Genomic DNA, 249,192 nt, shown 5'->3' on the forward strand with positions numbered 1-249,192 from the left:
ATGTGATAAGATATCACACATGTGAGTCATAATTTATAATAAGACTTTTGCAGGTCAACATTTATCAATGGCACACAGGAGGGAAAGCCCCAGAGTATTTCTGACGTCACATCTCTTATAGGAAGCTCCTTCAGAGATTAGGAGAAAAAAAAAAACCCTGTGCAGCAAGGCCTCATTTCTCTCTCTGTACCCACACGTCTGTTCTTATTTTACCATTTATATTTGGTTTGATCCGAGCCTGCACATCCTCTCTGTTTTGATGCAACACCACGCTTAATGTCATCACTTCAGTCTGAGAGCTGAGGAACAGAGGTGGCGACTGCACTGGATGCCTTCAACTGCTGATCATCTTCCTCTTTTACTTCTTTTTTAACAGGATTCTGTTTTGAAATCTGAACTTATCAGTGTTAAGTGTCTGTGATGAGAGAAAACTCACATATATACACATAAGAGTGCTTCTTACACAAAGTCCCATAAGCATCTCACTATAATTTAGGTGAAATTCCATTTTTTTCTAATCAATCATATTGTGTCATGATCATATTGTATAGTTGTGCACTGTGACATCACACTTACGAACACACCTGGCCATCAGTGATGCCGGGGCCTGGTGTTCAGTTACTCTTTAAATAATTCTGGTATTGGACCATTAAAATTGTTGTCCACTGTAATCACTGGAGGCCAAAATTAAAATTTATGTGCAATTTGCAACATTTCTGTGTAATTGTTTCATATGCTGCTGTGGTGTTTAAAATGTCTTTTTGAGCTGGAAAAGTATGATTGGAATGATAATCCTAACACGCAATTAAATCAATTAAATCTAACAAAAGTTTTAGTGCAGAGAAATAGTTGATATATGAATATGAACAGGTCATAAGCCAGCCACAAAGTTGATATTGATACATTGATACATGATACATTTTTTGCCCTGAGTTGAGCCTGTCAGGTTAACTCAGGTAAAACTCTTTCCAACAACAGACATTACACAGCATGGGGTAAGGGCTGTTTAACAAGACTCCTCAGCTGAGAAAAAGTTGATGAGGCATCGACTCAGCTGGAGGGAAGGTGGTTACTGTAGCTGAGGGTGAGGTGTGACTCCATTTGACCTGGGCTGTTATTTGTGTAACCAGATTTTTATGCAAAAAAGGGCAAAAATTGACAAAACTGCTATTATGTTTTGCTTACAAACTTGCAGAATTAGTCAAACGTGCAAGTTCTGTCAGATAAAATGAAGACTGCAAATTCCTGTAGGGACTGCAAAAAGGAATGAATTGCTTTAACTGCAACAATAAACTCACATATGCAGATGAAGGCACATTTTCAGATATGCTAAGAACAACAGCCAGCTACGCCCTATCTCCATCACTCATCTCTGTTCCCCGTGAAGCAGCAAGCTATCTGTGTGACGGCGCCTGAGCAGAAGTGAACGTGTGTCTCCAGCTCCTGTCAGATGATGCCGAGCGGCAATGTCGACAGCAGAGGCCGACCCCGGCGGTGCTGATATTTAGCGAACGAGATGTTCCTGCTCTGCAACACATGGATGAAAAATGCACATGAGAGAAAAAGGGAAAAGACCACTTCTCTTGAAGCGCGCTCCTTCTGGCCGAGAGTCAAGGGCAAGCTGCCAAGGTACTACTTTTCACTTTCCTGACATGAGGCTGAGGCAGGAAAGGGGAGGGGGGGGGGGGGCTGCGGGGTGCGTGCGTCAGCAGGTCCGCCTGGGACTCCCTTGCCAGGAGGTGGGAAGAGCATGTGGTTCTTATCTTATCTATGGGAGGGCCGGAGCACAGCGTCCAACACTGACATTCAGTGAGCGGCAAAAAGAGGGAAAAAAGAGCCAACGCTGAAGATGAAAACGCTTTGACTCCTCTCCCACTGCTCACCTCATTTATTCACCGAGCCTGTGAACCTGGGGGTGTGTCTGTCCATATGCCGGTGAGCACACACACACACACATATACTGTATAAACCCCTCACCACATTCCGCAGCAGCCAAAGGTGAGGTCACTGGTGCGGCTATATCAATACAACCAGTTGGTGAAAAGGTGTCAAATGAAGAAAACGCTGCTTCACAGTGGACTTGAACTGCAGCCCCATCACTTCCAGAGACACGCCCCCACATGGTGAAAACAAACACCGCTGCACAAACATGCAAGCTCGCACCTCACACTCGAGAGAGAGAGAGAGAGAGAGAGATTTCCATGGAAATGTAATTTGCATTATTTCCACTTCCATGGTCCAGGTCATTAGACGTAAAGGGTAGGGGCTATAAATGGCAAACTGAGATGTAGATAAGGCATGTCCCTTGATCCACAGCCTAATAGTGTGGTCACGGGCACGCAGTAACACTCAAACTGCAGTTACAGACACACAGCCGGTCACCCTTTACCTTCAACTCGAGTTATGAACTCAAAACTTTCTGCATTTCCCGTCAGAGAAAGGAAACTGAACGACAGCCAGAGGTGATAGATCACATGGCCTACGACAACGCTGATTGTGAGCGTTAACAGTAAAGCTGCAGTTGCTGCCTGGGAGTCAGCATCTCGGCCGAACTGGTGGTTTGATGTATTGCTGCGTCTGCCCAAATGACCCCCCCCCCGCCCCCATCCACCCGAATCCTCCATCCCCAGAGCCACATCAGTGATCAGGGGTCATGTTCCCCGCTCCACATCTGGACTGATGCTGAACTCTGCAGCCGCTGCAGAGGAGCCAGTGGGGACCCGGTAATGAGAACCACAGATCCTTGCGTCTTCTCCAGTGCCGCGCTCTTTTATGAGCCTTGACACGAGGACAAGTTGTAAAGAAATCTACATGCATGTGGCCTTTTCCCATCCCCTCAGATACCAACCCACGACAAGCTGACGAGGGGGTCAACGGACGCCTTGAGGAGAATGTCATCTGTTTCACCACTCAGATCGTGCACTGTGCCCTGGCACTGATCCAGTCCTGCACAGATCTCGATATAAAAAAAAGGGTTCAAACGGCATGACAAGCTCATTTTCATTGGCTTGAATTTCCTGAGAGTTTAAATAAACACCAAAGACAAATCTCAAAGAGGGACTATTTGGCATGTGCTCGGCCTGGTCTGGAATTATTTAGCCACTCAAATTTGAATCAAGCTTTAATTTTCATGTTCCAATCATATCAGGCAGTATATGTTTTTGCATATTCATCGACTGTGCCAAGAGAAGTCCTCGCTGCGAGAGAGAGAGGGCATGCGGTGGGGCAGGAAATGTCCAGCGTGAGCACTTCCTGCCTGACAATGCAGCCTTCTTCACTGAGTTAAGCAATTCGTCGACAACCAATTGGGTTTTGAAAATGCCTGAGAGATCACATTAAGGCTCACCCAGGCTGGCCTCCGATGCTGAACAGAAGTATCCACAAACAATGCACGCAAACACACACGTATGCATGTTGAGTTTCCCGCAACGCGAGGCTCCAAACAGCTACAACATCCCAGACTGCTTAGTTATATATGAGCGACCGGGGAGCGAATGAGCCAGCGTGCTGTCTTTACAAACTGGAGTCTGTTTCTCCAGAGAGGACTGGATTTGCTGGACAGTCCGGCAACCAGTCCTGTTTCAGAGAGGACAAACAGTGATAGGAGGACAAACATGCCAGCAGTTGCCAGAAAACAAAACAGCACTTTTAACCACAAAAACAAGCCCTGCACTCCTGTGCGTCGGATCCATTTAAACTGATCTTTCGCGTGTGGAATATTTGCAGAGAGCAGTCATGTAAATAGTGTAATAAAAACACGCGGAGCAGATAATCACCTGTATTCTAGTTCAGATATATATGTGCCCATGTGTCAAAAAGCCTTGGATAAAGCATAATCAAATTATTCCCTGATCTCACACCAGCCACAGGGAAACACGCGGTGAGAAGGCAAATAGTGTGTCGAGTTAATCCCACGTTTAACCCAGATTAATTGACAGATGTAGCATCTGAAAAAAGAAGGGAGGAACAAAAACGTGAGCACGTCACATAATGACAATTACAGCAAAAGTGGAAATCCATGATGAACTCCGGTCAACTTATTTGTGAATGACTTGTTGATAAAAACTAGTGTAAAACATCTGAATATTACAGCTCATCCGACGGTGGATGTTACTTGAAGGTACTTGACTCTGACAGCCGCAGCCACCCACGTCTACTGTTGTTTCGTAAATTCAAAAAGTGTGGAAGCTTTGTGAAATCTGAAATTCTTGTCCTTTTTTGGTCAGCACGAGGGCGGGATACCTACATACTTAACTGTACCTCAATAATACATTCCATGACTGCAGTTTACTGCTATGTGTGTACTTTGGCATCACTCAGTATCCCAGGCCCCAAACTGCTAACTTGTTATTACAGGGTTGCCACTAAAGGTCACTTGAGGTGCCACTGAAACAACTGGAGCCACTGACATGAGTTATTCATGCAGCAGACACAGAGCGCCAGTTACCATCACAGGAATAAGAAATTACAATAACTCCTAAAGCAGAAGTTCCCACAGCAATATCACAAAGAGATTAAAAAAAAAAACAGATAAATGCCTAAACATGCATCAAGGACTGTAAATTCACCACTGAGCAGCACAGTCAAGCTGAGGAAATAAAAGTTTATTATGGGTGAATAGAGGATTTTCGCTGCAGTGACAGAATATCACAAATACAGCCACTAAATTTTCTGCGTATATTTTTTTTATGCTGGCACCAATTTATAATAATAAATAATTTAAATATAATTTATATATAATTTGAATTATTTTTTCAGTAAAAATCCTGTTTAATTGTGGATTGTACCTGCCTCTGACATTCACAATCATATTGTGTCGGAAAAAAGCTGACATAACAGCCATAATGAATAGGACACTAAACATTTACCACAGATATGGAATATCAAACATATAAATATTGTGAGCGTTATATGAATATTAGAAGCAAAATGAGTATTAGAATAAACAGGAAAAAATGTTAGTAAAATTGTAATAATATCCTAATTTCTATTGGAATAATAATCCTGAACTCACATCTCTACACGAATATTTCTAAGATTTATTTTCCCAAAACAGGATTCACACTTTCTATCCTCTCTTCGGCGCAAGCTGCACACTTCGCCCTCTGATGCCATGTCTTACTGCAGCACTGCTGACTGTCCCCTCCATGACAGACCGGACCGACTCAAATCCGGGACGGGATCCTTAAACCCGATCTGTGTTTTATTACAAAAAGACTGTAGAGACACACGCTGCGTTTTCCTGCCCGGTCCCCCTCCGATCAAGTCCCCACCCATCCAGATCAGCTATCAATCTGTCATTCATAAAGTTGGGGAGACACATGGGCAAATAACGAACGCCTGCAGGACCAAAATATGTCCATGTTTTAGCGATTTACTGCCCTGTTACTGAAAGTCAAAGCCTTTTCATTTTTGCGTAAAGTTACGCGGTGATTTTTGTTTTATTATTTTACAGGCTAAGTCGAAAATACCTACTTGCACCCAGGAAACAGTCCGTTAACCTTCTGAAACAGCTTGTTGAAGACGGACCATCTTCCATTTCGGATTGTGAGCGCAAAAGGAGAGAGGAGCCACGGAGAAAAGTGCGCCTCTGCAGCTGCAACTTGGTGCGTCTGGGAAAAAACAAAACTATTCCAGTACGCGTTGAGGTGATGGTGTCCTCAATGCTTCAGGCTGTGCACGGTTTAGGAAGGGCAAGAAGAGCAGTGTGCTGCCCCCCCACCCCCGCCCCTCCACCAGCGCTATGACCCAGCACCGCTGGCCGAGGTGTAGCTACAGTCGGCCCGCCTCCTCGGCGTGGTGGCTCCGTTGTGGATGTGCAGCAGCAGACTGGTGGAGCAGAGACGACGACGCATAGACACAGAGAAATGGGAGTAAACACACACACACACACACACACACACACACACACACACACACACACACACACACACACACACGGGGAGAAAGGAAAAGACAGGAGCGCGCCAGTGTCAAGTCAGCCACAACTATCAAGTGCGACTTCCTTTCTAATTTTCAAAATAAAAGCAATAAAGGCTGGATGCTGTATGGCGTTTGGTGGGATAACAACCTAACGTAGTGCTATTTTATAAAGTATTTAAGTAAACCAAACAAGATTTGTAAGGGTTTTCCGTTAAACAAACGTGCCTATGGCTAAACTGCCACACTTTTTCTGTGACATATTATTGCAAACATTCGCAAAGACACCACACACCATGACAGATATCTTAAGAATGTGTAATCTTCTAACAAATCAAATGATTATTAAATTGTCCAAAGGTTACACTCATCCAGTAATCTCTTTTCCCCGATAGCCAACAAGTTTATTTTAATTTGAAGAGTAAATCTTCCGTATTTCCGGTGTTTTTACGCATTTGACGCGTCTGGGAAGCGCGCTCTTGACGCTGCTGAGCTGCTGTTCCTGTTCCTGAATTTGGCTGCGTAAAAGGGGCCGAGCCACATGCCCGGCGCTCTCCAGAGACACACTGCTGTTTCCTGATCCACGACTCAGTGGTCAAGGAGGAGAGCCTCGACACTCACAGCACGACAGGACAAAGAAATGAAGCGTCAGCTGTCGCACACAATGACTGATAAGGTGCAGCACAGACCCCGGGTTTAAGCGTCTTTGCTGTTTTGCCGTCGTGCCCTTTAGCAAGGCACCGAGCGGGCCTTCCCTCCTGCTCTTGAGGTGCCAGAGCTCTGACCTTCTGAGCAGAGAAAGATCAAAAGCAGGAATCAGTCTGCAGAGTTAGGTCGATTATTAGCAAAGCCTTTTATGAATGGCTGGTGTCCAACAAGCACCTTCATTCAGATTAGACTTGCACCAGAAGCCAGTCGACAGGAGAGCCATTAATGGAGTCAAGGAGATTAAAATAAATGTCAACCATTTGAACACACACTTTCATTGTGGTGCGGCGTAAGAGAAGCTTATTTATTGTACAGAAAACACTACCAATGTGTGAACATGTGAGCGGGCAATCAGGCGAAACGACAGCCTGAACAGTGACTGTACCGAGGTCGAGTTCATGCCTTATCTAAGTGGAGATTTTACAAGAGGTTCTTTTTTTCTGAAGATAATAAGACTTCTTCTTTTTCTCTGGATCACTGCTACTGATACATCAGCTATCAGCAGATTTTCAGGTACTAAAGAAATGTATTCAAGTGATTTATTTCACCAGGCTAACTCAGTTGTACATTTGCATAAATTATAATTGTAAATATCGCCTTGAATTGGCACCGTAAAATTAACTAATGTAGTCCATTCCTTTAGCTAAGGCCTAACTCTACAAACAACTGCAAAGACTGCACATCCGCAGTGCCAGTGAAATATTTAGACATGCTCAGTTGAATCGTGGAGTTATAATCCTATCATAATAATATCCAGTCCCGTAGTGATAATAATAAATATAATCTAATTAACCTCAAATTCAGGTCAACCAGATGAATATTTTACATTCTGCTCTGACTGGAGGAAAAACAATGGAAGCCGAACACACAGATGAGCAATTATAAGAATGCTGAACAATCATTTGGCTTCTACAGGGTTAGAATTAGAAACTGGCACAATTAAGATGTTGAACCACAGAACTACCACAATGCTGGATTTTCTCTTCTTCATTTTATAAGCGTTAGTCAAAGGACTTCCTGTATCAGTTTGAGCATTCTCTGACGTCTGTAAGGCCACACTCAGTTCCTGTTAACTGTACAATTTCTGCCTTAAAGCTCGCCAAGGAATGCATCACCACTTATGTTTATATTTCCACTAATAATATCCATGTAGAGAAGAGACACATAATTCATTTACAAGACACTGCAGAGCAAAACAGTCCTGACGTGTGACTCATTTGTGCCATAAACTGCAAAACTGCACATAATATAGAGCACACATAAAGATCTTTGTTCAGATCAAATGCACAAAATGTCAGCAAGTATCAACATGCATGTGAATTATCCCTGTTTAAATAGCTAATCTGCTCTTTCTGTGTGAATAGTTTAAGTGGGGCTCTCACATCGGGTTCCAGATGAGGTGAGGTCCCTATCGCTGCAACCTTTGTCGACGTGTGCTTGTGTTATCGGTGCGTGGTGCACCTAAACAGCTCTGAGTTGGCAACATGATACAGCATAAAGTGTGCCAGGCTGCCTCGTGGCCGCAGCACTACATGCTGATCATATCGAGAGAGCGAGAGAGGTGTGGGAGCTGTGGCGGGTTGCGTCAGCATGTGCGCTATCAATCACTGGCATTCCTACACTCTCGAGCAGCTGGTCCACTCAGAGGTCACGTATAACATAATGGATTCTCTCTGACACACTCTGTCGCTTTTCCTTCCATTTTGGGCCGATGAGAAAAGCCCTTAAATGAGGAAACAATTTGCATCTTGCATCAGTTTATATCACATGTGAGCACGCAGGCATGTGAAATATAAGAATTAACACGCAACATGTTGTCAGCCTTTATTTGAGGGTAGACACACATCCTGCCTACCATACCACTCGGATCTGAAAAAATCACATAAAACTCCTCTTTTCATGGCTTTAATCCCATATGAACATTACTGCTATTTTATTCTGAATTCTGAAACGTATGAGGATAAATAAAGGATGTTGTAAAGTTGCTGTCAAATGTAACAGAAATGAGATGAAGCTCTGTCAGCTCCTGCGGGCTCACCTCTGTGCATCCACCCTGCGCTCCAAGTAGCTTATGCACGGAAATTTAGATAGAAAACAAATGCTTTAAAACATTCCCTGCAAAGTTCATGACTGGAAGTTTATGAGCTTATGTGAGACGGTTATGGATGAAGACCTAATGGGGAAATGCGGCAGATCATAAGGGATGCCACAACTCTGTCTGTGACCCACCAGTGAACCCTACTGATCTGCAGCTCTCCGAACGCAGCAGAGCAACCGTTTTTCAGACGTTTGAATAATTATTACATAACAGGAAGTAACTGATCAGCTTGGCTGTGTTTAGATTAGTCCGCTTGGTAAGAAATATACCTAAAGCACTGACAAATTCTGAGAAAAAATAGAGAAATGAATTGTAATGGTTTTTATCTACGCAGGAAGCTGTAGTTGTCGCCCTTGCACAGAATTAAACAAGTTAATATGAGACACAGGAGTCATATGTTAGAAAAAGATACCAAAGCAGCAGAACGATCGCAGCAAATCTTGAGCTGTCAGATGTTTCCTGTACTATTTTAAGTGCACAAAGCAAGCTGCACTTTGTTAGGGACACATTGTTGCTAGGGAGCCGCCTGGCATCTCTGGTGGGCAAGTGAAGGACTAGTTCATCAGTTTGCTACTCCGAGCCTGACATTTTAAGATTTTGATGAAGCCATTTCCAACTAATTTTAAAATCCAAATCATAGTAATATTCTATATGACATTAAGTTGTATAGCTTTTCAATTGATGGTGACAAAAGCAAGTATGTTGCTTCTGACATGAATATTCTGGTAGAGATGCTGTCATGGGCAGTGATGGAAGAAGTATTAAGATGCTTTACTTAAGTTAAAGTAACTCCACACTGTAAAAATACTTATTACAACTAAAAGTCCTTCAGTGTTACCTAACTGAACGTTTTTAAGTGTTATTATCCAAATGTACATAAAGCTTTATTATTGCTGATACATCAATGTGCGAGTATTATGCTAATTCCAACAAATAGTCTGACCCCCAAAATGATTCAGTTGAAGAGAAGAAGAAGCGGCATAATCCTCACGTTTTAGAAGCTCGGGTGGTTTCAGGTCTACTCATATAATTTATAAGATCATCATATGTAAACGATTCTAGCTGTCCAGTGATTGAAGTGCAAAGTACTTTTTTTCTGTTTGAAATGCAACTGAGTAGAAGAACAATGTGGAATTGGAAATACTCTGGCAAACTATCTGAAATCAGTAGTTAGGTACAGTACTTGAGTAAATGAATTGTGTTACATTCCACCACTGGTCCTGGCTGATTGTGCTGCAGTGAGGATAATGTAAGAAATATGCCTTTACATTGGAGGATAGATCGTGTGACCAAATCTGCATCACGGTACCTTTTTATTTATTTGGACACAGTTTGAATAAATGGATTCAGCACCACAGACCCAAGAAAACCTCAAAATGTCCGCCAGGGCTCTCTCCGGCTTGATCTGTATCAATTTGGACAGGCAGCGAGCACTCTTTTCTCTGTCAACATTACCCTGCCACCAAATCCCACATCCATCTGTGAAAGGATAGCATGTGCGTTACAGGGAAATTTATGGAAATCAAAAAGGTGATGATGAAAGAAGCTGAAATCTCATCTGTCTTAATATGGGAGGTGTGTGTGTGTGTGTGTGTGTCACATGCAGCAGGTTCCTATGGCTGCTGGTGAAAGAGCAGCTTTAGTATAGTCCGCTGGGGGATCAACAGCTGACTGAAGAGTGAAGTGGTCGGCAGCCATGCTTAACTGTTCTTGCCCTCTCGGCTGTTTTTAGCAAACATCCTCCTGATGACTACGGCCTCTGTCTCCCAACACGAGAGCTGCACATCTTCAGACGTGTGTGTGCTTGTTCACACACGGAGCCTCGCCCCCTACCCCCACATTACAGACATCATCCACTTAAGCACATTTCTGATTCAAGGCACTGTACAAGCTTTTTGCACGCTGCACACACACGCACATCCCAGACGTAAGTGAAACATTTACAGATCACATGCAAGCACACGCAAACATGAACGCATACACACAGGAGCACACTTGCATCCACGTAGGCGCACACACACACACACACACACACACACACACACACACACACACACGCACACATCACATGCGGCAGACACACACCACAGAGACTTCCAGTCCCCTCCCCCCAACTGAATAGTCTGTTCTGACAATCCACAGGACAGCCGGAGCATTGACGTCAGAGGCAGGCCCATGAAAATACAGGGTCCCTGGGGGGCTGAGGGAGTTATGCACATCTTCACAGCTTGGCTCGCAACTAGTTCAACAGGCAATGAGCATATTACTGCCTCTGTTTACTCTTATTTGTTGGAAAATGCAATAATAATAAAAAGAGGTTCCACATTTACACAAAGCCTGCCATGCACAAATTTGCATGCGACTGCAATGCGGATCATCTGAAACGTGACGTCAATGGACGTCATTGCACTGTGATCCATTAGGACAAATGTGAGATAGGTGCATAATTTAGGTTAATGGGAATACAAATCAGAGCACATCATTAGCTGCCCTCTGTCGTCTTAATAATTGCCATTTTGAATAACTGCTGTCAGACTGTCGTATACGAGACGTACCCAGAGGAAAGGTTTGTTGCTCGCTCAGACATCCTCACAGTCCCGGGAGAAAAAAATGACATCTTTGTTTACCGCTCAATGTTCTGAACCTTTTTCTTCTAAGACATCAGTGGGACATCAGAGGCATTAATCTCATTGTTCTCTCTTGTCCACCTCCTCTCACCTTTTCAGAGATTGTCTGTGGCCAAATTATGTAACATATTTACTGTCTGTCTGTTACCAGATATGTGTTGCTGTGGTCTTAGCTGTATTCTTGTATCAGTCTATGCGTGTGTAAGTGTGTGTTTAGATATCACCAAAGCAACAGAAAACATATGGGCTAAATATAAATTCAGTATTGTTATATTTTGAATACATTAATCAGAAATATTAGTACACACATTAATGTCACAAACGACACTGAGGCTGTCCTCTGAAAATACTTTCAAAAACAGGTTAACGTTTGGATTTTTATTCCAAATGAATACCTTTGTCTCATGAGTTAATCAACAATTCAACATGTTGAATTTCTCACTGCAGCACAACTAAACCACAACTCGCCTGATAATGTTTACCACAATCAACCAATTAAATGTTATTTAAAATCAGCAAGTCATTATATCAAACATAGCGTGTTGTATTCACGTGCATGAAGTGAAATGCTTGAGTCTCACCTCACTAATTCACTATTTTTGTGCTGCCAGTGTGGTAAAGGGTTTCTTATTAGCTTGTTAGCTTCCTAGCTAAATCAGTCATTTGTTGTTCCTCAGATTAAATGGCAATCGAGACTAAAAGGGAGAATGAAAGGTAGCATTATCGTTGTGGTGGGAAGCCGTTTCTATGCATTACATGTCTCCTGGGATTACTCCTCACTTGGTGTGATGGTGTGACGTCATCATAATGGCATCCACTTCTGTTGAAATGATATAAAAGTCCACTCAGAGGGACTTGTTGCCAGGGGGATGTGGCTGGTGCATCAGTCAGGTTACTTGGACAGCCTGGTTGGTCCGTCTAGTACAGGGTAAGTGCATATGACTCCCTTAGAGTGTCTAATGGATCTGATCTGAGTCCACTGTAACCGTAAATGCATGTCAAAGAGTTTTATCATGCGTGATGCATTTCACTGTGATCAGAGAGGAAAAATGGGGGACACTTGTTGGTCTGAACGAGAGCGATTTTCCGTTCAACAAGATGATTTTGTGCAAGAGAAGCTTTGATTATTTCCTCCTCGTTGCAAAAGAGCTGACTCTGGATCCAAGCTCTCAGCGAGATCCAAGTTTAAATACTCAGGCATTTATAGGTGATGCTCCACTTCTTTTCAGTGCTGCAGCCAATCCTAATGACAAATAGAGCAAAATGACCCATTCTACAGTAGCTGTCTTGTCCAGACGCAGATGAACCAGAGAAAAGTCTGCTTTATGTGGACCGCGAGGCTCACCTGCATCTCTGAAGCTCCATCTCCTCCAGGTGTCAGTCCATAAGTTTAAGACTGGAGCTGCACAGCCAACACATGTACTGACTTGTCTGTACAGTGTCATGGAGGACTTCCTTCCATGTGGTGAACTTGGTGACAGGAAATTAAGAGTCCAGTGCAATGGAACCATTAAAGACAGGCAGATTTTTTTGTTAATATTGTCACATAAGTGGAAGCGCTGTGTAGATTACACAGCAGGGATTACATGCAGTGTCCCCAAGGGCAAGTGTCTACTAATAAAACTTGGCTCTTCAGCTGCCTGCATGTCCGTTCAGAAGAGGCGCAGCACTGGCTTGTCAACAGGAAGCAGGCTCATCTAGTGAAGGTTGCCTTTTATGGACTCAGTGACAGTAACAGCATGTTCAGGGAACCTGAGGAGGATGATGGTCCTAACTTTCATTTGGGGTGGAGCCGATTGAATGGCTGATCTTATTTGTTCTTCGTATTATGGTGTATTATGTGATATAAGATTCTGCTGGCTGCTCTGCTTCCTCTGCAGATATCTTTGACACAAAACAACTGTGCTGCCCTTTGCGGCAGCCAAAGGAAACAGGCCTCTAAACATCCAGCATCTCCAGTATGACATGACTCCTGCTAAGAGCTGTGCTGCTCTACCAGCAACACGAGGAGTGGTTGTCTGGGTCTCCAAAATGGCAGAGGTGGATACCCTCCAACTCTGCCACCCCCCTGCCTGCCAATGGTGTTGCAGAGTTGCGGGACAAACTGTATGCCCGGTTCGATGTTCAAGATGCCGACTGATTGGACTGACTAACTGGATAAATTGGTACAGGCCACACACAGCAAATAGCCTACCAGAGTCTAACTGAGAGAGTCTAGACACCTTTTGACAATGTACGCCTAGCGGACACAGTTTGTTCAATGGATCTTTCTGGAAGGCTGTAACATGACATTGAAGTGTTCTAGACTAGCAATCTAGACTAAATGAATCCTTTGTACAGCTGGACTCTGTAGCAGTTTGGTGGGTAATGGTGGTTAAATCAAGTCTGACAATTATCTGGTCAACTCATAGTCAGACCTGACAAACAAACAATGGTTCAAAAAACCATAGCAACAATAGTTGACCACACATGATAACTTTGCTTCTGGCACCAGAAGTATTGATCAAGAATGTGCAGATGTGATGCCCACATCTTACTTATCACATGCATTTAAAAGGACGTGTTGCCTAATGGAGTATTTTAGCACAGGTCTGGTAGAGTCTTGACACTCATCATTACACAATGTAATGCCTAATAAATGAATCTGGTCAATGATGGCGGATGATCATGTCCTTTTTGACTCTTACTGGTTGGTCCTGGCACCTGTACTGCTTTGAAGCTCTGGCCATCAGTTCCACCACTCAATTGAGTAATTGCTGTGACCTCTAAAACACGCTGACATTGCTATAGCGATGTCTGATAGGGAAGATTCAACAATGACTGATGAAATTATACATATGTTATTACTGTAGCCTCGTTATTACTGTACTGTGTAGCACCAGAAGAATGACCTATCTGATAACAACGGACGTTCATTTCATGATGATTTACTTAGCAATTGTTATTCTGAATGTTAAATTATTTAATCTCTGCAGGGAAAGTCTCATATAATTTCACATTTATCATGGAGGTCAGAGGTCAATGCAATCTGTAGCACCCCTGGAAGCTGAAGAGTATTTTTGTGCATCACTGCAACCTGAAGAAGTTCACTCCAGATGGTGAAAGAAGCATCCAGGCATCGGTGACGTAGGTTTGTAAGGCAGCACTCGGAGCAGCAGAGCTCACTCTGACTGCAAAATGAAGCGTTTGTAAATTCGGAGCATTGGCAGAATTCCTCTGCCTAAATTCAGAGCGTCAGACACACTGTTAGCAGACAATGTGGACAACTGTGCTTCAGCACAACTCGAGCCAAATGGCATCATGCTAAATGACTCGTTCAGAATAAAAATACAGCTCTGAAAGCCTGAAGTCGCTAGGGAACTTAAATTTTAGTATAGTTTTAGTTGGATTATATGCTTTTAGTTATTTAATTTTCTTTTTCTTTTTAGTTTATTAGTTAATTTGTCAATAGAAAAAATGTAAATGAGACAGATTTAATCTAGATGGTACATTTGTTTTTGTTTTTTTTGACCTCTCCAGTATTTTGTTTTTGGAAAGCTTGTTCACTACATGATTACACTCAACAAAACCACACAGCACAGCTGGTGGAGAATGTAATGACATGATCCATGATGAACACATTTCATTGTACATTTCAGTTACAGTTTTAATGCAGCACTTGAAACAGTGAAAGCCTTCTTCTGCGTGTGTGCCACATGCTGACAAATTTAATGTGACCGTATAACACCTCTAATGCTCTCAGTGGCTCACTGTGATTCAGACCTCGCACTGCACAATTAAATTCAAAAGGAAAGAGGATTAACGTGGATAATATGGCGAGAAATAAATGAAAAAAATGTTGGTTAGGTTTCTATCACTGCATGTTGGGAAACGGAGAAAGAGCATGCAGAGAGCATACAGCGGACAGGTGGTGCAGATATGTGATGTGGAGCTGTGTGGAGCGCTGCAGTGGAGGGAACTGCAGAAAGCACATGAATAAAAAAAAAACATTTAAATGGGTGAAAAAAAATGTGATGAAAGAAGTGTGCAGGGAGAGGAAGGGGGTTGGTGGGTGTATCTGCGTCAGAGCTGGAGCCAATGAAGTCAGAGATGGGGCAGGCTCGAGCAGGAGACGCTGTTACTGCCACTCACAGCACCCGCCTGGGCCTCATGTCCTCTACGTCACAGAGTTGGCACAAATTATGCCTGCCTGAACGTTTGTCACACACACACACACACGCGCACGCACACACAGGGTAAAATGTAATTTATGTTACACACTTATAACGTGCCATTTAATGACATTTAAATTAGCACCGGCAGACGTTTATTTTATTCCCTTCAAAGTAAAACCTCAGTCAGAAATTTTACTTATTTCTGTAAAAAAAAACACAGTGCTGAAAATGGAGGAAAAGGAAGATCTTTACGTTTTTCTGTATTATTCTTTGCACCTTATATAACATCAAGCTGTTCATCATCAAGCTAATGTTAATGTACTGGAGTAAATGCAGCATGTAGCCTGACAGCTGATGCAAGTGCCAGTTTTTCCAGAGGAAAAACTTTCTTGCATCAGTACCAAAGGATGCATTGCAGTCAGTAATATATATATATATATATATATATATATATATATGTGTGTGTGTGTGTGTGTGTGTGTGTGTGTGTGTGTGTGTGTGTGTTCTATTTATGCTATATTATTATAGCATTAAATAGTATTTGTGAGGCTCTGAAGTGCACGTAAAAATTAAATGATTAACTAGGAATTTTTTCCTAAAATGTGGATTTACTGTAGTATTTGATAATGAAATTATAACAAAAATAAGGGCAGTGCTGATCAAATAAACAGCCTTATTTTTGTGGGAAAAAAATCCCAGAAACATACGATACATTTTTTTTGTTTGTTTTTTCTCTCTGATACACACACACACACACACACACACACACACACACACACACACACACACACAGAGAGAGAGAGAGAGCCCAGTATTTACACACACTCACGCATCTCTCACACATGCAAATCCTGGTTATTTAGATTAGCGGGCAGTGTTTCCGTTGGCACCACTTCTGACCTAGATTATCGCAACCGTAATTCTAGAGGATGACTATGATGATGAGCATGTGGTCAGAGGTCTGTGGAGGGGAAAGAAAAAAAAACAAACAAAAACAAACACTGCTCATTGCTGACGTCACTCAGCCATGGTAAACGCTCCACTGTGCAATCTTGTAAAACTGCAGGCAGAATAGGAGGTCAAATGTGTCTCTTTGGATGTGCACATGAGAGCGGGCACATGCATAAAAAACACACAGGCAGCTGCAAATACTGTCCAGCTGCGACGAAAAGGTAGAAATCTGAATTCTCTTGTTTCAGTTTATGATTATTCATCAGGGAAGTTTTGCCTCCCACCGCAGCTTTGCCGGTGCGATGATTTTTATTAATATGTGGGCCAAAATATGACTCAGATTGGGTATTTTTGTGCTTCTGACACTGTTACAACCAGGAGAGCAGCAGCTGCAGCTCTTCTGGCAGAAGTCACATCCTATAGGTGATGATGCAAGCGAGGAGACATGAGCCATGACCTCATCAGCTCTCCATCAAACCATCACTCTGCCCTCTACCACACACACACACAATGAGGAGTTACTGCTGGCTTCACAAAAGACAAACAGCCTCCCTCAGTGCCATACGACGCTAACACTCCGCTTGTTGAACACACGTGTGCTGCTCTCTGACCCGACATGCTAACGGCGGCCTGGTCAAACGAAGCCTTTTAAACACACAGGCGGATCATTATTTACAGCTGAGTGATGTCACACAGCCTGTCAGAGTGTGTTTCTTGTGATGGTGTGTGTACAGCGAAGTGCTCCTTGTGCAAGCATCACACATGGACACACCAAGAGGGAATGATTTTAAACGCAACACAGTTTCCGGCATCATCAAAATTTAAAAGTGTAGATTTTTTTTTCTTGACATTTGATGTTTGGTCTTTTCATACTCACCCTGTTTGATTTTACCCCAAACTTTCCCAATGTGCTTTTATGTCATTAGAACAAAAAATAAGAATTATTACTCTGTTATTTCAGCAATATTTCAACAATATGATTTAAACTCTGTGAGAGTAGTGCAAGCTACAATTAAGTTCTTTATCAAATATTCAATTAGCACAAAACACGTTATACAGAATGTGCAAACACTTTGTGTGTCGTGTAAAAATGCTTTGGTTCTTCTTTTTTTATTCAGTTTCATTCAGAAGACACACATGGAGAAAACATGATTAATGCAAGAATGAAAGAGAGTAAATGAAATCTAGCTGACTTTATTGTTAATGTGTGCGGGCTGATATAAATCAATTTTGTGCCTCAGAAACGCTTTTAAAAGAAGAGAAAAAGAGAGCGAGAGCTCCTTATTGAGCTAAAAGAATTTGGGGAGTGGCTGGGAGAAGGGGTGGGGGGTGGGGGGAGTGTAAGTGGCTGCCTGCAGCCCTCATCAGAAGCCAAACAAAGTCAGGATGAATCATAGGTGAGAAATATGGGTGCTGACGTACAGGCCTGCCAATCTCTCTGCACAGAAGACATCAGAACAGGCCGAGACGGCCGAGCAGCCACAAGTCAGCTCTGCCTGTTTACTGACAACACGTAGACACGATCCATTCATGAACTGAACACGCTAATCGACACACGCTCACACACTCTAGACTTGCCCCTCACTCACACTTCAACTTGAAACTGTAGCACAATATTCACGCTCAATATTTTTCACATTTTTCCCCTAATTTATTGTGTTCTATAATCCAACTGTTCTGTCAAAAAACATAATGAGAGGACTTCACGTTGTTCAGCGCTGCAGTCAAACTGAAGCTCAGAAACTGAAAATCAATAACTCAATAACAACAACAATGAGCTCACTTCAACCATAAAATGGAATTATTTTTCTTTTTTTCTGACTTTTGCTACGTCACAAAAAAAACTGTGATGCTGACACCTCTCTTGATATCAGAGGATCATATGAATCTATCATTTTGTGGAACCTTTCAGCAGTCATCAAGTCTGCACATAATAATAAAAATGTGCAACAAAAAAAGATGTTAATCCAGAGCTACTGGTGGTGTGAATTTCTCTGATGCTACTCCCTGCATTTCATCTTTATACTTCAGCCCCACCTAGTGTCTGTCTGTCTGTCTGTCTGTCTATCTGTCTGAGGACACTGATGGAGGCATCTAGTAACTACTGTCAAATTAAAGAGGAGAAAAAGGTCAAATAAGTATAAAAGTAAAAATCCAACAAATATAATGGAGAAAGTGTTTACGCTCTCTTTATACAAATCTCTGTTTGCTCTTTTGTGACCTGTAATACACATTAAGACCACTAAGTGGTATTCTTGTACAAGTTGAGCTTGTTGCAATCAGGCCTGCAGCATGACCCTGGTACACTGACGCTGCTGTGCAACAGTGAAGAACATGGATGAGAATATTCATGAGGATATGTGAGTGTCTGAATGTGTGTGAGGTTGCATGGGGTTTATACACTAAGTGCTCCGTGGCGTCACGAGAGTGGCAAACAGCCCTGTGAGCCACGGCCTCGCTTCCACACGCTGTCAACGTCACGGGCACAACGTCAAGCTACAGAGACACACATGGCGCGCCGCTGGAAAGCCACGCCGGTGTATGACGCTGAGCTGCTCCTCACTTTAATCTATGAGGACAAACCATTCCACAGGACCTGGAACTATTCTCTCAACTCTGAATCCAAGATGAAAGAGGAGCTCTGACTGGCCTTCTGTCTCACAGGAATGGGGCCTTTTTGTTCCTGTGAGTGGAGGCCATTTTGTAATGTTCTTCTTGACGTATTGGTAATGAGGTGGAAGCACCAACATTGTTACAGTGGAGAGACTATAGGGAAACTACTTCCTATAAGGGCTCTGACGCAGGAAAACAAAGATGACTGTTACACCACGACCCACCATATTAACTCCCTTTTTACGAAAAACATCTGCTGGTTTTTTTGATCAACAAAGTTTTGTACAAAGCTGATGAATATTTCATTTGAAACATGTATAAAACCTATTATGTACTAAACTATGCTATTGTATAAATAATAGCTAATTTATAAAACATCGAATGATATAAAAAACCTTAAAGATTCACTTAAGGTGAATCACTGTTCAAGCACTGTTAAATATTTTTATAACAATGGATTATTTCACCATTTCTTATGTAAAATAGGTCACTCATACAGAGAAATATCACCAACTACACAGTTCAGCGTAGTTCTATGAAGCATTTTAGTGTCTTTCAGCTCATTGTTTTGATTTTATGACCTCTAGCTTTCCTGCTGTGGTTCACTCTCACCACTGTCATCTGAGTTCAGGCAGACGTTTTCTGCAAAAAAAAGCTCAGATATAGACAAAGTTAGCAACTCGCTGGGTAAGAAAGTGGAGTATTTGGCAACTAAAGAACAAGATAGTTTTCTTAGGAGTAGGGGGAGACCAAAACAGAGCTAAAAAGAGAGTGAATACTGGACTTAGAGACATGACTCCAAATGAATGCTCATGTGGGTGTCTGTCTGCTGGATGTGTGAATAGGAAGCTGTTTGTTAACATGTTGGGCATAAAAATTTTATACGGTGATAGTATGTCAATGTTGTGTTTGCAGGTTGTTCCACTGCACCCACTAATGCTGCATTAAATTGGCCATGCAGCTGAATTAACAACAAATATCTAAACTACCTCTTAACTGTTGGAGGCTTCATCCAATGCTTCTTTTCTTGGATTTTTGAGTATATTAATGTGCATAGAAGCAGGACATCCAGTCCAGAAGCTATATCCATTCTTTATTATTTTGTTATTATTATGTATTATTATCTATGTTAATGCTTGTTCCAGCTCTGCTTTCTCACATTGTTACTTCACCAGGAACAATGGGGAAACAAGAACAATTTGCACTGCTATCTTACTGTAATGGAAAGAGCCGGCCATTTGCACAGCTCAGGGCTGTTGACCAGCTGTGGTGGTGGTTGGTGGGTGGGGGGCTGGAGGGGGCACCCAGAAGTGGCCCTGTAATCGACAGGTCCAGGCTGCACACCGAGAGGCAAGACAAAAAATGCTTTGTGGTCCTGATATGAATCTCAATGCCCCTGTTTCTACACCTCCCCTCCTGGCCTCACTGTGGATATCTGAGTGAACAAAAACGATCTCCATGAGAAAATACGAGCTCAGGCACTCAGAGGCAACAGTGAATGGAGCAGCGACGGTGACAGCACCGTAGTGACGTGCTCGTTTTCAGATTGTCTTTGTGATGTACAAATATACCACGGCTTAATTGTACAGCAGACTTTTACTTTGGACAAACGACTGTATCATGAAATGGTTTAATTGTAATTTCATTAAGATGGTTTTTGTTTAAAGCATTTATTTGACCGAAGCAGTTGAGAGCTGGATCCTCCAGATGGGTAGTTTGTGGTATTAAGCCTGTTTATATATGCGTGTGTGTGTGTGTGTGTGTGTGTGTGTGTGTGTGTGTGTATATATATGCAAGAGATTATGCACCAGTGCCTGATTTTTACAAAAAGAGGATTTTGTGAGAAGCTACAGCATATTATCTGCTTCCTTCACAAATCACTCGTGATAAAATCTGCATTTGCTTTGACCGTGTGCTCGACAGTGTATCTCTGCCATCGTGCATAAAGGCGTGCAGGATGGCAAAATCTTGAGTGGGAGGGGTTCAGTGGGTGTGCACCCCCTAAGTAGTCACAGATGCCAGGCACAGTCGGGGAAGGAAGCGCCCGGCTCTCCTTCCGTGTTAGCCGAGGGAAACTCTGGTTTGGGCATGGGCCCAAAAACACGCAGAGCCAAAGACTGTGATGCAAACAGGTCGCATCTTCAGTGCAAACAAACAAGTCTGCGTGGCTGAGGAAGCCATAATGTTTACAGGAGGTCCTGCACTGCATCTATGAGTTTACATAGAGGTCTTAGAGGGTCAAGTTGCAAAATGCTTAACTCCATTGGCTTCTAACCCTGCAGATAAATGGGATTTTATCTTTGAGATTTCCATTCGTGGAATTTCAGCCTCCACCCTAAAACTGAAAATCTACTTTAAACATTATTACAGCAAAATTTCTTTCTAGAATAAGTGTTTCTCAAGATAATCCACAGACCTCATTGCTAGCTGTTTTTATTGGAATTACTTTCGACCAAAGAAATTTTAGCTTTGAGCACATAAAAATAAATTCCATTCACCTCCATCGCAGAGATTTCAGAGATGGATATCTCAACGCTTTTTGTGATTGTACATGAAAACTTGAATTATGTGATGCAGAGGAAACACCACGCATGCCCGGTGCTCATGTAAGCCGTTTCCATTGCTACAGCACTATTCATGCAGGCGTGCAGGGCTCTCTGCTTGAAGGTGATGCTGTTCCTGGCCTTGAACTTCTAACTCCTGTCATGTTTTGCAGGCATAATAGCAGCCACACTTCCTATCGAGGTATTTCAAAAGCTGCCTCTTGAAAAAGAGGAATGCTTGGATGTCAGGCTGAAGGATGAGCTGAACCAGTGTTTTCAGCTACACAGGTCATAGACCACAGGCAAGTAAAGCATAACATTCCTAAGAGCAGGACTGATTTTGGTTTATACTGCCTTTTGTTAACCATCAAATGATCATGCAATAATTTGCCCACATTTAGTTACTGTGATCGTCCCTGTGACTGAATTAAGACTTCCACCTGCCCCCCAGGTGTCTGATCTCAAAGAGACCTGACCTGTAACAACACAGTCTGATGTTAAATGTATCTTAAGCAGAGAGCAGTAAGCAAGTAAGCAGCAGTGTAAAATAACCGTCTTATACTCAGTGCAGCATCCACATCGAATCATAACAGCCAATCATTGACAGGTCCAGAGGCGTGGCCAGGGGCAGGGTGACATCACTTTTAAAAATACCTTGTAATACTACAAGATTACTCCCTCTAGAAAGTAACTTGTTATGTTACAGCGTTGAACCAAGTCACTTGTTAAAGTACACTTGCATGACCAGCCATGACCTTGTCAGGAGGGCATGCAGCCTACTGCACATCTACCTTTGAATGTATGACTCTACCCTAATAGCATAGACTAGGCCGCAGCCCATGATGTGTAACGCCTAACAAGTTCATACAACATGGATTTGTTTTTTTTTTCTTTTCTGCAGTTCAATTGCAAATTGAAATATTTTAAGCGCACAAAAGCAGATGGAGGCCGAGGGTGTTCTGGAGTTGTGCTTGGCTTGCAGGTGCTTCCTCAAATTTTGAACTAGAGCTCTTCACAGCTGATTTATCACCCATACAATGTGCACTTGGTCTTGTCCCTTTCATCCACAAATTCAAACTAATGTGAATACTTCCATGACGTAGAGGCTGTCCTGTCTGCCATCTTGCCAGCTGAGCTTCGCGTGTGCACCGACACAGCCGTCAGATTGATACCTTCTACTAGTTTGCAGCTACGACCAAGAAATGAAGCTCTAGCGAAAGCTCAGTGAGGAAGACCGTTGTTTTGTATACTTGTGCGTAGCTATTTCTTTTGCCATCCTGCCGTCACTCCTCTCACACGTGCTCGCTCATTTCTTGGTTGTCAATTGAGATAGCAGTTCATCAACTGGTCGCATCTATCCAATAGCACAGCGACACACCTATCATCTCGCTGCTGTCTTTTTAAATCTCTCTCTCTCTCTCTCTCTGCCTTAGTTCTTTCATGCTGCTGTCATGCGACCCCCTCCACCTCCCCATTACTGCCCAGTCTTTGCAGATCTTCAGCTTCATCAGCCACCACCACCACCAGTGTCTGGACTCCATGGGTGGCTTTATCTTGCTGCTACTTAGGGCGATGCCCCTTGATTGCAGAATCTCCTTGTGCAGTCTGAGCGCCAAAGACTTTCTGATAAGACCATAAGACTTAATCATCACATATAATCTGTCATAATAGACAACTATCTTTACTCTTGTCTCTCCTCATTGAAGTAGGAAAGAATTGTCTGGGAATTTATTTTGTTTTTTTGTGGCAACAAAAGAAAAAGGGAAATACAGCAAAATGTTAACAGCAATGGATTGCTTATTTGAAAATGCAACTAAATAACCGATTACTTGAACTGCAAACTGAACATGTTGCATTACTTGTTACAACAAAAAAGTAATCTGGGTACTTTAAGGCATTACTTTGCAACGCATTACCCCCAACACTGGCCAGGGGTGGCACATGCTTCCTCTCATGAACCCAGATGATGATAGATAGTTGGCTTATTAATATCATGGATGGATTACTCTACAGACCAGTGGGGTCAGGTCTGGTGCCTATGGACCAGAGCCTCTGTATAAAGTGACTGTTGACATTTCTTGTTGGAAAGTCAGTCAAACAACAACAAAGACACACAAAATGACTATAAAGTGATGCTAAATTAACACAAAGAGACACAAAATGACTACAATCAGGTGCAAAATGACTATAAAGAGACACAAAACGACCGCAGGGACAATCAGGGGCAAAAAACTGCAACCAGACTCAAAATGAAAACAAAGAGATGCAAAACGACCCCTCTTAATTCACACTGTGCAAATCAATAAATTAAACCCATCTTCCAACTGGACTGGAAACAGTAACCTAGACGAACCACCATTTTACTTTATACGTGTATAATCCAGCTTCTGAATCAACAGGTCCTTCTTCACCTGAGTGACAACAGCCAGACTACAAACCACGATGAGTTCACCCATCGGCTTCTGTGATGCCTCAGTTTGCATTTCCTAGACTTCCTTCTGTAGCTGAAAATGAAAGTCTGCTGTGAAACCAAACCTGATGTGACACAATGTGACTCCACTGGGAACTGATGAGAGATTATAGAAAGTAATCCGCAGCTGCACACAAGATTGTTTTCTAGGGATAAAAATACTTATTTGAGTGGAGAGGTGATTGCATGGCAACATGGTCGTGTCACTGCACAGGTTTAATACTGTATGGATTCATGGAGTCAGTGCAGCAGCTATAGTGGATGTGCATCCTGAGGGCATGACCAGGCCCTGGTGCCTCTGACTTCTGCATAAACCAGTGGTTCCTACTTTGAAACGCTCTGTAGAAATATGTGAAGATGAAGGAATCCATTAAACAGTCACTGAGGGTATCACACCTCTGCACTCTGGCAACAGCTCAACTTTTAGACTGTCATTTCTGACCGTGACTCCTACCTTGGTCGCTGCATCCTGCAGGCGGAGATTCCTCAAAGTCCTGGTCGTCAGGACTTTTTCGTTTCTTCGACATTTGCTGCTCCCTGTTCGAGTGATGGATGTATCCACCGCCGAATCGATATCTGCTGATAACGTGAGACACCTTCAACCAGCAGGGTACACAACGCATACAACAGTCTGTGGGAGGCGAGAAGAGAAATGCGAATAAATCTCAGTCCCATTCATTCAGATCCCTTCTCTGTATGTCCTCTTTCCAGCGTGCTGTGTGCGCAAAGTTACCATGTGGTGGCCAGCAGAGCATCTGGAGACGCAGCGAGGCATGGAGCCGGTCTCCTCCCGATTCCTGTCGTAATCGGTCTAGATGTGTCTCCACAGACGGTTCGAGGCTTATTTCTCTTGACAAATGAAAAATATTTGCAGCTGAGTGGTCTGTCGATCACGTGTGTCGCGGATTACGCTTGGACCCCGCTCCGGTGGAAATTACGCACTCGAGGCAACTTGTTGATCCACGTCTTAATGACAAAAGTGGTTTCCGTCCGTCTGGCTGTTTCTTTGAAAAGTCAGTTTATATTTTCAATCGTGTGTGAGGTGTTTTACTTGAACGGTGCCCGGCGACGTCACACTATAAGTCTAATCAGGCGCGGATGACGCACAGCCGACCCAACGGGAACTCTTGGGTATCTTGAAGAGTATAGGCCAATGTAAACGGAGTTTATCTGGACGTGATCTGCCCGTTAAAGTGCACAAAAGCATGCGTCCTTCTGGCAACGTGAGCTGCGCATTAAGTTGCTGGTAGGAAATGCTCCCCGGCAACATCTGTGAAGGAGGAGAGGATTCCTCCCCGGCGTAAAACTGGAGACACTGTACTACAGGAGTAGTGTAGGGGGAGTGCGCAGCACAGTACCTTCTCTTTTACTACACCATCAGTCCAGCGACGAGTAGAAAACACTCTGTTTGTCTGTGACGCTTCTTGCGCAAAACCTCCTAATCCAAGTGCCAGAGTGACAGGAATCGAACAAACACGCATTGTGTTGTGAGGACCAGTCTTTGCTTTCACTTCAGTGCGCGGGAGCCACAGAGCAACTTGAGAATAAGCCGTGGATAAATGCAGCAGGAGAGTCGCGGTGTGGCGCGTACTACAGAGGAGGCAATGACGCCACCGGTCTGGCTTTTACAAATTGCTTGATGGTAGTTTTCCCCTCCGGTCGACTCAGCTCTGAATGCCAGAGAAAAAGAAAAAAAGGAGCCCTCAGCAAAGCAGCGGAGGAGTGTGCATGCTTGGGGAGTTTTCAGAGATATCCAGTGAGATAAAGCTGCAGGAACCTCCTCGGATTATCACTGACTTCTGCTTTCACACACATACATTTTTTCCTCAGGAGAGTCACAGATGGGTGCCTGACACCAGTTGAGCTAAAGTACCCCCCTCCAACCCGCTGCCCCCCCTTCACTCCCTCCTCCTCTCTTCATTCTCTCATATGCTGATTTATTTATGAACACTCTCGGGTCAGGGGATCATATTCCATTTACTGCATCTGGTTTAGATTTCCAGCGCACCACCTATACTGTTTCTCCAAAATGTGTCACTTGGATGTCAGGGAAACCAGCTTTGAAATTAAAAAGGTGATTTCTTTTTTTTTTCTTCTTTTTTTTGGTGCGTCTCTGCGCACATCCGCGGCGGGTTTCTTGCAAAGCGCGACAGTTGTATTCCAGCCAGTGACGCTGGTATTTCGTGGTATTTTCTGAAGGCAAACATGCCTCTCTCTCTCTCTCTCCCTCTCTCTCCCCTCCGCCCCCCCTCCCCATCCCTCATTCACTGCAGCTACTGACGTCAAGACATGCTTGCGTCAATGCTCCCTGCTCTGACAGAGAGCTTTTTTTCATTGGGATCATAATGGGATTATTAGGCTTAGAGAAATACCCTGCCTTCGTGGCTTTTTAGATTTTTTTCTTTTTGATAGATGTGCCATTATCTTTTCTTGCTTTTAAATATTATTCCTCCTAATAAGAACACACAATACATTTGTAACAGTTTATGACAGCAATGGCCCTGAATATCCTGCATTCATTTACACAAATACAAGCGCTGAGGAAAGTACTCCCCTTTTTGGTGTTATCACCAGACAGATAATTCACCTTGTCTGCTGATTGATTTGACAGTGATATGTATTTATTGTCTATATACAGAGCAGGAGACTGCAGGGCTGATAGTGAGACATCAGTGAGGCAGTCCGTTGTGTATTTGATTGAGCAGATTAGATGTCTGTTCCTTCCTGTCAGTCTGTGGTTGCTACTTGTACAAGTGGGAGGATGTCATGATGTCCTTACACACTGACCTTGATCCTCTGGGCTGAATGGGCTCTTGTGCTTGCTGACTAGCCTCACGTCACTTCAGCCATAATGCCGCTCTGTACACTTTCTCAGCTCAACTGCTCTGCGCTCTGTGTCACTCTGTGTCTTGATATTCAGATTATATCCTACACATACAATGTGTATTGACTTTCCTTTTCAAGTAATTGTGTAAAAAAACACCTACTGTACAGGCAGCTTAATCAAGTGCAAATACAAACCAAGATAACAGAAAAAGAGCAAAAACAGACACATTTCAAAATAAAATTTCCTGTTGCACATTTGGAATTGAATGAAATCTTGCAAGATATGGCAAAAATCGGATAGGGGACATAAAACAGAGTCTGGATCATTTTCCTGAGCTCAAGGGCAAGACTTTAAACTAACATGCAAGTAATTTCATCTAAAGTTCATCCACATCCTTTCTGACGTTTAGAAGCAAAACATCAGGGAGGTCTGATGAAATACGTACACTAGCTTTAAAGATGCTATGCTAATACAGAGCAGCAACTTCCTGCTGTGGAAAATGAAGCCAAAAGCTGCAGTTCCTTGCGCGGCCACTTGAGGCTTGTGCCAAAAATGAGTCAATCCCCATAGACTCCCATATTAAAAGCCTCAGCTCCACCCACACTCCATCTCATCCCCTGTATTTGGATTAGATGATGATGGAGGAGTCAGGCACTGCCAAGATGGTGATGGCCATCTTCGGGAACCTATGGGTGATATGGGTGACGTCACAGAGACCGTGTCCATATTTTATACAGTCTTTTATACAGTATGGTTAACACTTCTTTCCTACAGCTCACCTCAGCTGAAGGTAAGAGGTAAGAAGAAGGAGGCTGCCTCATAGTGTGCTGCTCGCAATGTGGATCACCTGTAAGCAACTTGCCTGTCGCTCAATCATCACTAACTGCAGATCAGTGGCTGAACTTTGCTGAGTCACTTGAGGCCATATAAGGTCTGCCATCAGCAACGCTATAACGAGGTACATGAATATCTTCTGCATGACAGACAACCCAGCAAATTACAGAAAATCAGGACGTGTCCATAATGTACAAACAACTACTTTGTGCATTTCATAGCATGAATATAGTTGATGCAGACTGTGCACATTCCCTGTTTAAGTCTGTTAAATATATGATTATGTTTGTGTAAAATTTATCAGTGTTTAAGTTTTGAATTTTTTTTTTCAGACAAGCTTTCACTGAAAGGAGGCGTTCTCTTTTTCAGAAACACGCCGATCACATTCATACAGTCACACCCAGAAGCTGACACAGTCTGCTGATGTGCCATGGAGTGGCTGGGGTTAAGGTCCTTGCTCGAGGGCACCTCAGTGGTGGAAACAGCAAGCATTGTTTTTTTAGGAGAAGATTTTCCCACAAATACTTATCCTGCCGATCCAGGATCAGGATTGAACTGATGACCTCCCAGTCACCTCCCAGTCACAAGCTCACCTCTCTACCCTGTAGGCCGCCACTGCATTATGGCCATGGTTTTGTTTAGGATCAACTGTAGTAAAGGAGGCAGTGAAGGAGGCAGGAACTGCAGACTCAACTTAGGGCAAGAAATTCCTAGTGGTCTGATCCTGCTGTGACAGCAAGCTTAGCATAACTTCTGAGGCCAAAATTATAGAAGCTTCTCATTTGATATTGCAGATGTGGTGACCCAGATGTGAAATTCACCCTCATTTCAAAATACAACAGCAGGATGAAGAAAAGGTCCTTATTACCCCGTAGAATTGGAATTTGTTGTTGGTCAGAAATGATTATGTTACTAGTTTTTGATAAATGACGTAGACAGATGGTTGTGAATACATTTTACATAGAAAACCTTTGAAAATGTGTCAAAGGTTTCCGTTTAATAATGTAAGTCGAACATGAAAAACACACTGTAGTATGTCTGAGGTCATTTTCATGTCAAGCCAGTACTAACAAGACTTAATACATTTTTCTCCCCTAATTAACAAAATGCATGTCTGGGCTCGCTCTATGACAGGATGGTGCTTAAAAGCTCTGTGCAAACTGAAAGGGGGATAGAACAGATAAAAGATATTTTAGTACACAAAGAACTTTAGAGCTCAGGTGGGTAAACAGAATCTGACATAAGTTCAGTCGCCAACATCCTTTAGGAGAAAACTGCTTTCATGTCAGGGAGGTGTGAATGGAAACAGGGCGCGAGGGCCAAAGTTGAGTGTTGATCTCTGGGGTTTCTCACCCTGACATCCAAACACAGTCTATACAGTTCCAGCAGCCCTCCCCCATCTTCATATGGACACGAATGTAATTTCTCACCCATGTGTGCAAAGTATTCCCTTTCTACTATTCTTCTCTCAGTAAGGGAGCAGGAGGATCAGCTGAGTTACGTGTATTTTGAAGGTCACATAATTTGAACACTATGCACTATGCACTGCAATACTAGCAGCCTATGTTGAAATGAAAGACAAAAACACTGAACAATGTGCTGTTTTTTGTTTTTTTTTTGAAAATCCTGTTCACTTTAGTGCATTTTCTAAGTGTGATCTATTTATGTTGTTCTTTTCAGCTGCTGCTGGAGAGAGGAGTCATTTTGGGACAAGCACCTGACTTAATGATCCTTACAAAGTGAGACAAAACCAACATACAAGCATAAGAAGATGGGAATTTGAATGTTAGGATGAGTTGTAGTGAATCTTTAAGAGTGGGCATTTCATATTTTTTGGGGGAAGTAGTTTGATTATTCAATGAAACAGGTGCTTTGAAATTAACACTCAGAGATCTATGTAGGAACAATGGATATCTTATCAAGAACCACTAATGAGATGTAATTAGACCACTGACCCAGTTTTATATCCCAAGGAACCAATGAATGCTCAGATCAAACTGTCACTTATGTTGCCGGGGGCCTCCACTGGACCTGACTTTGTGAACCACTCGTGTCGATAATAATTACAAAAATGCCCACTGGAGGATAGTCCATAGTCAGACACTGTATATAAAGAAGAAATTAATGGGCCAGAGATCTGGTTGTGTCCCATTTATCAGTGAATTAAATCATGTGTGGAACCACAGAACGTTCAATCGCATAGAAAATGAAAAGGTCACAATGGCCAAACTGGATGAACTTGGCAACTTAAACAACAACATAAAGAGCAGTGAATTGTGCAATGAGCAACAGGAACTAATGCATATTCAAGTTTTAAAGTCAAAAACAGCAATTTGAGAGATGTCACGTTTTTTTTTTAATGGTATAGAGTTATGTATCATCTGCATAGCAGAGTATTGGCATGAGATCCCCCTTTTCATTTCATGTTTAAAATAATCTGGAATATAATATCACAAATGATGTTGTACAAAAAGCCTCATTTATCTATTTACATGGTAAACCTCAATTACTTTCTCATTTACACTATAAACAACGTTTTAAATCATTTAACATTTTTCAACCGTACATTTTTGGCTTACTGCTGTGAATATCATGGAGTTATGCTTAATATAAGCATGTTAAAAAGGATTTTGGTTTACAAACATTAAAACACATGTTTTTCCTGCATTGCTGAATAAAAACATTTGATGAAATTAAAGGAAAAATCAACCAACAATAAGAATTTAAATGTTGTTGTTTTTTTTACTTAAAGCATAGAGAATTTTTAAAGAATTTGTTGAAACCAAAGCACATTTTTTAAAAGGTTAGTTAACTCAAAGTCTCTCTTGTTCTTATTAGCAGTGAAAGTAAAGAGGAAAATGATTGGATTGTGAAGATTGAATTTAGGGTTGATTCTTCCTTTAAGTCACAACAGATTAAACATCCTCAGGACAACATTTCATGACTGCCTCTCCACAATCTTGCAGGGGCGCTTCCATCAGAGGGACGGGGGTGTCACAGGAGTCCAGGCTGAAGGTAGCCGCCCGTGTGGAGAGGTGTCATACTGAGCTGCATCATGCAACTCTGTGGCCGTGCCGCTGTCGTACATGGGAGAGCCAGAAGAGGGCACTGCGACTGAGTGAGACAGGCTGGGGTAGTGGCTGCCGGACCCTCGAAGGTACTGGGAGCTCAGGCCGTTGTTCGCCCCCCCGTTCTGGGACACGGGAGTCAGTGGCGAGTTACTCACAGACCACAGGCTGGTGTACTGACTGTACAGAGACACGGATACAAACATCTTTCTCATCACTTCTGATGCTTTAGAGGTGCTACTCTTGCACACGTTCAGGGTGTTGAGTTTGAGATACATTAACAAGTTACAGTGCATTACACAGAGACTGCTGAGCCAATGTTACATACAGTACAATGCAGTGAAAATGTGAGTGTGTGATGTGTGAAAAATATGTGTGAAAAGTGAAATAACCAAGCTTTATTTGATCTTTTGGCTCATATGTTTCTATGTCTTTCTTTCCTTTTCTAAACATATTTACTGTTTGGTTCTCTTTTTAGTTCATATTTAACTTACTGTTTCATCACAGCTTGTACCTGTGATACTTGAATCTCCTAACACCTTGTTATCTGTAACTTTTTACATTTGTTCTACCCTGATTTATAACAAAAAAAGTCTAAACTAGAGATACTCGTGGGGAGATGGACACTGCTCACACAAGCTATGCAAGAACTTAGCCCCCAAAATTGAAAATGTTCCAAGTTTTTTTTTTTTAATTTATTAATTTCTTCTGTCTAGATCATCTTCTTTGTTTGTGGGTTGTGCTGTTAGTTTGCTGAGTTGATGCAAAGGAAAAAAATAAAGAGGAAGTACACAAACCTTGAGTTGGTACCAGAGGTGGAATTGTGGGTCATGGGCATCATGCTGGAGTGTGTTGGCATCTGTATACTGGACCAGTTATCGTGGCTTGAGAGCATCGACAGACAGGCTGACGAGTTATCGGAGTAACTGACTGTGACACAAACAGAGGCGCTGGGGTTTAGTAGGTACAAAGTTTCAAATATTTTTGTGAAAAATTGAATTATGTGTCACTAAATCTGTCACTTTCTCTGTACGATTCAAGACTTCCTATCCCTCTGATATCAGTATGACAGTTAAAGGTGTGAATATTCCCCCCATACATTCCTCGTCTGACGCCCAAACATTTACAGCTCTGTGGCTCCACTCACACAAAAGCCAGAGGAATGCAAAACATTCAGCTCACAGCAACATTTGTTTGAGTTTCTTGTTAATAGCCGGAGAGGAAGTGGTGTCGTTCCTGGATGTATGAAGGTAAAAGGTGGAGGAGGAGGACACTCACTGGGCGAGTTGGTTCGCTGGGCGTAGGGACTGGTGTAGGGGGCAGAGCGATGGTTCCTCAGGGTGGAGTAGCGCTCACAACCGTGGGATGGCGAAAGGGAGAGGGGACTCCCAAACTGACTGTGAGGACTGGCGGGAGGGCAGAGAGAGCCTGTGCCTGGAATAAACCAACCGCCTACTGGCTCCACAGAGGAGAGGGGACAGGGTGAACCCAAATGAGCTTACAAAATGTGACATGAAATCAGACGAATACATGAATGAAGTATTGTAATACTTACGTTGAGAGTAATTTGACTGCTGGTTTTCACTGGCATCATCTCTTATGTCTTTGCTATCAGTTCTGAAAAAATATATGGATTGAAGACAAATTTTACTTAATGTTAAACTTAACTTTCATATGTCCTCCAAGCATCAATAAAACACTCAAGTGAAAACACTGTGTATTCTTACCTCTCCTTTGCATCTAGGAAGGCCTTGGCGAAGGGGTTGTACTTTATTTTAAGAGCAGTTATCTAAAATCCAAACATAAGCAACAAAAAAACAATTAGGATTGTAGTTTGCCACCAATAAAAATCATAAGAGACAAACTAAGCGGTAAGCGCTGTGCGTAAATTCTGTGCGTAAATTACGCACACATTTTAGACATACCAGAAACATTATTGTAACGTCATATTTAGTCATAAACGTTTATTAGATGATTTCCAATTTAAAAGCATGTAATTGCCAACCTCTTCGTTTTGGTATGCTGTTACTGCAATGAACTGTGTCTCTGGGAAAGAGTGGCTGGTGATCATCCTCCTCGGGCCTCCAACCCGCACTATATGGATGCGTGGCTCGTACTTGTGTAAGGAATTTAACATTATCTGAAAAACAGCACATCAACGCCAAGATGGTCATTTCATGTACCTGACATATAATTCACGTGTATTTCATTTTGAAATGAAAGCGTGGAATTCAGAAAAGAGCACTGAAGAGACTGAACTGTGTTTATATGTAGAAAAAACAAAGATAAAACATCATCGAATATTTTCTGCTTACCTGACCTCCTCCGTTGAGCTTATTGGTGAGTTTGACTTTACTAAAGGAGACGGGAGCCTTCATCCAGTGCGCCCCGAAGTTTGGAGAGTCCGGATGGATGTACACGCAGCTGGGGGTTTGAGGCTCAGGTTTGCCTCCAGGGACCCACTCCCCGTTCACGTATTTCCACCTGTGGTTGTCCGCAGATACGAAGTCCAGCAGAAAGGAATACATGGCGTTCGGGTCCAATCCTGATACGTTAACTTTCAGCACCGGAAACATGCGCCTTGATAACAAGAATGAAAAAAAGTAACTGTATTAATATTTGAAGTTGCTGTAATCTATCTATCTATCTATCTATCTATCTATCTATCTATCTATCTATCTATCTATCTATCTATCTATCTATCTATCTATCTATCTATCTATCTATCTATCTATCTATCTAATGCGCATTCCAACTCACCTGCCATTCTTTGTAACTATCATTTCATTTGTAAGATCCTTGAATTTTTGCCAAAGCTCGTTCTCATCCAGGGACACTTTGAGATCTTTCTCCGTAGGGTCGCCCTTCTCGCTGCCCGCCTGCAGCTCACTCTCCACCGCACTGAGGAGGTGGTCCACCCGGTACTGGCTGGCCTTCCCGGGATACTCGCCGGCGCCTGCGGCCATCCTGTCCAACACCTCCAGGGCTGAATAGTTGTAACAACAGGACTTGTTAGGGGGGAAAAATCTGCTCCCGAATCTGGTTCCTCTTCTTCTGTTTCCACAAAGACAAGCAGTTGTCTCAGGACATCATGAACAGCTCCCAAATATATAGACATGAAGAGAAGCTCCATCTCGGGATGGGTGTTTGGAGCAGAGATGGTTGGCTCATCCCCCCTTTGATCTTTGCGGGCTGGTCACCGATAGGCTGGGAGCGGCCATATCATTGAGGCCCACAGGATGACAGCGTTTTGAATGAAGCAGTTTAACGTAGTTTATTGCATCAACCTGTAAATACTGACACTTAGATCAAAGCCACACCTGCAGAAACCAAACCAGGCTGGCCGTGGTTGGTCCTCTGCTCCAGGAAGCTCATCTTTTTCTGCAGATCTGTCTCTTGTTTCTTGAAGTTTTCATTAGAAATATTACCCATTTTTTTTGAATTAAAAACTTGCTAAAATTGCTTTAAATGTTGATACACCTTTTCAACTGGGACAAATTTGGTAAGTTAGTTTAGTAAGTTTAAGACCTGGTGGGTTAACGCACCAATTAGGTGATGAAAGAAGAACTTCTTCTAATATAATGAATTAATCAATTAATCACAACAAACAGAAAATTACACTTAAATGCAATAATTAAACTTTAACAGCTAGAACAAACTGCTGGCTGTAATTCTTCTTCATCATCACGAATGAATTCACAGTTCATCACAGAATCACAGTTTATTGTTATTATAGCATACAAACAATTGACATTAAAAACACTGAATAATTACTAAAATATAATACAATGATGATGCGTAGTATTAGAGTAAACATATAACAATTGTTAATCAGTGTGACATGGACAAGACGCCTGGTTGTAATATAGACAGAGACAGTTGACACAATAACAACTGCACATATTCCTCATAAAGAAATGTTATGGAGGTGATATCTTCAGTGATCTGTGTTTTCTGTATAGTTTCTCCACAGCTTAACACCACAGTCAATTACCTAAAGACAAAACAAAAAATCATTAAAAAAAGATTCCAATCTTTGCAAAAATGAAAGAAATCCAAGAAACAATCTGACCTCCACATGCTTTTGTTGACACACGTCCTCAATGGATAAGGGTTCAGGTGTTGTATGGCAGCACGCTGCTGTGTCCCAAACCAGAGTCTCTTGGTGGCTGCCAAGAAAACAGTCACACATGCACAGTGGCAAGTGACAACCAGTCCTCTGTCTCCAACAAACAATAAAAGAAAAAAAGATGACGCGTCAGGCAAGTATGTTTTCTCTCACCTGGCTGAGGCCGCTCTGCTAAGCTGTTGGGGACATGACGGTCGGCCATTCTGGGCCCTTCTTGGCTGTTTCGGAGAGCTGAGAGGCAACTGCTTGGTTGGGCTCGTTTTCACTTGCTTGGAGTCGATGACTGGAAGCAGCTATGGAAGAGCAAGAATGGAAAACATCTCTGAAAAGCTCATAATGATTTACATCCAAACATGTTGTGCAGCAGTGTCACGCTCACAAATAACTACTGTATGCTGGTTATTTAATTTGCTGCGACCTGTTGCCATGGTGGCCTCCAAAGAAAAAACACAAATGTTAAACGCAGATAGTGTGTGACAGCTACGTGTTAGCTTCCATAGAGCCCTGCAGTGTTGTGTTGTGGTTGGTTTGTGTTACTAACCGAGTCGTGGTCGCCTTGCTCCCCCTGCCAGCACAGTGAGTCCCGCTCCCTGTCCAGCAGTCTGGACCAGAGTTCACAGCAAGCAGAGAAAAACAAACCTCACTCAGTTTGAAGAGCAGTTGAAAGACTCCATCAGTGCGCTTCTGATCTCCTGTCTCCTCAATGGAGTCTGAACTTCATTGCCTTTATGTTCCTGCTTGTTTTCTGATCTACTAACCTTTGGGAGAAAACCATGTTGGCTAAACAAAGATCATGCATTTGACGCAGCCGTCTCAAGTAAACCTCTGCTTTCCTGCTCTTCTCAGGAATCTCAGGGATAATCTGGTTTGGGGAAAAAGCAGCAAACATGAGCATTTCCCTCTGTTGTTCCACGCTGGGCTAACACACACTGTAACGACAAGAGGTAACAGTAATGGCTGACCCACCAAATCAGACATCTTGCTCTGGAAGTTCCTCATAAAGTTGGGCTGCAGGGTTGCAAATTTGGGCGCTTTCACCTGTGGGTGACACATATTACATTAATCTTTCATTTCCTTGTTCATTAATCATTCCGTTATTTAAAAAGAGACACCCCCTCTGCATGTGAGCTGAGCTAACCATGAAGTAAAAGCGAGAGGTGTCACAGCCAGCGTCATTTCCCACAGTCTTAGTGTCCCGTTTGGCGCCTCTCTCTCCCCCACCAACACCCCACCCAGTGTTAAGTGTCACACTAGCCCACTTCCTGATGCGGGACTGCAGCTCTGTGAGTTAATGTTATTGATCTCTATGGTACTATATACTGTAGATCCCCCAGGCCATTCCCCTGATCCTCACGCAGGTGCAACTGGAATAAACCTCAGAGGGTCTGTATTCACTTTGCTTTGCTTCTTTTTAAAGCTTAAATGACCATGACAGACATTTTGCATGTTTTAAACCATTTACTACAAATCAGGCCACCATTAGTTTCCATTTGACCCAACAGAGTGTGAAAATTAACTTCATGAGACACAAACCTACCAAAGTTATGATGTTACTGTCAACATCTGCTTTAATTGTGCTCATAATGCAGCATTGTTGCACTATCATGCAGTTTATGTGATTAGATCGATTTGAAAAACTAAACTTCTATTCAACAACAAAGTACCAACAGGTGCATATATGATGTTCATTGTGATTTGATACCTATGGCAAACTCTAAGTTAGTCTCTTCTTGCTATTGAAGTAGATGGAAACCATTTGGTAAAGTGTGACAAACATACACAATACACAACCATAATTTGTAGTAAATGGGCTAAAAGATGCACAAACACTGGTTTTGTCCTGGTATTGTGTGTGTGGTGGTGGTCGTCTCCTGACTTCACCGCAGCTCCCACACATTTGTAATGTAGGTGCCTCAAACACTCGAAACACTGAGAGCCCAGGACGTCAGTGGGGACGACAGGCCTCTCCGGCAGCGGAGGATTGCAGATGAGTGCAGAGTTACAGTGAGTAATGTGCCTGCATGCCTGTTGGCTTTGACCAGTCTCGTCTGACCACTGTTTGCCTTCCCCTGCCCGCCCTCCACAGAGGCTCATCCTCTGTTTGCTCAGGCCCATTTTGACACAGAGGTGAGAGAAAAATGAGTCCTGCATGCGTGTCAGTATATGCTCACCTCAGCACCCGAGCGTAGCCTCAACTCCAACATTCTCACTCTGCCACCTTTTCTGATATATACAGTTAAGATTTGAAATACTCTCCATGTGTTTATCAACTCTTCATTTTCTTTTTCTGCCTTCTTTACAGCCTAGCTGTCACTGGGGCTGCTGCACAACCAGGCTCCCCATAACAATGCGATTTTTGAATGTATTAAACAAACAACATGTGTTACCTTTGGACAGAGCTGGACTAGCTGTCCCTGTGCCAGTCGCTCGCAAACGTTTTCTGTCAGGCCCCTTTTCAAAAAAAAGGTTCATGCAACCCTCACCTCACAATGTTTTATCAATCATTAACAATGATAGGGAAAGCGATAAAATCATCAAACTCTCAGCAAGAAAGCAAATAAGCGTATTTCTCAAAATGTCTATCTATTCCTCAACAGTTTGCTTGTCAGAACAGTGAGCTTGACAGAAAGATAATGAGAATATATTGTTAATAAATCTTACTGCTGCATTCTATCAGTGTGGCTTTGTGCGTTGGTTTGAGGAGGCAGTTGGGTGATCTCTGCTCCAGGTGTGTTTGCCTCTCGCTGCCCTTGTTAAGTGGGATTACTGCCCCTGTGGGTTTGACACTAACCTTGGGAAACATTTGCTCAAATTCATCCTTCTCCTGGCTGCCACCGGTGGTCAGCTCCTCCGAACCCTCCCCTGAACCAGGCACTTGCTCTAATAATCTACACAAACACACACACACATTAAAAAAGTCGAACATAAGAAGAACATAAGGCCATCCACAGGAAATGATACTTTAATGGATGATGATTGAAGAACAAATGTGTATAAACGTCTTTATCGTCCGGTCAACTTGCTGCTGTGATGTGTGACCTGCACAGAAAATGTCGGGTTGTTAATATATTGCTAATGGTGTGCTACTTCTCAAGAGTAGACCTAGTGTGGTGCAGCTCACACCCAATAACGCTGCGCACTCGGGTGACAACACACTTTGTCTTCTGGGTGCAAACTGGCTCCAGGGAGGACTCCCGAGCAAGGCAGCGTTTACTCACAGGACGGTGCAGCAGGTAACAGATCTATACAAACCCCCACGAGCTGCACGCGATGCAGGTGGAGGAATGAGGATGTGGACCTGCGCACTCATATACAGTATGTGCAATTTTAGTGCTGACGTGTTGACGGGTAACGCTGTAGAAGATTGAATGTGAAAAATTCTGATGATTAAAATTAATGGCTTGCTGGATCCTAAAAAATAAGGGACAACTAGATCAGTCCGGTCTCATGTACATTTTCCACTCACTGAAATCAATTTACAGTAATAGACATGGTATGTTCTGGTCAATCTAATTTTGCAGACCTGTAATGCATACTTGTGAAATTCTGCATGCTGAAGAGACCATGACCAGATGGCCACAAAGATAGGAAATTACTGCCTCAACTGTCCAATAAATCTTAGCAGCTAATAATAAACATATAAATAGCCACAAAGCTGGACAGATTGGATGAATTGGCTCATAACTTAGCAGCATAAGCGAGGAGTTCGCCGACTCCATATTTTGGCTTCAGCTCTAATTGCTTTTATTTTGGGTATTTCTTATGGATGTGGGGAATGTGCCTATGGCACAGCCGGGTGGGAGGTGCAGGAGGGCTGCTGTCTCGCCATGTTTGTCCGTGGAGTGGTGAGATTTCACACTGATGGAGGACTTGTCAGCGCAAGCCTTCACCCGCCTTCTGACCAAGCTCCTGCCGTCCCCGAGCCAATGTGCTGCTTCACGGTGGCAGCCTCGTACTAACATCATACATGCTCCTTCTAAAGAGAGTTCAGCTCTAATTAACAACAAGGCTGACAGCGGCCGACACTGTTCTGTTATACATTCACAACATGTGAACACAAAGGCCACTGAGGGGGATATGAGCAGGTGCAAGACAGTGGATCTGAACAACAAGCCTTGGAGATCATTGTTTTAGAGTGAAAACACAGTGGTTAAGAATCATTTTAGGAAATTTGTATTTGAAGATCAAACTTAAACCTTAAGTTAATTGTCGATTTTGTGAAGCTGAAATTGAAAGACATTGAAAGAGCCCTTCAAACGGACGTGCTGAGGCGTCTGTTTAAGTGTAAGTGCTAAGTGAAGCTGAAGTGCTAGTTGAAGTGAAAGTGCTGAAAGGAGTTGAAATGTCAATAGGTGAAAAACTGAATGGGGAAGTGTCCAGAACAAAATCAGTGGTCCTTCAAATGTGGGAACTGAAAAGCAGTGTCAGTTAATGCGTCAGCAAATCTTCAATAAGGTTTCTTAAAAATAATGCACATGCAGTTAGGATGAGGATAATACTTGTACACATAGTGATGAGTGGAACCACAATACAACTCACAGTCTAACAGGCTCTCAGATTTGCTCTGCCACTTTTTGGTAAAAGGAGCGCTGTTTGCCTGGAAGCCCATAAAGCTTTAAATGAGAAGAAACTCTGCAAACAGTTCAACATCTGCTCGCAGTGCTGGCATGAAGTGACACCACTCGCCCAGTTGCAATATATCTCTTTTGTCGTGGACATAATTCCTACATTTTGCCCCGGATGATGTTTGTCGGGGTCAAAGCGGCTGTCCGAGGAGGTGAGTTTCCACAACAGCGGGGTCAGAGTGTGTTTGGTCATCTCACTTCTGCGTGAGTAATCAGCTCTCTCCTCCAGGAGGGTCCATGCTAAACAAGCCTCCAGCGGAGTCAGTGTTTGTTCTTAAAGGCAGTGCAAACAGAGATCCAGAGAGCTCACAAGTTTTAGACGCGAGGCCTCTGCAGCTGAGACCATCTCCCTGCCGGCTCACCACCAACACCAGCTGCAGCTTTGACATATAAACTCACACATGAAGGTCCTCAGGTAGACTGCATGTACTGTCAGTCTAACATTTATTTAACATTTAACATTTTGGTACCAGATGAACATTTTACGCTGCTGCCTGACATCATACTCAAACTCAAGTCTTCTGTCACATTAAAGCAATTGTGCAAAATTTTTGAAAATATGCTTTCTTACTCAAGTTAGCATTAGGTGAGCTGATCGACCCGTCTCACCTCTCAGTAAGACTGCAGCTACAGCCAAGACACGTTATCTTATCTTAAATTCCTGCACATGAACCCCACAATGGATTAATGGTAAAGAACAAAATATAATTCGTTAATTTGTGAGTTTCAGTGGAGCTGGTAGGCAGATTTTGTTTCTCTTTCCAGTCTTAATGCTAAGCTAAGCTAAGCTGCCTTCTGCTGTGTACACTTAATAGACAAATATGAGTGACATCAATCGTCTCATGTAACTTTCAGCAATAAAGTTGCAGGTTTTATAATCAAAGCAAATCTGTGGCTGAAATTATATGTAGACCCGCTGAATGATGTAACTGCTGCAAAAAGGATTTGCTGGAGGAGAAAAGTTTACATAAAAAGAAAATTTTCAATAATTGTATTTTTGACTGTTAAAAAAGTTCTTCATGAACAGGAGAATCAGAGAATTGGAGGGTTTCTTTTTCAACCTGGTTGTGATTTCAAGAGAAAGATGAGCGAGAGCAAGCCTTGAAGTAAGATCATAGGGTTTGACCTGGTGTGGGAAATGTGGTCCTCATGTCCTCCTCTGTGTTGATCAGTGCAGGGATGTTCTTCTGACGTCTGGTGCTGAGTCATCAAATCAGCTGCAGATCTGCTTTCCAGCACTGTTAACATTACATCAGCATACATACAAAAACACATCTACTGTTTTTCCATAATAGATCTAAAAATGAGCTTTTTACATATTGAGCTGTAACTCAACTCCTTTTCCTGACGTCCTCAAGACATTTATGCAGCTGTGATGGCTGGCGGCTGTGTGTGAAGCAACTATAGAAGTCCTCTAAGTCGTGGTGGGTTTTCAGATGTCCACACTGAGCTAACTGCTTCTGGAGTTCAAAGATCTTAGAAAAGAGATAGAGTGACAGAACACTTTGATGAGTGTGATAGTGATGGATAAAACATACATCAATGATGGGACAGATTAAAGCCAGGGGTCCTTTTCACATTTTTGGTGCAATCATAGTTTTGGTACTGAGACAAAACCGACCAGGTAATAGCTGGATTTGGGGAGGGACTTCAGGTATGAGTCATCGTGCTGCAGCTTGGAGACGGCCAACTTCTTTTGTTTCTGAGAAAAGAAGAAAGGAGGCAGACAGACAGGCGGAGAGACAGACAGTCAGGGAGACAGAGAGCTGTGGGAATGGGGATTTTAAGTTAGCCTCCCTTGTTTCAGGGACTGGGAGACAGAGCACACAGAACAAATGAGAAGTAAACACGCAGCCACAGGAAGCCATTAACTGCAGCAAGGACCAATTAGGCCCCAGCAGGTGTTCTTGCCTTTGCCTGCTTTGGTCCTGCCTCACCTCTGTCTCTGTGACGGAGCCTCTCGATCTAAGCTGAGGAAACAACAGGTAGTTTCATTTGCTCAGCAATTTGAAGCAATGGTTTCCTACTGGAGGGCCTCTAAAGGCCTTTATTGTGCTCTCTTTGTCCCCCCCACCAAGTGCAAGTCATTAGAGACGACAATTACATCCTCCTGAAGAAGCTCAGCTTTTACAGGAGGGGAAGATAAGACAGGATCTCTCTCATGGTAGACCCCCTCAACGCTGGCGCTCTCAAAAGCTTATTGCTCTTTTCACACCCGGTCAGAACAGACGAGACAGTCAAAATCAAAGTCAATCACAGCAGCTACGGCGGGAGGAGCATGAGAAACAGTAACAGCAAATGAAAAAAAAGTGAAAAGAAGGTGTGGAAGGAAAAAAAAAGGCCCTAAAAATTGATGTAATTACTAAATACTGTAATATCTAAATACCACTGAATTCATAGCACTGACATGTTTTACTTTGAAAATCTGCCATCTGAATTATTGTGGTTTCAAAGTCCATCCCTCACATTTCCTGACATTACTTTCTAGTGTTGAAATTTTAAAAATGTGATATTAAGTATTTTCAAGGGTTCAGAAGTTGTTGGTGTTTTTTTTTGTTTGTTTGTTTGTTTGTTTTTTTACAGAAAATTAAAGTGCCTAATGTTCGAAAAGCTTTATTTAAAGTGGTCATCATCAGTATCTTGTGACAATGTGACAGCGTGAAGGGGGTCGCTTGTAGTGACAGACCTACAGAGAGTTATCACCTGAATCTGCAGCTCCTCTCTGCTTTTTGCAGGTTTATAGTAAGTTATAGCTCATTGTTCAGCTGATCGACCCACAGCTTCACTGTTTCTGTTCCCTCTCACTGCTCCCACACAGTCGACTTTGCATGCAGCAGGCAACTGATTAGAAACAAGTACAACAAGTAATAAGAACTTAAAAAATGTATAAGCTGATGATATGTTAGCGCTGAGTTCACAGCTTGTTTCTGTTGCACCCAAATGGCAAAAAAAAAAAAACAAAACCCAAAAACAGTGACGGCAAATCTAGCTGAAATTAAGACACCAAAATTCATCTCTGTCCTATCAGGTTCTGTTCTGTTCTGAAATGAAGTCTAATAAAGTTAGCCTGTGTAATAATAATAAAATCAGTTTTTCACAAACACAACAGAAATGCTGTGCTGATGCAACAACAACAGTAGTTGAATTCAACCATAAATGAAGTAGACAATTGTTTACTCTGCGTTCATAACCTTTGCTCTCTATTACTTCATGTGGGAGGTTTTATTTTTTGCAACAGCTCCTGAAAGTCTGTTAGCGCTCACATACTAATGGTTAAAAAAGAAACATTCAGAAATCAATTTTATTCTTAAACAAACTAATAGAAATAAACAAAACATATTGAAAATATACAGGCTCGTGTTCCCACTGTGACTGTAAAAAGGCCCTGCAATGAGAACAGCTGAGAAAGAGCCCAGGATGGAAGCAGCTGCTGACCCCTGGTGTAGTGTGTGTCAGAGAGAAACACAGGCAGCACAGTTAGACTGGATAACCAACCAGGCCAGTGTCCATAAAGCCCCCCCACCCAATGCATTTGATGTCAGATGGTTTTTGGCAGTTTGTTTGATTGCAAATTGACACTAATGAATAACGTAAAACCTAAAGCACACTTTTGCTCCCTCAAGTTGCAGAAGATAGATAGGCAGGCAACTAATAGAACACACTAGTGGGAAAAAAGCTCATAAATATAGATATCATATATTAAAGAATATAATGTGTAATGAATAATATTACTATAAAGGAAAAAAAATGCTTATTTTCATTTGGAACCGTTAAATGTGAATGTGATTGTGACATTACATTAATTTGGCTGATGCTTTTATATAAAGCCCCTTACAAAAAGTGCATAGTGAAGAGTTGATGATTTACCTGCTTCGTTTCCCTCTCTGACGCTGCTCCGGCTGTCTCACCTCTCTGCTGTAGCAGTAACCTCTGTGAGTGGACCTTGTCTCTGAACAGGGCGGCGTAGCGGTGGTGGAGAGCGTCTCGCAGGCGGTGCATGTTCCTGTACGCCTCTAGATGGCGCTGGAGGATAAACAAAGAGAACGAGGAACACCCGCTGAAGGGAAAGAGAGCTGAGGAGAAGCACCACCTGAGCGTGGAGGCAGAGAACAGTGTTTGAGTACTGGAGGTGATGAAAGTATTGATCACTGATCGGAGAACAATGGATATTTCATCCTACGCTGTTCTCTCATTACATTACTGAGCTTTCTCTGCTGCTGAGTGGGAGCAGGATAAGTGTCTCATATCATGGGTACGGCTTGTATCAACCTGCTCCAGCTGAGCCTGACGCTGGGCCTTGGCCTCTTGGTCTGGGTCAGGACTGCTGTTTCGGATTGCCTTCCTCCTGCGGGGCTTTGCTTTGACTTCATCCCCTGCCTATGAACAGCAAAAACCCAATTTAGATGCTGTGGGAGTGAATCAGTCAGTTTGCCTGAAGATTAAAAAAAGAATGCATTTTTGGTAATCCCTCTCGTCTGCCAAGAGCAACCTCCCACACAACAGCCTGACATTGTGTTCTTGCAATGCCCAGCGAAGAAAAAAAAGAGATACGCAGGAGGAATATGCCCACCTCCTCTCCTACAAAGCCCTCACCTTAATCCCTGATCTTCAGCATACCTCTAGAAAACAATTCTTTAAAGCTATGAACTGCTCTAAGCATTGGGCTGCAGTGTCCTCATTTAATCCTGATGAAGAATGATACACAACAGATGTCACAGGGGGAAGTTTTAGTGACAGATTCTAGCTACTACATCTTGAGGCGGATGTTGACTTGTCCCAGCAAACACTACAAATAGTATAAAGAGCAAATATAAGATGAAAAGGGGTGCAAAATGTGAAAGATGTCAGCAAGAATAAATAGAAAGCAAGGCTAATGGGAGTAACAGCATGCATGCCAAAGCAGAATAAAAACATGAAGCTACCTTCTATAACCCTCAAATGAAGAATAAAAGATCCTTGTTTATGGGAGGACTGCACTCTGATCTAAGTCCTCTCTCTGAGGCCGCCCTACCTCAGGGCAATGCCTGGTTCTTAACAGGCTGCCAGTGACTGACCACATTACTAAAAGTTTATGGGCTGAGTCCGTTCAGGAAGTGTCTGCTTTGTCTTTTCTCACAAAAGCTGCTGGAAACGCAGGATTTATCAGTTCCGTTGCCACAGTGACAGTGTCGCGGCAGAGCAAAGGGACCTGCAGCTCTTCCCTCTCGCTGCTGTGTGCAAAGTGTCAGTGACGGGGCGAAAGGCAGCATCCATCTGCGCTCCCTGCCACCATAAATCAGTGGAGGATAATGCAGCCTGTCCTGCTTTAGCACGTCACTCCGCTAGACAGTGATCATGATACTGCAGGGAGGTGGACAGAAGCCTGCCGCCATTCGGTTTATTTTTAACTCCTGATCCAAAAAGAGAGGCGAAGATGGGGTTGGCTGATCTGACACATTGCACACAAAAATAGATGAATAAAGACGTTAGATGCTGCAGGTGCAGACAGAAACAGTTTGTGACGAAGGAAGAAAAGAGAGACCCAGTGCCTGGGGTGGAGTTAACGACTCCCAGTGAAAAAGACCTTGAAGGGCAGTTTGGAGAAAGTGTTTCCACTTGTAACCAAGCCAACCGCCTCAACTGTTGCCAGCTCCTGCTTCTTTAAATTCTACTTTTTCCCTATTCAATACAAGTATTTGAGCCGTTTCAGACATAATAATGCAGTTCTCACCCCCAGGACAGACACAGGCATGAATAGCTCGGCCTCAGGCCTCAGTCTCAATCAGACAGCAATGAATACCAGAGAGAGGCACATAAACAAGGCCACAATTGAAATGACACAATAGGAGAGGATTACACAACTTTGGGTTACAGAGCCAGCACATAATATCATCACAGGGGCCATGGAGAACCGAACGGGTCTTGGTACACGCTGTTCTGGTTCAGCCATGATCTCAGTCTGCAACATGCCACAATAAAACCACTTTGTGACACTGAAAGGGGACATCTATTCCGGACAAGATGCTTTATTCTAGCAGCTTGTCTGTTTACACACAGGACATAAACAAGAACTCTGTGAAGTCATGTACTGTCGGACAATAAAAACATGCACTGAACGGCACATTTGTTGTTCCGTTCCTCAATAAAATGTAATGTAACAGGATAACAGCAGAATTAAGATATGGAACTCTCAATGCTGGGGACTGGGTTATTTAAAATACCTTTCTGACAGCAACAGGTAATGAGTGTGGATCCGAAACAGGGGGCAGAGTGATTGACTGATGAAGGTCTTTGCTGCCAGATGTCATGGCGAATCCACAAATGAGGAAACCTTCAGAGAAAACACTGAAAAAGGGGGTCACTGAAAAACTAAAAAGCAGGAATCTACACTGCGGATGTGGACAAAATGCTATCACACGATCATGTTATCTGCGCATATATGTAGAAGTAATTTTTCATAAATATCTTACCAGTTGTTGGTGTGGGAGCTTTTCAAACACGCTGTAATGTCTGAAATGTTTCACACTCCTCTGTCTAGCTTTGAAGCCCCACACTCGGAGTAAAACTCTGGTTACCGGGCTACCGAGAACAATGGCAAAGAGTTCGACCTTATTGCAGGTCACACACACAAATGCACACATTTTAAAAAGCGTCTGTGACCCTGCAAAAAGGTTTAATTTGTGTATGAGGCTTGGATTCCCCTTCAAAGTGTCCGTCAACTATTATAACGATCAATACAATACATGTAGGCAACTGAAGTGAATCAACAAAGGAGCCAAAAGAGTCTTTATGGCTTCATTTCTCTTTTATGCTGTTGTTTGCTTTATTTGTTTTGCTGAAAACAGTCACATCCTGGTTTGTTTCTAAGCCCACAACTGGCCCCTGACCAGCTCTCTCACCCTGAGCAGTAGTTCATGGCCACTTATATAATAAAAACATGGCTCTTTGTGGCGCACCACATGAGTATGGGAATGTCAAGATTAAGCTTTTCAGAATGGGAATACCTTTGCTGCAAATCACATTCTGGCAATTTGGATGAAAATGTCTCTTAGATTTTAGTGCTAACACTTACTATCTATAGCAGCTACATGCATTGCTTTGTTTGATATATATATATATATATATAAAAGTGAAGCAGACTGGATGTAATTTCCTGAGGGGATCATGCACCTGGGCCCTCAGTACACTGGTCAACCCTGCTTAACAGGAAATCTAAGAAGCTTAGAACACTAATGCCCAAATGGCCCCAGGTAGCTACAGTGGCAACAAAGAGCCTTTAAAATACCATCTGGGAAGTGTCCAGACGTGTAAAAGAAATCTGAGGGCTGCAAATTAGCATCATGTAACAGAATTATTGAAGAGGCACAACACAAATCAGCTTGTGAAGGATTTAAAAAGGTCAGTGACACTTGCATAGTTTAGAAAAAAGAACATTTTACTTCAAATGGCATAAAGTCATCAGCTGAGAAAACGCCTGACAGTACAAATATTTAGTAAATATTAAATACTGTACATCACTGATAAATCCCTACAAAGGATATAACCCTCTTATTAGAGGAAACATAAACAGTCCAGTTTGGTTCCAGCAGCAGGCGCATGTAAAGCCCTGTTGTTGACAGCTTATTGTTCTCCAGCACAAAGGAACGGTTTCGCGTCCCTTTACGCAAACCCCTCTGCCAATCCACAGGCGCCCCACTGAAAACAAATACCATGTGCAAAGGACGAGAATATTAAAGTGTTCAGTTCAAACGTCAACAAAACATTGGTCAGGCTTAAAACTCGCAAAGCAACGTCCCTGTGAACCTTAAGAAGGACTGCTGGATGAGTCACAGGCTGCAACGAGGTTTTAAAATCTTATTTTTTGTTGACAGTCAAATTTCCTCTTATTCCAATGCAATTTACTCATCTATCTTTGTTTTCTTCAATAATTGTCATTTTTTGTGACATATATTGTAGCAAATAATCCGAAACAAGCTGACATGCCCGTCCAGACAAGTGGATTTTCTCCCCTCATCTGCAAGCGTTTAATTTACAAGACTCGAATTACAAAGCCATCGCAGCAGGCCTACGCCGGTGCGCACTCCTCGTGAGTCACTCATCTCTGTTCTCAGTCTGCTGTTAAAGATTAACAGATGAAAAGTCAGGTGTCAGCAGCCTTTAAGGTGCGGAAGTGCAGAAAGTTTGTCGACTTTTCCCAAAGCGGCGGCATTTTCGACCCCTTTGAGCCACTCTTTACATTTCCTCACAACAGTCTCATCCACGTCTCCATCCTCCTCTTCATACTCCACGTCGTCGTACTTGTATTGATCATTCAAAAGAGATATTTTAACGATGGCGGTTATGTCCTGCTCGGCGCTCTCCGCTTTGGCAACAGGAGCGCACCCCTTGGACCCGGCGTGCGCCTTTTTGGATGGAAACACTCGCCTGTGCCGAAAGTCCGCGGAGGCGCAGCATTTTTGTTGCTTTGCCATCATCTGCTTTTCTAGAGTCCGTTTTTGGATGACGAGAATGGCTTCAGGGGTGAGACTGAGGGTAAACTGAATCTCCTTCTTCCCTTCCTCTTTGCCATGGAGCTGTCTGGCGGAGTCCATGGAGCTGGAGCGCCTGACTCCCTCGGATGAGTCCTGAGGTTTGGGCACCGACAACCAGGAGCATTTTCCCTGGGTCTCCTGGGCGGCACTCGCCTTCTGAGCTGGGCTTTTACTCTTCTCTTGCTGGGCTTTTCGCCCCAAGTTCCTTAAATTTGCCGATGTCCAAGAAATGGACTGCTTCTCCTTATCGGACCCCCCTTTCTCTCGGCCGGATTTGCTGGTGAGCTCAGTCTGAGGAGGCACTCCGTTGGCTTTCTTTTTCCCGAATAGTTCCCTGCCAGGAGAGGAGATCCGCTGGTGGAGGCTTATGGGCGGAAAAGGCATTTTTAGCGGCTGGAAGTGATCAAGATATAAAAACGTGCAAGTGTCCAAAGTGCGGATGAGGAAGCCCTGCGCAAAGCGACGAGCGGCGCTCTGCGGGCATTATCCAGCAGCGAGGTGGAGAGAGGCTGTAGTGCACCTGTTGTCCACACTGACTGGAGTTCAACTGGTGCACACGCTCCCACAGCCTGGATGCTTTATGATGGAGCCGGCAGGAAGGCGTGGTCAGGAGGAGCACCAAACAAAGCCACGAAAAAACTGTGGTGATGTCATTTCATCATTTCCAATAAGTTCCTCAAGCGCTGAAGCACATCCACCTCATGTTCCCTCCGTCTTCCCCTCACAGCGCCTCTCTGCTGTCTTCCAGTCACTGGACCAGGTCACACACACATGATCACATTGTTTAATAGAGGATCAGCCTGAAAAATAGTAATATTCTTTAGGCCCTCCTTTGAAAGTGGCCACACAGGTGTAGTTTTCCTTAATCCGACTCATTCTTGGCCTATTTCTAAGAATTCCCATGAACTCTACATGGAAAAAAATATTGGAAATGAAGAACAACAAACTCAACATCTTCTTTAAACGGTCTTCATTTTGGTCCAGATTTCTTTTTCGTTAACAAATATGTACTTAAAAATGTAAACAAGTGGTAAAGACATCCCTTTAAAACTTGTATTTTAATGGGATGACTGACTTGATTTAAAAGCCTGCAAACATCTTTGCCCCAGAACAAGTTGAAAAACAAAATGTACATCTGAAAGTCACATTCTTCAGTTAAAGCAGTTCTACAGATGTTAAGTATCCCTCTCTGCGCCCTGCCCCTGTGATGTGCATATGGTCATAAAAATATGGTTTGGCCCTTGATGCCTAAAGATAACCCTGTCTGTCCTTGACCTGACAAAACATGCCACTGTCACAATGCAGTGTGATTTTACCCTTTCAGTCAGTCAATACAGTCTCGAATGTCAATGATGTACATATATGGCCCATTGTTGTTCTTTCAGCCATGTAAGCCCATGAAAGACATCTGGGGGGATATACAAATAGTCTACAGTATTGATTTCTCTTCCTTTCTGCTGTTATCTGCACTTTTAGCCTGACAGTTCCACAATTAATTCAACATGATTTTGTTTCCCTCAGTGTAGATTGTAAGAGGAAATCAATACTTGCTTCCAAATCTATACTTTATTTGTTACTGCCCGAGAAAACATTTCACCATTGAGTCATTCAAAACATTATTATTCAGTTCTTCTGGTGATTAATTCCACAACACATGGAATTTAAGTAAATTACCCTGATCATTTACATTATGGCGTATACATTACTTGTTTTAAAAGAGGAAATAATGAATATGCTACATTAGGCCCAAGACGTGTTGTGTTTGAATTTCTATCAGTAAAGTTGTGTTTGTATATATGTTTTAATGTAATCCTTTAACAAAATCAAAAAGGCCAACAGTCCACTGACTCACTCTTCCAATAAAAAAAACAGGCAATTAAATTACCCATGACAACACAGGCCAAGTTATTTATTCATTTTTACAGGATGAGCTGGATCATTAAGCTGAAGAGGACACACAGACTTGTTTAATTTCAGTGCTTGCTGTGGCGTGGGATCCCCTCTCCTCTCTGACATAACAATGGATTAGATGTAATGAAGAGGAAACAGTTGGGAGGACTCTGACAGATTGCCGGGGTCAGGGCTTCATCCCGAAACTTCTCTGTAATCCAAAAATGGCGGGCAAAGAAAACCGATCACAAAAACAACCACGCTTCTCCTCATTCAACAGAATTATTCTATCCCGAAGATTAATTGCTCAAGGATTCACTGGGTCTCTGCCAAGTTAGCTGAACAAGTAGTACTGAGGGGAGATTTGGTCCATGCTAATCCAGCACCACATTATACAAGCGCCTAATGAAACTATGTGGGGGCTGCACAACAGGAAGTGCTGTTATTTAGTAGCATCAAGCAGAAAAAAAAACCTGGAGGCATGCTTGTTAAACCTATAGCAAATCCTGCAGCTCATACACAGGGAGACCGGGTGCACTGGGACTTTCAGTATGTGGCTATTGATGCCACATTTAGATACAATTGTTTTAAAATCATTATTTCACTTTATAAAAAATATCTTGGGAGAGACCCGTGACTGGTTACCATTCCAAGGTGCTCTATAAAGAAGAAGAAGAAGAAGAAAAAAAAATTCTCCTCATCAGGATAATGTGAACATCTGCACCACAGATGGGGGGAAGGCTGAGGTTAGGAATCTTATGGAGGAGGTTGTCATGACAACCGCATCCTCAAAGGCTATGCCATCATGCCGGAGCAATACAGGGAACCCGATGCAAGCTACGCTGGGTTATTAGGTCACGTCAAAACCACAATGCTCAGAAAAGCGTAATTAACTGGGTCATTGCTACATCTGGCAGGAAATCAAGTTTAAGCAATTTTAATGTAATTTGATGAGCTAAGGGGGGGCAGGTGTGTTCAAATACATGTTGAGGACTAACAGACTAGACAGGAGATGCTTTTTTAAATCTCTTTAGCTGGAAAAACCTCAAAAGAGCTGTGATAGAGCTATCATATATCCCAGTGCATCATCAGTGAAGCAGTGCCTCAATTTCCTAAGGGGAAATAATCATAAATAAACATGGAAGCACATCTGAGAGCCTCTTTATACATCAGTGCCTCATAGATAGACAGAACGCAGACAGACGGTGTGTTTTAATAATGCTTGTGTGTAAGAAGTCAGAACACCATTTAAAAATCCAGAAGTAAATGAAATCTCACACTGTTTAAGATGTAAATATATGGTTGGTCACTATGTCAATAATGTAAAGGCACTTGTGTTGCAAATAACAATGTATAGCAAAGTCAAAATCACTTCCCTGCACTTAAATGGTATAAAATCCTCTGAAAATAGGAATATCTTTAAATATATTATGCATTAAAGGCACTCATGTCTCTCACATCAAAAGCAAAAGAAAAGTGTTATAATCTGATTATAGTTAGAGACCTTCAGCTAGACTTAAAAAGCAAGAATTCACAGTACGAAAAAGCCACAGTAAAAATCTGATCTGGATATAGGTACAAACAATACAGATGTATATTTTACAGAGCCACTGTTCTTGCACTTTGCATTTCAGGACCAGTCTTCCAATGAAATTGTGAAGTAAGGTGTCCTAACTCAGACAGGTTGTGAAGCATTTCATCACAGCATCCCTGCAGAAAAAAAAACAAGCAGAGAAAAGATCTAAGTAACAGCATAAACAGTGAGACAAAGGAAAGAAATAGGTGAAAAACAAATGCTGCTTGTGTGTTGATTTAAAAATTCTCCAGGAAAAAATAAGCCGAGGCAAAATTCTGTCACGCGTACAAAATTAAAAGCGACCAAAAAAAGCACTTCCATCCTTTGTTACGATGATTTGGGTGGGGCTCGTCATGAATAAGTGAGTGTGTTGTGGCGGGGAAGCACCACATGTTCAGAGTGATGGGGGCTCCCTTTCTCCAGGTACTCTGTGTTGAGGGATGATGCAATACGAGCGATCACCATGGTTACCACAGATCGCTCCTTTCTCCCCTCACACCGCTTCCTCTTGCCTTCGGTGTGTTGCTATGCAGACTTCGCCCGCAGCCACAGTCAAATTTTGGTGGAGGAGGTGTGAAAGCCGTCAAGGTTAAAAGGAGAAGGGGGGATCATAAGCAGTCTGAGGGGGGGAGGGGAGGTCAGTGGACAGAAAAGAGACTTGCTCCTTCAAATGCTGTGGTCGTCCCTCTGATGCATCAACAGAAAACGCTCAGAATCCTCACACTCTTCCTCCCATACAGCCTGAGGTTTGCTTTTATATATTCACTCGAGGCTTGATGCTATTTTTGCTTCTCTGAAGCCCTCATGAAAAAAATATCAGTCTCAGAGACTTTCCTCCATTTCTGATTAAATATCAGAGCAACAGTAGCCCTAAAGCACGGTGGGAAGTGCACATGCAGCAGGTTTTAGTGCCCTGGTCTGCTGGCGTAAGAGGTTATAATAGGCAACAAGGTAAAATACATTAAAGGATCAAGTCCAATGGCCATGTGGTGTTGTGGCTGGCCAGGTATCACCATTTGTTTGAACACAGACAGGAATAGGAACAGGCTGCAGTCTAATGCTTTTTAGTGTGTCACTCAGATTGACACAGAGGTCTGTGACTAAAATATGCCGCCACTCCGTGACAACATGGCTGACAATAGAGGGCTAAATGATCAAATCTAAATTAAATGAAAAATGGATTAAAGTAAGAAGCTTAAGGAGGGACAATGATGTTTTGACAAAAAAATCTAATAACAAAAGGAGTAACAAGTAAATAAGTCATCACCAGGATTTTAACAGTCAGCCCAAAAACTAGCTGTCAAATATGAATTTCTCCATAGGAATTTGGTTTTTGGAAGGGTGGCACAGGAAAAGGTCTTTGTCTCAGCTTTGCATTGTTGTCAGCATTTGGGTTGGGGGAGGGGGAGCTCGGGGTGGCTACGGGACGTCTCTCAGCTGTCAGGATGGATTATAGGGTCGCCCAAATACACAAGGCACTTAGTGTGGGGGCTGTATGGGGGCTCTGGACCTCACCAAATGAGACATAACCCTGTTTACAGCTGGACTGACAAAACAACATCACACCTCATGCTTGGCTTAGGGAAAGCATTGAGGTGGTACACCATATGGGCCAATCTGAGAAGAGGACATCCGAGTTTTCAGGGAGAATTTTTCTTTCATTTAAAACTCTGTACTGCCGGGATGACCGTCGCCAAAAGACTCATATTGAGGGAAAATCACTCTGGAACCCATTTCTTGCCCACCTAGACTGGGCCAGGGGAGGATGAGAAAGACACCGAGCCAACTTCTCATGGCCCCTGTTTGAGATCCAATGGATCACACTCTTTAGCACTCAGAGCCACTTGTTATCATCCAAACAGCTTTAAGGCCTTTACTATTGTTTTAGTCTATTTTATTTGTGATTCTTTATTATTTCAATCTATTTTCTTGCACATCTGAGTTTACCTGTTGACTGTTTTTGTTGATTTGTTTCATTGTCTTCAGAAAAGCCTTAAAATATTACGACGAAAATTTCTGTCGTATGATTTCAAGGCTATATTATCAACAATTATGAGCGATATAAAGCACAATATTATATGTACAATAAAGAAGAGCAAGTAACCTGTGAGAAAGACCATTATGTGACCATGAAATTTTTTGTCTTTGTCTTTTATGGAGGACAGTCTAGATCTAATCAAAAGTCTACACCGTGCTTTAACACTAAAGAGCTTAACATAAGCTCATCACAAGCTACATCAGTGGAGAAATATTTAGGAAAATCTGGCTAAAGGAGCATTATTCCACAAGAAATGATTTCATTTAGATATCATGGATAGGTTAAAGCAAATGACGTCAAAGGGGGAAAGCACAGAGGAGTGTGAAACAACAAGCTGCCATTTGTTTGACACTGCACTAGTCGTGGGGGGGATTACAGCCATATGGTGGAGGCAAACAGTAGTTGGAGGTAAATAAAAACATGTTTTCATTGGAGGGTCACTCATAGTATTCCCTCTGGTCTGTCGTGTATGGTAGCACTGTGTCATTTGTAGACAGGGCATTATTGAGATATAGATAGTAGCTGAAAATGTTTTTAAGTTCTCCTTTGTCAGCACCTGGTTTCTCAGAAGTGGCTGAAGTGAAGGGTGTGCTCTGACAGTAGGTATACAAACGAACATAACATAAATGCAGATACATCACTTCAAGGTCAATGCAGACAAAATGCAAATCGTATAATCATCATCTTGTCTTACCTGGCAAATGGAATGTAAGAGATGCTATACCTGAAACAGAAACATTCAAAACATCAGGATGAGGAAACACTGGCTGTTTAAGATACTGACATTAAATACAACAAGAAAGCATGAGGCCGAGTATGAGTATGTCAAACTAACACACGAGCTGTCGTTACTGAAACATCTGAAGCGAAGCTGTAATTTTTTTCACCATTCTATAGACAGTTTAAGATGTTTTGTAAATTACTGTACACACATTTTCCTGTTCTCCATTAAAAATCCCAAGATCTTTACTTTAACTTAAGATACAGTGTGGTCACAGTCTGTGAATAAAAAACAACAGGTCCTAAAATAGATTTTGGACTTAATAACAGCATAATAATGGCTTTCTGATGGGCAACACACCAAAATGTCAAGTAAGTGTTCAGGTGCTCCATCAAGGAGAAATCATTGGACTGAAGAGTGTTTGATGTTGTTCAGAAAGGGGATTAACCAAACATGACTGTGAATGAATTGAATAAACTGTAATCTTTGTTCTAATGACTCTGGACAGATTGGTAGCCAAACACTAAGTACAACAAAAACATGATACTCTGTTTGGCCAGTAAAAAAAGTCCCTGATCAAACACCTCATATATTTCAAATATGTAAGGAATCTGCTCCAGCAGCTGAATGATTAACACCAGCTCAAGCCTCATCCCATTTGACCCCCTGTTAGCGGGAAACCCTTGTACTGTCCTCATTTTCAAGTGAATGTCCTGAATGTCTTAACCAAATAAGCAAACTAAGTAAGTAAGTGAAGAAAAAGCTACCAGTGCTGTTTTGTTATTTAACTTCCCACTGCCTGCCATGCTCTACAGTGAGTCAGCGTCAGAGTCAGTGTGCAGTGCTTCAGTATCATATGGTCACCTCACAGAAGTCCGCCCGAGGACTGGACTTTGCCCACTTCTGTCTGTGTGGGTCAGTGGCGACGTCTTATTACAGAACCACCTTCACACAGACGTCTGAGTGCTTGCGTGGGAGCGCACTATGCCCCCCCCCCCCCAGTCTGTCGAGAATGAGCTCGCGATGTGTGACTCGTGGTTGCCACGGAGATGCCTCTGAGAACGCAGGCGGAGCGGAAGTGAATGTACTGCATGTGGGTGCGAAAACGTAGTTAGGAGGCTGACACAGTCCTGCTCAGTGGTGCACTGATATTGCCCGTTCCCTTTCTCCTGAGTCGATGGGGGTTTGTGTTTCCAAGCACGTTCACACACTGACTGACTTTTTTTTACTGCTGTGCAAATATGTTCAAATTAATGAACATACAGGTGCTGACATGCCCATACACATCACTCACAGGTCTTATTATTCACTGCTGCACTGGAACTCAACCCAGCTGACCTTATTATTATAGGTGCACTCTTCTCTGTCAGCTAGTTTGCATTATCTGAAGGATTCAGAAAGACATGTTTAAGACTGAATTTAAAATAACTAGGGCTGCGACTAGCTATTATTCACTTACAGTCTACAGTCTAACTTTGTCTTAAAAAAAAACATCCATCACAATTTCCAAAAGCCAAAAGGTGATGTTTTGTCCCACCATAAATCTGAAGCCCAAATATATTCCACTTCCAATGTTATAAAACTGAGAAACGCAGTAAAGCCTCACATTTTTGAGAAGCAGAAAAAAAGAAGTAAATGTTTAGATTTTTTTCATAAATGACATTAGCCATTAAGCAAATATCACATTTTTTGACCATCAGTTTTCTGTAGTTCAACTGCTTGATCAACAAACTAAATGCTCCTAATGAAGACAGATATCATGGCAAAAAAAAGTTGTTTTAAGTTTAGTAAAGCAGATGAAATGACAAAAAACTTTGGATCCTGCAATAAAATCTTGTGAATTAGCCTAATTGATTCTAAATGGAGGACATTAAAATAGTTTCATTCTTTATTTCACATCCTTATAAAACTTATTAAACTAACTAAGGAACCAGGGGTACCATGTATTCTCATTCTCTGGATCGTTTACCTGTGACTTTAGTAGTAGTCATGACCCATGAGACAGCTGGAAGAGACTCAGTCTTGTGTGTAAACAACACGGGCGGAAATTCATGTCTGTCTCTACGTCTCTAAGTAGTTCCTGGCACCACCTCTTCCTCTACAGGCCAAAAATACACTGAACTACAACGATGCCTGGCAATGTTCCTGCCAGTCTTCTTACAACATGACTGGCCCAACAAGCAGACTGCTCAGGGAAACTAGGGCAAGTCAATCTCATCAAAGTTTACTGACTGCATTATGTGTGCGCCTTATTATCATAATGTGACACTTGTATGGTACGACATTTACTTTTTATAGTCTGAGGTAAAAAGGCTTTACTTATCCTGTGAAGACATGATGCTCCAAAACAACGGAAAAATTCAGGTGCCGTGTGGTTGAGTGTGTAGTGTGACAATGGTCGTGCAAGTTTAACCATTTATAGGTTTAGCTGGGCACGTGCCAACAGCAGTAAATCAGCTTAAAGCACCCGCACTGTCATTAACTCAACCCACAGATATTTAATGCAAGCCAAAGCAGCTGGAGTACAGTTCAGGACAGACGGCTCCATCTGAGTGGGTCTAAGTGATGAGTAAATGAATACGACGATACTACACACTACATACCCTACTACAGAGGGGAGATGGCGGAGACTGTGAGCTCACACTTACCATGTCATTGCCAAAAACTGAAGAATGCAGAATATGATAGCCAGTCCTTTTTTATGCCACTGTAAAATAAAACACAAAATAGTTATTCTGATAGTTGTAAACTAAAACAATAAAGGCAGTCACTGGCTTTAAAACTATGTATTATCTACTTACCCAAAACACTGCACACAGTGTTAAGACGAGGCAGAGCTGGTGGAAGAAGAAAGGATGGTTATCTTCTTGTACGCTTGCAGAATAATGTTTGCTTTCTTTTAGTAATTCACAGGAATGATTAAATACTATCCACAAAAAACATTAAATCTTCCAACAGAAAAAAATCAACAGTATCCAGATGAAATGTGTTGTAATGATAAGTGACTTTATCTCTAGCATCTGTAGCATCTGGCTCAATTTAAGGTCAAAATTACAGTCAAACACACAGTATTTACCAGCATAACAATGGTGGCTATCAGTCTTGTTGGTTCAAACATGCGCTTCAGTTGTTTCAGAGGTCCCATGAGGAAGCAGGTGCTTTAAAAGAACAAAAAAAGAAAAGTTAGACTTTTTACACATCAGTAAGCATTCATTACTGTGGTGTATTTTCATTCCTCTACCCAGACACCACCTATCAAACAGTGCAGCCAAGACCACCCTTTGCTTTGTTTGTTTAGCATGGCAGATGTTGTGCTAATGCTACTTACCAATGTTCAACTATTTACTAAAAAAAGCTTTGTTTTTTTTCCAGTAACACTGTTGAAAATGATGAACTGTACAAATGTCATCTGAGTGGCTATGACAGAGAGAATGCACGCAAATTTCTTTACACCTCCACATAGTATCTGCAATAATTTGGATCAAAAATGAATACTGAAAATATAAACTCTATGGTCTTAGTGGATTCCAGAATAGTCTTCAAATTTACACACAAACAAATCCCTTCTGAGTGTGGCCACCCACAATAATCAAATTTACACTACATGTTGCAATTATTAGCGGGTAAATATTTCATGGCAAACACTATGATGACACATACAAAACCTCCTACATGATGCATGCGTGACGTCAGTAAATGTAACTAGACAAAGGCTTTCCTCGCTGGCGAGGCACGCAGCTCTGGGCTCAGTTGAGCTGAGTGGGTAGAGGGAGTCTGTGTAGCGTCACATCTGTTAGATGAGACACGAGAGCAGTGTGTGTTGACGCAGGCTGTTTCTACTGGTCTGCTGAGAGGGATGGATGCTTTTTATCAACTGCTCAATATGACAGAGACACTAATGTCTGATGATGTCCACGCACACACTCCGCTACTGCTGATTAGGTAGAAGGATGGCAGCGATGTTAATGCTATTACCGATACGTAACTAATGCCGTTTTGTTTAATGTCAAGAGAATCTGTCTATGAATGTTACTTTGATTAAAAAGTGAAGTTGTCAGCTCAAGTTTGATTTATAGATGGATTCTTATTCTGGTTCCTGCACAAAAATGACAAAACAAAATAAGAAAAGACACCCTAACAAGCCTGCATTGATAAAAAAAATCATCAAAATGAACACTTTTATTGTTGGTTGAAAGTAGATCATATTATTGACAGAACAAAGCCATACATGTTAGACACATGTTTATTGTTTTAGTATTTTAACGCTTGCATCTGACCCATCGTGACAATGATTATCATGTATTTTGACATAACCTTCTACTACGGTGGTTGAAATGAATCAAGCAATGGTCTCTGTGTAATCCTCTTGGAGTCAGTCACATAACGATGACAACTGGTTTAAGATGCCCAGAATATGACACGCTCCTGGTTTGTATTGGTAACCTGGGCTATGAAAGCAGAAGATGACCCAGTTTCTTGACGCGTCTAAACCTCCTCGATATGTGATACCTGAAATAGAGACTGCCCTGTCTGAAAAAAAAAAAAAACACCTCTCGTCAATGGTTCACTGTCTGTCAAAGAAGTCAAGACGTCATGATTATATTCAGACCCTGGAATACCGAGATTCAATAATGCATAATATGTAAAATCCAGTAGGCTGCTGATGTCTAGTGAAGATAAAATTCTAATCTTATTTAACTGTTACATAAAGATATTCAGAACTATAAACAATACAGAAATGACAGCACACAGCCACATCCTACAGGATATTGACTGAATCCAAGTCACACCACAAAAAGGAAACTTTAAACTGATTTTAGCCTTAAAACTTAATTTACTGCACTCCATTACAAGTTTGCTTTATGTGTATCACCAGTGTGAGTGGTACTGTGATTACAGATTGTAAGTATGGCGTCATGTCACTGGGAAGGAATTGATCTTGCATACTTCTATACAGAGTAGACATCATTTACTCAATATACTCCCACAGAAAACAGGCTGGCAAATAATAATATGATTAATGTCTGGTCTACTCTGAGAAAGAGACACACAGGAAACACAGCAACTATTCTGTTCCCACTGACCATTGTCTCTCTATATTGAATCATCTCCCTCTGACTTTTACACAACACACACTTGAGCAGCAGGGCTGAAGAATTAATCGCATAATAATCTAAAATCACAATTAAATAAAGATAAATAGGTGCAATATTAACTCTATTGCAATTACAGTGTCTGCCCTGTTGCATCAAATGGTGCAATCCCTATTCACAGGTAAGCCTGCCTAACCAAATTTTTTTAATTCATGTAGCGGTTAACCATCTCTGCTGCCCAAGGTTGAAACTGCAGGTTAGAGCATTCTCACATCATCTTTTAATGAAGCAGACTTTATGTTTAGGTTTAGGTACAATGTGATTGCAAAGGCAGCTTTCTTTTCATTTAAACTGTAGAGACACCAAAAATGTATAATCATCTAATGCTAATCTGTTTAAATAATAGAAATTGTTGTTTTAGCTATAATCCTGTAGTCTGGAGCAGAACCAGTAGTCACCACTGTTTATCATCAAGCATAGAAGCAAACCTTGGAGAAATATGTAGGCAAAATTATTTCAGAGTGTATGAGCCTGGTGTTTCATAAATTGTTGTATTTCTGGCACTGCGCCATACTTGTGAGAAGAATATATCAAGACATTACAAGTCTCTGACCTGCCAAATTGATATGAACTGAAGAGTCTTACCTGGCAAGAGCTGCGACATTCCCTAGTGTGTAGAAGACAGCAAAAAGCTTGATTCCGTTTGGAAGGAAGAGCAGTGCTGAACCCTGTTAAAACAGCAACAGTCTCTGTCAGATACACAGAATAATGTCACAATGCTTCAATTTAGGTGTAGCAAAGTAATCATCATACCAAGTAGCTAAATGAATCCTGGATTGTAATAAGATTGAAGGCTGAGATGTTATTTCTTTTGTGGGGAAAAAAAAAAGGAAAACAAGGAATTCAGTGGACTGTCCTCCAGTTTCATTGAAACATAATGGGCTCCCCCTGGTGCCTAAACAAAAAGGTTTTATTTAAGAATCACTGCCTGCATTCTATTATAATCCACATACATGTTACCAATGCCGATCATCTTCTGTGAGGAAAACTGGTGGCACACTCTGAGTGTGAACAGAGTATGCTCTTCACCAAGTTTGTGGGGGCCTGACATGTAGAGAACACACTTTATTAATAAAGCTGTTGCAGCTTAACGCAATACAGACGAGGCAGCTAATAACACTTTAATTATGCGCTGTTATTTATTGTGGGTTGTAAGGACATTCATAATAACCTGAAGCAAAGAACTGAATCTCATAAAAGGAGCAAACTCAAAACATTACTTATTTCTACAGAAAATGAGTGTTGGGACCCCTGTGGCTCAGGGGTAAATGGTCAGTGAGTTTTAAAATGTATGAAAGGAGAACAAATTAAGAAATTTGAAGAAGTGTTCGTTGACAGATGCACTGAGATCTCTGACTCTGTGAATTTCAACCACCAAGGCCTGCACTTCTTTGTCAGTGTGAATTATCACTGCGCTTCAGACTGTGCCGCCTGTGACAAGACTTCCTGTAATCTGAACTGCAAACGACACACTGCGAACTGAAACTTTCAGCTCTTTTTTCCTGACACAATTAACTTTTATGTGTTAATCAAGTAGATGTCACTTTAAACTGCAAGTGCGAGGGAACAGGGATTTGTTTTTGATGCCAATGGTGGTGACCCATGTCAACAACGTGAGGGTTTTATAGAGCCTACAAACCAAACATAGCACAAGAAAAGCTAACTTGGACAACTGCAGGAGTACTAGCAGCATGTGTGTGTGTGTGTGTGTGTGTGTGTGTGTTCTGCTTTGTCTGCATTCCTCAAGTCAGGCAGAACATAAAAGCTGCCTGTTCAACATAACAGAGAAACTCACGAGAATTGAACACAGGATGCCTCCAGCAAAGCATATGACGAACCATTTCACCCTGGTGCTGTAGCTGAGAGAGGTGGCATCAAGGACCTGGTGAGAACAATGGGAGGATGTCACAAGGCGAACATAATGGCCTGCAGAAAGAGCCACAGGCTTCCTACTGATGATTTAATCATGTTGGCTAGAGCCAAGCAAATAACACCCAGCTACAGTATTATCTTACAACACAAACACACACACAGCACAGGTTTAAGTTAAAGGTACAGATCACTACTCAGTGCAATGTGCTTAGGCAAAAGAACTGATAAAACCAAACCGTAAAGAAGAATATGCAAAAGAAATGCAGGTCTACAACCATGGGTGTGCCACAGTGAAACTTTAACGGCAACAGATTAAAAAGTACCATCACGTAATATAAAAACACAGGGTTCAAGTCAGCACCTTACCTCATTTCCTCCTCATCGCGAACGCGTGTAAAAAGTATAAATAAACAAACAATACAGTTCATTAAATGCTGACAGATCGTGATTGCTAGCTTTAAACGGGAATAAAACACGCCGACTAGAAACATGACAGTTCAACTGTTTTGCTCGCTAACGTCAAGGGGAAGCTACAGAGCTAGCCAAGCGTTATCAGACATCTTCACTAACAGCTACTAACTACCGTTAACTGTAGAAAAATAAAACCCCATTACCATTAACAACAGCGTTATGAACATTAATGCTGAGTCACAAACATGAACTTATTCTGTCCCAGTTATACGTTTTAAATGACATTTTGTAAATTTACGTTAGCATTAGCAAGCGTATATTGTCATACAGTACGTTAGCTAGCTACCTGTGCAGTGAGACCCAACTCTTCATTTTCCTCTTGGCCGCTTAACACACGACGAAGCTTGTCCATTGCTACAGGCTAGCTGGCAAAATGTTCAGAAAAAGCTCAAGTCTTAATTTCTTTATTTCTAACTATACGTACGTCTGCTGTTTATGTCTACAAGCTGTGATCGCAGCAGTTGCAAGTTTAACTTCCTGAACGATGCTTTCTGTGAGTGCTGACTTAGAATCGGTTCGTTTGCAGCCAGTGTTGGCCTTATTCACCGGGGAGGTGTTTCAATAACAGACCACAGATCAGCTAGTGACGGCGACTTCACCATGCCCACTTCGCCGGAACTGTTGCTGCCTTTCAATGCTGTCGGAAATTACAAAATTCAATGCGTAGAAACGAACCGAAAGTGTACCGACAATGTGTTGGCATTTTGGGTGTGACTGACTGTTGGCGTATTACAGTTTATTCAATTTAAAGGATTTGGTAGAAAAAACATTAACTAAAGTAAAAAGCCACTCATTAATTAAAATAATGTACAAAAATAATTTTATATATTACGAAAACTCTTTTAAAACTTGAGCGGGTAAATACCTTTATCAAAATCAGTGGTCTGAAAACATCACCATTTAATGACCAGTGTTTCTGTGATCGTTTTGCTTTTTCACTTTTTTTCACATACTTCTAAATTACTCTTAACTATTTTAAAATACACGGTCTAAGTTTGACCAGTGTTCATGCTCCCCGCTGTTACTTTCCTATTGCTTTGTCGCCACCTAGTGGACATATAACGACAGGTCAGGAAACGGTTGGCACTGACAGTACAGCATGTCCTTCTTGTAATGACCATGCTTGGTAGTTTCGCTTGCTTATCTTGTGCAGAGGGCGTTTTGACTAATTCCATGCATAACTTTAGTGCTTGCTAACCCATGCAAAAGGCAATGGATGTAAAACGCAATTGTTCTAATGCATTTAAAAGCTAAACATTTGACAAAATGTTCAATAAATTAATTCATGTATTTATTTACATTTTTTGCAGACATTGTTGGACAATTCCTCAAAAACTTGGTATTTTAACAGAATGATATGTGTTGTGTTTCCTGGTGCCCAAAGTGCCATGTTTTCAATTTCACTACAGAATATAGTGTTTCTGCATAACATGTGATAAAACATTTTGTGTGGCAAGACTATACAAAGTTGCCTTGCCTTTGTCAGGAACATAACTGGTGCCAAACGAGATACAGTTATGGGAGTCTTTTAACTTTGGGTCACGCTGTCCTCCTGAGGGACATAGTCATTGACTTGGCTTTTTATGTGTAAGCCAGCAGAAATTGCAATTATCCTTAAATACACATAAATTGCAGGCACAAGAGTTAGTAAACATAATGAAAAGGAATGGGTGGCACAGAAAGCACACAACTCATTCTGACCGTCCTCAAGATTGCTGTGCATTTGCAGATATACAGCAGACTAAATCGAAGCTATTGAGCATCATACTAACTGCTGCATTTACAGATAATGTGAGACATTACTTGGAAATATGTAAACAAAATGGAAAACTTTCATTCTCAGACACAGCAGAGAAATAATCCTACTCACTTTTACAATGAAACTAGAGTAAACATCCTGGAGACTGGAGTCAACTTATCTGTCACCTTTGGAGCTGTTCACTATGGTACAGTTTCTTATAAACATTGTTCATGAGTTAGAATACATTCATAATAACTAATGCTCATGAAAAGTGGAAGCTGAAATCAAAATATTTAAGTTTGTCAAGGAACAAATCAAGGCCTTGGTTGTTCCAGAGATAACAGCAACTTGAAATGCCAGCATGCATGGAACATGCAAATATTATGTCCTTGGTTGTTTTATTTTGCATGTTAGCTCGTTGCTGTAGGAGAGAATGGGTGAATGAGAAGCAGTTTATAAATGCAGTAATTTGCATTTAGCGGCTCATTGCTCCCTCGTTTTATAAAAATATCTCCTTAATCATGAATGTAAAGGTGATCTGTTCCTTTAAGGTACTTATGCACAATTAACCGTAATATGACAAGCGCAAGTAGAGGTGAAGGTTTTCAGTTGATCAAAAGTGCTTGTAAGCACATGTGCTTCGTGGAAATGTATACATTTCATGTTAAATGTTAATAATCCTCCGCACTCTGAACTGTAACTGTGATTTAAGACCTGTCACCTGTCATCTTTAAACTTTCCTTACTGTAAAGGGCACACCTGAAATATTCAACCACCAACTGGCCCAAAAAACTTTGCCATCTTTACTATCAGGCGTAATTGCCTGCTTTTCACATTATTGTGAATACAACTTCAAGCTCAGCCGACTCTTTGCGACGCACGAACCACTTGATGAGACGTTGAGCATCAGGTGTCTGACATTCCCCTCAGTCGCAGCTAAAGACACTTTAAGGAAGGACCAGCTGTGTGAATGCGCAGCATTCAGCGGACATCCCGGCTTCTGTGTGTTTTCCAGACAGCACGACTATGTGGACGTCGCTGCCATCGCTCTGGTTTCTATCCGTCTTAGTCTTGTACGGGTGCGAGTGCCCTTCGGGATTCGGCTGCCCGAGGATCTGCCGCTGTTTCTCCAACACAATCAGATGCAATAACGTGACACAGGGGTCAGCGCTGGTGATGGACCACAGGGATAAAAGACTGTAAGTTCACACTACTGACATCGACTTTTGAATGTGGTAAAGACTGCTGGTGACGCGTGCACGATGTGATACATTTACGATGAATGAAGTGAGTGGTCAGTCTGGACTGACAGCTGATATGCCTATCTTTGTTAATGTATTTGGTGCTACAATTATCACAGGTGCAATTCATGTCTATCTGTTGTTTTTGTAATGCAACCAACTGCTTACCAAGACTATTCAGTGCGTATTTACGCACGGAGCGCGGACTCACCTGAAACACACTCGCTTGGTCACATGTTGTTCTGCGCTTGAATTTAAGTCAGTGCACGGCTACTAAGTGACTTTGACATATTTCGCCCTTTTCACATTCGATTCGATCGTATTTGAATGATTTGTTGTGATGTGTTCGCGTCTGCGCTCGCTTCTGTCCTGACAGCTATTTGAGTCAAAGCGCGCTGCCATACAATACTCTAACACGCACTGACTGCGCGTGCTTAATTTGTTGGAGCCTTTTCCAAGCACTTCCAAGTTTAAAGAAAGATGTCTGTCATGATTTAGTGTTAATTCAAAATGTCACCTATCAGTTAAAAAAAAACCTTGGACCACCCCCCAGCCATTAGTAAAATGACAGGATGCGTTTTTTTGTTGATGTCCTGACATCACCCACTGACAAGAGGTTTAACAGTTAAAGCCAACAGAAATCTTATCAGGTGAGGTCTGGGGTGCATCTCTGTCTGGAGTTCCAATACTTAAAAACACTGGGGAAGCCTTAATTTAAGCATTTAAACTAAATGTAGTCTAAAACCATTTTATACGTAGCTTTTTTCTGACAACCCACTGGGGAGGAACAAATTCCACCTTTATTTTTTTTCCCCAAACATGGGCGTTCTTATCATTTCTATCGCTTCAGTATCAATGGTGCCAAAGACAAATTGTGCTCGGTCAGTATACATGCATGTGTAGGCCCAACCAGACTCAGCTGCGTTACATGTCACTTTTAATGAACGTTGTTTGGACAATGTACCTTCATATAATCCTGTATTCATTCCCCGTACTTTTCTGTTTTGCACTTGAACACCTCATTATAAGTTTGTAATACTTTTAATAACATCAGATAAAAAAAGTTTTGGGTAGACCAAGAGTATGTTGCAGACTGAAGGACGTCATCTTGTGCTTAATGTTTATATTTGCTGCGTCATGCTTTACCTCATTTAGCAAAAGTACCGCACAGGGCATTACACTGCGGGCCCTGCATGTGTGCAACTTAATTGCCTGTGAAGAGAATGTCAAGTTGATCTCACACGGTCAAGTACACGGTGCATACTCTCAGCCTTTGGGGTCTCTGGGCGTCGGAGCTCAGTTTTAGAGGTCAACGACTGACACAAGCCTTGAAGATGGAGAATCTTGACCTCGCCTCTTGTAAATCACGGAACGTTGGGTCTCTCCTGATAAGCGTCCATGAAGGCCAGCCGCTTCATGCATGCATCAAACGACACCAACACAGCAACCCCAGCACACATGCACGCACACAAAACTAACTGACGTCACCACAGGCTCAATGTGCAATGGTTGGAGTCAAGAGGTGATCAAATTGATTGGGGAAAAACTTTGTTGTATGTTTCACATCCAGTGTGAAACACAGCGTGAAACCACATCTTACTGTATACATCCATGACAAGAGAAATTATCAGTGTGACTGGATAGGTTGGAACTTAACCTGGAAGTCATGAAGTGAATTTCAAAGTGCATGAAGTGAGATTTGCTGACAAAGACAATGTTTCTTTATTGGCACATACAGTAACTGTGGTCTCAGCATTAAAATGTCCTCCTGTGCTCTATATTTAAACCATGTGGGATACTTACCTTTTTGTTGTGGTGCTTTAGAATCTGTCTTTGATTATCAGATATTTTGAAATGATATATGCCTCTCCATATTCTGTTTTCCAGGTTTCTCTATCACTTGTCTCTGCACACTATTTCGAGCCATTCTTTTGAGGGTTTGAAGGGAGTCCAGAGGATGTAGGTATCATCTTACCTCCACTGACTAACTCTGACTTCAATAATCTGACATTTTGTCATATAACTGCAACCAAAGCTAGTTGTCTCACATGTTTTCAGTCTGTGCTTTTCTTCCCTTAGTAGTCACTAGTCAACTAACCCTAGATGATCATGAATCAACTTCCTCCACTTCTTGCAATATGAATTATTTCAATGCAAATTTGATGTGAATATGAAAGACTGATGCAGTGCCAGTTCCCTAATGTACAGAACAGGATAACAACAGGTTCTTTTTTAATGTTTTTCTCTATAACTTTGTATTGTTTTTGTGGTTAAACCTCATTCGGGTTTCAGGGCATGACTCCATCACAGGAATAAGTCACAGACCGAACAGTGTTACATGTGAAAGTCCCTGTTCTTTGGATGGTTTTAATTGTTTTGTTTCTGCTCTATGCTCAGTGAGATTGCCCAGAGTGTAACCCTGGAAACCATTGAGACACTAGCGTTTAATAACCTTCTCAGCCTCTCTGAAATGTAAGTCTTTTCTGTGGTTATTTGAATCCATTAAACGGTTATTGTAACGCAGCAAAGTTTCATGTGATGTTTCATGTTGTTTTGCAGCTCAATCCAGAACACGAGGAGTCTGATGCACATTGGCAGAAGGACATTTAACAACCTTCCCAAACTACATTATCTGTGAGAGACCTAAAAATATGCAATTTAATATTTAATGTGTATATATATATATATATATATATATTAAGATTTAAAGAAACCAGAGAAAAACAGAGTGAAACGCCTGGAATTTGCAAAAGAACACAAGAAATGGAACTGGTATAAAGTGTTGTGGACTTTGGAGGCAAAAAAAGTCAATATTTTTAGATCAGTCAGGTGTCAGGTGGCTGTATATACGTTGTCACTGCTAAGAAGCAACTACATTTACATTTTGTTTACATTAAAACTCACAAAACAAATCCCAAAGTGACACATTTTCCTTTGCATTAACAGGAGCATCTCAAATACTGGGATAACAGTTTTTCCTGACATTACATCCGTCAGTTCCCTCGAATCAGAGTTTATCTTGTAAGTACATCTTTGCGAAGGTTTTAGAGACGAATCACAAATAAGGACAAAAAGCACATCACCATAGATACGTGACCTGTCGTGCTATTGCAGGGATATCTGTGACAACCTCTACCTACTGGAAATACCTCCAAATGCTTTCATCGGCATGACCAGAGAATATGTTACCATGTAAGCAGTGAAGGAAATCCCTTTTGATTGCTTTGCACTGTTAGTTGTGGGGAAATAAATGTCAGTCAGCTTGGTACTAATTCCTCTCCTTTAATCACAACAATCTTTCAACTGATTGCAGGAACCTGTACAACAACGGCATCAGAGAAATACATGACCACGCCTTCAACGGGACAAAGATAGATAAGCTGTAGTTTCCCACTTTTCCTTCTTCTTCTTCTGGTTGACGTAAGCTGAGTTTCTTCTCCTCATAGCAGTAAGCTCTTGCTGACCCTGCTTTTCATATTTTCAGGGTATTAAAGAATAATCGAAACCTCAGAGTGATCCACAGAGATGCTTTCAAGGGAGCCACAGGCCCTGGAGTTTTGTAAGTGGCACTGTCAAACCTTAATGCAGACTTTGTTTGCTAAGGTTTATTGGGGGAGAGGAGGAAAAGGGAGGATGATCAGAGATGATATGATGCTTAATGCCTGTAGATGCTTGCTGACTGACTGAAGGCTAGGTGGGGTAGTTTTCATCGACTTTTTGCTTTAAGGCACAGCCAGCAATGATCACAAAGAGACCTTACTTCACAGGGACGTCTCTGCGACAGCTCTTGCAAGGTTACCGCCGCACGGACTGGAGTCAGTTCTGGTGTTGTTCGCTCAGTCGGCGTACGCCTTGAAGAGTCTGCCTCCTCTGCAGGGGCTGCAGAGCCTGCGAGAGGCCCATCTCACCTACAACAGTCACTGCTGTGCTCTGTTGAGCTGGAACTCCAACAGGTGACTTACAGTGCACGTTCTACAGATTAATCAGGGATAGATTTGTTTGTGGACTGTCTCTGTAAACTCTGCCCCAATGATGTTCCAGTTTTCCCTGTCTGCTCCAGTGGTTAAGCACACTGAGAGCAGGACTTGGTTATTACAATATAAAACAAACACTACTGGTCTACTATGTAAGCACAAAATTGAGTTTGAGTGTCACATATGTGTCAGCCGATGCTAATCAGGTAATATTCAAGCAATGGTGGCAAAAGTTTTACATGATTTCCTTTTTTTTTCCAGGGACTTTCCCATGAATCCTGCATGGAATAATAGCTCTACATATTGTGATGACAGTGACGCGTCAACAAGGTCAAATATTTTTGTTTACCTGCTCCTGTAAGGGTTGAATCAAACTGCGCAGCTTTGGTAGTTACTGAAATGTTTTAGTGGCAGCCCCAGAACTGCTCACATTATATGCCTGAGTTTGAGATGAGCTAACCAGAACAATTTCCTCCTTTGAAAACAGGGTTCAGCATGTGATCGGAGCTTCAGCTGATACGACTCTTGTCATGGATGTGCCATTTTTGGAGGTTGAAGGGTTTGGAGACGTGAATTTCTACTATCCAGAATTGGACTTCTGTCAGACTCTACCAATTTTGGTTTGCACACCCGAAGCGGATGCTTTCAATCCCTGCGAGGACATCGCAGGTTTCAGTTTTCTCCGAGTGGCCATTTGGTTTATCAACATACTGGCCATCACAGGTAACCTGACAGTGCTCCTGGTCTCCTTCACTAGCCGCAACAAGCTGACGGTGCCTCGCTTCCTCATGTGCCACCTGGCTTTTGCAGACCTTTGCATCGGGATCTACCTCCTGATGATAGCCACAGTAGACTTGCGCACACACGGTCACTACAGTCAGCATGCTATTGAATGGCAGACAGGGCCTGGATGTAGTGCTGCGGGCTTCCTCTCTGTGTTTGGTGGGGAGCTGTCAATATACACGCTTTCCACCATCACCCTGGAGCGCTGGCACACCATCACCAACGCTCTGCAGATAGAGCGCCATCTGGTACTCACACAGGCAGCGAGCATAATGGCGGCTGGGTGGCTCATCTGTCTTGGGATGGGGATGCTGCCCCTGGTTGGTGTGAGCAGTTACGCCAAAGTCAGCATGTGCTTACCGATGGACATAGAGACTGGTCTGGCTCAAGCCTTCATCATAATGATCCTGCTCTTCAACGTGGGCGCCTTCGCGGTTGTGTGTATTTGTTACGTGCTGATCTATCTGGCTGTAAAGAACCCAGAGGTCCCCAGAAGAAGCGCCGACACCAAGATTGCAAAGCGCATGGCAGTTCTCATCTTCACGGATTTCCTCTGCATGGCTCCCATCTCCTTCTTTGCCATCTCTGCTGCATTCAAGGCTCCCCTCATCACAGTTACCAACTCCAAGATCCTGCTGGTCCTTTTCTTCCCCATCAATTCTTGTGCCAATCCCTTCCTTTACGCTATCTTCACCAAGGCTTTCAGAAAGGACGCGTATCAGCTCATGAGTGCCATGGGCTGCTGTGAGAGCAAGGCCAGTGTTTATCGCATGAAGGCCTACTGCTGCAAAAATTCAATCAAGAGCAACTTGGTATCCAATGATAAAGGACCAGGCACAGGTGTGAGGCTGGCTGCCATGGCAGAGCAGGGTTGTCACCTGAAAGAGGAAGAGGAGCTCACCTGAAAGAGTAAAGATGCAAAACTCTTTGAGCCTGCTGATAGGACAATAGAAGAGAAATTGAGGAAAAACAACTCATTCTGGATTATGAGGAAATCATTTACTTGTAGGCATCTAACATGTTGACTCTGACGACACATTTCATTCTGCACTGTTGGAGATGGTCACATTTTTTAAATGAAAGTTTAAGAAAATCGTATTAAGTAAACTCTGTTGACTGCTACGACATCAGGTGCCTTTTCCTAACAAATCTAATATTAGCTCAGCTCACTGAATGGGCCTTTTTCCTAGAAGACACGTTGACTGGTCATAAAAGGAAAAGTATAACTAATAACATTGATGATGCTCTGTTTAATCCGAGTAAGCCATGGGACAGGAAAAACTTAAATGGAATGGAGCAGTCACTGCTGGCATTAGTCCCACCGGTATTTTTCCTGCTTATCACATGTCAAAATATGGCTCCTGAGTGAAGGGGCTATGGCAAGGTGGACAAAATGGAAATGTACAGAAGAACAGCTACTACATGAACCCTTGTTGTTTTATCAGTCACTCTCAAGAATAGACTTTCAATCTCAGCATAATTGGATGATCTAAATGGACAAGCCCTTAAAATGCTCTTAAAAAATGGAAGTTTATAATTCCTTAAACACCGGGCACAGTTCATCTACTGACTGTGTAAAGCTCCAAAACATCTACTGTGGACCTTGTGGTTAGATTGAGTGATGGCCTTCATCATAATTCATCAGATTCATTAGCAGTTGCAGTAAAAACCAAGCCATACTCTGCCTCTGTCGATTAACTTCAACTCTGTTTTTAATATATGTCAAATAAATTGCTTTATCCTGAGCTTGGCTGTGTGTGAGCTTGTCTGAGTTACAGGCTTTGTTAATATAGTTGACCACGTGGTGGAGTAGTTGGGAGTTCAACCTCACCAATAGGATTTTGTTTTTCTTCTCAGGCTCTCTGAGATTGTGTAACTGAGAATAAATCACCTGCTAGACTATTTGTTTTCAGGCTGCTTGTGCATTATGACATAATATAATAAGGTTATATTTGTAAAGTAGTATTTTCCTGTCTAAAAAAAAATAAGAAAAAATATATAACAGGATAAAAAATATAAAAATGTATTTAAAGTTGCATGTTTTGTTGAGTGCGTGCACACATGTGTTTGTTGTCCTGCAGTGTTGCGCTTGTTGTCAGCATTGCGCTGCGCCTCGCGCTCCCCCTGGACCGCCTTCATGGGATCCTCCTGTGACGTCGGGACAAGTAAACTTTTTTCCCCCACTCGGTCTGATCTCGGGTCAACAACTCAGCACACAAACCGAGCAGGAGCCACTCTAGCGGCCGATGTCGCTCACTGTCCGCAGTTAAAGCGTCCGGTCCCGCACAGTCCGCTCAGAGTAAAGACGTGGAGGTTTCCGGATCGTTGCCGCGGGATAGAAAGACGCGGTGAAGAGCTCAGACTCGGTCATGGCAAAGAGGTCAACTCCAGGCTGGTTTGGAGTCTTTCTCTCCACAGCCACTTTAGCCATTGTTGCAGGGAGCCCGGTCAGCGGTGAGTTGCCTGTTTTCTTGGAGGTTTACTAACTTCACGAGTCCCAAAGTGGGACTTCAAGCTTCACTCGATCCGCAGCAGCTCTCTCCTCTGCATGATGACAGCAGCTGGAATACATTTCAACTCATTTAAATAGCTGTATGTCCGCTGAGGAGGTTTAGGGATGTCTCTATAGACTTACAGAAAGTCCTGAATGTGTTGATCTGTCTGTCGCTTCTCTTCATGGCCTTAAAATGTGGCTGACTCGGTTATGAGCTGGAACGGTGACAATAAAAAAAATACTTGATAAAGCCATCTGGTAAAGAGCTACATCTGGCCTATACTTCACTATTCATGCCTTTTTACAAACATATTTAAGTTTGTAAAGTTCAGTGAAAGCTGATTAGTGCTGCAGTGATCAGCTGATAAATCATTAGTCAATCAGTCAACTATTATTGTTGTTTTAATAATGAATTCATGGTTTGACTAATTTTTCTTCTGCACAAAGTCCAAAAATTCTTTGGTTCAAGTTTGTCAACTGAACAGACTTGCTGCTTTTCTCAGTTTTTTTGTCATTTACATCAGAATATATTGAATTTTGAGCTGCTAACTGTGACATACTCATGTTTTTGAATGCTGCATCATGGATGTAAACACAATTCTGGTTCTGTCACTTGCCATTGGATATCAAATCTTTCTTATCAGCTCCCAGGAACGAACACTGTGTTTGACACATTCCTCCAGAACTCATGTTTTTCCCTTGTCAGTACGCTGCTGGTGTTACAGTCAGTCGGAATAAGATATATCAAACATCTCCCTCTGCAAACAGCTCAGCATTCTAGGAGCCGGTTCCACCGTCCCACCAGGACCTCTGACCCTCAGGTGGGCCGCGTTGCAAGAGTTTATCTGAGCCCAGATCAGCTCAGGCGGCTGCACTTCAAGCCCACCATAGGCACCATCCAGCTGTCAGAGGGCCACGAAGCAAAATTCAACTGCTCTATCGACATCCCCGACGCCAGGCTGGAGCCCACCATCACGTGGGTGAAGAACGGCCAGGACCTGGCGGGAAACGTACAGGTGGTGATCAATGAGCTCCAGACCACTACGGATGGGGTCACGACTCTCCTCTCCACTGTCAGGTATGTAACCCACAGAGGTGAAAAGCAATTTGACAGGCTGATTGCGGGGATTGACAAATGTCTTCATGTACTGTGTTACAGCATTAATCAAGTGCAGCGATCAGATGCTGGGGAGTATAGCTGCAGACTGACCGTCAACGCCAGGCTGGTCGAGTCTCAGCCAGTCATCATCGAGGTGGAAGGTGAGTTTCAGCACGGTGCCGGCGTTGGCAGTATCTTTGGCCGTCCGCACTTTTCGTGACACTGTCGCACATCTTTGATTGGTCTGTAGGTCTACCGACATTTCTCCGTCAACCAGAGGACAGGAACGTAACAAGGAACGTAGCATTCACGCTGACGTGTGAGGCCGTCGGGCCTCCAGACCCCGTTCAGATCCGCTGGTTCCGTGACGGATTACCTGACAGCGACTTTCATGACTCTCCCAGCAACCACTCTGTTACAGGTGAGACACCAAGCACGCCGTCTGGTTCTCATCATCTCTCTTCCTCACGCATACCGGGAACACGTGTTACTACTCCTTCCCTCTATTTGTTGCCCGTTCCTCTTGAGGTGGTGTAATCATCAAAAGAGAAGTGTAATATCTTGCCACTCTTCAATGAATGACCAGAATATGACTCAGCATAAGTCTGAGTGGCACCTTGAATCAGACAGAAAGAAGCTGAATTCGTACTTTGAGGTTTATCACACTGACGTGAGATTCAGACTTTGTTCCTTTGTCAGTCTGCAGTGTGTTAGAGGAGCTGCTTTCTCTGGAAGAAAGTCTCTCCCTTGTTTAATTTAAAAGTACTCCTGTGAGCTAAAGAACTTCTGTCTTGTATAAAAAGTTGTAAAAGCAGTTTACTGGAAATCCCATACAAGCTATAGCTTATTAAACCAATTCGTTTGTTGGTGAGCTTCCTCTTGTGGTTGCTTATGGAAAGGTTCATCGGTAAAGATAAAAGGACATGTGGCTCTCTGATAACGGCTGTGGAGTGTGCAGCGGGTCTCGCTCAGCTCGCATCACTTTGTCGGTGGTTTCTATTCTGCCTCGTCTCTGCTGCCTCAGCGTCTGTACTCTGCTTGCTGCAGTGAGATTTATGGCCCCGGTCAGTGTCACTGGGGCCTCCTGCAGCACTGCTGAATGGTTAACAGCGGTCATTCACGCATGGTCAGTGCTTTTGGTGACACTGCTCTGCTAGCCGTACACTGAAGACAATTTGACATGAGAAAACAAAAACACAAAACGATGGAGATGCAACACTTGCTGTAAGGCTGATTAAAGCAATAGTTTGACATTTTCAGAAATATGCTTCACTTTCTTGCCAAGAGCCACATGAGCAGATCGACACCACTCGCCAGCATTACAGCTCTACATTAAAATTAACATCAAAGTGAACATGATTATTTCTCATGAATATACTGAGTATAGAGTTCAAGACTAGTTGCAAGAATATCAGTTCATGTTTGAGTTTTATTTTCATGTCAGGCTCTCAAATGAATATGGAATTGTCTTGAAATTATATGGCATTACATTAAAAAAAAATACAATTGTTGGCAAACGGTCTTTTCAAACATGGACTCTCTCTTTATGGCCTCAGCAGCGCTCCTCTTGAAAGCAAACATTTGTTATTAGAAGCATAACCTTTCTGCCCTGCGTGCGCTAACCCTTCATTTTCAGCTCGCCGCAGGCTAAGCGCTCCCGCTGTAGCCAGCGAGCGGTGATACCGCCCGAAGCTGAGGGGTTAAAGGTTCAGAGCTGTGCTTTGGTCCAGCGTGTGCAAGGGCCTGGGCACTAAGGGGATGGGGGGCAGCACAGGGAGTCTGTTCGGGGGTTGGCTCCATGGACAAAGACCTCATTCACGGGACGGCCCACTAACCAGCAGGGAGGGGCTGGACACAGAGGCTGGCTGGCTACCAGAGCTCTGCGCAGGACCAAATATTGGCCCAACAAAACAGTGTAAACCCACTTTTCTGCACCTCATGCATACTATGAGTCTACGGCCCTTTTTTCCACGGGAGCTTAGATCTCAAGATATTGTTACAGTGCTCTTGTTATGTGGAGTCTTTCACATGCACGTTTCATTCATATCTCTTGAAATCATGGTATTATACGTTAAGGAGATGTAGAGGTTGAAGATAGTTAATTTGGGTTGCGGAAAGCCTTCTTATTCACGTGTCATTACTCGATCCGCCTCACGACAGCAGCGTTAGGTCCGATTTATTGTGGGAAGGTGGACACAGATTTGGCACTTCAGCTTTGAAAACAAACACACACGAAAAACTGATTATCCAAATGTGCTACACAGTAATAAAGAGTGAAAAGTCTTTGGCTTAGCTGTGACATGAAAGAGTAGTTCAGCTATATTTACTGCCTGAATATAAAAATGGAAAAATAACATAGACATCTCGGGCAGCTCACTAAGATGGAACGCTTCCCTCTATAATTTCATGTGTTTCCATTTGAGTGGCTAACCCATCTAGTTTTTTTTTACGGTGTTGTTGCTTTTTGTTTTCGTTTGCTTGCCAAGTACGGTGAAAGCAGAAATGTAAGCGACTGAACTTTGTTCATTTCCCTTTTCCAAAAAAAGTATACACTTTACAAAAATGGTTTGTGATTAATGCGACATGAATTTGAGACACTGCATATCTTATATCTGTGTCCTTGACCTTCTATTAATCCACTGCAGGTTTTGAAACAAAGGATCAATCGATGAAACAACCCCTGCAATATAATCCCCTTCTCTGTTGTCATATATTAGCACAGTATTTTGGAAACACTCACTGTTATAGCAAAATACTGCACACCCATGCTGCTCTGTCAGATGTAGACTTAAACAGGATTGGAACATGCTCATCATACTGTATGTGTGGAGAGCAGAAAGGTGGCTATGCTGCAGGTGTAATTGGAGACGTTTTTGTGGACACTGGGATTCATTTGAACATGATCACAGCCACAAAAAGCAAACAACAAACTTCTGTATGTGCAGCAATGTTTCAACCCGACAGGAGCCGAAATCTCAAGACTCGAAAGGTTTTGCTAAAATCACTTTAAAGTAAAGCTGCCGATGGTGTTGTGACATTTGCTAATGTGGCTTTTTTCCTGTTTTCTCTCTGGACTTTGGTGAAATTATATCGGAATGACCAGTTTCATTTGGGATGACAGTCAGACATGCTCAGTGCACACTGCGCCCCAACCATCTGTTTGCCATGCAGTTTGAAATGAGGCATGCGGTAATTACGTTTGCACAGCTTGCCTGAAAATGTGCTGATGTATTTGCACATTTCTCTCAGAGCTTCAACGTCAGTTTTTTTTTTTGCAATTTTGAGCTATGATTGTGATTGTGATATGTGATTGAAAGTCTATTATAGATGTTTTTTTCTGGTGTGAATCTAATGCTTGATTGGATGATTAAATCCAGCCTGTTTTCAATAAGGTTCTATCTTGGTGCAAACAAACTTACGGTTGCCAGGGTTTGTGTGAACAGCGAAGCGCTCTGGTGCTCCAGAGCAGAGGAAGGCAAACTTAAGAGGTCGTGATATTCTGCAGAATGTAAACAAAACACCCCGAGTTTGGTTCCAGTCATCTCTCACAGGCCGCTCTGTGATTGGCTTTGTGGAAAGGTTTCCGAGATAGAGACACTGGAAAACAGAGCACAAAAGGGACATTATTTAGCAGCTGTCCCAGTCCCATTCTAACCGGGCAGATCGGTGGCTGTTGAAAGGCAGGAATTGTGCATCCCGGAAAAGAGACCCAGCGAAAGAATTGTTACCATAGTACATCACAGTGGAGAGGCTCAATTTGAGCTTACTGCATGACGCACTGCTGTGTGCACTTTTGAGGTATAATAAAGGAGCGAGTCATCCCCAAATGCGTTTTTTGGTACCAGTTTTAGTCTCGCTTCTCTGTTGAGGCTGACATGGCACGTTTTCCCCAGAGGCACCTTTTGCACAGAGAGAAATCAGTGAACCTGATGCGCATGTGTCTGTTTAACTTGTAATTGAGTTTTCTCCCTGTCTTGACCTTGACGATTGGTTATTTTGAATTCATACAACAGTCAAAGTGCTACATTATCCTCTCCACTGTGTCAATTGCAGGTGTGGACAAGTACACTCAGTTCAGCTGTGAAGCTTACAACACGAAGGGTGTCACCACCTCCAGAGAAGCAAATATCAACATCAAAGGTAAAACTGGGTCTTTTTTTTTTTTAAGCTGTTAGACATTCCAAGAGGTTTTCACGCTCTGCATGCCGACTGCATGCCTCCATGTGAGAGAGTTAATAAGGGTTTTTATGGTGTTTTGCAGTCCTTCCCAGCCCTGTGTCTAATGTTACTGTGATGGAGAGGCAGTCCAATAAGTTGTTGTTGAGCTGGAGCCCTGGACATGATGGTTTCTCTCCACTAACTCAATGTCACATCAGGGTAAGCCCCACATCTGCACGAACAGCGCTGCCGTTGCATGTCCTCACATTGATCCTCACATGTTCTCTGTGCATCTCAGGTCAAAGAAGTGAGCCGCAGGAAAGGGGAGGTGATGACCACCCGGTTCGTCAACGTCACAGTGCCGCCTTTCCAGTATGAAGTCCCCGGGCTGCAGGCTATGACGTGGTACAACCTGAGTGTTTCCTGCAGCAATGAGGTGGGAGCCTCTCCTGTCACCATGTGGATCCAGAGCAACACCACAGAGGGAGGTGCGTGAGTACTTAAGTAACCTTGGAACAAGTTGCAGGCTGACTATTGTTTGCAGTTGATGATACAGCAGCAGATTTGGAGTGCAGTTGCAGCAGATACATGGGAAAAAGATCCAAAATCTAATCCACCCATGCATATACACATGTGTGTGGCCGTTTGAATTCTGAAGGCTATATTTGCCTTAAACACCACCTTGTGTTTTTACTCAAAAGAACAACCTTATGCTCCCGCCTTCCTCTCATCATAGCAGATTCCTGTTTAGGATTCAGGAACGTTGCACTCTGTAATTAGCCGACTAATTTCCCATCCAAAATGTGCTCAGCGTATAAGCCTCCTTGCAGCAGCAGCATCTAATAACTAGAATTTACGGAACTTGCACAACTACCTGAACTGGTCTGCTCTGGCCCCCTCACTAAAATGTCATGTCCACTAAATCTAGTTATTTTCCTGAAGGGTCACAGAGGAAATAGGAGTGTTCTCACTGAGAAAACACAAAGTACTCACTGGGTGGGGCTGCTTTCAATTTCCTTCCTAAAGTCACCATAGGGGATATTTTAGTTGAAAGATTTCAGCTGTACCAGGAAGTGACCACATACCTAACTGTAATCAAAGATTTCAATGGACGAGCAGTCTTACTTTTTTTTTTTTTTTCAGTTTTGTTTTATAGGTTGGCATGTTATGCAAGTTTTTTTGTGATTTTGTTACCACACTTGATGATTGACTCCCCCACTTTCCTATTTCTTGTCACTTTCTCAGTGCCATCAGTTTATCCTCGAAATGTCACCGTCCAGCTGAACGAGTCGTGGCTGGTGATCAGTTGGAAACCTCCCCCAGATGATAAGATAAATGGCATCCTGCGAGGCTACGATGTTATTGTCAGACATGGCGCACAAGTGACCAAGGTGAGCTTGTTGGCATCGCAGTAATTAAGGATCTGTCATTTTTTTCGTGAATAATTTTTTACTGAGTTTGCCGTGTTTATTGTAACTTAGATTATTAATAGAATATAGATTAGAAAAAAGTGGAAAGAAAACAAATACATACAAACAGATTTAAAGTTGTAATCACTCACCATGGTCACAGCAGGTGTAGTCCACACATCAGTGACAAATACACAGTGTTTCCTGTGACCACTTCACAATAAAAGATTTCAACTGCTGAAACATGGGCTGGCAGCAGCAATAGGAAGCGTTCAGTTTGCATTAGCAGTAATTTCATTCAGCTCTGATACAAAATAAAGAGAGTGAACAGGAAACTGTGAGGCTGTTATCACTGATATAAAATCACAAACAGCAATGAGGGATTGCTTACGTGCTTCCGTTCTTGTGAATTCCTTGTGCGTTTGAAGGCAATCTGAATGCAGTACAGGAATGGCGGACTCAGCCAGCCTCAAGTAGTATCAAAATGTGGCACAATCTTATTAGAATCTTTAATAAACTTAAAAGTATGTTATTGCGATAGGTAGCAGGTAACCATATTCAAATATCCCCAAATGTTTTTCTTATACATGCTTTCATGTACACATATAGAAATACAAACACACCTAGTAATGTAAAGTCATACACATGTGCAGTAGATATGTACAAACTACTAGCACTACTAGAAAAGTGAAACAAGAGTAGCTTAATTACAGTAAATTACTTTTTAAATCCATGTTAGTTGTCATTCGACTACAACTAGCAGTGCATCTAATGGCATACGTATGCATTATTAGGGTCTTTTAAATCCCTTCTTAAAACTTTGTTTTATAAGAAACCATTCCATATGTTGCTGCACTTTTTCTTTTGGCCACTTTTAACTTAATCTCTTTGTGCTCTATGTTCCCTTTGTTGTTTTTATTGTTTGTGTTTAATCAGCTTTTTTCTGTTAAGTACTTTGTCGCCTTGTTAGGCTATATAAATAAAATGTATTACTTTATTATTATATATGTCCACTACAGACATTAGAATATAATCATGACTACACTTCCAAACACATATTCTCCCCTGTACACACTGTATATTGTATCTTAAGTAATATGAACAGTAGCCATAGTGTAGTCCATAGTGTTGTGTTTGAGCTGATGTTTTTTGAACATTTCTGATAACAATGATTAATGTATGACAAATATGAAAAGAATGAGCCTTGCATATTGGGAATTTATGTGATCCTCCCTTTGTCCTGCCTGCTGAATCAGGTGTCAGCTTCCCCATCATCTATGAACAACAGTTTCTCCACTCCGCTCATGAATCAGCAAGGCTGGGAAAGTCATTTATGAAAAGTGCCTTTTCTTGGATACTCTCGCAGAAATAGGAGAGTTTAATTTAATAACAAGCGCTTTCGTACGCATAAAATGTCCGGTGCATCATTCCATGATGCTGTTTATGCACCATAAAGCTTCTCTTCCTGCAAGTGCTCTCTAGTACAATAGTGTGTTTCCGTTCCTTCCTGTCTGTGGCGTAGTTAAAGGAAGCTGACGGTGTGAAAGCTGGTATTCAGTGTTTTTCTTGCTTCAGCATGTGGCCTTGAGTCATCACAGTGTGTGAATGGAATATGAATACAATGGGATGTGCACCATAGGCCTAAATATTCTGATGCGTCGTCCAGTCAGTTGGTGATGTCATGACACATAAAAGTCTCTGTAATAGTAACAGTGACTGGAAATGTGCTCAAAGGCATCTTGTTTAATCCTCAGACTCATCTGTCCCTATAAAACTGCCTTGTTGCAAAATAAATAATTAAAAGAAACAAGTTATCCTCATATTAGAGGAATTATTTGTTACTGATGCTTGCGACAATTTTGCATGTTTTATGGTAGAATTTGCGGTGCCATCGTCTTCTTTTGAATTTGAAGTTGATTTCCAAAAGTTGTTGTCAGAACATTTAACCACATGTCGCCCTCTGTTTGGTGCCACAGACATGATAGACCGTTAATCATGGGTTCAGCGTTCCCAGTCTGACTGTCAGCACATTGGCAAAGCAGGAACCCCAGATGCTACGGTGTGGCATTGTGAAACACCGGGCTATGTCTGTCACATGTTCCCTCCCATCACAGCACATGAGCTTATTTAGAAAGTTAGTCTCCTTCCCTTTTTTTTTCTTGACGAGAGTTTCATTATATACAATAATCCATGGTATACAGTTCTGTGGGATTTTCCAAAAAGGTTTCATTTTCTAGGTGACTGTATGAAAACAGCTTTAAGGGACTTTTTAATTGCATTTCTTGTTCATTGTTGATGCATTAACCGGAGATGAGAAAAAAAGAGAAGGGACATAGTTGTTAAACTGGATTTAGGATGTTGCACATTCCTAGGTATGCTCTTCCCCAGAATATTATCACTTTTCATGAATTTGAAAATGAACTTCTCTGTCAGTTTAATAACTTAATGTACTGTATCAGTATAAAATAGTTTAGCCTGTAACCTATATTCTTCTAAGAGGTTGAACTTTCTCTGCACAAAGATAATTCTGACACTAGGCTACACACACTTAAATGATCTTACTTGTTGTGTGTTATTTCAGATCCACAGAAACTCAACCGTGGCCTTTGTCGAACTGCAGGAATTCAACTCAACCTACAGTGTGGAGGTGGCTGCATGCACACAGGCAGGCAGCGGCATGGTCAGTCCACGAGTCTGGCTCTTTGTGCCAGAGAACAGTAAGCTGCTCTATTGATTTATCTCCTCATCTGGGAACTCTATAATCTGGCGACAATATTCAGCTGACGTATTGAACCATACTAGAATAACATTACTGCCCTGTGATTAGATGCTGTGCCTTTTCAAGGCTGTCTTCAGTATTTTTAGCCACAGCAGTGGCGTTGGGCTAGAAATGTTGATGTCAGTCAACTCCTTCAGTCAGACTGAAATCTAAACAGCTGTTAAATGGATTGTCATAAAAATGTGGAACAGTTAAACACATTGATTAACAGTCATCATTTTTATGGCATTAAAAAAAGCAACATGAAATCCAGAAGACTGAAGTTTGCTGACTTTTACGGAATTGGGATCAATTCCTTATCAAATACTTATTGATTTATACTGTGAACTATGAACATGTTTTTATTATGTTCATTTTGGGAAAAAATACGCTAACATGAGCTGACATACCATTACTACAATGCTGTAATATCCCATTGTTGTTTTTCTAAACTCTAATCGTGGTTGTCATTTCTTCCTCCTATCTCAGAATTAATTGTGTCTCCGTCGTCCAGTCCTGACACCGGCGTTCCAGACTCTGTCTACGTTGTGCTGGGCGTCGTGTGTGGCTTCTGTCTTCTGATGCTTATCCTGTCGGGGGCTATCTGTGTACGCAACAGGACCTATGACTCTTGCTTTGGGTATGCTGACAGTCTTTCACCTTCTGTGCAAACACATACCAGCCTTGTTCCAATCCAGTTGAATTGTCTTATTTTAAAAAATTGCTACCAATCACTGAATTTGTGACCCATTTCTCTGTATAGGTTCGTCTTTACATTAATTTAACAACATAAAAGATGTTGATGCTGTAGCTCATTTTGTTTTGGCACCTGGGGTTGTAATCTGTCCCCAGTGGTGCGCTGTAGTAGGACTTGGACTTCCGGTCTCTGTTAATAAACTGCTTTTGCTTCCTCTTAATCACCACTCTCTGCACCTGAGGCCAGCAATAAGTGTGCAGCTGGAAAGACGGACACAAACCAGCTGTAAATAGTCTGGAATTCATTATTATGAAGTCTGTGACTCAGTCTTGCCACTCAGGATATGGATAGGAATGTGTCACAGGCTGCAGCTCAGATAGGAAAACACCATGTGACAGCTCAGAGGGCTTCCTCTGCATGGCCACCTCGTCAGTCCGTGTGTGTGTAAATGACGTTAGTGAGCATTCCCTGTTTTTTTTTTTTCCCTGTCTCCCTCTGCAGGCGGATGCTTGGAGGTGGAGAAAAGCTCCAGCCTATTGTACAGTACAAGCCCCAAAGAACCTACAATCGATCAGCCATAGGAATCACACGTATGTTCTTGACATTACTATGGGAAATAAACATGTATGTAGACATTTATGTTGTCCTGCTGTGCACAATAACTTGAGTGGGTCCTGTCTGCAGTTGGGACCCTTGGTGTTAGTGAAGAACTCCGGGCCAAACTTCAGGACGTGATGGTCATGAGGAACTTGCTCTCCATAGGGAAGGTTCTAGGAGAGGGTGAGTGAACAGTCTCATTTTTGGAAATGTGTAAATGACAATGCATTTTGAGGATATAAATATATTGAGTATATGCCAAAAAGGATTAACAAGTTATCACCTTTACACTGTGTTCTGATTTAATTGGAATCTGGGTTGTATCTAGATCAGTAATCCTGTGCAGTGTGTGAGGTATTTATGATTTGGTTTCATTCCATCAGGTGAATTTGGCTCCGTGGTGGAGGGACATTTAAGACAACCAGACGGAAGGTCAGAAAAAGTTGCAGTGAAGACGATGAAACGTGAGCTTTCTCTTTATAAAAGACACATTTTGATCATCTCCAAACTGTAAAGCAAGTAGAAGATAACTTTCCTCTCTTTCTCCAGTGGATAGCTTCTCTCAACGGGAGATTGAGGAGTTCCTGAATGAGGCGGCCTGCATGAAAGATTTCAACCATCCTAATGTCATCAGACTGCTCGGTAGGAGCGATGTATTACCTCTTTAAAGCCTCACGGAATCCCATTACACTCTTCATTTCATTTGCAAAACCTCACATGACTTGTGTGACTTGTCCTCTTAAGGTGTGTGCTTGGAGGTAGACTCAGGACATTTTCCCAAGCCCATGGTCATCCTGCCATTCATGAAATATGGAGATCTACACAGTTTCCTGCTGCGCTCACGCCTGGGAGAGAGTCCAGTGGTAAGATCTCAGCCAAACACTGATATATATGTTCTAATTTGTTATTATTACACTAAAAGATGTTAACTTAAAACTGTTATCGTGCTGTGTGTTTGTTTTTCTACGCAGTTCTTGCTCACTCAGACACTCCTGAAGTTCATGGTTGACATTGCTTTGGGTATGGAGTATCTCAGTGGTCGGAACTTTCTGCATCGTGACCTGGCGGCTCGCAATTGCATGTAGGTTGCAAGTACAAACGTTTTCATAGTGCCTTTTAGACTTTTGGATTAAGGGAGGTTTATCTAAATTTGATTTTCCTGATTTTTTTTTTCTACAGGCTGCGTGATGACATGACAGTGTGTGTAGCAGACTTTGGGTTATCTAAGAAGATCTACAGTGGAGATTATTACAGGCAGGGCAGAATAGCCAAAATGCCTGTAAAATGGATTGCAGTGGAGAGTCTGGCAGACCGAGTCTTTACTGTAAAGAGTGACGTGGTAGGTACTTCCATCTGCTTCTGTCTTTTCTGAACTGTCAGTCTTTGGTCCATTAGTACACTGCGTCTCTTCCAGTAATGACCAACTTCTCTTTCACTCATGACTGTCTGTTCTATTACAAATGAATTTCACAATCATTTGTCTGACATCCACACAGAGCACTCTGTCGACTTCACGCAGCATTAATTACTCAGTGTTCCTCTTAAGAATGTACTAAAGGTCTTGTTTTGACTGTCTTTCTCGCATCATTCATTGGTGTGTGGTAATATTTGGAATTTGTCGCTTTTTGGCAATTTTCTCTAGTTTTGCAATTTTGGGATTCTAAAAATCCAATTTCCTGAAGTGTCAGATGAAAAATTGTTTGTGATGTTGGCAAAAAGGCACACACAATTTTGTCGTGGACCGCAAATACAAATGCAGAAGATCCTTTTGAAATGATTTTCAGACCATTTTAAGTGTAAGGGTTAATCCGTGATGTTTTTAGATAGCAGAGAAAAGGACACTTTATGGTGTGCAGTACAAGCTTTTCAAATGATGAACTATCATCTGAAGTCAATCTATGTGTCATGCAGTGGGCGTTTGGCGTTACCATGTGGGAGATCGCGACACGAGGCATGACGCCGTATCCAGGCATCCAGAACCATGAAATTTATGACTACCTTCTCGAAGGACACAGACTGAAGCAGCCAGCGGACTGTTTGGATGAACTGTGAGTGTTGCTCTTCTTGACGCAAATGTTAAAGTTGAGTTTGATTGTGTTGGAGAACATATCAGAGTCAAGATACACTATAAAAGTAGAACAGATCTTGGGGGTAATATGCAAACTTAATACGGTATAGTAACAATTTTAAAAACGTTATGATAGCTTTTCACTTTTAAATACTGAAATTCCATGTGGATAAAATGATACCACTTGCATGTATCAGAGCTTTGGTGTCACTATAAGACCCTCTGAAATATAGTCCTTTTTGCTGTGTGTTGCAGCACCAAAAAGTTGGTTTGCATTTGTTGTACTGGTACGCAGAGCACATTTTTTTCAGTTCTCCTTATTTTGGCTTACATCCAGTTTAGCCAAAACATTAAAACTGAAACCTTTTTTCTCACCACAGCAATCTGCAGTGAGATTAGAAACTGAATCTACAACTTGCAAAAGTATTTTTGAGAGTGTCTCCAGATTGGTTAGTTGCGTCCTATAACAAGACTCTTACAGAAAATTAACAAGACATTATTAAATGAGTCATTTCCTTTATTTACATGCGTCTAGGTATGAGATCATGTACAGTTGCTGGAGGGCCGATCCACTGGACAGACCCTCCTTTTTCCAACTGCGAGAAATGTTGGAAAAGCTCACAGAAAAGCTCCCGGAGTCTTTCAGCAAGGACGATATTATCTATATCAACACCAGCTTTCCTGAAGAGGACCCTGACGGAGAAGCGCTTCCTGCAGATCGTCCTGTGTTCACCTCGTCACCATCATGCAGCCACCAGGCAGCAGAAAATTCTGTAGTTACTGCGGACATTCATGGGAGTCTGGAGGCTGAGGAAGATGAGGACGATGATCGTTATGTGGTGGTGATCTCCTCTGATCTCTCCCTGAGATCTCCTGAAATGGACACTCCTCTTTTGTCAAGTGATGCTTTAAGTCAAGCAAATGGAGCCATGGTTACGGATGTGACCGCAATGGATCACAGCTCGAGTGACACTTCTTTCCTGCTGTAATGCTCGGTACCAGCAGATCCAAACTGTAATAAAACTCTCAACCTGGTAAAACTGGTTCATCAGTACTAAACATTATGCCTCATTGCACTGGGAGCACCTTGACATTTCCTGATGTGGACTTCCTGTAGTATTCTTATAGAAGCAGTTTATGCTTTACACACCAGCCTACATGTCAGTGTTAGGAATGTTGTCCATGTGTGTCAACATCAAGCATGTCCATGCACATGCTCCATAAGCTTAAGATACACTGAACTGTGAAATTGTTTACTGTACTGAATTGTGTGTTGCAATGTAAATATAGAAATGCACAGAAAATTTATAAAGTGATCTTATAAACTTGACCTCTATGGGCCTTGAACAGTTAATGAAATGTGGTGGAACTGCTAAAAACTCAGAGATCTGAAACATGATTGAGGCCACAAGTGAAAAAGGCTGGGAACCAGTGGTGTAATCTTTAACAAGCTATTATATCTTAAGAGCTCAGTGTGTTTTTTTTATATGAAATCCAAATCTGCAAGGTAACCAGTAACTATGGCTGTCAAATAAATGTAGTGGAGTAAAAAGCACAACATTTCCCTCTGAAATGTAGTTTTGTAGAAGTATAAAGTAGCATAAAATGAAAATATTCAAGTAAAGCACTTCAAAAATTGTACTTAAATAACCTTTATTTAAACAGTGAAGGATATTGACAGCAAACTCTCTGTTGCAATGATGCCCTGATAACACATATGTAATACATCTAAACATTACAATACATGTAAAACAATAAAACTAAATTACAGCACGACAATCACAACAAAACAGCCAAAGGACAACAGCATGACAGATGACATCAATTCAAATAAAACACCTCCATTCACACCACTCTATGTCTAGCAAAAGAGATTTAAATTGATTAAGAGGGATGAGCTTGTAGTATTTTTGAGCCAGTTTCCCAGTGTCAATACTGACATGATGGTCTTGGAGAGATACTCAGGTGGTTTGACAAAAACTAGGACCATACTTTAAATATATTCAAGGATAGTTTCTGGTAATATGCTGTACATGGCTAGTGCTAGTGGAGATACTGTAAATTGTCTTGTATTGGTGTGGCAAGGTGCTTTATTGGACTTCCATAGATCAGTATTGAGAAATAAATAAATATATATATATATATATATATATATATATATATATATATATATATATATATATATATATATATATATATATATACAGGTTAAGTATAGTGTATGTAGTATATGTCAAACGTCAAAAACACCATATTCCATTGAAATTTACTTGAGTAAAAGTGTCACAAAATGGGAATATTCAAGTAAACATTAAATATTAAATTAATATTAAACTAAATGCTAGTACCTTGAAAACTGTTTATGTGCAATCTTCAGTTAATGGGATTGAAGTGGGTCATGGTCACTGCAGGTTTGAAGTTTAGCTGATAAGGGAGAGACAGCGAGATAAGAAGCAGCCTGTTCACCCTTTCTAATAAAAACCAGTCCAGTCTCACGCTGGAACAGGTGTACTGTTTTTTTCCACAGGATGGCGAAAGAGTGGCCCGCCCTAGCTTGACTCTAATTGGCTACTACTCATTGCCTTCGTTGTTGGGTTGGTTAGACTTACGTGCGAAGGAGGTTTGGTTTATACGTAAGGAGTGTTGATTAGTTAGGGTTAGGGTAGGGATATCAGTCTAAGCCAATCAGAGGCAGAGGACGACGCGCCGTTCCTTCGCCACCCTAGAAAAAAAAAATCTTGCTTTACAGGTAACGTCACACAGAGACTCTGTTTGTAGTTGTTGCGTTCAGGGCGCCTCCTACAGGGGAGTGTTCAAGACCAATGAACATGGCTGCTGCAAGCAGGATGAAGACGTGGAGCTGTCCGACGAGAGCGGTTTTCTGTCCATGGGTAGTCCTTTTTGTATTTTTACTAAGTACCATACATGCGGTTGATGCAGCACCAGAGACGGGTCTTTGGAAAATCACAGTTGTAAATGTGAGTATCTTACTGGAAATACTTAACCTGCTGGATAACTGCAGCACCAGCTAGCTAACGTTAGGTACATTAGCCCTGTTATGCTTGCTCGCTGTCAACTGTGAGCGTGATGACAGACGAGTTACCTGTCCTGAATTAATGGTGTCGTGTTAACCAATATTGACTGCTACTTGCGATCTTTTCTAGACATGAATCATGTGGACCTACCGAAAGAGCAGAGTATGTCGTTAGCTAATTAGCAGTTAGCCTTGAGGAGTGAGGCTGATATGCACTTTAAGGTTAGCCGCTGGCTAACTAGCTGGTTTCACCCTTAAACAGCTGTCCAGTCTTTGCTCGTTAGCTGTCTTCCCGAGAGACACCCAAATATATATCTCTGTCTCTGATCGTACGACCATCTCTTGACCAAGACTTGAGAGCTCACATGCCAGTTCGAACTGTGTTTTCAGGTTTATTTGTCACCAACCTCCAACATATTACAAAAAACACCTTAAAAGTTGTGTTGCTGTCAAGAAGGCGTCCCTGTTCGTGTTTATCAGTATTAAGGCACATTCCCCAGACTTAATCCAAGGAGGACTAGCCTTGATCAATAATTTAAGTATTGAGAAGTTTCAAGTTCCCTCCGTTGTTGTCTCTGGCTCTATATCCAGTTGCAGTATTAGGTGTGCTTAGGTTCACCAGACTGTCACTGAACTCATACAGACATACATATTCACAGATAGTATAAACGGTTGATCCATCTGATCAACAGGTACAGAAAGAAGATGGCTTGATTGGGTTGAGCCAAAGACAATAATGACTACAGCATCCCTAACCCGCCTAAATGATTAATCAGTTCACCAAACTAATTATATATTGATTGGTAAGAAAAGTGATCCTTGGTTCCACTCTAGCTCATAAACTTTATTTACTAATCCACAGACATCAAGACCACTGCTGTTAAGGAAATCCATGTATAAAGACACTGACATTGAACTGAAAGGTAAGACGTGAAAATTGTGCTCCTGATCTGTCTTGATCTTAAAACGTGTGCACATGTTTGTCTCTTGTGTTCATCATCACTTATGTCTTCTTTTAGTTGTGTCTTTTGGCTGTCCTGAGGAGGTGACCTTCACTATTCACTGGTTTTTAAAATACTATCCGTGTCACAATGAATTCAACAATATTGAAGTAAGTATATAAGTGCATACAAATGATCTGACAGTCTTGTCTGTCTAGACTTGATTGCATATGAATGCTGAATTGTGAATCATTGTTTGCAGGAAATGTATGAGAGAACACCTCTGAGTCGTGGGGAGAGCCTGGATCCAAATCCCCTCGGACACGGGGAGTACATTGAACACCAACACAGTCCAATAACATGTAACAATGGACTGCGCTCCTTTCCAATGCTCAAAGTAGGTTTGTTACATTAATCACCTCAGCCTAGTGACACACTTGGCATCATGGCATTCTTTATTGTAACTCTCCTTATTTTTCAGAAAGCCAAGGCAGACCCACATCCAGTCAGTCCACCTGTTAATGCCGACGTACCAGTAAGAAAACATAAATGCTCTTTGATAGTACTGGAATAGTAAGTTAAAGTTAGCAAAGATTTAAGGAAAATCACAAAAAGTAACAGAAACATAATCCGTCTCAATTCAGCACCTTTAACTTTTTAAAAATGGTTTCTTTATACGTAGTTGTTTTTTTTTTTTAAGTGATAAACACTGAATTACTTTTGTAATACTGCAGGATGAAAAGGATATCAGCTGGGTTACTGAGGAGTATGATGACAGCAGCAGCACGAAGAACGGCACATTAAATATCAAAGACAATGTTATCGCCACCACGTGGAAGGATGGGCCTTACCTGCTGGTTGTTAAGATTGTGTCCAGTAAACAGGATGCCAGCTGGAATTTAACAGGTGAGATTTCTTAAACAGGCGATTACATCATGAGCAACTAATGGACTGTGTGACTGGCTTAGAGGAACATGATCGCCCTGTATTATTTCACACTTGCTCGGAAATGCAGTTGAAAGCATTGATTGATTGAAAAGTCGGCCAGAATGGTGCATTAACGTGTGGAAATGACTTATAATAATCAGAAGCTGGCTCATGATTGCGAAGCTGCTTGCAGCCGGCAGTAAAGTGTCAGATTTCAAAACCAGTTTGCATGCACACTTTTTCGGAATAAGGGCACAAAAAGGTAATATTCTGTGCAAGTAAATGTGGTCAGTGTGTTTGGAAACATGTTTCACTTGTCTTATGTCTGGATTTTGTTTTTCCAGTTAATGTGGTGATGAAAGGCAGCCATGGCTACATTTCTGTCACTGAATGGCCTCTCATGATTGTAAGTAGAGTTGACAGTTGATTGAACTGTCCGTGTTTCTTCTCTAATTAATGATTAACAGCTGCATATAGACTAATTCCTCACTCTGGGTTTGCAGTTCTACATGGTGATGTGCATAGTGTACATCCTGTACGCCTTGCTGTGGTTCATCTGGGCATCGTGCTACTGGAAAGATCTGCTGAGGATCCAGTTCTGGATAGCAGGGGTCATTTTCCTCGGGATGGTGGAGAAGGCTGTTTTCTGTGCAGAATATGAAAACACCAACACTGTCGGCTCTGCTTGTGAGTGTCTACAGATCATTCGCAAAATACCTTTTATCTTTTTCACGTGAGATAGTAAGACGTTTTTTTCCGTGCCTCCATGCAAGTGACAGCTTTGGCCAGAGGTACTTTGTTTTCAAGGTGTTCATCTGTCCTTCCATTCCATGTTCATGAATGCGATTGCCTTGAAGGAATTTCTTCAAATTTGGCAAAAGAGTTCGCTTTGACTCAAGGATGAACTGATTAGAATTTGGTGGTCAAAGTTAACTGTGATCACACCAGACACATTTTTAAACATAACTAAAAAATTCAGACACTAATTATAATCAAATTTCTAACAAATGTCTCAGGATAGAATTATTATAGTTCAATATAATGATAACTTCCATTTCGCCCACAAAGACACTTAGTACCTTTTTATTAAATTAAAGTCTTCACTACATGTATTATATGAGTCTTGACAAACAGAATGTAAATAAAGCATTACTGATAGGTGGAGTCATAAAACCACAAGGCAGTAATTCTAGTTCTTCCTGTTGCTGTTGTCTTTAGCTCCAGGCCTGTTGATCTTTGCCGAGCTGGTCTCTGCCCTCAAGAGGACTTTGGCTCGATTGCTCGTCATCATCGTCAGCCTTGGCTACGGCATTGTAAAGTATGTCAGCATTTACCTGTACGCACTACTACACAGCTACTTTATATTTTTATTGAAAAAGCTAAATGATTGTACAAACAAAATCAGGCAAGCCACTTTGACATTTTCTCCATGCCTCTTTTGTTTTAGGCCTCGACTGGGCACAGTAATGCACAGAGTTGTGGGGCTCGGCATCCTCTACTTTGCCTTTGCTAGCATTGAAGGCGTTCTAAGGATTACTGGGGTGAGTTGACCAGTAGTCATAAAATCCCAACAGTTTGAATGAGAATAAAGCAAACAAATCATCATATTTGAGAAGTTCTCTCTAGCCAGTGTTAGTTTGCAAATGATTATTCAATGATCAAATTTGAACTTCATTAAGTTTCTGATGATTAGTGAGTGGGACTCATTGTTTCACCTCTACTAAAGCTTTTTATTATGAAGCTCTGCGGTTTGTTTTCACATTGTGTTTCGAAGTAAAACTGACATCACTATTTGTATTTTCTTGATTTGTTGGGTGGGCAAAAATCAAGGGTCGAGACAATGGCCCCGTTCTCATTACAGAGATTGTTCTGGCTGTGTTTGACTCCTGCGCCATCTGGTTCATATCCTTCCAGTATACTCCTCAGCAGCACCAGTAATCAAGTTATTTTACCCAAGCAACTAATCACAAAGTGGACATATTTTCTTAATTAATTGATTGTTTTGAAGTAGCCTTGGCTGATGGGTTGAATGATTTGGTATTTTCTAATTTGCCCTTTGGTGAATGGTTCTATATTTTACTGGCGATGCTGCCTCTTTATTTTCCATCCTATCTGTGATTTTTCCACATCTTTCTTCTCTTCCCTGTGTCCCGTGGTCCTGCTCTATCCTCCCTTCTAGGCGAAAGACTCTGACTTAGCCCTGCTGGCCAGCATTCCCCTGGCTCTGCTTGACTCCTCTCTATGCTGGTGGATATCCTTTTGTGCACCTAAAACCTATCCCTGTGTGGTTCCCCTTTGCCCTTCACCTCCTTCACATGAGCCCAGATTAGAGCGGGAGAGGTTTATCTGCAGCTGTTTCATTCCTTTCCCACATAGTTAGCAGTAAAAGAGCAGTTCAACTGCAAACTGGCAGAGAGACATACTGCACCTCAGAAGAAACTGCCCCACATTAATCACTACTGAAAGTTGTAACAGCTTATTTTGGTTGGGTTTGGTTCTGGTTGACAGTTTAACTGCTCTTAACATCCTCCATCACCACTGCTTCTTCTTTTGCACAATCAATACAGTGAACATTTTGCTGATTTGCCATTAATGGACAGTCTTGGTTTGACTTTTAACAGGTGATCAGTTTAAAGATTAAACTGACACACACTAGTTTACAGAGCAACGACCAGCAATGACCGACGGTGGCGAGGCAGAACTTCCTTTTAACAGGCAGAAACCTCGAACAGAACCATGGACATGAACATGAACAGGTGGATGGCCATCTGCCTTGACTGTTTAGGGAGAGAGTTATGAGCGAGATATGTATATATGATAGTATATTTATATAATAGTAGAAATATGACTGATATGAACAATAGTAGTTGCCGCGGCCTTCACACAGGACCATGGTAGTAGGTGCAACCATGATCCACAATCCAGGTGCCGCCATGATCCATGAGGACCTGCGAGATGAGAAAGGAGAAGGACTAAGCCAATTTAGTACCTTCCATTAATTTTTTGTTTTTTTTTAAACAGTGGGTAAGTGTAGTGATCACTTTTTGTTTGTTCTATTCATATATGACTCAGTGCCTGAAGGAAATAATTGTTAGTATCAACCGGGACGTGCATAAAACTGATTGCAAAGAAATAAGGCAAAACATGGAATTTGACTACAGTATCACATGTGGTAATAAGGCCCCATTGATTGACATGTAATACAGTCTCTGAGTAATGTTTGCCACATGTTTACCTTGACCGCCACTAACATCTTTGTCAGCCTGGCACAAACCATCAAGACTCTGAAGCTGAGGAGAAACCCTGTCAAGTTGTCTCTCTACAGGCACTTTACAAACACATTGATATTTGCTGTCGTTGGTAAGTGGCACGACTTCACTTGCAGTTAGAATAGAATATGCCATGCTCTATGGCGCTCATGATTTGTTGTCATTTGTGTTTTCATTCATATTAAACTTGTAGCAATTTGCACACAGTAGAGCGAGTTTGTGTCTCAGAATCACCCTTTTCTCCCTCAGCTTCCATCATTTTCATAGGCTGGACAGCAAAGAAGTTCAGGCTAGCAGATTGCCAGTCTGTGAGTATTGTTTGGCATATTCATAATTGTAGTAATGTTTAAAAAATTATTTTGTTGATAATCAGGCCTGTTTTTGTGTGGAAGGATTGGGTTGAGCTGTGGGTGGAAGACGCTTTCTGGAGGTTTTTGTTCTCCGTCGTTCTGTTCGTCATAATGTTTTTATGGAGACCATCTGCAAACAACCAAAGGCAAGTAGTACATTAGGACTGCTGAATTCACCGACACGTTTTCCCTTTCACTTGTTGGTGTTTTATTAATCACTTAATTTCAATGCCCACAGGTATGCTTTCACACCTCTCATTGACGACTCTGACGATGAAGAGATTGAGGAGTTCATCGCCTCTACAAACATTGGTACAGTAACATCATGGGAGTGTTACTTTCCCCTGTAACATACTAAATTCAGTGTCCAGTATTCTTGTAATGTTTTTCCTCTCTCTTTCCCTGCGTTTTTTTCTTCACAGCTGATGGCATAAAGTTGAGAGCATCTAAAAATGAGGCGAATGGCACAGTGAAACCTGCTGAAACAAACCCAGTCAGTAACACAGCTGCACACTTGGTTTAGAATAGTACTGTATTCATTAGTTGAATTCAGTGTGGTTATTCAGAATGAAGCATCTACAGTAAGAGAAGTTGTCCAAGTTTAGGAAATGCTACTGTACAAGTTTCACATAATTCAGCAGATGGCAGCATTTACTTTTTTCATCCTCTTTTTCTACTTGTTCAGGATGACGACTTGAAGTGGGTGGAGGATAACATTCCTAGCTCTCTTACTGATGTGTAAGCATCCTGTCACATTTATATTTATTACTCCGTCAAGGTGTTTTCATATAAGACATGCGTGGTTGTAACAGAGTCTGTCTTTGGTCCTGTTTGTCGCTGCAGAGCTCTACCAGTCCTGCTGGACTCAGATGAGGTATGTATTACTTTATAATCTTCAGAACAGGATTCACAAGCAATGTGTTATTTCTTTAAGCAGAGACAGTCAGACTAGATATGTGGAGATGGAGCAACTTTGTCCAAAAACAGTTAGGAAGAAGTCCCATGGGGATGTTTTGGGGGATTTTAGGGACATTTGTTTGTACATGTATTGAAATCAAGCACATACTGACTGCTAAACCCCTCCCCCAAATTGCAGTTGTCCAGTCATAGCTTAGCAACTGTGACTAGACACAGCAGACCTGTCTCACTTAAAGTGGTGCACATGGTGTGTAGTAAGAGCAACAGTCTGCATTTAAAGAGTAACTGCACCCAGTCTAACACTTTGGCTTACCCTGCCAACTAATGGTGGCAGCATGTTTTTTCCACAGTCTTGTAGCAGTGATGTATGGTGACACTATAGTACCATGCTAAATCACAGTTGGGTGTGATGAGCGAGCTAGCTCCAGCTGATAAAATCTGACAATTTGTTGTCACTTCAGCTGGAAAAATAACAGTAGCTGGCTAGAAATGAGAGGGCTGCTTTCGTCTACATCTGTCTGAAATGTGGGATCCATTGTTTTAAAGATTACTAAGTATTTTGAGTGTTACAGTTGTCACTGATATTGTTGTGAACTGCATATGTGCTCTGTCCGAATGGACAGCTTGACAGGCTGTCTGGCTTGACAGACAACATGTCCCTCTGGCATCAGCTGGTAAATATGCAAAGTTTTTGCTTGGGGAATCCAGCTGTAGCCATTGTCTTTCAGCATCATGTCATGTATTTAGCCATGCGCATTTAAGTGCACTTAAAACCGCTTTTAAAAGATTCACCTTTTAAAATTAGTCTGGAGGTATAGTTATCTTAATTACCTTGCTAGCTATAGCTGATAAAATCTGCCAGCGACTGCTGTCAATTCAGGCTAGAAATGAGAAGCCTGATTTTGTCTTACTCTCTGAAATAACAGGCCCATTGTTTAAAAAATCACTAAAAATTTCAGTGGTAAAATTACCACTGTTGATGTTGTAAACTGCTGTGTAAAAATTAAAAGCTTGACAGGTGTATCTAAGGGGGACAATTAGGCTGTTCTCTATAGCCTGAACGATAACAGGCAATAACTTTGATTTTCAGGGGGATTTCTGTCTGAAAATGAAAATGAAAACTTGATACTCTGTATAAAAATGTATTGTTTATATTTGCATATTCTTTCCCAGGAAATCATGACGACCAGATATGAGATGTCAAAGCTGGAGTGAGGAAAAACATTTGCAGCCATCAGCTGACATGGAGAGAGGACATAGAAGCTGTCCCTGACTCTGTGGGAGGGTTTTCTCCAGGATTTCCCGTCGGATGGTGGTGGTGGAGTGCCATTTAGGTTTTCAGGGGATTCTCCCCTGCGGTTGCTACTATACAGGGTGGAGCAGGCCACAATTTACGGACACCTCTGCTCATATTCTCATCTGCTCAAGAGCAAAGGACTCTGCCAGAGGAAAACTGTCTTTTCACTGACCAACTGGTTCACTTTTTCCAAAGAGAATGTTTCATTTTATATTAAGTGCTGTATTTATTTCTGTTTAGTTCATGTGAATTTATTTTATCAGAGAATTAAAGGTCCAGTGTGTAGGATTTAGAGACATTTTGAGGTGAGGTTGCAGGTTTCAACCAGCTGAATACCCCTCTCCTCGCCGCTTCCTTACCAAGTGTGCAGGAGAAACTATCGTGGCCACGAAAGGCACGCTCCAGAGCCAGTGTTTGGTTAGTCTATTCTGGCCTACTGTAAACATGGCAGAGCAACATGGCAGAGCCAATGGAAGAGGATCCGCTCCCCCTGTAGATATAAGAGCTCATTCTAAGGTAACGGAAACACAATGATTCTTATTTTCAGGTGATAATGCACTAATGAAAACATACTTATTAATATTTGATTTGGTTTTTGCCATATTCTGCCAATAGTTCCCCCTAAATCTTACACACTGGTCCTTCAGTAACATTGGGCCTCATGCATGAACATACTCTCAAATATGCGTATGTGTCTTTTAGAGGGTTTCTAGATATTATTGGCTGGTTGCAATAAAATCAGATGCTTATTTATTATGGGGAAAATAATTAAAATGACTTTTTTCAGTAATTAACATAAAGAAAGATTTATGTATGCTGTTTTTGCCACCAGAAGAGAGAGAGTTTGACTTCAAGGAACTTTTTATAGAAATATATTATTGTCAAGTTCCCAAAAGTTATGGAGTACAGTAAACATGTATTTACATGTGACTGCGTCTGACTTAGACTCTTCTTTTGCCAGCATTAAAATCCGAGACAAGAAAATCCAACGCAGTGATTTCGAGTAGAACATTTGCTCTTATGCACTTTGAAGGTCAAAGCTGTGCCTACATGTTCTTCTTGTATGAGGCCTAAACTGTTCAGGTAATTGAGAACAACATGTATGAAAGTGTAGTTCATGTCTCAGATTGAAGCCACCCGGCATCCCCAGTATTGGTGTGTGAATGAGCTTGAGAGGGACGAAGCACAAACAAGTTATTTGTACAATTTGAATTTCTGTGTATCTGGGCTCCGTAGTGTAGAATTGGGATTTTCAGTCATGTCTTGAATCTACTGTATGTGTGCATCCTCTGAAATGAGGAGCAGTATACTGTATGTATGTTAATATTGAGTTCATTATTTATTTGTTTCAAGTGTACTTATAAGTTGTTGAAGTGTGTGTGTGTGTGTGTGTGTGTTTACTCTTTAGTGTGTTTACAATGTGTGCTTCCATTTTTGTAACGCATTGGGCCCCGAACAATCTCACAATGTACTAGGCAAACGGCAGACTGCAGCTTGTTTCTTATTTCTTTCCATCATTTGCCTTCTCTGCTGATAGAATCATTGTGTTGGATTCACAGACACCCTAAAAACATCCATGTTGATCCCAGAAGTCTTAATATGTTTGTATTTTGTCATTATTTTTGGAAACGGCTGGCCTGGTGTGTTTGTCAGTTTTGTTTTAGAGTCGGGGCACTGTTATTGTGTTCATGAATGTTGTCTTGAGTAAATGTAACAGCAGGACTTCTAATCTTGTCTGTCCAGGCCATCCCGTATTATGACACATTAGGTAAGATACAGTATGTGGTTAGCACGAGCACACGCTGGTCACTTTGGTTTATAATGTCACTGTTGCTTTCGTTTTTTGGGTTGGAAGACTAGAATAATTGTGCTTATGGTGGCAAGCTGTCCTTCTGTTATATAAAACTGCAGACACCTGCAGGGGACCTCCATTATTTGTACAGATGGGTTTTGGCTGATTCCTGTTATTTCATAATTCCACAGGTGAAGAGGTGTCTGGATAATATGAGTCTTTTTTTTTTTTCTTCTTTTTTTCATGGGTGTCATAAAGAACCGGGCTTGAACTTTTCATACCAGCAGTTTTCTTCTCTCTTCCTTCTCAGGAAGACTGCACACCCAGATTAAAAATGAATTGAATACAGGAGGATTGTTTCCTGATCTATAATTTTCAGTATTCGTTTGGTAATAAAAATGCATATTTGACTATGGATGTGATTTTGCTACATCAGTTAAAGTCTGTTTCTTTTTAAAATCTGTTTTTCAAATACCAGATTCAAGAGGACGTAGAAGGAACTGTTGAATGAATGGGCGATTGTGAGGAAAATTATGATGAATGATAATGAAACACAGAGACTGAAGTACTGAGAGTTTGTATGAAGCCCCGTTGCCTAGTTTTCACTTGAGCCATCATCCTTTAATAGGCTTGTAACTAAGAGGGCTGAAACAACATAAAATACACAAACAACCCAATATATTTATCATCTTGACATTACAAGTTGTTTTATGGAGGCCAAACTAATTAAACATTTGAGATTAAAATTAAAGTTGCACCTTTCTGCCAGGTCCTAAATAACAAGTTTCCCTCCATTAAAGACCCTCTATTAAAGAAGACAGACTTTCAGACCTGCTGTACAGTAAGTCTGTGCTACAGTAAAACCGACCTTCAACTAAAATAACACAAGAAACCACCAATAACCTCCATCCATCGCGAGCTCACTTTTACGTCTGAGCAACCTGCTACGAATTTATTCCTTTTTTACAACTGTTTTTGACCCATCACACATAAATGTTCGGTCCAAGCTGATAATAAGACTGCATCAAACACTACAATATTTGTATCAAGCATAAAAGTGTCATTATTATGGCCTGTAATGGCAGATTATAGATCACTTCAAAGCCAAAGAGCCAAAAGCAAAGGGACCGGCAGTCTGCTTTCCTATACTCTCACATATTTCTGGAGTTCTTCCAAACATTTATCCCACATGAAAGATGATCCACAGGCGACCTTTCCCCCCTCCTGGATAATAAAAGTAGAACAAAATTCCTCCACAATGCCTTTCATTCTGGACTAACCCACCAGCGGCACACCTCTTTTCTGTTTTGATGGAGATCCATAGATTTAAGGTGTTTCCACTGTTTCACTTCAAAATGACTTATGGTTTTGTGCTTAAAAAGGCAAAGTTAGGAGATGTTGTAGGACACTGTATGTACTGGAATTTCAAGAATTTATGATGTGGAGATTGTTTCCTCTGTTTTGGGAAAAGGTGCATGTACTTTTTATAGGTGGCGTGTGACCAGGAGCTTTATAGTCCCATCAACAAAATAATGATGCACTGCACTAACATACCAGGTTACTAAAGCTCATAGCACTTGTTTTTGCTGTTATTTTTACTTGTCCCTTTTTATTGCTGCAGTTTTCCTGTGTTTTGCCTAATGTCATGATTTCTGAGACTTGCACATTTGCAACAATCTTGGCATATTTGTGCCCAGCAGTTCAGCATGGACAGTTAACAAGGCACAGGAAACTTGCATAGGTAAAGAGGAACTACTGCATTGTCGTGTGTCTACTGTACGTGTCACTACTATTATCTTTAATCTCCAGCAAATGGCCCGTGTTATGTAGCTCAGCACTCTCCAACAGTCTCTGGTGATATCCTTCCGCCTCAGAATGGATGAAACATGTGAACATCAAAGAGCCTGAGGAGCACAAGCCTGAAACAAAGGCTGCAATGTGAGCGCTCCCGCTATGGTAAGTGAAGGAAGTAACGCCTGCCATTAAAAGGCACACTGTCATTTTCAGAGCAGCCTGTTCCGTCAGGGCACGTGTTTTGATTCTCACCATCCACTCCTCCTCCTCCTCCTGGAAGCATGCAGCTCTTCTGGCTCCTTTTATTGCAATGTAAACCCCTGGATGGAGACGCGAATGAAGTTAAGAGAACACATGTGGTGAACATTAGTCTCTTCTTTCTCTGACAAATAGACACACAGAGATGTTTTTGAAAACGTGACAGCTCGACCTACTGTTCCTTATAATCAAGTCAAATGGAAATAGTGTGATTCTTGTTTCCGAGACATGAAAAGCGCTGCTTTGACTCGTATTGTGTATGAACTGCTGCCCCAGGGGTCATCTTATAAAACACATTCTTTCTTTCCAACTTTTCATCCATTCAGTCAGATAACTTTTTATAGCCATCCAGCGTTCATTTATCAACTATGCGTGGGTTTAAATTTCGCTCATTAAAATTCACTCATAATGGATGTAGAATGAAAACAAACACTGCCACAGGGACATTTAATACCACACTGTTCAGCATCAAGTGAGGTGGCTCTAACAAATACTGAAATGTTGGACTGACTTTATTTTAGTTACATAAAGACAATTAAAATTCCAGATAAATTGTGTAGTGCACTGGCAAGCTTGCCAAATCATCCTTGATTTAGAATATAATGAGACTCTTTCTGGGTAACATACATAATATGAGTAATAGAGGAAAATGCCCAGGTACAGTACTGCATCTACTGTTAAAAACAACTCCCTTAGTATAATGAATGGTGCCTTAAACAAGGCAAGCTAGTACAAAAAAACAAATATACAGTATATGATGGAAGATAAACATGTGGCATACAGTATGTTACAATGTAGAAACCAGCAATAATATTTCCAATAAATTAGAGCCACGGGAGCACTAATGTCTTATAGGGATTTATCATCAATAAAGCGAAGGCAGTGCATCAGCCCCGGCGCCTGACCCTGAGCTACACAGACATGATCTATGATGGACATAATAATATAAACACAAAGCAACCGCAATGACAAAAACAGGAATGCATCGCTCCCAACCCATTCCTTATGCTTTTCTTTAGCTAGTTTTCATGCATTCAAACACACTCAGTCAAGCATCATCAGTCAAAGCTCATACTGACACTGTTTAAAGAAGCATCTATGATGTGTTCTGCCATATATCGTTATTCATAATATAACTGTTAAATATTGGCTTGTCACTCTTTTGGTAATTTGGTAACAAATGCTGCCCTCAGCTACTCAGACAGATGCACTTCTGGTAGGGGGTGAAGAAACAGTATGAGTAAGCTCAGTGCCCATCACACACTCGTCTTTGTTCCTCTTCGCCTTTCTGTCTCTAGTCTTCCTCCTTCTCGAGCTCTCTCTCAGAAGCTATAAGGTGAAACCAGAACGTGCACCCTGGCCACGTGCTTGGCCTGAAAGGTGCGGTCGCTGTACTCGGACATGTCCACATCAACGCTGATCTCCTGCGGCCCACGCAGCTGCTGGACCAGTATCAGCTCACCGGTCTGTCTGTCTGAACGCTGCATGACGAAGATGCCTCGGGAGTTTCCGCCCACGATGCCGAAGCGCAGGCTGTCTGGCCCGGTGCGCCCCGGGGCGGCGGCGGTCGCCATGCGGAACAGCGTGGCAGGGGTCTGCGGGTTGGAAGGCAGAGACAGGTAGTGGAAGGACACGGTCTTAGGGGCCAGGTGGCAGGAGCGGCTGTCCATGGGGCAGGGGTTTCTCTCACACTGACTGCGGGACAGAAATGCAGGAAATACGAATTAAGCAGGGTGAAATGTGTGTTAAACAGTTTTTTCACGTAATGTGGTCATTTTGTCACTGAGAAAACGATTACATCATTAATCCATCCCCGTGGGAAAGTGTTCATAACAGCTCCTCTGTGACTGAAGAGAGCTGAAACACATACATACAGTATATATGAGGTCAAGTGCCCTGAAGTCTTGGATCAGATCAATTCGACAACATAAAATAGCAGAATACAGAATGTACTATATGCTCATAGTATCTTATTCTGCCGTAAGTATACAAGAAATGAATGTATTTTTTTCATGTTGTACTAGCAGGACATCATACAGGATCATACAATCATACTTTGCAGAAAGAGAACCATTTTTCCAAAGAGATAATACAATTTTTGTTTTATTCTCTGAGATCTCCCAGAAGCTGCCTCGCCCTTATCTGCAATTTGTTTTAATTTCTTGCAGCTGTGAGTAGCTATTTCCTTTAAGCACTGCATTGTGGGACATACCAGAAATGAAGTGGATTTGCACACTTACGTTTAAACCCCTTACTTAATTCAGCCACTCACTTGTTCACTGTGAATGCACTACAAACTCAGAACCTGCTTAGCATTAGTATTAGTATGTTCTATGAAATGGGGACATGCCTACTGTCTTATTCAATTTTGCTGCTCCCTCTTGTTACAAGTGTTTTCCCAAATATTTATCCCTCCCCTTTGCTGGCAGTGGAGCAGTAGTTCACCACGTTGATGGTTCAGTAGAAGCAGACAGAGCTTTGTTTCATGCTCTTAAATGAGGCAGCTTGCTGATGACTGTCAAATAGGGAGGTGGAAGTTGTAATGTCTCCAAACATTTGGCCAGGATACAGATGTTCTACATGGCCTTCAATGAAAAAAACACAAAACGTCATCTCGTGAAGCTCTGCTGAGCGTGCAGACTCTTCGTCAGGAATGATTTGCTTCATGGTGACATAGCCATAACCACAACCCTTTTTTTTTTTTTACTGTCATCACTTCTATTGGTTATGATATCATTGTACCCATTAAAGTAAGAGCTGGGCACATGGGTCCATCACCGCAATTAAGTCTGATGGAAAAAAGAATCTCGACCAGATCACACAAATCAACAGTTCAGCCAGACTATCTAAACAATGTCGTATGGAGGTGAAACTGAAAGTGAGTGCACTCAGAATGTTTGTGATAATCTCTCTTTGCACACAACTACAGCAAGTACAGCAGGTCAGTGTTTGCTGGCAAACTGTGAGCACGGTTTCATCCGTAGCCCTCTCTTCCAAAAAACTTAAGTTAACTTGGATGCTAGTGATATTTCTGCCTTGCCAGATCTCAGCAATTGCCATGGTGAGTTTAATGTTGTTTCCACCAATAGCAATGATGGCCAAAACCACCAAAATAAATCCCAACTTTTATGAAACCTGATTTTGTCTTGAAGTAGTTTCGGTGGAGAAGTCTTAAGGCTGTCACACCTTGCTCAAGTGCACCTCTTCAATGACAGACATTTCTCACTGCAGATGCATGAATTTTGACCTCTTATTGTGATTTTTGAGTCACTTGCATGGATTGTTGGCACTCCTGAACGCAGCAATCATCAGTTTAAATTATGCTTTTCTTGCTATTGCAAGTCAAAATGTCTGCCAGGAGCCCATTAGTGCCTCACGGTTGGGTCCAACTTAGTGTGCAGATGGCCATTTGTAAGTTGATGACAATTTCCTCCTGAAACGTGGAGGACTTTATCCTGGTTTATTTTCTTCAACAGCTTTTCACTGACAAAACAAATCACAAAGTCGGGTCACTTTGGGGTGTATCCACTTACAAGGGAGATGTCTTGACGTAGCTGATGTTGCCATGAGAACGGGGGCACTCTGGGTTGACACACTGAAAGCCTCCCCCCGTGTTGATACAAGTTGTCCCGCGGCTACAGTTGTGCTGCTGGCTTAAACACTCGTCCACATCTGGAAGACAAAACAGCGAAGGTATGTAAGAATGAGAATCGGGAAGAGAGACTTGCCAGACTGACTCCCTGCTTCCTGGTTACCGCAGTGTGAGCAGGGGTGCTGTGCTGTGATTGTTTATTTGGTTTTTTTAGTTTAGTCTCCCACAAACGCCTCATGTCCTAAAGAACCCTTCTGCCGGGAAAGGGTGAGGTCATTCATTCCACTGGCAAGCATCGTAAGCTTCGGGGGTGCAAATGAAAGTGGGCTGACAGACACCTCTGCAGAAACTAAAAGCTCTGCTGTTTAAGGCTCCTCGTCTTTCTAAATCACAGGTATTACTCTCTGGAGCTGCAGCCAGATCTGCAGCCAGGGCCCTGTGAATGAGCCTTTGTCCTCTGCTCCCTCTTGTCACTCACCCTCACAGCTCCGCCCGTCCGGGAGCAACTTGTAGCCTCTGGGGCAGGAGCAGTGGTACGAGCCTGGGACGTTCACACACTCATGGACACACAGCTTCCCTCCTTGGTCCAGCCGGTACACTTCACACTCGTTTACATCTGTCGAGAAGCAGAAAAGGAAATGGACATAAGTGTCTGCTTTAAACATGCGCCATATGACCAGGCCAAGGCACTGTGCATATAAAAGTCGATATGAGGGAGGAGATAGTTGGGACATGGGTAATGATATACCTCATACACAATCTGAGGCACCACGTTATGTTGTTTCTTTCTCTCAGGTTGTCGTCAGTATTTAGGTCCCTTAGTTTTGCCCTTTGAGAATCTTAAACATTAACACAGTTGGAGCAGCTGTGTGAAAACTCCCATTTCAAAATGTTACTCAACAAACTACATCTTAAAAGCAATTGGACTGTGACCTAAATGGATCCTAATCAGCTTGTGAGAGGATTATTTTGTTTGTCACAAACTGGCTCCGCAGATTACTCTCATTGGCAACCATATTAATCACCAGAGGAGTAAAAGATTCAGGTATTCAGATATAATATAGCATCTGCTATTTGCCCTGCTGAGATGTTGCTGAGCAGGGAGCCAGCTCGAGGGAACTGCTCTGTAGCTGACCTTGCTTCCCTGTGAGGAGGAGCAGCAAAAGGAGAATTTCCCCGCAGGGATCAATTAAGTAACACATAATTACAGCTCACCCTGACAGATACTGTTGTCAGAGGTGCCACTCATGTGAAAGCCCGCATCGCAGCTGCAGTGCTGGGCTCGGTTCACTTGGGCACAGCGAGGTCTCCGGCTGAATGCTGGATCATTCATAACACTCCACTCGGGTGGCGCTGCATTAGGGGAGAAAATATGAAAGCTGAAGACCTGTGCAGGTCACTCTGTAAACATGCACAGTGGTAGATGTCGGACATTCATTTTGTGGTACTGACCTGTCTGGGTTTGGTGCTGGCAGTGAGAGCCACTCCAGTTCTGGGGGCAGGTGCATTTGTACTGGTTAACACCTTCCACACAGGTGCCTCCATTCTGGCAGGGATTACTTGCACACTCACTTATATCTGTGGGTGTAGGAGAGAACCATTCCTCTAGTTAACTTGCTGAAAAACACAACAGCAACATTGTCCAGTCACATTAGAAATACTACCTTCAGAGTTACATATTTCGGAGATGAAAATGAAACCTTTGACACTGCTTTTACAATTCCTTATATAATTGTTGCCTTAGGCTGAAAGTTCTTGACTATATCCACCTGTGCAATGTGAAAAGTTTATACATCTATATCTAAACAACTCGTCAATGTGCTTCCATCAACCTTGACAATATAAGAGAGACCAGCTGCTTCATACAGGTTTCAGAATAAAATATATAGCACAATTCAACACCGACTCAGACTCTAAGGAAGGTCTGTGGTTGGTCAAAATCATCTGCAGCCCTCCTCATCAAACAGCATAAGTGATGGTAAAGATTGGGTCCTGTTTGAATTAGCGGTTTCACTGAAGAGAAAAAGAGTATGACACACACAGAAACCCTTTTATCATTCATCCACAGAACCCCTTTACCATCTGTAAGCCCATTTACCATCCATCCATAGAGGGGCAGTGAGTGTCCACCCAGTTTGATAACTGATACTTAAGAATTAGAAATTGCCTGGTACTGTCATTATGGGCACAGCATGTCCGCTATGAGTCAGTGATGCCCTTTTATTTGTTCCATTTCTGGACAAGTAGTACTTATCTTGATGAAATTTAATGAAGGTTATCATTAAAGTGTAATTCAATAAAATCCATCTGCATCTTCAAAGTTAAAAGTTTAACTTGTTGGTGTCTAAGTTTTACTCATATCTCTTTCTATGTAGCAATGTGAAACACATAAGAATAAAGGCGTAAATGCCTGTTTTTTTTAAGATTTGAAGGTTTTTCCTTACAGCAAAACAAACAGACGTGAAGTATCTTGTTGTCAACACCTTCTTAGTAAGTTCTCATTCTCAACAATTCTCAGTTTTACAGCATTTCTACTAAAGTGTTTCTATGGTCTCCACCTGAACATGTGCAGACTGGTATTACTGTAAATTGCTTTCACTGTGAGTACAAGAACAGTAGCATCAGGAATGGTCAATATTGAAATGCAAAAGGAGCTGGGCAAATTACTACTGAATTCATACTGATGTGTATAAAGTTGAGGTTCATTCAGTCACCCACTAATATGAAGTCTTATTTGTAGCTTTTAGCTCATCAAACAATGAGAAGATGATAAACCTCTATAAAATAATCTATCACTCGATACAGAAGGCTACAAAATGCAAACTGCTGGCAACAACAGAAGGTGGGATGACACTGACTGCTGATTGGCACTAATAGATAGATAAATAAAGTATCTATCTATCTATCTATCTATCTATCTATCTATCTATCTATCTATCTATCTATCTATCTATCTATCTATCTATCTATCTATCTATCTATCTATCTATCTATCTAATAGGTGTTCTGTCTGCCAATGTTAGGACACAAGTGGACAAATAGTCCATTACGCCTTATGATCTTTGTTTGTGTAGTGAGCTCTGAGAGTCGTGCAGATGTTCAAATCATGAAGCAGCTTCTGCTCTTTGAGCTCCAGCACTGAGGCCACAGTATAGGCTACTGGTTGACAACCAATCCCTTTAATGTTTATTTGGCTTCCCCTTGGGGCACCACGGTGCCATAACATGAAAAGGCCCACTTCTCTCTGCTAGATATTTTTAAACTCTTCTTAACTTTAAAGTTTTCACACTCAGTCAATACTGCTTTTTAAGCATGACTAAATTTAGACCTCTTACGCTGGGCTGAGAAACATGAACAGGGATAATACTGTGCAGAGTCAAACCTTCTCATGTTGTTTTAACCATGAATGTCAATAAACGTATGCACATGCCACTTGGAATTTTTGGAAGAGAGCCACCACTGCAGGCTGAAGGGACTATCAATAGCATGCTTAGCATACTTCTGTGCTATCAGACCATGGTTTGGGTATAATGTCTGGACCTAACCATGTCCTGTGGGACTGCTGTCAAAGAACCAGGGAAACATGAGCAAGAGACCGGGGGTTTATCTTACAGTAGCTCAACCACTGCTGTTCATGAGGAGCAGAAACCTGGAGGGAAAGGCACCCCACAGTGGAATGCAGTACAGGTGTTTTTCTGTGTTCAGAGACATTGAATGCCATTTTAACGAGGGCTTCATTCAGTATGCTGAGGAGCTCCAACCACTCCAAAGAATGGCTCTTTTCTTTGCCTGTTATCTGTGTATGTGCGAGGAACTCAGTTTGGCCTCTGGGGCTGCCATCTCTTTCAGCCTGGCATTCAGACTCGGCTGAGCCAGGGTTGCCTTAAATGGGTTTTTGTTCCGGCACAAAAACATTCCACCAAATCATAGATAGGCAGCACCGGATGTATGTTTGTATGTGGAGAAAGTCATGGAGGTGAAAAGCTCCTAATCCTGTGATGAAATCATACTGTAGCTGAAGTAAAGCTGCTTTTCTCACCTGAATCAAATGTAACACTGCTCCCAAAGACGCTCACCTTTACAGATGGCACCGATGCCGGTCCAGGTGCCATTGTCCCGGCAGACACGCGTGGCAGAACCGACAAGATGGTAGCCCTGGGAACAAGTGAAATGGACCTCATGTCCAGCAAAGTACTTTGAGCCAAACTTGGTTCCATGAGCGGGGGCTTCCAGAGAGGGGCAGGTGGTGGGAGCTGTGGGAGAGAGAAAGAGAGCACGAGAGAAAGGCTGGTCACATGTGGAGTAAGCCTCCCGACATCCTCTGGCATTCTCTGCCTGGGGATATACACGTGTCACTGGGCAGTGCAGAGCCTTCATGGGAAAGGACGGTTCAAATGCCTCATTTACAGTCAACCAGCACAGAACTGGCCATTTCTATTTGATTGAGAACGTCACCGGCAGCCAAATGTTACGCTATGTTGCATGTTCTGGAAAGTTTAATGCTTGCATAATGTATAACATAATTACATCACATAACATTATGAATGGATTACATTTTGATCTTTTATGAGAATCGTATTCTTCATCCAGCTAAAATTATGACAAAATGTTTCCAGTTCTTTCAACCATAACTGAAGAACTGTAAGATACTGTATGAAAAGTCGGCCTCGCATGGCCGGACCTCCATCATGTCCAGCTCAGGTTTGTAGTATAATGAGAGATGGGAGGGAAGCCTGTACTTTACAGTAGGCTAACTGTGCTTAAGAAGATGGGGAATGCTGTTCAGCATTATATGAATGTTATTTTACTAATTCATTTATTATAATATATGTGAATCAAAAATGTCTGTGATTTTAATTTACATGTGGATTTTTGGATTTCCATTCTGATCAGAGCATTTTAAGCAGGTGGTGCTGCAATTTCACTTTGGTCTTTCATTTTTTTTTAGCCTTTATTGCTCTAAATGTAAAATATCGGCTTTGTCCTGTCCTGCCAAGTACTCTCCACAGAGTTATGGACTGCACTGGTCCATCACTAACAAATTGGCCTCAGTGCCTGCTGCCAAACAACACAATTCCACAGATCCACTTCCCTGTCAAGTACCCAGCTCTGTAACCGAGATGGCTCCGCACTGCAGGACGAATATATAATCCTATAATGGAAGAAGCCATATCTGGCTCTCTGCTGTCACTGGTTAAAAACTGTTTGAAGATCAACTTCAAACAATTGAATGTTCCCTAAAATGTTGTAAATTTAATACGCAGGAATCTGAACTGAACAATCATTCAGTGACTGACTGAACAAAACCTCAGTCACATCATGCATTCATGTGAAACTTTATACAGCATGCATTGCAAAAATCAAATTACTACTCATTCAGTAAGCTTTTTCTGGAAATATGTGTGTAAAGTGATCCAAAGGATCACAGAGTAAATGACTTACAGTTTTACAGCCAACCATATGCTGCGTGTTTACATGATCAGTGGAACAAATCTAGACATGTCTTCTGACTCGAGGACTGCTACCATATCCACAAACACTGCATAAATATGGAATAAATATCTTGTGTCTGTGTCTATGTAACACATTTCTCCTAATACACCACTCAATGATTTCTTCAAAATCTGTATCAGTAGTTTAAGTATTTTTTGTACAATGTCTGAGTCAAACGGTCAAAAAAGCAGAATGGTAGAATATATGTCAAAGAAATCATGCATCTGTGACAGCTTTTAAACAAACAGTAGTTCCTACCTTTACTGATTTATTTACTTGAACAATCAGATGCATGTTTATAATAATTATATCTTTATCAAATTCCATGATTCAGTTTTATTAAAAAATGGCAGATAAATAAATGTAATCATTTCTTGCTCAACGTAAACCTGGACAGAGGTCTAAATGGCTGGAATAAGTGTGAAACACCTTTGCGTGTTTGTGTGTGTGTGTGTCTGCATCATTAGCATTATTGTGATTTCTTTCACTTTAAATTATAGAATAACTATATTTAATAGTAATAATGGAGGGTAACTTATTAATGACACAGCAAAAAGTTTGATTTATTATCAGCTACTGTATATAAGAACAAGTTGATGAAGAAGACGAAAAAAATGAATGATGGTGAAATTCATTTAGCTTCTTCAGTTTAAGGGTTCTTGTATTGATCATGCTGGCTCACTGTCACGCTGGCATGACTTACTGGGACACTTGAATAGAAGGGGGCCATCACTAATATTACTAGTAACACCTGCGCTTTTCCCTCTATGACACATGTAAATGTCTGCTGTGAAAAAGGCCTGTAAAGATGAAAATGATGAGGATTATGATGACAGACATGATAACTAGGGTGGCGTTACTGGTGATGTGGTGTGCTGTTCTCTGTTCATTACTCACCAGCTGACTGGTCTGCTTGAGGCAGCTTGGAGACGGAGTTCTGCAGCGTTGCCAGCTTTGACTTCATGATCCTGAGGCCCTCTGTAAACCGCATCTCCTGGCCTTTCAGAAACTTCTCCATTTGACGAAGGACCCCAACCACCTGGTGCTTATCCATGCACGTCTGTGAATAAAGCGCGAGCACCATGAGCAGAATTAGGAGTTATAAAAGTCTTGGCGAAACGTTTCAACATGCAACGACTTTCCCATCAGACAACGAGCACAGGAATAAAGGTTAGCTGAGTTTAACGCTCAGAAAATATAAAACATGAGCGGTGAATAAACATTAATGTGCAGCTGTGGAACATGATGTAACTGACGCTAAATCCATCTTATTGGTGGGCATATGGTTGTTATGGTTACAAAGAGTTTTCATTGATATTAAAATACATTATGTAACATTGACAAGACCTATAAGTGAGATGTGAGAAATTTTACTGTACTTGCACGATATACTAACTCACCATGATTCCTTTTATTTGCTTTCCACTATTTTCCATTAGACCTCATTGCACTCACATGTGAGACATCCTAGGCCCGCCACCTCTCTTCTTCTCTCCCTCACGCCTTTTGTCTTACTACCACAACTCCAGTGGCAGACACAGCTGGACAAAAGCTGTCTGGCAGATGTTAGTGGGACCTAAGTCCAAAATGCTGTTCCTCTGTATATTTTGCATGGCGGTAGGAAGGCACATGCTCATTGGATAATCCTGAATGGGCAGACTCAAAAATAGCATGGGTGCCACTAGCAGTTACTTGAGGGGGAAAGCTTGTCAAGCCATTACAAGGTTCCTCAGGGAAAAGTGCCTCTAATCCTTTCAAGAGGGTTTATTAATCACATGCTCGTTGGAACAATTTCTCTGTGCAGCATACCTTGAATTCCTGCACTGGCATTTGGTGGGCTTTGTACAATAACAAGTAGCTTCATTACATGTAAATTCATTGAGCATACGGTTTGGACCTGTGCAGTAGTTAGACAGTGTTCAGCTCCTTTTACCTGCCCCAGGCAAAAGGGAAATGCCACCAGCTGAAAAGACATGAGAGGACTCATATCCGGATGCTACAATGACTTTTTCTTTTTAATGCAAAAAGTATCAAGTAATTTCTCCAGTGGAAAGTGTTGACTGAACCTTGGAAAACTGAAAATGACACAAAAGCCTTATACATAATCACAAACTGTGTTACAAAGTGTTAAAACAAAATAATAAAAAAAATAGATTATTAATTGGGGTGTTTTTTTATGGATAATAACATTAAAATATTAAAATGAGTTACTTTCCCTGGAATGTACGAATATTTCTAAAATATTTCTACTGTTTAGTCATATGTTGAGATTGCATATAGTGGCACACTTTATTGAGCCAGTTCGTCCAGACAGCACATCCTTTTGAACAATCAAGCTGTTGTTGCATTAAACTAATCCAAAGTAAGGTGCTCTTACCTGAACGGCAGCATGACCACTGTGGATAACTGTCAAACACAGCAAAAGCAAACACCTGTGTTGGAAAGACAGTGTCATCTCTGAACGTCCAGTGATAATACAGTGATACTGCCTGTTCTCCAAGATTCAGAGGGCTTCTCTCTTGTTATGGTGCTTCGACAAAATCCCCCCCAAAACGACGATCTTTTGTGAAGTTTCGTCCCCTTGTTTCAAGAGTTTGGAAGATGATCATCAGTCATCAGGTGTCTGAGGCAGAGACGCGCTACCGTCGCTTCAGATGCACTCGGAAAGTTTAGCTTCGGAGCTCCGCACGCCACCTAGATTTCCTACAGCAAGAATCCCTCCCACCGAGATACTCCCCAACATTTACACGTTTTTTTTTCTCGTAACATCCCCGTGGCAGACAAATTTCACAAAATATTAAGTCAGATATCTGACAAATTGAAGAGTTGAATGTTATTAGCGTGACCTTAATTATGCTCGTTAGCACGGTCCTTAAAAGTTACAATAATTGCTTCCTTTTTCTTACAAACTCTCTTCAGAATAAGATCTTCCTTGGTTTATTATGATGTTCATTACGAAGCAGGCTGCTCAGCAGTACGTCGTCTCTAATTGACTGAGTTGCCTAAACGCACCTACAATTGCCAAGGTGTCTAATTGTAATATCAGGTAAAAGCCACATAGTTACTTTGTTAAGACTACATTGTTTTGTCGACGTCCTAGAACAACAGTTATTTAAACCTTGTTCTCAGCCTATATACTACACATATTACACACTACCGGACGTGCATTATGTTTGCTAGCTCGACATTACCGTTGTACACGCAAAATATGGAGAAGTCTGTTAGGGTTTGTTTTGTAGAGTCAGAGCTACATCTGGTGGTCAACGACAAGACTGCACAAGTCTTTACGAGCGTGTGAAGTCGAGCTCATGCGCGTTGGAGTTCGCGCGCGTGAGCGTAAAAAAACGAGGAAATAAATACGCAGCTACAAAGGCGAAGCGATAAAGACAGTTTGCCTCAGCAAATTGGCCTGGGATGATATCACAAACTCGGATCGTTATAACGGCTTAATACACAAAGTCGTAATTTTAAACATTGACAAAGGGCAAAACTGAGCGTCGTACACGCTTCATTGTTGCAGATGTTGAAAATAACTGACAATGCTTTGAGCCAATAACAATCGCAGCTCTCTGTACCCGTGCGACATCTGACCAATAGCTGATGAGTATTTGTCATATCCAAGTTAGATAGATCCAGCTACGACTATATATAGGTGGAGGAATACACAATCTAGGAATGTGCTGCAGACCTCAGAAGCCATTTTGAGATGATGTGCCCGTTGAGAAAGCCTATGAAGATGCTGAAATCAACGAACATGGTTACATTTCTGTCTGTTTCTCCCTCCGTCTCCTCTATTTCACCATGGCAGCTGTCAACCGACGGGACATTAGCAAAGCGGGGTATCAAGCTGTGCTCACAGAGTTAAAACGTCATTGAAATGAAAGAGGAGAGTGTCTGTTTACTGTCTCTGTCGAGACATGTAACACCGTGAGTTTTTTCCAGTCTGAAATCTTCCAGCATCTCTCACAACCCAACGTCTCCTTGAGTGACTGAGTTAATTCACTCTTGTACCGGGGAGAAGGGAGGCAGATCCGTTTTCCAATGGCTTCTGTGAGCCTTGTTTCCAGTCCCCCAGCCCCTGTTCTTGACAAAAACATGACAGACTCTGAGCTTGCAGGGGATGAAAGGTCGAGTAACATTCTTATGCAATTCTTAATACGCTCATCTGTGCGTTTCAGTGCTGTGGGTCTACATGCTTGTGTTACTGTTTTCTTCTTTTTTTAACCATGAATTGCAGGGTTTAGAGTCCACGGTTTCCCCCTCCTCAAAAAGTCTTTGCATGCCTCTTTGGTGCAGTTGAGTAACGCTGTCCAAATAGCCTAGATTTCCCATCACCGTGTCGATGAGACTCATTCACGATCATTTCCATGCAAGATAGCAGACCTCATCGTTTGTGTTGTTGTGGTACTGGGACGGATTCATGGCTTCATTGTTGCCATCTGCAGGAGGCTATGCAAATGACTATGATGTAAATGTGCCACGCCCATCCTCGCGCTGTACCCCCCCTACTGGGCACCTGGCAGTACTGCTGAGACAGGGTTCACGCAGGGTTGAGCTTATGTGCTGCTGCTGGGTTTAGGCCATGTCTGTGTCCTTGTGATCGGTCTCTAGTCCTGACAGGTCTACCAGAACATGTGAACAAAGAGGGCCAAGTATTTGCTGGTGTCGAACGAAAGATTTCACCAGGTGATTTCACGGTCTGACAGACGTTCACGCACAGAAGAGGGAACAGGTGGTGTAGTGTTTGGCTGGAACAAAAGTTGGTGTTGTCACAGCTGTTGAAGGTGTGTCTGTCCCTGTGTTACACCTTTCATGCCTCACTCTGGGCATCTTTCACCCTTAAGGCTTTAAGTTTTTAAAATGGGTCAGAAAAGACATGTGCAATTCCAGAAGGCAGTCCAAGTATGGTTTGAAGTGCTAAACAGAGAGATTGTGGTTTTACTGCACTTGTATTACTGTAATTATGGTATCATTGGAAAACACATTTTCTGTATTGTGTAGTTATGCTGGGATGTTTGTGTACCATCCTTATGAACTTTATTCTAACAGTGATGCTAGTATTTGATATTTGCTTACATTTGTTATCAGTCTTCAGTTAGGTATGTGATTATGGACACATGAAAATAAAGGGTAGGGTAGTTTTATGCCAGTTTTCCCGAATCAAATGCAACAAGTTGGAAAGTGTTTCATATCGAATCGTGAGGTCTCTGCAGCTGTAACTGGACTAAAAGTTACGTTTAGGTGCTGTGCTGTGGTACCTTTAGGTGTGGAGGGTGTCAGGTTGAAGCCTGGTCTGCAGTGGTCTCAGAAGAAGAGGTAGCTACTCCTTGTGTAAACAGACATGGATCAGTCATTTTTTGAGCAGCTGACATTATGTGTTATGAAAAGAATACACTGAGATGATCGTTTATACTGCTGGCATACTTTCATATGAAATGGTTTCAAGTGGACAATTATACTTTTTACATGAAATGCTCTGCTTTGTATTGGCCATCCACTGTAATACAGTATGTGTTAATTTCAGTTTTAAATATTTGAATCACAGCCAGTTGATGCCTAATTTTAAATGTGGACCAAGTGTTATAAAAGCTCGCTTTAAAATGCCAAGTTTTCGTGTTGGAACCCTTACCACCCCTGTCTGAAACATGGCAGATCATGTATGTGAAGAACTCGCCTGGTCACCAGCTCAGTCAAATGTCAGTAACATCTCCTCCAAACGCACTGATTATAGCAGTAATAGACATTTGTGTCTTTAAGCATTAACTTCAGTGTATTCTGGTTTCCAGCAATTGGCATAATATTCTGTCTCCTTGTAATTTTTCCTTTGGAGAGTTCCTGCACGAGTGCTCAGGCATTTAAGCCTTATAACTTTAGTTAAAATTCAGTCAAAACCTATGTGATGTGCTAATTGAATAAGAACCGTTTGCTGTTACTCTACAGAAATAGTGGACCTTTGTCAAAATGAGTTTTGATTTTGGCAACATGTGTTGTGTGCTAAATAATACGTAATACAAAGTTATGTATGAAGTCACTGAATAAACTAGCTTCTAGAAATCTGAGGTTTTCATGAATTTTACTCAGCTTGAGGTTGAATTACATTTAGGTTTTACAGAACAGCTGCACATTGGTTCACAGGAAATCAAAAGTTAGCCTTGAATTACTGACGGGATGTTTTTATTGATAACTGTCTGGTGTGATATTTGCTACTTTGCCCTAAATGATGGGGAAAAGGCCTTATGATAGTTTTAGTATTATTTCATTTTTTATTTCTTATTAGATCACTACAGCAGTTCTGAATTATGTGCTCATCAAATGTTTTGATGTTTTCATGATGTGAAAAACATTTTAATTATGTCTAAGACAAAAAAAATCAGTATACAAACTCTTACAGTTATACTCACTGGACTGCCTGTGTTCCTGTTTTTAGAGAGGATGGCGAACTGGAAGATGGAGAAATAGATGACGAAGGGATTGGAATTGAAGAGGAGAACAAAGAGGCTACAGAGGGGAATGACAACAAAGAGAAAGAGAAGGAAAAGGAAAAAGAAAAAGCTAAAGAGAAAGAAGAAAAGACTCACCGGCACTCCAGGAAGCGATACAAAAAGACCAGAGAGAAGAGGAGGTCTAAAAGGAGGAGGCGTGACAGACAGAAAGTAGGACGCAATCACACTTGTTATTTCAACATAATATCTCTTACTGCTGCTGCAGTTAAGGCTTAATGTATGTGAACTCATTCAAAATTCACTTTAATGTTGATTTTCTTTTGTCCCGTCTCCTCAGCACCACTCCCCCTCCAGCAGCTCCAGCTCTGACAGTTATGACTCCGACTACGACCGAGTAGAGAGGCCCAAAAACCGGAAGAGCCAGGGATCCAGCCGAGAGTCTGATGGCCAGTCCTCCCAGGTGAGCTCATATCTGCTGCCATGCTGACATTATATATTCATGTAAGCATTACTGTATAACAGTTCTCTCTGTGGTTGTTGAATTGCCAGCACGGGCGAGATTCAAAGGGAGGCCATGGCAAGTCCCCGCCGCTCAAGAGCAGTGATTTTGACAAATACAGCGACTACAGTGATGACAAGTATGACTATGATGAAGAGGAGGATGATTACGAAGATGACATGTCTGAGTATCAGCAGGCAAAAGATTCGACTTCTCAGAGTCAGGGAAAGGGACGCCATGCTAAAGACCAGATGAAGAGAGGAAACATGAGGGGGATGAAACAACAGCAGTGTATGAATGCTTTTCATTTCAAATCATTCCTGCAGTCATTTATCTACATTTACTGTGAATGATAAGTTAGTGAATGTAATGTTATGCATCGGTAAGGATGCGCAGAGTTTAATTACTTCTTCCAAAATGTGTTTTTCAGTTGTGCAGAGGGGAAGAGGCAGAGGGAGTGGACCAGGAAGAGGACGCGGGATGCTCAACAAGAACAAGAAGCTCAAGGGCAAACCCTGGGGAGGACGTGGACGAGGTCGAGGAGGAGACCAGGGTATGGAAGACATGGCATCTGTAAGTATGCCCTGATTTTAAAAAAGTTGGGATGGGATGACTTGCTAATCCTTTTGAAATGCACGTCATTGATTATAATAATTGTTTTACCTCCTCAGCGTCATTGATTTTTGTAAATATAATCAGTTATGGTAATGGACTTTATACAAGGCTTTTCTTCATTAACAAAGCACAGTTTGCCTCTCATTCACCCATTCACTGTAGAGAGTACTGTAGAGATTGTGCTGTACATTTACAAGTCAGAAAAAGACAAAACTAAGACCACATTCTGTTGTTTATTTTGTGTCACAGGAAGGAAAAAATTCTTCTGGTTTTCAGAAGAAACGGCCAATCATGAGCAAGGAGTTTATCAATCAGCACACAGTTGAACACAATGGTAGATACATCTGCAAGTATTTCCTGGAGGGTCGATGCATCAAGGTATGGAAGCAGTGATGCCGTTTTGCTTGCTTTAACAATGTAAGCCAGTTTACACTGAAATATTTGAAAAAGACAATGACTTTCCTGCCTGAAAGATGTGATATTTCCTTCATGCAGGGGGAACAGTGCAAGTTTGAACATGAGCTCGTCGTACCAGATAAGAAAAAGGAGCTTTGTAAATTTTACCTCCAAGGATACTGCAGCAAAGGAGATAATTGCATTTACATGCACAATATCCTTCACTTATCATGACAAGTGTTTTTAATTACGTTTGTATAATTGTGTCATAAAATTAACTGAAATCTCATTACACCTTTTAATTAGTTCTGTTCCTTAACCTGTGATTGCACGTGAATACCCGTGCAAGTTCTTTCATACAGGAGCCAAATGTTACCAAGGAGACAACTGCAAATTCTCCCACGAGGCTTTGACTGATGTGACCAAAGAGTTGCTTGACAAGGTAACACAAAAAGAAAAAAGTGCTGTTTTGATTACTATGCAAAGAGAGTGTCAGTACCAGTGCTTAACAATTATCCTGTTTCCTCTTGCTGACTCATTTATCAGATAATTAACACTGAAGAAGAGAATGCTCGTGAAGACGAGTTGGAGCTGGAGGATCTGAGAAAGCAGGGTATCGCCCCACTTCCGAAGCCTCCTCCTGGGGTGGGGTTGCTGCCCACTCCTGGTCAGAGCAGTCCTACAGATGGAGCCGCTGGCCAAGCAGGGAAGAAGATCCCCTCCCTTTTTGAAATCAAGGTTCAACCGACTGTAAACCTGGCACATAAAATTGGTCTGAGGTAACCAAGATAATCTGTAATCAAATGAAAAAAATGTAGTCAAATTCTAAAGAGTTTTTAGAGCTCACCCTGAGCCTGCTTGTGCACATTATTTTTCAGCGGCTCCAACTTCTCCCAGAATCAAGGTGAAGGCACCAATCAGTTCAGTGGAGGCCCAGAGGACTTGCAGAGTGGAGGTATGGTGCCTTCAGGTCCCTCTGCTCCTCCTATTCCTCCCCCTGGATCACCTGTTCCCATGGGTCCCCCGACTGGGCCACCCATGCCGCAGAGCCCCCCAGGACAACACCAACCACACGGATTTCCAATGCAGCCACCAATCCCCCCTGGTCAACCCCCACCCTTCCATGGAAACCGGCATAATGCCAACCCTCAGATGAATATGCAGAGGCCTCCATTCCCTCCTGCACCTGATCTACAGATGCTGCAAAGCCTCTTCCCCTTCCCATCGTTGGGTCAGAACCCAGTAGAGTTCTTCAGCAGCTTCCTCCGAAACCAGGCCGTGGGTCAACAAGGAGGTTAGTTTTATACTCATATGGTTATCCAACAGGGTATTTAATCATAACCACTACTGAAATTGCAAAATTATGTCTTTGTGTTATATTCTCAATTTGGTAGACCCTGGCCTGGTCTTCATGCAGAACCTCCAGCAGCAGTTGGGTGCAGAGTCACAGTTGCAGTCTTTACCACCAGCAGTACAGAAAGCCATCTTTTTACACCTGACACAGCAGCAGCAGCAACAAGAGTCCCATCCACAGGGGAATGAGCCACAGAGAGCAGAGGGCCAGGATGACAATGCGAACAGAGGTAAGTCCCAGGGGCAAGAAGCAGGTTTGTTGAATTAATTAAGATAAAACCCAGAACTACTTCAGAAATGGAGCACAGGCTGAAGTAAAAAAACAGCAAACAAACCTGTATTACCCTGGAAAATTATCCAAATATGTCAGTAAATCTGCTGTTTGAAACAAGGCCTGGATGTGACACAGTGTTGATACACAGATAATTTACAAACACGCTCTGAGAGAACAAACATTTAAATATAATATAACCTTCTTTTTTTTTTTGGCAGATGAAACCACAAACTGGTACTCCAGCGACGAGGAGGATGGGAGCTGTGTTTCCTCCATTCTGAAATCTCTACAGAAGCACAGTGAGATGCAGCAGTCTCAGTCCAAGCCCCCCCAGGCCACCCCTGTGGCTCCAGCTCTGGGTGACCCTCGGCTTGTGAAGGACAGGGCTCCACCCAGTGACCCCCGTGTGAAGACAGACCCTCGACAGCGACCCCCAGACATGAAAAAGGAGTCGGACGGAGCTACAGACCCACGGCTCTCCAGAGACCCCAGGAAGATGAGACCAATGGAGCCGAGTTCCTATCGCCAGCAGAGCCACCCTGCTCCTCAGAAACCTCCAACAGGAGATGAGGATGATGAAGGTGAGAGGGAGCTCAGGGACAAAGCTGTTCTCATCCCTCTAGAGGCTGGCCCCGGCGTGCTGCTGCGGGACCCTCGTTGCCAGTTAAAGCAGTTTAGCCACATCCGGGTGGACATCTTGCTCCAGCGGCCAGCCTTTGCTCAGACAGTGGTGTGGGCCCCTGAGGACCTTATCCCTTCCCTGGTTCCCAAACAGGAACACTCCATCAACCTGCCCCTTCCACCCCTAATTGCAGATGCTCAGATGAACCGAACAAACCTGCCTGATCATCCTCCCGTCATCAGCCCTCCGCCGACTGATCCCAGACTGGCAGCTGCACGCTTGAAGGAACGTATGAGTCGGTTGTCCTCTGGATCGCTAGAGTCCCGATCCTCCACTGAAAGACCTGCGGATCCGCGTCAGCAGAAGACTTTGGACCCCAGACTCAAGCGTACAGGGAGTCTGGACTCTAAGCTCCTGGGTCAGAAAGAGCCCACCTCTGGGGGGGGTGTTGTGGACCCCAGGCTACAGAAAGCCAGCGCTAGTTCCTCTCCTCACGCTGCTCGAGCCAAGCCAGAGCCTGAGAAGCTGCCACCATATGCCCCTCGTCTGGCATCCTCTGGAGGAGGGCTAGAGAGTCCCACTACAATCCTTGGGGGCATCAGTCTGTATGATCCTCGTAATCAAACGGAGCAGGCTCAGAAGGAGCAAGCAGAGCCTCCTAAAAAGGCGGGAATCCTTAAACACCCAGATAAGAAAGACAATGCTCCGCCACCATCACTCTCTCCAACTCAACAAAGTAGCTCTTTAGAAGACACTAAAAGCACAGACGTGGCCTCAGATCAGCCTCAACCTTCTGGTTCTCCCACACTGCCTCCTGATTCGCCTGTCAAACCTCCCGCAGTTCATAATCTCCCCATCCAGGCACTGGCCGGGCTGATCCGACCCCAGTACACTGACCCCAGGCAGGCCAAACTAGGAGGACAGGGCTGTACAGGAGCACAAGAGGAGGCAGAGGAAAAGAAGGAGAAGGAGCAGGAGGCTATGGAGGAAGAACCAAAACAGGACGATCCAGAGGAGGAGGCAGACGACAGGACACTTAAGGATGTGTTCAAGACTTTTGATCCCACTGCTTCCCCTTTCTGTCAGTAAACAAAATTAACCTCTATTTAGTGTTACATGAACCTATTTATTTCTGTATATAAACAATCCTGTATAGAATCAAATACTATCTAGTGCACCACACATTTGCCGGTCTGAAGACGATGCTCGATATGTGCACAGACACACTGTATAGTTCCTTTTAACATAATCATATTACTGCTGAAATGTGTGTTTTGAAAGTGTGTTAAGGTCTTTTATCATCGTGTAGTTTTCACGTATGTTTTAAACAATCAGGAAGAAAGCAACTATGTTCACGAAGGACTGACCCACATCCAGGCAGTAGTCTCTGTAGAATAGATCATTCATTCACTCTACATGCAGAGAGATAACGTGAAGCGATCAATCGAACGACAGTTGTAAGAATTCCCTTGAGAATTTTTGTATTATTTATTTCAAGACACTTTTATATTGTGAGATTTTTATGTTTGTGCTCACTTTTATGAGAGGGGATTTTTTCACAAAAAGTCAACAGGTGTTTTCTTGAACATTTACATTTTTTTACCACACATCCTGATATGAGTTTGTGATTTGTCAGCCTGACACGATTAGGTCAGATCCTCCAAACAGAATCCCCGCAGGCCCTTTTTACTGCACATTTTCCAGAAAGGCACATACAGGCTACATGTGCCGATGTTGAGGTACAGAAGTTTGTTCATCAATGACTTGCCTAGAATTCATATAGCAATGTTTGATTGTTGCTGCCTTTCACAGCATTGTGTTTTTAAATCAAAGTCTCTACAATCAAGCTAGCTTGCTGAAGTATTTGTGCAGTATGACACAGTTCCCATCTTAGTTAAGGAGAAATGTGTAATTTTACAATATTACAGTCATTCAATATCTGTTTTGTACATTCTTGGACTTTTTTCATGAAGTGGCCTAAATGTTTGAGGATATAATGTTACTGTTGTAGGCTTTTCTTACTGGCTAACCACATATTAATGACAGTGAGTGGAGTTAATTATTATTGGCTGCTTTATTTGATTTGTTGGTGTCGTCCCACAAAACACTCAGTGCTAACAAGCTTGTAAATAGCAGGTAAACTCACTTGTTTTCATCAGAACAAGAAATCAAAAAAGAATGAAAGAAAGAAAGTGTACTATACAAAAAGAGTTATATGATACAAATATGACCTTATGAATATGTTTAGTATTGAATTTTGTTGGAGTTGACTGCAGCTGAACTCGTGTGCTATAAAGAGTGAATGTTGTAGGCTTCAGGTAGCATCATGCTAGGCAGTTTGTATTATTTGACAATTGTGTGTCTGCTAAGATTAGCTATCCTTGTTTGACTGAAACTAAGCTGTGTACTTTTTTATTGTTTTCATAAGTCACATTGTAAATGCCTATTTTGTATCATGTGTACAGTCTGTTTTTGAGTGTTTTAATGAATTATGCTTTATTTTTCCTTGTCAGCATAGTGGTTATGGTTGTAATAATACTGTATTACATTTTAACAACACATATTCTTGTCACATCTCAGTGATTTTATTATGAATATCTGAAATAAAGAGATAAAACATAAGGCATTTTATTTCAGAATCACACATCAAGCTGTATTGTCTCATTTTAGAGTGTATTGATTTAGTAACAGTCTGGTGTTATATCCAGTAGTGGAAAGTGACTAATTACATTTGCTCAAGTATGACTGAAGTACAAATTTGAGGTATTTACATTTTATGCTACTTTATACTTCTACTCCATTACATTTCAGAGGCAAATATTGTACTTTTTATTTCACGTATTTGACAGCTATAGTTACTATTTACTTTTCAGGTTATATATATTTTTACATACCTTCCAACTTTTTTGGCTCGTGCTCTCCTCCAAGAAAACTTCTTGGTTGAGGGCCCTTGTCATACTCAGATATCTGTGAGTTGTTCACAGTTATACCAAAGATGGTCACATTTAAATCAGTATTTGGGACGCACAGAGGTCAAATTATTAAGTATTTTACAGAATGCAAAGATAAATGAAAGTCCCCAAAATTACTATAGAGTTTTGTCGAAAAACTTCAAGCTATCGGAGGGGACTGACCCCCATTGGAAACCACTGGACTGAACTGTCTGTACTGTATGTAAAGTAGTTCAAACAAGCTCCACATCGAGCAGCTGCAAAATTCCGCTTACACATTGATGAATCCATAGTAACAGTCTAATGTGTAATAATATGCCAGCCAATGATCAGAACAAGTGCTTTTACTTCTGATAAATGACACACATTTTGGCAATGATATGTTGTACCTTTACGCAAGTAAAAGGACTTTCACTTGGAGTAGAGAGATTTGACATTCCTCTGTCTGTACTTTTTACTTAAGTGAAAGATCTGAATGAATCTTCCACCTCTGATTATATAAAGTTTCAACTTCATTTTTCTGAAGTGTCCTTGAGCATGACAGTCTGTAAAAGCTCCCTCCAAGAATTAAGTGGGTTTCACATTAGTATTATTATATCCAATAGAAAACAAAAATGTGATCTGTGTTCTTATTTCTTGAGACACAAATACTACTTGTGTTTTGAGGGGGTAGAGGTCACATTGACTGGCGGGGCAAGACTGGGTGCTACAGGATGGCATGAGGTCTTCCTCAAACCCAGCTCATCAGTCTCTGGGTTACAGGTCTGCTGGGCTCGATGGATCTCCAGCTTCCTCCTCCACTGGAAGCACAAGGCAGTAGCCTCTGCACCGTCTGAGTTTGGCTCAGGCTGCCTCAAACCCTGGAATAACAAGAGTAATTGTACAGTTTTAATCACTCAGCAGATTATTTTCACAGTAGCCTACACGGAGAGGACCTTGTGACATTACAGATATAGTACGGCTTCTGGTGTTAGATTTACCGTCATGCAGGCGGTCTCTGCAGCGTGGACCCCACGCAGGACTGTCTGGAGCAGATTTTGTGCGTTCTTCACCAGGATCTCATCAGATGATTTGCATCCAGGTGTGACAGCATTGACACTAAGTCAAGACAAAACAAAGAAAGACTCTCATCTCATTACCTTTCTGTCTTTCATATTGCAGCTTAGTTTGCAGCGTCAATCTTCTGACCTGGAGATGATGTTGAGCTGGTTGGTGATGGTGAGAATCTGCTCGACTATGAGGGAGAGTTCGACCGTACACTGTTTATCCAGGCAGTGGTTGGTAATAACTCTGATAAACTGAGTTACTGACTGGCAGTTTGAGATCACATCTTTGGCTGCAGTGACAAATGCCTCTTTATTCTGGAACACAAGGAGTGATTGTGAATAAGAGTGCTTGCAAATATCAAGATTAAGCTGTATAGTGCCCCCTGATGGTCATTACCGGTATTGGGCCTTTCTTCTTCAAGTACTGAGTCATGTAACATATTGTGTCAGCCATCTTCCTGGTCACCTGGACAATTCTGTTGTCCTTGGGATCCCAGCTGTCACTTTCTTGCTTTAAAAAAAGGGAGGTGTCAGTCAGGCAAGAGCCTTCGCTGTATGCACCAGACCAGACACCATCCTTTAGAGAAAAAATACAGAAATGATTATTGTGAATCATAGGAATCACTGAGCTGTGAGATCTTGTTAATCATGAGATACTTACACTCACTTTTTCCATATTTCCAGGCCTATATTTGGCCACAGCCGCTATGTCCATATTCTGTTCTGCAGCATCAACATTTTCTATATTGCCTCTCTGCCTGGATGTGGTTGTTGTGTCAGAGGGAAATTCTGCTTCTTTGATTTTTGGTGGGATTGTAGACAACCCTTCTTTGATGCCCTCAGGTGTTCTGCCCTGTAGACCAGTCCTGATGTGCTCTTTAGCCTCTTGGTGAATCCCATCTTGCTTCCTGAGCTCCTCCACCACGTAGTGAGCTTTGGCTGACCAGCACTGTACATGCACATCCAGACCGAGTGTGTCACAAATGTAGTGAGTCTCCACCATGAGCCTCGCCCGACTGATGATATCTGATATTTGAAAAGACAGGTGGTCGTTGATAGACCTCAGATTAGAGCGGGCACGTGGGTCACGGATGTAGTTTAAGGAGTCCTCAACTCTTCTGGTAGCAAGTTTTACACTTTCAAAAAGTGTTTGTGCTGCGTTTTCAAATTTCTGCTCTGCATCTTCTGTGCTGTTCTCTCTGAAGTGTTCAGCAGTGAAATAAGCAATGCTGACAAGGCTTTGAAGCGCAGTGTCATAATCCTTGTTAGCTTTGCTTAAATGACCAGAGAGCACTCGAATTTTGATCAAAAGATGTCGCTGAAAGAATTCTGACTTTGCAAGGTACATCACACTTGGCATTATTTCTAGCTCTTCTGCAGCTTTAAGATAGGCTTCAGTCAGGGTTTTTAGTTCATCCTGGTATCCTCTTAACTGCTTCGATTTGTAGGCACTTTTACAATTGAGGCTGGTTAACCTCGCTGCCTCTTGGATTCGAAGCGAACTCTCAAACAATGCTGAGAGCTGTTTCTGAGGGCCCAGCTGGTTCATTGCAGTTGATGTTCCCAAAATCTTATCAATAGAATTTAGCAGAATCTGAATGGACAGGCCCCAGAGGATACAAAGTCCCTCGAGTTGGTCCATCTGTCCTTCCAATGAGGAAGAGAACTCCACCAGGAACCTCGTGTTGTTCTGGGCTTTGTTCAGCTTGTTGTGTAGAACGCTGAATGTTTCTTGACCATCTCCTTGTGACTTTGTTAAATCAGACGCTGCCAAGAGCTGGACCGTGTCAGCACATAAAGTCATCACTTCATTTAGCTGCAGTCTGATGGCAGCTGCCATGGCTGGCAGATTTCCTCGCAGCTCAGTGTAAACAGCATGATACCAGGTTCCAGCCACCGGCAGTAAAACCTTTCTGGTGTTGTTAATTAGGTCAGAAAACTGTGTGCTGTGTTTGTAGATGCTCTGTGTGCTCATCGCCGAGCTCATCGCCGTCTCTTGAGCCGTCTGCACGAGCAGCGGGGTCAGTGACACCAGCTCTGCCCTGAAACTTTCTAACGTCTGACCGTCAACCGCATCAACAATGGCCAGCGCTTCCTTTGCAGCTTGAGCGTAGCAGTTTGACAACTCAAGAACGCCGGTGCTGGCCTGGTTGAGACCTGTCACATCTTTCCTTTTAGTCACAGCTACAACTTCATACAAGAGGGGCAAAAGGTCAAATCCAAGAGGCTCATGGATCAGTCTGGGCTCATCGGAGACAGCTGGGGTCTTTAAATCATCGCTGTCATATTTATGAGCCAGCTCCGCATCTATGGTTTCCTCATCTGAGTGCTCCTCCACGTGTTCGAATTGCAAATCCCTCTCCGTGACCTCTAAAATAGGAGAATCGGAGCCTCTTCTCATATGATCCAGGCTGAGCTCACAGGTGCCTTTGACTGGTAACCATGACTGTGAGATTTCAGTCTGACGTGCCCCCACTCGCAGCGGGCTCAGGAGGTGTGGATGCTGCTGGCCGTCCAGTCCCTGCCTGAGCACTTTAAAATGCTGAATAGCCATGGCAACATTATCTGAAAAAGCAGTATATACCTCCACGTTTAGGCTGGAACCTAAAAGCATGTCTCTGACTGACTCGCCCACGTTGGTTTGCCATGACTGAACCTGTTTCAGCAGGACCAGGAGGCCATTCCTGTAGATCGGGTTATCACTCCTGTCCAAGTGCCTCCTCACTGACTGAATCACCAGCTTCATGTGACAAATCAGGTTTGTTGCATGTTCACTGAACAGTTTATAGCTTTGCTCTCTGTACGCTGCGTCACATCCATGTTGGTCAATGACCATCTCGTTAATAGCAATACTGGTGAACTCTCTGACATCCATTACATCGCTGAGAGCATCCTGAAGCTGACTAGTCTCTTCCTCCCATTTTTGACACACCTCATGAAGCTTTTGAACAGTTTGCATTGAATTATCCGCCAGCTCCAGCGAAAGAGGTGTGATTCGAGCTCTGAGTCTTGTAAGGCCTGCTCGTGAGTTCTCCACATTCTCCAAACTCTTTGCATCAACAGCCAGAGCGGAGATAAAACCTGCCATTTGGATTACTCCCTCAGTGGAAGATATGAAATCCTCAACTAGTGGCTGAATAAAGTTCAGATCCATCTTTGTGGAAGAATGTGCAACCAGGACCTGTCTTGTCACACTCAGAAGTTCCTCAACTGTTGAAGATGCTGTAAGAAATGTGTCCAAGACTTGATACAGAGCAGTGGTCATCAAAGCTTTGTCAAGCATTTCTATTTGCTGCACCAGCAAAGTGCCGTTTTTCTCAAGGCCCTGCGCATAATCATCAGGATCCTCTGAGGACTTTAAAATCCTTTTTATGTCTGACCAGAATTGCAGGATGTGACGACAATGCCCCACCACTCTTTGCTGAAACTCTCTACGAGAAGAGTTTGCCACAACCATACAGTGAAACACAAGATCTCTTACCACGCTGTCAAAGCCACAGCCTCGTACTGAGGATGTGGAGGAAATAGTAAGTAGTTGTAACAGACTGTTCCTCCTCTCTGTGTAATACCCAGAAGGACCCTGTGATCCACTGAGGCGTTCACTTTTCAGGGTTATAATAATGTCTCCCACTGTGCCCTGCACTTTGTCCAGAATGTATCTCTTGGCTGCCTGTGCCTGCTCGCTTGTAGGGTGTTTGATGGTCGTGTGCATGGCTGTGTGCAGCATGGAGACGCACCTTCTCAGGGTCTCCAAGGAATCAAAAAGCTGTTTTGTTTGTTTGGGATCCTGTAAGGAATTTGCTCTCTCAACTGTCAGACTGTTGAGGAGGAGCAGAGCCTGAGAAAACACCTGGAAGGATTTGAGCAGGGACTTGATGTCTGAGGAAGAGCCAAGCTCAGAAAGGCACTCCAAAACACGATCTGCAGCAGCTATAACTCTCCTCACAGTAGCATCGTCGTCCACTATCAGAACCTAAGCAGAGAGACAAAGGGGATTATTAGACACTGATGCTGAACAGTGTCTTAGGCTTTGCTTAACAACAGAAATGCGGTAAAAACATTCATGGTCCCAAGAAGATGAAGCCTACTGACTTTGATGATCCTGACTTTTTCTCTGTGCCACCATGAGTTTTTTTTTTTAGTGGAATGTCTTGAAAACAGTATGGATTTTTATGAAATCTGGTTTAGACATGCATGGCAATGAACTGTAAAGATTGCACCAAGATCAGGTAAAAATTTGACTTAGTCCAGCACTTTAGTTAATGACAAAATACTGTCAAAACTACTGGCATTCCCTAATTAGCAAACATTTGAGTGCCAACATGCTAATGGTATGAGGTTCACCATGTTCTCCAGCTTAGTCAGCGTTTAGCTCAAACCACCATCTCATGGTAGTTTTGCTCATATTCACACATGGTGAGTGTATTCCTGTATGCAAATAAATATTACCTAGTCATGCAATAATGTCACTGATCAAATGCAATGACAACATGTAAAATCTACAGTAGAAATGAAAACTAGGCTTGTACGTGTATAAATCAAATACTGATGAACTGACAAAGTTCTTCACTGTGGTGCGCAGGTAGGTTACTGCATATATGAAGTGACTTGTTTTGCAGTAAGAGTGCATAATATTATGACAATAGCAATTATGGGTGAAGACAGAAGTCCATTTTGCAATCTCTTCCCATATCTTGGACAATGATGGGAAAGCAGTGCTATTACGCCTGCTTTGTTCTCACTGTAACAGCTATTGTTTCCAGAAAATGTTGAAACTGAAATTACACAAATTGCTGTATTCAAATCTGATACTCTAGTGTGCTGAAATAGTTTTGGCAGGTCCAGGCAGCATTTCCCATAACCAAAGAGAAGAAAGAGGAGTTTGTCACACACCATGTGATGTTATACCAGTGCAGAGTTATAAACAGTTATGACAGCGTCAGTAACAGAGTAGACTTTTGTGTCCTTTTTCCAATTCACAAGCTGTAGCTGATGCCCCCTTTCATTACCTACAGTCTGTGCGCTGGCATTACATTACAGAAATCAGTCAGTAGCGAACATTGAATTCATCGTTCTCACAAAGAAGGTTGATTTAACCTGATATTTATAACAACACTGGATGTTTAGGCAAAGGATCTTGGATATATTAAGTGTAAAATCAAAAACAACATGCAGTTTGGACTCTTATTGTGTTAAGTAGTATTCCCATTTTAGGAAACCTCTGGGAGAGTAAAAATCAGATGCAGCTGTGGAAGATGAATCTGTTGGCGGCTGTCAGTGCTTTTAATCAGCCACAGTCATTTCATCTGTGACATTGAATGTATATTTAATAAACTTGCAGAGAAGAAAAACCATACTTTACTTTGACTACTCCCAGGAAGACGCTTTGTGTAGCGGTGATGAGTTCCTCTCTGTGCTCAGTCAAACTTGGCTGGATGCTGAGTTTCTGGGCTGCCAGCAGAACATGCTGTCCAGACACGGTGACTGACTCCAACAGGGACGACATCTCCATGTGCAAAACTTCATCGTCTGTCTCACGTATGTGCCTGGAAGTAAAGCGCCTGGTGTTTATCTGATAATATATTACACTTCAGTCTCTTATATAAATCGTGCGAGAGCTCACGTGTTGTTCCTGCCTGCAGCCCTGTACATGAACGCTCTGGTCTCTACCTCAGTAAACTCCACACTGTACGTACCTGGAGGCCACTGCTGCCATGTTCTCAGTCGCAGCAGCCACGGCCTGAGCTGCACCCTCCAGCTGGCTCAAGTGTTCAGGCTCGTCTGTGCTGTCACACAGCAGCACCAAGTGGCATAAATGACTTGCGATTGGTGCAACCACCTGCTCCACCGCAGCAGTCCTGATCAACCCATGATCCAATAAAGAAGACATAGCTGACAGAGTGATTCTTTGCGGTCAAAAAAAAAAAAAGAGTAGCTCCATCTGTTGCGGCGCTCCTGCTGTATTCAGTGTGGTGGCTGTATTAATAATTCATTGTACTCTACAGAGGAGCTTGTACTTGATTTTCAGTGTTTCATAGCAACTGGGGCCACCTGACCAAACACAACCTCACCAGGTTTAACCTTTCTTTCTGGACATGTCTGTTGTGTATGCAAATCTGCTGCAGCACTGCTGCTGCAAGGAGAATATGATGCAACTAAAATATGATGCAACTAGACTTTCTCATTATCAATGAATTTATCACTTATTATTTTGACTTATTGATAGTAGTTTAGTCAAGTGGGTTTAACAAATTGGATGTTAAAGCTTCGCCAAAAAAGACATTTCATCCAGAATTATTGCCACAACAGTGACATCCCCATCGAGGGCATGGTTCAACTTTCGAGAGAGACTGTTTGGCATGTGCTCAGAGAAATGAACAGGACCTTACAAAACATAAGGGCTTAAACTAAATACCATTTGGCCAGTGTTACAGACATTGTATTTTAATAAAGCAGTACTGCCTGTGATCACACTTCAATATAAGAATGCATAACATCATCACTATTATCTTATCATATTTTGAGGGCCGTCCCACATTTGCTTGAAGTGTGAGCAGTGTTTCCAGGTAAAGGGGGACAATTTTCTAAACTTGTTTCATAAAGCATTCCGACGGTATTATACATTTGAATTCAATAGTAGACTTTAAGAAATTCTTTACAAAACACAACTGTGTTTTTTAATTAGACTGGTGGTTGTGTAATTTAGGTGTATTGACTATCAGTTTAAAAATATCACCTTTAGTGTAAAAAGCACTGCAGATCAGTGTCGCACTGCGACAAACAAGTTTTGCTGCTAATCCTTAAAAACCTGATTGGGTTTGAGAGTCTGTCACATTAAAATAGTAATTAATTCAAGAGCCCATCATGGCATCGTGCTAATTTTGTCCAATACATTCAACAAAACCCACTGATATTCCATTGATAATGATGTAACAGTGAAATTATATGTGAGGAGCTGGAACTGGAGAATGTTTAGTATTTTTTCTTGATAAAAGACAAACTGATCATAATGATCACTGATTCATTTTCTAATGATCGACTAATTGTTCCTGCTCTAGGATGCACATACAGAATGTATACATGCAATTAAAATTTAGACCCTTAGAATTAAAAAGGGAACTTGATGTTTAAAGGCAACACAACTGTAAATACACCCTAACAAGTTTTCCAAGAATTCTTTTTTTTTTTTTTAACATTCTTGAGTTTTTGTCTGTACATTTAGAGTGAAGCTGCCAGCAGAGAGCACCACACACCATCAGAATAAGAAGTGAACCCAACCAATGACCACACAGGACTCAAGTTGACAAAAACAGCATACGCGTCCATAAAATGTCACTCAATTTATCAACAGATAAATATACAGCTCAGACATCTTTAAACATCAAACATACAGCACACTATAATGGAAATGATATTCAGTGACAGTAGTATACTCAGAACAAAAACCCCAAATATCGGCGTGATTAACGGTGACAACAAACATACAAATACAATGTAACCATCACAGTTAAAATTTACCAAAATGTCAAGTGTCGGTTTCTCTGCGTGCATCATTTTAACGATGCAGACGGAAGATGTGAATGTGTACAGTATATGCCGTCATGCCAGTGGAATTAAATGGTAAAATAAAGTGTATCGGATCAAGAAAAGATTCCTACAGCACAAGCAATCGTAGTGAGCCATAAAGTGTCTTAGCACTGAAGTCTTAGAGAAAATGTGAAACATTAAAATATAGTTTTGTGTTCTTTGGCATTGCACATTAAGATCTGCCTCTGGTCTACTGCAAAATTACCCAAAATTCATTAGACTGCAGGTTTTCAGCCTAACATACTGCATACTTTTTAAATATAATTAAAAATAATTATCACGGATACATTCTTCTAAACTGACGTCAAAACATATTTTCTCGTTATTTTGAGCTCTTCAAATGCATAAAATAGCTATATCCTTACTTCTTTGGGCACATTTAATATAAAATTCAATGTGTTCTTCAAAATTTCTTTCACAATGAAGCCCGGCTTTAAGAAGAACTCACAGAGTAGAAATTTGGGTACAGAGGAGCTGTGAAGCGGCAGATTTTCAGGGCGCTGACATTCCTCCATGTTGACTTAAAATAAGCTTTTCCCAGAAGCCCCAAAGAGCTCGTTTATGTGCAGTGATTGAGTGCAGCACATTCCCACCTATTTTTAGGGCATTACTCATGCCACGGGCCCCTGTAAATGACTGTAGGTGGACTCCCATCGACTACTTTCATCTGGCCGTGGAGAATAATGTGTCTCATATTTCACACTAAAACCCAATGCCTAATAACAAAATAGTAAAATTAAATATGGGCTACTTAGGTGACGCCTGGAAAGGTTTTGGAAATAAATCATGATCAGATCTTATGTCATGATATAGAGTGAACCATTTCCTACAATATTTCAGTGAGAATTTACAGCATTATCAGCTAAGATGTCTTCATTTGAGCCTGGAAAATTGTGGGGGTCCATGTGAAAAGTCAGCTGCATACCTGAGCAATCGTTTCTAGGAAAACCGGCTTCAGATAATTTGCTCTTCTGCACATCGCACTTTTGAGGCATTGGTCAATTCAGAGCACAGCAGAGAGTAAAGGTTGAAATTCAAATCTGACAAAATCACTTAAAAGACCTGCAAACAACTCAGTTAAAAGCCATAACAAATGGAATGCTTAAAGAGAGTCGCAAAGCTTGAAATGTAAATGGTGGCTTTTATGGTCCTAATGACCTCCGAGGGCGCTTTTTACTGGGCCTCCTCTGCCTCTGAGACACCAGCAGACATGAGGACATAGCTTTTAATCATTGTGTGTGTGGGTCTGAAACACAGAAGCTCTGGTTGATAATCTGTGGGAGGGAGGGGCAGTCAGATGTGTAAAACAGATATCCATAAGCCAGAAATAGTAAAGAAAAGATACAATCTTTCACTCCCAGGAAGAACTGAATATACAAACGACTCCAATCATATACTATACAGGACAAATCTTTGGTATTAAAAGTAAAGCTATGGAGCCAAGGCATTCATTCTTATCAAACATCAGTGCTTTTAGGAAAACATACTTTAGATACAGTATGTTTATAATGGCCTTCAAAACCCCAACTTGTGTCGAAGCCCAGTTTTACACAATATGGCTTAAAGTGTATGTATAAAAATAAATTTGCTATGTAACACAGCCCTGAGGGTTTTGTTGTCCACCAGTATTCATGCCGTCGCCACATCCCTGTACGGATGTGGGTCTCCATCAACAGCTCCGCTCAGCTGGCTGGGAGTTACCTCCTTTGAGATTAGCTGAATTCAACAGCAAGTGTCCTCTGGCAAGCCACACTGTCACCTCAGAAGCCTGTTTCCTGGACCCCCACCCACAAAAAAGTATCAAGTCTCCAAAAAATATGGAGAATATTCTTCTCTTCCACATATGGAAGACCGAAGGGCCTGGTGCCACTTGGGCGGCTAGGCTGTGAGACCCCGTGCTATTGGATCCTACCCGACCCAATTCCTAATCTCATTGGCTCCTCTGGGACCCCCCCAGCCCCACTGCAAGTCTCAGTGGTTCTTTTCCATCCAGTCCCAGCTTTCATCACTGTCCTTCCTGTTCTTTTCAGCCTCGATGATCTCTCTGTAGCGCCGACGGAAGAATCCCATCTGTCAAAGAGGGAGAGGAACAAAAATTTGAGTGGTTAGTAAGGTGGATCTGTGGGCAGACCTGACTCCAGGACTGAAACACCTGTGGTTTTGCATGTTTGAGCTTGTTAACTACAAAAAAATACAATTTTACATACAATTGCAAAACTGCAGAACATATTCCAGAGTAATTTAGGGTAGATTTTACTCTCTTGAGGTGGTCATTTTTTCAGATAAAACTTACTTTAGATAGGGATAGCTGTGACCTAGAGACCCAACACTGTCTGATATCAGTTTATCACAGATATATCATATAAGCACTGTCAAATATGTCACCCTTTAAAGGAACTTTGAAACTGAAATACACTCATTTGTTTTTGTGCAGAGAGTTAGATGAGAAGATAGATAACACTCTCATGCTTGGACAGTAAATATGGAAGCCATGGCGAGCAGCGGCTTCACAGATTAAAACACATTGTGGTGTTACGTTGTATTATGTGCAGAACTATTTCTCAGCTGGATGGAGCATCTTCTTGTCCAAGAAACTGAAATACATACATTTTTAGACTGTGATGTCATGTAGCTAGAAGGGATGTTCTAAAAACCTACTTGATGGTGCATTCAGTGGCACTCTGACACAGACCTACGAGATTCTACTGCATACCAGCAACATTTTGAATGTAAAAAAAAGTATTTACACAACTTCAATATTTTCTTACGTGTTCTAGATTCATTTCACATAGCTTGTAAATGTAATGTGACCTTGAGGTCACCGTTATGGATTATATATCTTTAAGGTACAAAGGCCTGTAAATTGAGATTTCTCCCGCAAGTGAAACAAATGAAAAACAATGGATGTCTGGCCGATAAGAAATCAATTTAGAACATCATGGCATGGTATGCTTTGAAAAATGGGCCTCAGTAATGTGAAACATACACAATTTGAGGCTAATAGGTATACCCAACAGCATGGATGGAAGCAAATCAAGCATTTCCTCTGTACAAAAGTGTTGTTTTTTAGGAATCTAATATTGTATGCTAATTTACATTTAACTAACCTATAACATGCATTTACCAAGTGAACACAACGGGAATATGAGAGGGTTGGGGAGAGCAGTGGATTCTTGGTGCGTATCTAAACAAAGCCACGATGCCGCTCTCCCTACGCCTCCATTCATTTATCTGCGTTTGACTACTAAAGTTTATTGATACAGACCTGAACTCTCCTCAGGCATTTCCTGAAAAGAGCAATACAGGACATGTGCTGCTCTTGTAAGTGGGGTTTATTTTGGCAGGATCCACGGACCTGGGGATCGGGGGGGAATGGATCCCAGGACCAACATTCCAGAGTTTAGTTGTGGTATTCCCGGTGGAGAAAGAAGCAGTGAAACAGAAAAGGAGTTTTGTGCTCACAGGGCCTCTGGACATCAGTGTAATTGCCATTTCCCTTTTAGATTCTTCTTTCATGTGAGTGGAATGGTGTGAATTATTGTCCAGTCTGTGATTTGCCCTTTTCATGGTTGTTTAAGGCCCAAAGCAAGCTCTCACCCCCACCTCTTCCCCTACCTCCAGCTGTCTCTGTACAACTGGATACTGTCCCGGCGTCTAACCAGAGTTAGACACAGGGCTTCAGGCTGTGACACACAAGTTTGTGACAACTCCCTCTTATTTACTGTTGTGGCTTCAGCAAAATATTACGAGATAAACTCAGTTTCGTGACTAATGCTCTCTTCTGAAAACAAATCAGTGCGTTTACCTTCCAGAGTAGCACAGCTAACAGCAAAAAGATGAGGATTCCCACCAGCAGACTGATGGCAATGATCCAGCCGACTACGTAACCCCTCGGCTCCTGACTGTGGAGAGCCTCGAACACCAGCTGAAACACACACACACACACACACACACACACACACAAACACCAAGCACAACACTCCAGTGAGTCAGTGAGTCACGCTAAAATACATCACACACATGGGCAGGGACACACAAGGGTACTCATTAAGTCATGTGCTGCTAATGATGCAATGTAGTGCAACAAGACCCATCTTATTTGAGGCTGCTCTAGCTGCTGCTCAAACCCTTGATATGATTCAAGAGGAGCTACATGTAAAACTAAATATAGCATAAAACATGACACAAATGGATTGGTCCAGCCTAAAATGCACATTCATGGCATCCAGAGGATGAATCCTACTGACTTAGTTGACTTTGTCCAGTGCTTTGGTTTAAGTATCTGTAAAACTGATGATATGACATGCCAAACATTGCATCCACTAAACATCAGCATACTAGCATTGTCATTGTATGTTAGCATGCTGATGTTAGCTTTAGCTCTGAGCACCGCTGTGTCACAGCCTGACAGAGCTGCTAGCATGGCTGCAGACCCTTAGTCTCCATCACTGCTTCCAACAAGACGGTGGCTGTTACGCTTTTATCACTGGTATGAATAACACCATAGAACTAGTAATTGAGCTTGACCATCGCTGTTTCGTAATACACCACTCTTTCCATGTTGATTAATGCCAACAAGTATTTATCTTATTAGGTCAGCGCAATTCAAAATAATATATCACCCACTCCCTTTTTCAATTCCGAGCCTCATGACTGTAAACTGATTCCTTGTAGGCCGGAATGAGGCTAATTCTGACTTATCTTGTGTGTCCGGGAGGCTTGGCAACTCCTAAAAAACAGCCTGGTTCCACAATAAATATGAGCTATTTAGGCCGTTTCCCATGACATGAGTGAACGCTGACCTGCTGGTTAATCCGTCACTGACAGCAAACTCAGTCTACTTAACACAATGCACACTGTAACGCGTAACTGCAATGGAGGGAAGTAGTATCGTTTGACGAATGCTGTATTTATTGTAATTAAGTAAACACAATTTTAAATCTTTGATTTTTATTTCATTATCTAATAATTAGCACTCATTTTATATGTGAGCTGTTCTACTGTGGAACAGCTCTTTTGAAGCGATTTGATACGTCTGTACATGAGGCATTTCCAACAAAATTACTTTGACTGCTCTAATTGATTTGCACTGAATTAAAAGTGGTTTGACTTGAATTAAATATTGCATTACTCTGCACGACAGTTTAGCCTGCTTTAATGTCAGCATTCGGGCCTTAAAATGGAAAACTACACATTCAAGGATCATGTAATAGTTGGGTTTATTTACTCATCATCTTAAACAAAGGCAAATAACTGTATAAATAAATGTGTTACTCCCAAATGTCAGACAGTCCTGCATAATTTGTTGCTGCAAACAATGGTGGGACAATTTCGGGACTGACAGTGGAACTTCACTGCTTCAATGTGCAGTGCTGCATTCGCTTTGAACACAAATGTGGCATGAGACACCAACTGTGAGCCAAGACACAACCAAGTGGACAAGTGAAGATTAATCTCTGTTGAATAGTTTCCCACATTAACACCTCCCCTGTACTCTGAGCTCTGGAATATAGTTGTTGTTATGCATGCCAAGGCGCTTGCGTGCACAGAAAGTTGAAAGCTCTACTGGTCGATGCTCTCTGACACTGACTTTCCCAGTTTAACTTGTGCAATTAGTTCATTCTGGGAATGTGTGATTGAATGTGAAGTCCATCAAACTGAGCTCTGTGATGCTAAGTTTGTAACTTGCGTACTTACAGCAGAATGTTATAGATTTATGTCAGTTTGTTTACATGCCATGGGGGATAAAAAGTGAGCTGGGCTTGCTGTGAGCAATGCAACCAGGGACCACAAATTATACTCTGCAGTGTGTACTCTAGCCAGCAGTCATCCGGAGGGAAAAGGTAACTGTGTTCACTAAAACCTAGGGGAGCAATTGTGGCTGGAATGAGCACGCTCACTGAGTGCTGAAAGAGCGGCACGGTATGAACGTATTCATGGCTGGCGTGAACTTTCCGAGCACGTCTGAAGCTTAGGGTCAGCAGGGCTGCAGTCCGGTCAGCACCCTAATCACTTGAGAGATCCCACTGCGAGCATGCCGGGTGCTCAATATAATCATCACATCTGATCTGGTGGGCCATTCAATCACTCAGCAAACAACAGTGGGGGGAGGGTTTGTCCTTGAGCGCAGCTGAGGACCCCCAGAAGAAGTGCCACCATACAGTATACCCACAGTCCCCAGCTGTTCCCAGGTCGTCATGATTGTCATGATGGACTGTGGATCTAAAGATAAAAATACGAATGCTCATTGATAGATTTTTACCAGCAGAGCTCCCCTGTCCTTTAACCCGAACACATGGATCCAAGCCTCAATTAGCATCCACTCAAGCTTCAAAGGGTTAGTTCATCTAAATCACTAAAAACACTATTTGTATCTGAGTCTTCCACAGCTAAATGCTCCACTTTCTGCACCGGCTAGTCGCTAACTTTCTAACTGTTGGCCATTTGGTACTGACCACGCACAGTAGTGTGCAGTTGGGGGTCGTAGAAACCAAACAATCAGCCGAAAGAGGCTAAGCTGCTAAAAAGAGATCTGATAAAAAAAGAGGTGATAATTGTGAAAGTATTGGAAAGAGTGTAGGTGGCTGGTGTTTTCACAGCTCATGATGTACTCACAGAAATGTCCTCCGGCAGGCCCTTTGGTACCTCCACTGCCCTGTCAGTTACTTGCACGCTGCCTCTTGTCACAAACTGGATCACAGAGGAACTATCCTGTGGGTTGAGAGAGGGTGGGTTATTGTTACCATTGGAATCACATATACCTGGACTAAATCTATGAAGCTTGTTTGTTTCTCACCCTCTTAAGAATTTCAGTATTGAGTAGAAGTTTTATATCTATGCTCAAAGCCTCTTCTTTCAATTGTGGACCCAGACTGCAGGAGATTGTCATACACGCTCTTCCAGGCCGGTCACAGTCCTTTTAAAGAAGAGAGAAGAAGAAGCGGAGTGTGAGGAAGGGGCAGGAGAAAGGAGGAAGGAGAAAGTGTGTGGGAGAGAGAGGCGTGATAAACAGATGTTGCACCGACTAAAAAAACAAAACAAGAATCCTCCCAGGGGGTGACAGTCAGCGAGCTCTCAAAGGTCAAAGTGCAACTTGCGGCCTGCATATTTACCAAGACTTTGCGTCCCGATTTGGTGAAGAAGGCAAATATGGAGTAGAAGATGCTCTCTCTGTCCTGGGGGATGGTGCACGGTGTCGGGTTCCTGTGAGGCGTGCAGTTCCCTCGGCCGTCGGCCACCTGAAACAGGACGGTGGTGGAGAAATGTTTTGACGAAGACTTTAGGTAAAATCGCATCCAGTGAATATAAATGAAGACATAAAAATAACACAGAGCAGGAATTTTGCCATGTTGATGTTGCAAAGATAAGTTTGGATTTGGGTTTGACAGCGAAAATGTAGACACAAGCACTTGTGTCACCTAAACTGGCCCAGTCCCACTATTGTTATGAGTCTCCAGGGCTCACAGGAAGTTCCTCTCTATAAGACGCTGGTACCCCTCCCGGATAGATTTCCCATAAGGAGTGATTTAGAGGTGTCTGGTTTACTGCCCACCCCAGAGGGAGCACTTCCCCTTTCCCCCCTCCTCGGCCCAACCTGAAGCTCTGGAGGTGGAAATATCCTCTGGCCTTCCTCATTGTCTGCTCTGTTGCCACCCAGCATGTCTGAGCTTTTTATCGCCCCGCTTTCTCATGTCCTGTGTTACTGCCACCACTGCTGGTGTGAAGATTCATAGGCTGCACTAACTTTAACTTAGTCAGATCCCTCACAAGAAGAGGATTTCCACAGTAAATAATGAAGGCTGAGGGAATTTTGTGCAGAAAAACTAGAACATATGGAGCAACAATCGGGAACTCGTATGTCACGTGTGAAAGAATGGAGGTCTGTATAAAATGTAAGAATATCTGGCGATAAAATATAAGTGTGCAACTGTCCGATGTGCCACAGGCCAGACGCAGCGTTAACAGAGTTTATGATGTGTGGGTCCAGGCTTGGATGGTACTGGGCAGTAGCCAGCTCTGCAGGTGTCCCATTCCTGTTTCATGCAAGCTGTCTGATCCCCTGAAAGTGATTCCAGATGGGCTCAAGGAGGGTGGGATACAATCCTCCCCGTCTGCCCATTCACAGTAAATACAATTAACAGCTTGAGCCCCCCCACAATCTACCTATATGAAAGGAGCAATGCAAAGGTTAAGTAAACATTTAAACCCAGTGGGAGTATTGTGTTTCTTTATCTAAATGCAAAATGTTGTGAAACAAAATGGTTGGCTAGCTTCAGTAGCAGCGTCAACACTTTTGCTCAGATTTTCACTGGCCCAGTGGTGCCTCACGCAAAGCAAATTGCCAATGCCATGACAAAAAAACCCTGGATTAGCAGCTTTCTGTCCATAAAGGTATCCTCTGAGGTGCACACAAGCAACTGTGACATGAAGGGAAGCACAACCGACAGGCGCAGGCTAGATAAATGAGCTAAAAATGTGGCTGCCTGCAGGTGAATAAACTAATAAATAATGATCTGGGCTAGGTAAATAATGTAGATAGACTGCTGTTGGCATCCACCTGTGTTTCAATGATGTGGAACATGTCAGCTCCGCTGCCAGCCAGTCGGTTGGGTATCCTGATGTTCACAGTGGAGCCAGGAAGCCTGCTGGGCCCCTTGTTTATGGCCTGGAACCACATCAGACAGAGACAGGGAAAGATGGAGACAAGAAAAATAGAAGTGAATATATAGAGAAACATGCAAAAATACTGAAAATCCGAAATGCTCTGAGCGAGCAGTACCTGGAAAGTGAGATTGAGAGGCTGAAAGCTGCACTCCATGTCTTCCAACTGGACAAAACGCGAGGCATCAATGGAGTTTCCATACACGAAGGAGCTCGGAGTCACCACACTGCAACCACAGTGACGGAGAAGATGATCCATTCATTTATTTAAATGCACACAGAAATAATGTCAAAAAGAGCTTCATAAAAATCTCTTTCTTCGGTCATGTCATTAGCCGGACAGCAGTTTTTTTCAGTAGTTGAGACAAGAGTCAGATGTGTCCAGCTTTGCTCTGAAGCCTCCCTTCACATTAAAGACACACAGCAGCCTTATCAGATGTCAGAGTTCTGGCGGATTTGGGCTGTTTTACATCTCTCTGTGAAGCAGAGCTGTGATAAAGCGTTCAGAGATAAAGCTTTTCAAGTTGACAGGCTCCATACTGACAAAAGCATTCCCTCTCCTCCCGACAGCCAACAGATGAGCAGCCAGATCAAGTCTCTGTTTGAGGCACAGAAAATCTAGACAGCTATGTGTGTGGATAACAGTAACTACAATGTTGTGGGTGTTCACGTTTGTCTTGCTCTTACCCAGTTATAGTTGTGTCAGTCTCGTGAACCAGAGGGATGGACAGATCTAAACTGTTGTCAGAGAGTTTGTGTTCCGGATTGGCGCTACAACAGATAAGGAGAAATAAAGTTATTCAGTTGTTTTGTAAATCATGAAAATGTGTTTACTCTATAGGCCATAAAGTTGGGCAAATTCATGTGGATAAATCAGTATTTGTACTCACAGGAATAAAAAAAACGACTATTATTCAGTATGCACTAAAATGTGAGACTCTCAATATTTACCTTTTTGCTTGAACTAAGAACTGCAATGTGTCATTTTCCCCAGAGAGCTGACTTGTGTCAAAAATAACTGCAAAATGATACTGGAGAGAAAAAAAAGTGTCAGTGACTGTTTTGCATGCAATACAGTATGACTGATGTTTTTTTTCCATGCAAAAACACAGTCAGCAGGAGGCTTCCGCACACAAACGCATTGTGCTTTCCTGAGATTACAACACCTCTAAAACTGGCATGCACTACAATGCACACAGTTCTGACATTGTGCAATTAGTTCTGTCTTGGTTTGAGCTACCTTAGTCTGTGCTCTCATGAAGGGAAATCCCACGCTGCATTTGAGGAAGTCCAAATCAACAAGTCCACAGGAAATGCCCTTCTCTTCCTGCAAAAAGACAGATAGACAGAGAGTAAGAGGAGGCGATAAAGACAGCCAGACTGGAGACAGAGTGGGTGACACTGATGGAGACAGAGAGAGGAAGACGCAGTAGACAAGACGCAGACTGTGAGAGGGAACAATCAGTTCTGATAAGTTAGCAAAAAGCATTAGAGATGCTTTTTCATGGTAAAGTGAATGCAAATATCACATTTAATGTAATCTATTACATATGCATGATAAAGAGCGACTGTATTGCCTCTACTGCAGCTTTAAACACACACACACACACACGTGCCAACATTTACAGTAAGATCAAAGTGTTTTGTTAGAAACAGACTTCTGCGTGGAAAGGAATAGGTTCTCATATCTTACTGAAGTTTTAAATTAGATTAAACGAAGAATGTACAAAGCGGCGATGGCACACACACATCTTGGCGGGTGGGTAATTGGACAACCTCCAGGCTGTGTGTTTGGAAGCTTGTCTAAACAATATGGAGCTTCACCGGCTGCGCTGTGTAAACACTCTGGCCTTGACCTGACGAGGAGTAAGAATTCTTTGAGCGAGGGTTCACTGCGAGGCTGTCGGCTGAGCCCGTGCGCTGGGAGCATGAAAGAGGGCAGAGATACTTCAACGATTAAAAAAAAGGAAAAGAGACAGACTAGAGGTCCTGGAACATTCAGCTGGGGGCTTGATGTAAGCCATACAAAACGGTCCATGTTTATAACATGTTTCCAAAAGTGATGAAGGAGCGAGGTGTGAAGGTTGTCTCTGCTGACATATTTCAAGGTACACAGTATCATCCACACTCCCATTCCCCTTATTCAGCAGATTCCCAGTGCAAGTCCAGGGTGTGGCTGTGCCCTCCATCTTCATTAAGTCAGCTTAAATAAGCAGTGCTGCCCTTTGCATTGAGACTACAGTGAGCCCTGTGAGTGGGGGGGGGGGGGGGGGGGGGGGCTGTCAATGATGGAATTTCCTCTATTTCCTGTATTCCTCTGAGCTGCTGTGCAAACACTGCCTGTCCCACGGGGCTGGGCAGGATTGGGGAAGTCAGCCTGTTTACCCATCATCCACCTGGCAGCCCTTGAGAGAGACCAGAGCACTCAGACATATGGCGAGTTGTGCCTCCATGGGGAGAAGAGCGACAAAAGTCTGTTTGTTCAGCACTTCTTCACTTTCTGTCTCTTGCTTACTTTCTCTTGTCTTTCTCTGTCAGGAACAAATACACGCTGGGATTTTCACAAATGGCAGGCCCATTAAATATCACCACGACTGTTTACCCTACCTCAGAGCCAGATGAAGCATCTACTGCAGTAGTATGTCAGTGTGGATGACAGCACACGGGAGGCCCATTTTCTACATGTTCCGCATGTCTCTTTATGTCTCCGATCACTTGGTTATTTGTACATTTGGCTTTACTTCACTCTGCCTTTTCCAAGCGAGTGCCATTTCCTGCTTTGTACTTTGACACATGTGTGAAGATTGAGATCTACCTTTGAGCTTTCATGGCGTGTGCAAAGCTGCACTTCACAGCCAAGAAAATCAGGGATTAGCATTTTCTTAGATTTGAAGGCTCACTGAAATTCCAAACTTCATCTATGTCTCAGTTGAATTTCCAATTTCTGGACTTTTTACTGCGATGCTCATTTGTTCCAACTGATAAATCACCAGAAATGTGTAGTAGAAGAAGTATTCAGATCCTTTACTTAAGTAAAAGTGGTAATACCAGACCCGAACAATACACCACTACAATTGAAAGTCCTGCATTCAAAATGTACCTTCAGTAACAGACGTATTATCAGCAAAATGTACTTAAAGTATAAAAATAAAAGTACTCTATTACTCTAGTACTTATTATCACTGTGCTGAGTTAATGATTCTGATCCACAGTCATTAGAATTAGTTGAGTTGTTTTGAAACACAGTGCACTACACTGAACATGATTTAGATGATTTAATTGGTCATTTAGCAAACAGTATCTATATATCATTGATTGGACAAACACCCATAAATACGATGGTACTGACTTCAAATATCACCCTGAACGAAACTGCAGCATTAACGTGTAAGCAGTATTTTATTTTTTTATTACAATATTTATATAATATTGTACCTGTTAGCTCTTTATATATTTCTGAGGCAGGTATGCTTTGTGTGTAAAATCTCAATCTGCAAAATAAGTAGTAGCTATAGCTCTCAGATAAATGTATTGGAGTAGAGGTACGAGCCACTGCCAGAAGCATAATGGCACAAAACATCTGCCACGGCTCTGGCCTTTCAGAAAAAAAAAACAAGTGATAAAAAAGGAAAACACAGAAGCCGGTGCTGCAGAGTCCCACGGGAGTGAAGGCAGCGCTCCCGAAACAGGCTCACCTCAACAGCTCTCTGACAGCTTGTGTTGCAAGAACAACAGACAGATAACACACCGCACTCACACTAAATATGAGGGGAGTACAAGTTCAGGCTTCGCTCACTGGAAAAAAGCCTCAGGGGAGGATTGGGAGCCGACCTTAACTTTTCAAAAAGGGTCACACCATCACCTCGGACTTCTCTAGTAGTAATTAGAAATGTCTCAAGGAGCATATGGCAGTAAATCTGCTCGGTGGCCCCTTTGTCATCTCTTCATACTGTTCACTTCCTGTTCCCTTTGTGCAGCGGGCCACCCTGACTTATCAGGTTCCTGAACAAAAAGAGGCTCTGTGGCTGCTGGTAAGCTGATACTTAATCACTTCATTAGATTAGCTATGAAACTCAAACTGACACACTGTTTTCCTAATATCTGCCTGCAGCATGTATTCTATTTAAATTCAATTTCAGCTTTGTTGGGGGGGGGGGGTTAAATCATGTCACAGGTTGTGCGCTTTACGGAGATGATCCTTATCCATCACAGGGGTGCAAAACCCAGCTGGAGGATAAACATGAGGTCCATTACGAAGGGAAAAGCCTTCATGATGGATGCTGTCCCCTCCAGCAAGCGAAAAGCTGAACCACGAGAGGGTCGTATCAGAGCACTCCGTCTGATGTGGCGTCTTGACTCAGCTGTGAGCCGACCTGCTGGACCTCTTTGCAACAAGCGAGCAAACAGACGCGAGTGGAGGCAGAGGCGGCCGCTGTGAAACCCATCCACATGCAGCCTGGTGTCGAGGAGCGTCTCTCAGGTTTAATGTGGGATGGCAGTGGGCAGATATTTCTTTAACAGTGACAGAGCACAGAAATCGTTTTCTGTTGGAGGTCAGAGAGTGCGAGGCCTGACCAATATCTGCATGAAGGTCAGTTACAAAGCTCACTTTACATACCTGTATTTACCCAAATAAATATGGCCCTATTTCATCGGGTGTGAGGGAGTTTTTGGACATGAGTAATGCGATTTGAACGGTTCATAAGTCAAGCTTCTGGGAATATGAAGAATGTGTGTTCTGATTTGTTCTCGTGCACACAGCTCATGCGTTGTTGACATGGTGTGTCTGCCTTGAAAGAGTCAGAGAAGCCAGAGGAGCTGACCTATGAGACGAGACAGCTGTTGCTGCTGCTCTCCTGCTCTTCATCCTTTCATCTGCATGGCTGCCTACACATCTCAGGCAAAGCTTTAAGTTGATCTGTCCTCTCACAGGCCTGTCTTTCTGTATGCTCCACTGTTTAGACTGCGCTCCGGACATTTAATCAGTCTTTTAAAATAAACTGTCTTTTAGAAAATGCAGTGGAAAACTAATGGAATGTTATATATGTGCCACGTACAGTATGTATGTGTAATTTGGCCCTCTGTATTGTTTCAATGATTCACTTGTGCTTTACCCACATCTTTTCAACTAAACAATCAAATAAGTTTCAGAAATAAACATGTGCACTCGAGTAAATAAACAGTAGATACTTCAGACTGACAAGAGGGACAGACCTTCTGCCAGAAGTTGATGTAGAAAACCTCTCTGGAGAAGTTGAAGTAGATGTTGGTGTCATAAGCGTCGTCCCCAGCGTTGGAGATGGTCAGGTTCAAAGACACATTCTTCACTCCTCCAAGAGCCAAATGTGGTTTGCTATGCAGCCTGATGGAAACATGAAGGCAACAATGCATTTCAGAGAATAAATAAATGAGCAGCCAGCAAAGATTTCTATCAACAAGGAATCTAAGTTTTGCTTTATTTTGAAATCTTGACTGGAAGTAAACAGAAGAGGAGTGGCCTTAAAATAGAGTATTTGCTTGTTCTTGGGGTAAAACAAAGAATGTAGAAGATGACTACTGCTTACCAAGACAGGCATATACTGTCAGTAAATGCACAGAGAGCAAAAGATACACAACAAAAGGAGAGGGAACTCCCTTTGTATGGAAAAACATATGGATATCCTCCAAGCATACGTCATGGTTCCACTACCCACACCCACATGGCCTATGACTTCAGCTTGCTTCCTCAGTGCTGACGAAAAGGCAAAGACAGACTGAATCTAAACTGTGAAGTTTGGTTTTTTTACCCTGAGAGCAGCAGTTTCCCATGGAGCCTCAGGTCTGCAGCACAGTCGTCCGACAGGCAGTTCTTCTCAAACCAAGTCTGAAGAGGAAACAGTAAAGTACACAGTTCATATGACCTCATGCTGTCAGTGCACTGCAGACACCAACTCTGTGCTCGGACTAGGGGGCAGTATTGTGTTGGTGTTGGAGCTAACCGGTGGATATTTCTTTATCCAGAAAGGCCACAATCTTTACTCTATCTGATCTCTCTTTCAGTCAGTCAGAGGATGGCCTCTGGTTTCAGGCTAAATTATGAAAGGAAACTTAAGTCAAGCGGTGAGGTTCGATGTAACGTTGATGAGCTTTGGATAAATGGATCCTGTAGGTGCTGAAAGGCGCAAATCCCTCTGTTTTTCAAGAAGTGCAGACGGTGGGGAAACACATGTGGGGCAGGTTAGAGGTGGTTGCAAAGAAAATAAATGAATCAGTCTTTTTGGATTCCACTCAAGAAAAGCTAACACAGACAATAATAAGATGGTAACCAACACCAAATCATTATAGCCTCAATTTGAGCTGCTTCCTTCATTCCTCCTGCGGTCCGAGGGAAGACCTGACTTTGTTCTGCATGATCATTTGAGGAGAATCTGAATTAGCCGACAATGTTATATTAGCGTGGCCTCCTGCCCCCATCTGTTCCAGCACACCTGAAGCATTTCTACACCAAAGTGCAGGATGATAGTGTATCTGAATCATTTATGAGTAGAAATAAAAAATGAGATTGAAAGCAGCTTCAACTTGAGAATATTCAGTATCTTGTGACGGTAAATTTAAATGAACGTGTGAAAAATCCTCAATGATGCTCATTTTCTTACACAGAACAGTAAATTATCAAAATAATTTTGAGTGATAAGCGCTTTAATCATCCATTATATATCATGATCCAGGAAAATAAAAGTCCAACGCAATCATGCATCTTTAATCCAACTACTGACAATGATTCACCATATAATTACTAAAATTAGCAGATAAAGAAGAATGCACTTTGGATCACCCTCCGAGACTCCCTGAAACCTTTGACACCTTAACTTAAGAGGATTTCTACTTACATATGCAAGTGTGTGTCAGAGTGTTTTACCTCATTCCTCACTGCGATCTTGTTTCCTTTCCTCCATCGTAGCACTGGGGTGAGCGCGGGCAGGTCTCGCTCCTGGTGTCCTGTCACCAAATGCTTCCCGAGGCCGTAAGCCACCTCGAACGTGATGGCCGTGAACACGTCCTTCACGTCTTTCTGCAGAGAGCGCAAACCACAAGGCTACTGCAGAGAATATCTCCCTCCATATGCACAAGTCAGATGTTAAAACTCCCTCTGACCTCGAAGAAATAACTGTCATGTAGCGGGTTGGGTGATTATGGTAATTCAACATCTTTCTCCAATTGACGACTTGCAAAAAGACTGATTGCACAGCAGATTATCGGAAAGATCATACAGTCTGGATATGATGTTATCAGTGTAATCACTGCGCCAGAGATCCACAGGGTTGAACGCAGATGTAAGCATAGCGAAAAACCAAGCCAATCCAGTCTGGTTTAAATGGATGCGTGACACAACTCTCTCATCAATTACTGTTTATTATTTGTCATTTTGCTGAAAGTAATAAAATCAGGGCCACCATTAAGTTCTAAGCAAAGCAAACACATGGATAGTTTTTTTTTAACCTGCTGGCGCTGCCTCTGAGAGATATCTTTGCGTTTCTGGCGGCTCCATCTAAGACCACAGAAGAAGTGTTTGATTTGGCATCGGGTTTGGAAACAATGCAGACAGAATGAAAACAGAGGGCTAAATGTGATCAAATCCCAAATCTTCATTAGATGACAGGGCTGAAAGACGTACATGGGAAAAGCAGATACTGATGTGTCTTTTTCATCTCTTCTGTCTTTCTTCTCAGGCCTTAGTGTCTACCAGCCACAGCAAAACACACACCAGCTCCATAGGCAACCTGTGTCCCTTTGCTCAACTGCTGTCTACCAACATGGAGCCAAACCCACAAGGTAAACACAAAGGGCTTCCCTGTGTTTTCCGGCGGTCACTTAGGCCACTCGTTCTTTCGCACTTTCTCTCTTTTGTCCATTATCGCCGCATTTTCCAGTGTCCACCCACCCATCCTCTTTCCTCGGGCCGGCGCAGAGCCAGTCTGGGCTTTGAACACATGAGGCATCACCAGTGGAGGAGCCACCCAACTCATCAACAGTGAGAGAGTTATAGCAGGAAGGGGCGAGTGTTAGTGCAGGACGTGAACAGACAAAAACAGAAGGGGCTCATCTGGGAAATGGTGCTGCACACGCAGATAAAGACACGGCCTTGCTGATACTATCAGTTTTGAGGGATTTTCTGTCATTCGGTTTAAAAATAGGGCTGTAAATCACATTTATTTCCACCCTAAATTCATTTGCCTATTATTTTTTTAATCAATTGATTCATCTATTCATTTCTACAAATCTTCACATTGCTTGTTTCGCCCGACCAACAGTCCAAAACCCAAAGATATTAGATTCACAGTCACGCAAAAAACGGCACATGTATCAACTAACATTTGCAATAGATGAACAGACAGCATTGCCATATCCAGCCTTAAACAATTATCCAATTATCAAAATAGTAGCAGAGAAGAGTTATATCAATCAACCAACTGATTAATCAAAAATGTTTCATCTCCTATTGAAACTGACAACACTGATTGCCCATTACCACATCAGAGCTGCTCAGTAATAAGGCTGAGTAACCCAGAGGCTAGAGGTTGACTTCACATCCATCACTTGCAGACTTAAAGAGACGGTGTTGTTCTAGCAGCATGTCGGCTCAGCTGGGAGGTAGCGCGACACAATGTTGTAGTGAATGCTGGACAAGCGGAGGTATACTATGTGAGGCACTGGCGAAGCCCTCAGCCTCAGTAACCATTAAAGCAGAACGCCTTAAATGGCCCCTGACCGCTTGGCCTCTGAGTGAACTGATCCCCTGGGAGTCGACTGCTCGGGTCTCCAGCCCCAAACTCCCACCGCTTATCTCGCATTTTAACAAGCCACAGGAGAAAATAAGAGAGACGAGATGACTTGAAATGAAACGCAGTGTTTTTGCACAATCTCATGCTTAAAGAGTGCCTTTTTGCACAAGTAAATAGGCATAATCTTTCCATTACACTAGGGTGCTGTGGAGGGATTTCCACATCTTTTTTGACACACACAGGATCACTTTCCTGAAACACAGGACTGCAGATGGCTAACTAACTGGAAAGCTCCCAAAACTCACAGCAAGCTCATATTAGAAGTACCGGAGGCCATTCGGTGACACTTGGCCTCAGCGTTTATTATCCCTTGATCGATGCTGCCAATTGCCCCACCCGAGTCCACGCCCCTGGCTCAGTCACCTACTCCCTCCTGAGCCTGCTTTTAATTCCTGTATTTATGGAACAGAGGAGTTCCTGAGCACCAGCTGAGAAGGACAACGGCTAGTGTTAACTGCCTGGTACCTGTGATTTCATGGAAAGGAACCCAACAACTGTTCCTTAAAGGCTGGTGAGGTTCACAAGAGAAAGCTTGTGACAGGTCATTCTCTGCTCAAAGGCTTCCACTGTGCTAATCCTCCTTCAAACACAGAGGCCGCAGGGTGGGTCCCTGATCTCAGATCAGATCAGCAGTTCTGGGATTGATGTTATTTAAAGACCAGTACAATGAAAGTGGACAAACGAAATCAGTTTTTAACAGTTGCATTTGAAAGAAGAAATAAAACATTCTTCCGCTTCTGAATGAAAACTATGAGCAGTAAAACGTACCGCTGCTCATTTTAATACAGTCAGGGATTTCGCTGCTACAGCCTCATTTGGTCTGGTATGACCAGTATAGCTTATGTTGGCTAAAGTTAGCTAATGTTGGCAAACTTTAAATAAGTGACATTATTGAGGCGGTCTGCTGACTTTATTACTCTTTTGTACTTGTTTCAGAATGTCAGAGATCAACATTTCAATGGTTTTATCACACAAAAACACCATAACAGAGTCATCCTTATTGTTTCCCATTCCATTTATTCTTTGTCAGGACTCTACTGATAATGTCTTTAAGGCAACTGACTGCAGAAAACCCCTTAAAAATGAAAGACTATTAAATGTTACCCAGTAATTACCACTTGTGGCCACAGTCACTCTTTAAAAGAGATATAATTGTTACTTTTACAGTATGTGATTATACCATATTTAAAATCTTCTCATGACGTAAGCTGTTTTTTTTTTATTTCATTTTGTTTTTTGTGTGGTTTCAAACCTCTGAATGACCGCGAACATAATTTCCTCACAGATTCAATTAGGTCTGACACTGTGCTCATTGATGGCTTTTTTCCATCAGCCGCAGAACCAGTTGGCCAATCAGAGCTAACAATGTGGATGCCATCATCCTACACAGCTAGCTAGTTATCTAATAGCGAGTAGCGACGGAAAAATGGCCCCAAAAATGCCATGAAAGCGTGAATGAGATGGTCGCAGCCTCAGAGATTGTTGTTAGCCGACTTAAAGAAATAATACAACAAATCAGTGCAATTTCAGTCCAGTTCCTCAGGTTATTTCTGTCAGTTTTGGTTCTGCCACCGGGGGATGCCAAAGTCAGAAACTTTGAAATCTTACACAAAGAGGCTTTAAACAAGATGAAGGATTTATTTGACAGAGTCCTTAGAGAGGGAAACACTCCCAATAAAAAAAGATACATTTCCTGCATGGTCACTTAAAAGTGGTCTGAACCCTCTCATCAGCCCATGGACGAAATTACTCATTACTGCTTCCATTCACACTGCAGAGATTCCAGCAAACTCAGCGGGAAGCAATCGTTTTCCAGCCGTTCCCACCATACTTTGGAAACTGTAAATTACAATGAACTTGATACAAGCTCTTCGTTCCTATATGCATATTAATATAGTTAACTCACAGGATGGAGGACAGCTTGCCACTCTGCGTGTTTTGAAAGAAAACAGCTGGGAATCAAACCTTCACCTACAACACAACCTCTCTCCTTGGAACAAGGTTTAAGCCAATATACTATCTCAGTATTTATATTCACACTCGGGACGCATTTATCTCCTACAGCAGAATATACCTCCCACCTTACCATCTATTCGTTCCTCTTGTGCCTCTCTGCTGCCATTATCACTCTTTTCTAAACATGCATACTTCATGCTTGCATGTTTCCAGGAAAATAAACACCGCTACTGTATGAATTAATCTGAATTAGTTGCACATATTTTATAGATTTCACTCTGAACTCTAGTTGAGCTGTACACAAGCCTGTATTGCAAGCTCTGATTCCCTCATGTTAATTTGATCAACAATATGGCAACGCACCAAGCTGCCCCTTCATCACACAGCAGCTCCACCACGGTGGGTGCGGGGAGGATGACGTCAGGCTGCAAACGGCTCTGATCCTCAGTTTAAACGCCCCACGCTTGGCTGAAATACACAAGAGCCCCTCTCTCAGCCAAACCGTTCCTTCAAAAGCATATAGCTTAAGCCCGGTCACGGGAAGTCTTTATTAACTCGCGAGGGAAGCGAGCACACAGCACTCCTTTTTAGGACAATGGATGTTTGGATGACTTGCAGGTTGAGGCCATTTCATTCGAGGGCTAAACGTCAGAGAATCTTAAATTAAATGGAAAAAAGCTTTTTAGCTAAGTGATGAATGGATTTGGCCTGTCAAAGGTTAGGGCTATGCGTGTATAACAGAACGCAAGGAGACAACTTGAAATTGGAAGTATTTACAGTAATGTCTGCAGCATATGGCAGACATGCACTTGAGCAGCTTATCTCAGTTTGTCCTTGAAAAAAGTGTAGAAGTGAGACAATTACTAAGTTTGTAGTGTGTAACTCTCCTCTAGATCGACTACAGGTCAAACCGGAGCAGATACTAGAATAGGTTAGCAGATGTTGAGAAGCCGAGAATGTCAAACTGTGTAGGAGTCGGAAAGAGCGTCGTCCAACTGTCTCAGAAACCTTTTAGGAGAAGTCAAATACGAACAGCTTCATTCTGTCTGTGAAAATAATCCTCAGGCTCCTAAATCTCCTTGGTCACGTGTGTCATGCAGAAAGGTCGGGAGTCTGTTCTCATCAACAAAAAAAGATCACACATCTTTTCACAAATCCCACGCAGCACACTCATATTTAACAGAATTATTTTTGGTTTCATCCCGTCTTATTTGATTTATCTGCCATGAACTTCGTTCGTATCTGACGACCGGCTTTTACATCCTGCTGAATTCCCCCAAGGAGCAGCTCCTCAATTCAGACTGCTGCTGCCAGTTTTTTTTTTTTTAATGTGGAAACCTTTCTTCAAGGACATTGTCAAGGACCTCTTAGTGAGAATGAGTGCAGCTGCCTCTGAACCGGGTGATTTTTTACTGTTATGTTCTTTATGTGCTTTTCCTCTTGCTGCTTTGTTGCACTAACTGTGCCCTGACTGCTCAGTTCCTGCATCCACCATTGTGACCTCAAACACTTTTCTGTGTTTCGTGTTTTTCTGCCTCTGGTCAATTTAATAGAAGCAGTATGTTTTTTGTTATTTCTTTTTGTTATGTTTCTGGTGTTATTTTAGTATTTCTTGATTGATTTTTGGACATTTAGGGGCAGCAGAACAAGAAACCCAACACTGACATGTTATCACCTTGCAAATGTGTGAGTGAATAGTTGCTTATTTACACATCCAGCACACACAGAACAACGTAAGAATTCATTTGGAGTCATGTTTCTGGCCCTATTTTGGTCTTCAGAGAAAAATTTAGCAGCTCTTTAGCAAATGTTCCACTATGTTCACGAGCAAGCCACTGACTTACTGTCTGCTGATTGGTCCTGGGCAGGTGGTCTATCAGCTTTGTTCAGTGAAAACAGCTGCTTGAAATTACACAGATGAGACCAGAGTGAACCAGAACAATAAATCTGTGGGCTGTGACATCACAGTAATGAGCTGAAAGATGCTAAAGTAATAGCAAAACTGCAGAGAAGGGTGATAATTATCTGTGGGTTCACCCCTATGAGAGGCAACCTTCAGATTACATGTAGTTATCTGATCTATTGTTGGTGTAATAATATTGATTAGTGCCCACAATAACTAATTTTCTGTGTCACAACACTGACATATCATCATCTTTTAAGTTGATACGGTGAACTTGTTAGGAAACTGTTTTTTTATTTACATACCCAGCAGCTAAAGGGCAACACTAGCATTCATTTGGAGTCGTGTTTTTGGTCACATGATGAATGCAAGTCCAACATTCACTCTCTTTTAGCCCTGTTTTTGGTCGATACCAACTCTTGAGGGAAATACCTGGCTCTTCAGCAGCTAAATGCTCTACTACGTTCACCAGCTAGTCGCTGACTGTGTCGATCTGCTGTTTGATGCTGAGCACTATGAGTCAACTACAACAGTAAAGTAATAAAGCTCTGTAAAGCTGAGGATTGCTGCAGATTCGGGCGTTCATCGCGAGGGAGCCCTTTCACATTGCCATTTTTGACAGATGGTTATTTTAGAAAAATATTGATTTGAGCCCCCTTTGGCAAGATGTCTTGTCTGAAACAGTGACGTGAGTCAGGAACTAACCATGTTCTTAATATCCTGTCCGGTTCAAGAACTCTGGTTTTAATACATTCAGTCTGTCCCAAAACCAAATCATTCTGAGTAATCTGAAAATGCCAGACTACCAGTCATACAAAATGTATGCAGTGTGCATCTGAAAACTGTTCCCATTCCACATTTCAACATGAGCCATGTTTACTCCGACCAATGGAAAGTATTTCAGCCTGTCTGATGTCAGTAGTAGAAGCAGTGATTCTCAGATGTGTGTCCAGTTTCAGGCACCAACCTGATAAATCACACACTGCAACTGCACAACCTGTTGCGCATCAAAACACAGTCCAGAAACAAATCGAACTGACAGAGCGTTTCAAAAGAGGGAACGTGAGGGTTCAGAGTTCACTGTACATTGTGCCTAGCACAAAAAGCAAACATGTTATTCTTACTGAGAACTACGCCGGGGATATTTCTGCTTATTAAGCTCATTTAGTTAGAAATGAACACAAATGAGTGCATTTACATGGTAGTTAGTGCTTTCAGTAAACAGGGGAGCAGCCTTGCATACAAATGAACCTTTGCAGAGAAACTGACTGACATATGTAAACCCTTTAGTGGTCACTTTGACACTTAGATAAGATGGAAAATGAGGACAGGAGTGTATTTTCACATGAGAATTGTTGGTACAGTGAACGTCTGTCACGTGATCACAGACTCCTGGAGTATGAATGTAAAATATTTTGTCTTTCCTTTCTAGCTCTCATCTAATTTCCTCCATTCTTCCCCATTTTAAATCATTAGCATCTCATGTTTCCACTTCAGTAGTGATTTATGTCCAATTTGTGAGGATCATTCATCACTAATATTGCCTCATTGGAATAGTCCTTAATTAAGAACTCCCTTTCATTTCTACCCTTCCTTGACCTTCATCGGCCAAATAAATGCATAGAGCATGAGAAAAAAATAGACAAACATTTTTAAAGACAGAACACTGAATCCTGAGTACAATTTTGGGCTGTTGTTTCCACGAAAACATAAATCAACCAAATCCTAACCTTTAGCAGGACCGAGTGCTGCTAGATACGGAGGTGTGTTGTAATGTCTCCCATGAGCAAACACACATTTCTTCCTGGCTAAAAACAGAGAGGCACCATCACTTAACTGACAGGAAACGTATACCATCTGTACTGTCATGCTTGGGTAACAAACACCAACAAACACCACGTTTTGCTTAACACAACATGCACACGGGAATGTGCGTTTGCAGAAATGCATACATGCTCTTCAAAATCCTTGTCTCACACACCAATTTTTCTGTGAAACACACCTCTTTGCCTCAGACTTTAAGTGAAATGACTCTCAACAAAGCCCCGAGGGTGCAGATAAGGAGATATAATACATCTCTTACGCCCCGGAGAATGCAAGTCCATTGAATTTATTGCTTTTTAAAACAATGCTCACGTAAACACAAATTACAGGAAACTTTTATGGTCTCGCATGCATCATGAAGAAGGCATTCAACATTTGACCTCTGGACAGTTAAAACCACAGCTGGGATTTATAAAGGAGAAGAGAAAGGTGCCTCACTTCCCCAGTGGAAATTGGCAGATGGAGGAGGTTTACTGCTCAAACATACCAAATTCATCAGCGTGTTATTTTTACTACGTTCTATCAACAACAACTTGATTTAATGCCAATGCTAACTATAGCTGCATTAGTGTAATATCTAGATCTGAAATCCAGCCAGCCACCTATAAATAAACAGATGTGTTCCCTCATATCTCAGTTCCTGCTCACTCAGCTCCCACATTGTGATATTCTCAACACGATACTTGTTTCTGTGCTATTTTCAGTGTCATTACTACAACGCATTTGAGAGCATTACAAAGCTTTACACTCCTGTAACGACCCTCAAGCTGTAAAGTTGAGCTCTGGAAATGTAGAGAACTTAGTCTACAAGGTCCTGCATCAAAGCCTCTTCATTCCTCAAATTCTCGACCCAGAGAGAGCTCTCGTCTATCTGCCTCCATCCCCTCATTGATCTCCTCTATTGTAACCTGAGTGACGAGTATGGAGTCACCACAGGGACACGTGCATGGCTCTCCTACTAAGCAAAACAAGCCTAAGTGCTGAAAAAAAGGGAGAATCCAGATGAGGTCCTTTTAAGGAAGCAGTTTTGGGTCTTGAGAACGGGGAATCTAATAGAAACAAGGTGGCTTTAGTTACTTAAGGCTGAGTATATTTGCAATAACGGAAATACTACGACTACTACTGATAATGATAAGAGGAAATAGAAAAGGGGCAAGGAAAAGAAGAGTGATTCCAGCTAACTGAGATAATAGCTATGCTCACATCACTCCGTTGTTCACTTGTTCATTCCCTCCATAATAAACAATCAATAGTTAGAGTTAAAGTTAAACTTTAGACTTATTGGCCACTTAAGAATCATAATTATTTAGTGGCATCATTGACCGGTCCAGTGTCACATAACAGTAATTAACACATTTATCAAATGCAAAGCACAACATGTGATGGCATGTGAGGTAAATACAGAGAACTAGGCGACACATTTCAGACACAGTCAATGTTTTACTGGGATTTACATCATCTAATGAAAAGCATCAGAATTTGTGAATTTTGTTTGCCGTGTAGAAAGAACAACAAGCATCTGAGGACTTCCTGTCACTGAGAGATTAACTATTCCGACATCCTGAAAGAGCTTCTTTGTACATAAACAGGAAGCTCGTTATCTTTACTCTTATGCAATTAAATGCAGAAGCACGTTTTCCAGAAGAATTAAAAATACTTTATAAAGTTCCAAGTTGCTGATTTTTGCATCAAGTTGTGACAGTTTAAGTTTTATTACATTGTAATGGCATGCATTCACTGAATATTGCCAGTTCAATCTCTGATAGATGAGATACCAGCAGCTCAAAATGTGCAGTTTTCAGAGTCCCTAGTGTGTGCAAGTGTGTGTGTGTGTTTGAATCTGTTCCATCCTGGTGATAGAGAAGGTCTCCAGATGCTTCCTGCAGCTGATTTAGTCACTGTGCACAAAATCTGGGGCACTTTTACTTCACTGTTATTGTTGGAGCCATTGCTTTTCGATAAAGCTCAGATAAAATTGCAGCACGCAAACACAAATTTGTCAAATTTACCTGATGAGGGCAGGTTACTGTCTCTGCCAGACGTAAACAAAGCATTGTTGTTGTATATACTTGTTGCACTTCCTTTTAGGCGGATCTCGCCCATTTGGACAGGAAGCAGAGTTTGCTGTTGACGCCAGCACCTCAGGAATATACACGAATATAACAAATGGGTCAAGTAGTGGGAAATGATAACAGGGTCACCGTCAGGTTCTCCAGGAAGCGTCATGGAGATGCCAAGTGATGAAGTAATCACAGCCTTTTGTCTTATCCTGTGTGTTGAAGCGAAGGCCCCATCACTGGCAGCGCTTATGACATTCAACACGCACACACGTTCACGCTGTACGGCCGTACACATACATGTTTCCTCTGCAGTGGATGTGGGAAACATGGCAAGAGAAACTCTTTCATTGTGGTCAGACTTGGCCACCCATTACGTTGCCTTGCGGTGGCATCATGTGGCAGCAACGCGGCCAAAAGACTGCGGAAACATTTTGCCCAGCATGCATAGCTGCCAAAATCAACAAATCATCAAATCTGCTCAACCTTTGCTCGGCCTTGATACAAGTAACAACGATGGATTTACTATGGCAACAACACAGAGCAGGTCTAACGAGCAGCCATACCAAAAATAATACCTCACTTGCATCTTCAATGCACATGCATGGGAAAGAACTTCATGAGAAATTTGACTTGTTTTACTGAAACAAACGTCTGCTGGCTGCACACTCCCAAAACAAGTCTGGAGAAGAACTGTCTAGCGTTCACTCTGGCACGGCCATGTAGGGAAATCCTGACCAAAATATTACCCTGAGCTAAAATTAACCTGAATAGCTCCTCTCTAGTATCCAGTAAATTCTATTAACACTAAGACTTGCAGACAAAGCATTCAGCAGAACTTATTTATATGACACCATTCGATTTACTATAATATATATATAAATAATTATTATATTATATATGTGTGTGTGTGTGTGTGTGTGTGTGTGTGTGTGTGTGTGTGTGTGTGTAAGTTTTCTTTTCATTATATTTACATTTATAAATAGGTGGCTGACTGGCTGCTATGTGTAATAGAAGACAGCTGGATCTGATTAACTTCCTGCTATATACTTTCATTGTATCAGCTCTCTTGGCCTGAGGTAAATGAAACCGGGGGAACAGCATCAAGGGAATTGCACATTTCTGTTGGAACTGCAAAGAGGCAAACAAAGCAGGCAGTGTGGCAGCAGCCCGGCTCTGGGTTTCCACGTGCCAGACAGTGTTGAGGCTCTGGTACTTTGTCTTATAGGAGACTGTTGGGGATGCAACGGCAGGAACTCATGCCTTGCCATACTTCCAGGGCTCCCTGTTTGTCTATGGAGAGCAGACTGAGGTCAAACATTGAGTGGAAATGATTTTTCAGATTTGTTTTGACTTCTTTAGTCAATTTCATCACATAACGCAGTTCAAATATTGTCAAGTAAGTTGTCAATCACAGAAAAGTGTAGGACACCCTGTTACAATTTGGCAGAGTCATGTCCTGAAAACCACACTTCCTATCTGGCGCTATGTCCATTGAGGTAAAGCAACTAGAAAAATAGCCTTAAAAACTGTCTTAACAAAGTCTATAGGATGGGAAACTCAGTGGTAAGTGTCAGGGAGAAATCTCTAAAGAATGATGTCAGTTACAGAGTTATTTTCTCTATTAATCAGTTAATCGTCATGGGTTACTATTGCAGAAAACAAAGAAAACATGCAAAAGTTCACACTTGAGAGGCTGCAACTGGTGAATTTTTACCATTTTTGCTTACAGTATAGACTATTAACAATCGCAAGAATCACAAAAAAGTCATCAAAAATACTGAATTGCTTCATTCAGTAGCTACTACATTTAGAACAACAGGAGGATATGAGCTAGAGAAAGGTGTTATTACACCTGTGGGTCAATGTGCTCTCTGATCAGATGAGTTTTCAGTCTGCGAGGGAAGACGTGTGGAGTTTCTGCTGTCCTCATGTCAATAGGTAGCTCGTTGCACCACTGTGGACACTGGACAGCAATACTCTGGACCACTTTGACTTAACTATCTTGCTGCTAATTCCAGAATTCAGTCATTTGTGGATACAGGTAGCATATTATATGCTATAACTGCATACAAGCATCAGTTGTCTAAGTAGAGCTGACCTGATAAGACGCACCAGAACACAAACCTCCAATAACAAGGACTTTATTTTGTAACGAAATATAACACGTAAAAGATGGATCTGTCCACCACATTAAGCCAAATGAGACACGAATCCTCATTCAGTATGTTGCTAACAAGCAGACACACAGACAGGTTAAAACATAAACTCCTTTTAATTGAATTTGCAGAGGTAAAATACAAAGAACCTGGTTCCTTCTATAACTTCATACACCATCATCATCATCATCCCTGTCAAATCTCATGCACTGTATCGCTCATTTCCAACATGCCTCCAGTTTTTCCATTCAGTCATATGAGACGGGCGATGGCCCCAGTGCATTTAGTTCCGACAGATAGATGTTCACCCTGCAGATGACCCAATAACAACAGGAGTCATCAGAATAAAGTTTGATGGACCTTTAAATACTCCGGTGGTGCCAAGCAAATGTTAGGGGGACATGAGATATAGGGCACATACTCAGTGGAATATAGGCCAGAGAAAAGAGGGGGGGAAAGTGAGCAGGATACTTTACGAGCTAAATTAAACAGACAACTGTTACAGGCACAGCTTTAACTGCTTATTTTAGCTCCTCCATGGAGGCTGGGACCCATCGACAGAGCTACACAATAGCACTCATGACCACAAATGGAACTGGCTCTTGGCATGATTTCAAGGCTCACGTGCGCTACGAGTCAAAACATGCATACGAGGATGGATAAATTGGCAAAGACGTAAACACGCCGTGAGATGTGATCACAGAAGAGGCGCAGAACATCAGCGGAAGAAATATTTAAAAGGTGTTTACAAAGAGAAGCGATAAATCAAAGCCAAGTAAGCGGTAAAAGCCAGCCTACAACCAAACAGCACTTGGCACAATGAATAATGAATGCTTTATAGTAAGACATTTGTCACAACGTAATGTTGACATTACACCTGTTGCACTTTAAATCTATGGACACTGATGTCCTCCACTCAGCATATATCTTTGCATACAAAGATAAACAATGTACAGAACATGATTGCAATACTTTTGTCATTTAATTTGTTTTTGGTTGTTCTGTTTTTAGCCAGGCTAGCTGTGTGTCTCTATGGATGTCAACAAATATATGATGGATTGTCATTAACTTTTGTATGGACATTCATGCTTTCCAGATGATGTATTCTGATGATTTCAAAATGTCTCAACTACTGGATGGATTGCTATGACATCCCTGGTGACTCTTCAACTAGCCATTCCCACCCTACACAAGATAAGTAGTATCCAGTATGTCGCCACAAAAACTAGTTTTAATTGCTGAGGCGTCCAGTTGAACATGAATAATATTCAAAACCTCCCAGCTATTTCACTACAAGAGCTGTGGCTAGCACAATAAGTTGAGAAACTACCATACCACAGAAGGATAACACGCCAGTTGTACAAAATTACTTAATACAACACATCAAGCTGAAGAATTTCTGCATGAAGTCGGTGGTTCTCATATTAAATGACTCATTGCCAGCTCACCCACAGCACCTCTGATCATCTGAACCCTAATCACGCTTCAGCCGTCATTGCTAGGAACTGTTTTCCCCCCCTAAATGTGAGGTACAACTGAAGTAAAAGCCTGCATGGAGTTTATTTAGCTAAAAATAACCAAACAAAGACCATCTGGAGGACTGGTATGCTGTTGGTCGATGCCAATGAAAACATGTTTAAAGTGATCAACACGAAAGACTTACATAATTTCAGAAGGAATTAGTCTTGAAAAAAAAAGGTTAGAGATTGAACTATTAGCTTCTGTACTCCGTGCTCCCTGAACAACTCCTGCTATGCCCCTGTGTTCTCAACACTTGGTGATTTACTGAGTGACCGCTCCAGCTTTTTACTTGATTTCAGATGGTGAAAATTGAGCATGTCTGTTCCAGCCCTGTCGCTGCATGTACATTATGTAGAGCAAATACAACTTTAACAGCGCCTTATTAAGTTTGGCTGTTAGCTGAGGTCCTTTAAAAGTGTTTATATAATTTCTAAAAACAACAAATGGGGTCGACAGATGGTCAGCAGAGTTACAAACGTGAGAGTGGCTCAGAATAGCTCATGGCCTCCTTCCACCGGCCCTCATGCATCAGGGCTTGAGCAATCGACCCTGACGTGAGGGTTTTCCATCAGCAGCAGCCAGCACGCAGTTCCAGTTGACACAACAGCAACCCAGCACCCCGCTGTGACGCAGGCATCACTCCTGTGTTTTCACTGTATGTTTTAGCTGAGAGAAAGGTGGAGCGGGGGTGCGCAATCCCTTGAGGATGCAGCCAGGCAACCAGCTGGTTTCCATTAGCATACCTCTTCTGGGGAATGGGAGGACTGGCGCATGTGGGCAGACACATGAGGAAGATAAATGAAGCGATTGGTCAAACAGACTAGACCCTCTCTCAGAGTGGAGCCAGATCACCTCTGATTATGGTGATCCAATAGCTCTTCTCTTAAGTTTAGGACAAACACATGGCGCATGATAATAAAGACTCATGGCAGGCCGTTATCATGCTAGGTCGTAATCCTTGTCCCCTTTACTTTTCATACATATCTAAGGGCATTCACTTTGTAAACAGTTGCCAAGGTTGTAATTTGGGTGCCCCACCTTTACCGTCCTGTGTGGCTTTCCAGCTTTTGGCAACTGGTGGAGCAGGTGGAATTTGTGGCTGCATGATAGAAAAAATAAAAACCCACACAGCTATAGTGGCAACCATCTGCACTTCACACCTCAGACAAGCAAATCCAACACACAAAAGAAGGTTACGTGCATGAAGCCACCCAAAGAAACGCTCTTCATCTGTAAGATGAAATATTTACAGAGTATCCTGTCTTTATGCTAAGCTGAGCCAACCGCACCGCACCCAAGCCTCCTGGCTCCGGCTTCATTATGAGCAGACATGAGTGTGGTATCCATCTTCTCATCTTACTCTCGGCATGATATGAAATGCACGTATTTCCCAGAATGTTTCCTTTAACAACATCAAAGTGTAATTTCATCCCGCAACATCAACTTCTGAACTAACCAACAGAGCTGCAAAATTCGCCTCTTCCCTGACGTAACATCTTGTCTGATGGTTGGCACTTAAAGTGTGTTTATCTCACATCAAGAGAGATGCCACAGATATGTGGTAGCTACGAGCTATGACTGAGTGATAATCCACTCGCCCACCCACAAAGATGTTTGGTTCAAGTGTAGACATCTCAGAAGCACTATTTTACATGAGCTGCCCTCCTCTTAAAGTCCTGAAGTTTGAAACTGAGACAGACAGAAGCGAAAACTACATTTGAAATGTTCGATTCGTCTATAAGGGTTTACTAAAGAACTGGAAAAACATGCGCCAGAATTCACCGATAACTGTAATGCGTGTTGTGATGAATCGAGGAGCTTATTGCTACATCTGCTCCATGTGATGTACGCTCATTGTAGTCTGAATGGTTGAAGGAAGAGAGGCAGGCGGGCTAATGACAGCCCTCCTCAGTTGGCAGCTCAGCCTCCCACGGTGAAAGCGCCTGGAGAGCACAGTTAAGAATGCCAGTGAAATTTACAGGCCCGCAGTGGGCCCCTGCATTAGAGGAGGTGAAGCATGGATGGTGCCCTCAGGACGGGGACCCTCACTGTGGCTACACGGGGAAATCACAGAGGAACACAATAGAGGGACTATGCAGCGACAAAGGAGACTCTGTTTCTGTCAGTTTCTACAGGAGCAGCATGGCTTCATGAACCATCAAGTGCCTGACTGTTACCTTTAACCTAACCCAGCAGGGCGACACAGAGAGCCTCCCAGCAGATGTCTGCTGATCCCTGGCCTTTAGCTACAGCAGCCACTGCTCTTACACCACAATGAGATACGTGATGGCCCTTGATTTATTTGACATTTTAATTTTTCTCTTGTTTTCATCTGTCTAAACATTTCAGCTGGAAACAAACACACTTTGATGCTCCAACCAAAAACTACAAAAATAGATAAGAGAGAAAAACACGGCACATGAGCAAATAACTCATATCAAACGTCAACACTGCAGGGTGAGAGCGCTCCAGGTCATGGGAAAGACCAACTGAGGACACGGACAACGCAACACAAACACAGCCAGCACAAGAGCCGGAGTATCCGCCCTTACCTTCACGTAGGCAGTGTAGCGCTGGCACTCCTCCCTGTTGATGTGCAGGCTGAGCTGCTGGCTCATCTGGCTGATCTGAGAGCCGCTCTGAGTGAAGTAGACCCGCGAAGGCTGGCTCTTCTGCCGCTTATCCACATCAGCTGTCAAGTTATACAGCAACTCTGAGAAGAGACAGAAATACTGTTACACAGAACATCAGCTGCTCGCGCTGGTTCCCTGAGCAAAGATCATGTTGAGAAGCACTTCAAGTATGCAGGGTTTGGCTTTCTGCTAGCTGCCATCAAAACATGGGAAAAAAATAAATGATGCTTATTGCAGTAAAATGAATGTGAGCCGGGGGGGAAGATGGGAACATGTTTGACATTTCTTGGTCAGATCATCTGATATTACTTTAACTTGACAAGAGCCCTTTGTTCTGTGTTGTGTAATGAAAACAGTGTTAATTTCAGTAGATTTAAAGTGTGTAGGGTTGAGGGGGATCTATTGGCAGAAATGGAATATAATATTCATAAGTATGTTTTCATTGGTGTACAATCAGCTGAAAATAAGAATTGTTGTTTTTTAATTGAAGTAGAATGAGCTCTTCATATCCGGCATGTTACACCACTATGTTTCTACAGTAGCCCGGAACAGACAAACCTAACACTGGCTCTAGTTTCATGGTTTTAACACTTGGAAGGGGAGGGTGAGGAGAGGGGTATTCAGTTGGTTGCAGTCTCACTGCCTTTAATGGAAGGCGCCCATAGATTAGCTCCTGAGATGAACACTGGCTCTGAACAGTCATGACTTCAAATTGTGAGCTTCACAGTCTCGTCCACAAGCCAGCAAAGACATGAAGAAGAGCTGCACAGCAAAAGCTATTTTATTAATGTTAGCTCATGCTGGAATGAACTTTAACATAAAAACAGCCTTGTGTGATATTTTTCATAGCTTAAGGTAAGCAGACAAAAAAGGAAATTAATTTTCCAGCTGGTGGGACAGAACTAGCATTGCTATGAAAGAAAACATTTCAATTACAACATTCCTGTTGGTTCCACTCATGGCTTTAGTGACACTGAGACACAGAACAACTTCAAATCCATTTTCATTGAGAAATCATAAGCTTGAAGACAAACATTACCACCATTTCCCGGAAAACCATACATGGGCCTCCGGCCATTTAAAATCCATTCCTCTGAATGAATCAGCCTCAGTCTGTAGTAATTGCTTAAAGAGTGTGTCATACTGGTAAAACAGTGGGAAGGGTGGCAAACACACCCCAGTTGGACCAAAGCCTAACTGTTTCCCCCCATCCGACAGAGGGAACGCCATGAGCTCACTCCAGAGGAGGCAAAGGAAGGTTTCATTATGGGAGTCACCAAACACATGGTGCCGCACTTTCCATGGCGCTCGCCAGACGGCTAAACAGAGAGGCTTTATCCCTGCGAGCCAGGACGTAGTCATTATGTAAGGACAGGGCTCCTGCTCCCCTGGGGGGGGGCTGTGAATGACCACACCCAAACACTGGAACAGGACTGCACCTCAGCACTCAACAGGCACCGCACCCAAGAGCCCGTTAGCAAAGGCTGAAGGGTAAACCATCGGCCAAACGCACTGGCCGAAGGCTAACCGCGCTGACCATCTCCAGGCACGGGGACAATTGCTCAGCATCATCATTACAAATTCTTCCTCATTTAAATGGCCAGAAGTTCAAGGAGTACGGATTTCACTTCCTCACAACACAAAATGACCATTATATATTGTATCTGCAGTGGTTGGGCAGGATTGCTGATGAACACCAGTGACAAAAAACCTATGAAGATTTTTTGCTTTTGAGAATCACTTTCAAGAAAGTCATTGTGCTGGTTGGACGGATTAAACAAATGAGACACAACATGGAAATTATTTTTATTATTATCATTAGTTTTAGAGGTGGTGGTATGTTTTACTGCTTCAAGTCTTTATGCTAAGATAAGCTAATCGCCTCCCAAATTTCCCAATATTGTGAACCATTCATTTAAGCCACAAACACTAAATCATGATTGAACTTTTCTGTATTTTCAAGCTGTTCTCTATTAATCTAGTTTAGGCTTTGTTGTTATGGAAATATTTTCTGGTTTCAGTGGGTGAGAGCAGCGTGGTTTGTGCAAGAAATATCTGTCACACAGTGTGAGTTTTCTCTAGTCGGGATTTGTCCTCACCTATCTGTCCGGGCAGCTGTCTTCCTCGGAAGCGCATGCAGACGGTGACGCTGAAGCAGTTTAGATTCTGGTGGCCCTCATGGCACTGCGGCACAGAGATGTTGATGGAGACGGGCAGGAAGATGGAGACATCCACCGTAATGACAGGCCGGGTTCTACAACCACACAAACCGACACAGTCACAGCGTGTGGGAGAAACCGAACATTAACATGGCTCGGAGGTGGAAAGAAATAGAGCAGTGTCACAGAGAATGATCCGGACGCTCACCTCAGCAGCACCACGCTATCTGCCATGAAAGCCCCAATAGTGACATCTGCAACAAATACATAATATGACTGATCTGCAAGAGATATGATATCACTCCGACATATGCTGACAGCACTCTTTACACCTGCGGAACCAGAACAATGCACAGAGGTCTTTAACTGTCATGCTGGCTAAGTCTGAATGTCAGCTGTGGAATGCAGTAAACAAGATGCCTCTATCACGAGCCGTTGCATTGCTGTTGCAAAAGAATGAGAGTCAAAAATCATGAGGGTGAAAAAACAAATATTCAATCATCTCATCCTCAGCTTTGGAAAGTCTTTCAAGCCTTCCTCTTGTCTGGTGTGACCGTACCTGCGTATCCGTTGCCATCCATGTCCACATCGCCAGAGATAGACTGGCCAAACATCTGCAGACCAGGGTTTACACTGCGCCCAGACAGTTTCTGCAACAGATGATTCAGATTCAAATAACACATGTGAGCCACCATGGCAAAAAAGAGCACATTGTATTATTTGTTTTTGCTCTGCGTTTCGTTCTCAAAGAAGAATGATCTTTGTTTTTACAGATTTACAGTAAATAAAACATTTGGCAGCTTAGCATTAAGTCTGCAAACAGCTGGCGTGGCTCCTCCATAGTTCATAAATACACCTTCATGATATACCTTGTTTGTTTCAACTGTACACAAGTGTAAAAAACTATAATACTGGAGGCTCAGGGTGACGGGGCGTCTCTGTGCTCGGCCTCTGTTGCACAGCACAAAACTCCCTACGAAACCACCACTTGTGGCTTTCACATTCAAGTGCTTGCATGGATTAAGCAAACGGGATAAACTGTGTTAATTAGTGAGTTTTAGAGGTGCAGGTCAGTGCATGGAGGCTAGCTGTTTCACCCAGTCTTTGTGCTAAGCTAGTCTTGTCCAGGTTACAGCTCTATACTTAATGCAGACATACTGCAACAGTAGTATGGAGCTTTTCAGTGCATTTCACACAACAGCGAACAATTCTTCCTGCTGTCTGACACCGGGAGGAGTTCTTACCATGGAGTATTTGCTGATGATTCCTGTGGCATCTCCATGGTAGATATAAACAGCTCCTGCGTAGTCATCCTCTTTAGGTGCTCCTATGGCTACATCTGAACAGACAAATAGAGGAGAAAAAGGGTTTCTGGTAAAAGCTGGCATAGAAATGAATGAGTACATACATGACTGTGTGTGTGTTTATGAATGTGTACAAAGGCTTTCATTAACCTGTTTGCTTTCAGCTGGCCAGTGCCTGGGAAACAAGCTGTTACAGTAAGACTCTTAATAGACAATTAAGTGTTGTTAGCGGTCATAAAAACTTGCGCGACCTCTGAGAGAGTGGAAACAAGACTATAAAGTGCTGGCGAGAGCACTGAAACAACGTCTCCTTATCCCATTTCCACAGTAAGTCCATATATAAACTTTCTTTTTATAAACCAAAACACTTCCATGCCATGAGGTGCAGCATACCAGCTGAAATGGTAAAAAGAATGGCACTTTTTTTAGCAAATACCACACAATATAACAGCAGAATAATAAAAGTAATTTGGTAGTGAAACCAAATGTGTGTTATGATTTCTACAGTAGTTCTTTCAAATGAAATGGTAGCAGTTTAGTTGTAAATAATGGGCTGTCAGCAGGCGAGCATGTCTGGCTATTTCGACACTGCAAGAGTGACGAGTTACAAGATGAGTTATACCTCCCAGCTGCCATCTTTCTTCACACACACACACACACACACACACACACACACACACACACACACAAACACACACAATGTGCCAGGCTGCAAGCCTCGAGGCGTGTCTCTCATGGAGATGAAACCGGGCAACTTCCAGCCTTGAGTGTGAGACGAACGCCAAGTCGAGCCCTGAGAGCCAAGCCACGCGAATGCCAGGAAAACAGACAGCGTAAATGTGTGTGTGAGTGTGTGTGTGTCTGGATGACGCGAGGGCGAGAGAGGGCAATATTTGTTTTCACATTATTAAAGATCCCCCTTGCTGCAGGGCAATCGAAACAAGACATCTGTGAAGATGAGGGGTTTGGTTGCATTTACTGAGCATCTCAACCAGCCTACATTTGCTTGTGGGTTGATGTGAAGAAAACAAACTGTGCAACTCTATTGGCCAGATGACAGGGGAAATAGCTTAGTTGCATGACTACAGGGCAATGTCACCCTAACAACACTGAACACTATTGTAAAATTGTGTGATTGCTTGGATTATAGATTTATAGACCACTGGAGGGCCATTAAATGACATGTACATATAAAACACGACCCCCGTCTGAGTTCTGACCTCTCACCAGTGGCTCCAGTATTACAAACGGCTTATATGCCCAGAGAAAGTTTAGCGGTTAAAGGACAATACCAGCAGTCTGGAATTGTTCTTCTGGTGGATTCAAGGACTCTGTGGGATCTGATACTCAAGTCAAAATGAATATGATGTTTATTTTGGTTTGTTGTGCAGAAACTGGTTCATAAGGACAATTTTTAAAAGACTCTCTGCTACCACTACATATGTCAATAGTTACAACAATAAGAACAAAAAAAATTAGCATTTCTGGTCAGTGTGATGGAGATCATAGTGAAATAAATTAAAAACAGTGGCTGCCTGCAAGACAGGAAGTCAATCTTAGTTGTAAAAATGGACTGCTACTACCGTAAAACAGCTGATCTGTGTTAAATGGACTAAAGCGTGTTAAACCCCCAGTGTGGTCCTTTAAGTCAGTGGTTCTCTTTTTGTCTGTTTGACCACTTCAAGTAAACCAGTGTCTGATTGTGGACTGATGAGAATGGCTGAAATGTGGGATAAGGGAGAGGGGGGTGGTCACGTGGCCACAGTGCGCGTGCCTCCACTACATTACATTCAGCGTCAACAAACGGGGAAACATGTGAAAGTCACAACTCAACGCTAAAATTAATGATAGTGAAGTCGACTGTCTGTCACTAGGAAAAAGAAACAATGACGCTGTTGTATGCAACAATGTCCTATCTGTGCTTGTTCATTTCATCAGTGCCGATCTGTCTGTGCGACACACGTGTCAGGTCACTTCGTCTCCGTGGCTGCCTGCCTGCAGCGCCACTGTACACGGCGCAAAAAATCTACAACAGCCATAATTAATGTAGGCTACGGACTTTTACATTTTAAAAGGCTACCTGCAGGCCCTGCTGCAGCCGATGGAGAGCCAGAAGACACCAGAAGAATGTCTCACAACCATCTGTGTTTAATGTGTTTGTTAGGCCATAACTACTCAAAACTCAGGTTTCGTCTCATTTCTGGGACAAGCAGGACAGGACTCAGGATTTGGGACAACTGCCCGTATTTCAGGAATCACTGTTTTTAAGTCTTCCCAATGGCAAAATACAGAATGTTTAAACCATAGCCGGGGATGTATGGTCTCTTTTAAAACACAAAAACATATGAAATGTTTAGAATAATATGTAACATAGTTTATTTATAATAAAATGATATAATAATGGATCTTCTAAAACGTTTTAGGCGAAAATGGACAAGTGGTCCTTAATGTGCAAAGAGTTAGAAGAGTTCAAACTTCCTGCTGATGAAGACCATGTGATACAGTCAAAGAGCAAGCAAGCAAAGAGTCTGAGTGGACACTGCACTGGCTGAAACTGACCTTGATATCCGTCGTCATCTATGTCTCCAATGGCGGCGATGCATTCTCCAAAGTGTGCATTAAAGGCATTGTCACCACTCAAAACGGCCTCTTCCTCCATCACCCCCTGCAAGCAGCAGAAAGATCAGAGTTTATATGTTAAGCTGGCAGAAGACGAAAGAAATGTCCTGCATTACGCTGCTGCAGCGACATTTTTTCTCAGATAAAATTCTTTGGCAGCGAGCGCAGCTACTTGGCTTACATCCAAACGATTTAACATCAGACAGACAGTCAACTTCCTCGCAAAATAACTCATAAATACAAAATGTACAAACAGAGGCTTTAGTCTTGGTCGGTTACATAATCTCACTGCCGAATCACACAATGCTGTGCTGTTTCACTCTACTATCACGACAACAAACACGAGCAGAAAGAAATCAAACACGAGCAGAGCTAAATATCCCACGCCACAGACAGTAATAACAGCGCAGAAATGTACATGTGTGTAGTTCAAAGAGGGAGACTGGACAAACTGCAGCAAAATAAATCTGCAAGTGACGGCATCACGTTCCCACTGACCCACGGATCCCACTCACATTGCCCTTGCTGAGGTACACAGTCACCTGGCCCTCGTCCCGGAGCTGGCTGTGCATGGGTGCCCCAACCAGCAGGTCCGACAGGCCGTCCTGGTTCAGATCAACTGCACACAATGAGGAGCCAAAGTAAGAGCCCATCTGGAACCAAGCCGAGCCACAGAGCAATGGGTCAGATCACAGACACTTCTTCTTCAATTCATGACATACGATTCACGCTCTGACTGGATTCATTTCCCCTTTTATAGCCATACTAATATTAAAGGAGTATTTACACAACTTATGTCTTAAAGCTGCCCTGACTTCCTTTTATTTACTCTGAATGGAAAGCATTAGCTACCACCCTGGCTTTAGTTTCTGGCAAGTGGGTTTATTCTTTAAATCGCTGTCTAAACACTTAACGCTGACATAAACAGTGCAGTTCTGACAACAAAGCAATTAGAGTAGCGTGTCTGCAGTGCATGGCAAGAATCAACCACAAGATCCCAGAGGGAGATTAGCTTAAAAAAAATACTGTTGTGCTGTTCTTAATGAAAAAACATGACAGCCTCAATGCAAAATATGTGCTGCATAATGATTAAAAGCAGGAACACAAGACCACGTCCGAGTTCATACCATTTTCCCTGAGGCTTGAAAACTCTTCACCAAAGACGCGCCGTCGATTTTGAAAATGTAAACCTGGAGAAGAAGTGCAGGAGAGGAACAAATCACTGTAGCACGCAACGCAAGAGGAGTGCCAGTCAACAGCTGGAAAACAGACAAAAGATGAAGTGCCTACTTTTCCACTGCCGCTGTGCTGAGGCGCCCCCGCAGCTACGTCTATTACATTAGGAGAGGAGAAGTGTCCAGCAGTCACAGCATAGCCTGGAGACATAGACAGAAATCAGTCGCAGCTCCTTTTATATACTGATGTACAATTCATCCTCATTAACAGGCTCTCACCAAGGTAGCTGTATCTGTGGGAGTCCACGTTTTCTTTGTTTGGGCTGTAGAAGGAGTCAGAAGTCAGGTTGTACACCTTGATCGTCCCAGTCCAGTAGTACGACCCCGGCGCCCCCATCACCACCAGCTCCTGAGGATGAAACCCCGCCCACATTCATTCAGTTGATTATGATTTTGACTCATCTTCTATCTACACTGCAACAGCTTGTTTAAGGCAAGGAGGGGAAAAAAAGGGAAAACGCTGCTGGGGGAGCGTCTGGTTAACCAACGGCCGCAGACGGGCTTGTGCTATCTGCTCTTAACCGCGGAGCCAGATGGCACGCCGGCTGAAGCTGCCTCCTTTGATGTGATGAGGAATTCGGGGCGCGGGCAAAACTGACAGCTGTAAAATGAGTTGTTCACAGCTTTTTGTTGTGATGCTATTAAAGGGCCAGAGCAGGGCAATTAGGACGCTCTGTTTCGACGACACTAAAAATGCTGCCTGGTTGCTCAGCGCTTCCTGATTTTCACCGCTGATGCTATCTGTGTCAGAGGCCACCGCTGAGAGCTCAAACAAAGCGAGGACCTTACTCAGCAGCATATGTCCCCTGTGCTGCGGTGTCAAACATCTGGGCCCCACCAGGCGGACGCACCGTGGTTCAGACGGGGATAAGGTTTAACAGTTGGACATCTTTTCTTTAAATTCCTTGCATTCCTTCAAAGGGGGGGTCGTTTCAATGCTTTACCAGATCAACACTGACGTCCTCGGTCTGTGAAGGTTTGATGATGTTGTCTTTGGTTTCAAAAAAAGTCGGTTCATCGTGGAACGTTATCAGAATCTTTTCTTTCCTGAAGCCAAAAGTTTCAATTTCAGTTTTCATCTTTCACATGATTTCGACTGAACCATCTCACGCTGCAACAAAACTTCCACTCCTGTACAGTTCTCTCCAGCTCACAGTATATACTCTGTTTTTCTCACTGGTGTTTACTTAATTAAAAATAATGAAACTAAATCTAACTAAACATTATGTCATACGTTGCTATAAGCCTTCATAACAGCCGTGAACAGACTTTTAAGGCTCTTTGACTCTGCGTCCAAACACACATATCAAAGAATTTGTGGTGAAATGTTCAGCAAGTTAGCAGGCAGATCATGTGAAACGATCCCAGTTCAGTATCTGTGACAGGACCAATTGATTTTAAAAGCAAAACCATGTGTGTGATAGGTTTGCACGCTCTTTAGCATATCGTGCATGTGTTTTTTAAATGTATAGTTTGAGGCTGCAGCTGACCATTATTTTCATTAACGCTTAGCCTAATTCTACATGAATCATTCAGTTTATTACGTGTCAGAAAACAGCGAAAAACGTCCAATCCAAAGCTCAAGGGGACGTCTTCAAATGTCTTGTTTTTTTTGTCAAAGACTCCAAAACCAGAATCTATTCAGTTCACAGTGATGTAAAACAGAGAAAAGCAGCAAATCTCACACTGGAGAACCAGAGACTGATGAGTTTCTGCTTAAAAAATGGCTTTACAAAACAGGCAAGCAGAAAGCTAAAATAATATTATTCAGCATAGGTAAAAAAAAAAAAAAAAAAAAAAAAGAAAACCATTTCACCCTGAGGGCACAGCTGTGCTGCGAGGACACATTTTAAGTCACTTACAGTCTACTGTACTTCACTGTATGTCCCAAATTGAGCGTGACTGTAATTTGAGACTTGAAAAGGAGCTTTGCAGCACATGGGGAGCATCAGGAAAGAATTATATCGCTAATGTATTGAAAGCAATATGTCAAAACTGATCAAATATACATTTTCAAATGTAAATGTATTCCTCCTAGTTTTTTCCGTCAAACTATGTTTTTGCTCATATGCATTCTTACTTTTAATCTGTTTGACCCCCCTCACACCACTTCTGCTCACTGCAGCAGCCTCATCTTTCTGCAGACAAGCATGTGGGAGACTGAAAGGTATTTAAAGATATAAAAAGGATGATGGCACGTGTCAGTGCAAAACAGCAGTGCATCGATGCTATAGAGAAAAGGAAACTTGTATTTCCTTTAAATGCTTTATCTCATGGAGCCACACCAGGGCAAGTAGGGCCGCTGCTGCCTTTCCTACAGCATCTGCCTGTGGAAACACAAGCTAACTGCTATCAGCAGTCAGTCAGCAGCACTTTGATATAAATACTCATGTACATCTGACTGTAGAGTTCAGATTTTCCACATCATTTGATATCTTTAACAACTTGGGGAGAAAAAGCCCCCTCTGCCACATATATAACAACTCTGCTAACTATCACTGTAATACCAGAGACTCAAAGTCAGCAAAGAGTGAAAAAAGGTCTTTGAAACATTAGGCATGTGGTAATGCTAATGGTAATCACGCTTTCAAGTGAGTAAATGAGTCCCCTAAAAAGAAAAAAGAGACTGAATTGGCTGGTGAAGCTCCTTGAGTCTCCAGGCAGCTCAGATGACAACGAACAACCATCTCTATGCTAGACTAACAGAATGAGAGTATTACACAGATTAAGAAGATGAACAAGCACTGTTACTGACCTCCATAAAAACTCCCGCTATCCCGGCTTGGCATGAGCCGTGCTCTTCCCCGTATTTCTGCTTATAGTCTGTAAGAAAAAACAAACCACAAATTATTTCACTGTGTGCTTGAGCCAGCATTTACTGGAGTTTTTCCTGCATTCCATATGGAGCTAGTCAAAGTCCCAGTTCCATCCTGGAGGAATCTGGGGGCAGAAAGGAGACTGGGTGAAGGGGTGCAACACCGCATTCAACGAGAGGGCTGCTTACTTGTGGGGGGGGGGCAAAGTGCTCTCGGGTTACAAAAATATTGAGCTTGGATCTGCGCAAAATGCACTGTAAATATGGTCCCATGCAAAGTCTGTCTGGCTTCTCAACAACTGCTGGCAACAAGAGTTACGGAAGGAAGTGAAATCCCGACCTGGGGGCACAATTAAGGTGTAAAACCGCCTTTGATAAATAGCTCTGAGTCACATTTCAAAACATATAAAGAACACATTTGCATGAGTCAGCTTAAAATGTTATGGAGTGCATTACTTTTCAAAAGGAGCTTGATTTTTAGTGTTGCAAAAGGGTGTGAAAAGGAAAACAACCTGCAGCCCAAATGGATTTGATTCACTACATCATAACAAAATCTGATATTCTCTACCTTGCAAGTCAAGCTGTCCTTAAAAGCACCTGATTTCTGGAATATCAAGCCAAAGTTGGTGTGATTACCCTTTTGTGAAATTGTTTTTATCTTGCAAAAAGGTGCACAGAGAAACTCCCTTTATTCCCACTTGACAAATGCTCATATATTCAGGTTAACAAACTGTGTGTCCTCCAGTAGAAGGAGCTGGCTCTTGCCAATGTACTCGTGTTCAGCTGAGGGAGAGAGATCACACTTCAAGGCTCTCCTGCTACTAGTCTTGAGTGCCAAAACACCAATCAGAGGCCAAGAAGCAGATGTGGGGTTTCGCACCAATGACCCAGAGATCACGTGGCATGATAAAATGTAACCACAGAAGAGGATAAACAGACCAAACCAGTGGGTCCAAACCTGGTGGTCTGGACCCCTCAAGGGGTCTCAAGATAAATCTGAGGGGTCACAAGATGATTAAAGGAATAAGAAACAAAGGCTCGACTACAGGCATGCTAGCAGCTCTGTGTGGCTGTACTTAGGCCCGGCAGTGCTTTGAGCTAAATGCTACCGTCAGTGCTAATATGCTCACAGAGACAATACTAACATGCTGATGTTGAGCAGGTGTGACGTACACCATCTCCAGGATCCCATATGCTTCATCAGACATGCTTGCGGGACTTTGGAAAACCTCTAACCCCAAACACCTTTCCGACGTCGGCTGTCTGTATCCGGTCAGCTGTGCGGAGGTGGTATAGTAAACTGGGTTTGAGCCTCTCTGTCAGCTCTCTGTGATTACACCACTATTCTGTCACTTTTCATGTGAACAATGGAATACAGCACTCTGAATGCCTTCCAGGAGAAACTGTAATATATTATCCACTTATGATAATTGAAACAATATTGCATCTTTCCTCCTCTCTGGCTATCCACCTCACTTTCCAGTGTTACCGCTCAAAACAACTATAAATGCTTGATTTCTGATGTGGTCAGACAACATGATGTTTGGCATTTTGGTGTTTTCGAATTTGTTGTAAAACCAAAGAACAACAGAGGCCGAGGGGAATGTCATTTGTTTTGATGATATTCGATCATAAGCAAAAGTATCGGACAAATAAGAGTCTCGACCTCATGATGAGATTCAATGACAAGACAAAGGATGACAAAATTCATCCTGAGAGGATTTTATGGCAATTCATCCAATTGTTGTTGCGATATTTCTCTCAAAACCACAAACTTGAACAGCATGGTGGCGCTACAGGAAAGTCAGCAGATCACCAAAATCTTTAGGCTTCTTTATTTGGGCTCCATGAATATCGGCACCAAATTTAATTGATTTAATCCAGTGGTTGTTGAGATATTTCAGTCTGGACCAAATGGGTGGGCAGACCAACCAACACTGCAATCTGGAGAGTGGCACCACTAGCATGGCACAGACATTTTCCTCAGACCAAATCATAGTAATTAGTTCTGCCTTTTCTCTAATTTCTTCTTTTTCTAATTCAATATATCTTAAGACCTTTAAAAATGCTGCTCACAACTTAACACTAAGGCCATAATCTGAGTCTTTGCTTGTTTTTTAGTTGTTAAGAGGCAAAAAAGATTGGCAGCCAGTGGACTAAACCAACAAGATCTCTCAACCCCAGCGACGCGTTCGATCTTTTCTAGCATCGGTCTGCCTAATGTGAGAAGTTCATGTGAGTCGAAATGAAGGAAAAGGATTAAAGGTTAAATTTGTACTGTGCTTGTCCACCACTGCTGAACTGTACCTTCATAACAAGGGATGAGCGGTTTGGTCCTGCCCTGCAGGGTGGGAGGGATGATGGAGCAGTATCCATGAGGAAGGATGTGCTCTGAGTCGTAGTAGACGTTTTTCCAGCGGTGGGCACAAGCCTGCAAGAGAAGAGCAGCAACGGAAAACAAGCTCAGGCGCATGTTCATTCTGTAAACACAAACACCTCAGAGCGTAAGCAGACGCTCCTCGACCACACCGATGGTTTAATCCTTTGCCTCGTCGGGCTGGAGTCAGCGCGTCTCTGCGGCTGTCAAATGGTCGTCAATGAGAGGGGGGGATTAAAGCCCATCCATTACTCTGACCATAACAGCCATGGTCTGTGGTGTGAATATCTCAGCTGCAGCTTGAGAACTGCGTTTCCTAAGCAGCAGCTAATGTGCAGCGGGGAAATCTTCACAGCAACATTTGCCTTCAAAAGTTTTAATTTCAAAACGGCTCCTCCAGACTTCACAGGCAGCTGGGGAAGCCAAAAGTTCAGACAGAGAAAAAAAAAAATTGGATCAAAAGGCAAAGAACAAACTCCTACGCTGTTATGCTGCTGCTGAAACGGGGGGTACATTTCTAAAACTGACAGTGAATAATTCTCAAAACAATATTTTGCTACTGTGTTCTTCAGAATAAAACATTCCACAGATCGGTGAGCAAACAGGATAATATGGACTAGAGTCTGCACAAATCAGGCCATAAATGTGTAAATGTGGTAATAATTTAGTCCCGGGGGGCAGGCGGGGAGGGGGCTCCTGTGGCTCTGGGGACAGATCTGGATGCCTCTGTGCAGATTCATTTCCCCTCACACTGTTTTACTCTTCCAGCCCCTCCCCACGTGTGCACACACACACACACACAAACACACACACACAGAGCCAATCTAAACGAATATAAGAGCTCGGCAGATTGTGGGTGCACACGAAGCTTCAGATGACTGTCTGGAAGCAAGATGCTATGTTGAGAAACGCTTGTGTTTCAAAGGGCAGCTTGGCCGACGCTAGTAGCAGTACGAGCATACACTCTCCCGCCTTAAGCAGAGGCAGATTCTTCGAAAAAAAGATCAATCAGCTGACATAAACGCAGCAAAAGGAGCTCTCGAAGCAGCTGACGAGCCCTGTCCAAGCAGGGAAGGAGGCTGGTATGGTTGGAGCATGGAGCCTGCGCTGCTGTCATGTCCCGTCCAGTTAAAGGGCTCACTGGTCACAAACAAGGCCTTCACTGAAAGCGCAGATGAAATCACCCCAATACACATCTGCCAAGCAGCCGTTTCCCTCCTGTTGCACAGAAACGTGAGTCCATTCAGATGAGATTTAAAAAAAAAGAAAAAAAACGTCAGTGCTCTGGAGAGGCACAGCAACACGTGGCTCTGCAGAGCCACCACCTTTCTTTTATCATAACCCTGTCTGGCCTCGATGCTTGTTGTTCTAGCACTCCGCGCTCAATTTCTTATGATTGACAACTTTGAGAAGTCTTCAAATTTAGACGGCCTGACTGACGAGTAGAGCCAAGGTTTGGATATCATGCCAGTGCATTCCACTGAGGTATAAAACAACGGAAAAAAGACAAACATATTGAAAGGAATCAAGTTTTAACAGGCCAGACAATTATCTGGACGTCTGTAGACGGAGGAATTCTTCTGATTTTTTGACTCCAAGAGGAGGAGGTTGATCAGCAGCAGGTACTCCAAAACATTCACACCTGTCATGAGTGTTTCAAGAGCTGTCCCGTCCACCAGTCGCCTTCAAACTGCCCTGGAAGGCTGCTAGTTCCCTCGCTACCCACCGTGCAGGAGACTCGGGGGTTAACGTTTAATGAAAGGCTGCCCTTGGACGGGACCACCGCAGAGGGGCTGAAGCCTAAACAAACTCAGCCAGCTGCCCTATGATCTCTGTGCAAACACCCAGCCAAGCACCTCTGGGATTAGCACCACTCGTTAGTCTATTTCTCTAAATCCCCTCTCTCGATTTTTATAAACAACAATCTGCTCTTGACAAACCCTGTTCCACCGATTCGTCCAGCTCCAAACACGAGGTAAATGTTTCATAGCATTATGTAACTGCACTGGCGGTTTCCAAATCTGTCTGACATTAGCTGTTACTCCAGCTTTGAAAAACGTACTTGTGCAAAAAGCTCATAAGCAGCATGTAACCCTGAATGGAAGGAAAGGCCTTGTTGCTATACGAGGGCTGTAATGTTGAGAGCAGCTGTGGTTTAACAGTGCGGTTCATGGTACAACATTTGTAACAATGATGGCGGTATAATCAGGTCTGTTTTTACGAGTGTACATGGTTCGCATTAAACAATTTGGCGTGGTGACTGCGGCGTCGTGTCCCTGAACTCACCAGTATTTTGCCGTCGGCTCTGTCCTGGCGGGCCAGGCTGACCCCCATCCACTCATCATCCCTGTCACCCTGGCACGTCTTCCCACACGACTCTCTCGGCCTGTTTCCTGAAAGACAATGAGAGCAGTTTGCAGACGTTGAGTCATCAAGACGGAGGATGTCTTGGAGCAAATAACTTGTTGCTTGTCAGTTGTGGGCTTCATTCTTTATTTCTGCTGAGCGTGTGATGCTTTTCACACTTGACGGTTTGAAACACTGGAGATCAGTTCAACGTTTTCTTCACAACAACTCGCCTGTTACCGTACAGCCCTTACTGGACGGTCAATACAGTCAGTCACCTTTACTCAAAGAGGAAATCTATTATATCAACAGCAGTTTAGCCCAACAACAACACTGGATTTTTGAGAATGAAATCAATATTGATATTTGAGCGTTAAACAAGTCTAATACAACAACAATATATTGGTTAATATTCCTTTTTTTTTTTTAAAAAAAAAAGATCCCTTTAGAGCAGCAAATAATGATTACATTCATAATTCATCATTTCCTCAATCAATCCATTAATTGTTTGAAAACAATGAAATATGCCTGTTACAGTTTCCTTGAGGCCAAGGAAATGCAATCAAATGTCAGAAGTCCACATACGGATATAAAAATCCAAATAGCTCACTAATGTGCATATCATACTGCTTTGTAATGCTATTAACATTACTGACTGTGAACCCTTGATCAGTGTATGAAGATCGTAAATCATAAGGATGAAGAAGAACAGAGAACCACTAACAGTTAAATTTACATAAATGTGCAGAATTAGGAGGGAAAAGCCAATAAAAAGATCTATGGTACTTTTTAAGAGTCCAAATTTCCCCTCCTTGCCCCCCTCCCCCATGTTTTATTCTCTTTCTCCCTGAAGACAATTGATTCAGCACAATGGCATGTGGCTGTGAGTGTTTCTCTGTCTCAGAGTGTTTTGGGCTCCCAGAGGCCCGTCGGAGTCCAGGTCCTCCGGCCCGTGCGGCTCACTGAGCACCGAGCACGACACCCTCACTGCGGTACTGGATGTTTGGTGCGGTAATGTATGTTTAGTTTTGTTTTTTCGGGTGACACATTGACTGAGCACAGCAATATCAAAGCCATGCCTGCACCCGGCTTTCTTGACCACAAGAACAGAGCCGGGGGTTTCAACGGGTGAAGCTCAACTTTTTGGCTCACGTGCTTGGAAAATATTAGCAGGAGCATAAATCTTATTTATCAAAACATTTATAGGCCCATGCACACAGAACCCCCTTTTCTTTTGCATGTCTCCATATGACAGGTTCAGACCTAACAGAACAACCGTAGCACTGTTAAGAGTAGTATAAGGCTGCATTATTCTGATAAAACAAAACAGATGCTTGGGGGAGTTTATGCAAAGAGTGGACAAGAAAAGGCAGCAGGAAAGCCCAAGTAAGTGTGTGTGTGTGTGTGTGTGTGGACTGTAGCATCAGATAGTGAACTTCTCTGTGTTCCTTTCTGAACTGTTCCAGTTGTGAGTGGGTGCATGTGTTGCCCTGAGGCTGCAGTTAGTGTACATGTCCTTATGGCTCTTGCATGTCTGCGGCAGGCAGCGGTGACTGACCTCTTCCCAGATCCATCTCTGTGCAGCGGCGCTCTGGGTTGCTGTGAACCCGACACTTATATACAGCTCCAGGAGAGTGCACAGAGCTACTGTAGGTCGAGTTTGCCCTCGGAGCCCCCACTATTACCCTGCAGACAGAAGAAGAGGGGAGAGGATGGGATACAGTGGGGTGTTCACCCGCCAAACACCTTACAGTATCTTTAATTTGTGCCACTGAAACCTATAAATAAGAAGCAAATCTACTGCCAGCAGAGAAAGAAATGGCTTTTCATGACGAATATTACCATTATTGTCTTACATTTATTGGGTGTGGATGCAGGATTTGGATTTGCCTCAAAAAATTACAAATGCATTGTATCATTGAGACAAAACAGCAACAGCATTTGCAGCAACATTGCAATATGGGACTCACCAGCGTGTGTTGTCATGATAATGCTCCAGCACAGAATAGCCAAAAAAACTAGAATTTGGTCCGCGGAACACCAAAGGATGCTCTAAGTCTATATTGTAAGAATAAGCCACTGAAAGAGAGAGATAGACGTAGAAAACATTTTGTAATCCGGTTTTTTGTCTCCAAAGAGGAGCCATCCCTTTGCGCATCGTGCGTAATAACGCGGTTCAAGTGTCCAAAACTCAGAAAAAGTAAAAAAGAAAAAGAAAAAAAGAAGAGGAACTGTCAGCTCTTCAGTGGTCAAGAAGAAGAAAAAACAATAATGAGCAACTGTCAGCTCTTCAGTGTTCAAACTGTTACAAAACTAGTTTTCGCTTCTTCCTTCCTGGTCTAGCGCAGCGTGTTGGCTGTGATGGCATGAGGAGAGGCTTGAGGAGGAAAGTTAACGGTCCGGTAAATAACGGTGCGTCAGCTTCTCTCCATTCTGTGTCAATCTGAGAAAGTTGTTGCTCGCAGGCTCCCTGTCGCGGTGATAAATGCGGTCAGCTCTGTCAAGTTAGCAAGAGGCAGCAGGGATGAGACCGGAAGTGTCGCTCTAAATAAAAGCACCACTGTGGCTTGAGATTATGTTAGAGCGCGTTAAGGCTTTTAGTGTGAAAGATGAAACCGGAATACTGTTTTCATTGTGGTGCAGCGACACGGGTAACGCGGTCACGGAGAGACGCGAATGGTTTTGAGGCGCAAAGCATCACATTTCACCCGTGGGCTTCGGGGGCTCCAGTCACCTACAGTGAGGGATGAGGGCGCACTGCTGCCATCTAACGTTTCCCAGTCCGGATGAACTGAGTCTTCATCTTCATTTATTAAAGCTGTTCTGAGAGTTCGAATCGGGTTTCGTGAGATTTCTCAGCACAGTGAGACAGAGATGTGAGTAAACTGTCCGGAGGAATCCAAAGCTTTTATAATAAGAGAGCTTTTGTTGCAAACGCTTACAAAATGAAAACCCACTCACGAGACCCCTCTGATGTGGTTTCTCCCTCTGTCCCCTGAAAACAAAGCAATGTCTCCCAGTTGTGACCACTTTAATTTCCTTCTTTAATTTGAATACTATAGAGTCCTGATGAAATAAATGAACAAGCTTTCCAAAAAAAGGCAAAGGTTCAATGAGAGTCTGAAAAAGACAAATATCCTGTAACGGAAATGTTTCTTTGTTTTTTTCCTCTTTTCTTTCTCATCTGGAGCAACTCCTCAATGTTGCCTTACACCTTCTTGGTTTGGAACCACTGTCTATACATTGTGCAATAGCATGTACAGTACATTAAACCCCTCATCGTCATATATGTGGTTCTGCGCATTATATATATATATATATTCGGTACATATTTTTCAATATGCACATAAGCCACATCTGTATATAGATGTTTATAATCCATAACACATTTCAGTTTTCTTTGAACTGTGCCATGCACTCCTACCAGACTCCAAGCACATACAAACAATCTCAGCAGAATATACAGAAGCTTGTTGTCCAGCTCCATGTTTAGGTTTGCCTGCATTTGTTTAGGTTTTAGGTCTTCATTTGTATCCACCTCTACATGTGAATTTGTTCTCTTTGCTGTTTTAAGGCCCACCTACACTCAAACTGTGTTCTGCTTCTTGCTCATTCACAGGGATGTTTGGGCTTCGCTGTGCAGAATGATGCACTAAGGCCGGAAAGTTTCCTGAACTCACCTAACATCGGAGTTTAAGATGTATAAGCATGATTTTGTGACATCACAACCAGACTGGAAGTTTTTCGTTGGTCCAATACGCTACTTCCTTATATTTGCATCTTCACTGATACAAACCACTACGTCTTAAAATATTTTCGGAGTGGATTCCTGGTGTTTAAGTTTGCAGTTTTCGTTTAATGCCACAGTATGTATGTATTTCTTTCCTCCTAAATTGAGAACAACAAAACCACAAATTCTTTGTAAGTGTCAACATAATCGACCAACCAATAAAGTTCATTCTGACTTTCATTACTTTACACATAAAACTACACTTTTTGTTGTGGAGGAAAGATATAAAGGTCAAACAAAGGTCACCCTTGCTGAGGTATGTGACCGACGACCAACAGGACCTTTAAAACCCAGATTTGCTGTGATGTCAACAGGATGTTATCATACTTTATCCTCTGTTAGACAGGCTGAACACAGTTACACCAGCTAATAAGATAAGCTATTGGGTTTAACACACAAGGTACTGTAGTGTAGTGATAGTGAGGATAAATGATTGACAAAGGGTGTTCTGTAAATAAGATTTAATCTGTTAGTCTGAAAATGTATAGCAAGTCATATAGTGCCCTATAGTACAGTTTTAATTATCATAGTACAATTTACAGTCTCTGTTTTTGTGTTTCTATGTCAGTGTCAGTGACAAAATATAAAGCATAGAAAAGCTGTGTTAGACAAACAAGGTCCAGAGGCCAGTATATCTTAATGTGGTGCGAGTGCACAGTTAAAGGGTCGTTTACAGTCTTACAGAGGAAGTGATTCAGACAACAGCACAACACAGAAACCTATAAATCAACTGACCTGTCAGCATCAATATGTGATAATGATATAATTTATTGCACGAGCCAATCTGTATAAACACATTCTAACATAAAAAGAAAACAATTTAACTTCAACTAAAACATATAAATTAACTAATTTCTTTTCCGAGTAAAACTGGATTCATGGAAGATTTGTGTTTCTGGCATATTTTCTAATTCCCTCATACCTTTAGATATACTCACGTCCACACACACGTCCACACACGTCCACACACACACACATATATGTCCCAGCGTGTGCTCAAACACACATACACACACCCACATACGCATTAAAATGACATGAAATGCAGAGAGAAGGGCTTCATCAAATCCATGGCAGTCTTCCCTTCAGCAGCAGTAGCAGCAGATTTTTATCCCATAGTACATAAATCATTCAGACGCTCATCGTAACCAAGGCTGTGGAGGGACACAAGAGAAATCAATTCAATGAATCATGTAAGTATCGGCGAAGAATTGTGATCATATGCATTTAACTGCAAGAGGGCTGAGGTGACTTGAGTGACAGTTTCCTCGGCAGGTAAACGGATGCTTACAATTGCTTTTGAGTCTTCTTTGTCCAACACCTTTTGTGCCTGGTCTGGAGGAAACTTGAGCATGGAGGTAATCACTTTGGCCATCGTCTGAGGATGAGGAGCAAATAAATTAAATAGGATTTAAAAACAGGAACCTTGAACTTCATCGTCAGTGTACTCTTTTTTTTATTTTGCTGTTCAGTGTCAAACATTTCTTTTAATGGATGCTTCATTCATGATTGTAGGACAATTCTGTTCCTTTCATAAAGATACACTAACCACCTACCTTTGACAACATGATCTGAGACAATTAAAGCCCACCAAGAGAAAAAAAAAAGAAAAAAAAGAATCAACTCCAGGCCTATCTCCCTGGGTGCATGCATTTCCCAATAAACACAAGGGATAATCAGAAACAGGGCTGCTGTGTAGGAAACCGACCGCTCGACGAACACTAAACAAGGCCAGCGTGTCTTTAAATGGCAAATCTGCGTCATGCAAGATGTATGTTCTAGCCTGCAGCCTGGGGGACATCCTCCACACAGGGGAGGTCTGCCATGTTGCCATAAAGACTAACTGTTTGCTGAGGAGCTGGGAAAATCCCGCTGACTTTAGGACCATGCCAACAGCACTGCTAATTAGGGAGATCACTGTTAATTTTACCCAAGGAGGCCGGACACAACATGACTTTTTAACGGTGCTCTCACGTTTTGTGGGGCAGATAGAGGTCAGAGGGTACCCCACAAAAAAAAAAAAAAAAAAAGCAATGGACTGACTCTCCGTTCTCATTCCAATGTGGTTTTAAATTGTTTGGTTTGGTGTAGTTTATCAACCACATCCTAACATACTTAGAAATTTCAACATCACAGTCTTTGTTAGGGAAAGGATGATGAAGTCATGTATTTTCACAGCGGCACACCGGTCGGCCAAGGTGATCTCGTCTACCTGTGTGGTATTTTGGCGCCCAGTGCACACAGGTGGTGGGGAGGTGCAAACAGGTGGGAGGCTTATTCAAATGAGGAAGGAAGTACAAAGGAAGTTGTTAATATTTTGGTCATCAATCAACATGCGTGATTCTTGCAGCATCTGTGGTTCACAGCTGTGTTATACTGCATGAACAGCTTCTCCTTCAGTTCATGACACGCCTGCAGCCATGTTAAATCTACAGCCACTGACTTAAGAAGTGCTGTACCATTACACACGGCTGTCCATTGGGATTAAATGCCAGGCAAGTGACACCAGGTTGCTACAGAATAACAACACACATCAAACGGAGTCGTTATAACTCGAGACATCAGATTACCAGTGCTCGCTGATACTGTGTGTCACATCCGCAGCTTCATAAATGCATTATGAGGGAGACACTCTTGTGTCACATTTTAAGATATGATGTACCCATTTTCAATGTGAAATACAGTAGCATCATGTTATAAACAGCACTGATGTGCTCATGCACATGGCTTCATTTGTTTCTAATCTAATTGAATCATCTTTGTGCAAATTGAATAAAAAAACACACCATCTGCCTCTGGCTGCAGATATGTGGTGCTGTGTGTTCACATGGTGATGAAAAATCTCTTCTTTCGTCGAGCTGTCGGTGTCATGCTTCACTGTGATTGGCTCAGCTATTTCAGAACTCTGCGACCAGTGATGTGATTGGCTGAGAGAGTATTTATTAATCACCAAACCCTCCAATGTACATTCACCTTCACTCTTTTGCACTTTGCAGCACACACGTGAACCAAAACAACAGGTGTGCTTGGAGGCACCCACACAGCGTGTGCACCCAAGACCAACAGCTGTGTGTTTGTGCAATTTAAATAGGGCCCATGGACTTGCCTCCATTGTTGTTCTTGCTGTTTTTACAGTCAACCAACCATTTTTGAAGATGGATACAGGTATTTACAGTCTGACATTGAGCCGTGTTAGAAAATTAGAACTAAAAAAATAGAAAATTTAATAATATAAACAATCATGCAATGTTTTCGTGTTTATAATAATGTAAGAAAAATAAAAACATACTTTTGTTTCCCGTCCCATCATGTATTCAAACAGCACCTTCCTCAGGTACTCCATCTCAGTGGCTTCTGAGAGCGGATCAGTGCTGTTGAATCCTGGATCTGTGAAATCAGGCAGAAAGTCATTTAATCATCTGAAACCTGGCTAGTCACACTGCAGCGCATATCTGAGGAACACTGTGAAAATAAACTGTCATATTCAAATAATAGTTAATGAAAAAGGTTTTAAATAGTCAAGCTTCCCTCCCTCTCATAGCTCTCAGGTCCTATTACTGAGCTATATAGGAATGCTGTAAATTAATTCTGTTTTTATGGGGCTACGTGTTAACTGCTCTGCACTGCCACTGTGGCCTGGTCTCAAGAGAGTTCCTGGTGAAAGACAGTAAACAAATACAAAATAAAACACTGCTATAAGATCTAAATCAAGATGAACTTCTGAAAACATTACAAATGTGGTTTGTAAATGTACAATGTTTATTTTTCTTGTGTAGTTTAAGAGTAAAACTAGCAAACAACAATGCTTGTCACTGTCCGCTTCATGTTTGTGTTTGCAGCCATAAACACAGCCTCTTTCTGCACAGGTAAAGGCTCAAATTAACCATCAACTATAAGTGCAGGAAAGCAAACTAATACCGCAAGAGTCAAAGAATGAGCGTTTTAATTCTCCGCCCAAAGCTATAACACCATTATCCCTCTAAAAAGTATGAATGGGAAACTGTGCTGCAGCATGCGCAGGGCTGGTAACACTTAGACTACTGCTTCTAGCACTAAAATATCCCCATCAGGTCTTTAATATGGAACAACACCCACCTCCTCTCTGTTTATCTGGAATATTCATTCAGACAACGCCAAATGTCCAAATGCATGTGCCAAGAGAGACCACGCGATTAGGAGGCAGGAAAAGGTGATAGAGAAGCGCAAACAGCTCTTTGATCTCTTGCTTGAAGTACCGGGTCACCAATAAACCCCTCAGCCTTTGTCCTGCTGACCCCATGTTGCCCCAGCTGAGCCTACCACCCCACCAACAGACATGAGACCACATATCAACAACCTTCTGATCAGCCCTTCTACCTGAAGCCATGTGGGGGATTTAAGCAGGCTCAGCAGCTTCATAATGAGCGGACACGTTCACTAATACGTACTGTAGTCCAAATACAGGACAGAGGAGGTATCAGCATGGATATAGTGTGTGTATTGCTGTGAGCTGCAGGGTCCTGTGTGGGAAACGTTAAGGCCACAATCTGCAAAACCCATTAAATTTGAGGATGGCTTCTTTACCACTCCCCTTCTGACAGCAGATTCTCTTTATTACACCAGCAGGGAAGCTCTAAGAGGAGCGCAGAATTCACACAATGGCCCTACATACTCTCTCTCCCTCTCACACACACACCTCATGTTCACTTTACGATATACTTGAGAAAACTGCATTTACAGACAGTACCTAGAGGCTTACCCTATCCCTAACCACAATGCTTATATGTCTAACCCTAACCCTTACTGTAACCTTAACCAAACCCTAATTATAACCACAGCTCTAATCCTAACCAGTAAGCCTAAAATCACCCATAATGTCCTCGATAGCATGGTTAAAACAGACCACGCACTATTTGGATCCTCATCTACTGTCTCCTGTCAGATCCATGAAGAGATGTGGGGGCTGGCAGATGATTGGTAGTGTGTCAAAACTCTGAGAGGCTACAGAGCAGCTAGACTCCTTGGACAGGAACTATGAAATGCATATGTTAATGCAATCTATAATTACAGCATATATGTGTTAAAAGTCCCTACTGCAATATAAAAGTCAGGTAAACTGTCTTGTGCTGTAGGTTTATGTCGTTTATGTTACAGTTTCTCATGACATTGCATGTGTCCAAGCATGTGGCATGGTCTTTATTGTGCTGATCTGCAAGGAAATTGGCTCAAGAAGCAGAACTAAGTGATTCATGGTGTTAACTTTACCTTTGAATGTGCTCCCGAGATGAGTTACAACAGTGCTCCGGTGGAAACATTTAATCTTGTCCTCAAGCGTGTGAATCTACCGTGGAGGAACACACAAGCATGCACAGATTAATAATAAAGAAAGGCTATTTAACCCCAGTGGGTTAATGCTATGCATTAGCCTAATTGCTGCATGGGCCATGAGCCCAGCATTTTGTTGATCATGCTTGGGGGATGTTTGCGAGAATGACGATGTGTGTGAGAAAAGCTGTGGGAGGCGTTGCTCTGATTGTTTATAGGGTTAAAGCAAATGTAAACAGATGTGCTGTGTAATTAAGTTGATGCAGCAGGAGAGCAGTAGCTCCTCTTGCTGGAGGCCACAGAATGCTGGGAATACACGGCATGGGATATGCTGTTCACTTGTCCCCAGCAAAGAGCGCACACACAACCAGGGCCCCAACACTCACTCTTTCAACAAAGCCCTGCTCCTTCAGCCGGGCCTCGCTCAGCAAAGTCGTCTTCTCCGCTAGCTGAGCCTGTGGTAGAGGAGCACAGAGCATTAATGTCTGTGAGAACTGGCAGGTTCACGGTGGAACAAGTAACGCAGTGCACAAAGAGGATATGCCTATCAATGATGCATATTGTTTTGATGAAACACTTCTAATGCAGTGGAAACAGTGATATGAATCATAGCAACCCGTGAGACTGGAACCAGCAAACATACCTGTAGTTCTTCTGTGCTCATCTGTGCCCAAATAAATAAGAAGAAAGAGAAGATAATGTATGTTAGAAAAGAACAAGAAAAGATACACGAGCAGTAACAGCAAAAATAATAATACACAAATTCAATCAGAAATGGTATAATAATAACTACATAAACTGTTTACCTCTCATCTCAACAAATCCCACGTAAAGACCAAAACCAACAAAAAACTGATCCCACTAACAGTCATTGTGTATCCAGAGTTTGACACTGTATATCTTATTACTCTGTGCCATAGAGCTCCATTGGTGTTCCTAAACGAGTGCTGTTGCAGTGGCAGACACGTTCCTTCAGTACAATGAACATGGACACTGTAGTTTATTTTGAATCTATCCCACATACTTGGTGGAGCATCAAATGTGTATTAATCCACCGCTGAAATCAGTTCCCAACGAATTGCCAATTTATTCCTGTGTGAGCAATGATTTCTAAACGCCACAGTGCCAAGCTGTTTTGGGAAATTATTTCATTTCATAAAAAAATCTAAATATATATTTTTGTGATTCGTTTTGGGACAAACAAGTGAAAGAAGAAAGCAGAGCGAGATGAACTAACTCACTGTTGGTTTGGTGTTTTCATTTTGTCTGCTCACCCAGGCTAAGCTGGATTTGTACTTCTGAAAGTGTGCTGGGCTGCTGTCTCTAAGGAGGCACACTGACCCACTGTCGAAATGAAGAATGGTTTGTGAGGCCCGTAGTAAGGAAAGGCCTCCCCGAGCATAAACCCATACAATCCACCCATAAAATTATTACCTCACCAGGGAAAAATGCAGCAGAGAGAGCAGTGTAATTCTTTGTGTTTGTGTGCATCTGGACTCAGTGTAAAGGTAGAAGAATCAGTGCGGGGGTCTCATGGCACCCCAACACCTGGGTCAAACATCTCTCTGGAGTACTCTTGTCCTATCTGGCCCATTTCCAGCATGCATATCTTGCATGTGAGTATTTCTGTAGTATAAATCTAAGGCCTAGAATCACTTCATCTGATGATAATTGAGAACAGGGATTGAGGCTGGCTGCTGCCTCACAATCTCTGTTTCCCTAGGAGAACATTCCTGAGTGATTCAGACGAGCTTCACAGGATCCGGCGTGCTTTGGAGAGCGGCCACACGACTGAGGCGAGAGACTGATCAGAGCAAAGTATGTAAGCAAACTGTCCCTGAGCTCTGAGACGGAATCCTTCAATTACGAAGCAAGACAAAGGAAAGTAGGTGCTTAGTCTGTTAACCTGGATGTGAACTTTCAAAAAATAAGGTACGGACACAGAAGGCATCTGGATTAGGCTGTCAATCAAAACTGGTAATGTTTCCATCAGACCTCAGCCTTTTCCCAGAGGAGCAGGAGAGGGAGCTGAAAAGAAGGGATTTCATGCAGTCACTGTGAAGTGACTTACGATTTCAACAGAATCACGACATAAACTTAATCTAAACCTGCAGTTTGACATATAATGGACTTTAACAGCGGCAGGTATGAATGTCTACATCTGTGTAAACACAAAAATGTCCCCAGTACATCAACTAGTCGTGACACCAATCGCAGATGTCTGATGACCTGGTGAATACAGGTCAGACATGTTTGTACCTCAGCAGTGTCATGGCTCCTTCCTTGCAACTCCTCCAGTTCCTTCTGGACCTGCCACACTCTGTCTCCCATCTCCTCCTCTCGACTCTGTGGGGGGGGGATAAAACAACGGCTGAGTAATGTCCTATGTTTTGTCTTGGCATCACAACTCAGCTATGTTGGTCAAATCACTTGGTCAAGTCCCCGTCTTATTTCAGACGTCCCGCCCTTAATTATGTTTGGAGACAGTCAAGGAGACAGTTTAATACCAGCCGCTGGCTGTTCTTACGGGACCAGCTGTTTGGTTTCCAAATATATATCATTCATTGATTAATGGTTAAGTCACGTTTTATAGTGATGTGGAAACATTGTGGAGTCGTAGAATTGATGAAGATAAATATATCCACATATTAAGTCAACCATTACACTCAAACAACGCTGTGATTAAGAGCTTCTGTAAACTAGTTAGCAAGCAGGCAGAGAAGTAACAGGTGAAAGATTTATACAATCTGAAAAGAAACAGGAGAGAAGCTGAATTGAATTTTTCTCAATTAAGTCTTAAAAAAGTAATGGACACATTGTTGAAAAAGCTAAACATCTGAAATAGTTAGCTAGCATAAAGTAATGAATAGAACTGTTGAAATAGCTAACATTACCAGCTAACAGCTGAAATAGTTCGCGTAAAGAAAATGATTGAAATAGTTTGCTAAATGGATGTACATATGTACACAGCCTCTATAGTTTATTTTATTTTGTGTCTTTCTATTGTCTATTTATTCAACTTGTTCTTTTTTCCACCTTCTTTTTATTCTTGCTGTTGTAACAAGTGAATTTCCCAGACATGGGATCAATAAAGTCTCATCTTATTTGATCTCATCTTAAAGTAATGGATAGAATGGTTGAAACAGCTAAAAAGTAATGGATCACGATTAAAATATTAGCCTAAAGTAATAGCATTAATGGTTGAAACAACCTTATTTCACTCTAGTAGTACACATGCAAATATTGACAGTTCATTTGCACAAAAAACATTTATTATAACATTCACTGTTATATCGGTAATAGTTTAATCATATTAAAAAAGAGATCAGTTTAAAGGCAATTCAAATAAACACATATGGAACATGTATGTGTCAGTGGAGGCCTACTTTAGTTTATATGACAAAAAAAGGCTGGAGCTCCTGCTTTAGACTAAGGGAAGGTCTCTGCCCACAGTGACAGCTGCCATATGGTGGGTGGGGGTCAATCTCCTTTCCATTGTAAACATAAAATAGGGTCTTATTTTAGGAAAATTGTGTTTAAGCTCCATCTTTCTACAGTACCTGTATAACCTGTTCATACGTCTGAACAGTTTTGTGCAAATCATCCTCCTTCTGGGAAAGCAGCTTCCTCAGCTGGCTGACTTCTTCACGATGGCTACTGATGAGCTCCGACTCTACACTCTGGGCCTTGCCTGTGCCGAGGGAAGGGAAAGCACATGAAAAGGAAACAAGGAAACATGGCAGTTCAGACGCACTGTTTCCAAATGCAACGATCCCCTAATTTGTTCCACCCAGATTAAAAACAATAACAACAAAAAACACATAATGTTTCCATGTAGTTATTCCACCCTACTGTTGTGCATGAAAGTCAAATCATATTTACTTTAAATTTCTATTTTAAGGCAGTTGTATGGATTCCTAAAACATAATTATCCTGTTGTGATTTCACCACAACAAACAATAATTCTTTCAATCAATTTCCCATGTTTACAACACAGCTGTACATCTCAGTCATCTTAATTTGATGGGTGGAGCATTCTGCCTCACCAATGGTCTCCTTCACTGCTTTATCGAGCTCCGTCTCTTTCAAAGCCATCTGTGTGTTGAACTCCCTCATTAACTGCTTGATAGCAGAATTGTGCTTCATTTCCACATCTTCCAACTCCAGTCTGTTGAACAGTAAAGAAAATGCGTTTAATTAGTGCAGAAACCAGGAGCATGTGCCTAAAGCGTTTTACAGACAAGAGACTTGTTGCAACATCTCATTTTAATTCTTTATTGTAAATTACTATTATCAACTTGACATCATACACTTACTTTAGCTTCTTCTCTTGCTCCTCTAACAACTCCTTCTTCACGTATTCTAGGTCCTGCTCATGCTCCTTCCTCAGTAGTCGCATGTCTTTCTGCAGCCTGGAGAAGTCCTTGTGGATTTTCTCCTTCTCGTTCCTCACCTGACTCAGGCTGCTCTTGAGAGACTCTAGAGAATCACCGTCCTCTTCTTCCATCGGAGAGTGGTTTTGCATCGTGCTCCTGGTTTGCTGGATGCTGCTACACTCCACCATCATCTCAGCCCTGGGCGGTGATGGATTTGGGACCTGCTGAATAGCTGCCTGATGTTGATCGAGCTGAGCATCCTTCTCACATATTTCTTCTTTCAGCTTATTTATTTCCGCAAGAAGGTTTCCATTCTGCTCTTCTGCTTCTTTTAGCTTTGCCTTGACTTCATGCAATGCTGATTCAGCTTCTTTGAGCTCTCCTTGTTGTGCTACATCTGTCTGAAGCGAGGACAGCTTCTCTTCGTACATGTTTCTCAGTTCCTCTAAGGACCTGTCTTTATCTAGCCTCTCATTACTCAGAATCTGTTTAACTTGTTTCTCTTGCTCTTCCTTAAGCGTGGCAAGAGCTTCCTCCAGTGTTTTTGTTTTCTCTTCTAATGTCTCTGCGTGTTGTTTGCCGGACGTTTCGTTGCTCTTGATTTCCTCCAGGCTGCTCTGAAGAGCCCTGATCGCCTGCTCTTTTTCCTCGAGCTGCGAGGTTAGCTGTTTCTTAATCTGAGCGATTTTCTGCTCAGCCTTCTTCTTCAGCTCTGAAACTTTCCGAGCACTCTCTGCAGACATCTTCTCAGTTGCCTTCAGGCTCTCCTCCTTGCTCTTGGAAATCTCATCTTTCATCTTTTCAAATTCCTCCTTTTGACTCTCAAGCTTGTGTTTACACTTTTGGTTGTCTTCCTCAAGCGAGCGTAGTTTTTCGACCATCTCCTGCTCCAAAATACCGTTCTGAGTGCGCTGCATCTGGGTCTGCTGCAGCTGCTCTGCAAACTCTCTCTTCTCATTCTCCCTGATGCTGTGTTGCTGTTTGAGGTCAGCTGTGAGTTGTTCACACTCTTTTGTCTTTAAGGCTAACTGGTCCTGAAGCTCACCAAGGCGACTGAAGCAGCTCTCCAGCTCCGAGGTAAGTCCGCTGACCCTCTGCTCTTTCTCGCTCAACACCTGGTCCATCTCAGACTTGCTGATGGACTGATTGTCAATACTTGCTGTCAGCCTTTGCAGAGCATCATTCTTTTCAGAGATTTCTCGCTCCAGCTCTTCAAGTCTGGTCTGCAGAGATGTGATAGTGTTGTCATACTGGGTGAACTTGGTCTCTGCCTTGTTCTCAGACTCAGACAGACTGTTCCTGAGTGCGTCCGCCTGCTCTACTGCAGACTTTCTGTCCTGCTCTAATCTCTCTGTGATCTCAGCAGCCTGTTGTTTCTCCTCTTTATACTGCTGGTTCAGCTGATTTATGGCTTTCTCCTTCTCTTTTATGCTACTTGCTAGCTGATTTTTCAAGTCACTGTTGATGCTTTCCAAGTTACTGATATGTGACTCATTTGTTTTCATACTTTCTGATATGATTCTATTTGCTTCACTCAGCTCCTCAATTTTCTGAACTTTCTCACTGAGAGCTTGACAATGATTCTCCTTCTCTTGTGTTAAGGCTTTGACATGCTCAGTATGAGCATTTACCTGAGCAGTCATCTGCTCTAATGAAATGCATAGATTCTTATTCTCCTCCGTCTGCTGGTGGAGATTCTCCTCTAATGTGCAAATTGTTTCTACTTTAGTATGGATAACGGCTTGTAGCTGAACGACATTTTCCTCAAATTTCTTCTGCAAGTCCTCACTTTCCTTACACGTGGAACCTTCCAGTGCTTTAAGATGCATCTCTGTTTCCTGCAGCTTATCTGACAAGGTCTTTAACTTCTCTCTGTTCTCTTCCTTTGTTGTATTAAGCTGGTCTTGGAGGGAGTTCCTCTCACTCAGAGCCTGGTTAAGGTTCCTCTCCACTGACTCCATTTGCTCTTTGAGCAACGCCTCGGCCTGGGACAAACTTTCAAGCTTAACCGCTGCTTCGTTCAGCTCTTCTTGCAGCTTCTGCACGGTGGTTTCTCGAATTGCCAGGTCCTCCTTTAAATCTTTTACTTCACACAACACCTGCTCGTTCTCCTCTTTGCCTCTGCTCAGTTGCTGAGAAATGTCCTCCAGTTCCTGAGCCTTCTCTTGTAGTGTGTGCCCGTGCTTCTCCGTTAACTCTTCCTCCTGCTGTCCTAACTTCTCCTGCCAACGATGCTCCAGCTCCTCAATCGCATGCTTATGGGTGTCATGTAGCTTCTCCAGTTCCTCCTTATGGTTGGCCTGCAGCTCAGACATTGCACTACTGAGGCCTTGGGAACTTTTTTGGGCCATTTCCACAATTTTCTCTTGAACTTGTTGCTCTTTCTCCTGAAGCTCTTTCTCCTTCTTTGCAAGTTCCTTCTTCATGCTTTCTTCATTCTGCTGAAGCTTTTTCTTAAAGCTCTCATGCATGTCTTTGGCCTTCTGTTTAAACTTTTCCATTTTTGTTTCCTGTGATTTCAGCTTAGCTTCCATCTCAGTTATAGTGTTTTTCATCTTCTTCTCATGGGCGGCTTTTTCATCATCTAGCTGTTTCTTGAGGTTTGTTTGTTCTTCCTGCTTCATGTTCAGTTCTGCAGTAAATGACTTCTCCTGCTCTGACAGCTCCTTTCTGCTCTGTTGTAACTGCTGCTCTAATTCTTGAAGTGACTTCTCTTTTTGTTGACAATCATTCTTTGCTATTTCCAACTGATGCTGCAAATCTGTCAAATCCTTCTTACACTGATCAAACTCCTCTGAGATCTTGCTCAAGTGTGCATTAGAGTCCTTTAAGCTCACATTTTCAAGCTGGGATTGTGATAAACATTGCTGCAGCTCCTCCAATTCCTTAACCTTGACATTTAACTCTTGTGATTCTTCTTGTAACGTGTTTTCTCTAAGGATGCGCTCCTCAATATCCTTTTCCTTTTCCCTCAGGACAATCTTCAATGCATTAAGTTCCTCCTTCAGAGTTTTCTCTATACCTCCGAGTGACTGCTCGTGCTCCTGTTTGATATTTTCAAGTTCTACATTGTGCTTTGCCTCCCAATCTTGAAACCTCTTCTCATGGTCCTGTTGAGCTAAACTATTAGCATCTTCAGCTGCCACCAACTTCTCCTCCAGGAGCTGTTTACTCTTCAAAGCCTCAGAGAGTTCAACAGAAACTGCCTCCAGCTCTGCCTGCTTTGCATCCAGTTTCTCTAAAGTTTTCTGGTTCATGTCTTCAACATGTGTTTGGAACTGCAGTTCTTTATCTTTCAGAAGGGTCTCAATCTCAACGCTGTGTTTTTCCTTGAGCTCCTCAAGAGCAGCATTATGCTGCTGGGTTAGGGTGCCCTTGTGCTTTTCCAGCTGCTCCTGGTGCTTTTCCTCTAATGCAGAGATTTGCTCTTTATGTTTATCCTTCAGCTCATCCAACTGACTGGAGAGTTCATTGGACATGCTTGATCCATCTTGTGCGATCTCCAGAGAGCTCTCCAGCTCCAATATTCTCTGCAACCACAGACAATGTCGATACAGTTAATAATTTCACATAATTCTGAGATAACAATTTAAAAAATGGTCAGTAATTAAGATATATATATATATTTTTTTACAGTGGGACAGTACTGAATCAGTACAGTCATCACCAATTAATCAAAGCGTCAAGCACTAGGAGTGCGTGTGGCATTTCTTCAAATTTTTATTTTGCAACCCGTTGTGCAATTCAACCAAATGTAATATGCTTTACAGTAGAATATGCTCAAATCTGCACAAAAGTTCAAAATTAATGGTATTTCAGAGTATGACTGTCCATTGAATAAATCCATTTTGCCCTCCCTGTCTGTCTGTGTGTGTGTGTTTATAATTATGTAGAGCCTAGAGCTTGCCAAATAATTAAATAAATACATACAAATTTGATATGGGTCATGTAAGCAGTATATTCCTGTTGGATTTTCCAAATTCAGCTTCATTCCAAATGGATCATTTTTTAGTAAAGACATGTGGGATTTGCTGATATTATTTGGGTTTTAAGGGAATTCTCTGGACATGTATACAGCGCATTTGGAATATGAGTCTCAGTTGGGGTATTTACCGCAGTTTAATACACACTGCCTCTTGCCTGTTTACGGTCAACTCTGTGTGTTGCCTAGCCAACAGTTTGTAAGGCTGGTAGAGATGTAAACACAAAAGCACACATTTCTGATCGGAAAGATAATCATACCTACTTATGAACATTCTGAAAGTCTTGGATATCAACAGGTTTTTCGATATGTGTAAAATATTGCAATGCTGACCGTTTCAAGAAGGTGGCTGACCAAATGAAAGTTGGAGTCTATGTTCACACAAACAAACAAGTCCCCTAGCAGTGGAAAAACTTTTCATAAGCTATGTGAACAGCTTAGTATTGTAAGGGCAAGTTGTAAGGGCAAAAAAACATAGTATTTTGTGCATGTTTGTGCATAGTCTTACATAAATGTTTTCAGTTAACATTGAAATGAACAATGATTTGAGCCTCAACGCATTCAATCAGGTCAAATACTACCCAAATCACTACATTTTTAACAAAGGAATTGTAAAAAACAAACAAAAACTTACAGTTTTTGCAGCTTCCAGTTCCAACTGTATGTCTTTAACCTTGTTATCAGCTTCTGCCCTCAGAGCCGTCTTCTGTAACTCTAAATCCTCCAGAGCCAGAGACGCCTGCTGTTCTCGCTCCTTGGCTAACTGGGCAAACTCCTCTTTGCATTGCTCCTAAATACCAAAGAAGCACAAGCAATTTAAAAATGAAATATCAAAAGCGGTTGTTTTTCATCTGATTGATTATGATGTTATATTAAATGAATGAAAACCTTTGGCACGTACCACAGCTTTGTTGATTCTGGCACTTGTCTCTTCTTCTTTAGCAGCCAAAGCTTCACTGTGGAGTTTTTCCAGATTGGCCACCGTTTCCTCTGATGATTGCTAGTAATATTAATTATAAAAATGAAGATTCTGATTTATGTAGGTCTTTCAACATATATTAGAAATATCAACAGTGCATCGAAAGTGAATAGAATCAAATATAAAAATATAAATTTGTCTTGCACTGCCCTCCATGTCAGTATTTAAATTTTTAACTGGACAATATTGTTACTAACAGTTTGCTGTTTTCTATTATTTTCCCTCATTAAAAGACTTCAATTGGCGAGTTCAGTTTTACTACTTAGCTTCTATTAAGTGATGATAACATATGTTCAAAGAAACACAACCATAACAGCCAACTCACAGGGCAGCATCAGTAATGTACTGATTACTTCCTCTAAATAAAAAGAAATGCACGAGCATTCAGCAGAAGTCATTTCCTGACCTTCATGATGGCGACGACCTCCTGTTTGACTCGTGTGAGCTTCTGCTGCAGACTCTTCCTCTCTTCCTCACTGACCCTTTCAACTTCTTTCACTTGCTCCTCCAGCTGAACCTGCAGCTGTTTTCGGGCCTCCTCCGCCCTCTGAGCTACACCCAATGCCCGCTCAAGTTCTTCAAATGCTTTAAAAATACAAAACAAAAAACATTGTTGACATATCTGGGAAAGACATTTTATTTTTCTTGTACAAACTGAGAAGTGGATTCCACTCACCTGATTTCTCTGCTTTTTCTTTCTGTTCCTGTAATTCTTCTTTCTGGGCAGTAGCCTGCTGGAGTCTGGCACGTAGCTGTGCAACCTCATCTTCTTTCATTTCCAATGTCTCATGCATTTGGCGCTTTGTCTCAGCAATGACCATTCCCTGAAAGACAACAACCACAAAAGACAATCAACTTTTTAAAAACTGTGTGGTCTGAGCAGATATATTGACATTAAAATTGATGCTGATTTGATAAGCACTATCTCAATATCTTAGACCCTAAGTCAAGCCCTATGTCAGTAATTGTTTTTGACTCTAAGTGCTTTCAGCATTCCACATGCAGATCTCATGAGCTGCTGTCCATCTTGCAGCGCTGAGGTCAAAGTTTAAGAGGAACAATATGGGACTTCAAGGTGTCTGACTTCTTTACTCAGTGGCAGAGTAAAAACACAACTGACTCTGCAAGACCTTCAATCAAGATGTGACTTAAGCCTGAAAAACTCCTCACTCACCTTGTCCTGTTCCAGCTGTTCAATGAGGTTCTTGGCATCGCGCAGCTGAGTGATCAACTTGGTCTTTTCTGTTGTGTGCAGTTCCTGTAAATATAAAACATTTGACAGAATTATAAAAGGCAATGTGACACATGTCCAGCTGTCAATATCCAACTTTACACAGGGCCTTTTCTGATGTTGGGACTCATATCCTGTATATGCTTTGGTCAGAAAACTTCAAAATGAGACGTTTGCTGCACCACCCAGGATGCCTCACCCACAAGCCAAATGACCAGACAGTGTACACAACCCACTTAAACCAACAAGGCGACCCAAATTACAGTCCAGCTAAGCAGCAGTGGCATGTAGTAGCTATGTCTCTGTGCCACTGCTGTGTAACCAGTGGCTACTAAACAGGAAATGCTGGGCTGACTGCATTTCTCTGTTTGTTTGATCTATGTGTGCAACAAGGCATGGGTGTCCACGTAGTCTTTAGATCAACAGCTTTTGGAAAAAAATTAACAACCTATATTTTTACTGTGAATATACAAAAAAAAGGCCAATACAGCATACAATACTCTGTCAACCAGACTGTCAATAGGACCTCAAAAACCCCTGAGCCGAAGGTCTGGAATCGGAGACAGATGGTCTGTTTTACGGGATATTCGTCTGAGGCAGGGGATGAGCACAGCCCGCCCAGCGGTTCCAGGATGCCTTCATGCTGCATTAGAGCGCTAAATGCCTGTTAACCTCTGCGTTTCCTTACACTGACACAGGAAAGGCCACATTCCCAAACACAGTGCAGATTCAACACTAAAATTATGTCAAAAAAGGCAATCAGTCAATCAACATACAGTTGCAGACAAGCTGTCTATTATCACAGCATCTTTGTAATAACAATCATCTGCTATCGGACGCTGCAAAACATCAGAGCAGCTATGGACAAGCTAAACAAGCACGGCCATACCAGTGAAGATAAATGTTTTGAAATCAGTGAAAACAATGGTTCAGTCATGTCACGTTGACATGAACCCTCGTCCTGGAGCTTGGCCAGAGAATTTGGATGTTCGGACTCCGAGAACCACAGCAAACCACTGTGTCACTGAGATAATGGACTCACATTATCAGTGGACCGTAAAGGCTCTGGCAGACATTTTGCAGCGTTGTTTGCAACGTTAATGACCTTAAACACAATGTTCAGTCATTTGCAGCACCTCAGTTCAGCCCTATTTTAATCAAGCCTCCTCGTAATTACAGTTTACCGCCACATCAATTTCTAGTGAGCAGCTGTCAGGAAATTCCTTTGAGATATGTTGTTGTTTTGAAAATAACTTACTGACAAAAGCGATAACGTGTATAAGCAGATAATATCTAAAATGCATGAAAAATGTGCTGCTATCATAGTTTTGGCCACGGTTGACACTCCAGTATCTTTGCAGCTGAACACAGGTTAGCCACCTTTATCTTCTCCAGCTCCTGCAGTCTCTCCTGCAGCTGCTCCTGCAGAGTTTCATTCTCGGTGCCCAGCTGAGCGCTCCGCTCCTTGTGAGTCCGCATCACTTCTTTGCACTTCTGCAGCAGGTTTTCCTGCCTCTTCACTCTCTTCTGCAGAGCCTCCATAAGTTTGGTTGGATCACTGTTGCCCTCTCCTGCCCAGAAAATAAAATGCGCCAGTTAAGAAAAACAACATTTAACCTGAATAGAAATTATTCTCATACACATTTCATGGACAATAGCTAACAAAAAGTTTGCTTACCCTCAGAGACTTCAGGCTCGTGTCCTTGCTCATTCAAAGGACTTTGTGTGGAAGAGTCTGAAGCATCTTCAGATTGAGGAACATCTCCCTCAGGTGGCACAGTGCCGTCAGATACACCCTTGACACGTTTCTTCAACAGAGCAACCTGTTAGAAAAGGCGAAAACCACAGTTAGCGACAGTCTCTGATTGAATGCAAAATTCTGAAACATTCATGAGTTGATCACTTCAGAAAAATGAGCCTATGGAATACCTTTACGGCAATTATTTTCTTTGGTTTCATCATTGTGATTTTTATTGCTTTGTTAATCAGCCATGTTTATTCACAGTAGCACATATTAGCACAAGACTATAGGCTGTACCTGTGGCAACCAGACATTGTATCTTTGTGTTGGTTTAATGCATAAAATAGCTGTGATTACAGTTAGTGCAGCTTTTTCAAAGATAAATGTAGAAAACATTCTTCATGTATTCTATAAATACATACAAAGACTTAAGTTCTTCCCAACATTGTCATTTGGTGGCTTGTAAATTCTGAAAGCGACTGCTGCAGTCTTGGTTGCACAAAACAAACTGGAAAAACATGTCCATGCAACAGCACTCACCTGTGTTTGGAGTACAGTGATCATCTGGTCTTTCTCCTCCAGCGCAGCATCAAACTCATCCTGGAGGTGTTTCTTAGCCTGCTGGTCCATTTGAAGCTCCTAGAAACCATTTAATATGTTGAAACTTTAATCAAAGAGGAAAAAAAATATTGACGTAGAGAGAAGCATTCATAACATATAGCCCTACCTCCCGCAGCTCCCCTATCCTGCGGAGAGCTTTATCTTGACTCTGACTGAGGATGACCTGCGGGGACGGAGAAAAGAAATGAACATCTGATCAGACCAGGATACACAATTTTTCCACAAAACGTCCCCCTGGAAAAACAGCATCAAAAAGTTAGGCAATGTGGTAGTTAGAGGAAATTACCTGTGTCTTTTCTTTATCTCGTTGTACTGTTCGATACGCAGTAACCAGCTGCAGCGTTAAGAAGTGGAGTTGAGTAAAAGGGGAAGATGAAGAGAAAGAGATCAAATCATGAATGATGATACATCAAAGTAACTACAGATATGTGGCAGACACTCACACCCTCTGTGTGACTCTCACCTCTGAGTACTTCCCTCTGTACTTCCCCAGGCTCCTCTCCACTCTAAGCAATCGGTGCAACAACTGCTCTTTGGAAAGGGACTCTACACTTCCAGGTGGCTCCTCAGCCTCGCTTTCAATATCTGAGGGGGGATCGTATGTGGGGCCGCCCGGGGACTCGTTTTCTCCCACAGGTGTCAGGGAGTCACGCGATGAGCTTCGAACCAGGTTTTCTTTGGAGGGGGAGCGGAACAGGCTTTCTGCTCGACTGGCACCACCACGAATCAATGACTCCATTGAAGGAACTTTCAACTGCAGTTTCTGGGTAAATGACTGTGTCTCCTCTCTCTGTTGGGAAAATCAAGAAAGTGCATGAAAAGCTCATTTTCACAGAAAGATCGACAGCGTTACACGTTGAACATCAAAGAGAGGGCAGGAAAAGATTGGGTAATTAACGTACTTGAGGAGAAGCACTTCCATCCCCATTGATGCTACCTCTGGGAGATCTTGCTGGTGCTTTGGAGGCACTCTGCAGATAAAAAGACATTATGAGAGGAAGGAAAACTGTGCCAGTGAACTTGTCCTGAGCCAGTTAGTCATCCACACCCAGCATGGCTCTCCCTGATTACTCTGGAGGGAGCAATATTAGTATTGCTGGGAGCAATGCAGGGGCAATGGGTACCCTCATGCAACTTGGAAAAAACAGAGGGGTTAAATACATAAAAGAAGGCATCTCTACTGTACAGTAAACAAAAAGGGTTAAAACTAGACTCTACAGAACAGCCATGAAGTCAGAACAAACAGACAGTTAAAGTCAAGTAGGAGAACTGGTATTTGAATTAAAGATGCTTGGCAGTGTCGTGTGCAGCTGAATTACAAGAGCACAAGAAGGTCATAACCGAAGGGAACACTGAGCAGCTTAGTTGGTTTAGTTCACTTGTTAAAAAGCAGGATCAGAGTAAGCAAATTTTCTCCTCCCTTTTCCAGCTCCGAGCTACTCCTTCCTCTGGATTACTGTGCAAACCATTTCTGTCCTGTTTCTTGGAAGTGGCATCCGGGATCTGTTTTTGTGGTTGCTACAGATTAGGAAAATCTACACACTGCAATATTTAAATTTGCTTTTTATTACGTGTATTTTCATTCTACTGCATATAGGTGGTGCTGTTTGATTCAATGAGTGTGTTAATGGGTGTTTGTGTTGGGGTCAACAGAACTAAATGAATATACAGGATATTAGTGCACATCTGAGATGATAATATTGAGGAAGACAGAGTTTGTAGGGAAACTCTTTATGTAAACAAACTGATGCTTGATTACTTCATTCTCACAAGTTTGTGTGACTAAACAGGGATAAAGGACCAAAGTTAAAAACTCCATACAGGATACAACACTTACTGACTTCTTTCACTACTTCACCATGTGTGTCATCCCATCTACATGCTTGTCATCTTTGCCTACAGTAAACAGAGACCTGAATGGCTCTACTTGCCTCTACTGTTTTCGCACCACTTCCTACACAGAAAACAAATGACTGAATCAATCCTGTGAGTCACAACAGTAATTATGACTACAACTAACTCGGTCAAGCACCAACACAAACATAATTCCAAGAGAAAGAAAGATTCGTTGAATATATCTCTGGTCAAAGGATAAACAAAGTTTGGCAAAACAAGTTTGTGCTTTCAAATTAAAATGAAACAATGAAAAAAAAAAAAAAGAATGATAGTTTAGTTAACTATTGGATTGAGCAAATAACACTTTGTGAGGATGTGTTGATATTATTTCAGTAACACTTAGATGGAACATGATAAAGACATCGTGATAGATTTACAATCCTGATTCCAAAAAAGTTGAGACGCTGTCTAAAACATAAATAAAACACAATGTGATCATTTGTTAATCCTTTCTGACACACACTCTGTTAAAAAAAAAAAACAGTACAAAGAAAATATATTTAATGTTTGACCTCATCACCTTCATTGATTTTTGTAAATGTATGATTATTCTGAACTTGATGCAGCATCACATTTCAAACAAGTTGGGACCGGAGCAACTAAAGACTGGGAAAGTTGTGGAATGTTCCCAAAACACTTGTATGGATCATTCCACAGGTAAACAGGTTGATTGGGAACAGGTGATAGTATCATGATGGGGTATGAAAGGAGCATCCTGGAAAGGCTCAGTTGTTTACAAGCGAGGATGGAGCGAGGTTCACCACTTTGTGAACACATGATTGCATAAAGAATATTACTACACAGGCTCGGGGACATTTGGTTTTACTCAGTGTCCAAACTGTTTTGGAATCGGGATTGTAAGATATTTGTGGTTCATCACAAGAGATGATAATGACACCATTTGCATCTGTGGCTGCAACACATTCAAATTCTCCAGACTGCAGTGCAATAATTCACTGATCTTCACAGTCTATTACTGACATCAGAGATTGCATCAACAGTGAAGAAGGTTTTATGGTAGCCTGTGTAACCTGTATAGTGACAATATATTAATTTGACTTATTTTTAACTCAACTAAATGTAATAAAGAGTTGCTTACGTTACCAACTTCACCGGTATGCCCTTACTTGTTTTACTGACGACAAGGTTAATTACATTATCACTGATCCCAATAGAAGAAGTTCATATTTTTTTCGCAAGTACTGTGTTTGCTAATATAAAAATAAATAAATAAAACTCAAATCACTGGACAATTAAAACAGTGCTGAATAGAATAGATGAATAGATGTATATTAGAGGAACTGCAAATAGCTCTAGGCAAATCCCCTTAACAACAAGTAGTTAATAATCTAAACACAAACATCTATGTACATCAAACAAACATTTTACATCACACGTTACATCAAACATATCTTAGACATTTGAACAGACATACAGAACGTTAGCAAAATGAATGTAATGTATGCATTTAAAATCTGTTTGTATCACAAATGTACTTATTAGTTTGAAATTGTTGTTTTCCTCTAGTCCTGTTACTGCCTCCACATGTGAACACACATCATCTAGCTTTTGATGCATCTACAAAGGTGCTTTGGTCTGTTTGTTTACTTGGAAGAGTTACACGCTATTCACCATGTAAACTACTGAAAATGCCTTCCCGTAGCTTGTAAAATGAAAACGTCAACTCTTCAAATAAACAGACTTGTGGGGAGAAGGGACAAAGGCCATCAGGCAACATTACGGGGTGCCGAGGGTCTATAAAGCAAGCAAATAAGGATATCTGAAGACAAGGGGGCAATACTCCATTCTGTAACAAATAACAATAACTGAAAGGTAGGGAAAGAAACCAACATAGGCAGAAAGCAAACAAGCTTCTATCCCACAATGTAAACCTTAACTCCCATTAGATGCAGGGTTAGCCTAGATATGAGATGCCTTCTTGTTGCTAAATCCAAAGGAAACAGGAGACAGAGAGCAGGGAACAAGCTGTCCCTACTTGGGCCTCAGTCCTCTACCGATTTCCCCAAGGCGTGGAGATGGGAGGAAGGAACAGGGCAAGAGGAGGAGGAGGAGGAGGAGGAGAAAGATGAGGAGGAAGAGACAGGAAGTGAGGACAAACTCACCACACTGGCTACCTGGGCCGTTTTGGGTCGTTTTGAATGGTCCAGAGCAAAGATAGTATACTCAGAGAGAAAAGCGGGCTCTGCTATCATCCCGGCCAGCATCTGACCCCGTCAGTGCAGTAACGGGACAAAAGGTGGGGAAAGGAGAGGAACACAGAGAGCAATGAGAAAAACAACACCATGAGCGCGAAAAAGTGGTGGAGGGAGAGAGGAGGCTGGCCGAGAGAGATTGAGATAGATGGATGGATAGAGAGAGAGAGAGAGAGAGAGAGAGAGAAAGAGAGAGAGACTATGGGATAGGAAGAAAAATTAAAAAACGGGAAAGTGAAACACTCGATCAACATTAATGTTATGGATAACAGTTTGACATCGCTGCATGTAGTCTTAAGTTATGATGTTGCCAAAAAATAGGTTAATAATCAAACACTGCCAGAGATGTCAAAGTGTTGAAGATTTGTGAGGTGAAAAAAGATGTTGCCATGATAAGAAGCTTCTAAGTTGAGGGCACAAGAGCCCAGGTTACAACAACACACCTGTCCTTCCAAAGGATAAGGGAGAATGTAGAGTATAAAAACCTGCATAAAAGCGCCACTGTCACAGTTCTGGGTCTGCAGTGTTGAAATGTAGATATCTTGTCATGAATAAGTAATTAAGACCTTTTTTTTTATCTGAAGCTCAAAAATCCAAGGCTGTAAACATCCATACCTAAGCTCTCCGATTATTACAGATTATTAGCCATATGTTACATCATCAGTCTTACAGTCTTTCGTCGATACCTCATTGCCGGTCTACCTCCGTCTAATGAATCAAGGAAGTCTTGCATAATGTTGCCCACATCCACTGGGGGAAAACATTGCAACAAATCACCAGAGAAAGAAAAACACTGAGAGGAGGATACATCAATTATTCATATAAATGCTGAAACATGGTCTCCACAAGTTGAATGCCCTTCCCACTGTCTCTCTTGGGCGAGCAGAAACTTAACTTACACTGTATCATTAAATGAGTTATTATATATACACAGCATACTGAATTATATTTATATATGTTACAAAGCTTTTTAAACAACAGACTACGTTATAATAATTGGCCAGATGTTCTGGCCAATTATTATATTGCAGAGATCACAGTGCTGATTGCTATACAGCATCAGTTATCACAATGTCTATGTGGATTATGTGTTCTCATGGACCCTGTGGTGACAGATTGTCATCTGTTGCCTGAAGAAACAGAACTGCTACGATTCAGGAAATATGATAGCTAGGGAATAAGTGCAGGGAATAATATGCGTTTTATATTAAATTAACAAATTATGATCAGTCTGGGACAGAGAGTTGACATTATTTCAATTTAATTTAAGTGAATGAGTTGAATGATGAGCAGTCAAAACTAAAATCCTACACCCTTTGAAAACTGAAACGATTTACTTTTGCTTGGCACAGCAATCAATTTGGTTTGTTATTTCAGGAGCATTAAGCATTAACAAAACACATTGCAGATTTTTACAGACTGACAGAAACATTACTGTGTGTTGAAAATTAGAATATAAGCTGGGGAGAGAACACGACATCTCTGCAGGCTGCAGTTGGAGCTCAAAGACATTAGACATACATCCATCACAGGCTGACACTGTGCTCACCTCTCTGTCACTGGGAGAGGGTGAGCCATCAAAAGACGGGGTTTGGCTGCTGCGCCGGTCTCCAGTGCCCATCTATTAAAACAAAACAGTAGACACATTTCACAAAAACAGAATACACATAATCGCAGCTATGCTCTCCCTTCTTCTTCTGATAAAGTTTTGAAGATTTCAAGTCTTTTGGTTGCTTGACATCATTTGATGGATGACAAATTGCAGTGCACTTGCACTCCACTGTTTGTTATCTTCACCTCTGAGCCCATCAGCTTAACATGCTGGTTGTGAAGCAAGAAAATGACAGGCACACACAAAATATACACACACAACAAGTTTCAATTAGCATAAAGAGGAGCTCCACCCAATAATAGAAAAATAGAAAAAAATGCAGTGACAAATAGGACAGATTAAACGCAAACAGCAGGGTGATTAAGTATATTGCAATCTACCGTTTTGCCTGAAATGCAGCAGCTTTGTAGCAGTGCTTCCAATGATTATTTACTTCAACCGTCAGACTCGAACATATGGCCCACTTTCTCTGACCTTTGTGTTCATGTACTACGATGACAGGCCTTTGACACATCCAAGATTTGCATGCGCAAATAAAACTACCAGCTGACATTCACTTGCATCCTAAGCAAGCAACATAAAAAAAGACACGCCCCTATTTTTCTAAGTGTGGATATAATGTTTCTGGCTGGTGTTTTGGCTACAACGAGGGTCACGGCTGCCTACATGTTCTTGATTTTTCTACCTCTGACAACGAGTTATACCAGTTACAAGTCCACTTGAACGCACCTTACTAGCAGAAGCTGATGACAGCTAAGTTCGGCAGCTAAATGACTTAGCATGGTGCTAACGTTAAAACGATACAAAAGGATCAACTGACAGAACAACTTCACAAAAGTTAACAGCTTATGTCACCGATATATTACAAAACAATTGTTTTCGAAACCTTGTCTATAACTTCTGCGAAACGGCAGCTATCTTCCTTGGCTAGCAACTCAGCAATGTAAACATATTAGCTTAGCTAGTTAGCTCTCTACAACACAACAACCAACCTGGGCCTGCTGTGGTGACTGCGCATTCCTCTGCGGTGACTGCTCCTCGTTTATCCTCTGTTTTAGTTTTTTAAACATCTTGTCACGCCGGCGTAGCGAACAGCTGACGAGCAGATAACTACAATCAGCTGAGATGTATTTAGTTTTTTATTTAGCCTGACATCCAGTCCTCAGTGCTAGACTTCCTTGTTCGCTTTTGATTTCCAGCAGGTGACCGCGCTCTCTGCGCATGTGCGGCCAACGTGGAGGAAAACTGAAACGCCAGAGTTAAAGGGCCAGTCCGGGCTAAATTAGCTGCAGCGCCACCCTTGGAGGAAGATGCACACACTTGTCATTTTTCGCTCTCTCAACAGGTTCTGCTGGTTTTACCGTCGTTTTATACATGTAGCCCACTGGCAGTTTGCAGTTGCACTTTACTTACAGAAGACAAAGCAGCTTCTGAAGATGCTTAATTACACTGGCTGGCATGGAAAGTATTTTTACACACCAGCATTGTATGAGCACGCTTTTAATAATTTGTTTAAGTAAAGTTGACTCTGGCCACAGGAACACTGGTACAATTAGGTTAGAATAAAGTTGATGCTGTTACCTCCTTTTAAAGGGAGTTACCCTTTTTATTTGTGCAGCACATTTTGTTGCAAGATTATTTAAGATGTGACATTAAAAACAAATCTTATTTTACATTCATATGTCTCAGATGCTACTTGTGATGTCAGTGACGATGTTTTTGTTTCATGATTGTAAAGCTGATTTATTTTCTCGACATACTGTAGTGGTGCAGTGGTTTCAAACCTTTTTAGCTTGTAACTCTCTGATCCCTCATCCCAGGCACACCACAGCATCGCTCGGACAGAGGAGGGCACTGTTTAAGCATGCTTTACTGTGATTTTGCTTCAGGCCAGTTGAAAGCACAACTAACCAGACTTACATAACATTTTATACAGTAATCAAGTTTTCATGGCTGGCACTATTTTTCTCTGCTGAAAGAAGGTTAATTACTTTCTCTTTATTCTTTGGCTGCATTCCAAAATGTGAATGTCAAAGGGAAAAGCTGCAGTGTAACATGCTGTTGCTAACTTAACAACCTTTAGAGCGGTAATTAATGCCTTTGTGACATTGAGCAGTGTGCAGATTTTCTGCTGTAGTAGACTGTAGTGTAGACTTTTTTTTTTTCAAAGATTCATGATGCTGAAACATTATTTCAGATTCAGAAAAACTACATCCACAAAAGTCTGGTAAGATTATTTCAAATGTCCCAAAAAATGCACATAACTTCCATTTGATTTCAGGATATCAAACATATAATTCATAATATGGGGCCGACACATATTATCTTTGTGAAATTCTGTGAAACATTTGTTTTACATGAGCCCATAATGAGCCACAGTGATTTATAATTACTGTAGATTAGAATCTGTTTTCACTGTAGGAACAAGGTCCATGCAACACGTACATCACAAGCAAATCAAAATGTTCTTGTTTATTGTTTATCTGATGATCTGTTGTGGAGTCCCTGCACACTGATGTTTTATATTAATCTTATAACGGTGCATATCCAAAGATAGAAAGTCTGTATGTCTGCTCTCCGTCTGACTCATAGTGTCTCTGTAACTGAAAGAGAAGTTGATAGAAAAGATCACACTGTGGGTGTGAGTCATGGTTTAAATATGTGGTATTTTCCTTCCTTTGGGATCTGGCCATGTGCAAATATCTGAAATAAACATAACTGAGTCAGACTTTGTTGTCTGTTGCAGAGAGAATACAAAAATGCCGTTTTGGGGCCCAGATGCATTAAAATGAAGAGTAGAATGAAGATGTGATTTGCATTTTTTCACCATTCTGGCTTTAATGTTTACGACTCAGCAGGGCTTTTGATCTATGATTGGTGCCTGGAACAGTGAGTATGAACGATGGGTGGTTAAGGGCAGAGTGATGGAGCTCCTCTATATCATGCCCTGAGGCATACAGCAGAGAGGATATGTATAGTCAAAACAAGGGAATCAGCCACTGCACGTCTGCTTTGCTTAGATTAGTGAGTTTAAGTAGTTTACAGTAAAAACTCTTTCAAACAGTATTACGAAGTTAGAACAAAAAGTCCAAATATCACACTCGCACTGTTGAAACAGCAGTACTGTAATACTATGGTTGACAGGTGTAGAATATAGTTAAGTATCCTTTAATGAGGGTTTTTATTTATTATTATTTTTGTTTGTTTTTATTTATTTCTTTTTTAATATATGTCCTGTCACAGAGGTTCAGAGTAACGAAATTTCGATTCTCTGTTTGTCTTGTACATACTGCAGAATTGACAATAAAGCTGACTTTGACTTTGACTATAAATTGACGTTGAACATTCATCATTCAAATTAGCTCATAGCTGTTCTGGTGCTTATGATCAGATCTCATGATCTTCATTAACAAATTGAGTTTGCTCAGGTGTCAATCTTGGCCTTGGAAACAATAGCTGAGAATAGAAACTCACCACAAGGTCAGTTTGGTAGCTAATCTGGAGCTTCGGATCAAATAATACAATCTCACCAGGTTTACAGTCCTTGATGTACGTGTAACTAAAAACTGATGTAAGTGGAAACTATATAATCATACTACTGTTGCATTATCAATCAAAAACATAATAATATAGCAATGTATGTTCAATGTTTGCTATTTTCAGTGGTGGAAACGTAGATCCTTCACTTACATTATCAGCTAGATGTATATAAAGTATCAAAAGTAGTATTTCTCAGAAGAATTATTACATGTGGCATTATTTGATTGTAAATACTGATCAGTGTGTCATATCTTACTGTGGTAGCTATTTAACGACTTTATTTGCTGTTTGGTATTTTTAGTCCAGTGGTTCCTAATATATAGACCCACTCCAAAGGGTGGCAAGATGAATCGGAGGAGTTGTGAGATGATTAATCGGGTTGGAAAGGAGTAACAAAAAAGGTCTGCTACATAAATATGGGGTCATTTTTTCAGACTTCTCTTATCTCTAATCTTTGTTTTTTGTGTGAAGTATTGAATACTGTTTAGTCTCTGGGCCTTGAACAGTTAAATCAATTAAACCATGTAGAGCTTTAGAGGAGAAATGTCAAACTAAGCTAAAAGACAAATCAACAGTGCGGTATTTGAATAAATGTACTTCATTAAATTCCACCAGTGAATATTTTCAAGCTTCCATCATTCATAATTCCTATTTAATCAGCAACAGCCGGCTCTAATTTGATAACTCATTTTGTATAAATGTAATTAATGTGATCAAAGCATCATTTTATAAATGCTGCAGTGTGAATTCATTTGGCCCATTCTAAACTGAAATCTACATTCTGTTTTGTTTTTTACACAGGAACTGGTTTCTCTTGGTTGCGGACCCGCAGCACATTCACTTTGGAGTAACTCCACCTATGACTCAAATTCACTGCTGACAACACAGTGAGCTTCAGAGACCAGATCAATAAGAAGACAACTATAAATCCCTGGAGTTTACTGATGCCCAATTAAAAGCATATCTGCAGGAGCTTCTGTAGACCAAGTAAATGCTACACAGAATCAGTGTGTCTTTCTCAACTTGAGAGAAATGCTGATATGAGTTGGAAAGACTTGCCAGAGTGCCATTAATTAGCAAAACTGTAAACTGGAGATGCAAAGTTAGAATGGCCCATAGTCAGAATAATTTTTCACATAATGTGAAATAATAGTGCATTCTTAATTGTCTTGATCAGCAATCGCTTCATCTAAGAATTAATCTGATAATGATAATCAGTTAAGCAAATATTTTACACTCAGAGGTATCCAGCACTGCAGGGATGCAGTGTAAAGCTGATCTGTGCTTAAATGTAGAGGTATATGTTCCCAAACTCTCCTCGTGCAGCATCTCCTAAAATTCCAGCTTTATGCGTAATTGTCTCCCTGGAGGCAGAATCCTGAGAAGAAGGGCCAAACCGATTAAATATTGATACACTTCATGCCTGACTTGACATTGCTTGTCCCGGCCCTTTCTCACCTTCACCCTCTCCAAAAACCTCTCCACGGTGCACAGCGGAATAAAGAGCAGCCTCATAGCGGGTCTTGCATGCGTCTGAAGAGATTTCTATATCTGTGCCCTTTGCCTCTTGCGTTTACTGATGTACACGTGGTTTATTCGAGCAGATGCCACTACAAATCTTCTAAACCATGCAAGATTTTGCATACTGTGTGTGTGTGTCCAAAGGGCTTAAAATACCAAGAAGCAAATATAGCAGCCTTAAGTCATCAGTGCTAAAGAGCTACTTATTTATTTTTACATGGAGTAATTCAGGAAAGTAATTATCCATATTCCCTTATCTTTATGTGAAAAATGTGTCACTCTTGTACTGAGGTTGATGTAACAACTGTTTCGTACACTGATTGATGATTAAGGGCTGGTACACTGACCAGCTCTTGCCCCTTTCCCATCTCCCATGGAGTCATCATCTGGTTGTTTTGTGTCCATGCCTCCTGTCACAGTGATGCCATGCCAGCTTGAAGAGCCTGTCTCAGAAGCAGACCTGGGCACGTCTTTGTCGCTGGCATGGGCATAAGCATTGCACAGCTAAGAGCACAGCCATCAGCCGTCATGCCCTGTCCAAAAATGGCGGTACATGATGGTTTGCAAACCTTGTCATGCAGACTTTCAATGTCACGCATTTTCAGTATGAGATTCAGGGAGATCTAGCAGCAGAATACAACAGAAATGTAAGATAATATTCATTCAAGTATGGTTTCATTAGTGTATAATCACCTGAAAATAAGCATAGTGCTTTCGTTGGTAAGAATGAGCTCTCTCCCTCTCTCAGAGGGAGCTGGTCCTCTTCCACAGAGTCCGCCATGTTGCACTGCCTCGTTTCTACAGTAGCCTGGAAAGGACAAACCAAACACAACCTCTGAGAGCCCATTTCATGTTTGTTTTGTTTGTTTGTTGTTTTTACATATGAGCATTGCGACCATCATATGTTCTCCTACATGCTTGGAAAGGGACAGGTGAGGCGAGAGGTATTCAGCTGCTTGTAATCTGCAACCTTGTCGCTCCGTGCCGCCAAATCCTACACACTGCCCCTTTAAATTGTCGTCACTGTCCCAGTAGGAAATGTGTGTTCCTGGCCTGCACAAAAAATCATACATTTCACTGCACTTTACACAATGTACATTCATTTATATCCAGATATACTCACATACACACACACAGATATTTATGATATTTTATTAATTGCATATGGGAGAAAATGTCTGCAAATCTGTATCTGCAACCAGAAAGTGGACTGGGGGGCATAATTTACTATACTGAATCTGTGATGGGTGATTCTCTGAAAAAGTTATTTCTATGGTATTTTTTAAATGTTGCTGCATGTTGTTGTGGTGGTTTAGTATTGGGTGGATCCACCAGATGAAGCTACCCTTGCATAGCAACACCTTACTCGGAACAGGATCATGCGCTGTGTCACATGTTATGAGAGGAGATAGTAACCTTGCAGCTCTGGCCTTGTCTAGAACAGCCAAGGACAATTCGCTGTAGCCTAAAGAGAATCCATTAACATTTATGTTAATCATCTGTTGCAATAACAGTTCATCATTGTTTACAAGTTACAGTCTCCTTGCAACCTCTTAAAGCTCCATGTGAGCACTTGGTACAAGACCGTTGTCTCAACAGATCCTTGAGCCGTCATATCAAGAAAGCACAGGTGTAACTAATAACACTATGGATGGCTCTGCTCCATTCAGGCGAGCCAAACAGCCGTGACGATGAGGCAGATTGTACAATTTTCACAGCAGACATTTTGACCTGCCATTGTAAGAAAAGCACAGGCGTTCGTAATGACATTAAACAGGGGCGATCCGTCCTGTTCGAGTGTCCCAGCAATTCATGACAGTGTGGATGATAAACATGCTAATGCTGTCTGATTTTTGCAAATCATGGTGGACTGAGAACAACTGTTGGCTCCTTCACAGCCTGCCTGATCGTCTGACAGCTTGTATCTTGCCCCCTGTCGGACCTCTGTGGATGTCAGTGTATTCCCAGATCTCAAAAATCACACTGGTAAATACGACATCATAACAAGTGGAAATGGTGGCCAAAAAGGCACAAATAAGACCTAAGTTGTGATCGACTGGAACTACATCAGTGGTGCAGTGATGTCCAAAGGGACATAAGCTTGGTGGCTAATGCTGCCAATCTTTAGATCAATATTTCTTTGTAAGATTTGGCTGCACTGCCCAGCAAATGTTGCATAGTCTCCTTTTAATGACCGGAAGACTTACAACAGAGCAAAAGACACTAAAAGGCTGTGATTGGGCAAACCATGACAGTGTTTTCCCCAAATTTGAACCACACCTCAACCATAATGTCGGGCTGGCAAATCTAAAAATGACCACATGAGCCATTAGCCATATGAATTAGGAATTCATTGCAAAATAGATTATGATTAGCTCAAGTACGAGGATCTGTTAAAAAGTTATCATGTGTGAACAAGTTTGATGAGCGCTGGCATTTTACTGACTTTTCAGTACTTTCCATATCTTTGAATGAATCAATAACCAGAGTTGGACTTAGGCTACTTACTTAGTCTGATTTATTTCTATATGAAAAGTGACAACACCAGCATAAATCAGAACTTAATTTTGTGCCGGAGAGGGTTACTAATACATTTTTATAAAGAAAGATGATATGTGGGCTGTATGAAAAATGTGATAAACAAACTAACCAAAGCCTCGCTCTGTGTGTACGTTATGCACCTTTTCCACACAATAACTTTACACATGTTGCTTCACCTTTGTAAGCAATGTCAAAGATGTGGTTGGTCATGGAGAACAGGCATCTATATAACTAGCCATTGCCTCTTGCTGCCATGAATACTGGTCACAAACCTTGAATGTTAAGCAGTTAAATTGCTGTCTCCCTCAGAAACAGAAGCCATTACAAGGCTTTCCCCACAGCTGGGGACTCACACGGAACTACACATTCCCCCCGAGGACATAATTGCTCTTCCTTTTGTTTCATCTGTCAGTATATCATAACTTTCTTCATAATTGCTGTGGGAAGAAGGAAAAACGATAAATCTTACTCTTTGGAGGCACTGACTCCACAGCCGCGATTTGTTTTGCTCCCACGCTACTACGACACATTTAGAAATAATAAAAAGCAAAATTGAACGCTGGAGATGAAGAAGAAAAAGGGATGATGATCCATGTGCACTGGTAACTGTTTAGGATTCTGTGTGATTCTGACTGGGGATTGGTTGTGTTTGCCTAATGAGGATAATGGCGTTTATTACATGACCCCCACAGAGATTCAGCATCTTGAGTGCAAGAGGGTACACCTGGATGAACATGTTTTATGTAACGAGGCTGCAGTGGTCCTAGCATAATTTTCTCTCAAGCAATTGGACTTCCATCCTTCTCTGTGGTCAGAGCCATTGGTATATCCAGAATAAACTGCATACTCATCCCAGTCTTATCTCATCTACAAGCCAGTTAGTGCTTACTTCTACTTATTTGGCATGAAAGGGCATAAATACTAAACACTAAATCACTATCCAATATTTCATAGCACACTTGTTTTGTTTATACATTGTTTTCAGGGATGACACTGAGGTAATGTCCATAGTAATTTCTAGTAGTTTGGAGGTTTAAAGGTACACTATGCAGGAATTGTGGGTTGCTGTTTTTAAGTGCAGCAGTAAACTTGCCGCCTCCCCCAGACTCAATGCCTCAACACTGATGCTTACAGCCTGACACCTGGCCACGTCCCAAAAACACCTGAGCTCTGTGATTGGCTGGGGGCTACACACCTACTTCCCAACTGGACTGGACTGCAGCCCAGAAACATTGTGAACACAGCAAAATAAGAGGAAAATGAGACAATACAGGCAGTGGGCAGGGTTTGAGTTTATACATTGTTTTAAAGGAAAATCCTGCATATAACTTTAAGCTTCTCAGGAGGAGTTTACATTCTATATTTGATATAAAGAAATTCATGGCGGTTGTTTTATAGTCTGGTTTCAGTATCCCCCGACTGAAAAAGAATGCATTTGTCACCAAAAAATAAGTATTCCCATCAGATTTTGTCCTGGCAGTGTGGAGAAAGCTTGGAAACCGATTTAAATGTTAAAGTAAAAAACTTAATATTTGATGTTTTGGTCAGCATTTTCTTCAACAATAGCCATTCAATATATTTACATTCTGTAATTTCCTCTTTGTATAGTATTGACTATTGGCAGTCTCCCGATGGATTGACATGACCTACCTACACTTCAGGGGTTCACAGGAAACGATGCATGCATGCACAGTGATCCAGTGTTACCATTCTAATTTCATCTGACCAAACATGTCCTACTGCTGCTGCTTCACACTAACATTAATCAACTGGCAAAACTCCGGAAACTGACTCGGTGCGATTTTTACATTTTCTGTCTGCAGATCATTTTTAATTTTTGCAAAGGGAACAACGAGGAGCTGCAGTAAGCTGTTACATGAACGAGCTACAACTTCAAGCCCTGCTGTTGTGGGGAAAACTACTTGTGCATCAGTAATTTGGATAACAGTTGCCATTATGCAATTATTTTTTACTGATTCCTTTATTAAAACAACACCAGATTGTTGGACTTCACTTGCTATTGCTATTCTGTTGTATTTTGTTGTTCTGTGAGTGTTTGTTCTCGGATTAAATTGTATTTACTGTTATTACCTGTAACCACAGGCGCCAAATTAGCTGGGACTGAAATCTTAAGGAACTTTAATGTAAATATAACTCATAGAAGAGAGAAGAGATTTTAGAGACTTTTTTTTTAGAGACTTTATTTTTAATATTCACCCCTCATTTTCTCAGGAGGTGTGTGTGTGTGTGTGTGTGTGTGTGTGTGTGTGTGTGTGTGTGTGTGTGTGTTTGTGTGTGTGTGTGTTGGGGGGATGCATTGTGGGGACATGGATGCATGACCTCAGCATTTCTAAAATCCTGGCAACAGCCCAGATTGTTTTACGATTTTATCATGCATACAAAATAGGAAAGTGCTCTGCATGGATATCAGACAGGAGGAAGCAGTGTTGCACAACCACTGAGCTGAAACTTGTCACTTATCTCCATGAATCTCATCAAGTGGGTTCCAATTAGCCTCCACACTGATACGAATATGTGTCTAATTAGATACACTTTTCATGTTTGTAGAATACTACAAGGCATCTGGCGCCACAGATAGACGCTCATCTGTTGCTGACAATGATCAGACAAACATCACTCATTAGCCTATTAAAATGTCTCCAGTGTGTCCTTACTGTGGTCACCATTGTCACGGTGCAACCTTGAAAGGGGTTTGATAAGCCCAGCGGAGTGAACAGCTGCAGGTCCAACCTCACAGTGCACAGGCAGGGGGAGTTTCTTTTGGGTAATGGCAAGAGGGGTTATCTATCTGCCCCTTCATCACCACGCCAGTGGTAATAAAATGTTGCTTTGTGGCAGAGGATAAAAGCAACCCTCCTGATAACTGTGGTTCCTCCCCCTCAGAGCCCTTGGGGGTGGGGCTGAGACGGAGAAGCCATTAGAGAAGAAAGAAGCAGTAATCTGATCACGTCCTATAGGGGCAAATGCAGCATCAGTCAACAGTGCCATAATCTCAACCGTCTGCCCCGGAGCAAACATCAATTTCCCATTTGTTCTGAGTTTACATCAGATGACATCTGTGCATTTCTGTGTCTGTATCATCATGACAACCTCCTCACTCACCTGACTGCAGGAAAACCTGTAGTTTGGCATTAGGAGTGTGCTCATTAAGTGAATAGCATGCTGGATGACTGCTAATAAAAGACAAAGTTACTAATGTTGATTGACAGTGGCTGTAGTCCATTTATATATGTTCAAGATGTCTCTTGATATCGATACTGCTCTAAAGCCACAGCCCATGTTTGATGCTATCATTAATATAGGTATAGATTTTGGAAAGATAAAACTTGCAGCAATGGTGGAAAAGAATCTTTGCAGCCCTAACCTCTTTCTGATCGATCTTCCAAGTATATTAGAATTATTGTGAGTTGTGTATTTACCATACTTTCTGAGGGCATGGTAGATGGCTTCATAAAAATAATTTTCTGCTTTGCAAATAAGACTCAATACAAACAAATACGACAGGGTTCGCATTCTTGAATCCAGGCTTTTCAAAGATGCGTGCAGCCAAGATCAACAGTCCCATATCATAGGAAAAAATGCCCACACTCGCCCACAGAAAAACTAGAGGAGGCTCTTCTAGTTTAGAAGTTGTGCTGAAGCGGATGTTTTCACATTGTCACCTTTTGCACATTTAATAAACAGATTCTTGCTGAATCTGAAGAACCTCTTTTAGTTTTTTTTTTCCAGTTTTTGTCAGTGTGGGCATTTTTTCCTACGATACGGACTACTACTTTAATCACATCGCTGAACGTTACTGTGTGTCACATTACTATCCTGATTACTATTCGTGACAGCATCCACAGGAGGATGTAAAAACTGTGGCAAGAAGAGCGTTAATGAGCTTTATGTTTCTGTCATTTCTTTTGATCATTTTAGGGATTCAAGCACTATTTTAGCAGCATATCAGCATGATGTTCATGACTTGGTTCATGCCCTTACATTATATTACAGCAACATAATTCTGGTGTTTATTTCCTGTCTCACTGGTATAAAACTGTGGAGGAAACATTTATTTTGATATGTGTGGGTATGAGATATTCATACATCACATGGCCATGACCTATAGGAGGCTGGATCCATAACATCAACACCTCAATAAAATCATCCCACTGACTGAGAGGGAGAATTCAAAGGCGTTTTTTTTTTAAGAGCTTTGTGGGGCAGCACTGGCCTCTCACAATCTGCTGACTAAGATGCTTGCTAAGAAATCTCTTCTCTCAAATCACTGTTAATGTACCGTGAAGTCTCCGTCTCTGTTCCACAACAACATAACATGCTGTCTAATTCCCTCAGCACCTCGCAACACCTGCTGAACATCCGGTTAGTGATGAGTGTTTCTGAGCCGCTGTGAAATGGCAAAATATTCATAAAAACAGAACTGAACAAAATGAAAAGACTAAATGAAAATCAGCACCCTATTCTTAGCTACTTTTATTTTGCATGTAACCATAGTTCAGACATTATTTGTTCAGCATTTTGTCTCTAGGGATTAAGGCACCTTTAATTGTCTACATTGTCCATGTGCAGTGAATGCAACTAAGCTGCCCCTGTTTACCTCCTTTACCTCCTATCCCTTTATACTAGAGATTAAAAAAACAGCTGGAGGAGGAAATCCCAATTTTAAATGCTGTGTTTGTGTACAAAGGTGTAAATTTGGTTTCAGAGGTGAGGGGAACAATTTACTATAAAATTACAGTATGATAAAATTGTTCAGCCTATTGTCCTTTCAACAGAAATGCTATGTGAGCCTCTGTACTGTTGATGCACCCTTCTTAAAGTCCCTTTTAGCTTCCTGTATAGAAACCTGGCTTCCTATAGATTATGTTGTGCATCTTTATTGCCACAAAGAGTGCTGTGCTTTCCTGTCTTATCCTTGACTGATGTTCATTTCTAGCATCTTTTATCATCTCAGGTCCTCTCTCATAAGAGATAATATAAGAAAAAGGTAAGAAAATCAACTTGAAACTATAAAAGTGAGGAGCGACAATAACAAGATTTTTAAAAGTGAGCGGGACGTATTTCCCTATCCCCTGTGAAAATTACACCTTTCATATTTTATAACCCATGTGACTGTAGATATCCACTGCCTTTACTGTAATACCAGCAAACATTCAGGCAGCGTGGCAGTATATGTTGGTGTGTGTGTGTTGTCATATGCAGGTGTGTCACATAATGGATCCCGCGTGTATCGTCCCACAATGCTATCGTCTCGCCACATCTAAATTAAAAAAGTTGTGTGAAAGAGATCGAGCGGGAAGATGGCGCCTATGGAGGGGGAAACTTATAGGCGACTGTCACCATGATAAATGAGTGGTGGGGAGAGTCACATTTCCTTCACTGTGCAGTTCAAAGTCTCAATGCTGGTTTAAAGGAACTCTATACACAGCACGTGGCCAGGGATCTATATCATCCTGCAAACAATTGATTGTTCCTTTCTGTGGGTGACGTGTCATGATCTTGTAATAAATAGGAGCACTCTTGGATGTTATTGCTGTATCTACAACTCATTTTCACTGGGGAAGTTGAGTGCCATTTGTGGGCAAATAAACATATAGTGGAGTGTGACTTTTCTTTGAGATTGTGCATTTATCCCGGAGCTCTGGGTTTACAGCAAAACTACTAGACCATGACATTTGCTGCTTCAAGGGATTTGCAGCAACCAGGGATACAGCCTGTGGGATATAAAGCTGTCCAATCAGCGTTTTAACAGTAATTAACAAACCCCCGCTACATCTCAGGCTACTGTCTGCAAGTTTGGCCTCTGAGTTTCGTGGTCTTAAAGGAATAAAGACAATCTGAAAAGAAACACATGCTCGTGCTCCTTCAGGCATTCGCTTCTTACGTAAACACATACGGCAAAGTTAAACATGATGCTACACGTGTTGAACATTAAAAGTCAACGGTATTGCAGCTGGTTACTTGCATGAGCGTGTTTTCGGGTGAACCACTGTCAGCCATTCCTCTCGCACGTTAGCGTTCCAGTCTGAAGTGGTGTTTGATAAAAAAAGATTATGACAGTTAAAGAGCTGGCAATGTGCTGGCTGAAATACCCCCGCGACACTTTGTTCCTCTTTGTGCCATTTAGCTTGTCGGAAAGTTATGATATGTTATTTTGCAACTCCACTCCTCTGGCTGCCCTTGAGAGCTGCAAGCTGTTGAAGCTTGCTCCAAAGGTGAGTGGATTTGAGAGATGTAATAATGCGGGAGAACTGCAGCAAAGCACGTAGAGCTCTTACTGTGTACCATCTCCACGTTTTGACCGGATCGCTGTCATGAGTGTCTCACCAAGAGAAATATGCTCCACATGAGAGGATCCTCTCAAAAGGCTTCAATTTAGAGGACATAAAAAGAAAGGTTTGTCTCACTCTGCAGGGTAACTAAAATGAATGTGTTGCATGAAGGTGTTAATAACACAAACATCGATTGAAAGGTCCCGGAGATGGACGTGGGCATGAGGTAGGAAAAGGTGAGACAGTACAAGCAGAATACAGTCAAAACCTTGTGTTTTTGTAGCTTTTTAAATGTGATGTAATTCCTCCTAAGATGATCCCTCCCCTGAGGTATCACAACCAAAACAGCTTTCTACTTTCAAAAAGACATGTGGGCAGCAAGAGCCCCGTAGAGTGGAAAACCATCTATTGTTGGACAGGGTTCACCTCAATCCACTGCTGAGCAACCGAGTAGCCAAGCGGATATATTTCTTTAGCGAAATGAAATGCAGGGTCCGCAAATGAATGGGCCACCTTAAACCTACCTCCCCTCAAATAATTCACCTTCCAGGATTTTCTTGCGGGGCTATTGTTGTTGGACTGTAAATCTAATTGGACTCTTGATGGCAAATCCTTCTCAGCGGGAAGAGTGAGGAAATGGTTTTCATTTAGAGCAAATGCACACACACACACATCCACACAAAACCACACACAAAAGAAGTGGATTAAAGTTGTGGGACAGACACACTGATTGACTTGCACTTTTGTCAGTGCTCATGTCAGAGATTACTACAGGAGTTTATTTAAACAAAAAACCTCTGGTTCATAATGACAGCCTGGCAGAGGCTTTGACCTCTACGTATTAGTCTTTATGATAAAATAATGTAAACTTGTTATTAGCAGGCAAAGCTGTACCTTCAAAGCTGCAGAGATACAGAAGAACCACTGCTTGTGTGGTGAGATCAGCACTCTGGACAGAGCCAGTGGGTGGAGATGAGATTTCTACTGTCTCGGCTTGTTTTGCTCGCTCAATTTGCATTATCAGTTCCCTGATTTGAGTTATTCCTATGAAATGAAATGATTATGGGCTCAAAGTGGACTGTACTGACCTCTGACGTGGTGCGCAGGTGTTGCTATGTTAAGTCAATCGCTCTAAAGCCCTCATGACAAATTAGGTTCCTCTCAAATCTCAGAGGACTGTGTTGGGCAAATTGGCCTTGTCAAGCCAAATCTAAATCAATATACCCTCACTCCTTTACACACTACTGTGCATGCTTTTCCCCCCCTCTAACGTCAGCCTTACATGCTAGAATTTGTGGAATGCATCAGATCACACTGGCACAGTATAGGACCCTGTGTGGCGTGTTTTTGAAAATGACAAAGTGATTGATTTCACCATATGTTCTCAATCATTGGGAGCAGCTCTTGCTCAGCAGGGCGAGAGGAAATCCCTCATTTCCTCTCCTCACTGTTTCATTTCTCACTGTAAGTGGATGTGTGTCCTCCCCTGTCACCTCATCTTTATTCACAGCAGGAGCCCTTGTTGCTGCACTCTGAAGGATTGGCTCTCCTCTGTCTTTCCCACATGTCCTCTGTATCTCCTGTAATGGACCACTGAGATTGTGCGCTAAGCTATGGCTGGCCTGCATTTATTGTTTAACGCCTACATTCCTGCAAAATGGCCCCTGAATTGGTGTTTTTTTTTCCCCTGACAAGCATTGGTATATTTTTACAATCCAACTATGAAATTTGGAAAGAATTTCACAGATAAAAAGATAAATTCATGAGCAAGAAAACACACCGTTGCTTGTTTTTCTTCTGCAGCCTTTCTCGGTCTGGTATGACCTGCATATTATCAAATATCAGCAAACTTTAGACAGATGTCGCTGTATAACAGAAATTATTATTATTAACTGATTTGATGACTCCTTTCTACTTGTGCTACTGCTACACTTTTTTTTTTTCGTTGTCCTGTAAATGCCACTACTGGCCACAGTGGCTGATGTACAGCAAAAACTGTAAAACATAAACATTCAGAGTTTAGCCTCAAAAGCGTCACATAGCACAGCAGAATTTGGCCACTGTGAATCTTATCTAACTGGGACTAAAAGTGATGCATGTTGAATTGTTCTTCTCAAAAGTCAAAAACTAAACTACAAACTAAAGTCATTTTTGACATTACACACTATCTAGCATTTCCAAGCAGTAGTAAACAGTTAATAAATAGGTCATAAATCATCACATTCTGGCTGTGTGCAGACACTTAAGGACACTTTAAGTGTTTATCAATGTATTTCTCAATAAATATAACTAAATAAACCGTTGACGAATGCTTGATCACATAATATAAAACAGTTGGAAATACATATGATGAATAACACCACTAGAGTTTTAACAAATAAATCTGATTATGAGACTCTGATATTTAAACATGCTGGATACAGTGTCTCAGTGCCTGAATACAAGTGGGCCCTAGATGAATTTCTGCTTCAGCTGTGCTGGTTTCCTCCCACCGTCAGGTGGACTGGAGACTCTAAATTGCCTGAAGGTATGAATGAGTGTCTGCACTGTACGTTTGAAAGCCTGTAATGACTTCCCTGCCTTCCACCCGGGGCATGCTGGGATAGTCTGCAGCTCTCGGTGACCCTGAGAAGAAATTAGTGGGTGGAGAATAGAAGCGAGCGAAAAAGGGAACAGACTGTTTTTCATTTAATTTCCACTGATCAGTGTTTCTGTCACGTGGCTCATCGTCATCATCGATGCTGCGATGTTGCTTCCTCTATAGTCTGCTTGTGTTTCATGTTTTCTATAAGTCTTTCATGCAGAGTATAAGCATTTTTTTTACCACAAAGAGCACAACCTATAGCTAACTTAATGTGCAGGCCCACTGTCAGTGCCACAGACACAACTTTCCATTGACGTCTTCTTCTATTACTTCTCTGTTCTCTGCATTCGTGCATTCTGAGGCCATGATTAGAATTGACAAGGACAGACTGTGTGCAGCTGAGATAGCAGTGCTGAGCATGCCCTTGTTCTGCATTCTGCCTTGATATTTGTAAGCCAATTAGCTAGATTAGAAAACATAATCAATACAGCCACCTTATGCAACCTCACTATTGTCTTCCCATGAGAAAAACAGTCAGTGCCTGTCACAACAATGTGGATTTAAACCTCGTTTCGGGCTCTGCTTCCCACAGGACATCTTCTCTTCTGAAGGCCCAATATTGTTTGTGCAAAAGTGTCTAAAGTCTTTATATCTACTAAACATCACTCTACAGTCAGAGTTTATTTGTGACAGAGAAACGCTGCCTCCACTTCAGTTGGATAACTCAGCCTTTTAAAGCATCGGTCGATGTTTTCGCAGGTATTTTCATGGATCAGCAGCTGCAGGTCATCATTGATTTTGTTAGAATCTCCACTGCATGTCCAACAGCCCAAAAGGATATTGCTCCTTTTTCCTGAGCGGTAATTTGAGCCCTGCGTGCATTGTAAGGGTTCACTCAACCATGTCCTTTGTTCTGAAAACTGTCAATAGGAAGTCTTGACCCGCCTGGAACGTGACCAGCCTCTTGTTGCCTGTTTTATGCAGACTTTGGCACAAACGAACTGCTTCCCCCAAAGTATCAGTGCAATGCAAAAGTCTCCATCTTACCAATAAGTCTTCTCTTGGGTCTTAAAAGCATGCAGAGTGGGTCGTTACTCATTTAAGCCAAGCGAAACATTGACAGCGTGGTGAGATCATGTCTCTCTTTAGCCATTTTCTTAATATTACTGGAATATCACAAGCGTGCAATAGGCAAATTCTTAGGACAGATAATTATTGTATGTCGTAATATTATTAGTTCCAGTGGTGGAAATTAACAAAATACATTCATTTACTGTACTTAAGCACAATTTCGAGGCACTTCATTTTCCAGTTTCTGTTATTTTATACTTCCACTGGGTTTGTGAGACAAAGGTTGACCTTTTTACTACACTGCATTTATGAGTTTACTTGTCTCGTTATAAAATAAATAGCAAAATGGATTACTTCATTAATCATAAACAATAAATGACAAATATCTCCAACTATTTTGCAAATGAATTGTATGACACATTTTCCAGCGGAACATTACCTGGTCTCTACTGTAGGGATTCAATGTTTCCTCTGTTTTATATCAATCTGAAACTATCTCTAGGTTTTTATCTCGGTCGCCTTGACGGAAGATTGCAATTTAATATGCCATTGAATAGACCAACCAGTTAATCAGTAATTGAGAAAATAATCCCTAAATGTGAAACACTGGTGCAGATTGATTGCAACAGTATATATAGCTCCACCTGCAAAGCTACAGTATTACTTCTGGCGCTTTAATGCTTCTGTAATGATAATCCAGGGTACGATTCATCCATCAAAACAACAGCAGGAGGCATTTTTTCTGCATGCAAACTGCTTCTAGTACTTTAAATAAAATTCACTGATAATTATTTTGTACTTAAGACAGATAGTGCATGCAGGGCTTTTTACTCGTGATGGACTGTTTTTTACGCTGATGTATTGTAACTGTAACTAAATACTTCTTCACTTATTATTTTTAGTGAAACATTCTTCTCTACTGTGTCCGTGTGTCTGTGTTGAAACTTTTTTCAGCAGGCAAACTCAGCAGTGCACCCTTGTTTCTGCATTTGAGCCCAGTGAGTTTCCATTGAGCGGAGTATCCTCAGTGCGCATGGCACGAGGCAGCACGGCTGCACTCGAGTGGAAATGTAAACCCCCCTGTTATCTGAGGACCGGCTCCACTAAGGACGCACGGGGATACTGCTTTTCCTCAGACATCTGCACAGCCCACACGTCTTCTGGTGTCTGCTGTCCATCTGTGGTGGGGACTGTAGGCTCCGGTTTATAGCGAGGAGTGATCTCACCATATGCACTGATTGGATGCGCTGTGCCACTATAACGTCCTCATGAAAGCTGCAGCTCCACACTTCTCCACAGCAAGCACGCGTGAGGATAGGTGACTTTATTTGGGAACGGGGACGGGGGTTTTCCTGCGACAAGCAGATCTGTAACTTGCAGAATTTCGAGCCTCAGCGTGGAAACCTTTTGGTGCAGCGGACCCAGAGGATACTATACTACCACTGCTTGCATTCGCACAAAGAAGCGTTCGGCGCGTCCGGATTTAAGGTGCAGTCCACTTCACACCAACTGCATTGCCACAACTGTGAGAGAAAATGTATCTGTCATGACACTGTGCGCCTGCAGCTTTTCCCATGAACTCCTGCGTCGATCTGCAGACTTACATCCACAAGTGGAGCGTTTGTTTTGCCTCTCAGCCACAGATAATATCACTTCACAACTACCATGGGACAACGTGGCGGGCTGACTAGAAGACATGTTGCCAACAGAAGTGCAGTGAGAGCTCAGGACAGTGACTTCCAGAGGACGCCTGCAGACGAGTGAATGCCGTCTCCGATGTGGAGCTTGTCGCTGTCCGACGCGCGAGTGGTGCTGAAATTTGGATGATGCCTGGCCAGCGACTGCAAGGCTGCCGCTCCCTGCACCTCAACGAGGACAACGGCCGCTTCGTGCTGCTCGCCGTCCTCATCATACTGTACCTGCTGTGCGGCGCTGCGGTCTTCTCGGCCATAGAGAGGCCCTCGGAGCTGCGGGCGCACGGCCGCTGGAACGGGACGCTCCTCAACTTCAGTGAGACCTTCAACATCAGCCTGCAGGACCTCAAGTCCTTCCTGCGGGAGTATGAGGCTGCCATCGCCGCCGGGATCCGGGCTGATGCCCTGAGGCCACGATGGGATTTTACAGGGGCTTTTTATTTTGTTGGAACTGTGGTGTCGACTATAGGTGGGTGGTGTATGCAGCATTCACTGATTTCCCCTGACCTTTGCGGCCAAGAATCTGGTTGCAGGCATGCTGTCCTCAAAAGATTTATTCCACGAAAACCAAAGGTAGCCAGGCACATACAGCCTTATAAATAGAAAATAATCCCAAAGAATGCATATAAATCATCTTAATTAACCTGTAAGACAGTAATTATTGGGTCTATTCGAGTAGATGTGGGATCTATTAGGGTCCCCCTGCTCAGATAAGGCCACATTCAAATAAGTTGGAGAATGGTCAGTATTAATGTAGCTTCTGTTTGTTAAATAGTCATATAATACTGACAGTCTGGGTGTCAAAAGGACTGGAGCTGCCATCCCAGTAGGCTGCTTTCTTTCCACTGGCTTACATACAGAATAACAGATTAACATTTTTGCTTTTTCCAGTCATGTGTTACATTTTGGCTGTGAGGGACTTTGGCAATGGGGGCGACATCTGACTTGCCTGCCAGGAATGGCACACTCATCCCTGGCTATAGGACAGCACCCATGGGTGCTGGGTTTTTTTTTTTTTTTTTTTTTTTTTTTTTGCCACATTTCCATTCAAACCAACAGGAATGTCAATGAGAAGCCCCGTCTGCTCCCCCTCATTTTAACATTTACTTGTGCAATAGGTCAGAAAAGAGCAAGTGTCCCTCGCAGGGCACCCCGAGGGCCAGTGGTGTGGTGCACTGCATGGCTGATGTTTCACCCACACCCCCTCTGCCCCTCCCTCGCTGACAGCCAGAGAGAAGCCACAGCATACGGCGAGTGAGTGAGTGAGTGAGTGAGTGAGTGAGGACTGGTGATCGTACAAATGAACACACTCCAGGTAATCATTTGAGCTGACAGCAGCTGTCTATCTCTGACCTTGCCCTCAAGACACAAGCACATACACTGTGATACCCCTGGCAACTCCTATTAATTGGAAACTGTGGCAAGGGGGGTGATAAGGAAAACTGATGGCTGCGTGCGGGTGCACAGGGAGAATAGAAGCACACGGGCAGGGAACCCGTCAGGACCTCACTTGCTGTAGACCTGTCATAAAAGCTTTACTGGCTCCTCCACCTTCTGCTCTCAGATACACAAATGCAGAGCTCTCAGGGAGCCCGTGCACTCAGCTCACCCAGTCGTAGGAAGGGGAACCACAGCAGCTGTGTTTGTGTACACGTCTGTGGCAGGTTGAAATCCTTTGTGCTCCAGTTGTCATGCAGCAGAGCAGTCTTCCCCCGACAAGCAGATCATATAAACTGACTCAGCTGCTTGGGGGAAAACAAGAGGGAAGAGGGCGATGTCTGTCTACAGTATTTGTCTTTTTCTTATGCTCGTATGGATTTCTGTTTTGATTTCCATCTCGCTTTGATCTCTCCTGCAGCCCCCACCCCTACGGCTCGTGTGCTACTTTTTCTGCATGCCTGCGAGCCGACGATATAAAAGGGATTTGGGGGCCTCCCCACACAACTCTTTGTCAGACTGGCATCCCTCTGCGCTCTCCAGACACTCCTCCCAAACACTTCCAGCCTCTGCCTCTGCCAGGCCAGAGGCTTCAAATCAACAGTGACACTTTGCTCCCCTTGATGTGCCTCCACGATATCACTTTGAAGAATGAAAGTGAAGCCGTGGCCACGCGGGGCACTTGTTTACTCAGGCTTTTGGGCACCGGTCATTGGTGCTGCATCTGGTGTGTTGTTTCCCAATTTGAGGAAGTACTGCAAGAAACACAAAAAGTCTAAAGTATTATCCAAAAAAATGCAACAAAATCAGCTCTTTGACATTTCTCTTTAATTCTTTACATCTTAACCACCTTTTTTGCATGAAAACAATCTCATCACATTGTTGACTCTTTTTTTGCTGCTCTGGAGCTTTCGATCAAGAGCTTCTTGTCCATATACACAGAAAGTTCACTCTTGACCTTGAAAATGGTAGTGGACAAAAGCACACTCACTCCATTCTGGACTTTTCAATCATGACACATGATCTTCTTCTGCAGCAACCAGGTTGTCATGGAAATCTCTCAGCTGCCAACAAAACAAGATCGAGGTCGAGGATAAGCTTTCACTCTTAACTTTTTAGTCATGCTGTGGCTCTAGGGAACTTCAGTCTGTCGGGTGGTCGCTCAGTCGGTCCGTCACTTTGGTCCAGGCTGAAATATCTCAGCAGCTACTGGATGTATTGCCGTGACATTTAGCATGGTGTCCAGAGGATGAATCCTACAGCATGGTCAAAGAGATGATCTAATACATGGATTATCATAAAAATCATGCCCCCCAGAGGTGAACTACTTAGACTTTAGTGATCCTCTGACTCATCCTGTAGCGCCACCAATGGATTGACATTTGTAGTTTTGAGTGAAATGTGCCGACACCTATTAGATGGCTTACCATTTATCCAGTACTTTGCCCATCTGCCTCAGCTGCACTTTGTGTTTGCTGGTAATTAGCAAATGCTAGCATGCTAACATGCTAGTGACCAAGGTGAAGGTGTTACCTTTTAAACACACGAATGTATAAGGAGAACTGGATGTGGTGTCACCCCTCAAAATTGCTGCCAATTTGTCCCAGGGGCCACCTTTGATACTACAACAGCCCCTGCGGCACCATAGGATAATATCAGCGACATAATAAAACTGTTGACAGGCACCTAAAGCTGCAAACAAGGTCTATTACGACTCTTTGTATTATGAATTTTGGAATCGGTGGAGGTTTTATGTTTGTAAAATTTTCCAAGCGCCTAGAAAAGCTATTTCTTTGCATGATGTCCTCCCAGTGTAAAGTTTTTGGCCTTTGTGTTCAGTTGTCATTTTCATACTAGTGTGTGGCCGCCATCTTTGATTCCAGTATCCAGTTCCTATAATATCCATGGTTAAACATCAACACATTTGCTTTGTCTTTGATAACGTTAGCATTTAGCTCAAAGCACCGCTGTGTCTAAGTACAGTCTCACTGGGCTGCTAGCATGGCTGTAGACTCTTAGTCTTATTTTTTCATCTTTCTCGTCTGGTTGAAGTCTTGGATGGAATAGTTTGTTCTTGCCAGCATTCAACTCTTGGTGGTGTTGTCCTGTCCTACATTTTCAGACTGAGCTTCACTGTTTGCATGCTCATTAAAGAGGGCACAAGAGTTTGCTCAGTAAACAGAATTTCTATTAATACGAAAGCTATTTATAACCCTCAAGGCTGACTGATCGCTGACGATTGCCAGTCAGGACAGCTCTCTGAAGCCATTCGTGGGCTGTTTGGTCTTATTGTAAGTTGCTGTAATGACATTTTGAGAAATGCTCTGTCAGTTTTGAAGTGATCCAAGGGGGAACACTTGTTTGAGAATCAAGTGTACTTAATGATGGCTGTCTGATCTGCGACTTTTAACCTGTTGAGATTGAGTGGGAAAAGCCAGTTAGAGCTGTTAGTGGCTCGTCAGTTTTCCTCGTAATATTCAGCTGCAGGTTTGGATCGTGTGCTGGCCGATTTATTTCTAGGGATGGACTCTGTCCTGCCTCTTCTTGCCCCTGGCAGCCACTGCAGCTTCTTGTTCCATCACACTCACATCCGCCCACTCAGAGAAGTCACAAAGGCAGACATAGCAAATAGGACAGTTTAACCAACAGCACAAACAAACCCTCACGCAGTTTGTCCTTTAAATGAGGCCTGATTTAACCTCCACGCAGTCCACAACTTGCAAAATAAGGAGACATGTCAGAGTTAAAAGAAGATAACATCCTGCCAAACCCTATCTGTACAGAACTGTGCAGCAGCAGGATGGCAAGGCGCTCTTCCCTCAGGATACACTGGGACAGGCACCGTCACTCTTCCTAAACCACTGATTCTGTGTTGAAATGTGATATTTTAGTCAAAGAGGCGTCACTAGTTTAGTAGCTGTAATGTATACTGTAATGTAAAATAATGTTGACACTGTAAGAGAGCTTTTAAAGCAACTTTATGGTGTGTTCTAGGTAGCAGTTTGTAGTGTTGTGCCCACAAAATTTATGTTAAGGCTGCACTAATCAATATTTATATCAGTATTGAATTAAATGAATGCGTGTTATGTGAAAGGAGTCGCTCATAGTGGCAAACATAGCGCCTGTCAAAGTGTAGCTTTACGTTTGACCTCAGCAACCTCATCAGGTTAATATATGAACCATTTTTATCCTCAGAACACAGTGCAAGGATCTAATTTCCCTTCAAATTTGGCCAAAACCAGGCTAGTAGTGTCTGAGATAGCACATTAGATTTTTAATATGGTCTGTTATAACACCATAGGTCCTCTGTTGTGACAGACAGTTAACATTTTGTAAAAGCTAAGAGACAGTGCCAAAATGCACAATTCTTCCAGTTTTACAGATTTTCTGCAGCTGTGTCTGGGATATCAAGTTTGTCTGCAATTAATTAATTTAAATTTAATTAATTTCGTTTTATAGCTCCCACACCAAGCAAAGCAGTGTCACCGCACACTAAGTGAAGATGTGTCACCCTGCCGAATTTAGTAAAAGTCTCCACCATGTAGTGTCTGAGAAATCACTAGATGTTACGTGTTCAGCGGAGAAATTATAATAATGTTAAACTGAAGAAAACTACAAGCTTGTTATTTCATGACCACCAGGAAATATTTGGAAAAAGGCCATATCCTCTCCCTCACTGTCTGCTGTACAGTTAATAAAATAATGCCTCATGGTTAAGTGTTATCTTCCTCGTCTTCCTGTGCCAATTTAAAAAAGTGCTGATTTGACAGAGTCTCACTGAGGCACAGTTGTGAGGCCTGTGCGACTATTACACGCCTGTCTGACCAGGGCCCATGTATCTGGGTTGAAACCGCGAACCAAATTTGTTCTCTGTACTGTACCGCACCGTGTAATTCACGTGTCTCTGAGGTTACAAGCCTGCGCCACCTCAGACTGGCAGAGCGCGCGTTTGGCATTTAAGCAGTTTGAAATGTCACATGATAGACAGCGTGGATTCCTGAAGGCAGGCTGTGTTTTTGCTTTGATGTCGTGTTCTTATTTAGATTAACCGCTCGGTGCTGCCTCACTGGGACAAAACCATCTGTGTTGTTGTCACTGTTGGTGTGTGTTATAAATTTGCTTTCAGGAGGTGGGTGGGAAAGGTTTGCAATCTGTGAAAGCAGATTCAGCGGTGCACGGCAATGTTTCAAACGTGTTCTTGCCTTCTGTCTCTCACTTCAGCACTGTTGCGAGACCATCCCAGTCAGTGCTGACTCCTGTCTAACATCTCAAATCTAACAACTTTACTCCTCTGCTCATAACTACAACAGTGCTCTCAGTTATTTCATTCATTCACTCATTTTGAGCTTGGGAACTCTTTGTACAGCGTGCTTCTGTGGGGAAACGTTGCAGTTGTGTTACGAAATAGAATCGGCTCATATCGCACAAGCAGCACATTACATAATGAGATGGAGATCACACTTTGAAGCTGGTCAGCATGACTCTATTCTTTACCTTGTCTCTGCTGCCATCTTTTTTTCCCCTCTCTTCTCTTTAGATCTGCTGGACCACTCTGTGAAATCACAGACTCAGAGGAAATGTCACTGTTAAAAATGGAAAACAGAGGGCCTTCAGTCACATGAAAGGCACTGGGGGTCTCTTTAGATTGTGTGCAGTCCAGACGCTTAGCACAAAAATTGCCCCCAGTGAGGAAGTGGAGCCAAATTGCTGCATAGAACATCCATAAGACTGTGACTAAATTAATCCAGTGGCTGTGTAATATACCTCATTTCTGCTTTAATGCTGCACAAGCCAATATTTTTATATTAAACCTGCATTGAGAGTAATTGCACAAACACTGTCAATGTGCTTATAACACCATAGGCTCCACCATGCTCCTAGATGTTTTAACCCACTTCATTGGAGTCCCTCTTCCAGCTCTGGCAAACCGATCATTGCAGGCTGATGTAAAATGCATCACTACCGGTGCACCAGCGCAGGAATGTCGCCACAGACACCAGGCTTTAAAAACTCCACAGTGATAGGCTTAATCAGCACTGTGTGACCTCACAAGGGCTTGAATGTAACGGATGTTCATTTATATGTAAAAGTCACACACTCCAGGTTCAATACTGGGAAAAGGGGCTGTGTGAAATGTGAAAGGAGGGTTTCAAGGAAATCCATCCAATAGTTGTCAAGATATTTGAGCAGGGACCAAAGTGGTGGACCAACTGACCACCATCCCTCGAGCTACATGCTGCTACCATGGCTAAAAATCTAACATGCAGTACCTGACTTGATGCTGACAAAATGGACACCAACTGGTATATGGATGGATAACTCATTAATTTGAAAATGAATTAATGGCAAAAAAAAAAAAATCATATGATAATATAATAACGTTTACACTGTCAATCACTCAACTCAGCAATTATGTGTCTTAAATGTCAAAGGAAAAAAAACATTTTCCAAAAAACACAGTTATAAAGATATTATCCCCCCAATTCCTGACCCTCTCCCACTTCCTCTCCTTACTCAGTGCTTCCTGGTGTGAAGTGGAAATGTGTGTGTGTGTGTGTGTGCGTGCGTCTGTGTGTGTAGGGCAAACTTGCTGAGAAGCGCAGGCTTCCATAAATCTTCATCTTAGTTAACTGCTGCGGTGCAGGATGGCTCTACACACCTCTGCGCTCTGTCACGACGGGTCATAAATCCACCCTGACTTGCTGCGCCGTGTGCTCGCTCATGTACAGTAACTCACAGACTCAGATCTTCATGGCCGAGTGATACCAAGATCATTTTAGAGGACACAGCAGATTTGCCGGGCCTCCGCCTCCTCAAACTGATTAGCATTTTACTGATTCTGCTCTTTGAACCCGGCAAGGCAAAGAGAGGATAAACTCTGCATGCTCTTTGCACTCCGCAGTACTCTGACCTGCTTCCTCGCAGGGCTAATCTCGACAGCCATTTCAGATTTCATTATGGTGTTAATATTTTGATCATCAGTTTCTCTGACAGACCCATTTGCGCTGGTGCTGATGTCAATGCTGACTTGCAGCTAGAAAGTTTAAACTTTCCCATAAGCAGGAAAAATTCTTCCCTTGAAACTTTTGGACGGTTGGCAACCTTTGAAGGAGTAAAATCACACACTTGCAGAGGCAAAGTGTCGCCATGTTGCAGAAAGCCTGCATAGCAATTCTACTGCAGCAGCTGAACATAAATCTGCATCTTGGGGTCGTGTATATAAATAGTTATCAGTGTTAATAAGCTAACAGGAAGTTGTTGAACAGCGTGATTTGGCAGCCGTCCATTGGTGAAGGAGGGGCTGAGCAGAGAGAGACAGGAGGACGTGCTGCATTATTGCGATTGCAACAGCCTAAACACAAACAACACGCTGACATAATATTTGTAAGATAGTTGTATGATACAATATTAAATTTCAGAACTGAGATGAATCCTCTCCTGATCCTTCACGTTCCTTTGTTCCTCGGTCAAAACTTTATATACAGCGCAAACACAATTACGGTGTCACCCGTGGGAGACTTTGCAAAGAGGAGGCACACATGACTTTTGAGCATGACCTTGAGTCAGTACGATGGTTGGACATTATTAGATTACGAGATGAAAGAACTGACAGCGCACTATGTCATCCCTGGAGCTTCACATCATGGGCTGCATGCTAGTGGGAGTCATGGCCAGTGCATATTACACATCTGCATTCAAGACAAATAACAAGACACAGGAGCTTGTGGAAAATGGGAAACTAGACGCAGTACTGGCTGCTCATCTTGAAGTTCCCACATAATAATCAGCTTGGATCAGAGGAACCAGCATTGAATGATGTGTATATTTCAGTAAAAACCATGTGAGCTTCTCAGTAAATTGTTTTTTCCCCAAAAAAACACCTCTGAGTTAATAGTTGTACTTTTTTTTCCACCAGCCAACACAAGAATTTAAATAGTTCAAGTAACACACCTGCTTCTCTTATACCCATTTGGCATTTTTATTTTCATAATGAAAGAATTATTAAAAACACCAGGAGCACACTTAGCTCAATGTGCTGAAATGCATACATTTTGTCAGCATTCACAAATTACTCAGCTGCCTCCAGGCTGGCAGCCTCTGGCACGCTCACACAGTCTCAGACTCATAGTGGGCACATGCAGTTAATAGAAAATAAAACATCATTTAATTGTGAGCAACAGAGCGCTGCCTCTTCATTTCTCTGAGGCGGTGTGATTCATGTATGATCCAAGATCATTATTGCAGCTGTCAGTAAGTGACAGGAATCGGGTTTTTGCACAGCTTTAAATTTCAGGGACTTGTGCTTTCACATTAATGAAGAACCGTTAAATCGAATGTCTACTGAAGTATTTATTTATTTTTTATTTCCTGCTGGCACCTGATTTGACTGTTTTCATGTCGTGCCTAAAAATCTGAAGCAGCTATGAAAGACACTGTATGAGCACTCTGTGTTATCTGTTATGGTGAACATAGAGGCTTATCGCACTGATCTGAGGGTAATAGTGTTTCAAAAGCTCCACCTGGACAGCTGTGTTTACTTTGGGGAATTATACAAGAGGACTTTATGTAGCTAAGCTTTTATTCAAATATTGACTGTGCATACAGTATAAGATAATAGGAAACACAAGGACACAGCCGTTAGATCATTCAGGGAGACGCTATTAATCTGATGAGAGAATGACTCCTCAGTCTCATTAAGTTACGGTTCGCAGATGAAGCCACATGAATCTTAATTTAGCTTTTTCTTATTCAAGCCCTGACTTCCCAATTTGCAACATTGCATAACAGAGGAGCCCATGCACGTTAGAGTCTTTTCATTTCTTTGGAAATTCTGCAGGGATGAAAAACAGATGTTGGTGCAGATCCAAAGACAATGCAGCACATTTTTTTGATGATAAATCAATACAGACAGCGGCGGAGTCATCAATCCTCCTGGCTCTCTCTGCCAGTGAATTAACTACTGAGATACAATTTAAAACACCGGACATGGTTCGGTTACACTGCAGCCAAACGCACCACGGAATCAGAGGGGGACGGTATTTTAGCATGCGTTTTAATGAAAAGGTTTGTGTTGCTCCATGTATGTCACCTTGCTGACAATATGTGTACAACTGAGCTGTTCCACTCGTAATTTACATCTGTATCCACCTGCTTTAATTGGTCCATTTTTAATTATTGTGCAGCCATGTGTAGCACCTAACACTCATTATCAATGCTTTGACATGTATAACAGATAGCAGCAATGCATCGCCTGCATTGTGTGTGGGTGAGCTGGGTGTGAAATTCAATACCACATATTTTTGCTCCAGGGCCTCATGGAAAGATTGTTGCACATGCAGCATTTGAGTGATTTGTTAATATTACGATGGCCTTTGTTGAATTTGTGCGTGCAGTGCACAGGTGCAACAATATGGCTGCATTTCTAACTAAATTTGTCATGTACTGTACGTGACCTGTCATATGATTTTTGTAAAGCTGGCAGCAAAGTGTGAATGTTCCTATTATTATCCAGTCTGCCAGTAATCCTGGCAGCTCCTCAGCAGATGGTGGGGTGGTGATGTCTCAGGTCTGGCCATGTAGCTGCTTCCTCGGCCCTCTGTCCTCTCTGCAGACCCCTGCCACGCCACCCCATGACTAATTATTTCCCGTTCGTCACAGAATTCCAGTCATCAGAGGGACGTGGCGTTTTCTGCTGCCGTTTCTATCAGGCCAATTTGAGACTATTCCCACTAGTGGGGCACAGTTGGTTTGACTGGGAGCTTGTTTTTAAGCTCTTTAATTGGGGACATTGGGAAGCAATAGGAGACAGAGATTTGATTTTTGGTTTGCAAAGCAGTCACATAATGAATCTTTGGCTCCATTTTCAGGCCCTCTGGGAGTTTTGTGGGGGGAGTTTGTCCTTGATGACACACACTGACCTTCAGATTCAATACGTGTCAGAGAGAAAGGTGAATGCACATCACATGTCCGTCATTCAAGCACAGAGACAGGACTGTGAGTGCTTTTAGTTACCCTTTATTCTCATGTGGGTATCCATTAGGAGGGCTGGCCCGCTTGAACTGAACTACCATATATTTCTCCTGTATTGTGTACTTCTTTAACTGTTGTCAGTCATTTCTGAATGGCCTTATATTCCCTCAATTATCTGCTGAACTCACTCACACTAAAAGCCAGCTTATCTAACATGAGACTGAAATGTGCTTGGCTTTATGACATTTGGCCTTGTGAGGCTATTTTCCAGTAACATGAATCAATACATCTTTTTCAGGACTTTGTTTCGTAAAAGGTGTCAATTGCATCTAATATACCACAAGCTCCAAGGTGAACTCTTCGAAAACTACACTAACACTAGCACACACAAAGTATTAAATAGACAAATTGATCTTTATTTTTCTTTTTAATTGATGATTAAACAGTAAATCCTATTTTCCTGTTTATTTCCTTTTAGAAACAATGGGCCTAAACTGCCATTTCAAAGTATATATGAAAGAGGTCCATTGTTTTACAAAAACACATTGATGAGTCACACTGCTGTGTCTCATTGTTGTGCCTGTTTCATTGTTTAATTCACATTAATCACATTAAGTGTGTATGCAGGCTGAAATACTCATTTGTGACAGATTTTTAAAAACTGATCATTTTGGCCTCTCGAGGGTAGGGTCACTTTTTGTAGATAATATGTTGAACTTACTCGTAAAAAGTTGCTTATGTACACATAGGTCCAAAATTCACTCTCATTTTTAGTTCTGTTTTTGGTCTCCACCACCTCCTGAGGAAAATTTTTTTAGCTGCTAAATGCTCCACACCGTTTGGTGTATTGTGACCGAAAATAATTAACCATTTCCACTTATGAAAATGTCTTAGACTCCGTCACTATAACTGATCACGTGTTTACATGCTTATTGGGAAATTGTTCAGAAACACATACTGTCATACAGTAGAATAGCACAATTGAGCTTTTTTTTTTTTGCTGGGGGAAATTTCACTCCAGAGGAGAGTTTGAACAGTGAACTTTGCAGATTCAGATTTAATGGCTGCTGTTAACTCCTTTGTGCTGCAGGCTCTTCAGACAATGAAACACCTGTTGAGTGTTGTCGGGCTGTACCGTCCTTCACTCAGAGCGGTTTGTTGGTGTAAAATTCAATGACTGACGACTGTTTGGAGGCGAGTGGTCTCCTAAGTGTACCAAATTAAAAGCACAACACTCATGAACTCCATCAATACTTCTATTAGCAGCACTCTCAGTAATTTGTGCTACTTGTTTAGATCCTGACTTAACATCACAACTTAATGAGCCATTGTGATTTGCCATGGGACTATAATGAGAGCGGCTTGGTCTAAATTGCATCATCTCTCGATTGCTGCTGAGCACACGTGATTTATACTTGACCACTGTTGATAAATGCCGACCTAAACACCGAAATCACTACAGTCCGGTAACAATGTATTTTTACCTCCCCCCCTTGATTTCAACTCCCCACAGTCTGATTACCATTACAGCATCTTCTTCTTCATCTCTTGGAGCTGTCAGATGGTAATTAATGGATAATAATGGCACAATTTCCATCACGTTCCTTCTGGTTGAATCTCTGGTGTGTAATTACGTGTGCAAGCATCATTGGCCATTAGAGCATAATATCATTTTCTATGTTGAGTTGAGCATACTTTATTTAATGTTGATGAGCAGAAAATTCTCCCAGGGCTCTGATTTAATTGGATTAGCACACATATGATTTCCTGCCTTATCAAGTCCTGCTGAATGAAATGACTTATCTCGGCTCGGACGGAGAGTAGAGCGTTCACCGGGGTCAGCGGCAGGATCTTAGGTCGGGACTAGTCATTCCAGCCGTTTTCAGTCTAAATGACAAGGTCTTTGTGAGTAAAGTCACCCAGCATCTTTGATTTCAGCTTGCCTTTCCTTTGGTTTCTATTATTGTTCTGTTTTCCCTAATGCATCGTGACACAGTAGTCTGGAGTAATGGCTCTGAAATGCTACACTGAATCGATGGCTGGTGCCTTCTCCTCTCTTAGGTAATTTACTTGGTAATGAGAGACGGTGCAGAAGACTGTCTCTGCTCACGCTGAGAAGATGTAATCTGTTTTCCCTGTTATTCAGTTGGGTTAAAAAGACTTGGGATGCTAATTAATTAACTATGAAACAGTGAAATAGGATTTCACTGAAGGGCTTAATTTGGGTAATCACTGCCCCTCACCTTCCTGTCACCCAACGGTGCTTTGCCGTTTGTTACTGAACTTTGTCACTATCTTCGACACCGGCAGATAACTCAGTGTCTAGTTTAATGTATAAAACAGTCTACAGTCTACCCCTGTGTGTGCGAGGCCATAAGTTGAGGCATACATGTGTGGTCATATGCGGGTTATAGTCCCTCTTGTGTCTATGAAACAATCTGTATCAATCAGTGTTGATCTAAATGACCTGGCATGTCAACAGCAACCCCACAGGAGAGTGCTTTTCAGTGCCAGAGATAAGGTCAAAAAAGCCATTTTGGGTATCATAAAGGAAGTATTGTCTAGATACTGATGTCATTTATTACCTGACAAGGATGGTTATAGACAGGTTAGAGGAAAAAGGGGGGAAAACGCTGCCCTAATGCTCCGAGAAGACTGAAACGGAGGATAGCCATGATGGAAAAATCAATTAACCTTGGCCTGGAAGTGAACTGGTTGATCTTTCAGCACGATTTTATTTGTTGACAAATATACCATCTGCCGTTCTGTGGATAAGGGACATGACATTGTGAATGTGTGTGTGTGTGTGTGTGTGTGTGTGTGTGTGTGTGTGTGTGTGTGTGTGTGTGTGTGTGTGCATGTTAAAGTGTGTGTACATGTGCATGTTCTCATTGGCCCTGGGAGAGGCATATGTTTGCATACTAATAACCATAAAACATATGCATATAAGAGCAGACAACGCACAGAAAACTCAAACATTCAAGATGGTTTGGGTGTCTCAGGTCTCTGCATGTGCTGCCTGAAGCCTCTAAAACACACACAGGTTACTGTTTTCTACTAATTAGATGTTTTAGAATTAGACTGACTGATGTTTTCTTCTGATAAAAATAATCATGTCACACAAAATTCTGCTTATTGTCTCTGACTTGCTTTTTAGGAAGGCTGCAGTGATGATATTATTGGTCTGTTGCTGTCCACCAGTTGGCTTGGACTGAAATATCTCAACAACTGTCAGATAGATTGCTGTGAAATGTTGTGCGGACATTAATGGTCCCCAGAAGAAGAATCCAGCTGACTTTTCCTCCAGTGTCACCATGAGGTTTATATTTGTGGTGGCTCAACAAGAATCGGATGCATTGCCATGATTTTTAGTAGAGACATCCATGTTCCCCTCAAGAGGAATAAAACCAGTTTGCTGATCCTCTGGCCTTTCATCTAGCCCCACCATCAGGTCAAATTAAAATGTGTCCAGTACTTTGGTCTATGAACAAACACCTAGAAAGCTGATAACATTATACTCAACCTCAGCTGTGCTGTGTGTTGCTAATTAACTAGTGCTAATTAACAAATATTAGCATGCACACATGATAAATGGTGAATATGGCAGACATTACACCTGCTACATCACAATGTTATAATAGATTTGAATTTTCAGTAACTCTTTATTTTACTTTAGCTTTTGGATTAAATTTAGCCTTAGTTTAGTGTGCTGGTTTGTTTTAGTTTGGTTTCAGATTTTCAGAAAGGTTTAGTTTCATATATTTTATATATTTAGTTTTCAACAGTTTTCTTTTTGTTAGGCATGTAGTTACATATACTTACAGAATATGTAAGAAATGTGCTACTAAACACTTCTAAATGTGCTACTAAACACGTCTAACTCAGATATTTGTATAAAGGTTCAATGTACCTGTAGCAAAGTCTAAGTCCAGTCTCTCTGGCCACTAGCAGGGCTGAAGACTGGATCATTTCACCTATTCAAGCATCTAAAAATCATTACTGCTACAGATTACACATATTTATTTTCTTTCCCTCAAGTATTGAGCTGAATGCTCTTTTCCTAATCGTTTCTACTCCTCCTCTCGAATGAATGTGGCCGGCGGCCTTCTCGCAGTCGCAAAATATCATTTATAAAGTGATTTTGACCTTAGAGAGAAAACAATACTGTTCCCAAATACCAATACACTCATCAGCTAATGTTAACATCACAGCGGCAAAGTCAGAGCTGCACCTGCGACACTCCTCGAGACTGAGAAGTACTCCTCCAACATGCAGCTGAATCCATAAACATCCTCTCCTCTCTTCCCCTTCTCCTCTCCTCTCGTAACCCCTTCCTCAGCTTGAACACTCAGTCTAATTGACTACGAAATCAGAAGATAGCAGGAAGCCAAACACCACAGCCTAGAAAAAAAAGATATTCAGAAGGCTTACCTAAGCTTTTTCCCAGCATCCTCCTCCCCTCGGCATAACTGCTATGTCCTTGTTTTTGCAGTCGCACCAACAGCAGCAAACAGTATAGTAAATACTGTATGTAAACAAAGCTTGTACATGCAAAATGCTGTAATATTATCATAACTTATTTGCTTTTCCTAAGTCAATTATAACATTGGGCAAATTAAAGTCTATGTTTTCAGTAAAAGTGATCATTTGAACTTTAGTCTTCTTTTTAATCACATAAAGTTTACAGAGAGGTCCCTCCAGGTAGCAAACTAATTATTTTATTATGGTTTACAGCTAAAAGATGTAATGCTGGCTCCACATTAGTGCCCATTTTTATTCCCCCTCATTCTGTCTTATTTAACAACAATGAACATTATTTGCAAAGAAAAACAATGCTTTTTTTAATTATCCCATCACCACTTTTTTTACCTTCCTCTTTGTCCATGTCTATGATTTTATGGACACTTACAGTGTTGTATCAGTGTCAACACAAGTTAGTGTCTGTGCTCCACTCAATCTTTTTACAGAATTTTTCATTACTGGCACAAATGTTTGGAAATCTGATTTAAGCCTCATTTAAAAACCTCATTTAGATCTTAGTTAGCTTTCGCAGACTACTTCCTTTGTGTCTAGACATACTGTAATTTCTTGGGGTGAAGGTAAAGACATCTTGTGGGTGAAATGCTGTGTTTGGCCTCTTTCAGGGAGACTAACTGTTTGACATCTCTCTTCTGCAGGTTTTGGGATGACAACACCTGTGACAGTTGCAGGCAAGGTGTTCCTGATCTTTTATGGGCTTCTGGGCTGTGCCGCCACCATCCTCTTCTTTAACCTCTTCCTGGAACGCATCATCACGCTGCTGGCTGTGGTGATGAAGGCCGTGAGGGAGCGGCGAATCAGGAACAGTGGTCTGCTCCCGCCTGGCATCCGCCATGACTTCTCAGCCTACTCCCTCCCAGGCTGGAAGCCCTCCGTGTACCATGTGATGCTGATCCTCGGCCTGTCTGCCATCACTATCTCCTGCTGTGCATCAGCCATGTACACCCCTGTGGAGGGTTGGGCGTACTTAGACTCACTCTACTTCTGCTTTGTCACCTTCAGCACCATCGGCTTTGGGGATTTTGTCAGCAGCCAGAGTGCGGCTTACGAATACCAAAGCCTCTACAGGGTGGCCAACTTCTTCTTCATGCTAATGGGTGTGTGCTGCATCTACTCGCTCTTCAATGTCATCTCTATTGTCATCAAGCAGGTGCTGAACTGGATGTTGGAGAAAATGAGCTGCTTGTTTTGCCAGCGCTGCAATAAAGCCAGCGCCCTCCTGGGCAGACGCAACGCCATCCGCCCGGGCACCAAGGGTCGCCAGGGTCGCTCTGTCCAGCCGCCTGACTCAGACGGACCTTGCGATAGTGACACTGAGGGACGCCGACTATCGGGGGAGATGATCTCTATGAAAGACTTGGCGGCCTCAAACAAGGTGTCGCTGGCCATCATGCAGAAGCAGCTGTCCGAGTCGGCCAATGGATATCCCAGGACAGTCTGCGGCAGCTCACGCCATAATGGTTTCTCTGGGGGGGTTGGCGCCCTTGGTATCATGAACAACAGGCTAGCAGAGACGAGTAACTCCAGGTAGACACAGTGAGACAGGACAACAAGTGGTGGAGCTCTTTATTCCAGTACTGTGTAACTAACCCTGAGGTTGATCGCCATAGAAAAAATACGGCGTTTGAAATGGATTGCCAATGTAACTTGTTATGCATGATACGTAAGATTTTTTGGGATACTTTTGGTTGGACTTACAAGCCTGTGGTGATAACACAGGTAACGATGGTTATGGTTTTAACGATGATTTGATGAAAGTGGCATGAAGAGAGAACAAAAACACAAACGTTGATACAGAAGCGTGGGGACCACCAATCACCCATTTCATTAACCTCAAGCTCAACCCCAGAACAAATCACTGAAAGTCTCTTAAATATCAGTGTTAGTCTACAGAGGATCGAGCCTGCTATACACGCTCAATATATTAGACTTATACGACTGAAATGTTGTGCTGTAAAGGAGCCAGGGAAGCATACAGCGTATTGCCTGGGGGCCAGTTTATTTGAATGTACATATTGAATGCTGATGTAAACAAGACAAGTGTAATCACTGAAAGATATAGCACATACCGATCTATGCATTATACTTCTCATGCATTTTTTTGCACCATTTCTAAACCTTCCATTGATTGCGCAAACCCCATTTTTTTTCTTGACACAGGTCAAGTTTTACCCTCAGGTGACTGATTTCATTTCTGGGGGCGAGTGTGGCAAGTAGAGTTGGCCAAGCATGGCTGTGATGTAGCTGATGTCGACTGTAGTGAGGGGCGTTTTTACAGAGAGCCATAATAACGGGCTACAGAGTCAAATTTTCCGTAGCTCAAGATGGAGAAAAGCGCAGCGTTGAGGAATGAAAGTCCATTTCTCGTGAGAGAGGAACAGGTCTTCTTATCAGCTCAGAAAATGCTGCGGCGGCCAAAGACTTTGACTCGAAGGGTAAAAGAAGGCACCATACAACTCTCTTCTTTTTCAAGCTTCCAGCTGCCGGCAAGGAAAACAAATGATAAAGGCTTGCCTTGTATTAATTACTCTTTTAATGCTGAACATAGACTTGTGTATTTGTAAAACACAACAAATGAGAAGTAAGTTTATGTTAGTTTGAAGTGACATATAAGGGAGTGGTGGGAGGTAGAGAATGAGGCTGAATCCTGTAGGCATGGTATATTAAGTGATGCAGATTGAAAGTAGCCGGGTCAATCTCAGATGCTGGAGTGGAAAATAAAACCCCTAAAGGATTTTCTCACTTGCACTAATTTATTTTTTCCATTTTCATCGAGGCAGACTCCTTTGCAGATACAAGGTCCTCGCTGTAAAACAAAGCATGATCCAAAAGCGTGCAGAGGTTGATTTTCCTCTTGATTTCAGTGTAAATGTGCAGCCGAGGTTTAATGGATGGAGGGTGTCAGCAGAGGATACGGTGCTACCCTGTCAGGCTGCTCGATCGATGCCCTATCTCTTCCAAGGCATCTGTGATTTAAAACCGCGTGACGGTGTTTGATGTTTTCGCAAACAGACAAGACAGAGGAGCCGTTGTTAGGTAAACTGTCCAGGAGACATTGATGAAGGAAGTGAACTAGGCAGAGGGGCTGTTGAGAGCAGTAGAGGTTGAGGAAGGGGTGTTAATTGACTCCCTTCATAGCCAAAATTATGCCCTATCCAAATGAATGGCCTCTTTCAATCAAGGGCTCAACCTTTCCTGGCATCTATCTTCAACATCTGCCCAGGTCGCTCACTTCTTTCCACTGTCATCTCTGCATTCACTACACACACACTGCACCAAAATGCTCCTGCTTCCTTTTTCTTGCAGATCTCGGCTGTCTCCTCACGCTCATCACCTTTACACTGTGAATATGATGAGACACGCCATAAATGTGTGTGTGTGTGTGTAAAGATTTATATAAACATATATATAAATATAGCAGTGGAACGTCTTACAAAGCGCTTTCACAATAAGGTGTGAATTGGATCTGGATCTGTCCTTCGTTGATTTTCATCCTGTTCGTGCATAGATCTGAATAATTTCCTTTCCTCCCCAGTCTCACCAAGAGGAATAGAGAAAATGACTCAGGTAGTTAAATCTTCAGGCTCGTCTTAGTTTCTCCTGCATGCCATTATGGTAAAGCCATACAAGATAGCTGTATATACAACTGATATAAAACAGAGGACTCTTTCAAGTCTATTTTTCTACACATAGCTTTCAAATATCTACTTGTGAGTGATTGAAGAAGTCTCACTGTCACATGTCTCTCACATAGTCAGTCAGCAGATTTACAACATGCAGCGTTCAGAAATTAACTACCCTCCAAACACATGGATATGAGGGTTACAAAAAGGATGAGTTTTCCAGATGTTATAGAGTAGTTTGACATTTTGGGAAATGTGCATAATAGCTACTAGAGTAAGATAAGAAGACTGATACCACTCCTCAGTCTATAAGGTAAAGATGTAGCTGGAGCTGGTTAGCTGAGTTTAGGATAAAGACTGGAGCTCACCAGTCATAAAGCCACAACAAGTACATTTTACTTTTTGATTTGATTTGCTTGCTGATTTAACGAACAAGATATAATGTTAATCAGTGAAGTTAAGATATGCTAGTTGTTTTTTTTACGTTTGGACAGAGCCATGACTGTGTTTCCAGTCTTGATGCTTGGCAGAATTAGCTCTGCTAAGCTTTCTTGACTGGGCCCGGGAACATGACCTTCCTGGAGTCTCTGCTGGTTACCTTGCATTTGGCGCGAGCCAGGACATAGTCTGGCACAAATCCCCCATAAAACAGTGAAATGTCATCTATAAAGCTTAAGATGTGTTTCTCTCCTTTTTACCGTATTTACTCAATGCTAAGCTAACAGCTACTGGCTCTAGCTTCCTGCTTCTGTCTCTAAGTAATACAATCTACCTACGACAATGTCTAAAACTCAGTAATTATTTCTTTTTGGTTAAATTTGGACAAAAAAATGGGTCATTTAAGGGAAAACAACTACTTTCGGGGCTAGCTAGTGGTTGTTGTCCCCCTTTTTGCATTCTTTATGCAAAGCTAACAAACCCAGCTACTGACTGTAGCTTCACATTTACTGCACAGAGTGGGATCAGTCCTCTCATCCAACTCTCAGCAACAAAGTGAAAGTGTCCAAAATGTCCAAAAACGACATAAAACAGAGCGGCTCATGAGCATAGGCGCCAATTTATGTTATTGCCCATGGGTGCCCAGATCGTGTGAATACCACCAACGAGATGATTGTCACACATTCACTTTCATTGCAGTTGCTGTAGTAATTACGGTGATGTAGGCTGCTGTCTGTTGGACGTAGACAACAAAATGTGACACCGCTCTGCTACAAGTTAAAACAGGCTACACCATACCAGCACACAGTCTTATAGTGGCAGCATTTACACAGACATTGGCCACTACACTGCTTGCATGTAGGTAATGCTATTGGTTGTAGCAGAGTCTACAACCAACCTCAATACCTAAGCAAAAAATACCTACACATATGAATGGCATAATTTGGCATTCACGCATTATTTACGTACATATTCGCACACATAAAGGTGCAGTTTTATGTATTTATTTATTCATTTGTTTTTGATCAGCCTTCCCTGTGGGAGCTCAGGCAGTGGAGCACCTGCATGATCAGCATGTATGCTTATGAGCTTACTGTGTGTTGGTGATGTGAAGCTCGCAGTATAGGTGGGGGTTCATGTGCTGCCACACAGTTATCAGTGACCCTGCAAATATAGAAAAGTGTCAAAACCCAGAGACATTTGAGCAGGAGTATGGGCATGCTGTAGCAAATGACTTATTGTATTTTAAATTCAATGCTGTTCAGTGCTGTATGTGAACCCTCATTTTCCCCCTGAGGCTTAAGGTTACACGGGAAAGGTTTCAGGATTGTTTACTGATTTTTAAAAGCCCAAGCTGTTGGGGTCAAGCTAGCTGAATTGTATTCTTAACCTTACCTTTGACAAGGAGCATGTGTGTATGTATGCATTCAAGTCTCCGAACCAGTGTGTAAAGGACTGAAAATGAGAATTAAAGGACTGTGATATGTTATCTTAAATGCTTTCCTGAACATAAGTCCCCCAAAAGGTATTCGACTAAATATAATAACCATTAAAATGTATTTTCCTTAAGCCTGAAACACGTCAAGCTTTTAAGACACTGAATATAGTATTTACAGTAATGTTTGCTCACCTAAAATGCATGCGTGGCTTGAAATCAATTGCCTTACTTTAGTCCTTGCATATTACAAAAATGTTCTTTATTGAAAAGATTATAGTGTGTAGAACTTGTGTGTTGTACAATACAATCCTTTTGCATTTTGCAAAATTGATCTCCATTGATTGCAATGGTTTTAACTCCCCCGCTGTCATCTGTATCTTCTGTAAGAGGAGACAGGTGGTCTTAGGATTTACTGTACGTTTGGATTTGTTATCAGCAGAAATGACTCTTAAATGTGATATCACTTTTGTTTTTAGTGTTATTAATTCCTCTCATGTTCTCATCAAACGCTCAAATTAGACTGAAATGATGCAAACTTTTCAAGCCCACACTATTAGGACGTAATGTGGGTGAACATAGCAGACTTGGATCACAGCCCTGCATGATTTGCAGTGAAGTTGTCAGTGCTAATTGAATCTTAAATTGTTTAACACTGTCAGTGTTTATTCCAGTCGGCACATATTGTACTGTATTCATGCTGGAAAATCTGCTCTGTCGTCAAAAGTACTTTGATTGTAAAATAGCGCCATTACAATGTCATGCTCCATTGCTATTACAAGCCCCGTAATAAAACAATTTGTTTGAAATAAGCAGAGGCTGGAGATGTTGTTAGTGTAAATCTTGAAGGCTGTTGATGGTGCTAATGGCGTTATCATTTATTCAGCAGAGCTATTATTTCTATGTGATCACAGTATGATATATAACACTGTAATCTCTCCAATTTCCTCTGAGGAAGAGTGCGTGAACTCTTCTGTATTTTCAGACTGTTAAAGCTGCTTGTTTCAGGAACAAAATGTATTTACATTCATTTGGCTGGAGCACAGTGGAAATGCTTGGTACCAGCAGGCAGGTACACAGCTGAGTGGCTCGGTAACAGAATGATGTATTACTGCTCTGCTTGCCTGTTTCTAATCTTTAACAAGAGTCGCATCGTTGGCCTTGATCTGGGGCTTGATTTCCAAATCCACCCAACATGTGTGCCTGTTGTTTCTTCCGTATGATGACGGATGATAGAGAGCCCCGATCCATATTCAGATCTCTAAGATCTAAAGGTACTTGAGGTGTCTGTGATCCACAGTTACTGTATGTTGACCTTTGGCTCTTTCGACATTAACTTAATTCTGCACCTTGGTGTGTGTCTCATGTTGCTTGCATCGTGGTGTAACATCCAGTTAATGTATGCAAATTCATTCTGTTTGCAAGTTGCACATTTATACCAATGATTGTACTTTTATATTTATGTAATTAAAAGTAAAGCCTATATGAAACAAGAAAGGGTTCCATTAAACACTGATATTTACTGATGTCCCTTTGATATTATTAATTGTTACTCTCATATAATGACTCAATTTTAATGTTTGTGGATAATTTAAATGGTTATGACAACATAACACTATTCATTATATTTGGGGTTAATTACATTGAACAACAGACTATGGGTGAAGTGAGGAATCCCTATTTGATTAACCGCATATATCTGAGTTTTCAGAAACATCTGAGTTTCATAAGTCATAATATGACTTGAATGTTGACAAAAACACTAAGTCAGGAACTTGATAACCCCAATAAAACATAATTGCAGCATATAGATCAATAAACTTTTGGAGGTTAATGGATGTCAGGATGACGCCTTTAGGGCAGATGTATTAAGAAGAAGTAAGAAGATGTATTGTGTTAGTGAGCTTTAGATGTGCTGGTAGTTTGATTTGGACAGAGCCTGCCTAGCTGTTTCCACTTATTCCAGTCTTTTTGCTAAGCTAAGCTAATCAGCTGCTGGCTGTAGTTTCATATTTAGCATATGGACATGAGAGTGCTATCAATCTACTCATCTAACTCTCTGCAAAAAAAGCAAACCCTCAAATAAATGTATCCTAAAATGTTAAACTATCACTTAAATTACTCACCAAGTGGATGGTTTCAATCAGTTATGTTAAGGTTCACAATTCACCCTCTTGCAAGGCTGAAAAACTGCATAACTGCACTGCTGTGGAGCTGCAAAACTGTCGCTTCAGTACCTTCCCAGTCTTAAAAGTCAGTAGTTTTTTTCAACAGCAAACATTATTATTATTTTGTATTTGTATTATTTTAAAGGCCTGATGTGTCTCAGCATCATATATCTGAGTGAAAAGAGACAAAAGAGGGGATTTATTTTCCTTTTCTTTAAAAGCTTTCTATATTTTATTGTGTTCATAAATGCTCAGTTAACAGTTGGTTAACAATGGTTCTCAGCGCTCTGATCAATTAGCTTCTCCAGTCCATGTGTTTCTTTCAGCTATTATTCCAGCAGAACACATACAGCTTGCTGGAGGGACGCTGAAACAGCGTGGCTCTCCAATAATGGGCCTATCAGGATGTTAGTCATAAAGGGAGACCTGTAATTGCATTCATTACTGAAATGAGTCTAATTCCAGAAAACTATGCTGAAAAACAACATACATTATCTCACAGCACAGGGGTTAAGAGGGGTCTGTGGGGAGAAAATGTGCCATAAAGTCTGTGCTCATCAGTAATTTTCTATTTAGCAAGAAGCCAGGTTTCGACTATTAGTGGGGACATTAAACAGTCCAATATTGTTGTTGGAGGAATGAACACCCACCTAGGCTACTGCAGTTTTCCTTCTCCTTATGCTACTATGTTTGATCACGAGAGCTTTTTTCTTGCTGGAATATCTGCACGTTGTCAGACGTGTCTAAAACAGCTTGGACTGCCTCTGTCTCCCACAGGAAACTAGACAAGAGTAAGTCTACCTTTACTGCAAGGCATCCAATCCAGCCTTGATACCCAAAAGAGCTCCCAGATTTAGACAGTAGTGTGGGTGTGGGGAGGGGGGAAGGGGGAAGAGGGAATCATTGAATCTTCTCTTTGTTTTCCCTTGCTCGGCATACAAACAAACCTCTCCGTCGCATCAGTACAGTGTGAACAGCGTGATTATCCTACAGGGAGACAGGACTGCAGTTAAACCTCCAGCAGCAGGTGGAAATGCTTCCTCTGGGACTCAGCTGGTGTCAGCCGATTCCTTCACTGCGGCAGAGAACTCTGATTCCCTGCCATTTGACGAGGACTGTTCTTGCTGTCTCTCTGCATCTCCTCCCTGTTTCCTCACACTCCTTTTGCAGCTAGTTTTCAATTGACCAAACAAACACTTATATTGCAGCTGTGATCAGATAAATCTATTTGTGGAAACTGAGATGGATAGATGGACCTGCACGATTAACAGAAGGAGAAAAGCTGGACTCCACCTCTTTCCTCCTGGTAAAATGTCATTTATCTTCATTTTAAGATTGTCACAAGTGATTTGGTTGGCAAGCTGCTGAGAATCAGCTCTTCTTAAAACGTTGTCAGATCAGATACGTTGTCCAATCCGTCTTGAGAGGAGAGAGCAGTGACAGACGTTAACGCACAGTGTGATCTGTGGAAAATCCCTGTTTGAGATTATTGTGCCTTGAACATGAATTGATGCCATGTAGGAGCAACTTTGCTTTCTTATATCACTTCTTCAAACTCTAAACCATGAACAAGAAATGTTTACTGACCTTTAGAGTAGAGTAGAAGGATATGACTCCTCAAATAAAGAGAAAAAAGATACTCTAATTGGAACTAATGGCATAAAACTTGTAATTTGGTGTGTTGCATTTGGCAATATATCCAAATTCGACCTTAAAGGATAAATCAGTATTCAATATTTTTCTCATTCTCATTTAATCCATTGAAACGACCAAACCAGCAATTCATTCATCCTACTAACAAGTATTGTCTGTGTAGCTTGATATGGCTTATCCTCTGTGCCATAGAGCTCCACTGTTGTCCCAAAACTATTAAAAACACATCAGTGAGCACACTGTTGCACTGAGTGATTTGTTCATCATTACACACCACATCAGCAGCTGAAAATAGTCCCCAACAGAAGTACCATCGATTCCTTTCAACAAACTGTGAAAGCCGACAGTGCCCAGCTGCTTTTTAAATACATAATAACATGAATGTATCAGATAACTGTTCTCATGCACCAGCGCCAGCCGCAGCCAGCGGCATTATGTTTCCGGTTTGTCTGTACGAACGTGTGCCCGTCCAACCGTCCCATTCTCCTGAGCGCCTTGAGGGAATCAATTGGCACAATGTCACAGAAATGTCTCATAGGATTAAATGATGAAACGATGACATTTTAAATCCAAAACGTCAAAGGTCAACTTCACTGTGACATCATAATGTTCTGCAAAAGCACTTTTCTGGCCATTATTCAACACCCTAACTCAGGAACAGAAGAGGAGATTGGGACCATATTTCAAATTTGGTTGCACATTGAGTTGGTGATACTAATACTGTATTGGGTGTCCACCTTGAAGCTGTTCTGACTGTAGAGATCGTCTGTGCTGCCAGGAAGCATTTTTTTTAGTTTATTTGCATCCATATTTGAAGCATTGTAGTCCAGCTCATTGGTTTTACTGATAGTGAGCTTCAGGTGAAGACAACATGTTTCTCACAAGAATCACACATGTTTTCGCTATATATTATGAGTCTGGGCAGACATGGATGTAAATTGCAACCTGACTGGTTTGTGGAGGCATAAAACAAGGTGGTTTTATTTTTTAAAGATTTAAATCATCAGTAGTAGCAAGAAGCGGTTTGGTGCTGGCAGCTCCGGACAGGGTAAAGAAGTCAGAAGACCATCTGACACATTGTTTGTTCTGGTCTTTCGTGGGATTTGCAGACGATGACAACAAAATCACCACCAGCCTTGTCCTTTAATCAGAAGTAAGGCAGCAAATAAATCGGGGCTTGGACTTTCAAGGCCTTCCATTTTGGTTGGCGCTCAGCTAAATTCAGTAAAATGTAAACTTCACATCTAGATTCAGATATTCGTAGATAAAAAGAAATATCAAG

At 42.1% G+C, this 249,192-nt stretch overlaps 12 protein-coding genes across 19 annotated transcripts in view; 5 read left to right on the top strand and 7 right to left on the bottom strand.

The window, feature by feature from the left end:
* The window catches only part of pde10a (phosphodiesterase 10A), a 35,856-nt gene extending 30,156 nt beyond the window's left edge, over window positions 1-5,700 (bottom strand). For all 5 annotated transcript variants that reach the window (XR_006007222.1, XM_041948039.1, XM_041948040.1 and 2 more), the window contains exon 1: window positions 5,476-5,700. Coding sequence is in view for 4 of the 5 variants with exons in the window: in XM_041948039.1 (XP_041803973.1) it covers window positions 5,476-5,539 (64 nt within the window). In the remaining variant the exon portion in view is untranslated. The remainder of the gene's footprint in view (window positions 1-5,475) is intronic.
* A 25,021-nt stretch (window positions 5,701-30,721) lies between these two features.
* tbxtb (T-box transcription factor Tb) lies at window positions 30,722-33,778 on the bottom strand. Its single transcript, XM_041947859.1, has 8 exons — window positions 33,573-33,778; window positions 33,128-33,392; window positions 32,818-32,952; window positions 32,540-32,601; window positions 32,368-32,429; window positions 32,091-32,267; window positions 31,610-31,742; window positions 30,722-30,992 (listed from the first exon to the last, which is right to left on the bottom strand). The coding sequence occupies exons 1-8, from the start codon at window positions 33,776-33,778 to the stop codon at window positions 30,722-30,724; spliced, it is 1,311 nt and encodes a 436-aa protein (XP_041803793.1).
* A 12,617-nt stretch (window positions 33,779-46,395) lies between these two features.
* On the bottom strand, window positions 46,396-48,612 carry prr18 (proline rich 18). Its single transcript, XM_041947937.1, has one exon. The coding sequence runs from the start codon at window positions 48,458-48,460 to the stop codon at window positions 47,693-47,695; it is 768 nt and encodes a 255-aa protein (XP_041803871.1). The 5' UTR covers window positions 48,461-48,612; the 3' UTR covers window positions 46,396-47,692.
* A 1,035-nt stretch (window positions 48,613-49,647) lies between these two features.
* Window positions 49,648-62,308, bottom strand: sft2d1 (SFT2 domain containing 1). The gene is made up of 8 exons (XM_041947737.1): window positions 62,084-62,308; window positions 61,250-61,336; window positions 60,040-60,122; window positions 57,378-57,459; window positions 57,103-57,138; window positions 56,950-57,008; window positions 54,275-54,304; window positions 49,648-51,676 (listed from the first exon to the last, which is right to left on the bottom strand). The coding sequence occupies exons 1-8, from the start codon at window positions 62,147-62,149 to the stop codon at window positions 51,637-51,639; spliced, it is 483 nt and encodes a 160-aa protein (XP_041803671.1). The 5' UTR covers window positions 62,150-62,308; the 3' UTR covers window positions 49,648-51,636.
* A 2,228-nt stretch (window positions 62,309-64,536) lies between these two features.
* On the top strand, window positions 64,537-71,272 carry lhcgr (luteinizing hormone/choriogonadotropin receptor). The gene is made up of 11 exons (XM_041946833.1): window positions 64,537-64,737; window positions 66,667-66,738; window positions 67,177-67,251; window positions 67,339-67,413; window positions 67,726-67,800; window positions 67,894-67,971; window positions 68,093-68,161; window positions 68,264-68,338; window positions 68,547-68,732; window positions 69,015-69,083; window positions 69,241-71,272. Exons 1-11 carry the CDS (start codon window positions 64,565-64,567, stop codon window positions 70,439-70,441), a joined length of 2,148 nt encoding a protein of 715 aa, XP_041802767.1. The 5' UTR covers window positions 64,537-64,564; the 3' UTR covers window positions 70,442-71,272.
* A 463-nt stretch (window positions 71,273-71,735) lies between these two features.
* mertka (c-mer proto-oncogene tyrosine kinase a) lies at window positions 71,736-86,371 on the top strand. The gene is made up of 19 exons (XM_041947260.1): window positions 71,736-71,990; window positions 72,799-73,108; window positions 73,190-73,290; window positions 73,380-73,550; window positions 77,183-77,269; window positions 77,391-77,506; window positions 77,586-77,775; window positions 78,533-78,678; window positions 81,278-81,413; window positions 81,944-82,094; window positions 82,653-82,741; window positions 82,836-82,931; window positions 83,132-83,212; window positions 83,298-83,390; window positions 83,493-83,611; window positions 83,720-83,829; window positions 83,928-84,087; window positions 84,660-84,796; window positions 85,352-86,371. The coding sequence occupies exons 1-19, from the start codon at window positions 71,906-71,908 to the stop codon at window positions 85,803-85,805; spliced, it is 2,832 nt and encodes a 943-aa protein (XP_041803194.1). The 5' UTR covers window positions 71,736-71,905; the 3' UTR covers window positions 85,806-86,371.
* Window positions 86,372-87,485: 1,114 nt separating this feature from the next.
* On the top strand, window positions 87,486-97,759 carry tmem87b (transmembrane protein 87B). 3 transcript variants are annotated; one of them, XM_041947647.1, is made up of 19 exons: window positions 87,486-87,565; window positions 88,713-88,773; window positions 88,870-88,961; window positions 89,054-89,188; window positions 89,273-89,326; window positions 89,526-89,697; window positions 90,063-90,124; window positions 90,222-90,405; window positions 90,937-91,036; window positions 91,166-91,259; window positions 91,549-91,620; window positions 92,970-93,078; window positions 93,237-93,295; window positions 93,380-93,483; window positions 93,576-93,649; window positions 93,760-93,830; window positions 94,023-94,075; window positions 94,181-94,211; window positions 95,429-97,759. In XM_041947647.1, the coding sequence occupies exons 2-19, from the start codon at window positions 88,743-88,745 to the stop codon at window positions 95,468-95,470; spliced, it is 1,539 nt and encodes a 512-aa protein (XP_041803581.1). In that variant the 5' UTR covers window positions 87,486-87,565; window positions 88,713-88,742; the 3' UTR covers window positions 95,471-97,759. The 3 variants fall into 3 exon arrangements, with proteins under 3 accessions (XP_041803581.1, XP_041803579.1, XP_041803580.1); XM_041947645.1 differs by lacking the exons at window positions 87,486-87,565; window positions 91,549-91,620 and adding exons at window positions 87,606-87,794; window positions 91,898-91,969; XM_041947646.1 differs by lacking the exon at window positions 87,486-87,565 and adding an exon at window positions 87,607-87,794.
* A 2,184-nt stretch (window positions 97,760-99,943) lies between these two features.
* LOC121614077 (fibulin-7) lies at window positions 99,944-111,165 on the bottom strand. The gene is made up of 8 exons (XM_041947849.1): window positions 110,859-111,165; window positions 109,379-109,541; window positions 107,065-107,241; window positions 104,441-104,566; window positions 104,204-104,341; window positions 103,467-103,604; window positions 102,930-103,068; window positions 99,944-101,091 (listed from the first exon to the last, which is right to left on the bottom strand). Exons 1-8 carry the CDS (start codon window positions 110,934-110,936, stop codon window positions 100,719-100,721), a joined length of 1,332 nt encoding a protein of 443 aa, XP_041803783.1. The 5' UTR covers window positions 110,937-111,165; the 3' UTR covers window positions 99,944-100,718.
* A 1,011-nt stretch (window positions 111,166-112,176) lies between these two features.
* On the top strand, window positions 112,177-121,306 carry LOC121613853 (zinc finger CCCH domain-containing protein 6). The gene is made up of 12 exons (XM_041947528.1): window positions 112,177-112,608; window positions 114,909-115,134; window positions 115,262-115,384; window positions 115,474-115,714; window positions 115,854-115,996; window positions 116,288-116,416; window positions 116,534-116,648; window positions 116,767-116,876; window positions 116,981-117,213; window positions 117,313-117,728; window positions 117,829-118,017; window positions 118,280-121,306. Exons 1-12 carry the CDS (start codon window positions 112,523-112,525, stop codon window positions 119,770-119,772), a joined length of 3,504 nt encoding a protein of 1,167 aa, XP_041803462.1. The 5' UTR covers window positions 112,177-112,522; the 3' UTR covers window positions 119,773-121,306.
* Window positions 121,307-130,007: 8,701 nt separating this feature from the next.
* On the bottom strand, window positions 130,008-179,094 carry itga9 (integrin, alpha 9). Its single transcript, XM_041947609.1, has 28 exons — window positions 178,629-179,094; window positions 178,217-178,344; window positions 176,599-176,705; window positions 174,243-174,366; window positions 171,876-171,943; window positions 169,340-169,469; window positions 169,176-169,261; window positions 169,013-169,075; window positions 168,401-168,538; window positions 167,826-167,931; window positions 165,207-165,301; window positions 164,522-164,612; window positions 164,171-164,216; window positions 163,903-164,057; window positions 161,723-161,883; window positions 145,827-145,979; window positions 144,715-144,791; window positions 144,143-144,290; window positions 140,169-140,255; window positions 139,880-139,959; window positions 139,616-139,699; window positions 139,047-139,155; window positions 138,825-138,932; window positions 137,380-137,505; window positions 137,064-137,183; window positions 136,883-136,978; window positions 134,073-134,192; window positions 130,008-132,337 (listed from the first exon to the last, which is right to left on the bottom strand). The coding sequence occupies exons 1-28, from the start codon at window positions 178,814-178,816 to the stop codon at window positions 132,239-132,241; spliced, it is 3,093 nt and encodes a 1,030-aa protein (XP_041803543.1). The 5' UTR covers window positions 178,817-179,094; the 3' UTR covers window positions 130,008-132,238.
* Window positions 179,095-180,900: 1,806 nt separating this feature from the next.
* golga4 (golgin A4) lies at window positions 180,901-205,597 on the bottom strand. Of its 2 annotated transcripts, XM_041947133.1 has the most exons (24): window positions 205,396-205,597; window positions 204,341-204,412; window positions 199,585-199,653; window positions 199,146-199,472; window positions 198,969-199,016; window positions 198,789-198,845; window positions 198,602-198,700; window positions 197,999-198,143; window positions 197,701-197,891; window positions 196,264-196,347; window positions 195,766-195,913; window positions 195,496-195,674; window positions 195,012-195,110; window positions 194,745-194,900; window positions 190,069-193,658; window positions 189,799-189,920; window positions 189,313-189,443; window positions 188,012-188,098; window positions 186,396-186,416; window positions 186,139-186,207; window positions 185,693-185,768; window positions 183,738-183,835; window positions 181,740-181,826; window positions 180,901-181,602 (listed from the first exon to the last, which is right to left on the bottom strand). In XM_041947133.1, the coding sequence occupies exons 1-24, from the start codon at window positions 205,471-205,473 to the stop codon at window positions 181,588-181,590; spliced, it is 6,048 nt and encodes a 2,015-aa protein (XP_041803067.1). In that variant the 5' UTR covers window positions 205,474-205,597; the 3' UTR covers window positions 180,901-181,587. The 2 variants fall into 2 exon arrangements, with proteins under 2 accessions (XP_041803067.1, XP_041803068.1); XM_041947134.1 differs by lacking the exons at window positions 204,341-204,412; window positions 205,396-205,597 and adding an exon at window positions 202,702-202,806.
* An 18,179-nt stretch (window positions 205,598-223,776) lies between these two features.
* On the top strand, window positions 223,777-240,124 carry kcnk12 (potassium channel, subfamily K, member 12). The gene is made up of 2 exons (XM_041948112.1): window positions 223,777-224,116; window positions 239,232-240,124. The coding sequence occupies exons 1-2, from the start codon at window positions 223,777-223,779 to the stop codon at window positions 240,122-240,124; spliced, it is 1,233 nt and encodes a 410-aa protein (XP_041804046.1).
* Window positions 240,125-249,192: the final 9,068 nt, after the last annotated feature.

The sequence above is a fragment of the Chelmon rostratus genome, chromosome 11 (assembly GCF_017976325.1).
Source record: "Chelmon rostratus isolate fCheRos1 chromosome 11, fCheRos1.pri, whole genome shotgun sequence".
NCBI lineage: Eukaryota > Metazoa > Chordata > Actinopteri > Chaetodontiformes > Chaetodontidae > Chelmon > Chelmon rostratus.

Bases quoted from the DNA above. Each gene is read 5' to 3' on its own strand.
- tbxtb (XM_041947859.1), bottom strand. From the start codon at position 33,778: ATGGCCGCAGGCGCCGGCGAGTATCCCGGGAAGGCCAGCCAGTACCGG. The intron at 32,953-33,127 runs GTAAGCAGAAAA...GCTGTTTTTCAG, and splicing joins AGCTCAACGGAGGAGGTCAG to ATAATGTTAAATTCCTTACA. The intron at 32,430-32,539 runs GTAAGAATACAC...ATATTTTTTCAG, and splicing joins TTCCTAGATGCAAAGGAGAG to AACTGATAGCAAAGACATAA.
- LOC121614077 (XM_041947849.1), bottom strand. From the start codon at position 110,936: ATGACACTGTCTTTCCAACACAGGTGTTTGCTTTTGCTGTGTTTGACA. The intron at 109,542-110,858 runs GTAAGAGCACCT...CTTTATTCACAG, and splicing joins GTGGTCATGCTGCCGTTCAG to ACGTGCATGGATAAGCACCA. The intron at 104,342-104,440 runs GTCAGTACCACA...CCCCTAATGCAG, and splicing joins CCAGCACCAAACCCAGACAG to CGCCACCCGAGTGGAGTGTT.
- golga4 (XM_041947133.1), bottom strand. From the start codon at position 205,473: ATGTTTAAAAAACTAAAACAGAGGATAAACGAGGAGCAGTCACCGCAG. The intron at 204,413-205,395 runs GTTGGTTGTTGT...TTGTTTTAATAG, and splicing joins AGTCACCACAGCAGGCCCAG to ATGGGCACTGGAGACCGGCG. The intron at 198,846-198,968 runs GTAATTTCCTCT...CCGTCCCCGCAG, and splicing joins GAGATAAAGAAAAGACACAG to GTCATCCTCAGTCAGAGTCA.
- tmem87b (XM_041947645.1), top strand. From the start codon at position 87,639: ATGAACATGGCTGCTGCAAGCAGGATGAAGACGTGGAGCTGTCCGACG. The intron at 89,327-89,525 runs GTAAGAAAACAT...GTAATACTGCAG, and splicing joins CTGTTAATGCCGACGTACCA to GATGAAAAGGATATCAGCTG. The intron at 93,296-93,379 runs GTGAGTATTGTT...TTTGTGTGGAAG, and splicing joins GGCTAGCAGATTGCCAGTCT to GATTGGGTTGAGCTGTGGGT.
- itga9 (XM_041947609.1), bottom strand. From the start codon at position 178,816: ATGCGCAAAGGGATGGCTCCTCTTTGGAGACAAAAAACCGGATTACAA. The intron at 168,539-169,012 runs GTATGAACTCGG...GCTTGGTTCCAG, and splicing joins TTCAAGCCTCAGGGAAAATG to ATGGGCTCTTACTTTGGCTC. The intron at 139,700-139,879 runs GTAAATATTGAG...TATCTGTTGTAG, and splicing joins TTCTTAGTTCAAGCAAAAAG to CGCCAATCCGGAACACAAAC.
- prr18 (XM_041947937.1), bottom strand. From the start codon at position 48,460: ATGCCTTTTCCGCCCATAAGCCTCCACCAGCGGATCTCCTCTCCTGGC.
- LOC121613853 (XM_041947528.1), top strand. From the start codon at position 112,523: ATGGCTTCTGTGAGCCTTGTTTCCAGTCCCCCAGCCCCTGTTCTTGAC. The intron at 116,417-116,533 runs GTATGGAAGCAG...TCCTTCATGCAG, and splicing joins TGGAGGGTCGATGCATCAAG to GGGGAACAGTGCAAGTTTGA. The intron at 118,018-118,279 runs GTAAGTCCCAGG...TTTTTTTGGCAG, and splicing joins GGATGACAATGCGAACAGAG to ATGAAACCACAAACTGGTAC.
- kcnk12 (XM_041948112.1), top strand. From the start codon at position 223,777: ATGATGCCTGGCCAGCGACTGCAAGGCTGCCGCTCCCTGCACCTCAAC. The intron at 224,117-239,231 runs GTGGGTGGTGTA...TCTCTTCTGCAG, and splicing joins AACTGTGGTGTCGACTATAG to GTTTTGGGATGACAACACCT.
- mertka (XM_041947260.1), top strand. From the start codon at position 71,906: ATGGCAAAGAGGTCAACTCCAGGCTGGTTTGGAGTCTTTCTCTCCACA. The intron at 73,551-77,182 runs GTGAGACACCAA...TGTCAATTGCAG, and splicing joins CAGCAACCACTCTGTTACAG to GTGTGGACAAGTACACTCAG. The intron at 81,414-81,943 runs GTAAGCTGCTCT...CTCCTATCTCAG, and splicing joins GCTCTTTGTGCCAGAGAACA to AATTAATTGTGTCTCCGTCG.
- lhcgr (XM_041946833.1), top strand. From the start codon at position 64,565: ATGTGGACGTCGCTGCCATCGCTCTGGTTTCTATCCGTCTTAGTCTTG. The intron at 67,414-67,725 runs GTGAGAGACCTA...TTGCATTAACAG, and splicing joins CTTCCCAAACTACATTATCT to GAGCATCTCAAATACTGGGA. The intron at 67,801-67,893 runs GTAAGTACATCT...GTGCTATTGCAG, and splicing joins CTCGAATCAGAGTTTATCTT to GGATATCTGTGACAACCTCT.
- sft2d1 (XM_041947737.1), bottom strand. From the start codon at position 62,149: ATGGACAAGCTTCGTCGTGTGTTAAGCGGCCAAGAGGAAAATGAAGAG. The intron at 57,139-57,377 runs GTAAATACTGTG...TTCTTCCACCAG, and splicing joins TAGCCACCATTGTTATGCTG to CTCTGCCTCGTCTTAACACT. The intron at 57,009-57,102 runs GTAAGTAGATAA...TTTATTTTACAG, and splicing joins CACTGTGTGCAGTGTTTTGG to TGGCATAAAAAAGGACTGGC.